The following is a 214,171-nucleotide window of genomic DNA, read 5'->3' as shown; positions in this document are numbered from 1 at the left end:
TGGTGTTTTCGTAATTACTATGACGTTTCCAATACCCACTTGCCACAGTGGTGATTTGAGATTCGCCACACACGCCATCTGCTGGTCCTGGGAGGGCCAAGGGACGTAACTCGGTATAGTATTCATGTTGTCAGTTATGATACTTGACCGAACTAAGGGAGGTGCCACCATGACTCTGGTTATATAGCTGGAATATTGCTGAGTACAGTTTTAAAAACAAACAAACAAACAAACAGACTTAAGAGGGCCAAGGGATGTAACTCGGTACAGTATTCATGTTGACAGTTATGATACTTGACCGAACTAAGGGAGGTGCCACCATGACTCTGGTTATATTGCTGGAATATTGCTGAGCACAGTGTTAAAAACAAACAAACAAACAGACTGAAGATACAGATATGTTACGTGCGTCTGATTGTCTACCTATATTCATAGTCTACCCACACAGGATCACAATCAGATCCTATAGCATATGCTGTTATGTGCTACCAAGGCATATATTTCATGTCTTGTCACTAACAAAACACACCCAAAGGCAAGTCAATTCTTCACCTTAAAACACGGGAGAGGTTTAGAGTTACAAACAGCATCAGGTGAGTATGATGCAGATATTTATATATTGCTCGACCTGGTAATATAGCTGGGATATTTCTGAGTGCGGCGTTGGACGACAAAACAAATCCGGATTCAGGTCCTTTGAAAAATGGCGAAGGTGGTTCCTCGTCTGTTCAGGATTGGCCTTTCTTTGCCTTTACATATGTGTCGTCACCTTCGCAGTTGTACCCGATGCTGAATGAAATCAGTTGACCAATAGGTGAAGCAAAATGTCTCTTGGAATTTATGTCATGTCTAGACGAAAATATGTATGGTGAAACAGACTATAACGTACGGAAGCCTATTAGGACCATGTCATTTTTTGTATTATCTTGCAAAATCTGTAAATTCGAGATGACAATCTTGGCAATGCATGTTCTCCTCTTGACAATTCAAGTTGTTAAGTTTAAAAATAAAACTTATTTAGTTCTTACGTAGAATTTCGAAAACTATCTTATACTATCTTGAAATTCAAGATGCGATCTTGAAAAAATATGATACAAACTTGAAAATACAAGAGAAACTGAATCCGACAAATGAACTTCCAAAGGTTTCACTTTCTTCTTTGAAAAGACAGTGTTGCCTTGAATGTTCAAGATAAAAAAGGTAGAATTTAAGGTAAAATAAAATGTTCACATGAGTAATATTGCTAAGAGTCGACATGATGAATTTAGAAGTAGAGCAAATTTGCTCCTGTGTGAATGTACTTTTACATCATACTGAACCAGGGGCAGGTGTACACCTGAAGTAATATTACGTCAGCAAATGTGTTCGCATGACACATACATTCTATTTACGTGAGTATATTTACACATATGAGTAAAATTGTGCCATCGTTCAGCGTATTATATGTCATGTCGTAAATATCCACTCGGTGCATGACAACTGTGGAAGTAACTCGGCCAGCAGTAGGAGGAATCCATTTGGAACATGAGTCTCTAGTTTCACTCGTTCACGTGACTATGGCACAAGCTGTCGGCAGCCATGTCCCATTTGTTAATGTTGTTCGATGTCAAATTGGTCACTTTTAGCCACAAAAAAGAAACGTTTGTATCCAAATCGCTAATCAGGTTGTATGAACTATTGTGAAGGGATCGATCGTTGAAAGATTCATCCAGTGAAGCCACGTGACGTGCACTGCACTAGTTAATATTTACACACATATATACACAAATTGCAAGAAACGTAGCGTAGTTTGGTCGAAGCCCAGAGCCACCTTGATATATATGTTTCTAAGTTGGTCAGCACAATACCCGTGCCCGGGATTCACCAGACGGGTACACGTCTAATATACCCGTTCACATGCACGACATTTGCTCATGTAATTAATCGTGCACGTGTGTGTATGTGTAAAGAGCATGAGTATGCGTTCACATGAAAGTTAACTTAGGTGTGTAAATAAGGTATGTATACGGCGAAGCACACACATATTCATCAGTCTGTTCACGACTTTCAACATCAAAAGGTTGTTTTCTAATCAAAGTCGAATCAGAAAAGAGTTACCTTACAGAAATCTTCGCATGAGGCAAAATGTGTTTGATTTAATCTGTATTAACGTTTTTACTCCTTGAAACCCAATATGAAGATCGTCCCCCCTGCTCTTGATGTCAGCATAAAAGCTGGTATTGCTGTATACTGCTATGTAGGCAAGGCCACAATGGCACACCAATGTGATAAAACTATCGATTACACTCACCGTAGCAAACCTGAGTTAAGACCCTGGCACGATGACTTGGATTTATTTCTTCAGTATGTTACATGTCTATCGACCCATGAAGATCCGGGGTGGAATAGTTCTTAAAAAATCCATGCTTGTCGTAAAATGCGACTAACGGGATCCGGTGGTCAGGCTCGCTGACTTGGTTGATGCACGTCATCGTATACCAATTGCGTCTATCGATGCTCATGATATCAATCACTGGATTGTCTATTTCAGACTCGACTGTTTACAGGCCGCCGTCATACAGCTGGAATATTGCGGCGTTAAACAACAAACAAACAAAGAAAAATATATATAAAAGTAAACTCGATGCACTGAATCACTTGACCCTTTGACCCCTCCCCCACCTCCCCCACCCACCCTACCACCCCACCCCCACCCCGCCATACGAAAAGTCGGAACCCGAGTTGAGAAAGTCGTTTTTCACACTACTTACATATAAAGAAATATTTAGGTGTGGGGCTATTTTAGAATCGGGCGTGTCGAGACCAACACGGTCTTTTAAGCTACCCTGTAAAGGAGAGGGGACAGGTGATGAGGTTGTGTTTGTAACAAAATATAAGCTGTTCGCGAAACTAGATGTTCCAAAAAATGATGGATTTGGGGTCCTAAACTTTTATTTGGGTCTGCTATAAGACCGAAAAAAGTATTGTTCCGCTGATAACAGAATATATTTTATTAAAAAAATCCCTCTCTTTCATTGATTATCAGTGAACCATTCATATTTTTTTCACCGTGCGCCCCCGATGGAATCTGTTCCGTCAGATACTCGATAATGGTTATTGTCTGTCGTTTGATATTTACACACGTGTGGGTGAGAAACCCGTTTGAGATAACTGATATCAAACGTGTGAGATCGAATTCTGTGATTGGCTACTCCATGGTGATGACCTGAGGTCAGATGATGACGGACTACTTTCCATAATTGAGCAGTCACGAGAAAATGTTGATTCCGGAAGTAAAATCAACGAGCCTCGAAGTGCTGGGTTAATTCTACTTCCGGAATCCACACACTCCAGGGATTTCTCCTCGTTAAACCATGTTTCTTTATAATGTCGCATAATCATCTACGTCTGTGTTGGAAATCTATGTCTTTAAAATGTTTAATAAATGTTCTTTCATCTTATCTAGTTTGTATTATCATCATCGCCTTGACAAAGCCTTTATATTCTTTTGATACCTTTTGGGTAGTTTGCAAAAAGCCGGATGAGTGAGTGAGTGAGTTTGGTTTTACGCCGCTTTTAGCAATATTCCAGCAATATCACGGCTGGGGACACCAGAAATGGGCTTCACACATTGTACCCATGTTGGGATTCGAACCCGGGTCTTCGGCGTGACGAGCGAACGCTTTAACCACTAGGCTACCCGACCGCCCCAAAAATCCGGATGACATCCATCATGACTGTTGTGTTATGTGTTAATGCACTGATACGATCATGAGCATAGAGCAACTATTCATAGATTCGATGCTAAAATAGTGCGATTTTTACACTGTACGAAGCAAATTACTGCCTTTGCGCCTGTCTAAAATCATTTATCTTACAACATGGTCGACCCCACGCTACACAAACTGCATCAAGAACAGGTGGTTTGGTGGTTTGGTGTCTATATGTGTGATGCATACGTAACTAGTTGAGATAGAAACACACATTGGTATCGCAGAATGCCTGGGTGTCTTCACTTGCACATCTCAATGTCTTCACGCAGAGGTGTCTGTTCTGTCTGGACACATACAGTCCTGTGTCCCAATTGCAAAGAGGGATGTGCAGTTCAACACATTATTCTAATCAATGTGTGATATGTACAAGATAGTCATCAATGGGCTCACATACGTGTTCTGAACTGTCCTTTTTCCGCATATAACGTTGTGTTGTTTTTTTTCAACGCCGAACTCGGCAATATTCCAGCTATATGACGGCGGTCTGAAAGTAATCGAGTCTGGACCAGACAACCCTGTGATTGACATCATGAGCATCAATCCATGCAATTGGGATACATTGGTCAAGCGTCGCGATCTCGCGTTTTTGAAAATAGCTGCATATACCTGTATAGGCAATTGACACAAAAGCACGAGAACGCGAGATTGCGACTATTGACCAATTTCGCGATCTCGCATTTTTTTGCCAATAACCCATAGCCATCTAGTGGCTCAGTCGTCGGAGGCGTCGCAATACGCTGTGTACAGTTGCGTTCCTTGCTGCAATACTGCTGATGTGCCTGTAAGCAATATTTACTCGCTCACTGACAGTGATATTTTGTTTCCAGTTTCCTCACACGTTCATGTTTTCACTATCCATGAACATTCATGTACACAATTGCTTTTGTTAAATTATATTGAGAATGTTGATTTGTTCCAGTTCATTCCGTTTTACATCTTACACCAAGTTGTTGACTACCATGGGATTACCTTACATACTGAACTTGATAAACAATGTCTTTCCACAGTGAATGAGTGCAGTAGCCTGTTCCAGCCGCTTGTGAAGACCGGTACTAGTCACTGCAAACACGAAAACGTCGTTTGTTACCCCTATATGCAATGGACGAAAAAACGACGGTTTTTTACGCTTTCTAACCATCGTTTTAATGTCTAGAATCTGTCGTTATTTGACATCGGAATTTATTGCTAGAGAACGATTTCATCAAGCTCCTCCCTTTGCTTGATTGACATTGTCAATCGAGCTTCAGCGTGATCTGGAATTTCTATTTGTAGAGCTTTCATTTGCCAACTCTCGCATGTTAGATAACGGGTCTGAGTTTGGCGCTGTGCACGTGGCTCCTAGTGGAAGCAATGAATTCTACCAGTCGAGTTCTACGCAGATTGTTTTCAACTTGCTCAAATTTGCCATTCTACGCTCACGTGACTTGGTGGATTGTTTCCAGTACGTAATCGATCCACGACAACGCAGCTGTCACATCCTGTCAAAATTATTAAAAAAGAGACTGTTGAAGAAACAGCCACACGTTCTTCCCGCTTCGTGATCAAATATAACCAACGAATACGTAAACAAAAATGTGTAAACTGCAACCGAATAACTTGCTGGCTGTCACGACTTATCTTTGTAGGTGGTGACTGTTGGTTCATATTGCCAGAGACAACATACCGATAATTCGTCTCTGATATTCCTTGCAATTATAGAGGCAGGGAGGCTAATTGTATGATAAATAGTCAGATGGCAATGTCACAGAATACTACATATTATCCCGCACAGTTCTGTTTCAACGTAAATTTTCAAGTCAGGAAAAAGTAGTTAAAAGGCGTAATGTTAAATCCAATTATTGAATATTTCCCTCACATATAAGATGCTGGGGTACCACATTTGCATTAACTTTAGCTAAAATCCTAAGAAAACGTTAGACTTAGAAAAGGTCAAAGAATAAGAAATACATAGACTTTGAAATAGATATTTGGAATTTAATACACTCTAGTCAAGATCCAAATGAATGATTATTGTATTGTATCAGCCACACTTCTAAAGACAACACGTGTGACTGAGCTGAAAACGAAACATAGCTTAGAGAGAGACCAGACCCCATCCATCGACCCCACCACCCTCACACGGAACACAAATAAGCAAGGCCTCGACCTGGCATTTATGAAACGACATGCGGATCCTGGGTAGAATAGGTCTTCATCAACCCATGCTTGCCATGAAAGGCGACTATGCTTGTTGTAAGAGGCGACTACGGGATCGCGTGGTCAGCGCACTGATGCATGTCATCGATCCCAATTGCGTGGAGTGATGCTCGTGATATCAATCACTGCATTGTCTGGCCCAGACTCGATTATTTACAGACCGCCGTCATATAGCTGGAATGTTGCGGCGTTAAACAACAAACCAACCAACCAACCAACCAACCAACCAACCAACCAAACCAACATGCACGATGGGATCAGAGTGAGCCTCCCCACATATATACAAGAAGCACTATGCGCCATGTCAGCACATACTGGTAGTAGTGGTGTTGGTGCCCCGCAGTACCTTGCCTAAGGGCTCAGTCACACATTCAGGATTTTCACTGCCTTCCTTGATAGGACCATTCCCGATTGAAATTTGTCAAAAGTCCATTCAAGATCCTGTGATTCGTTGTGGGAAGTTCACAAATAATCATATATTGTTCGTTTCCAGCCGAATTCGTCACGATTCTCCCGTTCTCACTCAGAATCTGATCCGATTTGTATCTTCCGCATGCTAAAAAAAAACGACCGAATCCCAACAGCGTCCCGATTCTCCCGAATGCGATCCGACAGCGAACCGACAGTGACCGGACAGTGAGGCATTCGGCAAGATCTGGACGCAATCTGGACTCAGTCGACAAGAAACGGCAATGAAGATTTCATGCCCGTTCAACACGACAGCGTCCCGATCCACAGGACACCGTCCGGGCAACACAGGACATTGTTACGATTTTGATCCGATACAGCAGAATCTGTCACGACATAGTCACGATTGTAATCCGACTAGACAAAATCGGCTCCCATACTGTCGGGAGTGCTTGACCGACCTCTCTGGACCTTTCCCGATCCGTAGGACTCTGTTACGAACGTATATGTCGGCGTTCAGACAATGATAGGACATTCCAGATCAGTGAGGATAGTAATCCGATTTTTTCCATTTTCGTGTCGTAGCGCTGTTTGATCTCAAACGGGAGCCATACTCAGCACTGTGTCAACCTGGCCTAACCCAAGCTTGTCTAAAACAGAGACCACCTCACTTCGTGTTGTTTTATGTGTATGTGAGGTCACCTTTTGCCCCAGCAATTCCGGTGGATCTGTCCTTCTTTGGAATTGGGTACACATACTATCTTTTGGGATTTTAGAATTGACTTGAAATTTGTGTAGCCGTCTGCCGAGATTATTGGCGTACCGTGATGGTATGCACTTTATTTGGTGTGTTTAGACACAAAATTCCGTTTAGGATTTAAACACGATTGATGAGCAGTAATCCTATGCCCCGTGTCACTAGTGAACTTAGTGTGAGCCCTTCCTAGTCCCGGGAACGCCACGGGGAGTTTTCACCCTAAATATAAATTTGTCGCTCCGGGCGATACTAGGCTGACTGACAGTAAAGTACCCTACACTGGTGATGAGGAATAACAATGGGGATTAACGTCTTACAAGTAAAGGCTTTTACGTGTTTCAATGAAAACAAAACTTTGATAAAGTACTTTGATGACGGAGTTTTAGGACTACGCCATGTCCTTCCAACTTCCACCATTCATGTTCTTCAAACTCCAAATGCCAATCAAAGACTTAGGTGATTCTAGACATTACTCAACATGGTAATTTGCCTTTGGTAAACAGGTTATAAGGTATGCTCCAGAAACGATCGTCCCTACCCTCATATGCCTGGAAATGCAATAAGAAAAAATCCCTGAAAACTCCCCTAATAGCCAAAGGTGCCAGTCCAGTGCATTTCTAATGTGTATAAAGTTTAATGAAGAAATATTGAATGGTGTATAGGGTAAAAACAGTGATGGGCGGACATTGTCCGTTTTTATATCACCTATAGAAATCAGTTTGGGCGGCGGATTATTAAACACTCTCCAGACTTGGAGAAATGTTTACTTCCTTCTGTTATCTTGATTTCAGGGCCAAAACTGAGGCAAGCTTGACTTGCCAAATCATTCTTGACTTGAGTTGGAGTCCTTGTCATATTTATTCTCTTGGATCTGGGAGACACACGACGCTGTGAGTATCGCATGGAGAACTGACCAGTAGAGAGAATCCCGCTTGGGTCAGACTGGGGTAGTGTAGTCGGTATCCTCTCATTAGTTTCGCGTCCCATTTGTCAACCACCTTTAAACAACAAAGGTCATGATCATGGCGGAAGGCACTGACTTGTCTACCCCAGGTTATCTAAGTATTAGAATGGAGTGATCCAAGAAAAGTTTTATGTAAACAAATCTGTAGAAAAGTGCTCTTGTACTTTATGTTGATAAAACTGTAGAAAAGTAAACTTGTACTTTATTTATGTGTAGTATATACACACAATGACATTAACATGTTATAATAAACATTCTTTATTTGCACTGGTAGCAGCACTGATTAATTTAATTGAATTGATTGTCTCTGAATAGTCTTTGTGTACTCCAACCATGCATTTAAAGCCTGCAGCAAAGTCGGCGAAGAACATGTTCTCTTCACACAAACACAGGCATATTTTAAAAAAATGAAACATCTTCGTGTGCATAAATGGAATCCCAAATGTCCACATCGTTTGCAGAAACCGTTCAAGATAACAATACTCTCTGTCAATGCGTTCAACATGTAAATACATTTCATACATGAAATATTGACATGGTCCCAGTTGGCAAACACGAGTTCTAAAAGCTTACTGTTTCAGCATAACTTCATCTATTCCCTTGAGGCAACAACTTTTTTTTGCAAACAATTGCGTCTTCACTGATTTTCAGTGATCCATTATTATATTTTTACCGCTATTGTCAATGTTTACGCCAAAATAAATTTGTTTCGTTGGAAAATCGAAATTTGGTTATTCTCTGGCATTGATGTTTCACATTTCTATGGTTGTTTACGACATGAGTATTGATTGATAACAACATCTGGTATCACATGACACGAAATAATATGTGTATGCCTGAAGTAAATAATATTTTATTCAGGAAACAATAGCTAGAATAAGTTACCCGAACAGACTAAATGTTTATATTTCCCTTTAAAATAACACGTGTTTCAACACACAAAAATGTTAAACAAACTCACGTTTGTGTTTACTGTTATACTTGCCCATTTAGCCGTCGTATACATGTAAAATATATAAATGTTGTGTACAGTCATGTGTGGATTTTAATACAATATTGAAATAAGGAACGTGTTCACGAGGCGAGACATTTAAAAACAATATACAATCAAAAGTGTTGAAGATCATCTTTGGTTGACTACAAACTACAGTTTTTACACGTCCACATACCTTAGCTACGTCATTAATTATAAATATTTCATATTATTTTGTTATCTCTAAATACCCACATCTAAAATCAACCAACATTCCAGCAATACAATTGTCGTAGTTAAAATTATAAATCTAATCAATAGAATACAAATGGATCCCAGAACGATGCTTGATTTCAGGACCAGAACTTCTAGACTTGTCAAATCATTCTTTATTTGGAGTCCGTTTCAAATATATTCTCTAGGATCTGGGGACGGATAGAGTAACACGTAGTCAATGAAAACATTTCTTTAAAAAATATATTTTTTTATTCGAAAGAACCTTCCTCCTTCTGCTGTTTTGGAATCAACTAAACTAGACTTAGTTATTATGATCTAGATTTGCCTAGGATTTCAGTAAAACAGAATACCTAAAAATTATAACTTTCACAGTCATGGCGCAGGACTAAGGGACAGACTATGGTGTGAGTATCGCATGGAGAACTGACGGAGTCACGCTAGGGTCAGCCTGGGCCAGTGTAATTGGATATGTTGCTAGGTCTCGAGTTTGGACTGTTGGCATAATAGAACAAGCTTGGGCACAGTGGTGCAATAAAGGGGTTAGTTTTCTTTCGGTATTGTTAATGTAGAGCTTAAAGCATTAACAACGCACAATTCGTCTGTCTTAAAAAGAAAATGTGTTATTGTGATTTCATATTCATAATAATGCTACGCTAAACAATGGCTACACAAAATTGTACCAGCACCACATACATGAATATTACTTGCTTATGCTGGAGGTACATTGATAACGTGAAAGTTATGTCATTCGTAACTCGTGGTAGTGGCTATAAAAAGGCAAGCATAAGCCAATTATTTGTAATTCAGTTGTCAACATATTTCAAGTTCCAAAATGCCGAGAATCAGCACTGCCGATCAGAACATCGCCAAAGGACGTATCTAAAGAGGGGAATCACAGTCCATTTGCCGCCTTTTAGACCGATACAAGCAGTTCAGTTCCACTGCAGACACCAATAAATGGCCGATCAAGAGGTACCACCCCTGCACAAGATCCGCTACATTGGACTGTCCCCCCTAGGTCATCGCAATGCCAAAGCTATGGAGACTGCAGGACGCCTTCTTGGTTTGAGCAGGATATCGGACCAGACTGTCAGGAATCATCTTCGCGAGGCTGGAATCCGATCCCAAAGACCAGTCATCATCACTGTTTATCGTTGTCGAAATGAGCGTTTACAACACATTGTGTACATGAATTCGTCAATTTCGGTAGCGGTAGTGCCACAACTGGCCAACGCGTTACAAGCAGAATGGCGCAGAATTCCGCAGGACAGATTTCGTACGCTTAACCAGTCAGTGCAGAGGAGATGCAGAACCGCGATTGCTGCCCCGGGCGGTCACACGAGATACTGAGTTTAGCGCAACCTTGTGGCGTTATGTCACATGACAATAAACAGTTTTCAATGGCTTTGTACAACGACAACATGTGATTATCGAGGTCCAAAATTTCATATTTGTATTAATGATATTGAATTAAATATATCGACTGTGAGACAACTTGTTGAATTGTTGCAATGTGGCTTGAAGCGCTGTCCGTATCGAGTTACGTGGCGATCTGTGAAAACAGGGGAACACAGATGTAGGCGAATCTTTAGATGCAGAGTACACAGGGGAAGATATGATATCATTGCAAAGCCGTCGGTTATCAAAGAACAAAAAGAACATTTCGGCTTGATCTGGAAACTGGGTTTGAATGTATATATCATACTATTTTGGGTTGGAAAGGCTTCCAGACATTGTACACATTTTGGAATTGAGTCATTATCCAACGAGGCAGACACGGTTGACCTAGTTTCTGTGCTATTGTTTTCCCGGTCTTTGTATGGTCAGGTACGGTTCATGGAGTGTTTGAACAGTGAGGTGAGGTGAAATGGGGTTTAATGTCGCATCCAAGTTTATTGCACTTATATAGCGACGTGTTCATGCACGTGTGTGTGTGTTGCTGCATGTACTAGTCCGGACTGATGCCGATTTATAGTGCTAGCTCACTGAGATACTATGCCGCAGTTTAACATGAATGCCCCACTCAGACACAGTATGCTGACTCCGAGCCGACCAGTCCTTGTTTTAGCCCCTTAATGCCGAGCGCAAGACAGGGTAACAACAAGTACCATCTTTTAACGTGTTTTGGTATGACGCGGTCGGAGATCGAACCCCGGACCTTCCGCTCTCCGGGCGGACGCTCTACCACTAGACCACGTAGGCGGTCGTGTTTGAGCAGTATGAAAATATCTTGAAAACACCTGGTGTTTCCTCATACAACAGTAGAAGGGACATTGCCATGTTGTTGTATTATATGCCTGTCTTATCCTGGTTTGATGGGGCTATAATACCATCACTGACTTGTCGTGTTGTCGCCCTTTGTTAAAAAAACAACTTGAAACAAAAACAAATCGTGACAACGCGAAAACTGGTCGAAATGTCGCATTTTCATGATGTTGCGCTTTGGTGAATTTTGTCATTCTTTGAGGCGACAATGCCCCTTCGTGTATTCCATACTTTCTTGCGAACGCGCAATAGAAGATAGGAGATACATTTAGATTGTATCGACGTTAAAATATATGACTTGTGTCTGAATGGCTGATGCAAATTGTCATGTGTGTGTGTGTGTGTGTGTGTGTGTGTGTGTGTGTGTGTGTGTGTGTAATCATTTACCGGTCTATCTGTGGCGTTATCGTTTGCTCTTGAAATGATGGCTATATCCCCTTGGTCCAAAGAACTCGTGCTGTGGAAGCCATCGTTATCCCAGCCAGGAATCCCTTTGGTTGTCTCATCTACCTGCTTTCGAGGAGATCTGGTTTTCATTGATGATCGTTGGAAACCACAGTCATCTCATTGTATTTTCTGTGTTGCATTGTGCCTCGAGCACTTGATTCGGCAGTTGTTGCTTGGCGTTGACAGAAGAGGCGATAGGCAACTCGACGGTAGGACACGAAGGCGATAAGAAACAAGGGGAGCTTGATGTCAAGATACACATAGTTCAGCTACGATAGGATGGTTCCAATAAGGAAGAAACTAATGTCATTGTCAGTTTGGAAAAGATTTGCAAAGTAGCCGAACACGAACAGTGGGATAAATGTTGTCATGTACGAGATACAAACTAGAAGGATGCCCTTTGTTTGACGAACATACATTTTGGTGAGAGATGCGGTGGAATGTTCTCGCTCTTGCGCAAATGCAGGCATACGCGTGTGTAGGACACGATGACCAAAGCGAGGGGAGAATGATGACAAAAAAAGGGGGAAGCCATACAAACCAGGCATTCTGTTCACTAACATTCATCAGAACAATGATAGAATCACGTTTCAGAATGAAGAAGTTGTCCGCTGCAAATGCCAAACACCAGGATCCGATGGCGACGAGCCAGGATACAATCATGACTATGGTGACTGTTTTCGGGTCCTTGTAGACTTTGTAGAGAATCGGATTGCAGATGGCTACGTGGAGGGCGAAGAGTGTCATGGCCAGTGACAGTCCGGACTCACAATGAAAGATGACCACTATGACCCGCTGGACAAGGATGATTGTCTGCAGTATATCTCTGTGAGGGTTGGTTTACATGATCCCATATAGAACAAGCCAGGAGAGTCCAATTCCTCTGTCAGCCACAGCCTGGTTAATGAGTAGGCGCCCGGAAACTTCCATCTTTGTCGTGGTCTTGTATATCAGTAGCATCAAGACAGCATTACCAAGTACGTTAACAGAATCGAAATACGTGAAAGTCATTTCTGTTATGTGCAGAATGGTTTCAAGCAACTCATTAGTTTTGTTAGCGTAATAATCATCGCATCTAACAGACATGTTAGTAACATTGCATTCTGTGACTAGTTCCCGAGTAGATGAAATGTCCGAGAGATTAAAGCCTACTGCGGATACGTTGTTCATGTTGGAATACTGTCCACTCCACATTTGAAGTGGCACACACATGTGAACACACGTCTTATAGGTGCATGCTTATGAGTGCTACTGACCAATCTATGGTCAGTAATCAATAACTGGCCAACGATAGGCTGGCTCGAGTAATGCTGTCAGGGTAACCCGGATGGATTCAAATATTCCCAAGAAAGCATGGAGAAGATTTAGTTCAGTCATAGCGACATGTGTCAAATGGCATTTATTTGACTGTAAATTACAACAAATCAGGATATTTTTCTGGTCGAACGGTTCACATCCGAGAAAGTGTTAGTACGTTATCGATGCAAAAAATCTCACTTAGCAAAATCCAATAGCAAACATATATTCAGAAATGCCAGTTAGCAAATGAATATAGGAAGGGATATAACTATCTGCCAAGGCTTTTGATGTAGCTAACAATAGCACCACTGTTTTAAGTATTTCACAGTAGTGACAATGCTTACAGTCATGTTTCTTTTGGCGATTTTAGTTTGATTTCGCCCACAGGTTCTATAACTGTGACCATCCTTTTGTAAACCAAGGTATAGAACAGGGCAGGGAGTCAGTCACGAAAGTTCATTCATTAGACACGTTAAGCTATTTAGTTATCTTTATGTTTGTTATGATCAATCAAATGTTTTGAAAAATAACTTCACTTATCTATCACCCTGTGAAGATCCGGGTTAGAATTGATCTTCAGCAACCCAGGCTTCTATTCAGCAGTATTCCAGCCATATGACGACGTTTTGTAAATAACTGAGTCTGTTAACAAAGAACAATGTACTATCAACTCCGGCCTCTGGTGTCTTCATTTCCCGTTCACAACGAACAATATACCATCAACTCCACCTCGGGTGTCTACATTTCCTCTTCACAACGAACAATATACCATCAACTCCACCACGGGTGTCTTCATTTCCTCTTGCCCAGATTGACAAGAAATCAGCGACACCAAGCCCTTGGACGATTGCAAGCTGGACAAACCGCCCGGCAAGTAGCAAGTAGTAGAAGTTCGCGTAAGGACCATATACAGGGCAACACAGCACCAACATTAGCGCCACCAGCAGTGGAGAAGAGTCCTCTTCTCAGACGAGAGCCGTTACTGTACAGTCATTCAACAGCAGATGGCAGAGAGAGAGACAGTCTGGTGACGCCGTGTCAAACGTTATTCGGATGCTTGTGTTGTTGAGAGAGACTCTTGGGGTGGTCCGAGCATCATGGTGTGGGGTGGAATTGGTCTTGCACAGAGGGTCGGTCCTGTGGTCTTCCAGAACATCGGCCCAGGGTGAGGCAATGGTGTCACAGCAGCTCGGTACATTGAGACAACACGACATATCTCATTTGGCACGTCGCCGCAACCACGAGTTTCATCATAATAACGCCCACACTGCGAGAGCAACAAGAGACTTCCTCTAGCAGAATGGCATCAGAACCATGCAGTGGCCTGCCCTCAATCCCGATTTAAATCTCATTGAGCACCTGTGGGACGAGATTCGAAGACGGTTGAATGACGTCCGACCAACTGCAGCTGAACTGCGTCAGGCGTTCCTCAGAGTGTGGGCTCAAGTGCCTAAGGCCTTCATCAACCGCCTCACCCGTTCCATGTATCGACGTTGCACGGCAGTCATCAATACACATGGCGGTACTGATTTATGAAGCCATTTCTCAGAGACTAGTGTTGTGTTTCACTTTAAGAACATTTGACACTTTAATGTCAACCTTGATGATCAGTTTTGCCAAGTTTCATCTTTCTAATATGTCTCAAAGTATGTTTACAGTGTTTGGACAAATAAGGTTTCTCATATATCTATCCATTGTGACGTTATATATATATATCTACCTGTACAAGAAAAATTGTTTATACCTCAAGACGACATCGTCTCCAAGTTAACATATACGAGTAAGCATCTATACATTAATCAACGTCACACCAACGCGTTGTTTTTAATCTTAAATAGTTGTGTTGATCTGTCATTGATCGGGCGAGACAGACCGTGGTGAAGCATATTTGGTCTTGTCACATATGTACATGGAAGCATCCTGGCACAATAGTTTGCCTCCGCGATGGGAAGAATGAATTGCCAATCTACTTCTGCATTAGGTATGATGCAAGTGATGATGAGCTCACCAATAAATGTCACATCAATCTGTCATTGCAAGGTCACCCTGATCCTTCAGGTGGAACGTTATCGTTCACCTACCGAATTTTTATAGACACCTCTTATTATCAAAACATATGTTATCCCTTACAGGATGCTGCAGTTCGCTCTGGTGAGACTTGCTGTGTTGTTCTAAAAGTCTTAAGGTCGCTATCGTGAGACGTCCCCGAAACAATACGTGTTAATTAAGACATAAACGATGAGTGGGATTACGACCATTTAAGAAGTGGTGGGCAGGAGGGTGGGGGTGGCAGGAGTGTGTGTGTGTGTGTGTGTGTGTGTGTGTGTGTGTGTGTGTGTGTGTGTGTGTGTGTGTGTGTGTGTGTGTGTGTGTGTGTGTGTGTGTGTGTGTGTTTTGGTTAGTGTTTGGATGGTGGTGGAGTAACCTAGTGGTTTAAACGTTCGTTCGTCACGCCGAAGACCCGGGTTCGACTCCCCACATGAGTACAATGAGTGAAGCCCATTTCTGGTGTTCCAAACCGTGAGGTTGCTGGTATATTGCCAAAAGCAGCCTAAAATCATATTCACTCACTCACACACTCCATTACAGTGAAGTGTTCTTTATCGTCAAAAGACTCAACATGGTCCCTATAATGAGAACATAGTTTGTACAGGATTGTACAGGCGAGCTAAAACACTAAAACATCACAGGTGTAACACGAAAGTGTTAACATCTATAGACTAGTATTATATCTACCTACATTCCACTGGGGCGGTCGGGTAGCCTAGTGGTTAAAGCGTTCGCTCGTCACGCCGAAGACCCGGGTTCGATTCCGACATGGGTACAATGTGTGAAGCCCATTTCTGGTGTCCCCCGCCGTGATATTGCTGGAATATTGCTAAAAGCGGCGTAAAACTATACTCACTCACTCACTCACCTACATTCCACTGAATAATGTCAATGTATTAAGTAACCTGGTTCAATAACGTGAAGCCCTTTTATTGTATTTTCTCAAGAACATCTGTCACAAGTGTTTGGTCCGACTCGGCTTTAACAAAATATAGTAGAATATTATTACATCTACGTAAATATTACTTTATAACACGACAGTACACCGGATTTAAAGAAAACACGTCCCTTAAAGGAAATCCCATTTCCGTCCACATTCTCAACATAATCTGTAGTCTGTGTTCGGTCCGACTTGGCCCGGGCGGTTAAAAGCAACTGATACATCACAGATGTATGATCAATTGTATCTTTATCTACATAACAGTATAATATGTACCTAAACACCTCTTTATGTCCAAGATCGATCGTTCTATTCAAGGCAAAGTGAAGCCTCTTTTCCAATCCGCTCAACATAATCTCATTCAGCAAACGCGTTTTTGGTTTGGGACTTTTCATTAATGTCGTGACGAAAGTTTATATGCATGTACGCGTTTGTTTGCCTTGTTAATCCAGGTCGATTGTTTAGAGACATGGTGTGATAATACCTACACCCCACCCGTCATCGAGTGTCAACATTCACCCCCTCCCCCCACCCCACTCCCCACCCGTCATGTCAACAAGGACGACGTTGCAGCGGAAACCAGCCTGCAATACCAGGGCTGCAGGGGCCTTATACTCCGGAATTTAAAACTTGAAAAGCTTTGAAAACATTCATTGATAGTCAATTATTCAATAAAAATATTTAGACAGGAATGTTTTCCATGCCGTTAGTTGACAGCATGGGTTGCTGAAGACCTATTCTTCGGAGACGAACACGTAGCATTTGGCGTCAAAGTCATCAATGTAACTTCAGTACACAAGAACAATACCACAACGCCACGAACACCATCAACATTACAAAAACGTTACGAACAAAGACGTACATATTTGCCCAATATGTTATATATCTCCATACGAAATTGCCCTGTTGACTTCCAAGTAAATGTTCATATAATCAAGAGAACATCATATTTAATACCCAAGGGTTGAAGAGACAGCTGGTGATACGCTACATCACCAGCACATGTGAGTATCTTCCAACAAGTACATGTCCACCTTCCCACAAGTACACGTCCACCTTCCCACAAGTACAGGTCCACCTTCCACATGTACATGTCCACCTCCCAACAAGTACACGTCCACCTCCCCACAAGTACACGTCCACATTCCACAAGTACACGTCCACCTCCCACAAGTACACGTCCACCTCCCACAAGTACACGTCCACCTTCCCACAAGTACACGTCCACCACCCACAAGTACACGTCCACCTTCCCACAAGTACACGTCCACCTCCCACAAGTACACGTCCACCTTCCCACAAGTACACGTCCACCTCCCACAAGTACACGTCCACCTTCCCACAAGTACACGTCCACCTCCCACAAGTACACGTCCACCTTCCCACAAGTACACGTCCACCTTCCCACAAGTGCATGTCCACCTCCCACATGTACACGTCCACATCCAACAAGTACACGTCCACCTTCCAACAAGTACACGTCCATCTCCTCACAAGTACACGTTCACCTCCCCACAAGTACACGTCCACCTTCCACAACTACATGTCCACCTCCCATAAGTACACGTCCACTTCCCCACAAGTACATGTCCACCTCCCCACAAGTACATGTCCATCTCCCCACAAGTACAAGTCCACCTCCCACAAGTACATGTCCACCTCCCACAAGTACATGTCCACCTCCCACAAGTACATGTCCACCTCCCCACAAGTACAGGTCCACCTCCCCACAAGTACACGTCCACCTCCCCACAAGTACAGGTCCACCTTCCATAAGTACAGGTCCACCTCCCCAGAAGTACACGTCCATCTCCCACAAGTACACGTCCACCTCCCCACAAGTACACGTCCACCTCCCACAAGTACACGTCCACCTCCCACAAGTACACGTCCACCTCCCCATAAGTACAGGTCCACCTCCCCACAAGTACATATCGACCTTCCCTTAGAAAACGTTCGCCGAGAGAAGTCTGGAAATGTTAAATAGAAATGATAGTAATCAAATAGAAGTTACACCAGATATAGATAATTTTATACTTTGCAGGGGGCGGTCCGGAAGCTTAGTGAATAACGCGTTCGCTGGTTACGCCGAAGACCCGGCTTCGATTCCCATGGAACAATAGGTACAATGTGCGAAGCTCACTTGTGGTGTTCCCCGCCGTGTTATTGCTGGAATATTGCTCAGTTATACTTTACAGAGGCTAATGAACGCTCCACATGGGATACAACCATCGCTCACCACCAGTTAGGCGGCCTGACATTAGATTCTGAATTTCTTAACACATAGATTTCAGCCGAAGAAATTACGTTTGCAATTAAAAGTCTGAAAACCAATACGGCAATGGACAGGACTTTATAGAGAATGATTACTTTCAAATTTCTTACAAATTTCTTTAATGTCATTTTATCATCTGGATTGTTGCCAGATACGTGGCTTATGGGGATTGTGAACCCCCGTCTATAAAGGCAAGAGCAACCCTCTAAACCCTAATTCATACAAGCCTTCAACTATATTGAGTTGTTTTGGCAAAGTTTTCACCCGAGTACTGAATAACCTATCAACTAAATATGTTGATGATAATAACATTTTAAATCCTGCGCAAGCAGTTTTTAGAACCGGGTTTAAAATTCTACTTGTGATAACATTTTTGCAATGTAAATATTGAAAATATAAAAAAAATTAGATTCGGTTTTTATAGATTTTCGATAAAGTACGCAGAGTTGGTCAATGGTATAGGCTTCTAAAATTGAAAGGGAATGAAGGTTTTTCAACTTGGTTAAGAATATGTACCACAAAATTAAATTTAAAATTAGCATTAATAACCAGCTCTCTGACGATTTCATTTGTCATAATGCTGCCCGACTGGATGATAACATTTCCCCTCACCTATTTTGATTATTCTTAAATGATCTTGTTTGTTTGTTGTTTAACGCCGCACTCAGCAATATTCCAGCTATATGACGTCGGTCCGTATATAATCGAGTATGAACAAGACAATTCAGTGATTGACATCATGAGCATCGATCCACGCAATTGGTATACGATGACATGCAACATCCAAGTCAGTGAGCCTGACCACCCGATACCGTTAGTCGCTTTTTACGACAAGCATCGTCGCCATTTACGGCACGCATGGGTTGCTGAAGACCTATTCCGACCCGGATCTTCACGGGTCTTGATAAAACAAAATCTTATGAACAGTGTTAACCTTGAAAATCTGATCGATATTTGCGCAGTGTGTAGTTAGTGATTATCAAAGCTGATTGGTCAGTAACTGTAAAATCAAAGATAATGTTTCATCGGACAAGGAGACTATTTTCCTCCTATGTATTCATTCACAAATCCACGGCATTCATTCATACGTTTTACGTGCTACAATCTCACTGATTCGAGGTTGCTAAGACAAGAAACATAGTTTTATACCAACAACATGATTTCACATTATACTCAACAAAGCTTTTTTTTCACATGATTTTCATTTTACAATAAGAAACAAAACCACGTCAGGCCATCTGACACCTGTCAAAGTAAATGACTTCGTTAAAGTGGACGGAGAACTGCCTGACAGAAAGAGTTATTCTTATAATTCAACCTCAGAACAAATTCAATGTCTTTGTTGTTAAAGCTGCAAATGGCCAGATTGAAGTTCCAAGATTCAGACTGCGAGTGTTGCCAGAAACTGTTTCTAGTGCGCCAAAATCAACACTACCAAGTCTAGGTTTGCCAGCACAAAAGATCCTGCTGTTTGACTAACTCTTCGACCACCGGAATCCAAAAACCGGACTTAGTATGCCTTTGACATCGCTAAGATGAAAATGAAAACATAATGAACAGGTCTAAACTTGACATGAACAAGTTCAAACTGTCACATGGTTAGAATTTATTATGAATGTATCAGATAACTGCAGTCTGTCATACGTATTACAAAACCCGTCGGTAAGTTCTACGCCAAGGTTGTCCTTAACGGTTAATACGCACGCACGCACGCACGCACGCACGCACGCACGCACGCACGCACGCACGCATGAACTCTTGTATAAGACCTGTTTATTTGGCCGGTCGCAATGAACCACATCTAAATGTAGCAATAATCTTTCTCGTGTGTCCGGACGTAGTACACTGTAAATATTTCTTTGCCATGCTGTCTTGCTTGAAAGTTCTGAGTGTATTGCCATGTGTTTAATTCCTGCCATTGCATACTTCTGGAAGCCACAACTGGCTGGCTGTCACAGGACATCTTTCTTGATGAGAAACATTTGTTGAATACGATGCGTTCATAAAATCCACATTCAAATCGAGTTTGGACGCAGGGGAGATAACTTTGGAAATCCAAGATATTTTTTTTCGTTTGGACAATTCTAAGACACTGTTAAATAGAGTTCTATTCTGTGTTGACACTGTTGAGTAAAAAAACAACATTTCAAACCATTTTTTTGTCAAGCAACTCTTCCAACCCATTTCACCTTTCAGACACTTCTAGGAAGAATCCGTAGGCTCTATTTTGTATGGCATTGACGAAGCAATATTCCCTAGGATCCCAGATAGCTGATCCATAGAGCAGAATAGGTTAGACAAATGCTTCATAAAGTCTTATGAAACTTCCCCCCTGCCTCGATACACTTTTCCTTAACTTTTGACAAGCTGCTCCGTACACATTTCCATCACGTCAAGACAAGCTTTGATGTGAGGATCGCTCATCACCCCAGACTCACTGCCTAACCCGCCACGGAAGCTGTCGCCGCTCGCTGAATGTATATTATTATCACTGACTTTTGCTATCTCCACTGTATTTTGTATTTGATCTGACCACTGCCATCATATTATTTATTGCCATTGGATATTGTTCAACCAGTCAATTGTGCCATGGTAATTGCTGTGCAGTAATTTGTATTGATGTGTTCACATTGTACTAAAAGAACAATGTCATCTGCGAACAAAAGAAGCAACAGGGAAATATTATCCCTAATTATACCAGAGCTGTGAGAGTTAATGTCATCTGCTAGATCATTAATGTACAAGGAGAACATAGCTGGCGAGATAGGGCATCCCTGTGTCACACCGCTGTTCGTGTTGAAAGGTGAGGTCATGTACTTATTGACATTTGAACACTGGTCGTTATGAGGAATGGATATATTTGGCCAGAACCCCCGGTCCTTCTCAGTTTAAACCAAAAACAGTCACGATTCGGTTGAAAATATATAAACATCTCAATTCCTTCAGAACTGGAAATCAGCTGCTGAGTAAACTCCAAAGGGTCATACCACAAGTATGTAAAGCATCAACCTTCATTTGAGAAATATCTTTTCTCTCAAAATCAATATTTCTCCCTATATTAAAATTCAGAACTACTAATCAGAGATGACCCGTTGAAACTGGTCGTTGGCCTGAACATTCCCTGGGAAGACCGCCAGTGTCAAGTGTCAAGTGGGAGATGAGTTTCAACATTTATTTAGATGTGAAGCTTTACCCTAACAGCGAAAAAACTCGTAAATATACGTTTACAAACCTGTCCAAACTTAAGAAACGTATGACCACAAACAGTGTAAGAGATCTAAAAGGCCTATCTAAATTCCTTTTCAATGTGTATAATAAAATTGGCAAATTGAATTAATATCAACGTATCCTATTTTAATTATTCTCGTTAAATGCTGTTATTTTGTACTTAATTTTTTTTGTATATAATTGTATCTCATGTAACACCGTAGGTGACTGTTCTGGGAATAAAAATCAACTGATCAGAGTTGAAATTTGCAAACGTAGTGCAATGGAAATAGTCCTTGTATAAATAAGTCCACCTGAAAGGACAAGTCTCATGGGTGTATACTACTTTGCAGATAGATCGTAACATCGTTAATGCACATATCGTAGTCAAAACACAGAAAAGCGGCTCATAACTAAGGTTTATTTTCACTGTCGTCCTGTCTATCAGTTTCAAAGGCTGAAACGGAAATACAGCGGAGGCGGAGCCTTTATATACAGAAGCTCCATATATGGTCTTGTTGAAGGACGTTACCTTATAAGGAAGCGAAGCCCGCCCCTCTGTTCGCACTCTTGGTCCGTTCACGTCCGCTGCACACGTTCTCCGCACATCTGACCTATTTGTAATGGGGCTTAACGTCGCGTCAAAGATTATTGCACTAATATAGCGACGTGCATGCACCTGTGTGTGTATGATCCGGCTTAGAATAGGTCTTCAGCAACCCATTCTTGTCGTAAGAGGCGACTAACGGGATCGGGTGGTTGGGTGATGTATGTCATCGTATGCGTGGATCGATGCTCATGATGTCAATCACTGGACAGACTCAATTATTGAAAGTCTGCTGTAAGTTCGGCGTTAAACAACAAACAAACAAAACAAACAAACAAAAATGTTATCTTTATGGACAGGTTATGTTTCTCAGAACAACACTGCTCGTACAGTAAAGGGTACTTTAGGATATTGTGTGCATGTCCATATAATATTGATTGATTTACTGTTTATGAAATTATGAACAAACTACTTAAAAGTAGGTAATTTTTAATCATTGAAGTGGAAATTAGTTGCTGATACATTTATTAGGTGTGAGAAATGTAGTTGGAAATGTCCTTTTCCGTTGTATCATATCAATAGTACACATAGAACTTGTGATGGCTAGAAGGTTAATATTTAGTCAGTTTAACACCAGCAGTCGAAGGACATCCTATGATTGGATGTTTAAATCTTGCAGCAAACAAGAAAACTGTCGTTTCGAGTCAAGACGTCTTCCTAAGTGACCAAGTTCAACAGTTTGTGACCAGGTGTTAACCAAGCTCGAACGGGTATAAGGCTTGTGATTTAGATCTGTAGTCAATAAAACCATCCCCAGACATACAAAGCAGCAGAAGACCTTCACAAGCCTTATCATACACCTTTCCAAACCTCAACACCTTCACCTCATGCGATAGAGAATAATGAAGTCATTGTTGTTGAAGTTCATGTACAGTCAGTCACCTCCTCCACATCCCCCTCCGCCTCCACATCCCCCTCCGCCTCCACATCCCCCTCCTCCTCCACATCCCCCTCCGCCTCCGCATCCCCCACCACCGCCGCATCCTCCACCACCTCCACATCCACCACCACCACCGCACGATGAGCTGCCTATATAGTCACTCCCGCCACCGTAGTCACACCCTCCTCCGCCATAATCATTTGCTCCTGAATTTCCACCATCATCATAGCTTTCACTACAGTCGACAATAAAACTATCCATCCCCATCATACAAGGGTCTTCAAAGTCGTCATCATGGCCCGCATCAAACAGATTCACGTCGACATTACTTGATGATTCTTCACCTCCATCATGCTCCTCCTCCTCTTCTTCATCCTCTCCACTCTCGCTGTCAGCATGTTGTCTGCTTTTCTTTCGTCCGTTCTTGAGCAATGCATGCCTTGCCTTCCTGTCGTCTCTGTACGAGTTCACCAAATAATGGTTAGATGGACATTCCTGAAGAACCCCAGCTGCAGATAGGAACAGGACATTCTCACAAGGAGCTGCAGAAACACCACGATCTAGCTTCCTGCCATAGTTCGGGGACAATCCAGTTTTCCATGCTTTCGATCTTGGCTGACATAGAACATGCAGGATGCTGATGGAGAAAGCCAGGGCAACACGTTCAGCAGCTTCGTGGTATTTATCCATGAAAGTGACACACGTTCTTGTGCACTCCATTCCGTCAAGTTTAAAGTTGAACCCCCCGTCAAGGTACTGCGTCATACTCTTCTTTATCATGGTCTTGGTTGAGAACTTGTAAAAGTTGATATCAAGATATCCACAAAGCACCTGAGTCCTTCGCAGAGCCCTCGAATACCCTATAGATTAGAAATAAATATCACTTGGTTTAGGAGATCAACCATGCTTATTCATATATATTTGCTCTAAACGGGCACCCGCACGCGTTATACCAAAAGACGTTTAAAGATGGTACTTGTTGTTAACTCACCGCACCTAAACGGGCAATGGAGGCTAATATAGTAAACATCTGACTTCCTCTCACATCAAGCTGACATGCCGTGACTTAACTGAAATACTGTTCAATGCGGTTAAACCAAACACACTTAACTTGTTTTATTATAATAATATGAAAAAATAATTCTTCATTAACTCAAAGAAATGAAAAAGAGAAACAATTGCAATACAAGAAGACCACATGCATACTGAAGTGACATACTTGAAATTGGAACAGATCTTGTGGAGCGAACCCAGTTGCCAGTAACCAAACCCCAGTCTCCTTGATTGTTCTTTATCAACATCGCTCGTTGCCCCAACTTTGGATTTATAGATGGCAGGTCCTGAAAACATAACACATGTGAAACGATTTTATCATGAATAACTGGAATATGTGTCCTTGTGGGTCGGTGTGGGTTTCACCAAAGTGGTAAAGGTCTAAGACCTGTACCACCTTGTGCTTTCCTCCCACATAAAATTGACATACGGTATCTTTAGCTGCTACAATCGTTGTTTAACTCACTTACAGATTACTGTGTGTACAGTGATACCCTACTTATCCGGACGACCATTGTTAGGTACGTCTAAACATAAAGAACATTAATAGCTAAATATTTGTTAACTCATTTGTTAACTCACTGATATCACTCGAACCGGTACGGTTTTACAGAACTTATGTTAGGATGTTTGTTCAACGTCAGGCAACAATCACTTTTTTTTTCATGCAAATAGTGTGAGTGGCTGGTGCTACCGGTAGAGTAGGACAGGGCATGCTTACCTTTCGCCAAAACCTGGTGACATCACTGATTTTCAGTGATCACTCATAAAATTTTCACCGCTACTTTGCCTTTCACAATCTGGTGTCGACGTTTTATATTTAACAAAAGCCACAGTCATTAGAAACAAGTCCACTGTACGTTTCCGGCTATATCATAAGCCAGTACCAGTATATCAATACCAGTTCGTGAAAAATCGAACACAGGAACATATGATATACCACAAAATAGTGAATTGAAACAGGCTTTTGTCACTGATAAGTCAAATTTGAAAATGTCCTCAACGTTTTGAAAGCTTCACTAAGGCCTTGAGTAGTGTTAACTTACGGAAGATGAATCGACTGCTTCTGGTGTAGGAAGTTGGTCTGCACCAATGAGATAAGCAAACGTGACCAGTCTTTGTTGGTGATACACAAGAACTGCTGACATCATCAGATCCGTGGAGTGGACGACTCTGCATACAAACTCTGCAGTGCAGCCAGCCATCCTAAGTCTGGAACGAGGACACAACTGTTTACATTCCGTATAAAGCGTGGGACTGAAAAACACTTAGACTGAAAAAATATAAAAAAACACCACGGTTTAAGCATAATATTTAAGTGACTGAGTTAAATGTAAAGTTAGAATTTGAGACATATTGCAACAATAATATGCGAGGAAGGCCAACAAAGTTCGTAGATAAGTGACACCCTTTTAAGTCACGTGCCAATACGTACTGATAGAGTGAGTGAGTGAGTGAGTTGGGTTTAACGCTGCTTTGAATAGTATTCCAGTTATGTCATTGGACCAAAGCCAAATGTGAGGTTTTAGCACGTTTATCAATTTGGTGAAATCTCCGGGATCGGGCATTTTGCTCACAAACCTAGAGACATCGGGGCAAACTGAGATTCTAACCAACGACCATACGTTTCTGGCGTGCTCAAGGGACGCAACTCTTCACAGCGAAATGTGGCGCCATCCGTGCCCCCACGTGCATGTACAAGAGGAAGCTCATACACTTCAAACTGTATCACTAGTAATGGTAGATACCAGTGCTTATTCATATTTATTTACCAGCACAATATATTTCAATTAGAGGGAACACGACTGTGCCAGTTGCCTGAGGATTCTAAGAAGCTTCCATCCAGCATGAATGAATCCAATGAAATGGGGTTCAAATACCAGACAGACCCTGATTATGATTCTTGGTCTGTCAACAACGTAGAACTGTTCGTTCTGCATCACTTCCTCCCACATCAAGCTGACACCGACACTGTTCAAACGGCGAACCAAACACACTCCATTAATGTTTTGGATTACAACAATAATCCACTGGAGTTTTGATGAAGTGAAACAGGTTTGGTTGGCGTCTTGTGTTCTTGTTGAGATTATATTTGTCATAAAGTAATGAATGAATGCTGTTCGATAAAAGTAAGAACAGTAAAGCTGTTTGCCTATTGCTGATGCTGTGTACATGTCGTCGGGCGTGATTTCGTTTGTCTGCCATTCCGTTTCGGTTCGACAATTGTATGCACCCGGTTCATATTTTTTTATGTAACCACGCGCTGTCCGTGTGCGTGTGTTGACAAACTGCCATGCCTTGCTTATGACTATGATGATGAACAAACTGCCATAAAATGGTCTGAATAACTGCCGAGGACTTCTTCGTCTACTTTTCAATACTTGTATTTAAGAGTCCCACCAGGCACAAGAGTTGGATCGAAATTTACAGCATAGTGTATGTTTCATTTTTCGAGTTTTAGGATGGGTTCGATAACTTCTCCCAGGGTTAAACGTGACCACGTGTGCTCCTCTAAATCAAACAATTCGTTGGCCAAACTATTTGCTTTTTGCGATATGCTGTAGAAGGAAATTGCTTACAGAGAATTTATAGCCAAGGAATTCTAAAAGACAATGATCAATACTATACGATTATTTAATTACAGCAGCTTTTGTTGAGCTCACTTTTGGAATTCTATTTGGCATTTATTGGAGCAAGTAAAATAATCAGGTTTAAGATTCCTTTAACAAGAACCACTTACCTGTGTATTGCCATGTAGAACTTTTCTGAAACACCTTCTACAGAAAGTGGTATTGGCACAGGACCCCATTCTTCCTCTCTCGACGACATTATACCCTTCAGATGCGTCGTCCACGGCCCATTTTTCAAATCCAAGGTTACTTTAGGACGAACTATCTTTCCTTTACATTTCAAGATTATAGGCGACGGTTCCAGCGTTTTTTCAGTAGAAATTGAATATGTAGAACTTTCAAATGTCTCAATTGACGACAGGCAGTCAAAGGTTGCCTCTCCTAATACTATCTCCTTTTTGAAGATCGCATACCCTGATTTTCCAATCAACTTGAAGCGGATGAAATCGCATTTGTTTGTCCACATCTTTCCTTGAAAGAGATCAACCCCCTCCCAAGTCATGGAATCTTTATGAGTCCAGTTCTTTGTACTCAGTATTTCCTTACTCAGCACCGTTCCTTCGTCTCGTAAAACAACCACCTCTAACTTTGCTGAACGCGCCCATGTTGGAATTCTGTCAATTCTAAGGTACGTCAGTTTCACAAGTACTTCTGCCGCACATAAAGCCTCTGTTTCTTCCTCTGTCAGCTGATACAATTGTCCCTTTTGGTTTTCACCTCTGTACATGGCACCAGGGAAGGAAAAGCTGTCATCAAATACATTTTTCCACAGAGATGATGTCAGCTTCGTGGCATTGGTAAGCTTGGAGTTTTGTGATCTGTCGTTGACACTGTCATCATGACTCAGGATCTTACCGAGGATTCGCTGAGTATCAGATAGATAGGCGACAGGATCCAACTGATGGGTATGCCATACCAGATCAATGTCAAAGGTGGGAGCAAGGAAAGAATTTGGGTTGCTTTTCAGGAGGAACAGAAACTGTTTATATCTCATCATGGCAGTTTGCAGGTACGTCTTGTTCCTGTAATGAGGTAGGGATACTTGATAGAAAAACTGCTTTTGCCTCGCTGAAGCTGAGACAATATCATAACTGATACTGGATACAAAGTCCTGTTCATCTGTTGAGCCTCCAGTTCCTGCATGGAAAGGTGTTTCTGGATACTCCTTATTCCAAAGTATCTCGGACTCAGATAGGTACTTTTGCCTTTCGTCAGAGTCTAGCAGTTTGTGGGGGACCAACACGCCGACCATGGACAAGCAGTCTTTCTGATATGACATTGGGGCCAACATATGACAGTGCCAGACCCACTCAATGTCCAAAGGAGCTGCCAGAACTTCATTTGTGTGTTTGGATGCTAGCGGTAGCCAGTAACGTTGATAACGGTCTATTGCTCCCAGGAGAACGGGCCCTTCGTAAAGATGGCCGTGATTGTCCACTTGTTCCAGAAAGTTGAGATGGTTCTGGACTGTCGCTGGAGCAACATCTACATCCATGTCAGCAACGGAATCCACTGGGGAAGAAAGCAGGACCTCTTACAATCAGTTAGTGAACGACAATTTGATATTTTGGAGGGCCGAGGATTTAAAAGAAACAATGTCTTCCAAAAGATAATGAAACCATGCATATGGATATTGAAAATGTCACCTTTGTTCAATTTAAAAAGACACAATTTCATAAAGCTGCATTTTTCATTTACATTGTGCATATATCCAATCTCATGTAAATCAGATCTTTTAAGCCAAATCGTTACCTTCCTCCATCAAACTTTGACAAACCCTCAACAGGATGTCAGGCAGCTGAACTAATTAATCAGCCATTCGGCGTGGACGCCTCTTAATGTCATATAAGAGCGAGGGAGGCATTTGGAGAAGCATTAGGCGGTAGGGTAGTACAGAGGCAAAGTTTCGTTTCACCGAAGGCCCAGGTTCGATTACCATATGGTTATAACATGTGACGCCCTTGTAATATTGCTTGAATATTTCTAAAAGTGGCTAAAAACCCTATTCACTTGTTCGGAGCATCATATCCCACTTCTTAATTTCCAAAAACGAACACAAACGGCCAGCTCCAAATGGAAATCAAGTGTAACCGAGCTTTGTTGTTTATTGTTTACGCCCTGTCGTAATTATTTGACTTTGAAGTCAACGAGTGCCTTAGATTTTAGCGCCGCATTGAACCTTATTTCAGATATATCGTGTGTGGGGGATGGAGAAGTAAGGTGATGCAGGTCTTAGACGTTTACCACTTTGGTGAAACCCCCGAGCACTGCAAGGTTTGGTGCAGACAACCCTAGAAACATAATCGTGGGCGAATTGCACAAATATGATTCGGAATCACACTCACAGGTTTCAATCCAAGTGAACTGTGGCGTCGACGACGACACGACGGATTCCTTCTACTTGTTGGTGATCGTTGACTACACTTGTATATTATTGAAGGCAGTGCATTAAATACTTACTTTTCAGTGATGTTTACGATTGGTCCACTCTTGTTTCTAGGGGACTTTTGGTCTGCCTTCCACAATCTGGGGATAAATCAGGTGTCGTAAGTTTCATCATCATCATCATCATCATCATCATCATCATCATCATTGGTTTGAATCAAGAGCTTAGCTTCTATATATGTGTTGTTTGTTTGTTGTTTGACGCAACTCTAAGTAATATTCAAATCGGCGTACTACGGGATTACGCTGACATCCAACAAGTCATCTACCCTATACACCCGAATCCGTTAGTCGCATCTTACGACAAGAATAGTTGCCTCTTATGGCAAGCACCTGTTGGTAGGACACTATTCTAACTCGGAATACCCACCGGTTCCCAATTCAAAGTCGCCACTTACGACAAGCAAAGAGGTGCCGGGGACACTTTCTATTTCGTATCTCTAAATCGTAATCATATAGAAATATAAAAATCAAAGTCGCCCATCTAACTCTTGCTTGACAACTGTATAGGGATCTTTACCGAAACGTCGCCTTTACAGTCTTGAAGAAGTTGTTATCCATAAATAGTGTCAACTTCGTTACGCCCTGATGGTTATTATTTGATAAGAACAAAGTCATTTAAAGGGGCACTGATCTAACGCAATTCCCCGGGACTGGTTGTTGCCTTTGTTATTGTTTTTCCCCAGTGAGTACCCGGATGTTTAGCAGAAATCTAGACTAGTTCGCGACCTCTGCTGCGCCATTCGTAACCGCATTAGTCACTTTTATGGGTAGTAATAAGGGCGTATGGTCACATTGATCAACAAAATGAAATACAGTTTTCGAGATAATAAGGAAATGTAGGTATCTTTGTGGGTAGCATCGGTAATGGTGACGCAGTTTTGATAAGTCACTTGCTTGGCAATTTTGCGATTTTCGTTTACACTATTTTGACTTGCAACACAAAGTAAATATTTCACCTGAGCATTGTTTTTTTTATAGTGTTCATTTTTTTACTGTCAAAATGTGTAACATTTTCAAATTTATTAAACGTCTAAATATTCAGTTATTTTACAAAGTGACTGAAAAACATTTCCATCTGTATTATTATAATAACGAACTCCAAACATTTTGATGTTTAATATCATCACCAAGAGACTGAAAATGTTACGTTGAAAAGTACATTTCTATGTTTTTTGGCTTCTAATCCTACATAATAATCTGTTGTGATGTTTGTAGGCCCTTTTGATCGTCTTAATCAATCTGGACAGATTCTTTTAGTCAAAATAACTGAAATATTTACACATTTTATAAATTGCCTGAGAGAATCACATTTTACAAATTGACGGTAATATATACACGCTTACAAAGGAAAAGACCTGGGAAAACAACGTCTTTCGCGCCTTGAAGAATTTCCCAACCAAGACGTAGAGAAACAAGATCGAATAGGTTCAAAAGAAGGAAGACAAAATGCAAAATACTATAATTACAACGTACCAAATTTATGTGTATAAATTTTGGCAGCTTCTTTGTTCGAGGAATGTATCCGTTAATATCCACACAAAGGAACAATATCCCACTCGTCTGCAGCTGTACAAAGAAACTTATTCGATGTCACGTGTCTCTGTAACAATCAAATATTTTAAAAGATATATATCGTTTCGGGATATTATAACCCGTGTTCGTTTCTCAACTGATCACTTGGATTGTTTCAGGTGTTTCACATAGGTGTCAAGTCTCAAGGGTCGGCTGAGAAAGCCCACGTGACAACTATTTTCATAACGTCCACGGTTCCTAAAAAATCCATTGAGTGATAGATAACAATGAGCAATCAATCAACGTATTATCAGTTAACCCTTTGAACAAAGTATGTTGTTTTTACATCGGCACTTCACGCCATGATATGAGTGTATTCCCTTTGTTTTAGTAAACCTAGACATGTAAACACTCACTTTTGACATATCAACTCTGCAAGGTAACAGTGATTAATCAATCAACGTATTTTCTGTTAATCCTTTGATGACTAGGAACGATCCGTTGATTTACAAAAAATAGTAAATCAACTGATCATTCACCTCTTGCTTGTCTGCCACGTGCATATTACATAACACACATTTCACCTCACTTCAAACCTGGATTTAGATTGAATAATTACCCCAGACACAATAAATGCCAAATGGGAACCTTTGTCAGGTAATCTAAGTGGTGCTACCACTAATTGTACATGTAATAAATTCATTAACTGAGCATCAAGTGAATGACGACAAATACACAAGTGTAGGGTTATACGAGAAAACGTGGATGACAACAAGGGAGTAGTATTCGTATTATCGACGCAATCCGAAATCCGAAAATGCTTTCACTGCATGGATACTTTTTTTTAGTATTAAACTATAACCATCTGGGGTATTTCCAAATGACGACATCCGATGTGCTCCGCCGTTCTTTTTGTCTGTTTGTTTAGGCTGAAGAAATTAATTATCATGCGCCCTTTGTCGAAATCTTTATAGATCACTGTTAACCAATCAGTGTTTATGCAAAAATGCGTAAAACAAATATTGCCTCCAGCCTCCAAGTTTATTTAGCTGTCCTTGCAGACGGTAGCCCAGTCTCTGGTCACGCTCAGTTGCGTTACGTATCATCCGGGTACTCATGGGGGAAAAAAACAATAACAAAAGCAACAACCAGTCCGGTGAATTGCGTTAGATCAGTGCCCCTTTAAGGCCTGGCCAGTGCAGCCAGTGGTTGATAGCATGAGCATATCGTCGGGCACGATGACACACCATCAATCAGACGGTCCCAGATTGTGTCAGTTCGATCCTCATTACGTCCCTTAAAGGGGACAATTCACAGGGAAAGGATGTTGCCTTTGTTATTGTTTTTTCACCGTGGATACCAGGATAATATCCCCAAAATCTCAACTAGATCGCGACCTATGCTGCGCCAAACGTAAGCGCATTTGTCGCTTTTTTACTAATATTATAAGGGCGCATCATCATATTGATCAACAAAAATGAAATACAATTTCACCCTTTGAACAATTATAGTATGTTGTTTTTGCATTGTCACTTTACGCCGAGATACTGATGTATTCCACCTGCTTACCACAAACACACAAGATAACGGTGATAAATCAATCAACGTATTATCGGTTAATCATTGTATCGATCTTTTGTTTAAACTCAAATGATAATTCTTCTCTTCCTGCGCGGCAACGTGGATATTACATAACATGTGATAAATTGTATCATATAATGGGTAGGGTTCTCGGCAGGATGAAGCCAAAGGATAAAAACGATATCCGCTGGGGTCATATTCGGATAAAAATGCAAATATCAAAGGTCAAGTTGGGCCTGTTTTCAGGGTTTATAAACAAACATGGCGTCGCACTTGTCATTCGGCGATCGGGTCATAATTAACCATCGGGAATCTGGAGAAACTACTGGGATAATTGCTATCATCATCAAAAGAACAGCCTAATATACTGAAAATCAGTGTCTAAATGTGGTGTAGTTTTGGTTACTTTGGAAATATAAATTGCGAAATAATTTAATTTAAGAATTAGACCTCTGCGGCTTGTAACCTTTTCCAAAAATTAAAACAGTTGGAGTTGGTCAAAATATGTCCGAATTGTTACCTTGTTTGGTTTTGTTGCTGTGTGTACATCTAACTGCACTTCCTAACGTTACAACGGGACAGACCGACCGTCAACAACGCCAGATTGTGGCCGTGACGTCTCATAGATGAGGGTTAGAGTAGCTTCTCTTTGATTAAGGGCAGTTACTCTAGCGGACAGACAGATGGATTGGCGCGAAAGGTGAAAACAGTAGCGAGTAGTAAAAAGTAGAAACAGTTTGTGTGGACAATTGTTGTTTTGCATATATGTAGTTATGTGATAAGCTCTATTCCCCCATCAGACCTGGATTTATAACCCAATCTTAGATTGAATAATTACCCCAGACACGAAACATGCCAAATGGGTACCTTTGTTAGGTAATCTGAGTGGTGCTACCACTGAATATACCTGTAATAAATTCACTAACTGAGCATCAAGTGAATGACGACAAAAGCACAGAGTTAGGGGTACACCGTGAAACATGGATGACAAGAAGGGGGTAGTAATTAGATGCAACTTAGTTGTCTGAAAGATAAGGGTCGTTGCTGTTTGAGTACATGAAATGACATTCATTGTTGCAAAAATATACTTTTAATAGCCTCGCAGGATTTAGGTCAATAAAATATATGTTTGTGTACAGCTCGGATTTCCGGTAAATAGGTCGAGGTGTCGGTTACTTGGTCAGTTGCGTTCACACAGCCCGTCAAAACATGGAGGTTTGGTCAAGGTTTTGCCTATCTGGAATACAGCTCAGAGTAGCCTTGCTCCAAGGCTGTACACAATGATACGTGCACGGGTGTATAGAAATTCTACGCTAATGATAGGCAAGTCTAAACAAGCGGACTTTGAGGACGCCAGCTTTTCGTAGGGACAACTTGTTCTTATTATCTTTATAATCTAGAAATTATGTTATTAACTAATAATTATTGCCTTCGAGACTTGTTCAAGTCTATGCTGAGTGCCGCCTACAAGACAAACACTTTTCTTTTTTCTTTTTTTATCCATGCACCCATGTCGTTGAAATATTCTTAAAATGGGCAATTTAACTGGAAACAGTACAGACCGGAAAAACGTGCCCACAATTTAAACATCAGTTTAATGTGTTCAGATTAATTAACAGATTAACGAATACATTACCTGCATGGTCATGCTTGCCAGATTATAGAGAGTCCGGATAAACGGGGTTTTACTATTGTTTATCTTTTCAAGTTAACTTTAACAAACAATACACATGTACGCTCGCGTGTTCCTCAATATACGACTATCCAGATAAAAGGGTTGTACCAATCATTACCTCTAAATATGTCTTAAGTAACTATGCACTAGTTGATATCAGTTTAATCTACTTACTTCAACACAATATACCAGTAGGACCGCATACTCACGTCTACCACACCCCGCCTCCTTGCACGGTCCAGTAGCCCGAACACTTCCTTGTTGACCCCGCGATGACCTCTGAGCCATTCATTTACACAAGTGCAGGGACATGTTTCGTGTAAATAACGCTGTCATTTCACAGCAGATTGTACAGATGTTTCAGCGTCGGTAACTACGATGTACAGTCAATACGTGTACACGAGATAATATATGTGGGGAATGTGGCATACCGCCTCCGATCTTCCTTCGTCGCTACTCCTCGCAGGCAGGGGTTATGGGTTAAGGTCAAATTTGCCTTATGCAATTTAGCTAGGTCACGTCGATTCAGCGAGCCGTGTGGTTCACAGCGAATATATCAGGTGTGCAAAGATGAGGCTGTGAATGGTTTCTGGCCGCTTGCCGACGGTTGTCATGTCAACAGCGATACTGAAATGAAGTAGTCTGGTGCAGTTGAACATGTACAGGTAAAGGGAGGTAATCTTTGCGTGGGTGGGTATTTTTGTACATCGGCTGTAAAGCTAACGTTAAATATACAGAAATATATAATTAAACTCCTTTTTGAATATTTACATACTATCTGAGATTTGAATTATACAGTATTAACTGCATTAACATATTCGCTGAATTATCCGAATAAAGATTAAATTGAAAGGAATATTATTCTAGATTCAGTTTTCAAAATAATGATTAACTGTCGTTATTTGTGTAATAAATGTTTGTAAATACGGATGTTTTGATCAATTTTGATTGAAAAATGGCATTTCTAAAGTAAGGAGCAAAACTGCTGTACATCTCAGTTGATTTGATCATAGCCTTGATTTCCAATTTCTAGCGATGTCATGTTTAATACAGGAACTGTACTAACCGGCGCTTTGTCAGCACTCACAGAATAGGTCAACGTGGTTTTATTTTTTAAATATATTTTTCTTTAAAACTCGTTAATAATCCGAAACAAATTGTATAATATGTAACTCCTGGTGGGTATCGTATCTTTGAAAATCAATAAATTTGCGTTTTAGGGGCAGAGCTTTAGGACATTTTAAACATGGCAGGGGTCATCTGGCTGCAAATTTATTTCTTACCACAGTCTTCATTGTACACATTTTTACACAAACTACACAGCCGCAGATTACTTTTTACAGGGGGGGGGTGGGGGGGGGGGGGGTGAGGCTCGCTGACTTGGTTGATGCATGTCATCGATCCCAATTGCGTGGATCGATGCTCATGATATTAATCACAGGATTATCTGGTCCAGACTCGATTATTAACAGACCGCCGTCATATTGCTGGAATGTGCGGCGTTAAACAACCAACAAACAAACAACTACTTTTTACAATCTCTTGCAGGCATGTGCGAGGGTTAAAACGACAACGACCGTCCCTTTGGCACCAAGTGAGAACGATGAATTGCAAAATAACTCAAAATCGGGAGCAGTCTATTAAATGTTAGTACGGTACACGGCAATGGAAACCCTGTACCGATCAATATCTGCTGTTTGTTATACTTATTCTCATCACTGGAAAATGTTGTTTCAGAAACAATCACGTTGTTATGTTTACAAGTTGACATCCTGAACGGTGGGGAGCGTTGCTTATACTGTTTTGCATAGTCCTATATGCTTCGGGTCGGTGTAGCGCTCTCGATCAGAAGCAACTCGAAGGGTTACCTCATACACAACACACTAGTGTAATGGTACTTATGACGTCATAGCTTTGCCGACACTACAACGGAACAGCTACCAACAAAATATTCGATTTAACCAAAGTTCATTGATAATGTTGTGTTTTTCACACATTCCTCACGTGTATTCTGGTTCTATGCACATAGATATATACGCCACAGTGTCAATGGTACTGCATAACAGGGAGTCAGGTTTAGGATACCAACTGGTCAGGTTAATGTAGACATTGTCAATCTTGTGTTTTTCACAAGACACACTCCTCAAGTGTATTCTGGTTCTGTGCACATAGATATATACGCCACAGCGTCAGTGGTACTTGCTTAACAGGGAGTCAGGCTTAGGATAACACCTGGTCAGGTTTATGAAGACATTGTCAATCTTGTGTTTTTCACTGAAGACAAATTCCTCACCCTTATTACTTACCAGGGACTAATGAACGTTTCGCTGCTTGGATTAAATGGCTCCAGTGTCGACCATGTCACACGGTACTAATTGCAACGGCATCATATATGACACAGACGCTGTTATGTATGGTTTGAGGCCGCTTTGAACAGTATTGTAGTGATAACACGGGGATTGGGGCGAAAAAAACGGAAGTGGTGCAGGTCGTAGATGTTTATCACTTTGGTGAAACCCAACATTGGAACAACTTGGACAACCTTGCAACACAATCGGCGCGAAACTGTGTCATCCGAACGCACGATCATTAGTTTCAAAAGGACGCAACTCTGCACAGTAATTTTCTATGGTTTACTCGATCGCGACGAGGCAACCCGTGCTCCCCCCCATGCTGTTCATATACCCTACCTGACGTCTCTCAACATGTGGCAGATTGATCGATCTGTACATTCGCTGACCTACTTCTAGCTACGGACTGTGTTGTTGTCAACCCTCCATGACAACATCCTGGCATTGACAATCAACGTTCCAGCTGAATTGAATTTATTAACTAGTGACAGCGCAATACATTCAAGTAAAGGAGGATATGTTCCAGTATATGTTTACTGACCCTACTAAGATCTTTGAGGTGAACGTCACTCATCAAACATTTAAGGCGAGATCGAGCGTGCTGGGTGAAAGGTAAGGTGGTATGCTATTCACGATGCTTTATCCTACAATGCAAGCACTTTCGGGTGAGCTGACCTGTCGTCTGCTTGTACAAGGTGACGTTGACCTGTCGTCTGCTAGTACAAGGGTGGGAGGAGCTGTCGTTTGCAAATACCAGGGTGGGTGGAGCTGTCGTCTGCTTGTACAAGGGTGGATGGGCCTGTCGTCTGCTAGAACAGGGGTGGGTGGGCCTGTCGCCTGTTAGTACAAGAGTGGGTGGGCCTGTCGTCTGCTAGTCAAAGGGTGGGTGGACCTGTCGTTTGCTAGTACAAGGGTGGGTGGAGCTGTCGTTTGCTAGTACAAGGGTGGGTGGAGCTGTCGTCTGCTAGTACAAGAGCGGGTGGGCCTGTCGTCTGCTAGTACAAGGGTGGGTGGATCTGTCGTCTGCTAGTCAAAGGGTGGGTGGAGATGTCGTCTGCTAGTACAAGGGTGGGTGGATCTGTCGTCTGCTAGTACAAGGGTGGGTGGGCCTGTCGTCTGCTAGTACAAGGGTGGGTGGAGCTGTCGTCTGCTAGTCAAAGGGTGGGTGGATCTGTCGTCTGCTAGTACAAGGGTGGGTGGAGCTGTCGTCTGCTAGTACAAGAGCGGGTGGGCCTGTCGTCTGCTAGTACAAGGGTGGGTGGATCTGTCGTCTGCTAGTACAAGGGTGGGTGGAGCTGTCGTCTGCTAGTACAAGAGTGGGTCGGCCTGTCGTCTGCTAGTACAAGGGTGGGTGGATCTGTCGTCTGCTAGTACAAGGGTGGGTGGATCTGTCGTCTGCTAGTACAAGGGTGGGTGGAGCTGTTGTCTGCTAGTACAAGGGTGAGTGGAGCTGTCGTCTGCTAGTACAAGGGTGGGTGGATCTGTCGTCTGCTAGTACAAGGGTGGGTGGATCTGTCGTCTGCTAGTCAAAGGGTGGGAGGAGCTGTCGTCTGCTAGTACAAGGGTGGGTGGATCTGTCGTCTGCTAGTCAAAGGGTGGGTGGATCTGTCGTCTGCTAGTACAAGGGTGGGTGGACCTGTCGTCTGCTAGTACAAGGGTGGGTGGAGCTGTCATCTGCTAGTACAAGGGTGGGTGGAGCTGTCGTCTGCTTGTACAAGGGTGGATGGGCCTGTCGTCTGCTAGAACAGGGGTGGGTGGGCCTGTCGTCTGCTAGTACAAGAGTGGGTGGGCCTGTCGTCTGCTAGTCAAAGAGTGGGTGGACCTGTCGTCTGCTAGTACAAGGGTGGGTGGATCTGTCGTCTGCTAGTACAAGGGTGGGTGGAGCTATCGTCTGCTAGTACAAGGGTGGGTGGAGCTGTCGTCTGCTAGTCAAAGGGTGGGTGGATCTGTCGTCTGCTAGTACAAGGGTGGGTGGATCTGTCGTCTGCTAGTACAAGGGTGGGTGGAGCTGTCGTCTGCTAGTACAAGGGTGGGTGGAGCTGTCATCTGCTAGTACAAGGGTGGGTGGAGCTGTCGTCTGCTAGTACAAGGGTGGGTGGACATGTCGTCTGCTAGTGCAAGAGGGGGTGGAGCTGTCGTCTGCTAGTACAAGGGGGGGGGGGGGGGTGGAGCTGTCGTCTGCTAGTACAAGGGTGGGTGGACATGTCGTCTGCTAGTGCAAAGGGGGGTGGAGCTGTCGTCTGCTAGTACAAGGGTGGGTGGACATGTCGTCTGCTAGTACAAGGGTGGGTGGACATGTCGTGAAAGGGTGGGTGAATCTTTTGTCTTCCAGTACAAGGGTCTGCTTGTACAGGGGGCGTGGACCTATCGTCTGCTTGTACAAATGTCGTCTGCCACGTAAACGGGGGTGTGGACCTGTCGTCTGCCAAGTACAAGAATTGGTGGACCTGTCTTCTGCTTGCACAAATGTGAGCGGATCTGTCTGCTTTTATAATGGGGCGTGGACCTGTCGTGTGCCTGTACAAGGATTAGTGGACCTGTCGTCCGCTTGTACAAAGGGGAGTGGATCTGTCGTCTGGTAGCTTACGAGGACCGCGAGGCCGTATTGCTCTGCAGGAGTGTCCTAGATTGAATTTGAGCGACTATTGTCGACTATTCATCTCCACAGTCAACATTTTGGCATTCGATGAGCATTTCACACACATTTCGTGTGGTAAAACATAATGGCAGACAACGCGATGTATTCAAAGCACGCTGTAGTATGTATACTTGCTCCATATGGCATCGTGTGTAGTGTTCAATGAAGGCTTGATCATACACACACGGGAGCTGATATTTCATCATGAAACAGAAAATCATCGATATTTTGATAAAATCATTATCATTATAGCTTCATTAGTTTTGAACATTTTTGTTTGTTTGTTGTTAATACCGCACTCGGCAATATTCCAGCTATATGACGGCGGTCTGAAGAATATCGAGTCTGGAGCAGGCAATCCAGTGACTGACATCATGAGCATCGATCTACGCTAGTTGGATACGGTGACATGTCATCCACCAAGTCAGCGAGCCTGACAACCCGATTCCGTCAGTTTCCTCTTACGACAATGGGTTGTTGAAGACCAATTCTAACCTGGATCTTCACAGATGACTTCTAAATATGAAACATGGTTTTATTTCATCAGTGACATTAAGAGTGCACATGTTTGATTACGGCATGTATGAACGAACCATCAGGCTGCCATCTACCCAAGGTGTGTGTGTATAAGGTGCATGGCTCGCTAACGGGTATAAGATTTCTGTATCAACAGTCATAGTCCACGGAATATTTCACAATATACACCCTCAGTTGTAAGCTTTGACAATCAATACATTCACTGATATTCATTGCCGAAGAGACTGACTGAGTGTATGCTGACTCACCAATTGCAGGACAAGCTAGGACTGTGATAATACAACGGACTAGTACTTTAACAGTCGTTTTCTTAACGGTTAAACAACAGTTAATATCTATCACAGACGCCTGATGTAGGAAAGGTTGGTTGGTTGGTTTGTTTTTTGTTGTTTAACGCCGCACTCGGCAATATTCCAGCTATATGATGGCGGTCTGTAAATAATCGGATCTAGACCAGGCAATCCTGCGATTAATATCATGAGCATCGATCCACGCAATATGGGATCGATGACATGCATCAACCAAGTCAGCGAGCCTGACCACCCGATCCCGTTAGTCGCCTCTTACCACAAGCAAAGTCGTCTTTTACGGCATGCATGGGTTGCTGAAGACCTATTCTACCCAGGATCTTCACGGGTCTGTAGGAAGGGAGACACTTGAGTGTTAAGTGGGTGAGTTGGATTTAACGGTGTTTTGAACATCTTGATGGAGGAGAAAAGTCCGAAGTGATGCAGGTCTTAGACGTCTACCACTTTAAACAACCTACATCATCAGAGCAAACTGGAATTAGAAACGACGATCATAGGTTTCTGGCAAGCCTAAGTGACGCCGCTCTGCACAAGTGTACACAAGACGACAGAACCACCACTGTCAACGTGTTGTGTAAATAATCCAAACGTGAACTACAGTAAACAACGGTTATAACGAACACGCTTATAACGAACTGACGGATATAACGAACTAACTTTTTAGTCCCGACTATTTCCTGTAGTTATGCTGTATATATGCTTATAACGAACTACGGTTATAACGAACTAAAAATAGTGGTCTCTTTGAGTTCGTTATAACCGTAGTTTACTGTATGTGTATCGTTTTAGTTGGCGAAACACACATGGTAGTAAATGGGGTTAACTGACATCTTGTGTTACCGTATTCGACGTAATAAGCGCCCAGGGTGCACAAATTAGAAATAGGGGGCTCTTATTAGAATATTATTTTGGTGAAAAAAACATAGTTGAAAGATAAGTATCGTGGTTTATGCTGACAGCCTGAACTGTTTATGTACGACAGATATATTTTTCCAGAATTTAATTACCCATAATTAAGTGTGCATATAACACACGAGTGCGTTTTATACACGAATAAATAAGTCTTGTGTACATTGTTCAATCGGAAGGGGGGCTAATTGGGATTGTTCACAAGCCAATATATTAGCAAATGTCGCCATGGGCGCTTATTAGAGCGGGGCGCTTATTACGTCGAATACGGTAAGTGCGAGCCAGTTCATTTGTGTCACAGTTTGTATGGTTAATGTGAATGGAAGCCCGTGATTTAAGCCTTTATCCTACACCACTGTGGTGAAACCACCTTACCCGGGTATGGTGCTGCTAAAAACCAAGACCACAATCAGACTGAATCTGGGATTCGAACCTACGAATAGCAAATCCTGGCATGACTAAGTGCGATATGTGCGAATTAGAATAAACTGGTGTGAAACTAACTTCATTCTCATTTATAGGTACATCATCATGTTGACATCAGGGTAGAACTGCAGACTGTTCTCAACTATCTCGCCTTCTTAGAAGAGATGAACAAAAACCAAAAGAGCATTGCCGGGTCTTCAATCCAAAGGGCAGTCGAACGATACAATTAGTACTGGCTGCCCCTAACGTCAAACACACAAATGAAGTTCTGGCACCTCCTTTGGACAGTGAGTGGGTGTGGCACAGTCAGATGCTGCTCCATTATCATATCAGAAAGACTGCATTTCCCGGGTAGGTGGAGTTGTTCCTCACAAGCATCTCGATCTAGTAGAAAGACAGGAGATAATGACTATAACAAGAGACATGTGGACTAAAGCGTATCCAGGAGTACCATTCCATACTCAACCAATCTCCACTTATACCGGGCATGATGGCTATCACATCTCAAGTATAACTTCCGATATCGTTTCCATCTCTGCCGAACACAGGCAGTTCTATTGTCAAGTTTCTCTCCCACATTACAGGGAAAAAACTTCCTCTCATAAAGCCTTGTAAGATACAAGAAATTTGTCCACCTTCAGAAAAAGAATCCAAACACTGTCCTCGCACCTGCAGTCGACATTGATCTGTTATTGCAAACTCATCTTCTGGAACCACTTGAATATAAACTCTTTGCTGTTAGAGTAACCTTTAACAACGGAAAACCAGTGTTCACCTGCAAGGTCATCCACTCAACTGATAATGTCAGCAGTTTATGTACACTATGGGGACAATCTGGTGACGTGTGCATGCCTGATTGGTCCAGATCAACTACCTCATCCATCCCAGGTTCGAACCTTAAGTGCAAGTGAGACGAATATACATGAAACGAAACCACTTTCATATCTCTCACGGATAATGTGATGATGCGGTCTCCTTTTATGACGCATTATTTCCGTTTCGTCACCCGAACACCGACATACCATGCCTGAACAGTGGAGACTGGGGGGGTTAGTGATTGGCTGCTGGACAGGAGTGTAGATGGAACAGCTCCCCCTGGTGAGAGACGTAGGAACACCATTGTGCTTATCATTTGCTTCCCTCCCTCCCACCCTACCTAAGACCCTCCCACCAACCCATTCACACACCTCCCCAATGCCCCCCCCCCCCCCCCCCCCACACACACACACACACACACCCACACACACCCACACACCCCCAAGGTTTCGAAAAAATGTTGGTCATTTTACCAACTTGACCCTAATCAGATCTAAAAGTGAAATTGTTGAATATGATGACGGCCAAGTGATTACGACTACGATGAGATGGCTGAACATGTCGCCCAGGTGTTGTGCGTGGAGATCCTTGTCATCATATGCCAGCCCAGACAGAAGGTGGGGATCGGAGCAGGAGGACACTTGTCACATCTCTAGTCGGGGCACAAGCAGCAGCTGGTGTTAGCCAACCTTGTGCCTCAGACTTCTACATCGTCAACTCGTACAAGAAGGACAGGGCCTCGAGGCAGGAGACACTGAGACAACGTTCCTCGACGAACAGGAGGGGTAGCAATGAGGATATGCACTTGGTGTTGGAGGAAGCAGAGGTGGATCCAATGTGAGGGGGACCAGGGGGCAGCTGTGTTGAGGAGTGTCGAGATGGGGATGGAAGGCTGTGGGACGGACTGCGGAGGGATGTGTGAGTTAGGTGGGGATACAGACGGCGGAGGATATGGCGGTAGTGGTGGATATACCAATGATGGTGGAGGTTGGAGTGATGGTGGATCAGTTGAAGGAAGTTCTTGCGTTGGCGGTTCTTATGGAGGTGGCTCTTGTTGGGGTGGAGGAGGTGACTGAGTGAGTAAGCGAGTGATTTGGGTTTGACGCCGCTTTGAACAGTGTTCCAATGATATCACGGCGTGTATCACTATGTGACAGGAAGTTCGAACCGATGCAGGTCTCAGGTGTTTACCACTTTGTTGAAACCCACGAGCACGTGTATGGTACTGGCGAACCTTAAAACATGGGAACTGGGATTCGAACTCTCAATCAGAGGTTTCTGGAGTGCTCAATGGACACAACTCTGCACAGCGAATTACTGCGCCTTAGACGACTGGGCTACCTGTGCCCCCGAAGGGATGACTGAAGTACCACTTGCTTGTGACCAATGGAAGGACTTCTGTAAGGGAAGATGCCGTTTTGTTCTCATGGTAGAATATGTATTGAAATGGGATGATGAATTTCAAGTCGTTAATCTTTAGGGCTCTGGATGAGATGGTGGTGAGGTGAAATGGGGTTTAACGTCGCGTCCACAATTATTGCACTTATATAGCGACGTGCATGCACGTGTGTGTATGTGTATATGTGGGTGGGGCTGGGGCTGGGGTTGCTTGTACCAGCCGATTTTATTGTGCTAGCCTACTGAGATACTATGCCGCAATTTCACACGAATACCCTACCCAGACACATTATGCTGACTACGAGTCGCCCAGTCCTTTTTTAGCCCCTTAATGCCGAGCGCCAGACAGGGTAACAACAAGTACATTCCAGTACCATCACGGCGGCGGTCTCTGGATGAAACGGTTCTTGGCTGGGAATTTGATATACCTTTGTGTGATCTAGTTGTCATGGATACAAGAAGGTGCTAGTGGCATGGGTGACATATGTTCCACGTGTTGTAATGTGGGTTCAAATCGACATGCAGTCAGTTCATATGGATTTGGGGGGCACGGGTGGCCCAGTCATCTAAGGCGCCGCCAATCGCTGTGCAGAGTTGCGTCCCTTGGCCATGCCACAAACCTATGATTGTGGGTTCGAATCCCGGTTCGCCCCGATTGTTTCTAGGTTTGTCAACACCATGCCCTGCTCATGGGTTTCACCGAAGTGGTAAACGTCTGAGACCTGCATCACTTCGGGCTTTCCTCCCACATTAAGCTGACACGCCGTGATATAACTGGAATACTGTTAAAAGCGGCGTTAAACCCAACTCACTCACTCATAGTGATTTAGTTCAAGGGTTTGGGGTCTGGTGCTTGAGGTTCCAGGAGACAAAGGTAAGACATATTTCTGAAAATCGGATATGAAAAGAAACGTTATGTCACTGAGACTGCCAAGGGGTATACATTAACAAATGTGTCATGCGATGCATTGTCAAATCCTTGGCCTGAGGACTGGTTCATGGCTGTAATTGTGTTGCGTCACGTGCGAAATGTTTTGTGACGTCTGATAATTATGAATAGGTGATATTTAGGGATTTTGTTTCCCATACACACGAGAAATTCTATTATACTCCTCACAAAAAGTTAAGCAACAAATCTATTATGTGTCAGTCCATGTTCATATATTCCAATACCTAAAAACTGACTTTAAAAGCAATACAAAGAAAGAGCAGAGCACACATTGTCATCAAAGGGAACTGAAAAGCGTTTATGCCTAACAGGTTTACAAATGATCAAAAACAGTATCATGAAAACAGCCGTGCAAAATGTGCTGCATGGAAAGATGAAAATCTTTAAATTTGAGTTTAAGTCATTTTGAAACAATGATCCAATGTTCAGTAACGTGTATGTCCACCATTGGCTTGAATGCAAGCTTCTACGTGTCTTGGCATTGACCAGATAAGCCTATCAAGTGTCTGTTCTGGAATGTTCTGCCATTCTCTCCTTAAGGCCTGTTCAAGTTGATCCAGATTCTGACCATAAACACGCCTTCCAAGAATGTCCCATGCATGTTCAATGGTATTAAGATCCGGAGACATTGCCGGCCAGTCCATATGCGTGATGTTGTTGGTCTGAAGAAGATCAGTGACAACTCTTGCTCGATGTGGACGAGCATTATCATCCATAAAGATGAAGTTAGGACCTGCTTGTTGTGCCAGGGGAATGATCACAGGTGTGACAATCTCGTCCCTGTACCGTACTCCAGTCATGGTACCACGTCTGATGACCACAAGATCAGTTCTGTGTCCAACCCTGATGCCAGCCCAGATCATCAAACTTCCACCTCCGTTATGGTCGTATTCAGCAATTGTACAGTTGGCGTATCGTTCATTACGGTTCCTCCACACACGTGCCCTACCATCGTTGAAGTCAAGGCAGAATCTTGACTCGTCTGTGAAGAGAACGTTACGCCAGCGATTGACCCTCCAGTTACGGCGTTGACTGGCCCAAGCAAGTCTCTGTTGTCGATGGTGTGCAGGCAGTGGGATACGTCGTATTGGTCGTCTGGACCTCAGATCCTGAGCATGAAGTCTGTTTCTTACTGTCTGTGTTGAGACTCTGTTTCCTGCAACTCTCTGAAGGTCATTCTGGAGAGATCTGGCCGTAGTAAACCTGTTTCTCCGGGCTGGGGTGGAGGTAATTCTCCTGCCTGAATTTGTTCTCATTGGATGGCATTCAACACTGATGAGAATGTTGCACGAAAAATGTTACTTGTTGCTTCACTTTTTGTGAGGAGTATATTTCATTATAACCTCCTAAGGGTACTCTTGCCCATAGTTAAATATAAAATTTTAAAGATGCTTCCTTTTCGCTCATTTTAAAATCCAAGATTTGCGAGTCTTAACAAGAAACCAAAGGCACAAAAAACGCATTATATTACCTTGGTGTATGGTGTAATTATGTTCTAGGTGTATATAACTAAAGCAATGGGAATAAAGTTGCTTGAACCCAACTCACTCGCACATCCAACACCCGATGGGAGCGAGGGTGTGACAAAACTGGCCTGGAAAAGGTAAAAACAAAGACCTTTCATACAAGAGATATATTTAATCCAACAAAACAAGTTTAGAATAATAAAATACGTGTATGTATAGGATTTCGTGGTTTAAGCTGTAATGGACGGAGATAAAAACTATATATCACACACGTATGGTACAGGTGACGTGACTATTCACGAATATATCACGACGTAGCACCTGCATCTGCAATACATCATAATTCAAGCTTAATAAATATTATAATTGCATTATGTTTACGAATACTGAGAGGATTTGGCAATATAGTATGGTGCTATAAATATTCAGGATGAAAACTCTAAGAACTACAAGTGCACATGTTGTCAGACTTTCTAAGAACATTACTGAAAACAGAATACTAGGTTTTGTCTTTGGTGTAAACTTTCAAAGATATGATTGAATCTTTTCATGGGACGTTTCTACGTCTTACATACAAAATGAACCGAACCAAACCGGAACACGTGTTGATGCATTTGTGTTAGCTACGTCATCAGAGCTTACCAATCGGAGCTTACAAGCCGGGGCTTACCAATCGAAGCTTACCAATCGGAGCTTACCAATTTGAACTTACCAATCAGAGCTTACCAGCCAGAGCTTACCAACCGGGGCTTACCAATCGGAGCTTACCAACCGGGGCTTACCAAACGGAGCTTACCAACCGGAGCTTACCAATCGGAGCTTACCAATCGGGGCTTAGCAACCCAAGCTGACCAATCGGAGCTTACCAGTCGGAGCTTACCAACCGGGGCTTACAACCGGAGCTTACCAATCGGTGGTCGATGACCATAGGTCTAAAATCGGTCAAGTATCGATTGATGTTTACAGTTCAAAGTTGAGGAAAGATGGCTAAATTGAACAATAACCCTGTGCCAGAATGGAATGTGTGTGGGTATATGACCACAAGCTAGATATGTATATGACCGACATCACAAGCTAGATATGTATGAAGGCGTATGATAACTTCATATGCATTGTCACAAAATGCGCCTAGATGTGTACAAATAGATCATGCCAGCTAGATATGTTTAGATAATCACAGGCGAGCTAGATATGTATGTAACTACAGGCGAGCTAGATATGTACATGACATTACATGAGAGTTAAATATTATTTGTTTTTAAAATAAGTCCATACGTGCCTGAATAATCTGACTGACAAAACGTGCATCAGACTTAACCATGGTCTGTGGTGACTTCGATGTAACATGCCTGATACCAGTACTGACCATCCATAGATACGCATGTTCATCATGTTCATGGGCCCTTACCATGGATATTCGGAATGATATTTAGTACAAAAGTAGTCATACCTGAAAACATGTTCACTTCGGTCTCCATGGTAATGTATGGTACATGAATAGATACAGATGAGACATATGACCATTGTTTGGTACCATCCATCACTGGACAACATAAAGCGTTTATGATTCAATATACTGAGATAATTCAGGTTGCGTGGGTGACTATGTATATCTTGTTATATTCCCACCATATCATCTCTCTCCTTGTATGTCCAAAGCAATATGGTCACAATTGCAACGCCTCTAATCATTAACTTAGAACGATGTTGCAGTCGCTCATGAGAATAAAATCAACAACCAATCACAAAGCTTCTTCCAAACGTGAATTCGGCATACATCTATATTCAAAATTACTGACTCGAGCAATCTCTGGATACATTTAGAGAATTGGAAGACTGTTAATAATCAACTTTTAGCTGCTTCTAAAAACGACGCTATGGTGTGGATTGATCCCAGAGTCGTCATATCTGGGGACGTAATGAAGTGGTTTAGGTTCCACAAAGCGGTTGTAGCGCTACGACTATCGTAAATCTAGTACGTAAAACTCTCAATAAGCTTTAACCGCCACTGTCAAATAATCTGTGGGATACATACATAGAATATCTTACATATGTTCTCATACGGATTTCAATCAGCATATTTGTGACATTGACATCGAGTGCATTCGTTAACAGCAACCCACAAGAAAAACACTGGTGGTGCCGTTCTGTTTACAACAAAATACGCTTTCTTTCAAGAACCGCTTTTTTTCTGAAATCAGATCACAGATCTCGAGCTTTCACGTGAATCATTTGGAATAGAGAGTATCGTAAAATGACGTGAGACTGAGACTGGGAACGGCGTTGTACTGGTCTAGACTGGTTCCATATGTTTCTGTGAATCCGCTGTCCGGGAGTCTGAGGTTGATGTAGTCCCAGAGAGTCTTGTAGCAGAACCTCAGTTGTTCCTGAAGTTCACAAAAAAAAGTACTTTGAGTGAGTGAGTGAGTGAATTTGGTTTAACGCCGCTTTGAACAGTATTCCAGTTATATCACGACGTGTCAGCTTAATGTGGGAGAAAGCCCGAAGTGATTCAGGTTACTGACGACGTATTCCAACCCCAAAATACAATTTACAGTAAATTACGGTTATGACGAATTCAAAGGGACCGCTAATTTTAATTCGTAATAACCGTAGTTCATTATGAGCATATATCCAGTATATATATAGCAAAATGACGGGACCAAAAACAGTTAGTTATATCCGTCAGTTCGTTATAAGCGAGTTCGTTATAAACGTAGTTTACTGTAATCCAAACTACAAGCGAGTCGAGGGACGCAACTCGGAAACACAGAGCCCCAAACCATCGGGCCACTCATCAGAAACTGTAAATAGTAAGCAACCTTTAAACTATTTGAACAGTACAGCAATTATATCATGGCGTCGACGTTTACCACTTAACGAAATGAAACAAGATAGAGTATGGTGCTGACAAACTAAGGACTATTATTGGGTGGAATCTATGAATTGCGACGTCTTTACCTACGTCCGTGCCCACCACATAATCAAGGATTGACCTGGGTCTGTCTATTGTTGTGTCCATGGGACCCTCCGGAATACATGTTGGGGGTTCAAGGCATAAACACGGGGGCTGGGGAACCGTGGTCCGCTTTACTTTGGTTCCAAGAAGTGTATTGTTTGTTTGTTTCTTTCTTTTTAACGCCACACTCAGCAATATTCAAGCTATATGACGGCGGTCTGTACGTTATCGAATCTGGAATCGTTATCTGTTCACGAGATAAAATGACTAGTTGAACTTATTTGTGCGATCAAAAGGTCAAATGATTATGTTTATTTGTTTGTTATTTAACGATGCACTCGTTTATATTCCAGCTATACGACGACTGCTGTGATTAATCGTAATTGACATCATGAGCATCGATTCACGCAATTGGGATACGATGACATATATCAACCAAGTCAACGAGCTAGAGCATCCGATCCCGTTAATCGCCTCTTACGGCAAGCATAGTCGCCTTTTAGTGTAACCATGGGTTGTTGAAGACATATTCTACCCCGATCTTCACGAGTCAGAGGTGTATTGCTGTCATATCAGTGCATATGTCATCATATCCCAACTGAGCAGATCGATGCTCATGATGTCAATCTCGATTATTCTCAGCCGACGTCGTATAGCTGGAATATTGCCGAGTGCATCGTTAAATAACAAACAAACAAACAAACAAACAAACAAACAAATAAACATAATCATTTGACTTTTGATCGCACAATTAAGTTCAACTAATGATTTTATCTCGCGTAAACGTTATTAATCTTACCGGGTACGCCAGAATCTGCGCCCGACGTCGCTTCATGTGTTTGACGGTGTGAAGGACGTCGACCTCCTCGTCTTCGGCGATCTTCTCACAAATGACCTTGATTGCACAGAACAACCCGCTGTTCGTCGCCCCGTCTCTACAGTGCACTATCATCGGCTTCGTGTTCTCATTGGTCACCTGCTGCCAGTCCGTCACGAGGTCAAGAAGGTCAAGGATGAGGGTCTTGGATGTGGGAATAACATTCGGTTCATCCCAGCCATTAAACTGGAACTGACGCACAAACTTGGGCGCTTCCTTCGGCTGGTTGGAATTGTGGATTTTGAAGTTCCTGATTGTGACGTTGTTTTCCTGATACGTTGCCGTCGTCTCCACAAAGAAGGGTTCGAAGGGCTTCATAGTGACGTCGGGCCAGTACTCTGCGCATGTGTCGTCCTCGTGTTTGAACGTTTCAACCATTACAACGGTATTGACGTCATAATCATACACCAACTTCCAGAAGTCTACGATGGTTGACGGGAGCGGTGTCTGTGTGAGGATAAACTCGTTCTTCAACCGGAAGCCGTCTAGGAATGTAGCATTGATGTAGTCTGTCCTTCCAATACCACCCGGTGTCATTAACATGGGCCGAAAACTCTCCATCGGTATCACATCCGGGTATCGGTTCTTGTTATAGTTCGCCGGAAGTATTGCTGTGTGGCATTGCTCGGGTCGAGGACTTCGAGTGAACTTCTCAAGCAACCGGAACTGACCTTTGAGATAGGAATGACCTGTCTTCTTATTCCTCATTGTCAGCTGGCTGTACCATTCTTTCAGGTCGAAGCCAACAACAGTGTGCCCGGCGTGGAACTGTTCAAACAGCGCTTCATAAATAAACACGTACTCCTTCAACGTCCGCACCATGAATGGACGGTCCTTTCGGATCTTATTGATGAATGCACGTACGCTCGTCCGACCTTCCTTACTGTACTGTTCAATCAGAGCATCTATAGCAATATAGGTACCTGTTCTCCCCATCCCAGTTCCGCAATGTACCAGGATGGGAGTTTTCACATTCATATGAGCTCGACGTACTTTGTGTCGCATCTCGAGGATAGGGATCGGGTCGAAAGGCACGCCGTGCTCTGGCCAAGCCGTGAACTCAAATATTTTCACCGAACCTTTGAGCCCTTCTGAGGTCTGATACGCTACCACTCGAACAACGTAACTCGCAAAGTATTCAATATCCAGCAGCTCGAGAAGAAAAGAACCATACGACGCACGTCCATTTTCCGGCCAATACTGTGTGCACTTGACAATATTGTCCTCCACAATGTTTGTGGTCATAACGATGGTCCTGACCTTGGTCTGGGAGATGAGGCGCCAGAAATCTAAGACCGTGTCCTCATCAAAAGGACTCTGTGCCGCGATGTACGCCATGGGCTTCTTGTAGCCAGACACATAACTTGCATTGATGTAGTCATTGGTAGAGTTTTCATCTTGAAACAGAGCAACCCTACTCTTATCATATGGAAGAAGGTGAGGAAAACGATTCTTATGTTTGTTCCGTCTGTCTTTGGCAACATGGGATGGATCTCCGAAGTCATGGCTAAGACTTTTAAACTCGTTTTTAAACGTGACAGGTTCGCCTTCAGGTGGAATTGTCACCTCGCCATTCATGGTCACCATGTCGTCAGGCAAGTACTCCCTACCGGCCACGATGTAGCGACTCTCCCGGACTGAGTATATGGTGTTCCAGTACTTGAGGGGATCATAATCGTCCTTCACTACTTGCATGTCATAATCTTTAACAACGTAGGGTTTATAAGCTGGAAGACGGTTTCTTCTTCTCCACCACAGGTACAACAAAATGGCAAGAATAATGAGGATAAGTAGGATGAGGGCAAGGATGATCCCAACAATGAGTCCCGTGTTGTCCGCGGCGGCAGGGGGAGGGGACACTGTGGTGAGATACACAGGTGCGGTCAGTCTTGGGCCTTTCATCTGTGAGTAGGATGTCTTGGTGACGCTGTTCAGTGTACTGACGACTACATAGTATATGTTGTAGTACTTCTCTCTTTCCAAAGGTCGATTCACCACACCACTATAGTTCATGCCGTCTCCAATCTCAAATTGCCTCCTCTGTGGAACCTGGCTGGGTTCCAGTTCAGCTGTTATATAACCAGCTGCCTGCCTCCTTCTCCTGGAACCAACCTTCTCAACCCGAAGCTGGTACTTAGTGATGGGTCCGGATGTTGGGAGGACCGGTTCTATGTAGACTGACATTGTAGAGAAGGTGGCGTTGATGAACACAGGGGGCGGTGGGGTTCTAGGATCGCCGTGCTCCGTCCAAAAGCTTCCTGAGATCTCCTGACTGTAGCCTACGCTGTTCCTGACGGCCACGAAGAACAAGTACATTACCCCGGGCTGAAGACGGCAGGTTGTGTACGACGTTGTGGTGGCATCAACAGCATCAACGGTAGGGGTGTCGTCGTCGGAGGCTTTTTGGAATCGAATCTGGAAATAATACACACAGTTGTTGAAGTGAGCGAGTGGTGGGGGGGGGGGGGGGGGGGTGTATTTAGGGGGGAGAAGGGTGTGGGTTGTAAGCTGGAGGCATGGAAATTGGGGGTTGTGTGAGTTGGGGTTGTGTGAGCCGGGTTGATGTGAGCATGAGATGTGGGAGCTGGGGGTGTCTGAGAAGGGGGGTTGGGAGTGGTGGGGGTGGGGGGGGTGGGGTTGGTGAGTCGAGGGGATGGGAATGAGATAGGGAAGGAGCTGTAGGTGTTGGGGCTGGGGGAAGGGCTGAGTAAAGAGGGTGGGTGCTTGGGGCTTGTGAGCTGGGGGCTTGTGAGCCGGGGGATGTGAGCATGAGATGTGGGAGCTGGGGGTGTCTCAGAAGGGCATATTGGAGTTGGGGATTAGGGGGGCGGGGGCGGGGGCGGGGACGGGTACGGGGACGGGGACGGGTGGTGGTGGAGTGGTGGTGGTTGGGTTGAGGGGGGAGTCGAAGGGAAGGGAAAGGAGATGGGGTCATGAGAGTGAGATGGGGTCATGAGAGTGGGTGGGGCCTAGGAGTGTGGGAGCTTGGGGTTTAGACAGACGCCCCCACCCAATCCCACCCACCAGACTATAACCTTGACTTACCCTGTAGCTCTGTAGAAGTCCATTGCTTAGCAAGGGAGGCTGCCACGCCACTGTCAAACAGGTCTCATTTTGGTAGGTGCGGGCAAGACTCAGAGGGGCGTGGGGGGTGTTTGGTGCGGTGGTGACTGTGCTGTCGGCTGTGTAGGGCCCCCAACCAGCCTTCGTGCGAGCTCTCATCTGGAACATTATCAGGATAATTTGACTCGTGCTAGCGGTGGGCATATTTAGTCTAATCAGAAATAGATAGACCAGTGATTTGAGGGGTCACAATTTGCTATGGAAGTGCTTGTTGAATGCAGGTATGACGGTGGTCTGTAAATAATGAGTCTGGATCAGACAATCCAGTTACTGACATCATAAGCATCGATTATTATTATTATCCCCGAGATAACATACCCGAAAGTAGTAGGTTGTGAAAGCGCGGAGGGAGTCGATAGTGACCACGGTCTGAGGAGCCGGGAAGGTCAAGGTCTTCTGAGTGCTGAAGGTGGCGTTGTCGCTGTAAGTCAGACCGTACTCCGTGAGGACGCCATTTGTGGTTGATGGAGGGGTGAAGGTCACAAGAATTGTAGACTCAGTAACAGTCCTACCCGAAATAAACATTGGTCCCGGGGCTGAAAATAACATATTAATTAAACGTCACTTGGTCGTTATGTCTTCTTCATTGGCGGTAAGTGGGCCCACCGTGTGATAAACATAAAATATAATTAAGGTGTTTTGTCGAATATTATATATTACGTCGTATAATACCGACAAAAAGAAAGTATATTTCTGTAATAATTGCCAATCGGCAAGACAGTAGGTAACCAACCGACTGATGTACCGTTCATAATTATATAATATATCATTATTGCTTGACTAACGCAATAAAAATGGAAAAGAAGATATATTCTTGGGTGGTAGTGGCCAATATGTGTGGATGGCTGGACAAGGGTGAAAAGCCGTAGCAGCGATCGCATATTAATACACAATCACCTCTCTGCGGTAAACTAGCAGATATGTGGACCATTTCTACATGATATATGCTTCATTCTTGCATAATTGATTGTTCATTCTTACACGATATACCATTCATTCTGGCATGAATTATCGTTCAGTCTTGCATAACATACCGTCCATTCGTACATCCTACATCGAACATAGTATTGTTAACCCTCTTACCTTCCTCCTCTGTAGTAAAGGTGAAGGCTGCAGACATCGGCCCGATCCCTACGGTGTTCTGGTATGTAACCGTGACGTTGTACTGTGTGTACGGTGTTAGGGAGTCGTAGTTAATGGAGGTGACGTTGCTGACGTCGTTGCGCAAGCTGCTGCTGCTGTTGAGCATGATGTTGTACTGGACAAACCGACCGCCTCGTTGTGCACAGGGGACACTTGCCCACGTGATCATCACGGTACGTGACGTCAGGTCACGTGTTGCAAAGTTGGAGACAGTGTCATTTGGAGCTGCAAAGGGAAAACGAGATTCTTGTTGATATTCTAAGGCAGTGTAGTGTTGCAGCATCAGATATCATTTGCCTAAATTGTACACTGCTTCCTCCTGCATGTGAGTGGCATATCGTCAGCTTGGTCGTTATATTTTCAGTCAGAAATGCATTTAAATCTCCCCAACCCAGTACATTCTCCAACAATATTGACATGATGTTGGTAGGAAATGCAACCAGGAGAACACACATCGGTAAAACATTGGCGTATATTATTGGCTGGTGAGGTACAAGCTATGGTTGTTTGTTTGTTGTTTTACGCCGTACTCAGCAATAATCCAGCGATATGAAGGCGGTCTGTAAATAATAGAGTATGGACCAGACAATCCAGTGTTTGACATCCTGAGCATCGATCCGCGCAATTGGGATACGATGACATGCATCAACCAAGTCAGCAAGCCTGACCACCCGATCCCGTTAGTCGTCTCTTACGACAAGCATAGTCGCCTTTACGGCAAGCATGGGTGGCTGAAGACCTATTCTACCCCGGATCGTCACTGGTCTGGTGGGGTACAAATATGTATAACTCTAGGAGTGAGCGAGTGAGTGGTTCAACGCCGCTTTAAACAGTATTTCAGTCATATCACGGCCTGTCTGCTTTACGTTGGAGGAAATAGCTAAATAATCCACATTTACCTCTTTGATGAAGCCTACGAGTACAGGTATGGAATCACGTACCAGCAAACATAATCAGGATTCAACCAACCGATCACAGATTTCTGCCACGCTTCAGGGACCCAACTCTGCATAGCGAATTGCCTAAGACGACTGGGTCAACATTGCCCCTAATTTCCTCCTAGCTAGTTTTTTGAAATAATGATACATTTCCCCTGTTTCCTACCTATTTCTCTGGTCGATATCCTTCTGTCTAAAACGTCACTGATGTTCAGCGCCTCGCCGAAGGCTTCGAGGGTAAATGAGTACACTCGCCATGGGTCAAGGTCAGTGATGTTCACGCTACCGGAACCGGAAGTGTTTGTAACCGGGACCCTTGTGATAGGACCGTCGACCACAGCGCAGTCCCCGATCCCTACTTCCTTGTAGAACAGTGTTATGTTAAAGGCGATTCTCAGGCTGGTGGCGTTTCCCGTCAGCGTCCACGACATCCTGACGGTACCGTCAGACAGCAAAACGGGGGTTACGACGTCAAACACCTTCAGACCTGACCCAACACATAGTTGAAAACATGTTCATAGAATTCATGACACTTTCCAGTGTATATGCTCTGGACAAATATATCTCAGGTACAGAACATATAAGGGAAATGAGTAAAGAGTGAGTAAGTATTTTTTTAGGAACATTCAGTCAGGGGATACTTGAAATGGTCTTCACAATTTGTAAACTCTTATGGAATCGAACACGAGACTTCGCGTGACGAGCGAAGGCTTTATCCACCAGGCTACGTAGCCACCCCGAATATTACCTGCTGAAATTAACATCGTAGACACATTTCTATGGATAACAACTTCTTTAATAATGTTATCCATAAAGTTGTGTCTACCTTGTCATCCGTCAACTTCTAACTAATGCCTATCAAACAATTGAAATAAACATCATATAACACATATATCGATATCCTAGCTGATTTAGGAATGATGGGGGAAGTGAGTGAGTGAGTGAGTGAGTATGGTTTTACGCCGCTTTTAGCAATATTCCAGCAATATCACGGCGGGGGGACACCATGATGGGGGAAGAATAGTGCTTCATTCATCAGCAATATGTCAGCTTTATTATGGCGGACTGTAAATAGAACCTCGGCTGAAGACCCAAAGGTTGATAGCATGAGAAGCGTTCAACGTCGCCTGGGCACGACGACACCCGGTGTCATTGTTGTCGACTCCCACTACAACAGTAGGGAACATGGGGTATCCACCCCGTAAATACCCAAAAGTTATCCCTATCAAACGTTGAGTGGTATCGTAAACGAGGAGCACGTACCAATGATAGACCTCGTTGTTGTCGTTGTCGGGGGAGGCTCTGTGGTCGCTGTGGATGAGATCAGAAAGAGTGTCAAAAACATGGACAAGGTCCTGTCTAAAGTAACATGGGCAATGCAGTTTCCAGTGAAATCGGAATATTTATCATAATAATATCATTCTTGACTCTGGACCTTCCACACAGCCCCTGGGTAGGTAGGGTTTCCAGACTGACGGAGTAAGGTTTACCTGTAGCGCTTACCTGTTTTGCCTGTAGGGTATAACTGTGTTACCTGTCGGGTGTAACTGTGTTACATGTAGGGTGTACCTGTAATACCTGTAGGGTGTAACTGTGTTACCTGTAGGATGTACCTGTGTAACCTATAGGGTGTAACTGTGTTACCTGTAGGGTGTAACTGTGTTACCTGTAGGATGTTATTGTGTCACATGTAGGGTGTACCTGTGTAACCTGTAGGCTGTAACTGTGTTACCTATAGGGTGTACCTGTGTAACATGTAGGGTGTAACTGTGTTACCTGTAGGGTGTAACTGTGTCACATGTAGGGTGTACCTGTAATACCTGTAGGGTGTAACTGTGTTACCTGTATGGTGAAACTGTGTCACATGTAGGGTGTAACTGTGTTACCTGTAGGGTGTAACTGTGTCACATGTAGGGTGTAACTGTGTTACCTGTAGGGTGAAACTGTGTCACATGTAGGGTGTACCTGTAATACCTGTAGGGTGTAACTGTGTTACCTGTAGGATGTTATTGTGTCACATGTAGGGTGTACCCGTGTAACATGTAGGGTGTAACTGTGTTACCTGTAGGGTGTAACTGTGTTACCTGTAGGGTGTAACTGTGTTACCTATAGGGTGTAACTGTGTTATCTTTAGGGTGTACCTGTGTTACCTGTAGGATGTAACTGTGTTACCTGTCAGGTGTACCTGTGTTACCTGTCGGGTGTAACTGTGTTACCTGTCGGGTGTAACTGTTTTAGCTGTAGCGTGTAACTGTGTTACCTATAGGATGTACCTGTGTTACCTGTAGGGTGAAGCTGTGTTACATTTAGGGTGTAACTGTGTTACCTGTAGGGTGTACCTGTGTTACCTGTAGGGTGTACCTGTCTTACTTACAGGGTGTACCTGTCTTACCTGTAGGGTGAAGCTGTGTTACATTTAGGGTGTAACTGTGTTACCTGTAGGGTGTACCTGTCTTACTTGAAGGGTGTAACTGTGATACCTGTAGGGTGTACCTGTGTTACCTGTAGGGTGTAACTGTGTTACCTATAGGGTGTAACTGTGTTATCTTTAGGGTGTACCTGTGTTACCTGTAGGGTGTAACTGTGTTACCTGTAGGGTGTAACTGTGTTACCTGTAGGGTGTACATGTGTTACCTGTCAGGTGTAACTGTGTTACCTGTAGGGTGTAACTGTTTTACCTGTAGGGTGTAACTGTGTTACCTGTAGGATGTTATTGTGTCACATGTAGGGTGTAACTGTGTTACCTGTAGGGTGTAACTGTGTTACCTGTAGGGTGTACATGTGTTACCTGTCAGGTGTAACTGTGTTACCTGTCGGGTGTAACTGTGTTACCTTTAGGGTGTACCTGTGTTACCTGTAGGATGTAACTGTGTTACATGTAGGGTGTACCTGTGTTACCTGTAGGGTGTACCTGTGTTACCTGTAGGATGTAACTGTGTTACATGTAGGGTGTACCTGTGTTACCTGTAGGGTGTACCTGTGTTACCTGTAGGATGTAACTGTGTTACATGTAGGGTGTTACTGGTTAAGTGTAACATTTACTCACGTGTACAAAGTATGTAGACGAGGGAGGAGGGGAAGCCTGGTGATGCGGTCATTGGCTTGCCGCCGTCGTCCCTCTGTATGTCCACTCTGAACCTGTAGTTCCGGTCACGCTGAAGGTCGAGCATGTAGTGGTAGTACCCCGTCCGCCCTGCCTCGCTCTTCCTGGTCGTCACGAACTCCCAGGTATCGCTATTGTTCAACTTGCGGTAAAGCCTGTCAAAGGAACGACACCAGTCACCAATCACATCCACCCGTGAAGATCCAGGGCAGAATAGGTCTTCAGCAACCCATGCTTGCCACAAAAGGCGACTATACTTGTAGGAGGTGACTAACGTGATCGGGTGGTCAGGCTCGCTGACTTGGTTGAAGCATTGATCGATCCCAATTGGATATCCGTGGATCGATGCTCATGATGTCAATCACTGGATTGTCTGGTCCTGACTCGATTATTATTCGAACCCATGATCACGTTTCCTGACGCGCACGATGTACTGTGTAAGAATAGGTCCCAAAGTACTCACGGAAATGAAAAAAACCCTGTTTTTTCGACCTCAGTTCTTCAATAAATACAGTTAATATACAAAATATGTAAATATTCAAACAACTAAATTAGTACTAATTGGGCCGTGGCACAAATACAGCGTATCAAATGTTTTTATGCCTTTTTACACGTAAAAGTGTGTAAAAATGTGAATAAAACAGACTATTGTGAAACAGGGCATAACCAGGTGTAAGTAGATCAAGGTGACCTATGACACCTTGAAGACAGGTGAGAACAGGTGCATAATGCCTGTAGTCTGTTTCTGCTATGTCAATTTGGACTTAGTTTTATTTTTGAATGTTGAAAGTGCCGACAAATTACCTCCTGTAAAGTACATTTTGTATTGTTCACTGAGATCAAACTAACAAATCCAGACTAGTACTTTTCCAGTTGTTTTGTTATTTCGTATTTACAGCTACGTAACACTTTGTGTCGATTTTTAAATTGAGAAAAACAGGTTTTTTTCATTTCCGTGAGTACTTTTTTTTTTTTTAAGCAGTACTGCTGGTCATCAGAGGCCACGAATGGATAGGGTGGTCAGGCTGGGCGACTCAGTTGATCTCGTGTCATCGTACCCCGACAGTGTGGGACGTTGTTCATTACCTAAAAACTCTGAAAAGTCGGCCTGATGTTCTACGGGGCTTTCTTCTCATAGATTAACCGGAACAGGGAATTTCTACAGAATATCCCTCTGTCCAAGGAATATTTTATAAAAAGCCTCTCAGATATATGTTTCACTTGAACACAATCTCCATAACTCACATTACAATTCTAACTTAAGGAAGAGTGTGGAATGATACATGTTATTGTACTCAGTGCTGCGAACCTGCAGTTTACTCGGAAACAACGATGCTGTTTACAATCTCTCTTTCAAGTACATGTACGCCACCAAGAGATATTTTACGTGCGTTTCCTACTGAAAAGCCGTGCTGGAAATATAACATTGTTGATAAATGTTGTTTTAGTTTTTCTTTCAGTTTTTTGACAGATACAACATTCGAAACACACGGGGTCAGCACAAGCCCTCGGGATCAGGACAAAATCTCGGGGTCATGACAAACCCTCTGGGTCATGACAAACCCCCGGGGTCATGACAAACCCCCGGGGTCAAGACAAACCCCCGGGGTCAAGACAAACCCTCTGGGTCAAGACAAACCCCCGGGGTCAAGACAAACCCTCTGGGTCAAGACAAACCCCCGGGGTCAAGACAAACCCCCGGGGTCAAGACAAACCCTCTGGGTCAAGACAAACCCCCGGGGTCAAGACAAACCCTCTGGGTCAAGACAAACCCCCGGGGTCAAGACAAACCCCCGGGGTCATGACAAACCCCCGGGGTCAAGACAAACCCCCGGGGTCATGACAAACCCCCGGGGTCAAGACAAACCCCCGGGGTCAAGACAAACCCCCGGGGTCAAGACAAACCCCCGGGGTCATGACAAACCCCCGGGGTCATGACAAACCCTCAGGTTTTCGGCCCTCTGATGCGTCTCTCTCCCACATGTTCACTTTTCCCACAAAACCTAACGCGAGTGTTTTATCCTCACATCAACAAGTTCGTTGTCTTGCCCAGATGTCGCCTTTATATGGCTTTTATGGCGTTAAACAACAAACAAACATCATGCTCCTCGATGTGCGCTGTTACCTGTAGTCCGCTATAGGTCCTTCTCCTAGGTCAATCTCCTCGTTCCAACCCGGCCACGTGATATTTGCCCTCTCACATCCCACGGAGGCTGCTGATGGGGGACTAACCAGCTTTGGGAGGCCTTCAAACAGAATGGGTGAGTTGGGTTGAATGCGGCCTCAAACATTATTTCAGTTTTATCACAGTGTGTCAAGGTGATGCATGTCTGACACAAAGGTGAGACCAACAAGTAAGGGTTAGGTGCTGACAAACCAAGAAAACATCTTGGATTCCTGGATTCGAACCCACGATCACCGATTTCTGGCGCTAATAAGGGACTTAACTCTGCACGGCGAACTGCTGCCTAGTAGAAGGCGCCCCCTGCCTATCCCACACACCCTCGCACTCACATACATACACAGACACAAAAACGCACGCACACACGCACGCACACATATACACTCACACACATATACACTCTCACTCACACACACAGTCACTCACAGTCACACACGCACGCACACACACACACTCACGCACACACCATGCAGACACACGTTAATATTTTTATTATCGTAATAAACTGGGTACGTTAGGGTACGTCAAGGCTACGTCAAGGCTACGTCAAGGCTACGGCACGTACGTATTTGGCAACTAGGTCCTCCGTAGTCAGGATGACACAGACCATCACGACACAGACCGTTGACAGCGTCACATGACTCATCTCCCACGCAGTTGCATTTGAGTGCGCAGTCCAGGCCAAACGTGTTGTTGTCACATCCTGAAAAACAACAACATTCACTGCAACTATTGTTTTCCTGTTTTTTTGTTTAACGTTGTCTGGAACAGGCAAAGTAGTGGTTGATGTCATGAGCGATCGTCACAGTCGGGGTACGGTGACATGTTATCAACCAGTCATGAAGCCGGTTTTTTGTTTTGTTATTTTGCCTGAAAATACCTATGTTGTAAAACATACAATTGATCGGTTCCTCCTTACAGACAAAAAAAAGTACCTTATGAAGAAATACCCGAAACAAACAAAATTTCCCTTAGCATTCTCAATCCTGCAATCCACCCAACCACCCCCACCCTAGAGAACGCTTAAGTCCCTCACCGTCTTGACAGAAGGGTGGTTCCTTCCAACCCCGGGCACACTTCCACCCCGTACAGAAGCCGTCCGTTCGACACAGTTCCTGGTTGAGGCAATGACAGGTGCCCGTACAGTTCACCCCAAACAGGTTACTGGGGCATCCTACATGGAGAGAAATGAGTTGAGTTTAACTCGCCTTTGGTCAGTACTTGAACAATGACGCGGGTCATGGACGTTTCACGAAGTCGAGTTGCAAGTAAGTGAGTTGGGTTTAACGCAGCTTTGAAAAGTATTCCAGTTTTATATCACGGCGTGTCAGCTAAATGTGGGAGAGAAGGACGAAATGATGCAGGTCTCAGACGTTCACCACTTCCCTGAAACCCACGAGCACGGGTATGGTGCTGACAAACCTAGAAACATAATCGGGGTGAACCGGGATTCGAACCCACAATCAAAGGTTTCTGGCGTGCCCAAGGGACGCAGCCCTACACAACGAATTGAGCCACCCGTGCCACTCGAATTCGAGTAAGCGTATTGTGCATTCTCAGCCAAGATTGGGGCGTGTCTGGAGTTCGAATCCACCCTCTTGAGAATACATTGACTTCTTTGTCCATAAATATTGATACACATGATTAGTATTGATGACACAATGAGGTTTGACGTCGCGTCCAAGAGTATTGCAATTACATAGCGACGTGCAAGCACGTGTGTGTGTGGCTGCTTGTACAAGTCCGGACTGATGCCGATTTATAGTGCAAGCTAAGTGAGATACCATGCCGCAGTTTAACGTGAATATCCCATTCAGACACAGTATACTGACTCCGAGCCGTCAAGTCCTTGTTTTAGCCCTTTAATGCCAAGCGCCAGACAGGGTAACAACAAGTACCATCTTTTAAGGTCTTTCGTGTGACCCGGCCGGGGATCGAACCCCGGACCTTCCGCTCTCCGGGCGGACGCTCTGCCACTAGAACTTGGAGGCGGTCCGATTACACAATGAGGAACAATAAACACCAAAGAGAAAACACAAACATTTGGAATTCAACTTTGATTATTATAATTGTTGGCAGTCGGGATTTCTGGATCAGTTTGTGCGCTGCATTATATTGATAATCTACCCGTCCGATTCGCGAGATCCCACGTGATTTTAACGTCACCATTCACGTGACACCTCCACAGGGAACCTGCTGAAGACATCACAACCCGTCTGCACACTGCTTCCCCTTCTCCGTCACTGACGGGTGGTCGGGTAGCCTAGTGGTTAAAGCGTTCGCTCGTCACGCCGAAGACCCGGGTTCGATTCCCGACATGGGTACAATGTGTGAAGCCAATTTCGGGTGTCCCCCACCGTGATATTGCTGGAATATTGCTAAAAGTGGCGTAAAACCATACTCACTCACTTACTCACTCACTCTGTCACTGACCAGCTGGTGATTTTGGAATGTGTAGGTACATAGAGATATATTGATCACTGGACTATGGCTTTGACAGAAGCCTGGACTATGGCTTTGACAGAAGCCTGGACTATGGCTTTGACAGAAGCCTGTACTATGGCTTTGACAGAAGCCTGTACTATGGCTTTGACAGAAGCCTGGAATATGGCTTTGACAGAAGCATGTGCTATGGCTTTGACAGAAGCCTGGAATATGGCTTTGACAGAAGCCTGGACTATGGCTTTGACAGAAGCCTGTACTATGGCTTTGACAGAAGCCTGGACTATGGCTTTGACAGAAGCATGTACTATGGCTTTGACAGAAGCCTGTACTATGGCTTTGACTGAAGCATGTACTATTGCTTTGACAGAAGCCGTTCCGTGTCCCTTGTCCCTTTCCGAACGGAGCGGAAAATTCAATATTCATATTGTCTGTTTCTCGAACAAAGACACCTCGACATATGTTTCAGGGTTTGAGTTGTATTTCATTGTATCAGACTGTCTCCGTGGTCTAGAGGATAGGGTGCCTGCCCGGAGAGGGGAAGGACGGTAGTTCGATCCCCGGCCGCGTCATACTAAAAGACGCCACAAGATGGTGGGTGGTACCCTGCTGGCGCTCAGCATTAAGGAGATACAACAAGGACTGACTGGCTCGGAGTCAGTATACTGTGTCTCAATATGGTATCCGTTTTAACTTCGGGACACACACGCACACACGCACGCACACACACACGCACACACACGTCGCTGTATGAGTGCAATAATCTGGAACCTCCTTCTCTCTCACATTATGACCTTGTTTGTTTGTTGTTTAACGACGCACTCGGCAATATTTCAGCTCTATGATGGCTGGCTGTAAATAATCGAATCTGGACCAGACAATCCAGTGATTGACATCATGAGCATCGGTCCATGCAATTGGGATCGATGACATTCATCAACCAAGTCAGCGAGCCTGACCACTCAATCCCGTTAGTCGCCTCTTACGACAAGCATAGTCACCTCTTACAGCAAGTATGGGTTGATGAAGACTTATTCTGCCCCGGACCTTCACGGGTCTGTATGACCTTGATAAACTTGAAGTATTCCAACAGTGACCTGCCGCCTCGTGTCCACTTATTTCTAAAGAGTTAGTGTTATTATTTCTTATGGTCAAGTGATATTGTGTCTCATCATCAGGCTGCCCATTTCCATGACAATGACCTTAATGCCAAATAAAATTGGCACATAATTATGGCGATGCCAAGTCAACAATGAGTATGAATATATTCACATGATTTACAACTGTACTGTTTTGGTTGTACCTTTAAGCCGAAATCCCGAACAGAATATGTCGACATAAATGAATTATTGAAACTTTTCAATATCTTTCGGCTATAAACTATGGACAAAACCGTGCCCCGGATACAATTTTCAACAATTTTTGGCAAAATCCGAAAGTTAAAAGTTGAAATATTCGAAACAACCACCTCCCAAAAGCAACGAAAATAATTATCGTTTTTCACTGTTATCGGCTCACTCCAATGAAGACTTTAATAAACACCTTCCAAGCGAGTTTAAATAATAGCCAGCCGATCAGCATATCCACGCTTTATCAGTAGATAGATGAGATTTTATTTGTGTGTCAAACGGTAATATGTTAAACTGAAATTGAAACCAATTTTATGACATAAATATTATACACCGTCCAGCCACAATAATACTGTAGAATCACTCAACGCGCTAAGTCATAAATACAATAAATATTCAAATGTAAAATGGCTCACTTCTGCAGAGAGAGCCTTGCCGGAGGTATCCACGGGCGCATGCGAGGCAGTTGTCTTCATTCGGACCCGAACATCCAGTACAAGCGGACGAACACGCTGTGGAATGAAACATCATTAATTTTTATAATAAACACCCGCATATACGACTGATTCATGTAAATGTGGTTCACGTTACAACTGGTAAATAGTGTAAAAGTAGTTTACCTACACACGCACAAGACACCGACAAACAGTTTACGTACACACACACAAGACACGGACACATAGTTTACGTACACACACACAAGACACGGACATATAGTTCACGTACACACGCACAAGACACGGACATATAGTTAATGTACACACAAACAAGACACGGACACATAGTTTACGTACACACACACAAGACACGGACATATAGTTTACGTACACACACACACACAAGACACGGACATACAGTTTACGTACACACACACAAGACACGGACATACAGTTTACGTACACACACACAAGACACGGTCATATAGTTTACGTACACATGCACAAGACACGGACAAACAGTTGACGTAAACACACACAAGACACGGACATACAGTTGACGTACACACGCACAAGACACGGACATACAGTTTACGTACACACACACAAGACACGGACATACAGTTGACGTAAACACACACAAGACACGGACATACAGTTTACGTACACACGCACAAGACACGGACATACAGTTGACGAAAACACACACAAGACACGGACATACAGTTGACGTAAACACACACAAGACACGGACATACAGTTGACGTACACACACACACACACACAAAACATGGGTATACACTTCACGTACCCACACACAAGACGTCGTTACCGTCGTTGGTGTCGAGGCAGTACTGGCTGCTGCTACACGCGGGCGGACTGTCAGAACATCGCCCTGTAAACAAGGACCGTGGTATGATGAAATAATCGAATATCAGTACAACAAACGATTGGAGCTACTCTCCCTAATCGAGCAAATGTATGTTAAAATCTTCTGCAGCTCTTTTAGTTTGTTCTTGATGAATAATTAACAAGCGCCCTTTGTAATATAGAATTTCGTGTACGTGTGACGGCGGTGTGTACCATCGTGTGTATTGTTTTTTCGTGCGTGTGTGTATTTTTGTGTGTGTTTGTATGTTTTCGTGTGAGTGTATTCGTGTGTATGTTTTCGAGGGTGTGTGCGTGTATTCGTGTGTGTTTTCGTGCGAGTGTGCGTGTATTCGTGTATTTATGTGTGTTTTTGTGTGTGTGGGGGGGGGGTGGGGGGGGGGGGGTGGGGGGGTGGGGGTGGGGGCGAGGACCTTTCCTCTGAAAACTGAAGCCACTTTTAAACCATTTGAATACGACATCCAGTGCTAACAGCGAACATTTTCATTTTGTCCGTACTACCTTACTATCAAATCGCCGGTCCCTAAATTATCAGCATATCGACATTTCGCCTGAGTCTATCTCCGCTGATCCACCAGACGGTGGCCCAGACGATCGAGTTCTCTCGTCACACTCAGTTGCGTGCACCAGTTGATAAACCTCAACGGGTTAAAAGTCGTGTACTCGTCCTGTTTTTAATCCCTACATTTAACTTTTGAACTATCCCCTTATACCGATAAAGAGGTCATTATCTTTAATTAAAGCAAACATCTTTACGATACCAATCCATTCCTACACGAGTAAACAAACTGGCGGTTGTCACTCAGAGGTATGTCATGAAAGGGGGGTAACTCTACCAACCAAAGCAGCCACTCAATCGCTATCTATCGATCAATCGCTGATCACATAACATTATATGTTCAGCGTGTGTCGACCCCCACACACACTCTCACTTCAAACAGGCTGCCGCACGCAACATGAATAAGTTATACGTAAGCCGTTAAATGGTCCTCTGAAAGAAGTGTCAACAAAACAATCTCGTGCTTCACGTTGGGATTTGAAACGTGACGGGCGTCAGCATAATGACGAATCACATTAAATATGGAAATGCGTTTTAGTTTGTAAGGTTCTGAATTAAACTTCTACTTTGTAACTCTGAAATGGATAAATTATTCTAACGACAAACGTCCGTTCTGAATGCAGTTTTCTAGTGTCCGTGACTCCATTGAGTGTAAGAGGGTTGACAACAGAATAGGACCCAGCATAGCACCCTGACAACTACTGTGTATTTATGTGACTAATGCCGACACAGATAGTGATTACTCACGCAGACAACAATGTCATGTTTGCATGAACAGATGCATTTGTCAGGGCGTCTGTCGAACATGGACAGGTTGCCACGGTCAAAACAGACAGGCGTCGTTTGTATTGCACCACACGACAGCGTTGGAACTTGTACCCTAACGTTTTACGTTGTACTGGATTTGTACTTTCCAGTGTACACCTCTCCCGGGACTGTATAATGCACAATAATGCACAATACTGCACACGCACACGCACACGCACACGCACACACACACGCACACACACACACACACACACACACACACACACACACACTCCGTGAATAATATGCAATTTCTCTCGCTCAAGAGTTAGTTTGGGTGACTTTTTATTGCGTCATGTGGTTTGAATCGGGCTCAAATGCAATATTTAAAACGATTCGGTGTCCAAGCTATTTAAAATATTAAGAATTAAGATTTAAAACACTTTAATAATCGAGGATGGCGCTTGTGTAGCCTCGTGTTTGAGGTTCGCCCGCTCGACCTCACTCACTCACTCTAAAACAAAAGTGTATCACCCCACTAGTTACCTCTCTCCACTTACAGTCAAGAACAAAACAAACATGCGTATTTAAATAGAAGATTCTATCACTCGAGACTAGAGCTGTACAAACACGAGGGCGATATCCCGCTACGACACGCAGCCATATCGTACCGCCAAACACATACCCATGGGCTTAATCACTAGAACCCCTCACCATCAGTGACCCCAACAAATAACATCCACAATAATGCCTAGTTCATTCTGATGTATTGTGTGCACGTCAAGGGACACTGTGGACTGTATTGTATTTACTTTACACACAATATAAAGTAAACAGGCACAATAAAAGCACTTCCCACATATACAGGTAATTGACATGAGCGTACAATAGTTCTTGTTTAAATGGGGACTTATGGAAGCCGATGGGTCAAAAGCACATAAATTCCTTACATAGAGTTGCGTCCCTTTTATGTGCCAGGATCTGATGATTTTAAGGTTCGATTCCAAAATCCGACCTCATTTGACCGAAGTCGCTTGTTCTGAACGCATGCCAAACATGTGGTTATACTTATTCAATATCTCAAGTTCAATTGAGGAATATATTAATTCACGAAGGGCTGGTCAAGGATCCGCTTCCCGCAGGTTTCAATTTCAAAGCAAATCCTGTACGTAATGGCACTCCACATATGTACTCGTTAACCTGCTGAAATCAATACTGATGAACGACAAATAGATCAGAACACATCTTGCTGAAGACTGATAACACACATCACGGGACACGCCGTCAGAGATAAACAGGGCGTCCTTTTACTTGGCAGTCGATGAGAATCGATCAAGTAGTTGTGCACATATTTCAGTAACTGTATCCAATGGCGCGCCGGGATTGTTGTAACCTGCAGATATTGAAGGTCATCGCGACCTGGCTAAGACAACATGTCTCAACCAGGACGTGGTCCTCCATGTTGGATGGTGTATTGATGTCGGGTGTTGTGTTGTGTTGTGTTGCAGTGTCTGATGTTGTGTTGCGATGTCTTGTGTTGAGAAACGCTATGTGTATACTTCCTTGAACGTGTTAATGGGGTGGGGATGGGGGTGGGGATGGGGGTGGGGGTTGTTGGTGGTCACTGATTTCAAAAAGAGTCAGGAAAGAGTCCCCAAACAGCGGGAACATCTATTGACACAGCCATTAATCCACTAACTACTTTCGATCGCGAGGCAAGTAAACACCCGGATGTACGTGTGTGCTCCCCTTTTGTATTATCATACACAATAAACAGCCAGCCCGAAATTTTCTTTTGTAGTAGTGACTGAAAACAAATATCCTGTCACTACCACATGCACACTCTCAGTAATTCCCAACCCACCCCACACCTACCACCCCGACCACACACACCTCCACCCAACACAATCACACCCGTCCATCCCCATCCCCAACACACACACCTCCACCACCCGTCCGTCCGTCCCTCCCCACACACACCACCACCACACCCACCCGTCCATCCCTCCCCACACACCACCACCACCACCCGTCCGTCCCTCCCCCCACACACACCACCACCACACCCACCCGTCCATCCCTCCCCACACACCACCACCACCACCCGTCCGTCCCTCCCCCCACACACACCACCACCACACCCACCCGTCCATCCCTCCCCACACACCACCACCACCACCCGTCCGTCCCTCCCCCCACACACACCACCACCACACCCACCCGTCCATCCCTCCCCACACACCACCACCACCACCCGTCCGTCCCTCCCCCCACACACACCACCACCACACCCACCCGTCCATCCCTCCCCACACACCACCACACCCACCCGTCCGTCCCTCCCCACACACCACCACCACACCCACCCGTCCATCCCTCCCCACACACCACCACCACCACCCGTCCGTCCCTCCCCCCACACACACCACCACCACCACCCGTCCCTCCCCCCACACACACCACCACCACACCCACCCGTCCATCCCTCCCCACACACACCACCACACCCACCCGTCCATCCCTCCCCACACACACCACCACACCCACCCGTCCATCCCTCCCCACACACACCACCACACCCACCCGTCCATCCCTCCCCACACACACCACCACACCCACCCGTCCATCCCTCCCCACACACCACCACACCCACCCGTCCATCCCTCCCCACACACACCACCACACCCACCCGTCCATCCCTCCCCACACACACCACCACCACCACCCGTCCCTCCCCCCACACACACCACCACCACACCCACCCGTCCATCCCTCCCCACACACCACCACACCCACCCGTCCGTCCCTCCCCCCACACACACCACCACCACCCGTCCATCCCTCCCCACACACCACCACACCCACCCGTCCATCCCTCCCCACACACACCACCACACCCACCCGTCCATCCCTCCCCACACACACCACCACACCCACCCGTCCATCCCTCCCCACACACACCACCACACCCACCCGTCCATCCCTCCCCACACACACCACCACACCCACCCGTCCGTCCCTCCCATCACACACACCACCACCACACCCACCCGTCCATCCCTCCCCACACACCACCACACCCACCCGTCCGTCCCTCCCATCACACACACCACCACCACACCCACCCGTCCGTCCGTCCCCACACACACACCACCACCCACATAACACACACGCGCCTCCAAGACATACAACACACAGCACACACGTGCCCTCCCCCCCCCCCCCCCCCCAACGCGATGATGGCACAGCACCAGGGACACGGAGTGAGTGAGTGAGTGAGTGGACAATGAAGCAGGACGTTGACCTTCATTTCTTGTTGAAACCACATGCATGGGAATGGTGTAACAGTCGGAGCTGACACAATCTGAGCGAATCTGTGGAATCGAACCTACGATCAGCGGATCTTGACACGACCAATGGACTTTGACTATCAACTAAATAACAAACGATTGATATTATGATCGGGCATACCCTTAAAAACGTATACAACCAGTTGATACCAAAAACACCTAGGATTGGTATACCAATCTGACGGTCAGTGTCCATCTTGTGTGGATGATCGAATGGAGTAAGTGAATGTTGTTTAACACTCAGTCAGCAATCTTCTTGCTGAGCCAGGGCGGGAAAGATGGGAAACCACTGGTTGATGGCATGAGCATCCGGTCCGCGGTTGGGGAAACAGACAACCAAGTCATGGCGGGCGTCCTGTTTAGTCCACTCTCGGGGCAATATTGTGTCTGGTGTGTGTGCGAGTGTGTGCGAGTGTGTGTGTGTGTGTGTGTGTGTGTGTGTGGTGTGGTGTGTATGTGTGTGGTGTGCGTGTCTGGTGTGGTGTGTATGTGTGTGGTGTGCGTGTCTGCCTGTGGTGTTGTGTGTGTTTGTGGCGTGGTGTACATGTGTGTTCGTGGGTATGTGTGGTGTGGTGGTGGTGGTGTGTGTGTGTGTGGTGTGGTGGTGGTGTGTGTGTGTATGTGTGGTGTGGTGGTGGTGGTGTGTGTGTGTGGTGTGGTGGTGGTGGTGTGTGTGTGTGTGGTGTGGTGGTGGTGGTGTGTGTGTATGTGTGCGGTGTGTGTGTCTGGTGTGGTGTGTATGTGTGTGGTGTGCGTGTCTGGTGTGGTGTGTATGTGTGTGGTGTGCGTGTCTGCCTGTGGTGTTGTGTGTGTTTGTGTGTTCGTGGGTATGTGTGGTGTGGTTGTGGTATGTGTGTGTGTGTGTATATATATATTATATAAAAGTTCAGTTCAGAAAACACCTGCTGCTTGCTGTGGACAACTTAACATTCTTTTGTGGCAATTACCGACTTAGGTCATGCGTATAACTAGACGTGTACGCAAATAGATAACCTTGTCACGGACTTGTGGAATGAAAGAAACATTCACTTCTGGACAAAAACTCCAGTAAGATGAACACGTTATACATATTATAGTTTCACTTCTCTTAATAATCAGCTTAACATATCCAGATAATATTCTCTCAATGTTTGATCCAGGCAGAGCTCGTCCCGTCTTCTGATTTAAGTTGAGAGTGAATAAGTGAGTGAGTGAAATTGTTGTCGGCAATATATCCGTTATAAAACGATAATAATCGATCAGACAAACCAGTGGACGATATTATGAGCAACTACCACGATGACAACCAATCATCCACGTCAGCGCGCCTGACCACGTGACCCTTCACCGCCTCCTGCGCCCAGCACAGGTACCTGGGGCCAAAATTTGCCGAACATCGTTGTTGATTGCCAAGGCGCGATAGGGAACTTTAAAAACACGGTTACATCCCATTAGTAAGACATCCCATTAGTGAGACACCCATTGTAAGACAGTGGAGTAGGTGGGAAGCAAAGGCAGTCGTCCTATCAGACTCGCTAAGTGCACTTCAAGCCATCAGTGGCAGAAACTCAAACTCCAGGCCAAACACAGTCAACAATATTCTATACGAATATACAAAACTATCGGACCAAGGGCAACAGGTGGAGCTGTGTTGGATCCCCTCTCACATAGCTATTCATGGAAATGAAAAAGCAGACTCACTGGCGAAGCTAGCTCTAGACAAAGCCGATATACAGCCTATTCCCTTTAGTTAACTAGAGATAAAAAGCAAAATCAAAGCCTCCATAGCAGAAAGATGGCAAGCCCAATATGACGCAAGTAAGATCGGCAGATGGCTATACAAAATTCAACCCAAGGTCCAAATAGAGCCAAACTCATACTCAAATGAAAGGAAAATTGAATTTGGTATCTCACGCCTCAGACTCGGTCACAAAAAGCACTATGACAAGGTTTGTTCATCTTGCAATCAGGCTGAAACCATTGATCACGTGTTACTGGAATGTCAAGACAATGCCCCAGCCCGGGCTAGGTTAAAACAAGTTAGACCTAGGTGCAGCTCCACCAGCAAGAAAGCGTGTGTACAAGGAGATTGACAATCGACTTTCCAGACTGGATCAGCTGTCCCAGGGTGTCAAGACACCACTCCAGTTCTTGGATGCTGTTGGCAAACTTCTGAAGATGGATTAAGGTGGTGTCAGTGTGACACCCTCGATGTGAACTGTGATGTGAACTGTAATATTAACTTTAACTGAACTCTAAGTGGCGAATATGTTAAAAAAATGGATTTAAGGGATGGATGAATTAAACTGTTGAATGAAATAAAGTAAAAGAGGGTATCAAGCATCTTGAGTCATTTCTTTTGTCTATAATAAGACAAGTCCATTTTCATGATAGGGGTTAATTACCTGATTAACATGTGCAACCAGGTATGACATTGTTGTTTTAAGGTGTCTCACAACTGGGCTGTCTTACTAATGGGAGGAGACCAAAACACGACATTTGGACGTGTGAATCAACCATTTGGCAACAGTTGAAATGTCGATTTACACCAGTTAAGTACTTACATGTTCTAAGTGTCGGTGAACGTTTTGAAATTGCGTTTACCAATTGAAAAACATGCGTTCCCTTGTTGTCACAATGTAGGTAGTAACTGACTTGAACTAATGCAGTACAAACTTTACACTTGATATCATAAACCTAAAGTGACGTCAATGAAATATATCCGTCACGGGTCTTCATTGTTTAAAGAATTAGCTGCGAGCTCACTTTTGTGACGTAAACGTGCTGCACGTGCGAAATTGGTGCTAGTCCAGCACGCGCACTCAGGACGACACTGGACTGTCTGTGTCCAGTGGCTACGATTTGACTGCTTTATAAAATTAGCGTATTTCGTGTTTTTCCTGTTTTCAATGATTTATTGTTGATCAGTAATTCTGTCGTGTTTTAATCCGGATAAAAGCTTTTCCGTTGGTGTGGTGAATAGTAATAAGACGGTGTTAGAGCTATATGTTGTTTTATAAGTATTATAACTTGATATGTTTTGTGACAAAGCTAAAAGCTTTCCCATAGCCACCAACTGTGTTTCCCTTCTTGCTGACCAGCTGATCTGTGTCTTTATGCATATGAATCCGAATTTCTCTTCGGATTATCAAAATCAAAACAAAGGAATTTGGCCAAGGACCAAATCACATTTCGAAAATCGACGCACCGGTGACAAAAATTATGTCGAATTCCCTATTTTGACATATGCATGAAGAATCAGAGTGACACAACTGTTAACGGAGACAAAAGGGTTGACTTCAACTTTCCTTTTGGTTAAGCAATGTTCCAACAGCTCCAACCTTTGATGTATACATTTTACTATTGAGTAACAATTGAGCACGCTCTTTGTACGAAGAGTTTGAAGAGCGTCATTCGCCGCTTGGTCAGAAATTGTTTGATCAATGTTACAGCATTCAGAGCCTTATTAAATCTTTCAAAACGTTTTGTCGTCGCTTTTATGGATAAAGACCGCCGACTGGCCACATATTTCGGAAAATACGTATGAATATGTAACAACGCGCCGTATTTCATGATCAAGAAACTGCGCAGTCGCGAATGTGACTAAAAAGATATACTTATTAGCTGACTATTCATAAACGCCGCTTTGAAGAGTCTCAGTAAAGCTATCAAGACGTTTTTTGAAGACGCATCATTTACAAAAATTATGTCTCATGCAATTCCCTATTTTGACTTGTTACATATGTTTTCCGAGTGTTTAGGTGAACCATTGACTTGTCTTTGCGTGTGTTGGTGACGAGTGACACTCGTGGGGCACGATACGCTCGGCTTTTCGCGAACACCTGGTATCATCATTACTGGACAGTGATTCATAAAGACAAGCTCATGAATGTAGCAGGAATCGTACACTCGACTCCGCTTCTGGTAGATATTTCTTGTGAATATGGAAAGGGTTCTGTAGCTTTTTATCATGTTAATGAATACAGTGAATTTCGAACCGTGCATGTTGATGTTGATAATGATGGCGCCTTTGGCTATAAGCTGTTCAGTGACACGTTATTACAGACAGATGTCGGTACAATGTGCTCCTTCACAGACCAGGCTTCTAAGAACAATTAAATATTCAACTGAACAAATTGATATTCAACTGAACAAATAAATATTCAACTGAACAAATTGATATTTAACTGAACAATTTGATATTCAACTGAATAAATACATATTCAACTGAACAAATTCATATTCAACAAAACAAACTGATATTCAACTGAACAAATAAAAAATCAACTGAACAAATAAGTATTCAACCGAACAAATTGATATTCAACTGGACAAACTGATAGTCTTCTGAACAAATTGATATTCAACTGAACAAATAAATATTCAACTGATCAAATTGATATTCAACTGAACAAATCGATATTCAACTGGACAAATTGATAGTCTTCTGAACAAATAAATATTCAACTGGACAAATAAATATTCACCTGAACAAATAAATATTCATCTGAACAAACTGATATTCAACTGAACAAATAAATATTCATCTGAACAAACTGATATTCAACTGAACAAATTGATATTTAACTGAACAAATTGATATTCGACTGAACAAATAAAAATTCAACTGAACAAATTGATATTTAACTGAACAAATAAATAATCAACTGCGGGCTGAAACTTTCTCCATAACTGAGTTTGAATGGACTTTATTCAACACTTCAGCGACACTGACTGAAAAAGGGCTTGGTTTAAATAAATACCAAGTTTTACTTCTGGGACAGAGAGCTTGTTTTTGTTTTCGGAACGCAATCTACGTGATGGCATGTGCGCCTCCATCCGCTCTATGTTAGGATGGAGAATCCTAATAATGACCCACTTTGTATCAGTATATGTAGATGGGAACTAGAGTCTCGGCTGTATCCGCTGAGTGTCCAGGCATTCGGGCGTACGTGAACCTTCTGTGTGTACGCTAATCAATAAAATGCCATGGCAATTTATGAATGAACTTGTTCCCACCAGACCTGAGGTCATGACCCCTGAACAAGCTAACAACCTATCATCATCATCAGAGAGATCACGTGTTCTGGTTGCACTTGTCAGCTTTATACACCAACTACCTAAAACAACATATTTTTGGACAGAGCTCGCTATAACCTATATATAACACCCTTAACTGTTGTATAAACACCTATGAAAAATGAAATATCGAACTGTTGAGTAATGACACCATAGACTCAAATATAACACCTCTGACTAATATGTAACACCTGTCTCATATATAAGATGTCTGGCTCAAATAAAACACCTCTGACTAATGTCACATACCTGTCTCATATATAACATGTCTGATTCATATATAACACCTCTGACTAATATGAAACACCTGTCTTATATATTGTATGTCTGACACATATAACACCTATGACTAATATGTAACACCTGTCTTGTATATAAGATGTCTGACTCAAATAAAACACTTCTGACTAATATGTAACACCTGTCTTATATATAACATGTCTGATTCATATATAACACCTCTGCACCTCTGACTAATATGTAACGGCTGTCTCATATATAAGATGTCTGACTCAAATAAAACACCTCTGACTAGTATCACACACCTGTCTCAAAAATAACATGTCTGATTCATATATAACACCTCTGACTGATATGTAACATCTGTCTTGTATATAACATGTCTGACACAAATAAAACACCTCTGACTAATGTCACATACCTGTCTCATATATAAGATGTCTGACTCAAATAAAACACCTCTGACTAATGTCACATACCTGTCTCATATATAACATGTCTGATTCATATATAACACCTCTGACTAATATGTAACACCTGTCTTATATATAACATGTCTGACTCAAATAAAACACCTCTGACTAAGATGTAACACCTGTCTCATATATAAGATGTCTGACTCAAATAAAACACCCCTGACTAATGTCACATACCTGTCTCATATATAACATGTCTGATTCATATATAACACCTCTGACTAATATGTAACACCTGTCTTATATATAACATGTCTGATTCATATATAATACCTCTGACTAATATGTAACATACCTGTCTTATATATAACATGTCTGATTCATATATAATACCTCTGACTAATGTCACATACCTGTCTCATATATAACATGTCTGATTCATATATAACACCTCTGACTGATATGTAACACCTGTCTTATATATAACATGTCTGATTCATATATAATACCTCTGACTAATATGTAACACCTGTCTCATATATAAGATGTCTGACTCAAATAAAACACCTCTGACTAATGTCACATACCTGTCTCATATATAACATGTCTGATTCATATATAACACCTATGACTAATATGTAACACCTGTCTTATATATAACATGTCTGATTCATATATAATACCTCTGACTAATGTCACATACCTGTCTTATATATAACATGTCTGATTCATATATAATACCTCTGACTAATGTCACATACCTGTCTCATATATAACATGTCTGATTCATATATAATACCTCTGACTAATATGTAACACCTGTCTCATATATAACATGTCTGATTCATATATAATACCTCTGACTAATATGTAACACCTGTCTCATATATAACATGTCTGATTCATATATAATACCTCTGACTAATGTCACATACCTGTCTCATATATAACATGTCTGATTCATACACTTTGTATACACTTTAGTCGAGTATTTCATTAAACGTATATTTACATTTTTGAAAAAGGGTTATTGAAGAATCAGGTCAACTTACTTATTTGAGCTTGTGCTGACAACACTCCAACGACAACGACGATGGCAACACACAACACATGCGACATCGTCGACTATCAGTCATTATCCTCCTTCCAAGTTTAGGGGGGACCAAACAGTTGCCACACCCGACACAATCCCTGTGTGGTATTACAGGGGAGATAATCCATACACGGCCGAGTTCGGTTGTTGACTGTGGGCCGAGCTAATCCGATCAACGTGCCTGCTTAGCCTGGAATAATCAATACAACAATGTCTGATTAAAGATACACTTGTCACACAGGTGGATTATTTTCTTGTATCCAGGTGTGTTAGTCATGAAGTAGGTCACATTATGTCCATTTTTCGCAAACATTATACACCCGAGTCGAATATTGAACAGGGGCGTGTTGCACAAGAGAGACAGGTTCAACAGAGCTGCATAGAAAACACATTAACTTGATTTATAGCAACACATTCACCGTAATCTTATTGACTAAATTTAGGTGCTACGTTCCCGCCCGCGGAACGCTAGCCGAGTTGTAACATGTCTCTGTCAATCCCGTGGTATTTAATCAACAAACAGTCAAACGGAATTGAGATATTTGTAGTGGATACTTACAATTGAAGGCGCAACGAAATTCACAATCCGTGACCGCGGCAGCGTGAGGTTTGAAAATGTAGTTTTCACGTGTTTTCTGTCAGTCGCGTGCAACCCCCGCCCGTGACCTCTCGTTTCGTCACGATGACCTCCGCATATTGTCAAGTAAATCGACAACAGCTGACTGGGTGAGCGCGGTATTCGTGAATATGAATGGGGAATGGTTTGTGCGGGGAATTCTCGTCTGAGCTTGATCGAACATGATCGAAAAGCTACGCTCTGTTAGCGCCGAGACTTCACGTCTCTTCTAATTATCACTTCGCACAGGTGAATCCCAATAACAGCTAACAGCGAGGAGTTGTTTACGACGGTTGCTAAGGCAACGGAAAGAGTTAGCTGTTATTCGTGGACCAGGTGGTTGCCATCCTTTTTCTTTTGCATAGCAACGACCTTAAACGTAGGACGATAGACTGGGGCGCGCCCCTGCACATGTGTAGCATTCGGCACTTGTATTTTGAAAGAAAATAGCGGTGGAAAAGAGGAATAGGAAAATCTTGCTTCCGCTTTGTGGGCGATCTGCGCATGTCTGGTAGATAGCGACGCTTTTCGAGAAGAGAAGTGTCTCTCCTTCGCATAGGAGCGGAATACTAACCGCGAATATCTGGATACAATTACTATCTATTACAGAACCAATGAACTGATGGACTTGGAATATTCTAGTGTCTGACGGTTTATTCTCACTATGGACGGACTTGTGGTGTTGTGTTTGGTGGCGAGTTGGCTTAACACTATTACAGGTGAGATAGACTGAGATATAATATATCTTAAGCGGTTCTGTGACTAGCTTGAAAGCCGTGTTAACCCACCGGTGTGCATATGATGCCTCTGTTGATGTGGGGTAGGGGTTTATGTGTGTGTGTGTGGGGGGGGGGGGGGGGTCGACAATAGGTATATGTAAGGGCGATTAACTTTAATCACCTTAAACGATCAGCTATGTAGTGGACTACCATTAGGGATAAAGCGTTCGTTCGTCACACCGAAAGCCCGGGTTCGATTCCCCACATGGGCACAATAAATCTTGGGACTATCACTCACTCACCCACTCACTATTTCGAGAATGGGGGTTATCGTTGGTTTGTAAGTTTTAATAAGTAAAACAGTGTCAAAACATCATGAACAAATACATGTTTGACGATTCTTGATAATGGTTTTGTAAACTGTTGTAATTCAACATTTAATACAGACGCTGATATGTAGCACAATGACTGTTTCATTTATGGTGAGTGAGTGAGTGAGTATGGTTTTACGCCGCTTTTAGCAATATTCCAGCAATATCACGGCGGGGGACGCCAGAAATGGGCTTCACACATTGTACCCATGTCGGGAATCGAACCCGGGTCTTTGGCTTGACGAGCGAACGCTTTAACCACCAGGCTACCCGACCGCCCCCATTTATGTTTTATACTGACCTCTGTTTTATCTTATTATATTCGTTAATATTCTTCTGACTGAAGAGATATTATTATTTATACACTATTAACTATACCTTGTATTGCCAAGCAACATGTGAAGATGCGGGGTAAAATAGGCCTTCAGCAACCCATGCTTGCCGTAAAAGGCGACTATGCTTGTCGTTAAAGGCGGCTAACGGGATCGGGTGGTCAGGTTCGCTGACTTGGTTGATGCATGTCAACGATCCCAATTGTGTGGATCGATGCTCATGATATTAATCACAGGATTGTCTGGTCCAGACTCGATTATTTACAGACCGCCGTCATATAGCTGGAATATTGCTGAGTGCGGCGTTAAACAACAAACCAAGCAACCAACCAATCAATGTGTGTATCATTCTTACATCAGCACGCCACAAGAGTACTTAATTACGGTGTTTATACACCCAACACAGGGGAAGGAAACCCCGGCTAATACGGTTGTACTTGTACATCTCATCTGTACGGAATGTACTGTAGAAACATTAGTAACCCCAGTCGAATATTGAACAGGTGTGTGCTGCGCAGGAATTTTTATTATATATTACGTGAACTTCAACCTACTGTGAGTTGAACAGCGACCGGGGTGGAGCGAGCGGAGTTAAACTGTTGCTCTTTAACACTGACCAGGTTTGACCTCCATGTGGGGACAATGTGTGACGTGTCCCCCCCCCCCCCCCCCCCCCCCCCCCCCCCCCCATCCCGTCATATTGCTTAAAGCAGAGTAAACAATACAAACATGTTCTCTCGTACTCTCTATTCTATACAATTGTATTTGAAACCTTTTCTGGTTTCTGTTAACTACACGCCACGGTGTAATATATATACCATTTAGTGTCACGATATTGACACTTGTTTGTTCATAAGTGTAACATGATTCATATTAGTCAAATACAAGAATAACTGCATGATCACGAATGGCGGAGCAGGGTGACCCATGGGGGCGTGGCCGGTGGGGGCGTGACCCGTGGGGGCGTGTGTGAGTCATTCAAGACAACGCCACAGCGCTAATCTTGGTCGTTCCTGGTGTTATCGCCAGATTCTGTCTATTTAAAGAAACTGTCATCAATTTCAGTTTTGGTCCCGTGAAACTGCATCTACCCTTCACACGTGTTTTTTTTATCACGCGTTAACATGACCATCTTCAGATGTTTTTTGTTTTGTTATTTATGAAAGGGTATATTATGATACCTTTATGAAGGAATTGTGTTTATTCAGGGAGAAATAATACTGATTACATATACACCCATTTTAGACCATTGGCTGTATGTTATAAATTAACAGCTTGTACAGCATGGTGCACCAAATGCTATACATGTATGTAATTCTATTTCTGGTGTCCCCGCCGTGATATTGCTGAATATTGCTAATAACAACGTAAAACAATATTCATTCACTTAATGTAATTATATGAATTATATGATCACGTTTTTTTTCCATTTATTTAAAATTGAAAACGAAAATATTAAAATGAGATATGTATTAAATACCAATTACCGAGAAGAACACATAACGAAGAAACTATTAATCCGATACGTCAATTAATGATTGAGGATGAAAAACAATGGTGATAACATTATTGAATCCCCATTGCTTCCAAAGATGAACTCGATACAGCAAATACTCAAGAAATGATTCACGCCTTTGATGGGTAGTGCAGCTATGCTTGTTTCTGCGGGGAGTGATTTAGCGGAGATAGGAATCCTCGTTTGTTTTCCGCTGCATATTTTCCCCACACACTAGATGATTGCTTTCCCAGACCTTGATGCCCTTCCAACTAAAATGAACCCAAATACTTCATTAGCCAAAGCATCTAAACAAAGCGTTGTCAGCTAACACGTATCTCAATGCAGCTAACAGGATATGGTAGCCCAGACGATACCTAGATAACAGATTCCTGTGTTTAGTGTTAGTCATAAACACTTAATGCGTAGGCGAAGTTGCATTACCTAGGCGCGCCGATGTTGACGCAAGAGGTATGTCCGCACCCCGATAATTCGATAACCGCGTAATCCGGACGATGTCTGCTGGGAGCGTTTATAGTGAGTGAGTGAGAGAGTATGGTTTTACGCCGCTTTTAGCAATATTCCAGCAATATCACGGCGGGGGATACCAGAAATGGGCTTCACACATTGTACCCATGTCGGGAATCGAACCCGGGTCTTTGGCGTGACGAGCGAACGCTTTAACCACTAGGCTACCCGATCGCCCCTGGGAGCGTTTATATGCTATTCAAAACATTTGAAGGAAACCCGATTTTTTCAAATGACTAGTTAATCTGTCATGGCGTGAGAGATTATAACTATAGTGATATGAAAGATTCGTGTTTCTTTATCTTCTTTTGAGTTGTATATTGAGCTGAAGGATTGTAAGCTTGCACCCATTACTCTTTAATCAGGACATGTGTTTATCGGGACGATTTCATCAGGAATAGTACCACAGAGTTGTGTCCCTTGGCAACACCAGAATCCTATGATCATGTGTTAGAATCCTGGTTTGCAACGATTATATTTCTAGGTCTGTCGGGACGGTCGGGTAGCCTAGTAGTTAAAGCGTTCTCTCGTCACGTCGGAAACCCGGGTTCTGACACCCCCTGATATAACTGAAATATTGTTCAAAGCGGTGATAAACCAAACTCACTCACTCATTCAGAAACAGTACCGCCAGGATTAGCGGGGTCTGACTTTATATCAAATATACGTTCGCTTATATCATCATGTATGAAAATGGTCGCATTATTAAGGCAAGCTATGTCAGGCGGGCCAGGTGGTAAATGTGTTTGCCATCATGACCAAGACCAGGGTTCGATTCCCACCTGAGTCAAATGTCATTCCTCTGTGTGTGTCCTCTGTCCTGATTTTTTTACTCAAGCCCTGATTATGTTTTTAGATTTGTCAGCACCAAATTGTAACACGGCCGAGGCCTGCATCATTTTCCTCCCCTCAAACATCCACGTCGGGATACTTGAAATACTGTTAAACTCATCTCCCTCACTAACCCTCACCTCGACCCTTCGACGAAAGAATATTTAAGTGATATAGGTGGTCCTTTGGTTTAAGTGCGGCAAATCACTGTGTAGAGTTACGTCCCTTAGCTGTACAAGGATACACCAGCCTTTGGTTCGAATCCACGATTTGAACCAAACATGGTCAATGGTCTGTCAGGACCAAACCCCAGTTCGTCGTTTTCATTAAGCGATAAACATCTACCCCTGCATATATGTGCTCTTGTATTAACAGATAAACGCCTCGGACCCGCGCTAGTTCCGTCTTTCGTTCCTTATTCACTTATATAACAGAAATACTGAGTATTTGAAGATATGTCAAACTACTCACTCACTCACTCACTCAATAACAGTTCAGAATATATATGCAGTCATTGTCTCGGTTTGATCAGTAATATTAAAGCACATTGATAATATCACGTGCCACCTGTTTGGTCGACACTTAAACGTACATGTATATAGGCTTATCCCTCGCCGTGTTGCTGGAATATTGCTAAAAGCGGCGTAAAACTATACTCACTCACGTCGTTGGTTTGAAACAGCTGACATAAGTTTTCACCGACAAATATCAATTTGCGCAAGCAGCAACAATCCAACACTGCAGGCTATTCATGGTCTTGATCTAAGGTTAATAGCAACCGGGCTTTGTGACAGAGTTGCCAAGCAGGGTATGTCGTGCATGTAGACGTGTTTATAAACACAGCCTGTCGCAAGGTGCCGAAATCCATATGGGATCTGTCAGTTCCAAGCATATTTGCTTCTAAAAACTGTGTGCCAGTGTGTATATCGTTTACAAGTGTTTCAATGTTGTGTACGTTAGGTAATTATGGAGGATGAGGAATCTGATGCAGAACGGGAGTGTGGTGTGCACATTTCGATTAATAAAGCGTTACCATGACCACAGTCCCACGCGGCACAACGTGAGCTGGCTCGAGCCTACATGAAAAGTGAAAGTAAAGATAGCTCGCTCAACAATGCCAGTTGATATGCTGCATGAACCATCATACACTGAGGAGCAAAATAAACTGTACCTCTAGGTTGATTTTATCATGTTTGATTTTCAGTTTAAAACATCTTACGTTTGTGATATTATATAAAATTAGTAACTGTATTGGCGCTTAGTCAGTGCTCATAGAATAATTCTAAATGGTTTGTTTTTAAAAAATATAATTTTTGTTAAATATTTAAAAATTAAAGTAAACAAGTCGCATGATACACAACTGCTGATTGGTATTTTAGATATGTTATCTTTGAAAATCGATAAAATAAATTTCCTTAGCACAAATTTACACATTCAAACGTGGTAGGGGTCATGTGGTTGCAAATTTATTTCTTACCCCAGTCTTAATTGAACCAATTTATTTCTTACCCCAGTCTTAATTGAACCAGTTTATTTCTACACAAAATCACCCAGCCACTGATTACGTTTTACAAAATGTTGCAGGAATGAGTGATGTTTAAATCAACCTAATCAAATTTAACAGCAGTTCTTTCAATTAACAATTACATGAAAAACAAACTCGGTATACCTAAATTTAGTCCTCAGTTGTTTTGAGGGTTGTGACTGTGTGCATGGCCGTGTCATAGCGACGATTCATGACAACCGTTATCTGATTGAACATTTAATTCCAAAGTCTAATTACCGTGTTGCTCTGACATGTATATGAAGTAGGAAGAAAAAGAAGAAAAAATGTTATTTATGTGTCACATGTTGTATGTGTATATATCAGAGATAAACAAACTTGCATAAAATACACACAACTTCAGGCCATAAAAGGCCTATGAGACAAAATGAACAAAGAAAAACATTATTTATATAATAAAATTATAACTTACAGGATTGCAAAACCCAATAAAAAAAGGATTACAATTTTAAGTAATAAAATGTTGCCTACGTGCAAACATATTTTAAATAAGTGCGGCAAGAGGTTTTATATACGTGTTACAGTTCATTAGGAATACAGTCTGGTCCACAAGAGAGAATGAAATAAATGCAGGATCAGACTATATAATTCTCAACCATAAATCATATCTTAGGTCAGAATAAAATGAACAAATAATGAGAAAATGTATCTCATCTTCTACAGCGTTATTATTACATAATTTACAAATTCTATCCTGTAAAGGCGTGATAGGTTTAGCAAATCTACCAAATTCAACTTGTAAGAGTAATGTGCCGCAGCCTTACTTGCTTAGGATACTACGATGGGACCTGTTCATAATACACGTAACATAGGGTTCAGCAGACAGCGAGTGTTCGAACAATCGATAAATACGAAGGAAGAGAACATGGATGTCAACTTCTTTATTATGAGGAACACAACGTTTCGGAGTATATGCTTACTCCTTCATCAGATGAATATAAGTATCAAGCTTATTTTCATTTTGTAAACCTCTATCATTCCACAATTCTGAATACTAATTATGCTCATCTAACGCTAATAACTTATATTTTAGACGGGTAAAATCTGATTTGGTTAATGCATACCGTCAGAGACACTTAGGTCTAAACTATTAAGCAAAGCCAGAACATTGTTTACCCATCTTGATATGTATAGATTCACTTACTTTCCGTCACTTATAAGATGCTAATGCCATTCTTAATCCCCATTGTATTGTACATTGAACATCAGCAATCCTGAACGAGCTTTGCAGACACACAGACAGATTGTTTAAATTTGAGTCTCACCTCACATAAATATTTACATAGATACATATAACGGTACATATAAGTGAGCCACCCGTTAAGGGTTACGAGAGACTTAAAATATATCACAGTTTATACATCATAAATATAAACGGTATATAAAATATACTATCAGTCACTAGCCATATAAAATATTTTTTTCTTCTTTGGAGGATTAAAAAGCAGGTTTGCAACTATGTCACGTCTCATTAATTACTGTTGTTCATATTAATGACCTAATCTGTGTCATGTGACATTGGCTAAATCAGCCAGAGACGGAAAATAGGTAAAAGGCAAAAACAAAAAATGAAATCATATCACAACACGAAAATAAAAATCTTATTTATACTACAACTGTGACACATATCAATTTGGGATAACACTTTCTTTGTAAAGTACATATTCTCCTACTTTTTTGGATTGAACACACACTGCCAGATTGAGGCACCTAATCGCCAGCACAATAAGTCAGCGATCTAACCCAATCTGCCACCGAGACTTCCACACAAAATATGTGATCTGGACAACCAGTTGACGGACTTTCATTTTTGTGGATATTTCGGTGGCTGAGTCCATCAATCCCGGACGGGACTCAACCCTAAAAAGTAATAGAATCCGTACTTAATTAAGAAAGTGTTATCCCAAATATAACATTTGTTACATTTGACCACTTTCTAAATGGCATTGTGTGTTCAGTACTATAATTCACAATAGATATGTTTACCCAACTCACGCACATGAGTCCCGAAGGACAGGCCAGACCCGTGAAGATCCGTGGTAGAATTGGTCTTCAGCAACCCATACTTGTGGTAAGAGGCGACAAACGGGATCGGGTCGTCAGACTCACTGACTTGGTTGATGCATGTCATCGTATCCCGATTGCGTGGATAGATGCTCATGATATCAATAACTGGAATTTAGGTCCAGACTCGATTATTTACAGACCGCCGTCATAAAGCTAGAATATTGCTGAGTGCGGTGTAAAACAACAAATAAACAAACTTATACCGACGTCATATTGCAATAATGTCGGCATGAAACAACAAACATACCCAACAAACCCAATACCCCCCTCCCTCCCGCCACACACACGCACACCGTGCCCCGACACTCTCTTTAATCATGGTCTTTCAAAGTGATAGGCGAATTGAACTTATTGCTCTCTGTACTATCATCAAGCAGCCGTACACAGAAATCGGTGAACATGTTCGTGTTTAACCTAGAGATAGTGCTTCCGACAAGCCAGAACCTGACACCACCACTGCTGCTAGAACTGTAGAAAAACAGAGGAGGTTTAATAGATTGTAACCCTCTGTCGTATCAGTGCCAAAATCAACTACCTGAGGATGCTTTCCACGATATAATACCATCAGGACACCCTCCATTACCGTTCCACGAGGTCAGTTAGTGCAACATGTTTACAAACGTTAACGTTAAATGATAGGCATACGTTTAGTAAAAGTAGAAATTGTAGTCCATAGTTTTGAGGGGAACAACCCAATTTTAACCATTTGGTGTAAACAACTTGAAATATTCCCCCAGCACAGCACGACCACGTTGCAACAACAAGCTGCACATATATGCGCCGTTTCCAAAGCACTTATGCTGCACAATTGACGCTTTCGGTAATACACAAGCATGTTGCCTGGCGTTGCATCAGCTATAAATAGACACAGGGAAATACCGAGCTGGTTTTGAATCTCCTGGTGCGAGATTGCGATCTGTTTCCTAGCGAGAAGGTGGTCGGTGAAGTGTGTTTAGCTACAGGTTACACTCAACCAAATGTTTTCTCAAAGACGTGTATAGTAATGTTATATATTGTTTTAAATGATTTAACATTCAACAGCTATAACCTGTACGTGGGTGCACAGTTTTGCCTTAAAGCAGCAATAAAAACAAAAAATATGACTAGTCTGGAAGGTAATTAAAGGTACCGACGTTTACTACAATATCTGAAAAAACTATCAAACCTACTCCAGTCAAAGTTAGGTGGAACGAGCATTCATTGTAACAGCCATCTGCATAATGCTACCCCTGCGTCACAGGGCCATATGACACAGTTGAACCAATCAACTCAACTCGAAAAGGTGCACGGGATTCACGAACGCACGAATACGGTGTAAGCTTTGGGCGTCTCAACGTGCGTGATTCCCGTGCAGTTCCCAGTTGAGTTGATTGGTTCAACTGTCATATGGCCCTGTGACGCAGGGGTAGCATTATGCAGATGGCGATTTCAATGAATGCTCGTTCAACCTTGACGAACAGGTCTTGTTGTTGATGAAATATAGTGATAGCTAAATAGACAGATTTTTTATTCACGCACCGATTGTCTTTAAATAAAATATCCAGTTATGTATAATAATCTCATACCAACTTTGACTGGAGTAGGTTCGATAGTTTTTCAGATATTGAAGTAAACGTCGGTACCTCAAATTACCCTCCAGACTATAAGTCAGCTCCTTTTCCGAGTACCGCACCAAATGTCGCTTGCTTGAACATATTTGTGGCCACATCCATCATGTTAAAAAAGACAGCACTAGATTTAGAAAAACATCGTCTGTTTTAATTACTGGATGGATGTACATTTAGGAAACATAAAAATCATACACCAAATCATCAAATCACAGCTGCCAGACGATTCAATCTTCGCTGAAGGCTGCGAAAACTGCTTGTCGAACGACTGATTCTGATTTGGTGTAGTAGAACCGTCACTGGGGTATTCGTCTCGCGGCAGTCGGCGAACTCCGGGATGAACGTCAGATAAACTTTGGATGATGTGGCGAACCACATTCCTCCGCTCTCCTGGCGGACGCTCTGTCCACATCCCCATGGATGGGTTCGTCTTCAGCCGTCGGTGAAGTCCGGGATGAATGTCAGCGTAACTTGGACGACAGTTTTATTCCGTTTTATTATTCCGTTATATTTTCATGTACAAATGTTTATTTTATCCATGTTTGTTTACGATGTTCAGCGGTGAGACGAAAATAAAATATCGATCTGTCTGTCTGTCTGTGGAGAATGGACATAGTGCCGTCGAGAACACGAAGAACAATGATCATTATTATAATTATATACAATAATTTCATATTGTCGCCATGTATTTTACATATAATTTGAAAACAAACGGAAAAATGTGCGAAGCGTTTTTTGGTCGCTGTATTGCCATGTGAGATCCAACACAATGTTAGGCTCTGTGCATCATATACACCTGAAGTCAATGTTAATATACATTACCCGACGCCTTTTCGCGATAAGGAGCCTAACGCGTTCAGTATATAGTTTTCATTCTAAACCACTGTAGCGGGGCACATGGACACTTATCCAAACGTCACTGACCAATAAAATTCTAGTATTTTACATGTAACGTAAAATACATTCCTTTATATTTATCTACATGTCTGTGTTTTCTGTTTGACTTCAGGACAGCAGGTGATCGTCGTTCAGAACGTCCGACTTGTTAATGGCTCCAGTGCCAATTCTGGGAGGGTGGAGGTCCTGGTCAACGGGTCGTGGGGGACCGTCTGTGATGACCAATGGGATGACCTGGATGCGGCAGTTATATGCAAGATGCTGAATTACAGGTGAAGACACGTGGGAAGTTAATCCTTCATCATGATTGATGACTTTTGAGATTTTCTTGTTTCCTATCACCATGTTTAGCAGTAATCACGATATAGATGTTCTCGATTGAGTAATCACAGATGTCATGGGAGATCATGTGTAATTTGAAAGGGCGCATCGACTGCGAGAGGGAGGAGATAGAGAGGGGTAATAGGGCGGCGTGTGTGTGTGTGTGGGGAGGGGGGGGGGGGGGGGGGGGCGTCGGGGCGCTGACAGCTAGGATTATGACAGGACGTGTAGGTGAGGTGTATTTCACTTGGTTTCTTTTAGTGGGAATTTGTTGTCAGAACTTTCATTCCATCAAATCCAAGAGAGCGTTCATGAAATGTTATGACTTACAGTAAACTACGGCTATAACGAACACGCTTATATCGAACTGACGGATATAACGAACTGTTTATTTTGGTCCCGCCCATTTGTTGTATATACGCTAATAACGAACTACGGTTATTACGAACTAAAATAAGGGGCGGTCGGGTAGCCTAGTGGTTAAAGCGTTCGCTCGTCACGCCAAAGACCCGGGTTCGATTCCCGGCATGGGTGCAATGTGTGAAGCCCATTTGTGGTGTCCCCCTCCGTGATATTGCTGGAATATTTCTAAAAGCGGCGTAAAATTATACTCACTCACGAACTAAAATAAGGGGTCCCTTTGAGTTCGTTATAACCGTAGTTAACTGTATTTTCATTCTCCATGATTTGTTCTTGGTGTATAACAAAGTGTGATACAACAGGAACGGTGGTCAAGCTTTAGGAATGGCCAGGTATGGTCCGGGCACGGGTCCCATCCATCTTGACGACGTAAGATGTGACGGCGACGAAGAGCGGATTGACCAGTGCCGTATGACCGCTATCTCCAACTGTCAACACGGTGAAGATGCAAGTGTAATATGTGACCCCAGTGGCCCCGTCGTCGACTCTACACCTGCAGCAACGACGGAACGACCACGGACCGTGGGCCCAGTAGCGAGCAACTGTGGATCTGGTGGTGAGTTTCAATACATTACGTTTTTGCCATGCATTCAAAGGCTAACTCACAACAAATGAAACACATTTTGACATTAAAACAATGCTCCTTATTGATATCAATGTCCAAATGTAAACGGTTCGTTGAACGTTTCGCAAACATCAGTTTAATTCATATATTTTTTTAAATACAATATAAACAAAATAACGCTCCATGCTATGGCTTATCTCCCTTTGGGTATCAGATAACTGGGTCAGTCAAGAGTGAGTGAGTGAGTATGGTTTTACGCCGCTTTTAGCAATATTCCAGCAATATCACGGCGGGGGACACCAGAAATGGGCTTCACACATTTTACCCATGTCGGGAATCGAACCCGGGTCTTCGGCGTGACGAGCGAACGCTTTAACCACTAGGCTACCCGACCGCCCCGGTTCAGACATGGTAAGGTCGTAACGCTAAGACCAATAATTATGAAAAGAAAATGAAATATCTTGAAACAAACAATTTGCTTAAACTCTAATCTCATTAAAACCAGGTGTTAGTTCTCGCTACCGCGCAAGAAAGATTTGAGGACATCCAATTACAGGTCACGTCCGAACGACCTTTCGCGAACTTTGACCGACCAATGAATTCGACATTAGCCCATCCGAAGATTTCTTTCTCAAGTTGTACGTCTCCAGTTTCAAACTAGCGGGCCGCCTTCGTGGTCTATTGGTAGAGCGTCCGCCCGCAAAGCGAAAGGTTGGGGGTTCAATCCCTTTCCGCGTCGTTAGTTGGTTTGTTGTTTAACGCCGCACTCAATATTCCAGCTATATGACGACGGTCTGTAGATAATCGAGTCTGGACTAGACAGTCCAGTGATTAATATCATGAACATCGATCCACGCATTTGGGATCGATGACATGCAGTCGCCTCTTACGACAAGCATAGTCGACTTTACGACAAGTACGTGTGTGTGTGTACGTGTGTGTGTGAGAGAGAGGGTGTGTGTGTGTGTGTGTGTGTGTGTGTGTGTGTGAGGTATATGTGTCCGTGTGTGGGGAGAAATATGTCTCTAAAAATAAGAGATTCGGGTTTATCCTGCATGCAGCTTTTTGACCATTCTCGTCGATGTTCTGTTTTGAAACAATGAAAGCAAGCAGAGACGTCAATCTACAGTCTCAGATTAATTTCGGATTGTACACACATGACGACATGTGGGTTGTAAGCAGCCTTAAGTTCAAACGCATTCACGTAGATTTGTATCTCAAACATCTGAAACATGCTTCTCTCAAAGAGATCAGTGACAAAATACATTCTTAGTTCTGCTGGTGCTGCTTACATGTCGGGCGGAATGAAACGGACGTACATCCCACGTTACCCCAACTGTATGGAGTGGTGCTGACAGGTGCGTTATAACGAGGACTTCTCGGAAGACTCCCAAGACCACATGTATTCACTTTTTTATATAAAAACATCTCGCCCCTTGATGTGAGTTAGCAAGTATTGCACAACATGTTCTACAAAAAATACATTATGTGGTATCTCAGTCAACTCAAAGGTTTTAGACAACAGTTCACATATCTGCGTGATTTGACGAGCACTTGCAGCATTCCGGAGTAAGGGTATATATGTTTACATGGCAAACAGGTGATCACTTGATTAGTTTGTTAACCTTGTGTAGCATATACACACAGACACAACTCCAGTATGTTGATCCCGATGTCAATGAAGCTTTTGGATATAGTTAAATATGTCATGTCCTAGGGTTCCGACGTTCATTCAGTCTTGCCCTCACACTTTGAAAGTTCATACTCCAATGAACTCACACAAAGTGAAAGTCATTTTTAAAATGAACGTCAGTTTCGCGTCATGTGACCGAGTTCTCATTCTGTGGAAAAGCCGTGTGTTATGTAAACTTCATATGAACATGTTATATAGGTGAGCTACAAATGATATTGCTGTGTTTTCCAGCTCCAGCGCCACCCGTGAGGCTCGTGGCAGCCGACAATCAGTCCGGGCGCGGCATCGTGGAGGTCTTTAACGGTTCGTACTGGGGCACCGTGTGTGACGACTTCTTCGACGAGAACGCGGCCAAGATTGTGTGCGCCGCCCTCTGCTTCGAGTGAGTGGGGAAAGTGACTGTGTTGAAGCACGAGGGGGAAACTGACTGTGTTGAAGCACGAGGGGGAAACTGACTGTGTTGAAGCACGAGGGGGAAACTGACTGTGTTGAAGCACGAGGGGGAAACTGACTAATGTGTTCAAGCACGAGGTGGAAACTGACTGTGGTAGCACGAGTCGGGAAACTGACTGTGTTGAAGCACGAGTCGGGAGACTGACTAATGTGTTGAAGCACGACTGGGAAACTGACTGTGTTGAAGCACGAATCGGGAAACTGACTGTGTTGAAGCACGAGTCGGGAGACTGACTGTGTTGAAGCACGAGTCGGGAGACTGACTAATGTCTTGAAGCACGACTGGGAAACTGACTGTGTTGAAGCATGAGTCGGGAGACTGATTAATGTGTTGAAGCACGACTGGGAAACTGACTGTGTTGAAGCACGAGTCGGGAGACTGACTAATGTCTTGAAGCACGACTGGGAAACTGACTGTGTTGAAGCATGAGTCGGGAGACTGACTAATGTCTTGAAGCACGACTGGGAAACTGACTGTGTTGAAGCATGAGTCGGGAGACTGATTAATGTGTTGAAGCACGAGTCGGGAGACTGACTAATGTGTTGAAGCACGACTGGGAAACTGACTGTGTTGAAGCACGAGTCGGGAGACTGACTAATGTGTTGAAGCACGAGGGGGAAACTGACTGTGTTGAAGCACGAGTCGGGAGACTGACTAATGTCTTGAAGCACGACTGGGAAACTGACTGTGTTGAAGCATGAGTCGGGAGACTGACTCGTGTTGAAGCACGAGGGGGAAACTGACTTATGTGTTGAAGCACGAGTCGGGAAACTGACTGACGTCTTGAAGCACAAGGAGGCAACTGACTAATTTCTTGTAGCACGAGTGGGGAAACTGACTAATGTCTTGAAGCACGAATAACACAATATATCCACCAAGCCTGTTCATTCTATTCAACAATCTGTTAAAGGCTGTCGCAGAGAGAGACAGCAGCTGTCCTTGGCTCAATCCAAAAACGAGGTTAAAGTTCCATGCCTTTTTGTCGTAACTGGGTTTTTCAACACAAACGTCCTTCCCAACAGCTGATGTCGTCTGCAGCGCCACAGTTCACTGGGTTGCGTCCCTTAGGCATGAATCCTATGATCCAGACGTCCAGATTCGCCCTATATTAGGCGTCTAAGCTTGTTTATACCACCACCATACTGCGCTCGTTTCACCAACGTTTAGGATCAACATTATCTCGTTGTTTCTTGCCTGATCAATCTGCCACATTGATATAACTGACTTACTGTTCGGCGTTCCCCAAACTTATTCACTCAAACACGCCTTTCTTCCCAGCACCACATTCGCCCGTGCTGGAGCACCACCGGAAGCCATAGGACTGCCTCGTTCTCAAATAGTACTTGATGATGTCCGGTGTGCTGGAAACGAGGCTCAAATTCAATCCTGTCCAAACAATGGTTGGGGGAACCACAACTGTGCACCGACGGAGGTCGCCACGGTCACGTGCGTGGATCTCCCTTACAGACCTCCCGCTGGTGAGTGGTGTTCCTAGTGAGAGACTTTTCCTAATTTTATAACGTGTATCGTTTTCTCATGTCGTAAGAGAGTTTGTTTAAAAGAAACCCACCCCGCGAAGATGACGTTTTGAGAGGCGGGTCTCGCTGTGGGGTTGGATAAAGTGAGGGTGTGTAGGTTATTTAGGTTCGCAATGGGTAGTAGCCCAGCAGTTAAAGTGTTGGCTCTATTACCAGGTGTGTGAAACCCAGTGTCAAATCTCATCCGGAGTTATGCTGAAAGCAGCGTATAGAAGTTATTGATTGATTGAGTGAGTGAGTATGGTTTTACGCCGCTTTTAGCAATATTCCAGCAATATCACGGTGGGGGACACCAGAAATTGGCTAGGTTATTTAGGTTCGCAATGGGTAGCCCAGCAGTTAAAGTGTTGGCTCTATTACCAGGTGTGTGAAACCCAGTGTCAAATCTCATCCGGAGTTATGCTGAAAGCAGCGTATAGAAGTTATTGATTGATTGAGTGAGTGAGTATGGTTTTACGCCGCTTTTAGCAATATTCCAGCAATATCACGGTGGGGGACACCAGAAATTGGCTACACACATTGTACCCATGTCGGGAATAGAACCTGGGTCTTCGGCGTGACGAGCGAACGCTTTAACCACCAGGCTACCCGACCGCCCAGCGTGTAGAAGTGTGCGGCGAGACATGGTATCAGTCTATAAGTTCCGATTTTAATGAGGTTGCTCTGTAATGCACCAGCCTTGTACCGCCCACATGAGTGAGTGAGTGAGTGAGTATGGTTTTACGCCGCTTTTAGCAATATTCCAGCAATATCACGGCGGAGGACACCAGAAATGGGCTTCACACATTGTACCCATATCGGGAATCGAACCCGGGTCTTCGGCGTGACGAGCGAACGCTTTAACCACTAGGCTACCCGACCGCCCCACCGCCCACATGAACATGCCGCATGCGGGAGACCACCACACAGGATCACGTGGTGGCTTCACGCTGATACCATTTGACACGATGCAAAGAATGTGCATTGTTTTCTCTTGGAAATATTCGTCGTCTATTTCTGGACAGACAATGGAAAGCCGAAAGCTCAAATGTGTTTGTTATTTATGGCCCAAAACACCGATATATCGTCGTTGGGGTTTCCGGGTGAGGGATGTATGAGCGGAGACTCAATAGCTCTGACGGTCAAGTTCATCGACTTGTTTATGCCGTGTCATCGTACCACGAAAGCGTGGGACTTTTTCATAACATAGGTCACGGGTTTGTCTGGTCAAAATGTTATTATTTACTGATACTGTGGTACTGTTCGTTAAAACAAACAAAGCAATATTATGATAAATAAACATACAGAATTTTCAGCAAACTGGTAAACGTCTATTACCTGCATACATCTTTGCTGACACGGTTTGTGATAAGATGAAGGATAGCGTGGATCAATGAATAAAGGATGGTTTTTTTGTTTGTTGTTTAACACCGCACTGAGCAATATTCCAGCTATATGACCGCGATCTGTAAATAATCGACAGTCAAGTGATTGACAACATGAGCATCGATCCACGCAATTGGAATCGATGACATGCATCAACTAAGTAAGCGAGCCTGACCACCCGATCCTGTTTGTCGCCTCTTACGACAAACATAGTCGCCTTTTATGGCAAGCATGGGTTGCTGAAGACCTATTCTGCCCCGGATCTTCACGGGTCTAATAATAATGGATGGTGTCATGTTTAAGTATTAACGACTAATGAATTGATGTTACATAACTTTCCGACTGTACCCTTCACAAACATTGAAAACAATGTTGCACGAGGTATGAGGACAGTCTACATGAAGCAATGTTGTAAGAGCTATCCCCGTGTGTGTAGATCCGGTGCCGGTGCTGGAGTGCCGGGAGGGATACCTGATCGCCGCCTTCAGCAGAATCCGCGACCCTAACCTGGAGACGAAACATCTGAATATCTCCAACCCCATCACCGGCGTCTGTAACGCTCGCAAGTCACAAGACAACAACACTGTCGTCATCAGAATCCCCTTTGATGGCTGCGGAACTAATGTCACGGTGAGTGCACAGAATCCACTTCACAAACTGTGGGACCAGTGTCACGGTGAGTGCACAGGTTCCACTTCGAAGGCTGCGGGACTGGTGTCACGGTGAGTGCACAAAATCCACTTCGATGGCTGCGGGACTGGTGTCACGGTGAGTGCACGGAATCCACTTCGATGGCTGTGGGACTGGTGTCACGGTGAGTGCACAGAATCCACTTCGATGGCTGCGGGACTGGTGTCACGGTGAGTGCACGGAATCCACTTCGATGGCTGCGGGACTGGTGTCACGGTGAGTGCACGGAATCCACTTCGATGGCTGCGGGACTGGTGTCACGGTGAGTGCACAGAAACCACTTCGATGGCTGTGGGACTGGTGGCAGGGTGAGTGCACATAATCCACTTCGATGGCTGCGGGAACAGTGTCACGGTGAGTGCACAGAATCCACTTCGATGGCTGCGGGACTGGTGTCACGGTGAGTGCACGGAATCCCCTTCGATGGATTCCGTATGTATATCCGGCTAGATAATCCCTACATGTTCCGTATCTATATATCCGGCTAGATATTCCATACATATTCCGTATCTATATCCGGCTAGATAATGCCTACATGTTCCGTATCTATATCCGGCTAGAAATACCATACATATTTCGTATTTATATCCGGCTAGATATTCAATACATATTCCGTATGTATATCCGGCTAGATATACCATACATATTCCGTATTTATATCCGACTAGATTATCCCTACATATTCCGTATTTATATCCGCCTAGATATTCAATACATATTCCGTATGTATATCCGGCTAGATATTCCAAACATATTCCGTATGTATATCCGGCTAGAAATACCATACATATTCCGTATCTATATCCGGCTAGATAATCCATACATATTCCGTATCTATATCCGGCTAGATATTCCATACATATTCCGTATCTGTATCCGGCTAGATATTCCGTACATATCCGATGTCTACATCCGGCTAGATATTCCGTATTGACAGCATTTACCGGATAAACTGACTTGTACATTTGTACATTTCAACGGATTAAAACATAGTAACGAACGGCAAAACACATTGGTAAGACGTGCTGCGGATATGAAACAGACAACTGTATAATTGTTGGCACGACTGTGCACTCCGGTCGACACGGCAACAATGACGTAGTAATATTGCTTGAATTCAGCGTAAGCCGTGCAACACCAGATCTCGCCGCAGTCTGCTTGTACAACACGACATCCGGGCTCTTTTAATACCGCCATTTCCTGGACATTATCGCGGGGAACGTCACTTCATACTTACCATGGGATCTTATTTCAAACCCATGCTTTGGTCATCCGGAATCGGGAATGAATACATGCAAATAGAAGATAAAGTATTTAAAAGTTATTTCTTCACTGAGAGTGATCACCCCACATACATGTACTAAGTCGACACATGCAAGCACGGGTTACAGGGGACCTCATGGGACAGTCTTCCCGTCCCGTGAGTCCCCACTGGTGAAAATATCAGCTTCACGAGGCAAGAGAGTTAACGGAGTATAAATAACCAGTTTCCACCATTGCCGAACTAGCCAGGAATTATGTTTTGGCTGGAGTAACGAGTCAGTGCATAGTCCCATCAAAATCGCGTAACGAAATCGACATCCGGTTCGTGAATTGCCGTGCAGACTTCGGTCGACTGCAGCATTTGGAAAATATGGGTACCGTCAACTTAGCGTCAACAGATACTTTCCGAATCGTTTCATGTGTTTAGGTTACACACAACCAAATGTTTTCCCATAGACTTCTATAGTAACGTTATGATTTTTTTTTAAAATAACTAAGCATTCAACAGCTATTACCTGTATGTGTGTGCACAGTTTGGCCTTAGAGCAGCAATAAAAAAAATAAAAATGACTAGCTTAGTCAGCTCCTTTTCCGAGTACCGGAAGCTAAACACACCACCCCCAGTTTCGCACCAAATGTCACCTACTTGAAAATAGCTGTGGTCACATTCAGCATAAGTCATCATGTTGAAAAAGACAGTACTAAATATAGAAAAACATGGTCAGTTTTAATAACTGGATGGATGTACATTTGAAAGACATAAAAATCTTACAGAATATGCTCCAATCACAGCCTGCAGATATCTCTCGATCTACACTGAAGGCTACGAAAACCGCACTGTCCAAACTGGTTCTGATTTGGTGTAGTAGAACCTTTAGCCAAGGTGCTCATTTGATTTGATATACTTCGCAAAGTAAGACCTGTTTTTTACAATATAGATCTTGATTATCGATCTGATCGTCTTCACTGAGCGACGCCATTTTGTTTGAAGCAAAGCAAGTGATATGAGAGGTGGAATCTGATTGGTCAATATATAGATGTAACTCGTAATAGCCACTGGTGGCGCTACGATCGAGCCCAGAAATTCCAGCTCAGCTCGGCAAGGGTGGAAACTGGACTTTTACAGTCATTTAACTCCTCATGCCTCGGGAAAATGGACAAAGTGACCAAATATAAGTACACCTGTAGTTTCCGGCAGTTCTTCAATAATTGTATCCACTCATTTGCATCATTTCCTCTGTTGCAGTATAATGCCACCCACATTTTCTACAACAACGTCATCAAGTACGACTACACCGCTCTTGAAGGTCAAATCAGCAGGGTCAACACCTACCTGGTTAAGGTCACGTGCGAGATGCCACGACAAGCGGCGGTCACGCGACCTCTTGACCCTCAGACGCAGGTCGTCACTCAGAAATCCACTGGTCAGTTCGTTGTGACCATGTCGTTCTTCAGAAACAACACCTTCTCCAACCCTGACCCGCAGCTTCCCCTACGGCTGCCTCTAGGAGAGTGGCTCAATGTGGCCCTACAACTGGAGAACGTGCACGAACGGCTCAAGCTGATTGTACCCGACTGTGTGGCTACCCCAAATAATGATATCAACAACCCAATTAGATACCCGCTGTTCAGAAACAGGTATGCACGACCATTAGTTGAAGATCGACTATTTTCCACTATCTAAAGCCCTTTTCTGGACGAACTGAAATTGTCTTGGAATTATAATCAGTCTCTAAAAATGATCGAAACATATTATTAGTTTTTACAAAAATATATAAATTGATCTCTGAAGGATATTAGATTCTCTGAAAAGCATCTTCCCAAGGCAATGGCGTTAACTGAATATTACTGCGGAAACTGGACTTTTGTGGTCAGTTAACACCCTTGCCTCGGGAAGATGCCGAAAAGTAACTTGTTGTGGGTCTCTCAAAATATTTTTGGGTCTAAAACAGATATGCTTGTATAGTTTTGGCACTTTGTACCTATTTGAATTATTAAGTGAAAAAGTGAAAGTGATATTGATATATTAATTTACCAGTATTACTCATGTTTCAAAATATGCATTTCAAACTGGATGTCTGTATTTTGAGCTGTAATGTCAGAGCTAATTATAAAGGCGGAACCTGACAATGGTTCAATGTATTCTAACAAAAAAAGATACTGTAAAGCTTTTGGTGATAATTGTTAGCAAAATTGTTTGAATAAACGTATGATGTTTTGGAGCAGGAACCGAGAAAATAACCAGTCTCCAAAAACTAGTGTTCTTTCAAGGCATGTGTACTACGTGGATGTCAATCACTGGATTGTCTGGTCAAGACTCGATTATTTACAGGCCGCCCTCATATAGCTGGAATATCGCTGCATGCGGCTTTGAAAAACAAACAAACATTGAGCAATCGTCTTTTATTTCAGCTGTCGAGATGAACCTTCGTTGGCCTTCTTCAACCTGAATCAGACGCGTTTTGGCTACCGGTACCAGCCTTTCGCGTTCGTGGGCTACCAAGAGGTGTTCTTGCACTGTGGAGCGTTCGTGTGCGTTCTAGATGACCTGTCGGCCGAATGCGACCGCAGCTGTAACAGCTCCAAAGGTGAACCCACGACTGGCCGTCGGAGACGTGCGGCCTTCCCTCGGGAGAAAGTCTACGTCCACAGTGGCCCCATCATGGTGTACAAGTTGGACAACTCTATGACAGTATTGGAGAGAGTTGGCGAACGTGAGTATTTCCCAATATCTTACCTTACATCTTAAATACATTGTACATGGGTACAATGTGTGAAGCTCATTTCTGGTGTCCCCCGCCGTGATATTGCTGGAATATTGACTGGTCACTGACACTACAGTGGTGTGCAACTGATTATAACCCTGTTTCAGGTCTTAGTATTTTTGGCAATTCAAGCTCCTTAAAGCGAAACGGCGTCGCGTAATGTATATCAACGTTGACTTCAGATATATGTGATTCCCAGAGCATAAAGAATATGTCGTATATGACTGATATGCCTATATCCGTTTGTCTTGAAATTGTGGTAAATGATAAACATGGCGAAAAAACAACCAGCTTGATGGCTTGTCCCCCGGTTCGGTCGCCGCAGAGGGAAAATCACGTCGTATTTTCCGAGGGACAAGTAACATAATAACATCATGTTATCAATCATTTTTTTATCTCTTTATTTGTTTTTTTACATTGGTATCCAAACTGGCAAACTATCTTTATGTTGAACTCAATGACAACGATATGTCGTTTATGAAAATACGTATGGTCCCTCTGAATGAGCTCCAACACTATGATATGAATATTCATACTCCGCTTTTCTCGAATCCGTGTACTGTGTACAGATTCGAGTTCCGCGTGCACCGTGTTTATAGAGGGAGTTCAAGTGTACAACGTTTCGTTGTATATGGAATCCTTTCTATCTCTTCCCCGCCAAACCGACGTTTTCTCGGCCACATCCGTCTTGTTTTTATTTTACTGTTGAAACGCCGTGATATAACTGTATTGCTGTTGAAACGCCGTGATATTACTGTATTGCTGTTGAAACACCGTGATATAAACTGTATTATTGTTGAAACGCCGTGATATTACTGTATTGCTGTTGAAACGCCGTGATATAACTGTATTATTGTTGAAAGCCGTAATATAACGGTATTACTGTTGAAACGCCGTGATATAACTGTATTTCTGTTGAAACGCCGTGATATAACGATATTGCTGTTGAAACGCCGTGATATAACTGTATTGCTGTTGAAACGCCGTGATATAACTGTATTGCTGTTGAAACGCCGTGATATAACGATATTGCTGTTGACACGCCGTGATATAACTGTATTGCTGTTGAAACGCCGTGATATAACTGTATTGCTGTTGAAACGCCGTGATATAACTATATTGCTGTTGAAACGCTGTGATATAACTGTATTGCTGTTGAAACGCCGTGATATAACTGTATTACTGTTGAAACGCCGTGATATAACTGTATTGCTGTTGAAACGCCGTGATATAACTGTATTACACAGTTCACTCACTGTACAAGTGTATCACCGATTTTTCAGCTCAAACCATCTCCAGAACATTCACATTCCCTTTGCCGACGTCAACTGAGTCCCCGTTACCGACGTCAACCCCATCCCCGGACGTCCAGGGCCGCATAGGGACGTCGGTCAAGGTCATCCACCACGAAACAACGACGGTGAAAACTGACTTTGGCGCCAATGGTGTACTTCCTGACCAAACATCTAAGTCCACAAACGTCCTGAACGACTCCACGACTACAACAAAATCTTCAGCAACGGATGATGTGACAGCAACGTCTGCTGCAGAAACGACAAGAGGTAATCTCGATACCACAACAAAGAAATACGTGACAACAAAAGACTACGAAAGAACGTCGCGTCTAAATGACGTAACAATACAGCGTCCAGTTGACGTCGAAACAAAGCCCAAACGACAAACCAGCAAGGCAACGACACCATTGGTCGATACTTCAAACGATAGCAGCTTCCTCTTGGAAAGGGGAGTTAACCCTGATACCCCTCACACGGCACAACACTCTAAACAACAAGCCAATACTCTGCAGGGGTACATCCCATCATTCATATCGGCCAGTGCCGGATGTGACGTCAATTTATTACCAATCTTCCTTTGTTTGTCTATATCTATAACACTCAGAGTTTTTTCATGAAGTCAAAACATAACATAGATTCCCGTCATTCATTTCCATGACCACAAATCTTGCTCATGTTTTTTTGGTTATTTTTGTATAAAAAGGTTTTACAGTCGCAATAACAAATACATGTCAATGACAAAATGCTGGTTGTGCTCAAAATGAATTTGTGTTCCTGAAACACAGCGAGTAAATGATCTTCCGCGGATTGTGATATGCACAGGAATTTGTTGAAGGAATTGTAAAAGGACAGTTTCTTTTTTTTTACCGATGTTCTTATACTATAAGCCGGTCTTATAACATATTTTTTGTGGATCCAGCCTAAGCTATTTCAAAGTAACAGGTGGGCAGGGTGCGCAGATGTGTCCAGTCCTCTTAGGCGTCGCATTTAGCTGTCCAGAGTTGTCTACCTTAGGCGTGCCAGAAACCTGTGATCGTTGGATTGAATCCCAGATTCGCCCTAAATATGTTTCCAGGTTTGTCAGCACTGACCCGTGTAGGTGGGTGTCACCGAAATGGTAATATCTACGACCTGCATTACTTATCTTCCGCATCAAGCTGACATGCCGTGATATAACTGGAATACTGTTCAAAGCGGCGTTCAACCGAACCCATTCACTTTTCTCACTAAAAATAACCAAATCCCGTCCTGACTGGGCCTCACTTCGGGGTGTTACGGTAGTTGTAGTCGTGACCTGCTCATTAAAGTATGACATGCTGCACTAAGGGTTTTTAATAAGTTTGATTACGGATTTAATAGCCTTCGCAGACGTGGAATACAGTCACGTCTCCTACAGCCTGACCCTCAAACCACTGGTGCTGGCATCACAAAGTCCGAAATACATGTTTTATTCACGTGCAGTGTCTTAACTCCCATGACACTGTATGGAGATTATGTTGACCGTGTAATTATTTGGATACAAAAACACCCCCACTCTCAGAAACGCAGAGTTGCCTTAAAAACATGTACCCACGTGCAGCCTTAGGAACTATACGAGCAGTTGCCATGTCCTTACGGGGCCCGCAGCTGATCTTTGGGTGAACAGGGTAACCCCGTTTATCCATACGGCCTCGTTTCTATTTAAATCATCCTGGGCAATTTCTGATTATGGAATCATTGGTACGGAGTTTTGTTCAATTGTATCATGAGGTTTTCAAATGAATTCGTCCGGTATGATGAGTTTCCGGATTAACGGGATTTCACTGTATAGAACCCGCGGGTTCGTCATTCCGTCCATTGTCTACACCGACCTATGCGGTCAGTATCAAAATACTAGACAAGAATGATTTATATTTATTCCATATTTTTCAACAAGCTACATTTACAGTTTTTATTATAAGTTAGTACACTATTATTAGTATATCAGATTGTATCTGTGCTTATTTTATTGTGTTATCAATTATATTTAACATAGGCAGAATGCCGGAATCATTCTACCACCGGCGTGCTTCTTAAGACAGCGTTAATGTGTACAACGTGTGACTCACGTGATGTGTTGTACCGGGGCGTTGTATTATGGTCTGTTTCGAGCTAGGTATGTAGTCGTGATGTATCGTCGCGAATGATGCCTGTAGCGTATTGTATGCCGTCAAATTTGCTGTGATTGCTTTGTACAATAGCATGTCAAGAAATGTATTTTAATTGTTCGATTTTCGGATACCTCTTACGGAAAACATCTTGAAGTCCTGTGTTCTTCCCGGCGATTCTGTCAACTAATCTGGGAAATGTTTACATTTTATTGTTTTCAGATTAAGATTTCAGATTAAGATTTTTAAATTCATGTTTTGTTTTGGCACACAATTCCGTAAACCCAGTAATACAATAAAATAGTCCCTGGTCGTGGCATTACAGTTGTATTTCCTGTGATAACAAGCCCTTAAGTCAGTGTTCGGTTTGTTTAATCTAACCTAGTAGGTTGTTTGTTTCTAAAAACTTGTTTTCTTAAATATAACGACTCGTTGAATTCACGTTAAATGTATCTCTCCACTGGAACTTTTTCACAAATGGTCATCTTTGGAGCAATATGGCCAGTTGAGTGCACCTTTGCCGTGTACGTGACGTATGTCATGTGTATGTCATGTGTATGTCATGTGTATGTCATGCGTATGTCATGCGTATGTCATGCGTATGCCATGCGTATATCATGTGTATGTCATGTGTATGTCTGGATATGACATGCGTATGACTTATGTTCACCTCCTCTGTAGAAAAAAATTAAGTATGTATTCATAAGAATGTGCGTACGCATTTCAGGAAGTACGAAAACGTTGTATTGTGGGATTAATTTTGTCATTGACATTATCTGCAAACATTGTGTTAGTTAATTCAGTGGTAATCTACCTGTCCTGCTACAAACGTGTCAAGTAGTTAACGGTGGAAGGTAACCTGTCGTTAAATACCATCAGTCCCAAAGAATCGCAATGGAAGAGCGCAGATGTGGTGTGACCTTGACCTACGCCTATGTTCTCATATATACCCCCCCTCTTTGAACATCAGTATCATAAGTGTTAGCGTGTTATATGTGCTGGTTCAAGGGTATCTTTTAGCACCGACTGAAATTGAAATTTATCATAGGAAATACGACTTCTTGCCATGATAACATTGCGCTTTGTATATATAAGCATACTGTGATAATACGTTTGTGTTTACCTGATATGTGCCTTGGGACAACTAATTCGTTCCATTGTTGATTATTTAACTTGATTTGGTAGTTCAAATATATGTATAGCCATTAGTTTAAAGAACAAAACATCGCTACTTCACTGTAAGTTATCAGTAATTAGACTACACCAGGCAACGACCATTTAATACAATGTTTGGTGCGGGGATTACTTGTGCACAGCGTATTGTTCCAGATAATACTGCTCAACAAAATTATTCCTAAGTGTATTACACACCTTTTGCACTACCATAAAGAAATGTGCCTTGATGTCGTGATAGAAACGCCCCCCCCCCCCCCCCCCCACTCGCAGACTATCAAATGGTCCACACCTCCCTCGTGTTTTTTAGTAATAAATCTCAGGTTTTATTGGTAATTTTACAGCATATTTATTTATCGATTTTAAAGTAAAGATATATCAGTCATGAATTGTAAATACTTGGTATTGAATTTAAACGCATACGTACAGAACGTGAATAAACCATTTACACATACATAAATGAATTTTCATATGGTTATTGTTTTTTGCAAATTGGTGTTTCATCTGTACTCTCACAGAAGTAGCCATGTGAGACCCGTGAAGATCCAGGGTCGAATACTGTAAACAGGGATTTTTTTGCAACCTTTTTATTATTGCGTCATGACACTGAGTTGAGTCAATTATCGTATTTGATAATTGGTCGCAATCCAACCCGATCAACTCTCCGGCCAACTCAGATTAACTAGCTTTGGAGAGAAGCTGTCTATTGTTTGGTAATCGAGAGGTCATCTCAACACGGCAACTCGCAAAAATATCTCGTCGCAGTATTGTCTTTGGTGTGGTATTCGCAATATTTTAACGGCGCAGAAATATAGCTGTTTACAGTAGGTTTTCAGAAACCCATTCGTGCCGTAAAAGGCGTAAGAGGCGACTAACGGGATCGGGTGGTCAGACTCACTGACTTTGCTGATGCATGTCATCGTATCCCAATTGCATGATATCAATCACTGATTATTTACAGACCGCCGTCATATAGCTAGAATATTGCTGAGTGCGGCGTAAAACAGCAAATAAACAAACTTATACCGACGTCGTATTGCAATAATGTTGGCACGAAACAACAAACCTCACACACACCACACACCCCCGCCCTCCCGCCACACACACGCACACCGTGCCCCGACACTCTCTTTAAGCACGGACTCTCAAAGGGATAGGCGAATTGAACTTATTGCTCTCTGTGCGGCGTTAAACAACAAAAAAACAACAACTTGTTTGATAGGCATTACTTAGAAGTTGACGGATGACAAGATAGACACAATTTTTATGGATAACAACTTCTTTAATACTGTAAAAAGGCGACGTTTAGGTATAGATCCTTATACCGTTGTCAAGCAAGACTGAATGAGGGACATAGTGCAGAATATATATAGCAAGTGGATGATTAACAATAGAGGATTAACAGTAACAACAAGGGCATACAAGAGTGGGATAACATAGGTAGGTGTGACAACAAAGGGATTATGCTGTCACAACACGATGGACAGAAAACACATAGCTAGAAGCAAATGGGGGCATGAAGCCAATAAACAGGTGACTCTTCAATATTATGATTAACGATCTATTCGAGGGACTATCCCCCAAAGTAAACACATCAAAATTCGCGGATGATGGAGCCCTCTGGATCCGCACTAAAAGCATGAAAATGGCCCAAAACTTACTACAAAAATCTCTAAATAAAATACAAAAATGGGCTGACAAATGGGGCTTCTCCCTAAACTCAGAAAAAACCACAGGAATAGTATTTAAACACAAAAATATGCAACCCGCCACCCTAAACCTCCAACTAAACAACAAACCAATCAAATTCCAAAAACAAACCAAATTCTTAGGATTAATCTTCGATGAACATCTCAGCTGGGATGCTCACATTAAAAACCTTGTAACCAGATGCAGCAAAGACCTAAACGCGTTAAGATGCCTAACCGGCTCCAACTGGGGGGCCTCTAAAAACACCCTCCTCTCACTCTATATATCACTAATTAGGTCCAAACTAGACTATGGCAGTGCCATTTACGACACCTTAAACAACCCTCTCATTAAAAAACTAGACTCAATCCAGTATCAGGCCCTAAAACTAATCACACGAACTCAACATGGCACCTCTTCCACCTCACTCCAGGCCTTAACAGGAGAAATGCCACTTAAACTACGTAGGGAACAACTTACCCTAAACTTCTGGGCCGCGTCCCAATCAAACCCACTAATCGAAAACTTAATAAAACAAAATATTAGCCCTAGAAACCAAGCCATAGCCCGGAAACATCCACTACTTACTCCAATTTCCCAAAGAATAACCAATTACCTAAACGAACACAAAATAAATAATCTTAAACAAAACAATAAATCATCCAATATCTTCACTCCAAAACTTAAAATACCAAAAATAGACACAACACTAGCCGATACACTAAATAAACAGACCGATCCTAACATCGCTAAAACCACCACACTAGCATACATACATGAAAATTGGCCAAATTGGTGTCACATATACACAGACGGATCCTCAGATCCGATCTCAAAACACACAGGTTTCGGAGTCCACATCGCACAACCAACCAAAGACACACAATCTTACCGACTCCCAAACAACCAATCCATATTCACGGCCGAACTAATGGGCATGGCCTCAGCACTACACAATCAGCAATCTAAAAAACACCAAAAACTCCTCATCCTAACCGACTACCTCAGTGGACTACAAGCCCTCAAAAATAAAAACACTAAAAACCGCCCCAAACTAATAAATCAAATACTCAATAGCTTAAACAACTTAACTAAGGTAGGTAAACAAATAGAGTTCATTTGGATCCCCGCCCACGTAGGAATCTTTGGAAATGAAAAGGCAGATAAAGCAGCAAAATTATCCCTTAAACTCCCAGAAATAAGCTTAAACTTACCCAGCTCAAAATCAGAAATCAAAAGTGTCACTAAACAAAAAATTAACAAAAAATGGCAAAATATATACCAAAACTCAAATAGCCAAATCAGGAAAGTACTCAAAAAAACCCTAAATAAACCCAAAATACTACACCCATCCAATAAAATCGACAGAATAATTACCAAACTACAAACAGGACACACCAAACTAAATAATCACCGTAAAATAGCTAAACTACATACAACAGGAAACTGCCCACATTGCAAACAACAAGAAACACCAGAACACGTACTCATTCACTGCACACACTACCAAACACACCGAACAACACTACAGACCATCCTAAATCTTAAAACCGGACTTACACTAGAATCAATCCTAAATCCACAAAATAAATTAGAAAAATTCAAAGCCTTAGGCATATATCTAATAAAAACAGGACTAATTAGTCGCATTTAAACCCCAAATAAAATATTAAAACCAAAACTACCTTATTTGATAACCACCCAACACACACAGCTCCCTTAGTTCGTCCCCCACCCACTCTTGGCATTCTTTCCAAATCTCAAAATTTCAAAATTACTATATAAGTAACCCCTAAAGCCCCCTCCTGGGTTGCACAAACTCACTTTTCCCCTTTTAGGAAACGCATTAAATGGCCTGGCCGGGCCCGTGTGCGACATACGCTTGCAGTCGGAAAGCGTACGTTAAATCTCCAATATAAGTAAGTAAGTAACCCTCATTCAGTCTTGCTTGACAACGGTATAAGGATCAATACCGAAACGTCGCCTTTTTACAGTATCAAAGAAGTTGTTATCCATAAAAAACCAACATTTTAACTGCAAGACCTGCATGGATGTTTTTAGCTGTAGCCTACTGTTTTCACACACAACCCACGAAACTCACATTACAATTCTAACTTAAGGAACCCTGCCGCATAATACAACATCAAAAGATGAGTGAGTGAGCCGCCGGGCTGCTGAGGAGGCGCCGAGAAACCACGGGGCTATATCCAAGTACATGCACGCCAACAAGGGACCTTTTACGTCCGTTTCCTAAGGATCATGGAAAGTGTGTTAAATTAACATGAATTGTTGATAAATGTTTCAAATGTTCGGCTTAGAAGACACAAAAAACACTGTCCCTTGTGTCGGGGGTCGGTGAGGAAGGGTGTTCAATTTTACATGTAATTGACTTCGGTTGTCTGCATGCTGCACTTTTAGGTGTTGTCAAAGTAACTTTGACTACCATTAAGACTTGTGTTGAGCCTTGTGTGTCAGCTGTACGGACAACGAACCCAGATACCTATAATTACAAAACTGTCAATGTGTCAATCAAGCTACTTAAAGAAGTGCGAACGATGCAAGAGCTATAGATAACTGTGCACAGCGAATGCATATGACAATAAGCTAATATACACACTCTTCAATTAAAGAAACGCACAGGTAGATATTTAGTAAATTTAGTGTACCTAACAAAGTCGATATCTTGTCGAACCATGTCTCTCTGGGAATGCTAAAACACGAAGGTATTTAGCAACTTCAGGATGGTTCCATATGCGATGAAATTAAAATATCGATCTTTGAGGGATTATTCTTTGTTTGTACAACTATGTATTTTGGACAATTGTTTTGAAACATTCAGTCAGCTGAACTTGGATTTGAATGTATAGAAAAGTAAAACGTTGCATAACATGAATCAAATCCACACCTTGAATGATTCATGTGAAACCAAAGTGGGAAAACGTGAAGGATTCAAGGCCAAGATTTATGTTGACCCTAATGCAACACCTGGGTATTACAAACCTAGTTCAGTGCTTTATGTTATGGGACGGATGAGAGAGAATGAGCTGGATAGACCGCAGAAAGAAGAGACAATGGAACCAGTTAAACATTCTGTATGGGGATGTCTAGTAGTACCTCTCATCAAGCCTGACGGGGCATACAATTTGACGGTGAGTACACAGTGTCCACACTTGAACAGTATCCAATCCAAACCTTGGAAGAGGTGAACAATTTACAGACCTTGACATGAGTCATGCATACCACCAACTTGTTCCAGACGAAGATTCCAAAAGGTTACCGTATTCGACGTAATAAACGCCCAGGGCGCTCTCAAAACTAGAAACAGGGGGCTCCTATTAGAATATTATTTTGTTGAAAAATCAAGAGTTGAAAGATAAATTTCGTGGTTTATGCTGACAGCCTGAAATGTTTATGTACGACAAATATATTCTTCCAGAATTAAATTGCCAATAATAAAGGGTGCATATAACACACGAGTGTGTATTATATGCTAATAGGGATCGGAAGGGGTGCTGTTTGGGATTGTTCACTAGCCAATACATAAGCAAATCTCGCGCTTATTACGTCGAATACGGTATTAACACTCACAAAGGTCTGTTTCAATATTCCAGATTGCCTTTTGGTGTGTCATCAGCACCTGCAATATTTCAACAGGTCGTTGAAACATTACTCCAAGGAATTGCCAACTCAGCAGAATACTTGTAGGATATCAATTCTGACAAAGATTATCCCCAATATATCTAGATTGTGGATGAATTATGCAAAGACATTCTGATGCAGGTTTGAAATTGAAACGTGAGAAGTGTTTGTTATGGCTGAAGAAGTGGAATGCTCGGGTCACAATGTTCGATAACAATGGGCAACATCCAGTGCCCAGAAAACTGGGTCGATCACAAATGCTCCTGAACCAAGAACAGTGAGCGAGGTTCGTGCATATCCGGGGTAGAATAGGTCTTCAGCAACCCATGCTTGCCCTAAGAGGCGATTATGCTTGTCGTAAAAGGCGACTAACGGGATCGGGTGGTCAGGCTCGCTGACTTGGTTGATGCATGTCATTGTATCCCAATTGATGGTCCAGACTCGATTATTTACGGACTGCCGTCATATAGCTAGAATATTGCGGAGTGCGGCGTTAAACAACAAACAAACAAACAGCATATCTTGAGGCTTTGAACTCTCATCACAGATTCATTCCTGTTATCCCGGGCACATTGGAGCCACTGTATCGCCTAAGAAAAGACGTTGCGTGATAGAGAAGTGCTTTTCTCAAGTCTAAGAACCTGGTTCAATCAGAAGATGTGCTTATTCACTTTGATCTTTTAAAACCCATCTTATTACAGTGTCACGCACCATCGTATGGTGTTGATGCCGTACTGGCACACGGGCTCTCCTGATGGAACAGACAGACCTATTGGGTATCATACCATGTGTCCCGCACTCTCACACCTGCCGAGAGACCGCCTCTGTGGTCTAGTGGTAGAGCGTTCGCCCGGAGAGCGGAAGGTCAGGGGTTCGATCCCCGGCCTCACACCAAAAGACGTTAAAAGATGGTACTTGTTGTTACCCTGTCTGGCGCTCGGCAAGGACAAAACAAGGACTGGTCGGCTCGGAGTCAGTACACTGTGTCTGAGTGGGGTATTCGTGTTAAACTGCAGCATGGGATCTCAGTTGGCTGGCACTTTAAAATGGGCATTAGTCCGCACTAGTAGAAGCAGCCTCACACATACATACACGTGCATGCACGTCGCTATATAAGTGCAATAATCTTGGACGCGACGTTAATCCCCATTTCACCTCACCTCACCATACTATGTATCCCGCACTCTCACACCTGCCGAGAGACGGCCTCCGTGGTCTGATGGTAGAGCGTCCGCCCGGAGAGCGGAAGGTCGGTGGTTCGATCCCCAGCCGCGTCATACCAAAAGACTTTTATAGATGGTATTTGTTGTTACCCTGTTTGGCACTCTGCATTAAGGGGATAAAACAAGGACTGGTATACTGTGTCTGAGTGGGGTATTCGTGTTATACTGCGGCATGGTATCTCTCTAGCACTTTAAAATGGGCATTAGTCCGGATTAGTTCAAGCAGCCACACACACGTATTTCACCTCACATCTGCCGAGATATCTGCCAACTGGATGGTGAAGGCTACAGTGTTATTTATTGATTGAAGGAATTTCACAAATGATTATGTTCATGGTCAAGTTTTGAAATTGTTACAGGCCATAAGCCTCTACTGGCACTTTTACGCTTATAACCATACTATGATCTACAAAAAAGGCCGCGATCATAGTCAACGTTCCATGGAACATACAGATGAGGCTACTGGGTGCCGTATCACGAAAGCCTCTTAGCGCTACGACCTCCTAAACCACGTCGTAAACCACATTTAAATATTTACGACGGGCTTACGATGCCTTTGTGAAACGGCCGTAAAACATGTCGCTAGGACATCCTAAAATAGGTCGTAGCGGTTAGGAGGTCGTAGCGCTAAGAGACTTTCGTGAACCGGCACCGTGATTATGTTGGAACAGGTAGAAACTCCTAAACTTACAGCAGAGGACACTGGAAGAGAAATATCCAAATACCGCACCTTATCCACAGTAAATGAGTATGTTCGCGGTTGAAACCATATCAGAATGACACTTGTTGTTGTTGACAAATGTGTTCTGACAGGTGCTTGTGATCATTTCAAAGAGGACTACATGCCAGTCAATCAGGTGGCACTAGAATACAGGTCTTTCGTCGCAGTTTTGTGTGGTGACATTACATGCATAAGGATACTGAAACCAAAGACATGGACTGTGTTGAACGTAAACTGTTGTCGAAAGTAGCTTTTGTCGTCTCTCGTCACGGCAGAACCAGTAGCCTCTCGTCACGGCAGAACCAGTACAATGATAAAAACTGAGAGGTTTAGTTTATTTTCTAGTTTGTCCCCATCTTAGTTGAAGAAGGTTATATATTACTTTCAGTACAAGTATAGGACAAGTGTACTCTATGTACAGATAAGATAGATAAGCATTCTACATATGTACCTATCTCTTAAACACACGTCTGTGCGCTGCCCATCGACATCTAGGTTATACCCGACGCAGCCATGGTGTATACAACTGCTATATTCCGTCTGTTGGCAGCTGTGGTTGTGCTTACCTTGGGTATGTCTTTCCAGTTTAGTTTCACCTCTGAATGCGAGTGACTATTTCCACATCACTCAGTACGTTAGGTGTTGTTTGTTACGAAATGTAAAATACGCACAAAATATAACCCTGAAATAATTTTGTGAAATATTTCTCTGGACTGAAGGAGGTGTTTATGAAACATTAATTTTGATAAAGGTTTTAATACTGCAAGATAAAGTAAACAATACCTAGTCTTTACCTGTTTAGAATTTCATTAAGGTGTAACTGCACTTAGGTGCCACAGAGGTAAAGGGGCGGTCGGGTAACCTAGTGGATGAAGCGTTTGCTTCGACCGGGTTCGATTCCCTAAATGGGTACAATGTGTGAAACCAAATCAATCAGCGCTTCTATTCCTGTCTCAAAAGTATGTTTTAAAAATTCTAAATATCCTGTATTGGTAAAAAACATATACTACTATGTAGTAATACAACTTGTATTCCCAAAGAAGATATTTTTAACAGGTCCGGGCTAGAATAGGTCTTCAGCAACCCATCCTTACCATAAAAGGCGACTATACTTATCGCAAGAGGTGACTAACGGAACTTTGTTGATGCATGTCATCGTGTCCTAATTGCGTAGATCGATGCTCATGATATCAATCACTGGAGTGTCTGGTCCAGAAGTGATTATTTACAGAATGTCGTCATATAGCTGGAATATGGGTGAGTGCGGCGTTAAAAGGTCAGTCAATGAGTATGTTTTACGCCGCTTTTAGCAATATTCCAGCAATATCACGGCGGGGGACACCACAAATGGGCTTCACACATTGTACCCATGTCGGGAATCGAACCCGGGTCTTTGGCGTGACGAGCGAACGCTTTAACCACTAGGCTACCCGACCGCCCCTCATCTAACTTGATCCTCAAGGTCAAGGTTAGTAAGTATTATGTACTATCCTTCCACGTCTTTTGAGTGACGCTGCCGGGGATCGAATCCCCGATCCCCGCCCTCCGGGCTGTCATGGGCGCGGGGGAATTCCTTTAAATTCGCTTTAACCACTAGGCTACTAGCGTCAAACAACAAACAAAACAGACAAATAACTTGAAGACACCATCGCTTTATAAACAATATGTATCTTTGAAGTCGACTGTTCCTGTCCCGACTATTGGACATCGTATGCATCAAGCTGTTACACGCTGATCAAGAACCCGTCAACATGGGCCGGAGCGGACGTGAGACAAACAGACACTCCGATTCCATTGTTTCTGTTTAACCTAATATCTCTGACAATACGTACAAAATATCAAACACCTATTCTGTCCAATTCACTTTGTTACCCAGGTGGAAACAACGTTCACCAAGAACCTGTATTTACTAAGACATATAATTAGAGAGGCCGAATATGGGCCCATTTGGCTTAACCGATCTGCATAGTTTAATGAATGAAAGCCATTTTTGTGTATTATCATGGAAGTTATGGGTCAAATGAAAATTTGAAATTTTCAAACCTCTTTCCGTAATCATATGAATTTTCTACTAAAAATCCGGAGTATGATTCCGACTACGAGTGTATCATACGGTCTTGAGCATTTGGGTCTTCAAACAACACTATATGTAGACGAAAGCTGATCTCGACAGATCTACTCTTTGTAATGCATGTTATTAAAGGCTGGATAATGTCCAAAGTACCAAATTACAAAATGATGGTAAGACAAACGGGAGTTTGTCATATACTTAATACTTTCAACACAATATTTTCTTTCCCATTTACGGTGGGCAAAAATGGTCCTTACATTACATTTCACATACATTAGCAAATGTTTCATCGTGTTCAACTATCAACTTTACGTTTGATAACTTCAAATGTTTCGTATCATGGAAACATAAAACTTAAAGGAATATCCATTATCTTTCTGACACCTTTCCATTTATAATGGGTAAAGCAGAGTTCTTTTTATACTTTGTTCTTTATATTCCACACTAGAAAGAATTCATCAGTACCAAGTAATGAATATCGCTTTGTCCATGCCATTTAAGTTTTAAAACGTATAAAGCACTGCTACGATTCTATACTAGGGTTTTATACGGTCTTACAAGAATGTTGAACGCTTTTTCCTCCTCAGAACCAAGCTCGTGGGTTCTTTTGGTAAACGTCTGAGACCTTCATCACTTCGGGCTGTCCTTCCACAGTTAGCGCACACGCCGTGACATAGTTGGACTACTTTCAAAGCGGCGTTAAACCCAGCACACTCACTCACTCACTCACTTTTCTTCCAGGACATTTGCAAAGATTATGATGCTTTTCTCGTGGAGGTCGACACTAATGCAGAAAACGAATTCTTAATAAGTTTTCTGAAAAACAAAAAATGTGAGTACTTTATAATAACATAAGATTCACATGAAGTGACATACATCCTCGGTGAAATAATGTACATAACCAGTCGGGTTTTTTTGGCTTGATTTGTTGTTTAACGCCGCACTCAGCAATATTCTAGCTTTATGACGGCGGTCTGTAAATAATCGAGTCTGAACAAGACAATCCAGTGATTGATATCATGAGCATCGATCCACGCCATTGGGACTGATGACAAGCCTCAACCAAGTCAGCGAGCCTGACCACCCGATCCCGTTAGTCGCCTCTTACGACAAGCATAGTCACCTTTTACGGCAAGCATGGGTTGCTGAAGACCTATTCTACCCCGGATCTTCACGGGTCCATAACCAGTCGGAGAATCCAGTGATTGATATGATGAAGAATGATCCACGCTGTCGGGGTACAACCAAATCACCGAGCCCGAACACCCTCTCTATGTGGTCGCTTCTGACGATCTGCATATGTTTCTGGGATACATTCTTCCCAAGAATCCCCACGGGGGCATTCGGTTACATGAAACCACAGAGACGACTATGTGGATCGGGTGGTTTGACTCCGTGATGTTCGAACCCAAACGGGATAGTGTTCATGATTTCAGTCACTGGTTTGCCTGGTAGGTTATGTATTACAGGCCTCTGAGATAAAGCTGGAATATTGCTGTCTAAGCCGTTCAGTAACAATCACACACTCCCATTCTCATCTCAACCAAACCTAATGGAACCATATTTATTTGAGACACGGGTTAAATTCGAGATATGTTTCTCGTCTTCATAGTGAGCACAAGAGCAGTGTGGCTAGGAGGAAACGACCTACTGAGCGAGAGCCACTGGATGTGGTCACACAGCCAAGAGCCGGTTATATTCACGGACTGGGCACCAACACAGCCAGACAATGTGGCCAACACGGAGAATTGTTTGGAATTGGCAATAGAAAGTAGGTTTGGCTTCAAGTGGAATGACAACGTATGTTCAGTGCGTCAGTATTTCATCTGCGAGCAACCGTGAGTAAACCGGATTATTTCCAAATAACAACCCCCATCTGAAATGATTTTCTACTTGAGATATAGCCGAAGGCATGCATGGACCCTGCAGATTGCAGTTACAGTAAACTACGGTTATAACGAACTCACAGGGGCCAATATTTTTTGTTCGTTATAATCTAAAGCAAGCCGTTATAGCGTTTCAACTATACCATACCGCAAAATGGCCGGAACCAAAAAAAACAGTTCGTTATATCTGTCACTTCGTTATAAGCGTGTTCGTTATAAACGTATTTTATAAAATTATGGGGGCGGTGGTTAAAGCGTTCGCTCGTCACGCCGAAGATCTAGGTCCGGTTCACCTTATTGGTATAATGTGTGGAACCCATTTCTGGTGTCCCGCGCCGTGATATTGCTGGAATATTGCTCAAAGCGGCGTAAAAACATGCTAACTCACTCCCCCTTTTGATTATAAAAAAACCCAATTCGCTTTCGTTATTCGTGTATTCTCAATAAATATTCACCACCGATCTTAAAGACCTGATACCATTCTGTATACATACATATAAAACCCTTAATTTGGTATATGATAGTGACGGATTTCCTCGTCGTCGAAGGCGTCACAATTTTGTGTATAGAGTGTCGCCCCAAAGGCGTACCATAATCAGATCATGGGTTCACATCACAGATTCGTCCTGAAGAAGATTTGTAGTTGTTGTCACTGTCCGCTCTCACTGTACAAGTCCGTTTGACTCCAAATGAGAACGATGAATTGCAAAATAACTCGAAATCCAGAAAAGTGTATGAAACATCAATACAGTACTTGACCATGAATACCCTGTACCCAACAAAATCTGAATTGTGTTTATTTTAAGACCCATGACGGATGAAGTTCTTTAAGAAACTATCATGTAATTTTGTAATAGAAATGTGTACATGACACGTAGGGGGACAAACCGTGGAGGGAACAGCGCAAGCACGGTCTGCACGTGCTACACAGTGACCGTGTTCATTCAATGACAAGATGCGCTACTCAGCAGATGTTAAACAGTTGATGTTGAATGTGTATGATTTCTTTAGAAGTGAAGCAGAAAGAGCAAAGCCTTTTTATGCAATTAATAAATTTTTGAAACGAGCTTCAAAAGCTCTTGGTATGTCCCCTCAGAAACTGAAAAATGTTGTTAGTCGACGAGATACACAAAGTCAGGCCAAGGAGGTAGGGAACATGTCAAAACCACGCAAGGTTGATAAATTAGACAGTTTTCAGAGGGATCAAGTCAGACGTGCAATTGTTAAACTGCACTCAGAAAATAAGTACCTGTCCCTAAGAATTTTGAAGAAACACCTTGAAACTGACCATGATTTTCGTGTTACAAAGTACAAACTATGGCAGCTGTTGCATACATTTGGTTACAAATACAAAAAGATAACTGGAGAAAATAGGGCTGTGTTGTGTGAACGGTCTGACATTGTTCGTCTCCGAAATCATTACCTTCGTACCATCAAGCAGAAACGTGAAGAAGGATATGAGCCCGTCTTCTTAGATGAGACATGGGTAAATGCGTCACACACAGCCAGCAGTCAGTGGGTACCCAGTGGTGACTGTAAGGAGTCTGGTAGAAAGTTACCAATGGGAAAGGGTGAAAGACGCATAGTTCTCCATGCTGGTTCTGCTAGTCAGGGTTTTCTCCCAGACTGTGACCTCGTCTTTAGAGCCAAGGCCAAAGACAACAGGGACTACCACACAGAAATGAACGGCAATGTATTTCTGGAGTGGGTGAAAGATAAATTAGTCCCTGCTTTACCTACCAAGTCTCTCATTGTCATGGACAATGCACCGTATCATAGTGTGCAGGATCCAGAAAGCAAGACTCCAACCTCTAATAACCGTAAAGGAGACATGGTTACTTGGCTGCAACGGAGGAACATAACCTTTCCTTCTCGAGCGACGAAACCACAGCTCTATGAAATCATCAAAACTATGAAACCTGACCCCGTGTATAAAGTTGACAGTTACATCAAGGGTCAGGGTCACGCTGTCTTACGACTGCCACCTTATCACTGCGACCTGAATCCAATCGAGTTGGTATGGGGCATCGTCAAGGGTGACGTTGGACGTTCGAACACAACGTTCAAATTACGAGACGTTGAACAACTCGTAAAGGAATCCCTTGGTCGGGTAACAGTAGAAACATGGAGTCGTTGTGTGGTCACAGTCGTTGGCAAGATAGAGCCACGTTATTGGTCACGAGATGGACTACGGCCAGCAACAGTCCAACCTATAATAGTGGCAATCGGTTCAGGCACCAGCAGTTCCGACGACGAGATCTATGGTATGAGCGAGTCAGATTGCGACTGAAATTATCATGAGACTGCCCCTCTAACGCTCTGTCTAATTTATCAACCTTGCGTGGTTTTGACATGTTCCCTACCTCCTTGGCCTGACTTTGTGTATCTCGTCGACTAACAACATTTTTCAGTTTCTGAGGGGACATACCAAGAGCTTTTGAAGCGTTTCACTTCTAAAGAAATCATACACATTCAACATCAACTGTTTAACATCTGCTGAGTAGCGCATCTTGTCATTGAATGAACACGGTCACTGTGTAGCACGTGCAGACCGTGCTTGCGCTGTGCCTTCCACGGTTTGTCCCCCTACGTGTCATGTACACATTTCTATACAAAATTACATGATAGTTTCTTAAAGAACTTCATCCGTCATGGGTCTTAAATTAAACACAATTCAGATTTTGTTGGGTACAGGGTATTCATGGTCAAGTACCGTATTGATGTTTCATACACTTTTCTGGATTTCGAGTTATTTTGCAATTCTTCGTTCTCATTTGGAGTCAAACGGACTGAGAGATGAACGCCTTTAACATAAACGACGTCAGCTTTCCTCCCCCACGAACACACCACGATAAAGCGGAAATACTCTTCAGTGCGGCGTTGTACATTTACTTCAACCGGTTACTGGTAATAATCATTAAGCATGGCGAATGATAGGATCAGGGCACACCTAGGGACGCAACTCTGTACAGCGAATTGAGACTCCTTTCACGAGAGGGCCTCCGTGGCCATTGCTCTTTCCAGTTTAAAGTATGAAATGCCGGACGTTTTTCATGTACTGCATCCGTTTGTATTTCTGTTTCAGTGAACCAAGTAATGTTATCATCGGTTAGAATTGCGACGTGTTTATGAATAAACGCAATGAACTCTTTAATTTGCCTTGTTTTCTAATTGTGGTCAGTTTGTCAAATGGATTGCGCTGTCAGCTCTAACATGCCTAGTTGTGACCTCTTGCTATACTTCATGACCAAATACTCCCCCAAATAGAAACTAACTGATGATTAAATATAAAGACGTATCGAGTGATGGTAACAGATGGGTAGGAAAAAAGGAAGGGTTAGGTGTTAATATGATGATCAACAGAACAGAACAACCATAAAAGACGTCAGAGATGTGGAGGCAACAAATGAACGTTTGAGATGACGTGATCCACAATGAATCATGCCCCCAACGATTGGTCAAACATTCGTTCACACGGCGTGGTATGGACCCAATCATCTCCCAATGACAATTTGAGGGAGTCTTGTCAAATCCTCTTGCAGCGCCTGACCGAGTTCAGCTGACGTAGCTGGTGGCCTTTGACGTCGACGTTGACGTCACCCGATCATGTCCCCGGCGTGCTCTGTGGGGGAAAAGGTAGGCCCCCTCGCTGGTTATTGTTTTCTGGTGATGTTTGGCTGCTGGGGGTTGTTGGTAACGGTAACTACACGTGTAGCAGCAGCGTTAACGTGGGTACCACAGTTGGTCGCCGAGCATGAAGATAAACTGCATGCAGACGATGTCTAATTGCCCTGGGTATCGTTGTACAAATAAACCTTAGCGCTACGACTGTTGTAAGTCTATGTTAAGATATGGGAGTTACGATCACCTGAGCGTTAAACAACGGCATCCTGATCAGTAGCTGGGACCCTGAGGGCTTGGCACAAGTGAATCGCGATTTGATTGGCGATTTCGTAAAGCCTGGTTTCTGAATAATCGATCCTGGACTTAACATTTTGAGTCCGCAGAAACCTGTTCCAAAGTCTGCAAATTACGGACTGAGACACATTGAACATATTGGTAACCACTCGCTGAGTTCTACCAGTTTGTAGCATGTCGGGTTTCGTTCCATAACCGTTGTATCTCGGGCATTCTTTTCAAAACTGATCTTTCTTCTGGCAACCGATCATAACATTATATGTCATGCTCTTGTAATGTTTTGGAGAGTATTACCGTCACTCCAGTTCCAGTGAGCACTGGGGGATTCATCAGAGTGAACCAGAGCGTGCAATGGAGGCACACAGTTATGTCAACTGGTTCAATGTTCACAATATCACAATACGCACCTCTGTCAAACTTTACCCGGGCTCTACACGGAGAACATGCGCACTACAACAGTTGCCGCAGTTCTCAGTTCGGGATTGGATGTCCCAGACTAAAATCTTGTCTCTGAAATGAACTTATTTGACCGATAAAAACAGTCGTTAAATATAGTTATGAAGTATAAAAAGGAGGCCAGAGACTTTCTTCATATTCAGATACAGACTTGCCAAATATTGTTACTTGCCTGGGCCTTATTGAATATATTTCCCAGGCAGTATGTGTAGATATTTGTGGGGTGGATCTGAATAAAGTTACTCCGATCCCGACCAGTTTGAAATGTCTGATATTCAGCTGTCTGAAACAAGCTGTCTGGATTTTTCAATTTGACAAAGAAAACCATTTATGAGCTTTGTTATTAATCACTTCAATTTCTCAATCTTGAAAATGAATCCCTGGAAGACAGTATGACAAGAGGAATGACTTCACCTTCCCAGTGGGGAACTTTCTCTTTACGCCCAGCAATATTCAAGCAGGTCTTGACCATGGGGTACAATCGAGTTCTTTCTACGAAGAGTTTTGTGATCACGGTTACAACTTTCGAGTCCTTCGTAAAACTTTCAAATCGTTTAATGGTAGTATTGTGAAGAATATTTCACGCATCAGTGACAAGATTGATGCCCGATGCAAATCCTTATTTTGACGAGTCTGTTATACAGACCCTGAAACAAACATATCCAATACAGCCTATGCAAGTATATACTGGCAAGTTGAGATTACTGCAGTATCAGGGAAAGTCTCGGGTCATTTTAACTATAATGTAACAACTGTTTTTTTCTGTAAAATATGTTCATTTCACAGACTAGATAATAGTCTATATTGAGACTTGTACGATGTGTTCCCAAGTATTTTGCGGGTGAATAATTGACTTGCCTTTGCATGTGTTTGTGACGGGTACCACCGATGGGGCAGGATACGCTCACCTTTTCGCGAACACCTGTTTTCAACACTATTTGATAGTGATTCATGATCATGATTTAGTCAGAATTATATCTTATACTGAAAGTAGGCCCAAGATGTTGATATCACAACAACGCAGGAATAACAGTGATATCGCTATACCACTCACACCAAACATGTAAAATTATACTGTAAGACAATAGTTACTGAGTCAACACCGGAGGTCAATACACATTGTACAATGGAATAACCCAGTTCACAGTCGCAACAGACTGGTATCAACTTCCATCGAAGATGCACCAGTATATACAAAGGTTGAGAACTTGGTGTTGTTTAGCAAGAGTGAACAGTGTGCTGAGATTCAAACAAACAATGTGTATCATGATTATGAAATAGAAAATTGTAAAATGCTCACCCATAGCTACATGAGCAATTTCATGTTAAAAACACCACACTGGAGGGGTGTGTGATGGTGTAATAGTTATGATTGATTATAACAGTTTTGTTACTAGTTTCCGGGCATTGCATGAAAGGGCATCGATGGGACAGCTTCGAATTTCATCACTGGAAGACGCTATGGTTTGTGAAAAACTTTACGAAATTAATTTTTTATTATATAAATATATTTTAATATATCAAAAACGACGCAGTATGCAAATTCCATAAACTAAATTTTCACGTTGTCATTTTTGCATGTTCTGCAAAACTTTGTTAAAATGTCGAGCGACGTTTTTCACATATTGGGGCAGTTTGGTAGTTCGCTCGTCATGCGAAGACCCAGCTGGGTTCGTGGGGGGCGATGGGGGTAGCCTTGTGGTTAAAGCGTTCGATCGTCATGTTGAAGGCGCGGGCTCGATTCCCCACATGGGTATGATGTGTGAAGCCCATGTCTGGTGTCCCCCGCCGTGATATTGCTGGAATACTGTTAAAGGCGTAAAACCGTACTCACTCTCTTACTTACTCTTAGTATCACCATAAGACATCGATGGCGGTGCTGTAGTGTTTCTATATTCATGTCACCATATACAATCTGGAAAATATTAACAAAGACAAAGAACAAATCCATAGTCCATAGTTGGGTATTCTCCTATAATAAACAACTAGTACAAATAGAGAGTCATATTGTATTGCTGTATTGCTGTTCCAAATTCTACATCTCCACGAGATGTTTAGAAATGATGTGATTGACCATATACAGTCTGGGAAACGATTAACGAAAACTGAAAACCATTCTGCTTAGGGTTAGGGGGATACTAGTCCATAGCTGTGTCTTTTCATATAATACACTAGTAGGATAGTTATTGGTACTGTTAATTGTACACGAAAAGCTGAGAGGAAACACAATGTTTGTTGTTTTTCATTTATTGCTCGGGTATGATAACTTACATATTTGACTCACAACAATAACTGCAATTGACATTCAGAGCATAATAAATAAAGATACACGTTCATGTCTGAGAAGCTAAACACTGATAGGGAGTATCATAAATATCGGAAACATTGTTTGACCTCAAGACATCAACAGTATTTGCAACACTAAACATAAACACATTTGCTGTTATCTGAAGAAAATGGATGGAAAATTCCTCAAAGCACGTGTATGTGTGAGTGTGCGTGTGTGTATGTGTCTGTCTGTGTGCGTGCGTGCGTGCGTGCGTGCGTGCGTGCGTGCGTGCATGCGTGAGTGAGTGCATGTATGTAAATGTCTGTTTGTTCGTGTGCGTGCGTCCGTGTGTGAGTGAGTGAGGGTGTGTGTGTGTGACAGACGCCCACGTGCACTAACACACACAGACAGACGCCAACATGCACTAATAGACACAATGAATCATTTGAGACACAGTCATACAGAAGCGAAAACGGACACAAAGACGCACATGCATTGCTCAAAGACCGAGCAGTCTGTATATCTTGACACATTCCTCTGTAAATCTGTATAAGAGGAATGTCACCGCACGGGCTAAGGCGAACGATTTTTTTATAAAAAAAATTCTAGGAGGTTTCTTTTGGTCGACAGTTTAAGATATATTTCTGTCTACTGCACTGAACGAATTGACACAAGTGACTTATTTTGAAAGCTGTGAGTGAGTGAGTGAGTATGGTTTTACGCCGCTTTTAGCAATATTCCAGCAATATCACGGCGGAGGACACCAGAAATGGGCTTCACACATTGTACCCATATCGGGAATCGAACCCGGGTCTTCGGCGTGACGAGCGAACGCTTTAACAACTAGGCTACCCGGCCGCCCCTTGAAAGCTGTGAAGGGCTGCGATCAATTCGTAGCTTGTATATCAGTGTGAAGTACTGGTCAAGACTCGATTATTTACAGGATGCGCCGAGATAGGTGGACTATCAACTAACTTCAGTAACCGCTCCATGCCGATCTATGGTTCTGTTACACTTCTGCATTGTTTATCTCAAATTTCTAGCCATCGAAATGCGTTCATATGAATTACTGGTGTTTGAAGTAATTTAATGAACGAAGAGCTTCTCCATACAAATATTTCCACGGTTCTTTGGATTTGAGGTATGTTAAGTTAGGTTTGATACCTCTTATTGACCAGTGATCGAGTTTTCTCCCAAGTCATGAATGACACAGTGATGATTCGTCCATGAAACATTTGACTATATACTTATAGAAACTACGACTTAAGGACCTATTGATTCAACATAAACAAACGAAAGTCGATATAAGATAATTACACTCGATGCTATAATGAAAATTAATAAACGTTTCATATTGTGTTTGTCATTATTGACAAGACTACGTAAGAGATTGCAGCAATATCAGCAGAAGGTGCAAAGTCTATAGAAGCTTTCATACAATCTTTAGCACATCCGTCCTTATCATAATACTTATTGAACCAGTTCATTAATAATCCATATTTCCAGGATCGTGACTTATCACCAATACATAACAAAGACGATTTGATGTCTTATGAGTAAAGCGAGCGCCATCTGGCGGCGGAGCAGAACACTTCATAACGGTACAACTGCTGACTAATAAACCTGGACGTTAAAAAGTATCGATCGATGAGAGGTATGGTATTTGCAATGTGCGCCGTGGTATCATTCCTACGTTTCAAATCAATAGAGTGTGGTTTGATATGATTTTATTGATAAAGGTGAGTAGATATCTTACGTCATGACTTCGATGTTATACCTCCACAAGTCTCCGTTGCACGTGGGGGTAGAGGGACGGCCGCTGCAATGTATAGAGAGGGAATATCGTGTTACTCTGCGTTCATGGTTATAACATCAGGTAAGTGGACTTGTCTGTCTTGTCACTTTGACTGCTCTTTGCCGCAGTTAATTTATAACGATGTTTGATTGGATGTATTTTAACGCTCTACACAGCACGTGAATTGAGAGGCTCTCTACATGATACAAATACAGGACACTCGGTGTGTGTGTGTGTGTGTGTGTGGGGGGGGGGGGGGGGGGGGGGGGGTAGGGGGGGGAGTAAAATGGGGTTCAAGATTATTGCAAGATTATATAGCGACGTGCATGTATGTGTGTGTGTGTGTGCGTGTCTCTCTCTCTCTGTCTGTATTAGTCCGGTCTAATACAGGTTCTATGGTACCAGCCCACTGAGATACCATGCCACAGTTTAACACCAATACCCCACTCAGTATACTGACTCCGAGCCGACCAGTCCTTGTTTTATCCCTTGAATACCGAGCGTGTTTGTCACAGGTGTTCATACCTGCGATTCACCTGTCTTACAATAGAAGCTGCACGTGCCCAGGTATTTATTTTGCACGTGCATCGGTGTTCAACAGATGAAACGTTAAAGTTTCTTCTCCTAGAGCCAGAGGGTAAAACAGTCCGTAACCTCGACCTTGAGGTCCAGTGTTTACTCGAGAGTTCATCTAACTTGAGTGAGTGAGTGTGGTTTTACGCCGCTTTTAGCAATATTCCAGCAATATCACGGCGGGGACACCAGAAATGGGCTTCACACATTGTACCCATGTCGGGAATCGAACCCGGGTCTTCGGCGTGACGAGCGAACGCTTTAACCGCTAGGCTACCCGACCGCCCCTCATCTAACTTGATCCTCAAGGTCAAGGTTAGTGAGTATTATGTACTATCCTTCCACGTCTTTTGAGTGACGCTGCCGGGAATCGAATACCCGATCCCCGCCCTCCGGGCTGTCATGGGCGCGGGGGAATTCCTTCACTATGTATACTATTGTGTTATAATTGCAGTATACTCGGGGCGGCTGCCAGCGAGCTATGAGAGAGAAGAGAGGCCCAAAGATGAAGGCCCGACCCCCATCAACGTCTCTATGGTGTTCACGTCACTGAATTACTTCGTACGTATAATAATAATAATAATAATAATAATAATAATCATCATCATCATCATCATCATCATCATCATAAACATAATATAATAATATATAGAAATTAATAAATCAAATGAAATCATCATCATCATCATCATCATAAACATAATATAATAATATATAGAAATTAATAAATCAAATGAAATTATAACTGTCACTCTCAATGCGCACTGTTCTTTGCATGATATTAACTGTCACGTGTATGCTGCTGCTCGAACATTGGAGGAACTCCACACAGTTTCCAAGGACAATGAACCACAAAAGGGTAATAGACAAAATTTTCCAAAGAAAAACCAGTTCCAAATTAAACTTAATGAAACAAGGAAAGACTTATCCTGGATAGAACTTTGCCTAAAACCACATTCCAAATTGTTTAAATCTAATGAAAAACAATTTTACAGGCAACTAAATACATCCAATGGCGGTGATGAGAAAAGCCCCACCATGGATTCTAGTGAAAGGTTTTGGAAACAATTGTGGTCTATACCCGGCATCTGTAACCTCGGGGAACCATGGGTAGAGGAATATAATGATTGTGTACACGAAAAAATAAAATCACCATTGTTGTGTGTCATTACACGTGATTGCCTGAAACATGTAGCTAAAAAGTCCAAATCTAATACGGCGCCAGGACCTGATGGTATTCGAAACCGGTTTTGGAACCTATTTCCTTGTGTCCAAACACCATTACGTCACTGTTTTAATTCTCTTGTGGATGCAGGGTATGTTCCGCCTTGGTTGTGCAAGGGTCAAACAATACGATTTGACTGATCCCAAAAACTTCCGCCCTATTACTTGTCTGAAACAAAACAAAATATTTACAGAATGTCTTACAGATATTGTGTCATCATACTGCGCATCCAATGACATTATTTACATGGCGCAGTAGGAGCCAGAAAGGGATGTTGGGGTTGTAAGGATCAACTACTAGTTCAGAAATGAGAGGATAAAACTTACCACCGTAACCTCTCAATGTGTTGGATAGATAACAGAGAAGCTTATGATTCCGTACCTCACGAATGGACTTTGAGGTCACTGGAATGTATTGGAACGACTACTTGTTTTACTCAAGTCGTTAATGAATTGCTGGTCAACTCAATTTGAGATGTATTCACAGGGGCAGGTGGTGACTTCGGAACCCATTTCTATCAGAAGAGGAATATTTCAGGGCGATTCTCTTAGCCCTTTGCTTTTCTGCTTGTCAGTAAATCCTTTAAGCTTTTTGCTCAGGAAAGAGGAAGGTTATCACCCGGGCCTCGCAAGCACAAAGCCCAAAACATCCCTTACTCACCTCCTTTACATGGATGACCTTGAACTTATTGCCAATGGAAGATCTACACTAAAAAAACAGATTCTGCTTTTTGAGTCCCTTTTTAATGATATTGGCATGTCCTTTGGACTTGACAAATGCAACATTCTTCATTTGAAACGTGGCAAGGTAGAAGAGGCAGGATCACTCAGTAACTTGGAGGAGGAGTTATAGACCATCTGGTGGAAGGTCAGGCCAAAACGTACTTAGGAATGCAGATTAAAGACACATTCCAGAATGGCAAACTTTGGGTAGAGTACAAATGTAGACTAAAGAAAATCTGGAGTTCAGAGCTGAACGCTCGCAATAAAGTCAAAGCCACAAATACTTGTGCCCGTCCTTTCGTATTCTTTTGGTGTTGTTGATTGGACGAAACGTAAATTCAGGGTATTGACACCCTCACACGAAGAATCATGTCAGACAATAGATTCAACCACCCGTGCTCTTCCCTCAATTCGCATATATGTACCAATCATAATGAGAGGGCATGGTTTGATTAACGTGGAGGCTCTTCATGATAGTATTGTTTTGTGCACTTTTGCACACATTTATTTGTCTGATGATCCTCTAGTGAGGCATGTCAAGATTCATGATGAAAGCAAGGCATTCCACAGTTTTCTAACACGAAATGGCCAAGGATGTGGGACATAATCTCAAAGTCGGTGTTGATTTTGTTGATGGTTCTGTACTGCTTGACGGTAGAGAACTGAGTGTCAACCAAGCGAAGTCCCATATTAAGTCGGCCCAGACTCAGTGTTTCAAGAAGAGGCTATCTGAACGACCACTGCATCGAGTTTATGTGCAGTGTGTTGAGAGGATCAGCAACCCTGCAGAGTCCTTACTTTGGATGAAGTCCTCTGGCCTGAAGAGTGAAACAGGAGGCTTTCTGTTTGCTGCTCAGGACCAGTCACTTCCCTCGAAACCGTCAGTGTGTGATTTTGCATCAAAATGTAAATATGAAATGTTGATTATGCAATGAATTTAATGAGACTGACCAACACATTGTCAGTGGATGCCCCGCTTTGGCACAAACACAGTATCTTAAGCGATATGATGGAATGGCTCGATCCTTTCACTACCGTCTTCGCCACGCTTGTGGTTTTGACACAGAGGTCCGTCCATGTTACAACCCGGAATATGTAGAGGGCGTCATGGAAAATGATAAATACAAAATTCTTTGGAATAGGCCCGTATACAGCCTCAGACGTATCCAGGCCTATAAAACTGATCTTGTCTTTTCATAAATCCAATGAAATCATTTATATCATTGAAGTTTCTGTCCCTTTTGACACTAATGTGATTGACAAGATTGAGGATAAACATGGTAAATATGCGGACCTCACTTTCGATATGTCACGCTTGCATCCCAAGTACCAAGTTGTCCGACTCCCCAATGTTCTCAGTGCCTTAGGTTTTGTACCTCCCAATCTGACTGACATTGACAGAGTACCTGGGTTTTCTACCAGGAATACAGCCCTTCTGACAGTCTGGGTAATGCAGAAGGCTGCAGTGTTGGGGAGTCTTCACATTCTCCGAAATGTTCTGAGTGGGCTTGACTAGGCAGCGCTTCCTGGGAGAAGTCCCATTCGCTGTCTGGGCTGCGTAACCACGTGGTTTATTCTCCCTGTAATGTTTTATTGTACGATAAACAGCGACCAGGGGTCCTATATTTCTTTTATGACATTTTAACACAACAGGCTCTCTAAGGATGTTGATAAAATGTACAAGCTTTAAAAATATTGACACGTATTTAAATAATGATGACTCCCTGAATAGATTCCGACCTTGGCAATGTCGGACAAGTCGATTTTATGAACAGGGGTTTTAAATGGGGTCTTTCCCACATATTCTCTAATTTCACGTCGATTATCTGAACCTTTTCTCGCAGTGCCGATTGTCATATCTCTCCCATTTTTGGATGCGATCGTTCGGCCACTTCGTTTATCTGCGTTGCCCGGCTACACCTATGGGGGACAACTCACAGGACACTTCACCAAATCATCAAGTTGCGAGCGCATGTTCGAATCTCCAGACATGACGTCATGATAGAACAATGTTTTGTCGTGAAATAAACCACGCTTCGTTCTTCATTGTCCTTTGCGATTTATCGCGTAGCTATCTTATATTTCATAATAATATAGATATGAACGAAACTTGAGATGTGTTTCACTTTTTTTCAATGACCATATCATATTTGTATATTCATGAATGTTTTTCATTATTTTCAGGATGTTTCCAAAGCGGCGTTATCCACAACCTTTCATCTTCACATGGTGAGTGAATGTTGTGGATTGTACTGGCTAAATGAAATACTGAGTTTTAAATGCTATTTCATTTGTCGGTGGTAGAGTTTAAAATGTACAAAAGAAATCCCGTTTAGCATGGCTATCTTTCCACGTGCACGTTTAAGAAACATATGTCATTGTCTTTATGGATGGTGTAAATTATTATTGCCAAAATTATATTTTAATTTCAAATACATATTTTCCATGTTTTAGTACTACGCCTACAGATGCTTTGATCAGACATGATTGTGGTTTCGAATCCCGGTTCACCCTGATTTTTTCTAGGTGTGTCAGCACCATACCCGTGCTCATGGGTTCATGGGTAACTTCGGGCAGTTTTCCAAGTTGAACGTTACCTGACACGCCATGATATAACGGATATACTGTTTACTTAAAGGCAGCATCAAACCCAGCTCACTCACTCACTCGGCACTCTATCGAAGGGAGAATAACTTCTGTGCCCATTTCCAGTATAGTTTTGTTGTAATAAATATTGAACCTGATTAATTAGGATAATCATTAAATACCAGATTGTTCCATAACGTAAATATTGCGGTAAAATGGCTTGAACCAAGCTTGCAAGGACTCTCAATTGAACTGCATCGTTATTTTTGTTTGTTGTTTGTCGGGGGCCTGTAAAATAATCGAGTCCCGTAATAATCCAGTGATTGATTAAGTGAACAGCGTCCCACGGCGTCAGGGTACGGGATGACACTCCATCGACAACGCCCTCGAGCCTGACCACCCAATCCATCTATAGGTTACCCTATCCTAGCATAGGTTGCTTGGCAGTACTTCTAACCCGATGTACTCCGTTAAGGACTTGCGGGATCTGCTGAGGACTTCTCCACCTGGGCCACCGAGGGTGATAGTGTTAGCGTACTGCGTAGCCGTTTGTACAAAACAATCACTTTAAAAGGACGTCTACTGAAAAAAACACTTTAAGAGGAAGTCCACTGAAAAAAACAGCATTCTGCATTCGGATAGAAAGGGCGTTCAGCAACCATCCCCCATCTCCCACCCCCACCCCATGTTGTCGTAACAGGTGACTAACGGGACCGGGTGGTCAGGCTTACTGACTTTGGTTGATGCATGTCATCGTATCCCAATTGCGTCACAGATTCGATTATTTACCGGCCGCCGTTATATAGCTGGAATATGCTTGAGTGCGGCGTTAAACATCATATAAACGAACTTTCACGGTGACTGTTCAGAATGCGCCTTGTCGTCAAACTGTGGGGGCTGTGGGTGATTTGATTGACGTGATAAACATGTCTCCATGGGTAGTGCTCAGTCATTGACTTATTCATACTGACACCGACCCGTGAAGATTCCGGGGTAGAATAGGTCTTCAGCAACCCATGCTTGCAGTAAAAGATGACTATGCTTGTCGCAAAAGGCTACTAACGGGATCGGGTGGTCATGTCTTGGTTGATGCATGTCATCGATCCCAATGGCGTGGATCGATGATCATGACTCCAGACTCGATTATTTTCAGACCGCCGTCATATAGCTGGAATATTGCTGAGTGCGGCGTAAAACAACAAACCAACCAACCAAATCATACTGACACCTGTCGCCTAATGACTTTGTTACTCACGCCATGTTTATTAATGAGCTAGCATAATAAAACCGGCATAAGTCCTGACTAGAACACACACAGTGACACGTGAATGCACCTCGTTATGTAACAGCAATAATAATCCGACCCATCAAAAAGTTCTTCAGCAACGGGTGGTCTGACTCGATGGCTTGGTTGATGCATGTCATCGATCCCAATTGCGTGGATCGATGTTCATGATGTCAATCACTGCAATGTGTTGTCCAGACTCGATTATTTACAGACCGCCGTCATATAGCTAAAATAATGCTGGGTGCGTCTTTAAACAACAAACAAACAGTTATCAGCATATGGGTTGCTGGGGGTTAATTTTTTTCCCGGATACACCACACAGCTCGTGGACAATGCTCTGTGAGGTCTAAATTGGATATTTATGTATTTTAGAGTTGGGCTGACACGCGTTTGAGTGTGAATGGTACGGACGATCACAGGGTGTTTTACGCCCATCAAGTCTGGACTCCGCCTCTGGTCGTCAACAATGCGTAAGTCCTCCTATGTTACTTATGTGGTATCTTACTAAGAAAGAAGAGGGTTAAAGATGTCCACCTTGTGCAGTGCTGTATGTTTATGTATTTGTGCACTACAGATATGTGGCCTAGAAATAGTGTTGTTTGTTTTACGCCGTTTGACAGCGACCTATAAATGATCTATTCTTTGACCAGATAACCCTGTGATTGACTGAACGATTCACGGCGTCGGGGTAAGAACCGTACGTTGACACGTAATCAGCTAAGTTGCTGGGTCATTGCATGAAATTCCACTGCAAATTGTATACACTGGAACCTGTCAATCAGTTAAACCAGCTCTCTGAGGAATACTGGTGACAATGCCGATAAATACACCAGATACACAAACACCTGGACACGGGAAGATTCGGGGTAGAATAGGTCTTCAGCAACCCATGCTTGCCGTAAAAGGCCACTATGCTTGTCGTAAAAGACGACTAACGGGATCGGGTGGTCAGGCTCGCACTTGGTTGATCCCAATTGCGTGGATCGATGCTCATGATGTCAATCAATGGATTGTCTGGTCCAGAGTCTATTATTTTACATACCGCCGTCATATAGCTGGAATATTGCTGACTGCGGTGTTAAACAACAAACCATCCATCCAACACTTGTTCATCATATAATGGGTGGGTTTCTCGGCAGAAAGTCAACGGGAAAAAACGATATCCGTCTGGGTCATATGCGGACAGAGATGCAAATATCAAAGGTCAAGTTGGACATCTTTCAATGTTTACAAACAAACATGGCGTCGCCCTAGTCATTCGGTGATCGTGTCAGAATTTACAATCGGGAATCTGAAGAAACAACTGGGTCAATTGCTGTCATTTTCAAAACAATAGTCTAATATATCGAAAGTCAGTGTCTAACTGTGACGTAACTAAGGCATTGGCAACTTTGGAGATATGAATTGCGAAACAATTTTGCGAGGGCACTAGTCAAGCGGGAACAGTTTCAATATCTATGCGTGTAAACCTCCGCGGCTTGGAACCTTCTCCACAAATTAAAACAGTTGGATTTGGCCGAAATATGTTCGAATTGTTACCTTGTTTCGTTTTGTTGCTGTCTGCACATCTGACTGCACTTCGTAGCGTTATGACAGGACAGGCCGACTGCCAACGTCTGACTGTGGCCTTGACGTTTGATAGACAAGGGTTAGAGTAGCTTCCCACATTTTATGATAAAGAGGTTATGACGCTTGTGTTTAGGGATGGTAGAAATCCTGTATTAGGAATAAACGCTATGTATTTAGTTCACCAAGGCTCGCTAAATACAATGTATATTCCTTATACAGGATATTTACCATCCCCAAACTCACTCGCATGATAACCTCCATGCATCCTGATTTTTCATTATAAAGCATATTCTAAAACATGTCTTAAACAAGCACACCTGTCCCTCCAGATAGCATGTCCATCTCTCCTCCTTAACCTTTTGTGCTCAGACGATCTATAATACTTCAACTTTTAAAAAAATAATTAAAAAAAATACTTCAACTTTCACGTCCATGTCTTAGGTGCACCTGTTTGTTGGCCTGTTAAGAACTCGCTCACTTCGGGCTTTCCTCCCACATTAAGCTGACACGCTGTGATATAACTGGAATACTGTTAAAAGTGGCGTTAAACCCAACTCACTCACTCACTCATAAAAGTGCGCTGAACTGTACCTTCACCTTTTGCAATATCAATAGAATATGTTAAAGTAGCATGATAATTGTAAGACTTGCTGTAAAACGCAACTATGCTTGTCGTAAGAGGCGACTAACGGGATCGGGTGGTCAGGCTCGCTGACTTGATTGGTGCGTGTTATCGTATCTAATTGCGGGATCGATGCTCATGATGTCAATCACTGGATTATCTGGTCCATAGACTCGATTATATACAGATCGCCGTCATATAGCTGGAATATTGCTGAGTGTGGCGTTGAACAACAAAAAAACACACAAACATAATTGTAAGAAAGTATTCTTCTCCCTCACATATAGGAATGGTGGATCCGCAAATGTTCTTCAAGATGACAGTGCTCCGCTCAAGGTGTTAAAGGACGGTACAGTGATATGGATCCCGCGGGTCGCTCAGAGAACAGCATGTGGGTTCGACATTCGGTATTTCCCATACGATATTCAGATCTGTTATGTGGAAATCGGAAGTTGGGTCCACCCAACGTCAGATGTCACTCTGAGAAGTGTGAAGTCCCAGGGCAAGAATATATCGCTGGCTCTGTACGCAGGCGAGAGGCAGTGGGGCATCATGGAGAAATATTTGTCAGTGAAGACGCATAGTGTAGCAGGTGGCTTTGGATTCAACTACTCAAGTCTGACTTACACCTTTGTGTTTCAGCGCCAGACACCCTTCTATACCTTACTGATGCTGGTGCCATTCTGCTTCCTCTCCTTCCTCTTGAGTGGAGTGTTTCTAATACCATTCACGAGAGCGGACAAACTGTTGTATTCTCTGGCAATGCTGGTATCCCTCAGCATATTTATGGTCCTTCTTTTTAGCATCCTGCCTCCGGTGTCAAGTTCCGATAACTTCCATTTGGGTAAGCCCCTTGTCAAAATATTTCAGATTGAAAGTTTAACTTTATCTTTTGGAGACTATGCAAACAGTGGGAACACGGATAGGCCAGTCGTCCAGGTCGCAATTTCCTGTGAGGAGTTGTGTCCCTTAGGTGTACCAGGATCTCATGTACGTGGCTTAGGTTTCATTACGACCCTTGGTTTGTCCGGATGACTCATTGCGTCTGATGGTCAGGCTCGCTGACTTTGTTGATAACTTGTCATTGTATCCCGACGGCGTGGATTCTTTCTCACAATATTAATCACCGGATCTTCTGGTCCAGACTCGATTATTTACAGGCATCTGTAATATAGCTTGAATATTGTTGAGTGTGGCTTATAACAACACGCAGTAAAATGAAAAACTGTTCACATCGGCATTAAACCCAACTAACGCCTCCGTGGTCTTGTGGTAGAGCGTCCGCCCGGACAGTGGAAGGTCCGGGGTTCGATCCCCGGCCGCGTCATAGCCAAATACATCAAAAGAATGTATTTGATGTTACCCTGTCTGGCGCTCGGCATTAAGGGGCTAAAACAAGGACTGGTCGGCTCGGAGTCAGTATACTGTGTCAGAGTGGGGTATTCATGTTAAACTGTGACATGGTATCTCAGTGTGCCAGCACTATAAATCGGCATCAATCCTTCACTTCTGTTGAGTACTATATTAGTGATATTGTACCGATGTCGCATCTGAGCGTAGATGCAGGACGAAATGTATGTCACTGACAAATAGCATGCATATCACGCCTCGAGTCTGAAGCATGACAGATGACTGAATGAGTAAACTATCTAAAAACATTGTCTACGAAGTTAAGCTTTTGTGAACACTCTTTATGTTGTTTTCTCACTTTACCACTGTGAGTGAGTGAGTTTGATTTTACGCCGCTTTTAGCAATATTCCAGCAATATCACTGCAGGGGACACCAGAAATAGGCTTCACACATGATACCCATGTGGGGTATCGAGCTCGCGCCTTCTACATGACGATCGAACGCTTTAACCACAAGGCTACCCCCATCGCCCCTCTCAGTGATGTGAAGGTGTACCTGTATTAATACATTAAAGATAGGTTTAAAGCCCTTTCACTTTTTAAAGTACCGTTTGTGGATGTCAATCAGAAACTATATTACTGTTGTATGTTAATGGAGAATACAGCTGTTCTTTTACCTACATGGGGGCGGTGGGAGAGCCTAGTGGTTAAAGGGTTCCCTCGAATGCCCGGGTTCGATTCCCAACATGGGTACAATGTGTGATGCCCATTTCTGGTGTCCCAACGTGATATTGCTGGAACATTGCTAAAAGCGGCGTGAAACCCTACTCACTCTCTCCCTCGTTCACGTTGTACTTTCAGGGAATTATATGGTGTCAGTCATTACCCACGGACTCAGTGTCATTGTGCTGAGCGTCGTTCTGCTGTGTGTCCACAAATACAAGGAGGCCACAGAGGAGAGGGGCAAGACCTGCAGCTGCACGTCCCTACCATCTATTGACTTAGTCATGAGTGCAGTGTCGGCAGTGGTCAACATTGTCTTAGTGGCAGTATACAGTACGCGACTTGGAGAAGCAGATTCCGTGCTGTCACAACTTCAGAACCCCTAGAGCAAGAGTTAGTCGAACATTGACAAGGCAATGGAATATGTCCATTGTCGATCTGTGAACATACACTGTGTGGCAAGGATAGTGATACATCTGGATGGATGGAAGTGGAGAGACGTGGAAATGAGCTGATCATAGACCCCTGCAAAGAAGAACAAGATTTGAGTTGCTCTTTTGATCCCTGTCCAGAGACATGATGGCACGGATGTTTACGTTTTATTGAACTCTAAGCTTTGCTCAGTTTTGAGCGCATTCATCTCCGTGATTTGTGTAAATATAATTAAAGGTGTCAGAACATCCAAATGCGCCGGATCTTAACACAAACGTCATGTAACGTGTTGATTAATTAGGAGATAAACCTACTGTGTTTTGAAATTTGATGTAGTCCCAGTGTAGAGTAGATACCTCTTATTTATACGTTTCAAACCTAGCGCTAGAGCCCTCGGTTCCACATTAAAATAAGAATGCGGTATCTACTCTACTGTGGGACTACATTACATTTCAAAACACAGTAGGTTTATCTCCATTCTACCATGACGGCAACAACGCTGTGAAAACGGTGCTTTCTTGCAACGCGTAACAACACAGGTACACAGGGTAGGCCTGTATTAGAGACCTGGCCTGTATTAGAGACCTGGCCTGTATTAGAGACCTGGCCTGTATTAGAGACCTGGCCTGTATGAGAGACCTGGCCTGTATTAGAAACCTGGCCTGTATTAGAGACCTGGCCTGTATGAGAGACCTGGCCTGTATTAGAGACCTGGCCTGTATTAGAGACCTGGGTCCACTTGCACAAAGAAATCTTAGCGCTAAGATGATCGTAACTCCCATACTTTAACATAGGCTTACGATAGTCTTAGTGCTAACATCGCTTTGTGCAAGTGGACCCTGGCCTGTATTAGAGACCTGGCCTGTATTAGAGACCGGGCCTGTATTAGAGACCGGGCTTGTATTAGAGACCCAGTGAGTAACAGAGTAAACATAAATACGTTTTACAGTTCATATGGGTGATGGATAGGCAGCCACTTTTTTATGAACCAATGTCAATTAAAGGGCTAAAGCCAGGACTGGTCGGCTCGGAGTCAGTATACTTCGTCTGAGTGGGGTATTCATGTTAAACTGCGGCATGGTGTCTCAGTGAGCTAGCACTATAAATCGGCATCAGTCCGGACTAGTACAAGCAGCCACACACACACACGCACGCACGCCACTATATAAGTGCAATAATCTTGGACGCGACCTAAAAAAACCCATTTCACCTCACCCCGCCTCAATCACTGGATTGTCTGTTCCATTATTTACAGACCGCCGTCATATAGCTGAAATACTGCTAAATGCGGCGTTAAACAACAAACAAACAAACAAATAACTTACGTCGGTGACGTTGTTGGATGCCTGGCACAGGAAAGTTATGAATCACCTGGTTGTGTTGCCGGACGAGTACATGCATGTTGGATACAAGCCGCTATCAGGATTGTCCCGACCCACTTGTTTTCATTCCCGAAGCAAACATGTTACAGCTATGTCGTATTCTGACAACATGCATGATTCTTGCATGTGGTGAGTACATCCGTCTACTCGTATATACGTTTCAGTGCAGTGCAGTTCTTGGTTGCTTGTTTTTCTTCCTTAAATATTGAACCGTCCTCAAAGATGTCGGTTGAAGAGTTAAGTATGTTGGTTTGTTTGTTTGTTGCTTCACGCCGAACTCAACAATATTCCAGCTACATGACGACGGTCTGTAGGTCGTGTCGGGACCAGACAATCCGGTGTCTGAGATCATGAACATCGATCTACACAATTGGGATAATGATGACATGCATCAATCAAGGCTGCGAGTCTGACTATCCGATCTTGTTAGTCGCCTCTTACGACAAGCAGTCGCCTTTTGCAGCAAGCATGGATTGCTGAAGACCTATTCTACCCCGGATCTTAACAGATCCGGAAAGTTAAGTTATGATAATCTTCCGTACTGCTGCAATTTTAACTTAACGTAGCGAAGCCATGGCGGTGTTAACAAGTGTAAAATGTTATTGCTATGCTCAAATATGTTTGATAAATTGCTTATCTCTATAAGTTGCTGTGTATGGTGTGTGACATGCTGCTTCATTCTTTGATATCGTGACTATATGCTGACAATGCCTATGCTATTTATATTCACGTTGTACCAGATTTGTATTGCTCACACTTTTTATAAGCAATTGTTACTCCCTTAAAACTACTTGGTAAGTGGGGATGTGACTAAACCTGTGGGGGGCCCGAGTTATCTATGTGTACACAAGCTGAGATACCGTTACGAAATTATGTCACGTACCTCTAGACTGTAGTATGAGAAGTGTAGAAGAGTGAGTGAGTGAGTTTGGTTAAACGTCGCTTTGATCAGTATTCTAGTTATATCAAAGCGTGTCAGTTATATCCCAGAAACATGTAGTCATGGTGCCCTTAACACAGGTCAGCAGTTGTGGCAGGTCAAACAATTCTGAAGAATTGTTGTTTTTTAATTTCTCCTCGCGAACACAGACCTATAATTATGAGTGACTCTGCCAGGTGTTTCCGATAGTGTGACCCGCCACCATGCTACAAGGGCATAATTTCATGTCCATATTAAGGACATGCTTTTCATCAGACATGGATATACAAACACAATCTGCTTTGTTGTTTATCCTTGTTTGTTGTAACCACAGCGCTCAGCAGAATCCCAGCTACATGACGGCGATCTGTAAATAATTGCTTCTGGATCAGTAGATCCAATGATTGACATCATGAACATCGATCGACGCAGATAACTTTATCCATTTATAGCCTCTTAAGTACGACATGCATAGGATCATGGCGACTTACTCCAACCGGAGTCCCCGTCTTGTTTTACTTTCTATAGTGCGGGAAGAAGAAGGTATACTCTTGAAAATTGGATTCGATTTTATCAAAATGTTACTAGGCTGAACACATTCTCTGAAACACTGCAACGTAAGGTTCAAAGCACAACTATGATACCCGTATGAAATACATCACCATCGAATAACCATTTCTTGACTGCTTCATTTTTAGCGACCATCAAACATGGATGTATACTTTCTTTTGCCAGCAGTTCGGATCAGACATCCAGTACCTGGTTCGAAATGGTCCCAGGCAACATCTGTTTGTTGTAGGAGGCGACAGTGTGAATCGGGTGGTCAGGCTCGGTGACGTGAGACGTTGCTCATACTATCAGTCACTAGTTTGTCGACTTTTTTACAGACCGCCGTCGAATTTCTGAGTTTGATGTTAAGAAACAAACCAAAAAACACGACCTCGTCTCCTATTTATATAGAAGCGTGATTTTAATAACACATACTTTGTAGATGATATTGAGATTTCAACAAACATATTCTTGGACCTTAGAGTTAGTTTGTTAAATTTGAAAATAATGCGATGTGAATACATATCCACACGTGACACAGGAGTCAACCAACTAGATAGTGAGTTTTGTTTAACGCCGCTTTTAACAATATTCCAGATATATAAAGGCGTGTCTGCTTAACGCGGGAGGAAAGCCCGGTGATGCAGGTCTCAGACATTGACCACTTTGGTGAAACCTTTTAGCACGGGTGTGGTGCTGACAAACCTAGAAACATAATCGGTGTGAACCGGTTTACCCTTCAGTGTGGTGCAAGCAAAACCAGGATCATGATACGATTTTAACATACGCTCTGCAGAATGTCCAAAGACGTTACAGAACACACGATTGTTTCATACGACGTAGGTTAATCTGTCATGCCATGTTGTTATTTTCTGTAAGTTCTGATTTGCGGTGTCTTAGGATCTTAAGGCAGAGGGGTATCGTATTGGAGTAAAAGTTCTGATTTGCGGTGTCTTAGGATCTTAAGGCAGAGAGGTTACGTATTGGAGTAAAAGCTCTGATTTGCGGTGTCTTAGAATCTTAAGGCAGAGGGGTATCGTATTGGAGTAAAAGTTCTGATTTGCGGTGTCTTAGAATCTTAAGGCAGAGGGGTATCGTATTGGAGTAAAAGTTCTGATTTTCGGTGTCTTAAAATCTTAAGGCAGAGGGGTATCGTATTGGAGTAAAAGCTCTGATTTGCAGTGTCTTAGAATCTTAAGGCAGAGGGGTATCGTATTGGAGTAAAAGTTCTGATTTTCGGTGTCTTAGAATCTTAAGGCAGAGGGGTATCGTATCGGAGGAAGAGATTTTATGTTTATTAAATTACCGGTATAGATACTTTTTACCGTTGTCAAGCAAGGTGCCTAGCCTGACAACGATATAAGGATCTACATATATAACAAACATCGCTTTTGCAGTAAATAATGAAGTTGTTATCCATAAATCGTCTCTACTTCGTCTTCCGTCAACTTTTAAGTAAAGCCACCAAACAATTCATAAATAAATATCACTGTAATAGTTGGGGTCTCGGGACATGCGGCCATTACACTCAACAGCCAGCTATCAGGATAAGAAATTATAGGTCTCTGGTAACCTTAGCTCGTCGTAAGAGGCGACTAAAAATATTTATAACGGTGGTCGGGCTCAATGAAGCTATTCTTTGCGTGTCACTGTACCCTAACAGTGTGGGACTTTGATCACAATAACAATCAATGGCTATAGTTAGAATATTGAGTGCCGTTAAACAACACACAAATAGTTTTGTAGCCCAGCTGAACCAACCTTTGAGCTCATCAATACGCATAGCAGTGTAATACGCATGCCAATGTAATACGCATGCCAATGTAATACGCATAACAATGTAATACGCATACCAATGTAATACGCATGCCAATGTTATACGTATAGCAATGTAATACGCATGCCAATGTAATACGCATACCAATGCAATACGCATGCCAATGTAATACGCATACCAATGTAATACGCATACTAATGTAATACGCATGCCAATGCAATACGCATGCCAATGTAATACGCATACCAATGTAATATGCATGCCAATGTGATACGCATACTAATGTAATTCGCATGCCAATGTAATACACATACCAATGTAATACACATACCAATGTAATACACATACCAACGTAATACGCATACCAATGTAATACACATACCAATGTAATACACATACCAATGTAATACACATACCAATGTATTACACATACCAACGTAATACACATACCAACGTAATACGCATACCAATGTAATACACATACCAATGTAGTACGCATAGCAGTCTAATACGCATACCAATATAATACGCATACCAATGTAATACACATACCAACGTAATACGCATACCAATGTAATACACATACCAATGTAGTACGCATAGCAGTCTAATACGCATACCAATGTAATACACATACCAATGTAATACACATACCAATGTAATACACATACCAATGTAATACGCATACCAATGTAACACGCATGCCAATGTTATGTAAATTTATTTGTATAACAGTGTCCGTGCGGGCTGTGTGGCACAACATACTGATGCCAATAATGCACAACATACTGAGAACTGTTTGGAGCTGGTCTTGCAGAGCCCCTATAACTACAGGTGGAACGACAGTCCTTGCTCCGCGCGTCAGTATTTCATCTGCAAGAAAACGTAGGTACCCCTTAGAGTCCCCTTAGAGTCCTGGTTAGGGCGTAGGTTCCCACCCACTCCATGCTTGTGAGAAGCGACTCAATGGGTCGGGTGGTCAGGCTCACTGACGTGTATCACCATACAGACTCGATTATCTAGAGGATGCCATCATTTAACTGGAATACTGTTGAGTGGGGTGTCAAACGACAAACCCATCCAAATGTTTCACAACAACTGTACACAATACCACCGACTCATATGGGCTCATCATTGGGGGTTGCGGGAAAGAACATAGATCCCCGGCAATTGCGTAGATCGATACTCATAATGTCCATCACTAGATTGTCTGGTCCAGACTTGATTACATACAGACAGGCGTCATATAGCTCGAATATTGCTGAGTGGGCGTTAAACAACAAACAAACACAAGTGCATTGGTCATTTATTCCTGTTTCACAGAACCACTCACGATAATCGGATAAACGAAATTCCCAGCAGACTTGAAATAAACAAACGTTAATGCAAGACAGATATTGTTTGTTCATGTATCCACAACGAAGACCAGGATGTCCGCTATCCAGGGATCTGATGAGATCTACATATCAGTAATGTTTTAAGTAAGCTGCCCTTGGCTTGCTGAACAGCTTGACGTATTGAGGCGTTTGAGTACAATGGTTACCAAGGTTACCCCAGCAGTCTGAACAAACAGCAAACTGTATGAATCCGCGTTTGCATGTAGGTTTTTCGATTCATACCCCAATGAACCGATTAAAATCCACATTCAATCCATATTATTAAATTCGACAACAAAAACATTTATTATCTACAAGGTTTAATCAAAAACAGTTCCTTATATCAAGGAAGACATCAATGACGACATTGATAAACATTTCAGGTGTAGGAATATGTGGCGTGACATGAAAAAGGTGATTGTTTAATTAATGCACATAACTTGACACGCCCACAAAGTCAGTAGCCAATCAACGGAGAGTAGGATCAAAACAAAGTTCATATGACCTGCCAATCAAGGCAACAGAAGAACTGCAACAGTCAGACTGCAACGAACCGGAATAAATATTTCAGGGAGAAGACGGCTGTTTCAAATGACATGGTCAGTTACCGCCAGATTCAAACATTAGTTCCCTGAGAAGGGGAAGACACAGTTGGAAAAATGCGGGTTAAAAATGAAACCTGAAGACATTAAATTTGTGAATCCCAGGCGAGCGAGCCTCCACGTTTGCTGTTTCATTCCTTCTCGGCCTTTGGTCGCAAAGGGTAGTTTAGACAATGAATATACATGAATTTCGCTTAATGTCCTGTGCATGATGATACACGTGAGCAGAATTGGAATTCCCCGACAATCAATAAAAATAAAAAGAGTCCGCTTCGGTGGGCGTGGCTTAATATTTTACATACATTCTGAAATGAATGCAAAAACACGTGACCAATTCAGCTAATCAGCTGCAGAATACAGGAATTACAATGAACACAACGAAAATTTAATTATTTGCCAATAGCTTCTGAATATCAAGGCGGCAGTTGAGTGAGTGAGTGAGTGAGTATTGTTTAACGCCACTTTTAGCATTACTCCAGCAGTATCACACCAGAAATGGGCTTCACACATTGTACCCATGTCGGGAATTGAACCCGGATCTTCGGCGTGACGACCGAACGCTTTAACCACTAGGCTACCCGACCGCCCCGGGCCGCAGTTGATTAAAGATTATATATTTGGTATGCGCTACAGCATGTGGGATCTTTAATGTTTTATTTTACTTCAACCTGCTGCAATGAATTTTCACTTTCACGTGTGAAATCTCACTTTTTAGCTCACCTGGCTGGTCCAAAGGACCAAGGTGAGCTTATACCATACCGTGGTGTCCGTCGTCCGTCGTCCGTACGGCAACATTTTTTTCAACGGACTTCTTCTTCTGAACCACTAATTGGAAATTAACGAAATTTGACTGGAAGCATCATATGGTTATACACCATTTGATGAATGTTAACGCCCATTTACAAAAGTCGCTGAAGCGTACGTAACCTTCCAAGCTAGGCGTAACTGTTGGGAATATATGTCTCACTCTTATTACTGATTTAAGGGACTCTTCTAAAAGTTGGCAACATACCTGTAAGTCAGGCATCTAGAGATTTCAGGGACTCTTCTGAAAGTTGGCAACATACCTGTAATTCAGGCGTCTAGAGAGTCAAGGAACTCGTCTGAAAGTTGGCAACATACCTGTAAATCAAGCGTCTATAGAGTCAAGGGGTTCCTCTGAAATTTGGCAACATACCTGTAAATCAGGGACCTAGAGAATCAAGGAACTCGTCTGAAAGTTGGCATCATACCTGTAAATCAAGCGTCTAGAAAGTCAAGGGGTTCCTCTGAAAGTTAGGAACATACCTGTAAAAGATGCGTCTAAATTCAAGGGGTTCCTCTGAAAGTTGGTAACATACCTGTAAATCAAGCGTCTAGAAAGTCAAGGGGTTCCTCTGAAAACTAGGAACATACCTGTAAAAGATGCGTCTAAATTCAAGGGGTTCCTCTGAAAGTTGGTAACATACCTGTAAATCAAGCGTCTAGAAAGTCAAGGGGTTCCTCTGAAAGTAGACAATATCCCTGTAAATCATGCGTCTGAATTCAAGGGGTTCCTCTGAAAGTAGACAACATACCTGTAAATCAAGCGTCTAGAAAGTCAAGGGGTTCCGCTGAAAGTTGACAACATACCTGTAAATCATGCGTCTGAATTCAAGGGGTTCGTCTGAATGGTGGCAACATACCTGTAAATCAGGCGACTAGAGAGTCAAGGGGTTCATCTGACTGTTGGCAACATACCTGTAAATCAGACGTCTAGAGAGTCAAGAGGTTCGTCTGAATGTTGGCAACATACCTGTAAATCAGACGTCTAGAGAGTCAAGGGGTTCGTCTGAATGTTGACAACATACCTGTAAATCAGACGTCTAGAGAGTCAAGGGGTTCGTCTGAATGTTGGGAACATACCTGTAAATCAGACGTCTAGAGAGTCAGGGGGTTCGTCTGAATGTTGGGAACATACCTGTAAATCAGACGTCTAGAGAGTCAAGGGGTTCATCTGAATGTTGGCAACATACCTGTAAATCAGACGTCTAGAGAGTCAAGGGGTTCATCTGACTGTTGGCAACATACCTGTAAATCAGACGTCTAGAGAGTCAGGGGGTTCGTCTGAAAGTTGGCAACATACCTGTAAATCAGGCGTCTAGAGAGTCAGGAGGTTCGTCTGAAAGTTGGCAACATACCTGTAAATCAGGCGTCTAGAGAGTCAGGGGGTTCGTCTGAAAGTTGGCAACATACCTGTAAATCAGGCGTCTAGAGAGTCAGGAGGTTCGTCTGAAAGTTGGCAACATACCTGTAAACCCCCGACAAGACACACAAGCGGCTCAGGCCTGTTCATCTACTGAAGCGTTCGTAAAATAAAGGGACCTGTTTTAAAAACGCTCACTGTGAATGCATTCAGTCAAATCTTTCATTTGCACCAATGCCCATCCGTCAATATCTGTCTTCATAGGCCACGTTGATCTCTGAGCGAATATAGACGGCCCGATCAGTATGAAGTATGTGTGGGGTTTAGGGCCAGATACCTACAATAACTATTCGATTTAACTACATTTTTCGCCGTGACGATCCATGGTAGAATAGGTCTTCAGCAACCCAATTGCCGTAACAGGTGACGATGCTTGTGGTAAGAGGCGACTAACGGGATCGGGTGGTCTGGCTCGCTGACTTGGTTGATGATGCATGTCATCGTATACCTATTGCGTAGATCGATGCATGTCATCGTATCCCGATTTTTTACACAATTAGGATACCATGAATGAAAACTTTTAAACATAAAATTTAGACGTCTTAACTATGAAAATCAATAACTTTTTCGGCACTATTTTACATTTCAATCATGGTAGGGGTGACGTAGTTGCAAATTCATTTCTTTCCCCGTCTTCATTGAACCAATGTATATTTACACAATATCACCCAGCCACAGATGACATTATACAAACTGTTGCAGAAATCAGTGATGGTTAAATGGACATAATCAAATTTAATAACAGTTCTTTCAAATTCGATCACATAAAAAACAAACTCAGTATACTATATTTTGCCCCTAATGTTATGTTCTCTGGCATGGCATTGATTCAATGTGCATACAAATTATATTCTCAGTTCTTGATATACAAGCTGACCATAACGCGGCTCCGAAACTTTCTAAACGCAGTTGAGATACGCAGAATATGCGGTCCAGCATGTGGGCTATATGCATGTACGGTAAGTTCACGTTACACGTTAACATTGGCCCTGTGGGGATTCCGGGGTAGAATATCTGCGAACCATCCATTCTGGTCGTAACGTGCAACTTAATAGATCGGGGGGTCAGGTTTCGTAACGTTATTGATGGCGTCCCCTCTCGATTCGTTACTTGCCGCCGTCAAACAGCTGGCGACCGCATCCGTGGTCTAGTGGTAGAGCGTCCGCCCGGAGAGCGGAAGGTCCGGGGTTCGATCCCCGACCGCGTCATACCAAAAGACGTTTAAAGATGGTACTTGTTGTTACCCTGTCTGGCGCTCGGCATTAAGGGGATAAAACAAGGACTGGTCGGCTCGGAGTCAGTATACTGTGTCTGAGTGGGGTATTCATGTTAAACTGCGGCATGGTATCTCAGTGAGCTAGCACTATAAATCGGCATCAGTCCGGACTAGTACAAGCAGCCACACACACACACACACACACACACACACACACACGTGCATGCATGTCGCTATATAAGTGCAATAATCTTGGACGCGACGTTAAACCCCATTTCACCACCTCACCTCAAACAGCTGGCATATTACTGATGGAGACTGTGCACTATAATATAAAGAATAAAAGCGACAAAAGGTATTCCATTATTGATCCTAAAATCCAAAAAACTATCTGCTAAAATCTGAATCCATAGAACGATTCCGATTCCGACTATATGAATCGCTATGAAACAGTGATGACACCAGGTGTTCGCGAATACTGTGAGAGTGTCCCCACCGGTGGAACCCGTCACAAAAGCATGGAAATCAATATAGAGAATTGCATCAAACATATTTTTTGCCACTCAGTCTTTGAATGTAGAAATGTCCTCCACGTGACTACCATACAGCACTTTGAAAGCTTTTCTAAGGCTATAAATTTGTAACCCTGATCAAGCAACTTTTGAAGAACAGTTGTATGGCGCTCTTTTAAATATTCTTTAAAAGAGCATGCTCGATTGTACATGAAAAGTTGCAACATGTAGACACAAAGCAACAAAACCCGTTCCATATTCATAAGAAATCTCTGCTAAAAGCAGAGTTGATTGTTCAATTCCGACTATACCATGGTAAGTGTTTATGAATCACTATCAAATAGTGATGATACCAAGTGAACACATGCAACGGCAAGTCAATTGTTCACCTGAAGAAACACAGGAACCATAGGGTAAAAGTCAAAATAAGGGATTGCATCGGACTTCAAACAAGAGTGTCACGTTTTGCTGAATGTACAGAAACAATGCAGTGTTTTCTATATTTGGATATTTTCAATTTTCTGGTCGTTTCCATGGTAATGACATTTTAAATGTAATTCATTTCCGAAGCAGAGCTAAATACAACAATAATATTGTGACTTCGTAGTTATTCCGGGTTGGAACTGGACCTACGAGGCAACTCTCTGGATCGGATATCAGACTTGGTTCTTGGCGTGGCATCTGGCCACAACGTCGTGGGATCCTTGATCACAATATGAATCACTCAGCTGTTTGGTCCGGCGTGAACAGGTGCGTGTTGCTATAATGCTATTGTTCACTTTGGTCTTCATGTAACTGATTAACGTCTATACACTTTACCAATACAAAATCTATAACGCAGGTTGTATGATTAATATATTCACTGAACGTAAATGTCGTCACGATATGGCTGAAATATTGCGACGTTAGATATGAACTCACTGAACGTGAACGTGAATGTGAACACCTCTTAGGACAAGCATGGTCGCGGTTTTTACGGCAAACATGGGATGCTGATCTTCACGGGTCAGTGTGACAACGAACGACAGACAGGTTACCAGAGAGCTGAACTTATAGGACACATCCGTGTAATGTACAAGACACCAATGTACTTAGATTAATGTCAAGACATTCGTGTACTTCCATGTTTTGTATACACGGGTTACTGTGATATACACGGATATACATTATTTTTATACAATATTGAGTTTCACCATTGTATGTATTTGTGTATGTGACGGTGAATCATTAATAACGTAGGCAATAAATATTGAACTGCTCCATATCATTCTCCATGCATTTACCACCCAACCCTCTCATCATATGATCACTCAGTACCAACAGTACCTGCTCCCTTGCCTGGGGTAATCATTTGAAGATCCAGCAAGTCTAGATCTCATCGACATCATTATCTGTTGTCCTGCGCATCCGTTGAGTGGGATTGTGTTGCACTTCAGAAGAAAAGTCACCACAGTGGACGACGCTAATTGCAGAATTTAGCAAGTGAGTTATAGACATTTGTCGGAGATGTTATAGCCACACACATACTATAAACATGTGGGGTAGCCTAGCGGTTAAAGAGTTCGCTCGCCACGCCGATGCCCCGGGTTCGATTCCCCGGAAGGGTACAATGTGTGCAGCCCATTTCAGATGTCCCCGTCGTGATATTGCTGAAATATTGCTGAAATATTGCTAAAGGCGGCGTAAAGCCTCACTCACTCACTCACTCACTCACTCACTCACTCGGAAAGATAGGAACCAACAAAATAATGTCCACCTCTTCCTTCATTGATTCATTTAATAACTTGATTAGCTCGCATAACTAAGTCATAATGACTTTATAATGTTTATAATGTTTATAATGTCATGTCAAGTTTTATAATGGCTGCGAGTATTTAATCACCGACTATTACAAATATACGCTCTTCAAAAAGAGAAACGCACAGGTAGTATGTAGTTCACTGAACCTGACTGCACAAAATTCCGGTATATAAATTGGATATATGTTATTAGAAAATGTTGGTGGCCTGATATTTGACAAACGGTGCGTCAAAACGCAGCTGTTGTCGATTTGCAATGTCTGAACGGCATTGTTTTCAGACTTCTTCAAACATGTCATGGAGGAAAACATAAGCACTACTGCACCATTTGCCGCCTTTGGGACAGATACACAGAGCTCAGTTCCACTGCAGAGCGTCCGAAAACCGACCGACCAAGAGTTACCCCCCTGCACAGGATCGTTACACTCGACTGTTCCACCTACGTCATCGCAGTGCCACAGCTACGCAGACTGCAGGACGCTTCCCTGGTTTGAGGAGGATATCGGACCACACTGTCAGGAATCTGACCCAGAAGACTAGTTATTTTCCTTGTTATGCAACAGATTCATCGACAGCGACGCTTGCGTTGGTGCCATGCCTTACATCCTTGGAATGTGAGAAACTGGAGACGATTTTGGTTTAGCGATGAATCACCATTTTTTCTTCACCGGCGAGATGGAAGACAACGTGTTTATCGTCGTCGAAATGAGCCTTTTGCCCCATATTGTGTACGTGAATTCGACAATTTCGGTGGCGGTAGTGTCATGGTGTGGGGGCCATATCCTACACCAGGAGATCTGACTTGGCTGTGGTTCAGGGAAATTTGACATCAAATCGCTACATGAAACACATTCTTCAACCTCACCTTCTTCCAATTATTGACCGCCAGAGGTAGCTGTTTCAACAGGACAACGCTTAACCACACACAGCTCGTGTCACGGTAGACTACCTTCATAATTCCACTATCAACGGCTTGCCCTGGCCGTCGAGATCCCCCAGATCTCAACCCAATCGAACACCTCAACGTCAGAACACTCCAACCATTGCCCAACTGTTACAAGCAGAATGGCGCAAAATTCCGCAGGACAGTATTCGTACACTTTTCCAGTCACTGCCGAGGAGATGCAGAGCCGTGATTGCTGCCCGGGGCGCTCACACGAGATACGAGTTCAGCGCAACCTTGTGGCCTTATCTGACATGACAATGTACCCTCTTTTATCGTCTTTTGGTATGGCGCAGCCGGGGATCGTACCCGACATGACAATGAACAGTTTTCAATGCCTTTGTACATGTGACTATCGAGCTCCAAATTTCATATTTGTATCTATGATATTAAATAAACATATCGACTTTCTTAGGTACAATAAATTTACTAAAAATTTATCAGTGCGTTTCCCTTTTTGAAGAGTGTAAAATTTTTTTACTCATCTAACTCACCTAAACATATTTCCTTAGCACAGATTTGTTTTATATTCAGGATGATTCTGAACCATGTTGTCATAGTTACAAACATCATCTGTGGGAATATGACAGCGTCAAACTTGACTTCACTGTCAACCCTGCTGCCCCTTGTGCTAAACTCGGGAGAGAAGACATTATCTCAACTTGCATTTCATCTCAAACGAAATGTGTGTATCGCTAGAAGAAGGACATACAACTCAAACAAGGTGGAGGAAGGCTCGACCGCAACGCATTCGTGGACGCAAGGTTAGGCTTGTTGAAATACAGTCCCTGTCTGTCATGGCCAACACGTCTCACACATTGCCCCGACAAGTTTAAGAATTGTTAGGAAACGACCTTTTTTGAGCATGTTTTGTTTTTTCGTCGATTTCCTCCTTTCTGTACACGCGATTTTACGTATAGTTAAATATGATAGTGTGTCAGATTCACAGGTGACCCTAGCCTTGGTTACCATGGATATTATCATTCTTCAAGTCGCAGGGATACTGGCCAAATATATTAAGTTTCCAGTCTAGCATTTGATTGGATGGTTAAGCCTCAAAATTAGGCCACGCCCACTATTGGCCTACAATCGAGAAAACTGGTATCATGACTATTTGATAGTGTTTCATAAACACATAATCAGCATATAGGCGGAATCGTACAATCCAATCTGCTTTTAGAGATTTCTTATGGACATGGAAACGGTTTTGTCGCTTTTATTGTCTTACTGCACTGGTTCCGCTGTCTACATTTTCTTTGTTACTGATTAAAGAAAGCTGCGTGTGAAGTTATTATTGTTGGTTTTCTAATTCATATGAGCTGACTTCAATGTTCTTTTACAATATTTAAAAAAATATTTTCTTAAAAAATTTCAAAATATATAGAGAGTCAAATTTACTTCTATCGAATTGTAACCTACCCTCGCGACATATTCACCTTTGAAAAAAGTAATGAAAACCAGAAACATGTTTGAACTGGCTTCGTGTCTTTTCTCACTTCAGTCAGATCGTTTTCTAAATGATGAATTATATATCAAATACGCGTAAACATAGACGGTGTGTGTATCATACCGGGATCTGGAGACCATGCATACCATGGCAACATACTTCATCGGTAATACAAACAAAGACAAATGCTTGTATATAGTTGAATGGTATTTCTCATCAGGACGTTTGAACACAATTTGAAGTACATTCACCATTGCTCAACAAGGCGTGTTATAGATGGCTACTGATCATATCTTACCATGACCCGTGATGATAATCACACAGAATACTTCCTTGATATGAATATTAGTGCAAGGAATTGGATGAAATTGAACACAAAAACAACAACTTTTCTTCCAGGAAAATACCTAAATAAGATATTGCCCAAGATCAACATGCCCCAGAGGTTGTCCTTTGAAGGTCTCGAACATACGCTGTGGATCCGAACACAGTTGTATATTTTGAAGCCGTGGCCGTACAAATAGTCTAACTTCTAATATCTAAATATGTAACCTACATAAGGTGAGCTACGGCACCGTTGTTTGTATTTAGGAGTGCAGTCGTTGATTAATCACGAGTTGTATGCAGTGCTGCCTAACGTATCTACTTCCAAATTCGGTCATTTGTTAGTTTGATTTTATTTAATACATTTTATTTCTTGGCTATTCATGGAATTCGTTGATTGCGTGTTTCATACGCTGTTTATATCAATATCAATCCCTGTTTTGTCTGGATCACACTAGATCATTTGCACGCTGCCGGACCAGCTGAAATGCGGCGTTAGACTTCGGACCCTAAAACGACAAAATCTTGGACATTTATAAGCGCAATATTGTAAATGGAAACAACTGATACCTACCAATCAAGCGCCAACAAAATAACTGGAATACCTTCTTACATACTTTCCACACGCAGCATGATACATTCAATTTCGAGAATGTTTTTCTTCAATGCATTTCTTTTATAAGCATGTCTACACAATGGTAGTATCAAAGCAAAGTAGTGTCTACGATGGAGTATCCCAGTAAAGTAGTGTCCACGATAGAGTATCCCAGTAAAGTAGTGTCCACGATGAAGTATCACAGTAAAGTAGTGTCCACGATGAAGTATCCCAGTAAAGTAGTGTCCACGACGGAGTATCAGATTAAAGTAGTGTCCATAATGAAGTATCCCAGTAAAGTAGTGTCCACGGTGAAGTATCCCAGTAAAGTAGTGTCCACGACGGAGTATCAGATTAAAGTAGTGTCCACGACGGAGTATCAGATTAAAGTAGTGTCCACGATGAAGTATCCCAGTAAAGTAGTGTCCACGATGAAGTATCCCAGTAAAGTAGTGTCCACGGTGAAGTATCCCAGTAAAGTAGTGTCCACGATGAAGTATCACAGTAAAGTAGTGCCCACGATGAAGTATCCCAGTAAAGTAGTGTCCATGATAAAGTATCCCAGTAAAGTAGTGTCCACGATGAAGTATCCCAGTAAAGTAGTGTCCACGATGGAGTATCCCAGTAAAGTAGTGTCCACGATGAAGTATCCCAGTAAAGTAGTGTCCACGATGAAGTATCCCAGTAAAGTAGTGTCCACAGTGAAGTATCCCAGTAAAGTAGTGTCCACGATGAAGTATCCCAGTAAAGTAGTGTCCACGATGAAGTATCACAGTAAAGTAGTGTCCACGATGGAGTATCCCAGTAAAGTAGTGTCCACGATGAAGTATCCCAGTAGAGTAGTGTCCACGATGAAGTATCCCAGTAAAGTAGTGTCCACGATGAAGTATCCCAGTAAAGTAGTGTCCACGATGAAGTATCCCAGTAAAGTAGTGTCCACGATGAAGTATCCCAGTAAAGTAGTGTCCACGATGAAGTATCCCAGTAAAGTAGTGTCCACGATGAAGTATCCCAGTAAAGTAGTGTCCACGATGTAGTATCCCAGTAAAGTAGTGTCCACGATGTAGTATCCCAGTAAAGTAGTGTCCACGACGGAGTATCAGATTAAAGTAGTGTCCATAATGAAGTATCCCAGTAAAGTAGTGTCCACGGTGAAGTATCCCAGTAAAGTAGTGTCCACGACGGAGTATCAGATTAAAGTAGTGTCCACGATGAAGTATCCCAGTAAAGTAGTGTCCACGATGAAGTATCACAGTAAAGTAGTGTCCACGATGGAGTATCCCAGTAAAGTAGTGTCCACGATGAAGTATCCCAGTAGAGTAGTGTCCACGATGAAGTATCCCAGTAAAGTAGTGTCCACGATGAAGTATCCCAGTAAAGTAGTGTCCACGATGAAGTATCCCAGTAAAGTAGTGTCCACGGTGAAGTATCCCAGTAAAGTAGTGTCCACGATGAAGTATCCCAGTAAAGTAGTGTCCACGATGTAGTATCCCAGTAAAGTAGTGTCCACGATGAAGTATCCCAGTAAAGTAGTGTCCACGATGAAGTATCCCAGTAAAGTAGTGTCCACGATGAAGTATCCCAGTAAAGTAGTGTCCACGATGAAGTATCCCAGTAAAGTTGTGTCCACGGTGAAGTATCCCAGTAAATGAGGGATGTAACCCCGATGCTCTGTCCTTGTAAAATTCTTTGCCAAAGAAAATATTTATATTATATTTATGTCATGCCGAACGCTCCTTGGCGTCGGAATTGGATCAATCAAATATTGATCCAGTATTGAGGCATAGGTTGCTGAGTACCACTTCTTATCCCGAATTACCAAAGCAGTATCGACAAATGTGGCAACCCAGACAAAGATGATCCTCCATGATATACTGATCTCCGGGGTTTCACCTCATGATGCAAATAAAAAAATAAACATTCCATTTCTATTCCCTTTTTGCAATTATCAAAGAGGGGGTGATATCTTTTTATGAACATTTGAATGTGACGAGGCCTGTCGAAACTAACATTATTGTTTCCTTTTCATATTGTGAAGCGTCAGTTCCGAAACAGAAACACAATGAAACTAAAGAGCAACGTGGACCAGAGGAACAGGAGCTGATACCTCACTACAGATGTAGGTGGAACGTAGCACTGATTGAATTAAAGATTGGTTAGCACATTTGTGGACAAGATATACCTGGAAAGAAGTGTGTCCCAGCAAGTCATGCTTGTCTTAAGAGATGATTAGGTGGTCGGGCTCGGAGACGTGGTCGTCTGAGTGCCAAAGTTTCCCGACGGCGTGGGTTGTTACTCACAATATCAACCTCTTGATCAGAAACAAGCGGTTCAACAAAACAGCAGCATTGCTTACTGCAGTGTTTAAATAAAATGTACCTTTCCGATTACCCTGCAGATATCTCATGTTTGATGTCAAACTAATATCATCTGTGCGTGGTTTATTTATTGGCTGTGCTCATCAACACAAAGAATACCAAAATCTTCTTATTCTATATTAAAATTCGTCACGCCAAAGACCCGGGTTCGATTCCCGACAAGGGTACAATGTGTGAAGCCCATTTCTGGTGTTCCCCGCCGTGATATTGCTGGAATATCACTCACTCGTACTCACATTCGCTTTCAGTCATTTCAATATTGAAAACACAGCATCGAGATTTCTTGATAAAGTGTATATGACGTCGAGACTGAGCCTGCATTAAGTAAATGAAAGCAGGTACAATAGTACCTACATAATTTCAGTTTCATTAATTACAGATATGTGAATTTGTTTCAGCGGCTGATTTCTCTTTTGACTTCAACGCTGTCAGCTATGGAATCGTTGTGGATGACAAGGGGGTGGTAAAACAATCGTACAAGCGTACAAGGCTAGCAATGCACCCTCTTCCCTACCGCAGATGTGTCATGGCAAACAAGGAACTGACTGGGCCACAAGCACTGTACTGGGTTCTCGCCGCGACAATACCCACACGGACCACCGGCAAAGCAGAGAAGCTCCTCACTGTCGTTTTTTCTCACAAACCTCACATCAGTATCAATAATAACATTAGAGCATTAATTAAATATGACAAACATAGTTGCTCCATCTCCCTAACATTGGATAAATTCGGGAAAATAGCGATGTCTGCGAAGGCAATGCAACACAAAAGAACGTTCGCAGAAGGAAAAGATTACCAATTCATTAGTGAATCGGCTCCTGCGAAGAAAAGAAATACACAATGGACTTTCTATATAGGATTTCTGGTAGATTTTATTGGGAAACAGATAACAGCCATTGATGTGGATGAAGCGAAGACATTTATTTCCTTCCCAGAGATTGACACAAAAAGGCCGTTGTCGGTTCTTCTCCAGATGGATGATGCGAAAACTGTGCAAATTCAACCGCATTCACAATTAAACATAACTCGTCATCTTGGAATTTACCTGGATGCCTTGTTAGCCCGTAATTGACCCAAACATATCAGAAATGGACTAAATGGGTCAGGTGGTCAGGCTCGGTGACGTGACTAATTCCATAACATCGTATCGCAATTTCGTGGATCGATGCTCATTTTGTCAACCACTGGTTCTGACCTGGTCATATACAGTAAACTACGGTTATAACGAACTCAAAGGGACTACTATTTTTATTTCGTTATAACCGTAGTTCGTTATAAGCATATATACTGCATAACTACAGCAAACAGTCGGGACTAAAAAGTTAGTTCGTTATATCCGTCAGTTCGTTATAAGCGTGTTCGTTATAACCGTAGCTGGAACATTGCAGCGTTAAATAACAAACAAACAAAACATCTTGATATTGACTTGGACGTCTTGTTAGCAGCCCCTATACATAAATCATCTTCCCGAGGCAAAGGAGTTATCTGACTATAAAAGTCCAGTTTCCACCCTTGTCGAACTAGGCTGGTATTATGGAGTTTGGCTGGACTAACGAGTCTATGCATAGTCCAATCAACCGAAATCGAAATCCGGTTCGTAAAATGTCGTGCAGATTTCGCTCGACTGCAGTATTTGCAAACGCATGTGCACCGCCAACTCGTTGTCAACAGATATTATTCCAAATCTGTTCATCTTTTTAATCAAGGTGCTCACGTGATTTGATGTATTTCGCGATGGAAGACCTGTTTTATCACAATATAGATCTTGATTATCGATCAGATCGTCCTGACTCGGCGCCACCATTTTGAAACGAGAGGTGGAATCTGATTGGTCCATAGTAGAGGCTTAGAAGGGACATAACTAGTAATAGCCACTGGTGGCGCTACGATCGAGCCCAGTAATTCCAGCCTAGTTCGGCAAGGGGGAAAACTGGACTTTTAAAGTCAGTTAACTCTCTTGCCTCGGGAAGATGAGGCCTGTATGACAGGAGGGATGACTTATACTTTAGTCAACTTTCGCTTTATGTCGAGCATTATCCAAGCCTTCCCAACCTTTGGTATCTACATTCACAACATTTTGAGGTTCAATCGAGAATACTCTTTTTACGAAGAATTCTAAAAGCGCCATACGACTTTTGCCCCAAAGTTGTTTAGCCAGGGGTCCGGCCGGCATTCAAGGCCAAAGTAATGTTTTCAAAATGTTTGATGGTAGACATGTGGAGAACATTTAATGCATCAGGTGACAAAAAGCGTGTAATTACCCAGTTTGACTTGTACCATGTGTCCTCGGGTGTCTCTGACGGGTGCTACAGATTGGGCAGGATATGCTTACCTTTTCGCAAACACCTGGTATCGTCACTCATTGATTGTCGGACTACCCTCGCCTGTCGACCAACACAGTGATATACCCTCGACTGTCGTACAACACAGTGATATACCCTCGCCTGTCGTACAACACACTGATATACCCTCGCCTCTCGTACAACACAGTGATATACACTCGCCTGTCGTACAACACAGTGATATACCCTCGCCTGTCGTACAACACAGTGATATACCCTCGACTGTCGGACAACACAGTGATATACCCTCGCCTGTCGTACAACACAGTGATATACCCTCGCCTGTCGTACAACACACTGATATACCCTCGCCTGTCGACCAACACAGTGATATACCCTCGCCTGTCGACCAACACAGTGATATACCCTCGCCTGTCGTACAACACAGTGATATACCCTCGCCTGTCGACCAACACAGTGATATACCCTCGCCTGTCGTACAACACAGTGATATACCCTCGCCTGTCGACCAACACAGTGATATACCCTCGACTGTCGTACAACACAGTGATATACCCTCGCCTGTCGTACAACACACTGATATACCCTCGCCTGTCGTACAACACAGTGATATACACTCGCCTGTCGTACAACACAGTGATATACCCTCGCCTGTCGTACAACACAGTGATATACCCTCGACTGTCGTACAACACAGTGATATACCCTCGCCTGTCGTACAACACAGTGATATACCCTCGCCTGTCGTACAACACACTGATATACCCTCGCCTGTCGACCAACACAGTGATATACCCTCGCCTGTCGACCAACACAGTGATATACCCTCGCCTGTCGTACAACACAGTGATATACCCTCGCCTGTCGACCAACACAGTGATATACCCTCGCCTGTCGTACAACACAGTGATATACCCTCGCCTGTCGTATAACACAGTGATATACCCTCGCCTGTCGTACAACACACTGATATACCCTCGACTGACGTATAACTCAGTGATATACCCTCGCCTGACGTATAACACAGTGATATACCCTCGCCTGACGTATAACACAGTGATATACCCTCGCCTGACGTATAACAGTGATATCCACTCGCCTAACGTACAACACAGTGATATACCCTCGCCTGTCGTACAACGCAGTGATATACCCTCGCCTGACGTATAACACAGTGATATACCCTCGCCTGACGTATAACACAGTGATATACCCTCGCCTGACGTATAACACAGTGATATACCCTCGTCTGTCGTACACCGCAGTGATATACCCTCGCCTGCCGTATAACACAGTGATATACCCTCGCCTGACGAATAACACAGTGATATACCCTCGCCTGACGTATAACACAGTGATATACCCTCGCCTGACGTATAACACACTAATATACCCTCGCCTGACGTATAACACAGTGATATACCCTCGCCAGACGTATAACACAGTGATATACCCTCGTCTAACGTACAACACAGTGATATACCCTCGCCTGTCGTACAACACAGTGATATACCCTCGCCTGTCGTACAACACAGTGATATACCCTCGCCTGATGTATAACACAGTGATATACCATCGTCTGTCGTACAACACAGTGATATACCCTCGTCTGTCGTATAACACAGTGATATCCCCTCGTCGGACGTATAACACAGTGCTATACCATCGTCTGTCGAACAACACAGTGATATACCCTCGCCTGACGTATAACACAGTGATATACCCTCGCCTGACGTATAACACAGTGATATACCCTCGTCTGTCGTACAACGCAGCGATATACCCTCGTCTGTCGTACAGCACAGTGATATACCATCGTCTGTCGTATAACACAGTGATATATCCTCGTCGGACGTATAACACAGTGCTATACCATCGTCTGTCGAACAACACAGTGATATACCCTCGTCTGTCGTACACCGCAGTGATATACCCTCGTCTGTCGTATAACACAGTCATATAACCTCGCCTGACGTATAACACAGTGATATACCCTCGTCTGTCATATAACACAGTCATATAACCTCGCCTGACGTATAACACAGTGATATACCCTCGCCTGATGTATAACACAGTGATATACCATCGTATGTCGTACAGCGCAGTGATATACCCTCGTCTGTCGTATAACACAGTGATATACCTTCGCCTGACGTATAACACAGTGATATACCCTCGCCTGACGTATAACACAGTGATATACCCTCGTCTGTCGTACAACGCAGTGATATACCCTCGTCTGTCGTACAACACAGTGATATACCCTCGTCTGTCGTATAACACAGTGATATACCCTCGTCGGACGTATAACACAGTGCTATACCATTGTCTGTCGAACAACACAGTGATATACCCTCGCCTGACGTATAACACAGTGATATACCCTCGCCTGACGTATAACACAGTGATATACCCTCGTATGTCGTACAACGCAGTGATATACCCTCGTCTGTCGTACAACACAGTGATATACCCTCGTCTGTCGTATAACACAGTGATATACCCTCGTCGGACGTATAACACAGTGCTATACCCTCGTCTGTCGTACACCGCAGTGATATACCCTCGTCTGTCGTATAACACAGTGATATACCCTCGTCGGACGTATAACACAGTGCTATACCATCGTCTGTCGAACAACACAGTGATATACCCTCGTCTGTCGTACACCGCAGTGATATACCCTCGTCTGTCGTATAACACAGTGATATACCCTCGCCTGACGTATAACACAGTGATATACCCTCGTCTGTCGTATAACACAGTCATATAACCTCGCCTGACGTATAACACAGTGATATACCCTCGCCTGACGTATAACACAGTGATATACCCTCGCCTGACGTATAACACAGTGATATACCCTCGCCTGACGTACTATAATGTACATAAGTGTATATCAGTTCTAAAATTCTAATGCTATCTTTTCAAACATGGTCGTTCCCACGGCCATTTAACCTCTACTTGACAATCGTCCACGTGCCTTATTCGTCTTTCTGCTTCCGTTCACTATGGGATTCGGTATTTTTTTTACACTTGTATTCATCGCTGTGGGTAAGTATTGATTTGGCTTGGTTAATTCTGATTCCATGGTGTTTAATAATTTACGTTCCTTGAGTTATAACAGGTATGTTGTTTGATTATTGGACACACGTGAGTACAGCCAGCCACAAGCGGTTGTACCTCCTACGTTCCGTCTTACTCGCGAGGGGCGGTGGGCTAGTCGAGTGGTTAAAACGTTCGTTCGTCAACGATGAAGACCCGGGTTCGATTCTCCACATGGGTACTACGTGTGAAGCCAATTGCTGGTGTCCCCCGCCGTCATATCGCTGGAATACTGCTGAGCGCGGCGTCAAACAAGCAATGTGTGACCGATTCTCTCGCTACTTCCCCGCACGTTGACCTGATGGTTTGTGGGGACATGTAGTGTATACACGCCTGGGAATTATTAACTCTGACTGAAACTGGAATGGCATAATGTTGGAGCTCACCTATACAATATTGACAGTCCAAATATGAGAGGTTTGGCGTGCTGTGTTCTCCTCTGTTGACCTGCATGGTAACCCCCGACAGTGACTCAAAGGTATCAATCAGTCTCAGCGCACTTACTGGCACCGACACTTTAGATGGACCCAATGACTGCAGTATATACATTGTCACCGAGAGTGAATACGTAGCGGTGAATTCCTCGTTTCTCCCCATTTCTTGAATATAATTGAGGAGTTTCAAGGAATGGGAAGTTACGTGGTTATGTCCCTCTAAAAACACGTTCCTACTCCAACGTTGACAAAACATGCTTAAGCGACGTATAACATGCATTTAAAGATCAGCCCGAGGGGAGCACGTGCACCAGCCGCAGAGAACACAACCAACTGTCCATCCCTGGAGTGCTCAAACACTAGTATGAAGTCCCAGGTGTGTTTTAACAGCGTACACTGTGCAGCATCCTCCTCTGGCTGAAACTTGTTGTAGACGCAGCATTTTTCGAGTCATCAATGGGCGCGTCCTTCGTATCACAGGTCCGGGTTAGAATAGGTCTTCAGCAACCCAGGCTGACTGTAAAAGGTGACCCGTGAAGGTCCGGGGTAGAAGAGGTCTTCAGCAACCCAGGCTGGCTGTAAAAGGCGACCCGTGAAGGTTCGGGTTAGAATAGGTCTTCAGCAACCCAGGCTGGCTGTAAAATGCGACTCGTGAAGGTCCGGGTTAGAATAGGTCTTCAGCAACCCAACCTGGCTGTAAAAGGCGACAATGCTTGACGTAAGAGGCGACTAACGGGATCGGGTGGTCAGGCTCGCCGACTTGGTTGATGGATGTCATCGTATCCCAATTGCGCAGATCGATACTCATGATGTCATTCACTGGATTGTCTGGTCCAGACTCGAATATTTACAGACCGCCGTCATATAGCTGGAATAATTCTGAGTGCGGCGTTAAACAACATACAATCAAACAAATCTTATCACCCGCTCGGGCGTCCTGTCGAGTCGGAGCGGTTACATTATCGACATTGTGTGAAATGTGGCTGGCCCACAGACTGATCTGTCCTTAACATGGGTATAGACACCCGGTGTCATCCCAGATTATCCCATAACAGGGCTTGATCTTCAATCGCCAGCAGTGGTTTATTCGCAGTGGGGTTGTTTTTTTTCACCTAATCTGATTGGCTGCCTGAGAGTGGAGGGTTTTGTCATCGTGTTTTGATTGGCTGGCTAAAAATAATTGACGGCACTGTTTTCGGATCGGGGATACCCGAGGTCGTCTAGTACAGGAAATCCCATGCAGGCAAAACATTACCGTAGTGACAATGCTTCCATTGCCGAAAGTTGATGACCGAAGGAAAGTTTGTGGGGGAAGAAGGGGTATGATATATGGAGATATATCACAGAATGTCGGCTTCCCAATGTACCATATTCAGTTGCAGAATGAGAAGACGGTAACCGAAGCGAGATACCGCATCGATATTACGGGACCAGGGGAGCAACTCCGGTACATTCTTTACTGGGCGTTTTCAAGGCTAATAACAAAGCTCATGAAACAGTTAATTAATTCATGTAAAACTACCGATGAAATAGTGAAACAAACCATATTGTTTGGTATTTTTAAAAAACAACAACTGTCAACCACATAAGAAATGTCACGTTTCAACAAAGTTTTGATTTAGAGCCGATCGATCAAAAACATATTTCATAGATCTATTAAATTAATCGAGACTTAAATTTCATATTTTAAGAAAATAAACACTCAGATAATTTGGATCTAGAGCAATACTCAATTTTAATGCAGGAAACGATCAATCTTTGCTGGACGGACCGTACATCTCACGACCAAGATGTTTTGCAACCACAGCAGTTGTTTCCCCTTTCAACAGGTGGAGTTTACCAAGATCAATATAATTAATGTATTTTGGCATATAATTATTTGGTATTTTTTAAACGTTAAGACTTCAATTATTTAAACATACTATCCCAGGACAATTAAGAAACTCATTATGAAAAAAACAACATTACCCCGTTCAAACTTGAATATATTAAGTCATACCTAAATCTAAATAAACTCCAGAAAGTAATATATGTATTTATATTTTTTCTTAACTATTTTGATTTATTATAGGGAGCAGACAAAATGATGAAGATAAAGATGGTGGGCACCAATCAACCTTTTTTAGGTATTATTTTCAAAAGCAATATTCTTTTTTTTTCAACAATGATGTACATTTATGCATCTTAAAATATATTGTGTATTTTAAATAGGATGAAATAATCTCAAAATTAATTTCTTATTATAAGTATTAGGTAGAAACTCAATATCACAGTCAATTATTTTCAGAATTTACAGACAATACAGAGTATTAAGACATGTAGAATTAGGTTTGTCTCAAGTATATTCTTTAAACCAAAGATTTATTATTTACCATGATCACTGAAAAAACCCACTTCTTTAGAAATGCATTAGGAATGTCTAATTTTAATTTAAATACTTTTTGCCAAAAAAAAATCACATATGAACAGGTCACTCAAATACATATTTATTATTATGTCTTGTTTTCATGAAGATAAAAAGAATGTTTAAGAACATGTTAATTTTAAACTACCTTATCAGTAAGTCTTAATTCTAATCTGATAAAATAATAAAAGAATAGAGTTTGGAGGTAACTGTTGCAGTAAAATTACAATGTAAAGTTACAAGGGTATTAAAATGCAAATATTTGTAGAACTACTGAAATGATAATTTATTGTTTACATACTATCCTATGTATTTATGTTTCACACACAAAAAATTATTGTGCTTGTCAAATTCACATTGTTTCTTGTCATTCACAAATATGGGGAAATTAGATGACTCATTTAGTAACATTTGGTGTCATGATGTTGAATATTATGTTCAAAAGAAAAATTGTCAACTGAAAAGGGTTTTTTTATATCATAAAAACACATGGGCTCACAATGTTCAGGAACAAAAAAAATGTAAAAAAGATGACATGAAATATTCATCATTTTACACATTAAATTATTCACAGAAAAACTACTTTTAAAGAGGTAAATTCGTCCAAAAAATTACAATCCATTGAAGGATTATGAGAAGATGTAATCAGCTGATCAGTTGCCTGAGTTGGTAATATTATAAAATCTTGCCTGATCAATCCTGCTGACAGTTCCTTTGGGCACTTGTTTTTCGTTAACAATAGTTCACAATATACAAGACAATATATAATTTCCACTTAATTGGGTTTATAACATTTGTTTCTAGCGAACAAATAAACGAATAACGTATTTACATACACTAAAAAGTGGGCCTATTTAGTGTTGCGCATTGAAAATGATAGTCACGGCGAGACGAATGCAAATAAAGTTATGGGCCGAGTAATCCAAAACCATTAACAAATATCAAATCACATTACTAATTCTCAAAACGTTACCCCCATCAGCTTTTAATAGTTAACAAAAAACATAACACGAATGCTAACAAGTGGCTTGCCTGTCACGGAAACTTCGTGTGAGTTGTCTTCGCTAGAACCTTTTTACCTGTTTATGTTACAGTTGTCTTACTGAGCGTATTCGAAAACGAGGCTGGGGGGAATCCCGAGTGGTTTCTAAACACGGGAAATCTTCAACTACGATCTCGACTTTTTATGGCATATTGTTATGGGAGAAAAAGGATTAACCAATGTGTTCGGTTGTTACCGAAAAATCTGCACACGAGTGATTAATCTGTCACGATTAGAACGAGGCTTTGGTTAATCCTCTATTTCTACCATGAATTTGGAAATTACTCCATTCTGATTGGTCAATCAGAGGATATTAAATCACAATAAACCTGCTCTGGTTGAAACAGCTGGTTTGACGGCTGCATCACCGCGGAAGCTAATATTCATAGAATAGTACTATTTTCAGTCATTGTCGGTAGGCATATTTGAATAACTATATCTACAATTACCGGTTACAAAATGCACAGATGCGGTTACTACAATATTCAAAGGATGTGTGACAATACATTTCGTGCAGAAAAACACGACAGAAATCAACAAAGGGAATGTATTTACGTTTTGGAGACAACAGAGAGCTTGAAATTTTGGCGCTTTTCTATATACGACTGTGACGTCATATCTTTAGCGTCACAATGACGTCATAATGGTGACGTGCGATGTAGAGCGAAAGCCTTGCAAAGCTTGCTTTGTTTTCTTTAGGGATGCCCACCTCATGTTAGCTTACCAAGTTGCCGTGCTTATATGCTTTCAATGCCTGTCATATGTTCTAGTGAAGTATTACAGTGTAAACAAACTGCTTGAGTATATACAACACCATATTTTGTTCGGTGATTCTGTAATGCAGATCGATAACCCACTCAAAACACTGAACTCAACCCTTGCCGCTTCACTCAGTATATTTGCTAACACCAAAGAGTTCGCATTTCTTTTAGTCATGGTAGAATGGAGATAAACATACTGTGTTTTCAATGTAGAGCTAAATTTAACATTTGAAACCTCACGCTGCGCGTTCGGTTCCAAATTCAATTTAGCGGGGTTAAATCTACAGGTAACCTAGCTCTACATTGAAAACACAGTATGTTTATCTCCTAATTGATCACTCGTGATGCTTCAGATTGTTGATAAAAAAATTGTCTGCCATAGACATTGTTGCAATCTGGTTTTTATTACATATTTTGGCTCGTAGTTTTATTTAATGAAATATATACATCTGATAAACTAACCAAGTGTTTCAATCTACCCATGTAAGTGTCGTGACACTATATGTCTATTAATATGTTTAAGAACAAATCGATGCGGGCACAGCTTGGTATGAAAAGATCTGGGAGTGTGTTATCATATGGGGCATAGTTCGACTTTTTTTCAGAAAACAGGCCGACATTTTGCTTCATTCGTGATAACAGAGTTAATAAACCGCGAGGAGGGCAACAGGAGTGGTGTTTAATCCCTGGAGTGTTCTATGGTACGATAACAACGACCACAAGTTGTGTAACGCGTGGCTATCTTATACTGACTATTAAACCATGTTTACTAAAATAGGATCGGATTGTGTACAAAAAACTAATTTCTTACGTTTTGAGACAAGCCGGGTTTTCGGCCTTGCGAGTGAATTAGGAGAATAGGAATTTGGAATCCGGGTAGAAATATTTCAGCACAGCAAGCATACCAAGAGACGATGTCCTACTTATGCTAATGTGTACAATTGAGAAGAGCAGGTATATACTGGAGCTATAGCGAATTGAGCCTAAACGACGCGATGCTGACGTACCGTCGGTTTGAACTTTTCTAAGCCAGGCCAGATACCATGACGAACCATCCCATTGGAAATGCGGTTGCATCTGTCTTAAACGTGACCTTTGCTGTACAGTGGGTGGTTGTCTTAGGTGTTAGTATTTTGAACACTTCAGGTCTGTTTATGTCTGTGTGTGACAAACAATGATGTGTTGGCATGGTTACGCTTCCAACACAATGTCACTTTTGTAGTTAGCTACGGCTGGTAAGTCTGACTGTTATAGTGTGCGTAGCAATCTTTTTGCTGAAATGAAACGATTTAACGTTTACATGAAACTAATGGCAATGTCCGAAAAATTCCCTTTTCAGAAGGTATGTAGTGTGTGAGTGAGTATGTTTTACGCCCCTTTTAGCAATATCACGGCGGGGGACACCAGAAATGGGCTTCACACATTGTACCCATGTGGGGAATCGAACCCAGGTCTTCGGCGTGACGAGCGAACGCTTTAACCACTAGGCTACCCGACCGCCCTCAGAAGGTATGCTGATGGTACTTACAGACACCGACTAACGATGTCATGGCTGTCTGATGTCATGGCCGACTGGTGGTGTCATGCCTTAGTGATCATGTCAAGGCTCACTGTCATGGCATACTGATATCATCACTTTTTATTGTGATATCACCTTACTGACGGCGTCCTGCGTAACTGATGATATCCTGGCTTATTGGTGATGTCATGCCATACGGATGATGTCATGCCTCACGGGTGATGCCATACGGGTGATGCCATACGGGTGATGCCATATGGGTGATGACATGTGAAGATTAACTCATTGATGACCCCATTCATGTTAATGAGTTCTAAATTGTCATTGAACGGTCCCCTGAACCAAGTCAGCGAGCCTGACCACCCGATCCCGTTAGTCGCCTCTTACGACAAGCACAGTCGCCTTTTACGGCAAGCATGGGTTGCTGAAGACCTATTCTACCCCGGAATCTTGGTTGAACAAGTACCAGTCGGAGGTTTCACTGTTCAGACCATACAATGAAACCTTGTTAGTCTGGACCTCGTTATAGTGGACACTGTCAGTCAGGAGGTTTCACAGTTCAGGCCATACAATGAAACCTTGTTAGTCTAGACTTCGTTATTCTGGACACTGTCAGTCAAGAAGGTTTCACAGTTCAGACCATACAATGAAACCTTGTTAGTCTGGACCTCGTTATAGTGGACACTGTCAGTCAGGAGGTTTCACAGTTCAGGTCATACAATGAAACCTTGTTAGTCTAGACTTCGTTATACTGGACACTACCAGTCTGGAGGTTTTCCAGTTCAGGCATACAATGAAACCTTGTTAGTCCGGACCCCGTTATACTAGACACTGCCAGTCAGGAGGTTTCACGTTCAGACAATACAATGAAACCTTGTTAGTCTGGACACCGTTATACTGAACACAGTCAGTCAAGAGGTTTCACAGTTCAGACCATACAATGAAACCTTGTTAGTCTGGACACCGTTATACTGGACACAGTCAGTCAGGAGGTTTCACAGTACAGGTCATACAATGAAACATCCGACTCTAACTAAATCGTCCTTCTTACTTCATACAGATGTTGGCGGGGAGCCTGCTGGTTACAGCGTTGGTTAGTCACGCGGAAAGCCCGAGCTGCTGAAAGCGTCGTAAAACCACACTCACTTACTCGTACATACTTAGTCAAGAGAACCCCCCAGCACAATTACAGTGTTATCACGCTTCACGTTGTTTCATTGCACAGGCTATTGTTTGGAGTGTCCGAAATGCCATTTTGCACGCAACACCAATGAATGTGTGCGCCATAATGAGACCTGCAGTAACTTTGAAGACGTAAGTAGCCGCTTTTATATCTGTACAACCATATATAACGCCTCGGCTTACACTATCATCCTTAAAGTCTTTGAAAGGCAGTTAAAGGTGATATACATAAGGAAGATAATTTATGGATATCAACTTTATTATGAGGAACACAACGTTTCGGAGTATAATTATGCTTACGTCTTAATCGCGGCTTATTGCTTTGATCCTTGTCGGTGTCAATTATGTCGCTGGCTTCCATTTGTCCTTTGCTATTTCTATTGTTTCACCTATCAGTGCTAATCACCCCCGGCCTCCCGTTTACCTATAAGTGCTAATTACCCCCGGCCTCCCTTTTACCTATCAGTGCTAATTACCCCCGGCCTAACGTTTGCCATTGTCCAATTCCAATTACCAATCAGTGATAATTTAGTCCTGGCTTCCAGTTGTCCATAACTGTCAGCGCTAATGACTGCAAAGTGTTGGCTTCCATTCTCTATTGTTCATCACCTATCAGCGCCAATTATCTGTTGGCTTCCCTTGTTAGGTTTCCACCTTTGTTACCTCATTACTTTTGTTGTTCTTACATGTACATATATATCCTCTCTGTCTCACAACATTCATCTATTCCAAATCTCAAAATTCCCAAATTCTATATAAGCAACCCCTAAAGCCCCTTCTTGGGTTGCACACACCACTTTCGCCCCTTTCGGAAACACATGAAATGGCCTGGCCGGGCCGGTGTGCGAAATACGCATCAGTCGGAAAGCGCACGTTGAATCTCCAAAGTAAGTAAGTAAGTGAGAACATTCATTTACCTGATAAAGGAGTAAGCATGTACTCCGAAACGTTGTTGTGCTCATAATAAAGAAGTTAACATCCATAAATTCTCTTATAAAATAATCATTAACGACTAAAGTCAGAATATAATATTGTGGTTCAGATGTACGCAAAGTGGGCACGCCGAGTTTTGCGTTCATAACGTCATAAACCCTGAGTGAGTGAGTGAGTTAAAGTTTAACGTCGCATCGGCATTATTTCAGCCATATAGCGACGAGATATAACTCTGAGAAATATTGAAGTCCGTTCTTACAAGTATTGATTGACGGGACGGCCGGTTGTGTTGTTCTCCGATTGCAGGAGTGTATCGGCAAAGTGGACGAGTGGAAGATCTCTATGGGATGCGGAACAGCAAAGGTAGGCTGACTGAGTTAATCTGAAAATAAACATAGGTCATTAATATTGCGCATATTGCCACACCACACAGCGGCATGCTCAAAGCGCTACTATTACCCGGGTCACTGGATCAGTGTGTATTCAACAATAATTCTCAGCTCCCTGGAGAGTATACAACCCTAGCTGCCTAGCTGCGGCGCTAGAAAGTTAACAATCACATTGTCATCTCATCCTACCGGGTACCCACTCACTGCTGGGTGAGCAGAAGCAAATTTCTAACAAAGTCACTTGCCCAAGTCACCACATGTGGTACATGTGCTTCAGTGTGGGGCAGGACCGAAGCCCAAGAAACTCTCAGGATTCAAGCTGCATAACATGGTCACCCATCCAACTACTCCCCGAGACCGACGCTGCTTTAATTCACCCGATTTGTGACCTATGCACTGCGCATAAGACCACGTGCCACCACCAAACATAAAAAAAACTTGAAAAACTTGATTAATATCATGAGCAAAGCCCCACGAAGTCGGGGTCTGATGACACATAATCAACCAGGTCTCCGAGTCTGACAACCCGATCCATGTATATTTTCAAGATTGGAAAGAGAGCGTTGTAGACAAGTAAATATTTACTGACATCTGGAAAAATTGACTAATTCTTCACGCATGAACTAGTTGAAGGATGCGTATATGTTAAAAACTTGGTATGACAACAGATGAATCCAGTTTCAAACTAAAATCAACATAACATTTGTCAACATGTTCCTACTTGCAATAGCCTATGTTGTTGATCCAGACTTACCGTCAACGTTCAGCGGAAGAACAGGTAGCTGACATGTCAAGCTTGTCTGAAGACTAAACAGTTTAAGAACAATGTATGACATCTGTCACTGATCATGTGTGCCAGACTGGATTATTTACATGCATTATGTTGAAATAAATACAATATTGCTGACTGCGCCGTAAACCTCACTCACTCAGTTACTGAATCACTCACCCGCCTACCCACCCTCTTACCAACTTGTCCATCCACTCATCCAACCACTCACTCACTCATCCACCCACTCACCCATGCACTTACCCGCTAACACATCCACTCACCTACTCATTCATCCACACACCCACTCAACTACCCCCTCATCCGCAAACACATCGACTCACCCACTCATCCATCCACTCACCCGCTAATACATCCACTCACCCACTCATCCATCCACTCACCCGCAAACACACCCACTCATCCATCCACTCACCCGCTAACACATCCACTCACCCACTCATACATCTACTCACCCATCCACTCACCCGCTAACACATCCACTCACCCGGTCTAAATCCACTCACCCACTCATTGATCCACTCAACCACCCACTCATATTCAAAACATGGTCATTGTTTCAGAGGTGCGCTTATGAAGCTCTCCAGGCCAATGTGGACTGTCGGGGCACCAATGCACTAGGGGCAAATGACAAATGCGTCGTGTGCTGCACGGGGGACACGTGCTTCCAGCGGCTCGACCACGTGCAGAAAGGTGAAGGATGACATAATTTGTTTTAAAGACCAAAAAGCAAATAAACATGAATTCCATGTGGGACGAATCATATTTTTAAAGACCAAACCAGCGTACGAACTATTGTATTCATGAGTCCGTCCGTGAAAACAATTAATAAAGGACTATATCCCTCCATCATCCAGGGACAATGTGTGGCATCCAGCTCTCTGAAACCATTTCCCGTTTTAAAAAAAATCCTCTGCGTGTTAATAAAGTATAAACAAAGACGGGAAGTAACCATGCCTGCAATTTTGTTTAACGTCTTGTGTTTTAAACTCTCAACACTGATACAGAAATCGTTGCACCACGAATATATCAAAAACGATTAGCTCAACACATATAACAATGTCAGTAAGTTTCCTTTTTCTTCCAACCGACTGCTACGTCTGAGGCATGGAGATGAGAAACACAAAATATAATCTGGATGGCCTTAAAAAAAATATGAATCTATACATCAAAAAGTAATGGAAATGTAGATTTGATGGATCCTCCAAACAATGCACCACTCACTCACCACTCACCACTCACCCAGTCACTCACTCTTGTTTCAGCACTCGATCTGGTGCCCAAGGTTCTTCACTGTCCAATTTGCAATGACGAGGCGGATCCCCAGAACTGTCTTGATAATATACAACCCTGCCACGCTTCTTCCCTGGTACTGTCTGGATAATAAATAACCCTGCCATGCTAATTCCATGGTACTGTCGAGATAATATACAACCCTGCCATGCTAATTCCATGGTACAGTCTGGATAATATACAACCCTGCCACGCTAATTGCCTGGTACAGTCCAGATAATATACAACCCTGCCATGCTAATTCATTGGTACTGTCTAGATCATATACAACCCTGCTATGTTAATTCATTGGTACTGTCTAGATCATATACAACCCTGCCATGCTAATTCATTGGTACTGTCTAGATCATATACAACCCTGCCATGCTAATTGCCTGGTACTGTCTAGATAATATACAACCCTGCCATGCTAATTCCATGGTACTGTCGAGATAATATACAACCCTGCCATGCTAATTGCCTGGGACTGTCCAGATAATATACAACCCTGCCATGCTAATGCCCTGGTACTGTCTTGATAATATACAACCCTGCTATGTTAATTCATTGGTACTGTCTAGATCATATACATCAGTGCCGTGCTAATTCCCTGGTACTGTCTGGATAATATACAACCCTGCCATGCTAATTCCCTGGTACTGTCCAGATAATATACAACCCTGCCGTGCTAATTGCCTGGGACTGTCTAGATAATATACAACCCTGTCATGCAAATTCCCTGGTACTGCCCAGATAATATACAACCCTGCCATGCTAATTCCCTGGTACTGTCCAGATCATATACAACCCTGCCATGCTAAGTCCCTGGTACTGTCTGGATAATATACAACCCTGCCGTGCTAATTGCCTGGTACTGTCCAGATAATATACAACCCTGCCATGCTAATTGCCTGGTACAGTCCAGATAACATACAACCCTGCCGTGCTAATTGCCTGGTACTGTCTGGATAATATACAACCCTGCCATGCTAATTCCCTAGTACTGTCCAGATAATATACAACCCTGCCATGCTAATTCCCTGGTACTGTCTAGATAATATACAACCCTGCCATGCTAATTCCCTGGTACTGTCTAGATAATATACAACCCTGCCATGCTAATTCCCTGGTACTGTCCAGATAATATACAACCCTGCCACGCTAATTGCCTGGTACAGTCCAGATAATATACAAGCCTGCCATGCTAATTCATTGGTACTGTCTAGATCATATACAACCCTGCTATGTTAATTCATTGGTACTGTCTAGATCATATACAACCCTGCCATGCTAATTCATTGGTACTGTCTAGATCATATACAACCCTGCCATGCTAATTCATTGGTACAGTCCAGATAATATACAACCCTGCCATGCTAATTCCCTGGTACTGTCTGGATAATATACAACCCTGCCATGCTAATTCCCTGGTACTGTCTAGATAATATACAACCCTGCCATGCTAATTGCCTGGTACTGTCCAGATAATATACAACCCTGCCACGCTAATTGCCTGGTACAGTCCAGATAATATACAAGCCTGCCATGCTAATTCATTGGTACTGTCTAGATCATATACAACCCTGCTATGTTAATTCATTGGTACTGTCTAGATCATATACAACCCTGCCATGCTAATTCATTGGTACTGTCTAGATCATATACAACCCTGCCATGCTAATTCATTGGTACAGTCCAGATAATATACAACCCTGCCATGCTAATTCCCTGGTACTGTCTAGATCATATACAAATCTGCCGTGCTAATTGCCTGGTACTGTCCAGATAATATACAACCCTGCCATGCTAATTCATTGGTACTGTCTAGATCATATACAACCCTGCCACGCTAATTGCCTGGTACAGTCCAGTTAATATACAACCCTGCCATGCTAATTCATTGGTACTGTCTAGATCATATACAACCCTGCTATGTTAATTCATTGGTACTGTCTAGATCATATACAACCCTGCCATGCTAATTCATTGGTACTGTCTAGATCATATACAACCCTGCCACGCTAATTGCCTGGTACAGTCCAGTTAATATACAACCCTGCCATGCTAATTCATTGGTACTGTCTAGATCATATACAACCCTGCTATGTTAATTCATTGGTACTGTCTAGATCATATACAACCCTGCCATGCTAATTCATTGGTACTGTCTAGATCATATACAACCCTGCCATGCTAATTGCCTGGTACTGTCTAGATAATATACAACCCTGCCATGCTAATTCCATGGTACTGTCTGGATAATATACAAATCTGCCGTGCTAATTGCCTGGTACTGTCCAGATAATATACAACCCTGCCATGCTAAGTCCATGGTACTGTCTGGTTAATATACAACCCTGCCATGCTAATGCCCTGGTACTGTCTAGATAATATACAACCCTGCCATGCTAATTCCCTGGTACTGTCTGGATAATATACAACCCTGCCGTGCTAATTCCCTGGTACTGTCTGAAGCAGTGTGCAGAGCACGATATCAAGAACGCACCATTGCCGTTTTTACGGTGTGAACTGACCGCTCATTTGTCTGAAACCAGGCCATCGCTTGATTGGTTGGTTATCAGTAGCGACTACACCAGATGGTCGTATGTAATGTCGTGAAGTTGGCTTGAGGTACAGTCGTCATTTTGGAAACATTTCAGACAAATAGCCACTGGAGCATAACTGGCAACATGTTTCTTCTTACAGACATGTGAAGTAGTCAAGCAAAGGGGCCGGTACTCTTCCAAATGTGCAGTAAACAGCACGGTAAGAGCAGTAAACAGCACGGTAAGAACAGTCAAAAGCACGATAAGAGCAGTAAACAGCACGGTAAGAACAGTCAACAGCACGGTAACAGCAGTAAACAGCAGGGTAACAGCAGTAAACAGCATGGTAACAGCAGTAAACAGCATGGTAACAGCAGTAAACAGCAGGGTAAGAGCAGTAAACAACATGGTATGAGCAGTAAACAGCACGGTATGAGCAGTAAACAGCACGGTATGAGCAGTAAACAACATGGTATGAGCAGTAAACAGCACGGTATGAGCAGTAAACAGCATGGTATGAGCAGTACACAGCACGGTATGAGCAGTAAACAGCACGGTATGAGCAGTAAACAACATGGTATGAGCAGTAAACAGCACGGTATGAGCAGTAAACAGCACGGTATGAGCAGTAAACAGCATGGTATGAGCAGTAAACAGCACGGTATGAGCAGTAAACAGCACGGTATGAGCAGTAAACAGCATGGTATGAGCAGTAAACAGCACGGTATGAGCAGTAAACAGCACGGTATGAGCAGTAAACAACATTGTATGAGCAGTAAACAGCACGGTATGAGCAGTAAACAGCATGGTATGAGCAGTAAACAGCATGGTATGAGCAGTAAACAGCACGGTATGAGCAGTAAACAGCATGGTATGAGCAGTAAACAGCATGGTATGAGCAGTAAACAGCACGGTATGAGCAGTAAACAGCACGGTATGAGCAGTAAACAGCACGTCGACAGCAGTAAACAGCACGGTATGAGCAGAAACAGGACGGTATGAACAGTAAACAGCACGTCCACATCAGTAAACAGCACGTCAATAGCAGTAACCAGCACGTCAACAGCAGTAAACAGCATGGTATGTGCAGTAAACATCACGTCCACAGCAGTAAACAGAATGGTATGAGTAGTAAACAGCACGGTATGAGCAGTAAACAGCACGGTATGAGCACTAAACATCATGGTATGAGCAGTTAACAGCATGGTACGAGCAGTGAACAGCACGGTATGTGCAGTAAACAGCATGGTATGTGCATTAAACAGCACAGTGTGTATAGTAAACAGCACGGTATGAGTAGTAAACAGCATTGTATGAGCAGTAAACAGCACGTCCACAGCCGTAAACACCATGGTATGAGCTGTAAACAGCATGGTATGAGCAGTAAACAGCATGGTATGAGCAGTAAACACCATGGTATGTGCAGTAAACAGCACAGTATGAGCAGTAAACAGCATTGTATGAGCAGTAAACACCATGGTATGAGCAGTAAACAGAACAGTGTGAGCAGTAAACAGCACGGTATGAGCAGTAAACAGCATGGTATGTGCAGTAAACAGCATTGTATGAGCAGTAAACACCATGGTATGAGCAGTAAACACCATGGTATGTGCAGTAAACAGCACGGTATGAGCAGTAAACAGCATTGTATGAGCAGTAAACACCATGGTATGTGCAGTAAACAGCACGGTATGAGCAGTAAACACCATGGTATGAGCAGTAAACAGCACGTCCACAGCAGTAAACACCATGGTATGTGCAGTAAACAGCACGGTATGAGCAGTAAACAGCATTGTATGAGCAGTAAACACCATGGTATGTGCAGTAAACAGCACGGTATGAGCAGTAAACAGCATTGTATGAGCAGTAAACAGCATGGTATGTGCAGTAAACAGCATGGTATGAGCAGTAAACAGCATGGTATGAGCAGTAAACAGCACGATATGAGCAGTAAACAGCATTGTATGAGCAGTAAACAGCATTGTATGTGCAGTAAACAGCATGGTATGTGCAGTAAACAGCATTGTATGAGCAGTAAACAGCATTGTATGAGCAGTAAACAGCATTGTATGAGCAGTAAACAGCACGGTATGAGCAGTAAACAGCATGGTATGAGCAGTAAACAGCACGATATGAGCAGTAAACAGCATTGTATGAGCAGTAAACAGCATTGTATGTGCAGTAAACAGCATGGTATGTGCAGTAAACAGCATTGTATGAGCAGTAAACAGCATTGTATGAGCAGTAAACAGCATTGTATGAGCAGTAAACAGCATTGTATGAGCAGTAAACAGCATGGTATGTGCAGTAAACAGCACGGTATGAGCAGTAAACAGCAGGGTAAGAGCAGTAAACAGCATGGTATGTGCAGTAAACAGCACGGTATGAGCAGTAAACAGCATGGTATGAGCAGTAAACAGCATTGTATGAGCAGTAAACAGCATGGTATGTGCAGTAAACAGCATTGTATGAGCAGTAAACAGAACAGTGTGAGTAGTAAACAGCATGGTATGAGCAGTAAACAGCATGGTATGAGCAGTAAACAGCATTGTATGAGCAGTAAACACCACGTTCTCAGCAGTAAACAGCATGGTATGTGCAGTAAACAGCATGGTATGTGCAGTAAACAGCATTGTATGAGCAGTAAACACCACGTTCTCAGCAGTAAACAGCATGGTATGTGCAGTAAACAGCACGGTATGAGTAGTAAACAGCACGTCCACAGCAGTAAACAGCACGGTATGAGCAGTAAACGATACTGCTTAAAGCGGCATAAAACCATACTCACTCTCTCACTCTGATTAGTTCCCTTGTTGTCACGTCATCGTCTGTTACAGTGTATGCACGATCACAAGAGGCACCCTGGCACCCCTGATTGCCTCCACGACCCCCGCCTCTGCAGCGTGTGCTGCAACGACTTCTCCTGCCTGGAGTACATCCTGGGGGTGCCTCCGACCTCGCCATTCATTACCCCGGGGATTGTGCCAGGAGGACACAACTCTACCACCCCTACACCTGCAGCATCGTCCAATCCACTGACGGAGCCACCGTTGACGACGTGTCGGGACGACACTCTGTTCCCGTGTCATACTGCAGTAGGTGCCGCCTGTACCGACCCAGACATCTCCGTTAAGTTCTGCCCCCGTTCCTGTGGAGCCTGCCAAAGTACGTGATCATTTCCGCAGTTGCACTTTTTGATGTTACCCCCACACGACAAGCAATGCCGTCTGTTAATTTGTAAACGAGGAATATCTGTGTAACACTGTTTTCATTTGGTACGATTTGAGAAATTAGGTTGTATTGGTTGGGTAATCGAAATATTACAATAAATATTTTTTTCGATCTACCTGCTTATCGTTGTATACGATGAGGTATATAATATGAGGCCCAAAAGGATAGATGCGTGCGCATGAAAGGGGACAGGTGTGTTTGAGAAAATAATTCGTTTGTTCCTTGTTTTTCCCAGGTTCAACTTTTTAAACACACACAAAAAAGTTGCCGGATATTCTGAAAAAAACACAATAGTACATGTATTTGTAACTAAACTCACGGGCAAAAGAAACGCTGGTTTTATAAACGTTGACACAGTTTTGATCAAAACCTAAAACCATGATTCGATACCATATAAAAACATTCTCCCAAACGCTCCAATTATTTCCTTGGGGTCGTGGCGAATCTGCAGCACGTGATTTTCGGAGAAATACGTTTTTTCCCTCTTTTTGTAAAAAATGCATAAGGAAAATTTCGTGCTAGATTGAGGTATAAATTGTGCACAGAAACCTTCTGTAGCATTGAATCGTTTAGATTTCACCTACAAGAATGCCACGTTTGACGTCTGAGCAGCGAGAGAGAGCAATAGGAATGTTGCAGAAGGGTGAAACTCAGACCAGAGTTGCAGAAATCATGAACTTTCACAAAACCACCATCGAGAGACTGGTGAAACGTTTTAGAGATACTGGCCGGACATCAGACAAACCACGAAGTGGAAGACCACGAGTAACCACGCCCAACGAAGACCGCTATTTGCGTATGTTGCACCTACGTAACAGATTCCTCACTGTGACGTCATCAGCACAAAATGCATTCCAACACACCGTCAGCAGAAGGACTGTATCCCGACGTCTCCGCCATTTTGGTTTGAGAGCTTATCGACCTTTGAGGGGAATGACCTTGACCCGACAACATAGACTCAACAGATTGAGGTGGGCTCGTACAGTGCAACGCTGGCAAAGACGACATTGGGACAGAGTGCTGTTTACCAGTGAGAGTAGGTTCCAGGTTTTCAGTGCTGACGGCCGATTGCGAGTTTACCGGCGTAGAGGCGAACGTACGTCACGTTGCTGCGTTCAGGAAGTGCACCCCCATGGCGTTGACAGTGTGATGATCTGGGGCGGTATTTACGGTGACACCAAGACCGACCTGGTGTTTATAGATTGTAACCTCAACGCTAACGGCTATATCAACCAGGTCCTTACACCAGCCGTACTTCCATTCCTGCAGAATAATCCCAGAACACTGTTGCAACAGGATAACGCCACTCCACACTCTGCACGTGTTACAAGAGACTTTTTGAATGCAAACAACATACAAGTTCTCCCGTGGCCAGCCCGATCCCCTGATTTGAATTCAATAGAATACCTCTGGGACCATCTTGGGAGACGTATTCGGCAACGTCAGCATCCCCCACATGACAGACAGACCTTGACGCAGGCACTGCAAGAAGAGTGGCGTCTCATCACTCCAGCTATTGTGAGGAGACTGGTAACATCAGTACGACGTCGTGTCAGGGAGTGCATACGTGTTAGAGGTGGACACACTCGATATTGACGATTAATTGTGATTTTCAGGTGTGTTATTGTTTGACAACAAGAAAAGGAACATGATCGAATTATGGACATTCAAACACCTCTTCCAAAAATGCTCATAATTCCTGAACATATCATCATGTGGCTGTCAGAGTTCGTAAACCTTATGTCTATTGTTGTTTCTGTAAAATAAAATGATATCTGTTGACATAATTTTTCATATGTCTTTATTAGATGCGAATATTAGAAGCCAGCGTTTCTTTTGCCCGTGAGTTTACATGATATATAGTCAAATATCTATACTATCGACAAATGTAGAATCTTAACAGGTAGTGTCATAACATTACTATTGTTTCACAAAAAGCAATCAAATCCTAACAAATTTGAACAAAATATATCATCATAAGGAGTGAGTGAGTGAGTATGATTTTACGCCGCTTTTAGCAATATTCCAGCAATATCACGGCGGGGGACACCAGAAATGGGCTGCACACATTGTACCCATGTCGGGAATTGAACCCGGGTCTTCGGCGTGACGAGCGAACGCTTTAACCACAGGGCTACCCGACCGCCCCTCATCATAAAGAAACACATACATGCGAAAGTTCAATGCCACAGGCAATTTTTCAAAGGAGAAGATGTTTATTGAGCCAAAACTGCATTTGAATTTGAAAGAATTTAAGAGCATTGCATTACATTTTTAGCAGACTTGGCTTAGCGGTGGCCATAAGTAGGCTTTCTACATAGTAGCTGAGGCGGCCATATTTAAAATCTGACTTGAACCTCTTCAACAAGAAAGTGAGCTTCTATGAAAATGCTCACAGAGTGTAGAGCGCATTTCGGGAGAATTTAGTAGCGTTGTCAAAGTGCAAATGTCAAGTCAAAAATTGCAAACATCACAAAACACACACATGTTCATCCCCACAACTTTCCACACACATACTAAACTGCATTACATTTTGAAGGAAATTGGCTGAGTAATGGCCATTAATAGGCCATTCAATATGGCTGCTGGGGCGGCCATATTGAAAATGGCGTTCGCGCCTGTTCTCAAATTCCGGTGTCATCATTGGTGGGAACAAGCATGTGAATTTAAGCTTCATCAGTTCACTTGTTTTACACTGAATGGTAAATGGTGGATTTATTTAGGATTGTAGTTGATTTCACATCACATATTAAACCGTGCATATAGCATACAGGTGAAGCTAATACGCCGTGATAAAACTGACTGACTGACTGTTCAAATCTGCTTTAAGTTTAAATGGCAGTGTGGTATCGATTTTCTTGTGTTTCAGCGGCACCTACATCTGCTGTAACGATGCCTCCTACGGCAACGACACAGGCGTTAACTTCAGAGGCGGCAACAAAACTGGCTACCGCTACAGACGCGGCAACAACAACCTCGGCAATGACACAGGCGGCAACCACAGACGCGACAACTACACCAAGACGTACGTCTGACAAAAAAAGACAAACAGATGAGTGTATTCGTAGTTGAGGATTAAAGAACCATAGTACAAGTGTAGTTACACATGTTGTCTAGTGAGAGTTACAAACAGTTTACAATTCTTCCAGTATATTAGATACACATGTGAGATATTTGGCAAGTTAAATAAGAGAATGTGATTTGAAATGAGATTGAACAAATAGATATAACTCAGTGATCCATGTTGCCTTTTCTTTTTGGGAGTAACACATCCCCCATGCTGCCCTAAAAAAATGGTTTTCATCTTCGGGTATTTTACATATTTACATAATGCATCATCATTATTTAACTTTATAGTTCCGGGTGCCCGAGCTACTGCATCCCCTACTAAATTTGGTTAAATTCTTCTTTAACTAAATGATTCTATATCTAATAAATAATATTCACAGTCTAGAGGTGAGGTGAGGTGAAATGGGGTTTAACGTCGCGTCCAAGATTATTGCACTTATATAGCGACGTGCATGTACGTGTGTGTGTTTGTGTGGCTGCTTGTACTAGTCCGGACTAATGCCGATTTATAGTGCTAGCTCACTGAGATACCATGCCGCAGTTTAACATGAATACCCCACTCAGACACAGTATACTCCATGGTCTAATGGTAGAGCGTCCGCCCGAAGAGCGGAAGGTCCGGGGTTCGATCCCCGACCGCGTCATACCAAAAGACGTTAAAAGATGGTACTTGTTGTTACCCTGTCTGGCGCTCGGCATTAAGGGGCTAAAACAAGGACTGGTCGGCTTTGAGTCAGTATGCTGTGTCTGAGTGGGGTATTCATGTTAAACTGTGGCATGGTTTCTCAGTGAGCTAGCACTATAAATCGGCATCAGTCCGGACTAGTACAAGCAGCCACACACACACACACGTGCATGCACGTCGCTATATAAGTGCAATAATCTTGGACGCGACGTTAAACCCCATTTCACCTCACCTCCTGTGTACAATTTCAATATTTTCATAACAGTAAATCCCCAAATATCCAAAGCATATATCACAATAGGTACAATCTTCTTATCAAACATCTGAAAAGCAATCGGAACCGATATATCGTATTTCCTTATACGATATTTTATAGGAAAATGTGTTTTACTGGGTTGTTTGTAGGCCTTTATCCATACTGACTTTGGAGTCATGACCCAGACATCTATACACGTTGACAACTGTAATTGGTTTGTCATTGTTTGACAAATTTTCAAATTTACTCATTACTCCCCCCCCCCCCCCCCCCCCACACACACACACCACCCCTATATAAATACCTGGCCATGAAATGAACTATTAAATTGGGTAGTGATTTCATTGTTGAACAACGAGAATAATATAGGGCTAAGAGCACTGCCTTGTCTTACAACACAGGCACTCTCGAAAAATGTAGTTTCTTTCCACCGGTACGGTTGATTGAACATTTTTATACATACTCTTTACAATCTTAAAGTGTTTGTTATGAACTCCATTCTGCAGCATGGAGTATAGCAGCTTAACCATATCAAATACCTTTATGAAATCACTAATTCCACATCAAACTTTTCCTTTTTTTCTGGTGATGACTTTCGGATGACACTTTGTAATATATAGATACTGTCCACTGTTGAAAGGTCCTTTCCAGGATTGTGGAAAGTGTCCAGCGTTTAATATGTAATTTTAAATAATCACAAGATAAGGAAGAGAATAAAGGTTCAGCTGACTTTAAAATCTCCATCTCCATATTCACCTGGCAATTTACCTGAGTTGGGGTTATGGATGGAGTCTAGTCCCTAATCCCACTAGCTAAGAAGGTGGGCCAGTCGTCTAAGGCGCAGCGATTCGCTGTGCAGAGTTGCGTCCCTTGGACACGCCAGAAACCTATGATTGTGGGTTCGAATCCCGGTTCGCCCCAATTATGTTTCTAGGTTTGTCAGCACCATACCCATGCACGTAGCTTTTACTAAAGTGGTAAACGTCTGAGACCTGCATTACTTCGGGCTTTCCTCCCACATTAAGCTGACACGCCGTAATATAACTGAAATACTGTTAAAAGCGGCGTTAAACCCAACCCACTCACTCACTAATAGTTGTTTGAAGTTAGTCATTCAAGAATATGAAAATCAGCTAGTTTCTTTGGCACCTTTACTCGAATACTTCTTTATCAGTTTCCATAACATTGTACAGCATCTTTTATTAGCTGCTTCATTTATGTATGATACAACTGATGTTATCTCTAATTGATGTTATCTACCTGATTGCCTTGACATAAGGTTTTACATAATGACCTTGGGATTCTATCCTTGTTAGTTGCCCTCATGCCTGATATCTTCTTAAGGTGTTCAGCAAGTTGTATTTGTGGTTTGCTACCTTCACATTCTTTGTCAAACCGACCCGTGAAGATCCGGGGTAGAATATGTCTTCAGCAACCCATGCTTGCCGTAAAAGGTGACTATGCTTGTCGTAAAAGGCGACTAACGGGATCGGGTTGTCAGGCTCGCTGACTTGGTTAATGCATGTCATCGATCCCAATTGCGTGGATAGATGCTCATGATATTAATCACTGGATTGTCTGGTCCAGACTCGATTATTTACAGACCGCCGTCATATAGCTGGAATATTGCTGAGTGCGGCGTTAAACAACAAACCAACCAACCAACCTTGTCAAACCAGTCTAATCGTTGTCGTGGTCTGTTATTGTTTGTAACTAGCTTCCTTTCACCACATATCTGCGTCACTTGTTGTAGGGTCGAAGTTGCTGGATTAATATTTTTGTGTGGTGGGACAAAATCTTCAAATGTCTTCAGCATACCGTTCTCGTTCGTTTCTCCATCTACATCTTGTTCTCCGTTTACATTGTGCATAATCAGGTGTCAATGATGTTACTGCCATTTTGATGATATCTTTTACTGGCATAGAAATTGGAAGATGATCTGATTCAATAAACGATAAAACTTCGAACTTTTTAATGTGAGGGTACAAAGTTTCGGATATACAAATGTAATAAGGTGTACAAATGTAATAAGTTAAAAGTAGTATATAATGTGGAGGTCCAGCGCCTTCCGTGGAAGGCGCCCTATGAATATTCATTAGCCTAGTGTTATGAGAAAAGACATGCATGACGTCACAATGAGAACGGCGTCATTATGCATGCATGTTAAGAATGTGAAGAATGCGGCCTTTGTTAAAATGTCATAGTTGAGAAATTCTTTAGGAATGCCAGCTATTTGGAATTCTTTAGTAATGCCAGCTATTTGGAATTCTTTAGGAATGCTAGCTATGTGGAATGTAGTCAGGGTAGATACCTTCAGATGTATACTAGAATGATCGTCATCAAACGGAATTTCGTGAAGAAATTTGGACTTCTTTAGGAATGCCAGCTATGTGGAATGTAGTCGGGGTAGATACCTCTAGATGTATACTAAACGGAATGTCACCCTATTGTGAAAGAATGAAACAGTTCTCGATCTCCTGATATAGTTACTCAATGAAAAAGTAGAATGTCGTCATCGAGACGAAGAGGAGAATGTACGAGTTCATTCACCATTTGATCATCACAGTCGACTGCGAGGAAATATATATTTTTTGTTTTATCTTACAAAATACAGACGTACCTTTCATTTTTGAAAAGAAAAAAGCTGATTCAACCAATATCATCAATCATGTTCACTAGAATTAATGAATAAAAAGAGCATTGTTTAATTTTTTTTATTTCTCTACTTTATTCACGCCGTGATATATTTCGTTGTAAAAAGTCAGTCTAATTCTTATTTTCAATCTTAATTTCCAACTCTGTGATATATTTCGTTGTAAAAAGTCAGTCTTATTCTTATTTTCATTCTTAATTTCCAACTCTGTGATATATTTCGTTGTAAAAAGTCAGTCTTATTCTTATTTTCAATCTTAATTTCCAACTATGTGATATATTTCGTTGTAAAAAGTTAGTCTTATATTAAATTATATCCGGTTCACATCACATATGATAAATGAATATAAGTATGTTGTAAAAGCTAGGTTGAAATGAAACATCCCAAGTTCTTATTAAGGATACATGAACAGTTTCAGAATAGTGTTATCTCACCGATAGTGTTTTCCAAATCCAGCTGAGAGTAAAAACCATTGAGGTTCAGATTTGTCAATGAAATTCCTGAGGCCACAAAGCTGAGGCCACGAGTTGATCGCTGCAGGTCACAATGTGACTTACAGAAACTGGGTCAGGGCTAGCCTGCTGTTTGTTTATGTTGTCAATTACAGGTGTGCCATTGAACCTCAGTTGTAACTGTCTGTTTTCACTTTTCCCGGTTGCTCGGTAGCTTCATCGTAGTAGAACATTTTTTTGTCAATTGGAAGATGGTCGCCTTTCAGATAAGCCTGCCTTTCCTCGTATCTAGCGGTTTCAGAAATTGTTCCAACTTCATCCTTTTTTCTCTGACCCTTGATGTGTAATCCTCTGACACTACCACGTCTTTTTTCGGCCACAGTGTCTCTTTCGGTTAAACATAAATCGGGATTTGTTTTCTCTGCTGAGAAACTTTGCAATAATTGGGGGCCTTCCATGTCTTGATCTTAGTCTATACCCATCAAACTGAATTTCATGAGAGTTTGTAATATCAAGCTTCTTCTATGAAAATCCCCTTACTAGATCCCTTTCACCTTGGTCGTCATGAGGTCTGATATCAATACCAAAGAAGAGTAGGTTATGCCTTCTTTCCCCTTGGTCAGTCTTCTGTTTCAGTTCACCAATTCTGCCTGATTGGTTAGTTGTGTCTTTAAGGTCGATTTCCACCTCTTATCATTTCTAACAGTTAATTCAGTTTAGCGTTATTTATGTCACCTGTCTGCGCACGAAAAGTAATAGTATTGTTCATAGTCTTCATATGTTCAGTTAAATAGACTATGCTGGATGCTGAAGTGGCGATAGTTTTTTTCATACTACCCTCGAGTAATTCATCTGTGTCAGGGTAAGCTTATTCCACCGAGTTATCCAACAACTTTTCATGCACACCACACCCAAATTGTCGTCACAATGCCGTGTGAGAAATTCCCAAATGCTGTCTTAATCTTTTCACATTTTCAAATGTGTGTAAAAAATTAGAGTCAGATTAAAGTGACAACGTGATGATAAACAACGAATATGTATCCTTCTATACTGGGAAAATCCAAGGGGCTTCCCCGTGAGTGTGGAAGTAGACCGATAGTGTTTTGTTCTCTCTAGAATACAGTCTCGTGTCCACACTTGTATGAACGTCAGTTTCGCGATCAACTGATCGGCGTTTCGTGTAAACTTTGAATAAGCAAATATATTTAGCTTAGATATTCACGAAACAGTGCAGAGCACCGCCAACTCGACAGGGACCATTCAGACAGATCATCTGCTTAACTTTCAGCCCCACAACCTCTTCAGTGTCCTTCCTGTGACCATGTTGGCAACATCCACGACTGCCTCACCAAAACAACAACCTGTCACCATAGCAACGACGTAAATATGTTTTAAAAAATTCCTTTGTTTACACATTGCAAATGTTTTTAAGGCAGCTGGAATATATTTTCTCAAAACCTTTGGTCGTTGGTCCATGTAAAGTTAAAAATATAGTTAGACTCTTCAATTATTGGTTTCGTTGTAAGAATATAGGGTCGGTGGGATATAGGATTAAAGTATTCAAGATCTCTATCGAATGCATATTTTGATAAATGCGACGGGAATGTTAAACATTTGGGGGGAAATCACTGCAGTATTTGTTATGGCCCTATATTTGACAAATTTTCGCAATTTTTTCAGACATATTTGATCGTAAATCGGTCAGTATCTGTGCTAGTTTGATCACGCCTCCTCGACCTCAACCTAAGGGGTCGCTGAGGTCGATATGGACTTATACTACAGTCTCGAACCTTTTGGCATCTTTTTTTTAAATATGTCCTTCTTTGTTTCAGATTTGCAGGATTTCCGTTTCTAAATGGCACATCAAGTCGGAATGTAAAGCTGCTTTCGTATGTACATGTACCAGCAATTACACCTTCTTACGAGCGTTATAATACGAAGTGGTGCGGGCGGGTAGCCTAGTGGTTAAAGCGTTCGCTCGTCACGCCGAAGACCCGGGTTCGATTCCCGACATGGGTACAATGTGTAAAGCCCATTTCTGGTGTCCCCCGCCGTGATATTGCTGGAATATTGCTAAAAGCGGCGTAAAACCATACGCACTCATTCACTATAATACGAAGTCACGGGCGATGCCCAAGGCTGAAAGACCAAACACGTGACCTAAAAACTAATTGACGTCACAATGTATTTCTCTTTCTGCACACAATCACAGTGGCGCTTAACTAGCACGATGATGTACGCCTCTGTTTGGGATTATGAGCGGTCGATGATCATGAGGGCTGTAACGATTCACCGATACCTTAGGTGTACACGATACTTGAATCGGCAGTTTGTGAGTTCGCGATACGCTATAAATAGATGAGGAGCTAATAGAGTTACCTCCCATAATGGCAGAAGTAGCATAGCGCCACCTGCAAGCATGGCGGAACGCAAGGATGTGGTAGCTGAGCTGGTTGGCTTTCGGCCTGCTGTTTAACGCCGCACTCAGCAATATTCCAGCTATATGACGGCGGTCTGTAAATAATCGAGTCTGGACCAGACAATCCAGTGATTGACATCATGAGCATCGATCCACGCAATTTGGATCGATGACATGTATCAACCAAGTCAGCTAGCCTGACAACCCGATCCCGTTAGTCGCCTTTTACGACAAGCATAGTCGCCTTTTCAGGCAAGCATGGGTTGCTGAAGACCTATTCTACCCCGGAATCTTCACGGGTCTGGTAGCTGAGGACGCGCCGACTAACTGTTACATTTAATAACCATCCCTTCACTTAAAACTGTGTTGTTGTTGTGTTTTTCTCTGTTAAAGTTGTTGAGATAAATAAATGTATGAAGGAGAAGGTTTTCGAGATATATTTCAGTGATTTCATCATTTCTTGCTATTTTATGCGGTGTATCGTGATACCAGTAGTATTAACGTTAGTCCGCATGGTGATACGAATCGTATCGAAAGATACCAGGTGATACTCAGCCCTCATCATCATCTTTAACCATACCACGTCCGTCTATGAGATGGAGTAAACAAGAACAGTAGTATTTACAGCACGGGGCTCAGGAAGCATGCATTCTGTGCATCAAAGAAAACTATTATACATTTATTTATATATATATATATTTTTCTAATTAACAGTTAATCAATTGGGCAGCCAAGTAACTTGGACCAGTGAGATTGACATTCGTTAGTGAGGGATGAGTGAGGTAGATTAGTTTCACTAAGAGGTCAAGGTTGATGTACTTCAAGGTTATATACTGATGGGAAAAAGTAAATGTGCTTCACATAAAAATCAGTAAAAAAGTAAATGTATTCTGTAAATAAATAATGCCTATTTCAATTTCCTCCTCTGTGAGATCGTGATTAACAATTTGCACGTGCATGATAATGCACGGCGCACAGTTTGGATGTTTGGGTGTTTGTTTGGAGCATGATACTCGTACACGCTTTTTTTTAATGTGAACACCACACAATTCTGTTTAACTGTGCACATCGTTGGCGCAATGCCACGGCTTGTTGAAAATCAACGCTTAAGCGGTGGGAATACTGCAAACAGGAATGGCGCAAAACGAAGTTGCAAGACATTTTAATGTTCGTCGAAACACAACATCATCTCTTTGGAGACGTCATCCACAGTAGGTCGACACTCATCACTTGTCACGGACCAGTCGTCCACGTGTGACGTCACGTCAACAAGACAACCATATTCGGTTGGTGAATCTACGGAATCGATACCAAACTGCCACAGCTCAGACAATTCCTTGGTTGACATCAATCAGTGGCAGAACCCTACGTTACCGGTTGAGAGAGCACAACATCCCGACCGAAAGTCTAGTCCATCTGAGTTTCAGATGACAAGGAGCGGTCGGGTAGCCTAGTGGTTAAAGCGTTTGCTCGTCACGCCGAAGACCCGGGTTCGATTCCAGACATGGATACAATGTGGGAAGCCCATTTCTGGTGTCCCCCGCCGTGATATTGCTGGAATATTGCTAAAAGGGGCGTAAAACCATACTCACTCACTCACTCACTCAGATGACAAGATTGGGACAGTATACTGTTCACAGTCCAGGTTTCATCTGGACAGCTCTGTATGGGTCGTGTGTGGGTCTACAGGCGTCCTGGAGAACGTGAACGTGCGATACTCAACGTTGTCAGTGCAATGGTATGGTGTGGCATCACAACTCATGGGATGGTGTACGCTACCGGGACGACATAGTTCGAAGTTATGTTTTTCCCTTTGAGAAAATGAGGGGTCTTAATGTCTTAACGTTTTGCTTGTACATCATTAAGAAATCAAGGTTTAAAGGCCATGTATTAGTTGTCCTCTCAAGGAAGAAATGCCATTGACCCCCTGGTTTTCTTGAATGAATGCTCTTGATCATACGGTTGTTCCAATAGTGTTATACGGATGTGAGGTTTGGGGGAGTTCAACTACCCGTTACCATATCATTATCATGCGCCACGCAGTGTTATGTAAACATTCCGCACAGCGTCATGTGAGTGAGTGAGTTGGGTTTAACGCCTCTTTTAACAGTATTCCAGTTATATCGCGACGTGTCAGCTTAATGTGGGAGGAAAGCCCGAAGTGATGCAGGTCTCAGACGTTTACCACTTCGGTGAAACCCACGAGCACGGGTATGGTGCTGACAAACCTAGAAACATAATCGGGGCGAACCGGGATTCGAACCCACAATCATAGGTTTCTGGCGTGCCCAAGGGACGCAACTCTGCACAGCGAATCGCTTTAGACGACTGGGCCACCCTTGCCCCCACGGCGTCATGTAAACATCCAGCGAAGTGTCATGAAGTGGTATGTAAGCATCCACAGGACAACGTTAAGTGTTATGTGAGAATTCTGCAAAGAGGCATTCAGTATAACGTTATTTAGTGGTTTGTTTTTGAGCATGGCACACGATCAATACGGTCACTGTACATAACCGACAGATCCCAGTTAGATATCAATCATTATAGTCACATATAACCCCAACCACTTTAGTCGCCGTTTACACAACTCATGGAGCGTTGGGAACTCACGGCCTTGTGTCATCTTAAACCATTTGCAGTATCACGTGACGCGTTTTGCATTGTCATACAGTGTCATCTTAAACCATTTGCAGTATCACGTGACGCGTTTGGCATTGTCATACAGTGTCATCTTAAACCATTTGCAGTATCACGTGACGCGTTTGGCATTGTCATACAGTGTCATCTTAAACCATTTGCAGTATCACGTGACGCGTTTGGCATTGTCATACAGTGTCATCTTAAACCATTTGCAGTATCACGTGACGCATTTGGCATTGTCATACAGTGTCATACAAATCGTTACGTAGCGCCACGTGGAGCGCCATGTCGGACAAATAGGCAATATATATATAATAGTATATTTCCCTTTAAGGATTGCAGTTCTGAGAGCATCCGCTCCAGCATCAACTGCACGGGCGGGGTCCAGTTCGGCCCTTCCGATAGATGTACTGTGTGTTGTACCGGCGACGAGTGTCGCACCTCATTGATGCAAATTCAAAAAGGTGATCACTTAATTTTACTATTTGTTTCTTCAGGATACGATATTTGACATTCTTGTTTAGGGCCAGAAGGAGAGGGTTGCTGGTATTGCGAAAATGAATTCGTTCCAGAAACACTGGGGTAAAATAATTTGCTTTAAATTAAGAATGTTCCTGAGACAAATGTGTTGTGAAAAAATACTGTTCAGGGAATAAAACAATCATAAGTTCAGAAGCAGTGCGTGACAATTATAGTCATGTATTCAACCTAATTCCCATGTATGTACACCATTGGACGGGGTCGTAGGCGCTGCGAGCCATAAGATACCCGCTAGGCTACTCTCTGCCCTCACAATTCTGAAAGGTCGTTTGTGTTGAGCCGATTGTTAAAATCCGTTTCTGTTTCAGGGTTTGACGCTATTCCCAATGTCCTCCACTGCCCGCACTGTAAGCACGAAAGCGATCCTCAGAAATGTATTGACACCTTTGAACCGTGCGATAGTCACCATGGGGTAAGTTGATAATACCACCGCCGTGGTATACCAAGTTATACATCACGGATAGGGGGTGGAGGCGGGGTGCGACCGGTGAGATCCAGGGAACCATGCGCAAAAATGACACAGTGCTGGGGGGGGGGGGGGGAGGGGGGGTACCAAAAATATGCTTCAAAAGAAAAGTCTCACTTATTATGGGCAGAGAGTCATTATTTATTTAGAGGGGGGGGGGGGGGGGGGGTGTTGTGTCCTGAATACATGCTACGTAAAATGGGGGTGGTTGGGGTGGTGGTTGGGGGAGGCACCCACCCCCAACTTCAACTTACAATATATGACCTATTCTAGGTTCAACAAAATTAACAAGTCATAGAGTAGTCTGCGGGTCACAAACGCCGCAAAGTGTTTCCCGAACGATGTGATGGTATGTTGTAATTGATTCCTTATTCTTTACGGTTTCAGACGTGCGAGCTGTCTCTGGAACATGGCTTGTTTTCTGCCAAGTGCGAGAGCAATGAACACGCAAGTTGCTACCTATTTTATATGTAATGTAATTCTGCAATGGCATTTTCTAGTTTATTCTCCAATGAGTTGGGTTTAACGCCGCTTTTAACAGTGTTCCAGTTATATCGCGGCGTGTCAGCTTAATGTGGGAGGAAAGCCCGAAGTGATGCAGGTCTCAGACGTTTACCACTTCGGTGAAACCCACAAGCACGGGTATGGTGCTGACAAACCTAGAAACATAATAGGGGCGAACTGGAACTCGAACCCACAATCATAGGTTTCAGGCGTGTCCAAGGGACGCAACTCTGCACAGCGAATCGCTGCGCCTTCGACGACTGGGCCACCCATGACCCCTCACAGAGACCTATATGCTTGTCTTAGAAGCACTGACTTGATCGGGTGGTCAGACTGAGTCGAATATGTTATTATAGCCTTAGGCGAGGCACGCCGCTAACAAGATAAATCACTGGTTTGTCTTGGCCAGGCTTGATTATTTACAGCCACCGTCATATAGCCCAAATCATGCTGTCTGCGGTGTTAAATAGTAAATAAATGTTGTTTACTCTCTCAATGATTTCATCGCCAGTATTTCTATAATTACATCAGAGGCGGTCGGGTAGCCAGACATGTGGTTAAAGCGTTCGCTCGTCACGCCGAAGACCCGGATTCGATTTACGACATTTCTGGTGTTCCCCGCCGTGATATTGCTTGAATATTGCTAAGACGCAATCTCACAAAATCAGACCTTAGTTCTCGCTACCGCTATACAAAGATCTGAGGACATCCCATTAGGGGTCACGTCAGAACGACCTTTCATCTGACAAATCAGTGCGTCGCTTACCAGATTATGAAAGTGACAGTCGGAATGTGATTTCTAATCATGCAATCTCTAAAACTTTAACACGGGGTATTACGAACGAGAGTTACGGGTTTAACGACTGAATCCTTACAATCTAGACCATACATTAGCCATTCCAGAATGTTTTTTGTTCAGGTTTCAAATTTGTAATCGAGAATTTGTCAAAAAATGTTTCGAAGCGTAGTTGCCAATTTGAAATGTGTGCTGTAAGCTGCCTTCTGATTGGACATTCCTTTGGTCGGTCAAAGTTCGCGCAAGGTCGGTCTGGTGTGACCCATAATGGGATGTCCTCAGATCTTTGTTTAGCGGTAACGAGAACTAAGGTCTGATTTTAATGAGATTGTGCTAAAAGTGGCTTAAAACTAAACTCACTCACCATGTTTACACCATTAATGATTTTATCGGTCTGTTTAGTGCCTCCATGACTTCAACCGACACCCCGGCGTGGCAGACTGCGACAGCAACACTGGGAAATGTACGACCTGTTGCCATGACTACGCATGTGTCAATCGGACATTAAGCTTGCAGACCACGCCCCTTCCACAGACAACCGCATCAGGGTCAACTGCAAAGGCTCCTGTGTCGTCCACTCCAGCGGCCGTGGCGACTACGCCGACAGCAGTCACTACATGTAAAGACAAAGATCTGTTCCCTTGCCAGGTTTCTGCTAGTGCCACCGCATGCGGAGATGCTGCCTTTGCCAGCGAATTTTGCCCTCTAACCTGCGGTGTCTGCAAAGGTGAGGCTGTTTTTCGGGAATTTTTCGTCAAATCACTTCGATTTATTTTTGAGAATAAGGGAACATTAATGGAAAAGAAAAAGACCAACAAAAGACATGGGATTAACAATGCTTTGAGCAGAAGCCCAGTTATACCACAGTGTGTCAAATTGATGTGATGTGGGAGGAAAGCCCAAAGCGAGACAAGTCTGAGATTTCTACCACGTTGGTGGAACCCACCACCAAAGGCATGGTGATTGTAAACCATGAGACATTATCGGGAATCGAACCCACAGTCATAGGTTTCTGGGTGCCCAAGGGACGCAACTCTGCACAGCGACTGGGCCACCCGTGTCCCCAGTTCACGATGACGTATCCCTTCAGTAAAACCAACGAGCAAGGGTATGGTGCTTTTATACATAATCGGAGCGAACCGGGATTCGAACCCACAGTCATAGGTTTCTGGCGTGCCCTAGGGACCCAGCTCTTCACAGCGAGTTGCGGCGCCTCAGACGACTGGGCCACCCGTGTCCACGATGACGTTTCCCTTTAGTAAAGCCAACGAGCACGAGTATGGTGCTGTCAAACCTGGAAACATAATCCGGGCGAATCTTGTGTTAGAACCTACGATAGCATCATGGCAAGCCTTAGAAACGCAGCTGCAAATTCCAGAGCTTTTGACCATCCGGTCAACCGGGCCCCGTGTTCCATGAGTAAATGGATAGTGTTTACTCCGCTCTCAGCAATATTCCAGCCATAAGACGGTAGAGGTATTTCCGTTGGAAAAGTGCTGGAGTTACAGCTAAGACGGTCATAGAGCTAAGATCGCTTTGTGAAACCTACCCCTTGATTCCACACACAAAGACACCCATCCTCGATATTACAGAGTATTAAATTCCCATTATGCTATGATCGCCCCGGACCCAACCACTTAGATTCGTTTTGAGCCTCATTCGAGTGACAGAACTCTACAAAAAGTCGTCCATTCAATTTACACTCTGACCAGTAGATATCCTATGATGAAAAAGGTGTATGAGAGATTGAGATAGTGAGGTCACTTCCGCTTTTGGTGGCGAAATGGGCCCATGGTCTTTGTCATGCAACGGAGTTGTAATACCCCCGATAAGAATGGGCGGTAATTTGTGCCCTCTGTAAACACCATGACGTGACAAAAACCACGCACATGATATCTTGGACATAAGTGCACCTTAAACTGTTTCAACCAATTAATGAGTAGGTGTGTGAATAGGGTTGATAGCCGCTTCTAGTAATATTCCAGCAATGTCATGCCGGTACGTTGAATTACGTACATACGGGGAATCGAACCCGGGTCTTTGGAACCACTAGAATACTTCACCACTCATAATTGTCTCATGAATCACAGATTGTAAAGTGAAAAGTATTTTATAAAATGTTGTAAACGTACACGTAAACAACAATTACTTATTTACGGCAACTTTAGTAAGGGTGATGTAGAACTCAAGCGCGTCATGATTGTGTAAGATTATCCACAATGAGATAATTAAACCGTTTGATTATCTGATGATTCTAGTGACAGATGTGCCTACCACGGCAGCCGCCACCACACGCGTCCCGAAGGGGATGTGTAGGGACTCCACTCTGTACCCCTGCCTCCTGAACATCGCAAGCACCTGCCCAGATGCCGACCTGGCCCTACTCTTCTGTCCTTTAACGTGCGGCCTGTGTGAAGGTGAGCTTCGTACTGCTTGGTAACATGCGGCACGTGTGATGGTGAGCTTCGTACTGCTTGGTAACATGCGGCACGTGTGAAGGTGAGCTTCGTACTGCTTGGTAACATGCGGCACGTGTGATGGTGAGCTTCTTACTGCTTGGTAACATGCGGCCTGTGTGAAGGTGAGCTTCGCACTGCTTGGTAACATGCGGCACGTGTGATGGTGAGCTTCTTACTGCTTGGTAACATGCGGCCTGTGTGCAGGTGAGCTTCGTACTGCTTGGTAACATGCGGCCTGTGTGCAGGTGAGCTTCGTACTGCTTGGTAACATGCGGCCTGTGTGAAGGTGAGCTTCGTACTGCTTGGTAACATGCGGCCTGTGTGCACGTGAGCTTCTTGCTGCTTGGTAACACCCGGCCTGTCTGAAGGTGAGCTTCGTACTGCTTGGTAACATGCGGCACGTGTGATGGTGAGTTTCGTACTGCTTGGTAACATGCGGCACGTGTGATGGTGAGCTTCTTACTGAACTGTAACGTGCGGGATCTGTGATGGTGAGCTTCGTACTGCCTTGTACGCCCTGTAACATATGTCACGTGTGATGGTGAACCTCGTACTGCCCTGTTACATGGGACACGTGTGATGGTGAGCTTCTTACTGAACTGTAACGTGCGGGATCTGTGATGGTGAGCTTCGTACTGCCTTGTACGCCCTGTAACATATGTCACGTGTGATGGTGAACCTCGTACTGCCCTGTTACATGGGGCACGTGTGAAGGTGAGCTTTGTACTACACTGTAACACGTACCATGTGTGCTGGTGAGCATCATACTGACCTGTAACACGTGCCCCATGTGATGTGAGCTTCATACTGACCTTAACATGTGGCACGCGTCATGGTGAGCTTCATACTGACCTGTAACATGTGGCACGTGTGATGGTGAGCTTCATATTGACCTGTAACACGTGGCACGTGTGATGGTGAGCTTACTTTCCTGTAACACGTAGCACATGTGATGGTGAGCTTCTTACTTCCCTGTAACACATAGCATGTGTGATGGTGAGCTTACTTTCCTGTAACACGTAGCACATGTGATGGTGAGTCTCTTACTTCCCCGTAACACGTAGCATGTGTGATGGTGAGCTTACATTTCTGAAACACGTGGCACATGTGATGGTGAGCTTCTTACTTCCCTGTAACACGTAGCACATGTGATGGTGAGCTTAGTTTCCTGTAACACGTAGCACGTGTGATGGTGAGCTTACTTCCCTGCAACACGTAGCACGTGTGATGGTGAGCTTACTTTCCTGAAAGACGTGGCACGTGTGATGGTAAGCGTACTTTCCTGTAAAACGTGGTACATATCATGGTGAGCTTCTTAATGCCCTGTAATATACTGAACCGCAAAAGAAACGTCACTCCAAGTAACATTCATGAAAAGTTGTCATTTAAATACCTGGGTAAGTTTTGTCAATGTTTCTGAAATTTAACTTTACCTTTTTTCCGGAAAAATGAAATTTGATGATAAAAAAACAAAGCAGATTACAATAAAACCGATCGTTAATTATACTTATTGAATATGTGATGTTTATTTTCTTTTCTATCTGTTCGTTTCTTTGAACGAAAAGCTACCATAGCAAACGTACGTACAATGCATAGAATAACATAATGCTGGTCATAAACTCGTTAGCGCAAATTATTTAAGATGCAGATTACTAATTTGAAAATAATTAAATTGTGTAAAATTACATACTGCCAATGCCACTGATTCAGCGGGAACGGACATGACGTCACCAGCCACCTCACCTGTGGTCACGGGGTCACCGGTAACAGGAGGTAAGTCCGGGCGATGCCTTATCCCAGTACCTATTCTCGCAAAACATCAAGTATGCATTTACGCAATCTCATTAAAACCAGATCTCCTACTCCGACGCGATATCTCTGACGATAGAGCCAGAGAAGGTCGTAACCCTGAGTTAACGTTAACGACCCTCTCTACATGAAGGGTGTGGCTTCTTGAACCTATCACATGTGGGATTTCTACACCGATCCGGCTTCATTTCTACAACATATCCGTTTGGAAATTTCGATCTCAGCAAACGAAAACCGCCAAAGAACAAATGTACTAAAGACATCATTTGGAGTAGATGCCGTGGCGCTCAGAAACAGGTTGTATGACATATCCACAACAATAAATCATGGGTTTATTTTCTTACATTCGGAACTTCCCGATCATATTTGTTTTCGAGACGAGGTATACTTGTTTGTGAGTGCTACGCCCAGTCGTATCAAGCATTTAGATTGCCTGATTAGAAAGTTCACCGTGGCGGTGCCATATCTTCACGCAGAAAGATATCGTATCAGAGTAAAATATCTGATTTTGATTAGGTTATCACTCACGTACAGATGCCTATTTTAAAAGTATATTGTTTATATGAATGCATGTTTGGTGAGAGAAAGTACAATGCCATGGACAGTTTTTTTTAAAATTACAATGAAAGTTTGTTTACTCAAATTCGATCAACACGATATAGCTTCCTTCAGAAATCTTTTTGACACCATCGACATTCCGTGCAACTACAGATAACTCCGTGTGTTTCTTGACCTCGAAAATATGTTTGACAAACTTGTTGTTAAGTATAAAACTTTGTATTCATGAGTCACTTGAGTATATACCAACTTGTTCTCGTCGGTTCCTGGCTGAAATAATGCCGATACGACCTTAAACACTCACTAACTCACTCGCCCTACTTGTTTACTCACTCACTTCACAAGATGCAACTGTCAGTGCTGCATCAACAAAGGGATAACTGTAGGTATCAATGTCGGTTGTCTTCAGCAACCCTTGCTTGCGGTAAGAGGCGAGTATGTTTGTCGTAAGAGGCGACTAACGGAATCGGGTGGTCAGGCTCGCTGACTTGGTTGATACATGTCATCGTATCCCAATTCCGTGGGTCATGCTGTCAATCACTGGATTGTCTGGTCCAGACTCGATTATTTATAGATTGCCGTCATATAGCTGGAAAATTGCTGAGTTCGGCGTTAAACAAACAAACAAACATTTCTGTCTGATGTGACAAATGTATTGCTTACTGTTGTGTGGTCATCGTGGTCAGTTGTGCCAAGCGGCCAGCCCAGCCTGATGTGTCCAGTCTGTAACAACGCCGGCAACGCCAACGAGTGTCTGAGTCAGACACGTGCCTGCACTAGTCATCAAGATGTAAATAGCGATTTTATCTGATTATTCTTCTTATTTTAAATACCGTGGATACCGGTGCATCTTATGAATCCCATGATAGGTATCAATAATTAATTTGTACCCCGTGACGGTATTGACAAATGATAAGTAGCCCGTGACGGTACTGCCACATGATAACTAGCCCGTGACGGTACTGACACATGATAACTAGCCCGTGACGGTACTGACATATGATAACTAGCCCTTGACGGTACTGACAAATGATAACTAGCCCGTGACGGTACTGACGTATGATAACTAGCCCCTGACGGTACTGACACATGATAACTAGCCCGTGACGGCACTGACACATGATAACTAGCCCGTGACGGCACTGACACATGATAACTAGCCCTTGACGGCACTGACACATGATAACTAACCCGTGACGGCACTGACACATGATAACTAACCCGTGACGGCACTGACACATGATAACTAGCCTGTGACGGCACTGACACATGATAACTAGCCCTTGACGGCACTGACACATGATAACTAACCCGTGACGGCACTGACACATGATAACTAGCCCGTGACGGCACTGACACATGATAACTAACTCGTGACGGTTGTGACACATGTAACTAACCCGTGACGGCTCTCACGCATGAAAACTAGCCCTTGACGGCACTGACACATGATAACTAACCCGTGACGGCATTGACACATGACAACTAGCCAATGACGGCACTGACACATGATAACTAACCCGTGACGGCACTGACACATGATAACTAGCCTGTGACGGCACTGACACATGATAACTAACCCGTGACGGCACTGACACATGATAACCAGCCCGTGACGGCACTGACACATGATAACTAGCCTGTGACGGCACTGACACATGATAACTAGCCCGTGACGGCACTGACACATGATAACTAGCCCGTGACGGCACTGACACATGATAACTAACCCGTGACGGCACTGACACATGATAACTAACCCGTGACGGCACTGACACATGATAACTAGCCTGTGACGGCACTGACACATGATAACTAGCCCGTGACGGCACTGACACATGATAACTAGCCCTTGACGGCACTGACACATGATAACTAACCCTTGACGGCACTGACACATGATAACTAACCCGTGACGGCACTGACACATGATAACTAGCCCGTGACGGCACTGACACATGATAACTAGCCCTTGACGGCACTGACACATGATAACTAACCCGTGACGGCACTGACACATGATAACTAGCCCGTGACGGCACTGACACATGATAACTAGCCTGTGACGGCACTGACGGCACTGACACATGATAACTAACTCGTGACGATACTGACACATGTAACTAACCCGTGACGGCTCTCACGCATGAAAACTAGCCCTTGACGCCACTGACACATGATAACTAACCCGTGACGGCATTGACACATGACAACTAGCCAATGACGGTACTGACACATGATAACTAGCCAATGACGGCACTGAGAGGGGTTTGCATTGATAACAATGTGATAGTTCTTCCACTTTCGATAAGCAAATATTTGTGACATGTGTCATGTCCATAAATACCTATTTCATAAAAAGAATGATATAAATATGCACACTGTGCTGGCAATGGCACGAAAGGACATGTTTATAATGTGAAAGAAATTGTCATGTCGTTGCTGCAGGTGTGCATGGTGACGATGAAGGAGTGGCGGATCACCGCAGGATGCTCCCAAACCAAGGCAGGGTCACGTCTAGGCAAATCTCATAAGTAACACATTCTAATAAGACTGATACATGGGATCCTTTTTAAAACTGGTTTACGGAAAACAAAATTCGCAAAACCTTTGATCTGAGGTCGAAATTAAAATGAACAGATAATTCCTTTTCAATTTAAGACAAATGAGAGAGGCAGGATGAGAATTGTTGAAATTCGATTTTGGTTTTTGAGGGATGAAAGAGTCCATGTGGGGGAGTGAGTGAGTGACTGTAATGTGAATCCCCTACTTGCAGTACTGCGAATTCCAACAAACATACCGGAGCTCCACCAACTGTACCGGCGGTCGTGCATACGGCCCCACCGATAAGTGCCATGTCTGCTGCACGGGGGATCAATGCAAACAGGACTTAAACCTTATTGAGAAAAGTGAGTACTTTCATAAAATATGTTGGCGGGGAGGGGATTGTGAGGTTCAAACACACACGAAACATGTTAGTGGGAGTGAGCGAGTTGGGTATAACACCGCTTTAACAAGTATTCCAGTTATATGACTGCATGTCAGCTTGTGGTCGGGTAGCCTAGTGGTTAAAGCGTTCGCTCGTCACGCCGAAGACCCGGGTTCGATTCCCGACATGGCATTGCTAAAATATTACTAAAAGCGGCGTAAAACCATACTCACTCACTCACTTCATCATACGACATCAGCTGCTCATGCTGTCAACCACTGGATTTCCTGGACATATTATTACAAACTGATGTGATATAACTGGAATATTGCTGACTGCGGTTAAAAACAACACTCGATCACTCACTCTAAAGCATACCTATATTCCTCGATGTCGGTCGCATACGTCATCCATGTGACGCTGAGGAATTATCCCGCGGGCAGTCAAGGTAAGAATAGGGCGCCAGCAACAGGTGCTGGTCGGGAGAGACGACGTGATGGATCGGACGGTCAGGCTCGGTCACTGGGTTGGTTGCCAATCATCGTACCCCGACGGCGTGGAACGTTGTTCATATTATCAACTACTGGTGTGTCTGTCTGTAAGTCGGTTATGTATAGCTGGAGTACACAACAAACAAACAAACAAAGAATAACAATTCCAATTCACCTGCCAGGTCTTGAGAGCATCCCCAGCGTCCTGCACTGCCCTTACTGTAGAGATGAAGCTGATCCCAAACTGTGCCTCGATTACTCGGAAGCTTGTCTACCGTCGGCCATTGTAAGTTTTCTCCTACATGTACACCTGGGAAAAAGTTAAGCACCGCTTATATAATACTGTATCTTTACATACTATATAGGCATTTTTTTAAATGTAGGCTGAATTAAAAAAACACATTTGGTTTTGATCACAATATGTCATGTTCGTAAAGAAAAAAACCGACATCGACTCTCGGTTGTCATGTTTCACAGTTCTATGTCAATAGTTGATTGCCTTCCCTTTTCTACTTCCCCTGCTTATTAATGGCAGTCGGGTAGCCTAGTGGATAAAGCGTTCGCCCCTCAAGCCGGAGACCCGGGTTCGATTCCCGACATGGGTACCATGTGTGAAGCCCATTTCTGGTGTCCCCCGCCGTGATATTGCTGGAATATTGGTAAAAGCGGCTAAAACCACACTCACTCACTCACTTTTAGCAGGTGCCGGTGGTGTCATAGACATTTGTCAAAATGAGACCACAGTGAAATTTAGAAATGTTCTTCAAGATGCATAGGAGTTACATGAGAAATGCATAGCTTTTAAACAAGGCCCCGTTCCTCAAAGCGACCTCAGTGCAAGGACTGTCTTTGGTGAAGTATCGGTACTTACGTTACGGTGATCGCTTTCTGAAACGGGACTCAGGGTCCACTAGCACAAAGCGATCTTAGCGCTACGTCGGTCGTAACTCCGATGTTCCATCATAGACTTACCCCAGTCGCAACGGTAAGCTGGCGTATGTACGTTCTGGTGGTAGCTGTGGTACGCACGACGCACGTACAGCGACTGATGCAGAATGTGCGGGCTCTGAGATTCGGACACAAGCACACAAAACAACGAAACAAATTTTGGCCTCTCAACGAATCCCTTGTCGAATTGAAACAATTATTTATACACCAAGCACTCTTTAATCCAGAACCTCCACTTCCCGGGCGGTTATCGCTGAGATGTATCTAATTTTCGGCAATCCAGGTGATTTCCCTGGGAACCCTACCGTCTGGATTAACGGGGTTTTAACATTTAGTACAAGTGTCCTAAAGACATCGAGACTTTAAAGCTTCATACAATATTCCCTTGTATGCCTAATAGAAGCATGAGTATGTATTTCGACAAAGTTGGATTCGACGAGGTGACATGAGGTTCAACGTTGCGTTCAAGATTAGGGCACGTATATATCGATGTGCATGCACGTGTGTGTGTGGCTGCTTGTGCTAGCCCAAAAAAGGTACCATCAATACCCCACTCAGTATACTGATGATGTGGGAATTTAATGAGTGAGTGAGTAAGTATGGTTTTACGCCGCCTTTAGCAATGTTCCAGCAATATCACGGCGGGGGACACCAGAAATGGGCCTCACACATAGTACCCATGTTGGAATTCGAACCCGGGTCTTCGGCGTGACGAGCGAACGCTTTAACCAGTAGGCTACCCGACCGCGGATTGAATGAGGTTGTGATTGTCTAGCGTAGAGGACTCGAACGTTGATAAAATGGATACTGACCAGTGAATGTTTATGCTACCAAGATTACAGATAGGACATGCTAATTAGTGTGGCATACACCATTATCCCGAGGCAAGGGAGTTAACTGACTATGAAAATTCAGTTTTCATCCTTGCCGGATTAGGCTGAAATTTCCAAGCTCGATCGTAGGGCACCTTCACCTTCTATGTCCCTCCTATTGACCAATCAGATTCCATCTCTCATGTCTCTTACATTTGCTTTAGACAAAATGGCTGCCCCCAGTTAAGATGATCTGATCGATAATTAAGATCTATATTGTAATAAAACGGGTCTCATCCTGTACCTTGATTAAAAACATGAAAAGATTGGTCATACGCCCAGTTGACAGTACACATGTTTTGCAAATCCTGCAGTCGGCCGAAATCTGCACGTTCAAATCCATGTTTTTTACGAACCGGATGTCTAGTTCCTAACGCGATTTTGATTGGACTATGCATAGACCCGTTAGTTCAGCCAAAATGTAACTCCGGAATTCCAGCCTGGTTCGGCAAGGGTGTTAACTGTACTTTTATGGTCAGGTAACTCCCTTGCCTCGGGAAGATGGCATACACAGGCTTTGTCAAGTAAATTAAAGATCTTACTTGCGGGGCACGGTCGTGTAAGGCGTGGCAATTCTCCGTGCAGTGTCGCAATGTGTCGCTAATCATGTGTTCGAATCCATGATTGGATCAATGGTTTTTGAGCACCATCACCGTCATCTGCGTCATTCTGACAATAGGGGGTGTAAGTAGTTCACGGGACTACGCGAGACCTAACGTTATTTAGTACTTCCGGTGACAAACTTACGGCCCCTATTATCTGACAAGTCGTGATTTCATTGAAATATTAAGCTATATAAATGAATGTTGTGTTTCAGAATTGCCGTATCAGCAAAACTAATGGCCTTTACTCCGCAGAGTGTAACTCGGATCAAAGCTTGGTGAGTCTCAAAATAACATCCAAATTTAAAAAAAAAAAAAAAAAATTCATGCTCCACTCCCACCCCTTATAGTTTAAACGCACCTACTCTTTCGCTTTATTTTTTTTCATTACACAACAAATAATCAAAGAGACACCTATGTAAGTGTAAACATGAATTAAATGCAATTGTATGAGAATAAAATATTTTACTGTGGTACGACACCTCTCTGCTTTGAGACCTGAGGTCACCTCCATTGAACTTTGACATCTGAATCTAAATGAAGGAAAAGTATGCTCTTGAGCCAATCAGATGCCAGTGTTCTAAAACGATTCGACTTAATTTCTTTACCATCTCGATTCTGAAATTTCGATTTGTACCAATGAAAACCATCACAGAACACAAATATTCCTTCGATGGTACACCGTCTTGGGTGTAGGTGCCATGGCGCTCAGAAACGACAAGGTGTGTGAAATATCAACAGCCTTACTTATTTTCATTCGGAAGTTGTTGATTCATTTTCAAGTCACAGAAATATGATATGCTGGTCCGGAATGATACGCTCACTCGTTCAAAGAAATTTAGAAGCCGTGACGCTAAAGGCTGATTAGAACGTTCACCTGACGGGACTGATAGCGGTGTCGCATCAGAGTGAAATGGCTGATTGTAATGTGATCGGATTAACTGGTGAAGTAAACACACCGTCAATGCATGTTTTGCAACAAGCTTCAGATTAATGTCTTTTACAGTGCAATGCCGGTAACCCTGTGACCGACTGCCTTGATAACAGCACCCAGCCATGTCAAACCTGCTGTTTTACTGGAGACTGTGTCAGGCAGTCCTTAAGTAAGTAGTATAACGTAACACAGTCGTTAGGTGAGTAGTTTACACTTCGTACTGTCATTAGGTAACTAGTACACACGTGACATACTTATTAGTGGTGTATACTTTACACACAGTCGTTAGGCAAGTAGTGTATACTTTACACACAGACGTTAGGCAAGTAGTGTATACTTTACACACAGTCATTAGGCAAGTAGTGTATACTTTACACACAGACGTTAGGCAAGTAGTGTATACTTTTCACACAGTCGTTAGGCAAGTAGTGTATACTTTTCATACAGTCGTTAGGCAAGTAGTGTATACTTTTCATACAGACGTTAGGCAAGTAGTGTATACTTTTCATACTGTCGTAAAGCAAGTAGTGTATACTTTTCACACAGTCGTTAGGCAAGTAGTGTATACTTTTCACACAGTCGTTAGGCAAGTAGTGTATACTTTTCATACAGTCGTTAGGCAAGTAGTGTATACTTTTCACACAGTCGTTAGGCAAGTAGTGTATACTTTTCACACAGTCGTTAGGCAAGTAGCATACACTTGACATATCCGTTAGGTGAATAGAATACACCTGACACAGTCGTAACGTAAATAGTTGATGCATGTTATCGTATCTCAATTACGTTGATCGATGCTCATGATGTCAATCACTGGACTTCTGGTTCAGACTCGATTATTTACAGGCCGCCGTCATTTAGCTGAAAGACTGCTGGTGCGGCGTTAAACAACAAACAAACAAACAAACCAATCCAGGTTTACCCTCATCATGTTTCTGGGTTTGTTATTAACTGAAGTGGTTAACATCTGAGACATGCATCATTTTCCTCCCACATCAAGCTGACACCCCGTTATATGACTGAAATAGTGTGTCAAGTCGTGAAGGTACGTTAAATATTATTTGATGGGGGTGGTGGGGTAGCCGAGTGGTTAAAGCGTTCGATTCACCACATGGGTACAATGTGTGTATCCCATTTCTGGTGTGATATTGCTTTAAAATATTGCTAAAAGCGGCGTAAAACCATACTCACTCACTATTATTTGATGGTGTCACTGACAGGCAAGCCAACAGCAGCCCCTGTATTGACCGTCCCGGCGGACTGTAAGGATGACCCGACCTTCCCGTGTGTCCAGTCAGCCGCCTCAGTCTGTGGTGACCCAGACTTCTCGCGCCAGACCTGCCCCAGCACGTGCGGACACTGTGGGGGGTCCACCATGGCCTTCACGACACGTACGTATTCCGGCTGTTGGGGGTGTAGGTATTCCCGCTGTGGGGGATGTACGTATTCCGGCTGTTGGGGGGTGTACGTATTCCGGCTGTTGGGGGTGTAGGTATTCCCGCTGTGGGGGATGTACGTATTCCGGCTGTTGGGGGGTGTACGTATTCCCGCTGTAGGGGGTGTACGTATTCCCGCTGTTGGGGGTGTCCTGACACGCATGTTGGATTTACAAACCCTCCGAGAAAGCGGATTGACAAAAGATTATCTTAAAGAGTGAGTCGTCATTATTTGCAAGTCCCGAATCGATGCCAAATCAAAGTCACGAAGCTTTCGTCACAATTTGGAGTCCGACGGCCAACACTGCCCATGTCAACACTGGTCATAGATACAGTCTGTAAGTTATGATAAGGGATAATTTTGTCCCACGGGATCTGAAATATTTAACAACGAATAGCAAAACCATAGGCTGATCTAGAGGGAGGGGTGGGGTGGGGTGGGGTGGGGAGGGGGGGGGTCCCACACCCCTATCCTCAACCCCACCCCTCCCACCCCATTTTAAAACCAAGAAGAAGGAAGTAAACTTATCTGAGAGAGGATTTTGATATCTTGGACCCCACTTTTTTAAAAATGATGGAACTGCCCTTGAAAACCTTTACAAATCATTACGAAGTTATCGGATGTGTTCATATGTATAAGAATTAGAATTATTTATTTTAAAAAAAAGTATGTTCTGGGCTCTTTTAGCACTTAATGCACTGGTAAGGTTAAATGTGTCACAAGGCTGGCTTTAAATGTATCCAGGAAGCCTATTCTTCTTCTAATAAGTGTACATGAGCAAGTCTTTCACGTGATGTTAGTCAAACAATACAAACAGGTACAAAGGTACAAAGTTTATCTTGGCTCACGAATATTTTCGTAACCATCGCAATTACGTATGTATTATACCAAGTCAGATATCCAAATTATTAAAGTATAAGGAAGTAAAGGCTAATTGCTTGACATTTTAACATTCAGACAAACATGTCAAAGTTGACGCAAATCTAAAATCTGACATTTGCGTTGAGACAAAAATATCCATATGGTTCCTTGTCGTAGTATACATCGGATCGAGATTCGCGAAACTCGCGGGGGTGTTCTCGGGTTTAATCGAAAATGTTCTTCAGACTGTTCGAAAATAAGTGTTGGCAACAAATAATAAACTTGGCTACACAATTTATCAATACATCTCCTTTCGGCATCAGTAGCAGAAAGTATATCCAGTCTCAATACAAAATCCCCAAAATCTTACTTTAAGTGGAATATCTGTTACAGGTAAAGGGGCGGTCGGGTAGCCTAGTGGTTAAAGCGTTCGCTCGTCAAGCCGAAGACCCAGGTTCGATTCCCGACATGGGTACAATGTGTGAAGCCCATTTCTGGTGTCCCCCCGCCGTGATATTGCTGGAATATTGCTAAAAGCGGCGTAAAACCATACTCACTCACTGTTACAGGTAAGACCAGCCCCGAGCTCTCTACGAACCCGGCCGTTACGATCAACGTCCCTTGCATAGACGACCCTACCTTCCCCTGCACCACTGCCAACATCTGCGACGACGTGGACTTCGCACATCAGACTTGCCCTAAGACGTGTGGACATTGTTAGACAAGGATTGGTGTCAAGTGGGATAAAAGTAAAGCCAGTAATAAATACAACATACATTTCTATGCGTTTTTTTCTATTTACATGATTATTGTCGTTAATTATTTGGGGTCCCATCTCCACCATGTCGTACCTGTGTTTAGGGTCCCATCTCCACCATGTCGTACCTGTGTTTAGGGTCCCATCTCCACCATGTCGTAACTGTGTTTAGTGTCCCATCTCCACCATGACGTAACTGTGTTTAGGGTCCCATCTCCACCATGTCGTAACTGTGTTTAGTGTCCCATCTCCACCATGTCGTAACTGTGTTTAGTGTCCCATCTCCACCATGTCGGAACTGTGTTTAGTGTCCCATCTCCACCATGTCGTACCTGTGTTTAGTGTCCCATCTCCACCATGTCGTAACTGTGTTTAGTGTCCCATCTCCACCATGACGTAACTGTGTTTAGGGGCCCATCTCCACCAAGTCGTAACTGTGTTTAGTGTCCCATCTCCACCATGTCGTAACTGTGTTTAGTGTCCCATCTCCACCATGTCGTAACTGTGTTTAGTGTCCCATCTCCACCATGTCGGAACTGTGTTTAGTGTCCCATCTCCACCATGTCGTAACTGTGTTTAGTGTCCCATCTCCACCATGTCGTAACTGTGTTTAGTGTCCCATCTCCACCATGACGTAACTGTGTTCAGGGTCCCATCTCCACCATGTTGTAACTGTATTTAGGGTCCCATCTCCACCATGACGTAACTGTGTTTAGTGTCCCATCTCCACCATGTTGTAACTGTGTTTAGGGTCACATCTCCACCATGTCGTAACTGTGTTTAGGGTCCCATCTCCACCATGACGTAACTGTGTTTAGTGTCCCATCTCCACCATGTCGTAACTGTGTTTAGTGTCCCATCTCCACCATGACGTAACTGTGTTTAGTGTCCCATCTCCACCATGACGTAACTGTGTTTAGTGTCCCATCTCCACCATATCGTAACTGTGTTTAGGGTCCCATCTCCACCATGACGTAACTGTGTTTAGTGTCCCATCTCCACCATGTCGTACTTGTGTTTAGTGTCCCATCTCCACCATGTCGTAACTGTGTTTAGTGTCCCATCTCCACCATGTCGTAACTGTGTTTAGGGTCACATCTCCACCATGACGTAATTGTGTTTAGTGTCCCATCTCCACCATGTCGTACCTGTGTTTAGTGTCCCATCTCCACCATGTCGTAACTGTGTTTAGTGTCCCATCTCCACCATGACGTAACTGTGTTTAGTGTCCCATCTTCACCATGACGTTACTGTGTTTAGTGTCCCATCTCCACCATGTCGTAACTGTGTTTAGTGTCCCATCTCCACCATGTCGTAACTGTGTTTAGTGTCCCATCTCCACCATGACGTAACTGTGTTTAGTGTCCCATCTCCACCATGTCGTAACTGTGTTTAGGGTCCCATCTCCACCATGTCGTAACTGTGTTTAGTGTCCCATCTCCACCATGACGTAACTGTGTTTAGTGTCCCACCTCCACCATGACGTAACTGTGTTTAGGGTCCCATCTCCACCATGTCGTAACTGTGTTTAGTGTCACATCTCCAGCATGACGTAACTGTGTTTAGGGTCCAATCTCCACCTTGTCGTAACTGTGTTTAGGGTCCCATCTCCACCATGTCGTAACTGTGTTTAGGGTCCCATCTCCACCATGTCGTAACTGTGTTTAGGGTCACATCTCCACCATGACGTAACTGTGTTTAGGGTCCCATCTCCACCATGTCATAACTGTGTTTAGGGTCCCATCTCCACCATGTCGTAACTGTGTTTAGGGTCCCATCTCCACCATGACGTAACTGTGTTAAGGGGCCCATCTCCACCATGTCGTAACTGTGTTTAGGGTCCCATCTCCACCATGTCGTAACTGTGTTTAGTGTCCCATCTCCACCATGTCGTAACTGTGTTTAGTGTCCCATCTCCAGCATGTCGTAACTGTGTTTAGGGTCACATCTCCACCATGTCGTAACTGTGTTTAGGGTCCCATCTCCACCATGTCGTAACTGTGTTTAGTGTCCCATCTCCACCATGTCGTAACTGTGTTTAGTGTCCCATCTCCACCATGTCGTAACTGTGTTTAGTGTCCCATCTCCACCATGTCGTAACTGTGTTTAGGGTCACATCTCCACCATGACGTTACTGTGTTTAGTGTCCCATCTCCACCATGTCGTAACTGTGTTTAGGGTCACATCTCCACCATGTTGTAACTGTGTTTAGTGTCCCATCTCCACCATGACGTAACTGTGTTTAGTGTCCCATCTCCACCATGACGTAACTGTGTTCAGGGTCCCATCTCCATCATGTCGTAACTGTGTTTAGTGTCCCATCTCCACCATGTCGTAACTGTGTTTAGGGTCCCATCTCCACCATGTCGTAACTGTGTTTAGGGTCCCATCTCCACCATGACGTAACTGTGTTTAGGGTCACATCTCCACCATGTTGTAACTGTGTTTAGTGTCCCATCTCCACCATGTCGTAACTGTGTTTAGTGTTCCATCTCCACCATGTCGTAACTGTGTTTAAGGTCCCATCTCAACCATGTTGTAACTGTGTTTAGGGTCCCATCTCCACCAAGTCGTAACTGTGTTTAGTGTCCCATCTCCACCATGACGTAACTGTGTTTAGTGTCCCATCTCCACCATGACGTAACTGTGTTTAGGGTCACATCTCCACCATGTCGTAACTGTGTTTAGGGTCCCATCTCCAGCATGTTGTAACTGTGTTTAGGGTCCCATCTCCACCATGACGTAACTGGGTCGCTAAGGGATCCTACAGCAGTTACCTAAACGTATTGCCGTACCATGTCGCCATGGTCAGTTTTAACCATTAATCTGCAACTGGCATGGTCGTGAGCGTTTCGCTTAGTCAAGAAGTGAGGGGTCTGACGACCGTTACTCCTAATAAATAACATAAACATTCATGCAGACATGCACACGCAGACAAGTATCAACACAACACAAGATTTGCATTTGTTTGTTTGTTGTTTAACGCCGCACTCAGCAGTATTCCAGCTGTGTGACGGCGATCTGTAAATAATCGAGTCTGGATCAGACAATCCAGTGGTTGACATAATCGACATCGATCGACACAATTGGGATACAATGACATGCATCAAACAAGTCAGCGAGCCTGACCACCTGATCTAGCAGCCCCTTACGAAATGCATGGGTTGCTGAAGACCCATTCTACCCCGGATCTTCACGGGTCATAAGGTTTGCTTCTTACTAAGCTTCAGTCCATCTCTCAATACACAACTACTTGAACAAGACAAGACAGGACAGGTTCGGTACAGAGTGGGTAAGTTCGACTCAATCAACTGACTAAAACCCGCACCACACTCCTAACGATAAAACCATCTCTTTAAAGTGTTCGATTCCGACCCGCTTTTGTCATAAGTCTTGAGGCGTCATATGGATTCGTGAACATTAAAGACAATGATAATGTCGTGATCGGAAAATTACTGAGATTGTCTTACCGGTGATACACCGTTAACTGATTCCTTTAATGATCTCATGTAATCTGGAGTTCATGAGGCATGTCTTCTCTGTCTCATAAATCCACCTGGATCCCGTTCCACAAAGCGACCGTAGCGCTACGACAGTCGTAAGTCTATGTTAAAGTATGGGAGTTACGATCACCTTTGCGCTAAGACCCCTTTGTGGAACCGACCCCTGATGTATGTACTCTGTATATACTGATTTACCAAAACCAAACTACAGCGTCGAAGCTATCACCACATAACCGGCATTTTGAATGTTAATTTGTTTTTGGGGATGCATTTTACCTTATATGACAGGCCGCTATGATATAGAAGGCGTTATACTATTTACTTGCTCCTTCATTATATCAATAATTCATTACGTGATGATGTATTCATATCGAAATATGCATATGTTTTATAGAATGTGTGATATCGATACATATCAACATCAAATCTGGGAGATCCAATAACAATACATGGATAATAACTTGGATATAATATAGCTTATAAATGGTATAACGACGCACCATAGCGATATATCTGAATCATCTGTCTGTGGGATTAGATAGTCATTGCACTTTATTACTTGCACGGATGGGAGGAGGAGGCTGAATTGGGTTTCATTCCCCACGACACCAGAACCAGAAACCTTTTCAGGAAGGGCCGATTTTTAGGTCGGTCTCTGGTGAGAATCTTTCTTTGACTGTAAACTCGATCTCATTAAAATCAGATCTTTAACTTTGATACCTCTCTGTGACCCGTGAAGATCCGGGTTAGAATAGGTCTTCAGCGACCCATACTTGCCGTAAAAGGCGAGTGATCTTGTCGTAAGAGGCGACTAACGGGATCGGGTCGTCAGGCTCGCTGACTTGGTTAATGCATGTCATCGCATCCCATTGCGTGGATCGATGCTAATGATGTCAATCTCTGGGTTGTCTGGTCCAGGCTTGATTATTTACGGACTGCCGTAACATAGCTTGAATGTTGCTGAGTGCGGCGTTAAACAACAAACAAACAAACTCACTTATAGATATTACAAACGTCGGCCAAGATAAATGGTGCAGTATGGGTAGAGTTAGCTCCCTTACATGAAATCATCGCTTAAATTAAGAAGCACACGACAAGAGTTTGAATCAATATTAAATTTTACAATGGGTAACAAGATACTTAATGTATAGATCAGTATGTGTAGTATATTTTAAAACATACCCCTTGTTATTATTTGTTTAAACTACTGAGTTTGAATCAGTATTAACATTGGGTACAAATATACTAAACGTCTTTGCCTTCATGTACAGTATATTTTAAAAATACCCAATATTGTGATGGGGGGACGGGTGGCCCAGTCGTCTAAGGCGCCGCTATGCGCTGTGCAGAGTTGCGTCCCAGAAACCGCCAGAAACCTATGACCGTGAGTTCGAATCCCGGTTCGCCCCGATTATGTTTCTAAGTTGTCAGCACCATACCCGTGCTCGTGGGTTTCACCGAAGTAGTAAACGTCTTAAACCTGCATCACTTCGGGATTTCCTCCCACATTAAGCTGACACGCCGTCATATAACTGGAAAACTGTTCAAAGCGGCGTTTAACCCAACTCACTCACTATTTCTGCAAAACCTGTGGAGTTGAAGAACGGTGAAGTCTCACTGATAGAAGCGCCGTATAATTCACAATAATTACGAAGAGTTGAACAGCGCATGACTTCGTAATATGACCAAATATGGTGAGGGACATGCATGCTTATTTCAGATAATGACACGTGTCATTTACATGACACACCTGCTATAAACACAGGGAAAACCTGCGTGATATGCTAATTATGTAGTTCGTGCTGTCTGTTAACAAGATGTGGATGCATCCCAGACCGTATGTTAAGGGATACAATGTCAATCAGGCAGTGCTATGCTTTTTAGAGCGCCTAAGCAGGACCAGCACTGTATTTTTAATGTAAGTCTCATACAATCAGATCTTTTCACCAATGCAATTACCTCTTTACGTAAAGCATATTTATTGTACCTGGATAAAGATCAGATTTTAATGAGATTTTTTTATCTTCAGGAGGTTTACATTGTAACCTTGTGCACTTGCACACTCAAATTAGTGTTAAGTTGCTAGGCAACGGTACTGTGAAATATGAATATTGACTGCAATTTGGGATTACACCTTACGCTGAGGCTTGAGATAAGAATGGAAAATAACTGATCTATCCGAAATAAACCGAAGCAATAAAATGAGCAGACGCAATCTAACTTGCCATTAGTATGTCACATTGTGACTTTCACAACGAACGATTCGTGACAACCGTTGTCTGAATGAACGTATAATGCCAAAGGGTAATTAAATACATGACACGTTTTATGGATATGAACTTCTTTTATTCTTTGTCACGCCGTTTCAGAGCTACTTCGTGTCCCTTCATCGGACGAAGACTGGGTGAGCACATAGATAGATAGATAGATAGATAGATAGATAGATAGATAGATAGATAGATAGATAGGATTATACAAGATGGCTTTTGTTCTTTGTCACGCCGTTTCAGAGCTACTTCGTGTCCCTTCATCGGACGAAGACTGGGTAAGCACATAGATAGATAGATAGATAGATAGATAGATACACAGACAGACAGATAGATAGATAGATAGATAGATAGATAGATAGATAGATAGACAGACAGACAGACAGATAGACAGACAGATAGATAGATACACAGACAGATAGATAGATACACAGACAGACAGACAGATAGATACACAGACAGACAGACAGATAGATAGATAGATAGATAGATAGATACATAGACAGATAGACAGACAGATAGATAGATAGATACACAGACAGATAGATAGATACACAGACAGACAGACAGACAGACAGACAGATAGATAGATAGACAGACAGACAGATAGATAGATAGATACACAGACAGACAGATAGATAGACAGACAGACAGATAGATAGACAGAGACAGATAGACAGACAGACAGATAGATAGATACACAGACAGACAGACAGACAGATAGATAGATAGATACACAGACAGACAGATAGATACACATACAGATAGATAGACAGACAGACAGACAGACAGATAGATAGATACACAGACGGACAGATAGACAGACAGACAGATAGATACACAGACAGATAGACAGACAGACAGACAGACAGACAGATAGATAGATACACAGACAGACAGACAGATAGATAGATACACAGACAGACAGACAGACAGATAGACAGACAGATAAATAGATAGATACATAGACAGACAGACAGATAGACAGACAGACAGATAGATAGATACATAGACAGACAGATAGATAGATAGATACATAGACAGACAGATAGATACACAGACAGACAGACAGATAGATAGATAGATACATAGACAGAGAGATAGACAGAAAGACGATAGATAGATAGATACACAGACAGACAGATAGATAGATAGATACACAGACAGACAGACAGACAGATAGATAGATACATAGACAGACAGACAGACAGATAGATAGATAGATACATAGACAGACAGACAGACAGACAGATATGATTATACAAGTTGGATTAATGAAGAAATTACGTATGTGCTAATTACTATGAAGCCATGACATATATATGTCTCCATGGCTTAATTACATGTATTTATATGACGTCTTTGACAGGCATTTAGAAGTTGGAAGAACATGAATACGTGACACTTTTTATGGATAGCAACTTCTTTTATTCTTTGTCACCCAAAAAAGAAGAAGTTGCTATCCATAAAACCTGTCATGTTTTCACAATCCCCATTGTTACTACTCGCCACCATTGAATTGTGTATTGACTGTGGCCAACCTCTGCTACTATGCCACTTCTCACTAATTACTGTTAATTATAATATGCCATATTTATCCCTAATCGATTATCTCTTGGGCTGTGCAGGTAGTCACGCCAACGAATCCCATGTCCAAGACGACGTCATTGTATGTCTTAGCTGGAGCTCCGCTCACCTCGTGTATGTCTGAGCTGGATCTCCTGTCACCCGATGTATGTCTGAGCTGGATATCCGCTCACCTCGTGTATGTCTTAGCTGGATATCCGCTCACGTCGTGTATGTCTGAGCTGGATCTCCGCTCACCTCTGGTATGTCTTAGCTGGATCTCCGCTCACCTCGTGTATGTCTCTGCTGGATCTCCGCTCGCCAATTGTATGTCTGAGCTGGATCTCCGCTCACCTCTGGTATGTCTTAGCTGGATCTCCGCTCACCTCATGTATGTCTTAGCTGGATCTCCGTTCGCCAATTGTATGTCTGAGCTGGATCTCCGCTCGCAAAATGTATGTCTTAGCTGGAACACCACTCACCTCATGTATGCCTGAGCTGGAGCTCCGGTCACCTGATATATGTCTGAGCTGGAGCTTCGGTCACCTGATGTTTTATTTTTTAGAATTTATGATTTAGATATGAAAATGTCATAGATAATTATGTAACATTGCTATCAAATGAAAACATACTCGCTAACTGACTAAGATAAAAAGCGATTGCAGCTTTACTATAAATATATTTTGTATCCACTACCATTATCACCAGTAACGAGGTGTTTATTAGCTGTGTTCTAATATCGTTAATAAAGTTTGACATGCTTGTAACAAAAGGCTGTCGATAAGTGTATATATCAAACAGGATGGAAGTTTGTTGCAGCTGTTGTAGTGTAATAATGGTGTGGTTTGTTGATGTGACACCGACAGACAAGCGAGGCCGGCAACAATGGCTTCATTATCACGCATGTCGCACATGTGGCAACGCCCCGCACTAATAAACAGCAAGTGTCAACGCAATTCAGAGGTAACGCTTGTTGAATCAGATAATGCGAGATTTTAAAATGTAAAGGCTCTTTGTATGTCTGCGTTATTAGACTGCAAGAGTGGGTGGGCAATATTCAATATAGTCAACGCTAAATGTGGTAATTAACAAAATGCAATAGAGAAAATAAGTTTACAGTCGCGTCCTATTTAGTGAACAGTTTATTTCTATTTAGTGAACAGTTTATTTCTATTTAGTGAACAGTTTAGTCCTATTTAGTGAACAGTTTCGTCTTATTTAGTGAACAGTTTCGTCCTATTTAGTAAACAGTGTAGTTCTATTTCGAGAACAGTCCCGTCACATTTAGTGAACAGTTTCGTCCTATTAAGTGAACAGTTTCGTCTTATTTAGTGAACAGTTTCGTCCTATTTAGTAAACAGTGTAGTTCTATTTCGAGAACAGTCCCGTCACATTTAGTGAACAGTTTCGTCCTATTGAGTGAACAGTTTATTTCTATTTAGTGAACAGTTTATTTCTATTTAGTGAACAGTTTAGTCCTATTTAGTGAACAGTTTCGTCTTATTTAGTGAACAGTTTCGTCCTATTTAGTAAACAGTTTAGTTCTATTTCGAGAACAGTCCAGTCACATTTAGTGAACAGTTTCGTCCTATTAAGTGAACAGTTTCGTCTTATTTAGTGAACGGTTTCGTCCTATTTAGTAAACAGTGTAGTTCTATTTCGAGAACAGTCCAGTCTATTTAGTGAACAGTTTATTTCTATTTAGTGAACATTTTAGTCCTATTTAGTGAACAGTTTCGTATTATTTAGTGAACAGTTTCGTCCTATTTAGTAAACAGTGTAGTTCTATTTCGAGAACAGTCCAGTCACATTTAGTGAACAGTTTCGTCCTATTAAGTGAACAGTGTAGTTTTATTTAGTGAACAGTTTAGATCTATTTAGTGAACAGTTTAGTTCTATTTAGTGAACAGTTTAGTCCTATTTAGTGAACAGTTTAGTTCTATTTAGTGAACAGTTTAGTTCTATTTAGTGAACAGTGTAGTTCTATTTAGTGAACAGTTTAATATGTTTAGTGAACAGTATAGTTCTATTTAGTGAACAATTTAGTTCTATTTAGTGAACAGTCCAGTCACATTTAGTGAACAGTTTAGTCCTATTTAGTGAACAGTGTAGTTTCATTTAGTGAACAGTTTGATCTATTTAGTGAACAGTTTAGTTCTATTTAGTGAACAGTTTAGTCCTATTAAGTGAACAGTTTCGTCCTATTTAGTGAATAGTCCAGTCAAATTTAGTGAACAGTTTAGTTCTATTTAGTGAAAGTTTAGTCCTATTTAGTGAACAGTTTAGTTCTATTTAGTGAACAGTTTAGATCTCTTTAGTGAACAGTTTAGATCTATTGAGTGAACAGTTTAGATCTATTTAGCGAACAGTTTAGTTCTATTTAGTTAACAGTTTAGATCTCTTTAGTGAACAGTTCAGTTCTAGTTAGTGAACAGTGTAGTTCTATTTAGTGAACAGTTTAGATCTATTTAGTGAACAGTTTAGATCTATTTAGTGAACAGTTTAGATCTATTTAGTGAACAGTTTAGATCTATTTAGGGAACAGTTTAGTTCTATTTAGTGAACTGTATAGTCCTATTTAGTGAACAGTATAGTCCTATTTAGTGAACAGTTTAGATCTAATTAGTGAACAATTGATCTGTTTAGTGAACAGTATAGTTCTATTTAGTTAACAGTTTAGTCCTATTTAGTGAACAGTGTAGTGAAACATAGAAGACATCGTTAATTAAGCTAATGTACAGAACGGAGCCACATTTCAGAACAAGTTGAGAATGACAAATGAAACCTACCGCGGGACCGGCACACGACGGGTGAAAGACCAAGAAGACGAAGAGGCCATTCTCCCTGTCTTTTTCGGAATATTATTTTCATAAAACTCCAGTGTACTTTCCCTTTGATGAAAAACCTCCGGTCATCTATAAACAGCCATCTATCGTATGTGTCATCGCCCCGACATTGCATGTAACAGTGTCGACTGCTGCTTTGTTTGGTCCATTTTCATGATATGGCGGGAATATCTGTGATTTGTATCTCCATACCATGCCATACCTCCTTTCTGAAAGGTTCTTAAGGCGGCAAATCTAGTTTTAAAGGTCACATTTTTGTTCATGACAACTCACCGATAACGAAAGTATTAATTTGTAATGTTTAAGAGTGAGTGAGTATACTATCGACAAATGTAGAATCTTAACAGGTAGTGTCATAACATTACAATTGTTTCACAAGAATCAATCAAATCCTGATGAATTGAACAAAATATGGTATCATAAGGAGTGAGTGAGTGAGTATGGTTTTACGCCGCTTTTAGCAATATTCCACCAATATCACAGCGGGGAACACCAGAAATGGGCTTCACACATTGTACCCATGTCGGGAATCGAACCCGGGTCCTCGACGTGACGTGCGACCGCTTTAACCACTAGGCTACCCGGCCGCCAC

At 42.8% G+C, this 214,171-nt stretch overlaps 7 protein-coding genes and 1 pseudogene across 8 annotated transcripts; 5 read left to right on the top strand and 3 right to left on the bottom strand.

Moving 5' to 3' along the window:
- Positions 1-12,085: 12,085 nt before the first annotated feature.
- LOC139458702 (olfactory receptor 2D2-like) lies at positions 12,086-13,169 on the bottom strand (annotated as a pseudogene).
- A 10,081-nt stretch (positions 13,170-23,250) lies between these two features.
- Positions 23,251-28,701, bottom strand: LOC139458701 (uncharacterized). The gene is made up of 5 exons (XM_071240113.1): positions 28,692-28,701; positions 27,050-28,451; positions 25,356-25,521; positions 24,476-24,596; positions 23,251-24,116 (listed from the first exon to the last, which is right to left on the bottom strand). Exons 1-5 carry the CDS (start codon positions 28,699-28,701, stop codon positions 23,251-23,253), a joined length of 2,565 nt encoding a protein of 854 aa, XP_071096214.1.
- Positions 28,702-46,136: 17,435 nt separating this feature from the next.
- Positions 46,137-77,720, bottom strand: LOC139459911 (receptor-type tyrosine-protein phosphatase kappa-like). Of its 2 annotated transcripts, XM_071241635.1 has the most exons (15): positions 77,417-77,720; positions 76,817-77,047; positions 65,318-65,401; positions 64,486-64,581; positions 61,315-61,452; positions 60,844-60,981; positions 60,222-60,342; positions 58,040-58,251; positions 56,257-56,304; positions 55,160-55,480; positions 53,996-54,280; positions 53,231-53,448; positions 52,835-53,011; positions 49,712-52,204; positions 46,137-48,340 (listed from the first exon to the last, which is right to left on the bottom strand). In XM_071241635.1, exons 2-15 carry the CDS (start codon positions 76,881-76,883, stop codon positions 48,182-48,184), a joined length of 4,557 nt encoding a protein of 1,518 aa, XP_071097736.1. In that variant the 5' UTR covers positions 76,884-77,047; positions 77,417-77,720; the 3' UTR covers positions 46,137-48,181. The 2 variants fall into 2 exon arrangements, with proteins under 2 accessions (XP_071097736.1, XP_071097738.1); XM_071241637.1 differs by lacking the exon at positions 61,315-61,452 and having other exon boundaries at positions 77,417-77,719.
- Positions 77,621-103,997, top strand: LOC139459912 (scavenger receptor cysteine-rich domain-containing protein DMBT1-like). Its single transcript, XM_071241638.1, has 9 exons — positions 77,621-78,192; positions 87,997-88,156; positions 88,928-89,181; positions 91,115-91,265; positions 92,616-92,815; positions 94,677-94,870; positions 97,440-97,831; positions 98,606-98,907; positions 100,242-103,997. The coding sequence occupies exons 1-9, from the start codon at positions 78,138-78,140 to the stop codon at positions 100,868-100,870; spliced, it is 2,337 nt and encodes a 778-aa protein (XP_071097739.1). The 5' UTR covers positions 77,621-78,137; the 3' UTR covers positions 100,871-103,997.
- A 7,340-nt stretch (positions 103,998-111,337) lies between these two features.
- On the top strand, positions 111,338-117,935 carry LOC139459330 (echinoidin-like). Its single transcript, XM_071240785.1, has 5 exons — positions 111,338-111,395; positions 112,503-112,591; positions 113,637-113,727; positions 114,508-114,733; positions 117,867-117,935. The coding sequence occupies exons 1-5, from the start codon at positions 111,338-111,340 to the stop codon at positions 117,892-117,894; spliced, it is 492 nt and encodes a 163-aa protein (XP_071096886.1). The 3' UTR covers positions 117,895-117,935.
- Positions 117,936-123,217: 5,282 nt separating this feature from the next.
- LOC139459328 (neuronal acetylcholine receptor subunit alpha-6-like) lies at positions 123,218-134,597 on the top strand. Its single transcript, XM_071240784.1, has 6 exons — positions 123,218-123,300; positions 124,247-124,353; positions 127,924-127,968; positions 129,986-130,083; positions 132,092-132,648; positions 134,016-134,597. Exons 1-6 carry the CDS (start codon positions 123,249-123,251, stop codon positions 134,261-134,263), a joined length of 1,107 nt encoding a protein of 368 aa, XP_071096885.1. The 5' UTR covers positions 123,218-123,248; the 3' UTR covers positions 134,264-134,597.
- A 15,508-nt stretch (positions 134,598-150,105) lies between these two features.
- On the top strand, positions 150,106-151,011 carry LOC139458699 (salivary glue protein Sgs-3-like). The gene has a single exon (XM_071240112.1). The coding sequence runs from the start codon at positions 150,106-150,108 to the stop codon at positions 151,009-151,011; it is 906 nt and encodes a 301-aa protein (XP_071096213.1).
- A 6,618-nt stretch (positions 151,012-157,629) lies between these two features.
- Positions 157,630-203,412, top strand: LOC139459327 (mucin-5AC-like). The gene is made up of 24 exons (XM_071240783.1): positions 157,630-157,709; positions 165,146-165,234; positions 166,342-166,398; positions 167,778-167,907; positions 168,480-168,583; positions 171,193-171,252; positions 173,870-174,197; positions 177,133-177,288; positions 182,667-182,758; positions 183,211-183,267; positions 186,772-186,901; positions 187,286-187,389; positions 187,831-187,890; positions 189,146-189,470; positions 191,002-191,160; positions 192,913-192,975; positions 194,256-194,359; positions 196,018-196,074; positions 196,346-196,478; positions 197,172-197,275; positions 199,627-199,689; positions 200,418-200,514; positions 201,563-201,733; positions 203,210-203,412. Exons 1-24 carry the CDS (start codon positions 157,667-157,669, stop codon positions 203,359-203,361), a joined length of 2,838 nt encoding a protein of 945 aa, XP_071096884.1. The 5' UTR covers positions 157,630-157,666; the 3' UTR covers positions 203,362-203,412.
- Positions 203,413-214,171: the final 10,759 nt, after the last annotated feature.

The sequence above is a fragment of the Haliotis cracherodii genome, unplaced genomic scaffold (genome assembly GCF_022045235.1).
Source record: "Haliotis cracherodii isolate W230 unplaced genomic scaffold, xgHalCrac1.p SCAF_13, whole genome shotgun sequence".
Lineage (NCBI taxonomy): Eukaryota > Metazoa > Mollusca > Gastropoda > Lepetellida > Haliotidae > Haliotis > Haliotis cracherodii.
The sequence above is the reverse complement of the archived record's forward strand: the minus strand, read 5'-3'. Positions and strand labels throughout refer to the sequence as shown.

Excerpts from the sequence above, each read along its gene's own strand:
- LOC139458701 (XM_071240113.1), bottom strand. Across the intron at positions 24,597-25,355 it reads AAGCAGTCGATTCATCTTCC|GACCTGCCATCTATAAATCC; the intron begins GTAAGTTAACAC and ends TTATGTTTTCAG. Across the intron at positions 24,117-24,475 it reads AAGATCTGTTCCAATTTCAA|GGTATTCGAGGGCTCTGCGA; the intron begins GTATGTCACTTC and ends TCTAATCTATAG.
- LOC139459911 (XM_071241635.1), bottom strand. The coding sequence starts at position 76,883 with ATGTCGCATGTGTTGTGTGTTGCCATCGTCGTTGTCGTTGGAGTGTTG. Across the intron at positions 60,343-60,843 it reads AGGACCTAGTTGCCAAATAC|GCCTCCCAAAGCTGGTTAGT; the intron begins GTACGTGCCGTA and ends TTCTGTTTGAAG. Across the intron at positions 53,012-53,230 it reads TCACAACCTACTACTTTCGG|ATGAGAGCTCGCACGAAGGC; the intron begins GTATGTTATCTC and ends ATAATGTTCCAG.
- LOC139459912 (XM_071241638.1), top strand. The coding sequence starts at position 78,138 with ATGGACGGACTTGTGGTGTTGTGTTTGGTGGCGAGTTGGCTTAACACT. Across the intron at positions 91,266-92,615 it reads TGCGCCGCCCTCTGCTTCGA|CACCACATTCGCCCGTGCTG; the intron begins GTGAGTGGGGAA and ends CTTTCTTCCCAG. Across the intron at positions 94,871-97,439 it reads GCTGCGGAACTAATGTCACG|TATAATGCCACCCACATTTT; the intron begins GTGAGTGCACAG and ends CCTCTGTTGCAG.
- LOC139459330 (XM_071240785.1), top strand. The coding sequence starts at position 111,338 with ATGGTGTATACAACTGCTATATTCCGTCTGTTGGCAGCTGTGGTTGTG. Across the intron at positions 112,592-113,636 it reads CAACATGGGCCGGAGCGGAC|GACATTTGCAAAGATTATGA; the intron begins GTGAGACAAACA and ends CTTTTCTTCCAG. Across the intron at positions 113,728-114,507 it reads TTTTCTGAAAAACAAAAAAT|TGAGCACAAGAGCAGTGTGG; the intron begins GTGAGTACTTTA and ends TCGTCTTCATAG.
- LOC139459328 (XM_071240784.1), top strand. The coding sequence starts at position 123,249 with ATGTATAGAGAGGGAATATCGTGTTACTCTGCGTTCATGGTTATAACA. Across the intron at positions 124,354-127,923 it reads TCACGTCACTGAATTACTTC|GATGTTTCCAAAGCGGCGTT; the intron begins GTACGTATAATA and ends CATTATTTTCAG. Across the intron at positions 132,649-134,015 it reads TTCCGATAACTTCCATTTGG|GGAATTATATGGTGTCAGTC; the intron begins GTAAGCCCCTTG and ends TTGTACTTTCAG.
- LOC139458699 (XM_071240112.1), top strand. The coding sequence starts at position 150,106 with ATGGAGTATCCCAGTAAAGTAGTGTCCACGATAGAGTATCCCAGTAAA.
- LOC139459327 (XM_071240783.1), top strand. The coding sequence starts at position 157,667 with ATGGGATTCGGTATTTTTTTTACACTTGTATTCATCGCTGTGG. Across the intron at positions 157,710-165,145 it reads ACTTGTATTCATCGCTGTGG|GCTATTGTTTGGAGTGTCCG; the intron begins GTAAGTATTGAT and ends TTCATTGCACAG. Across the intron at positions 165,235-166,341 it reads CCTGCAGTAACTTTGAAGAC|GAGTGTATCGGCAAAGTGGA; the intron begins GTAAGTAGCCGC and ends CTCCGATTGCAG.